Source organism: Calypte anna, chromosome 5A (genome assembly GCF_003957555.1).
Source record: "Calypte anna isolate BGI_N300 chromosome 5A, bCalAnn1_v1.p, whole genome shotgun sequence".
Classification (NCBI taxonomy): domain Eukaryota; kingdom Metazoa; phylum Chordata; class Aves; order Apodiformes; family Trochilidae; genus Calypte; species Calypte anna.
The window spans coordinates 8,723,297-8,992,191 of record NC_044251.1 but is presented as its reverse complement, the minus strand read 5'-3'; the positions used below and the strand labels follow the sequence as shown (position 1 = coordinate 8,992,191).

At 43.1% G+C, this 268,895-nt stretch overlaps 9 protein-coding genes across 18 annotated transcripts; 4 read left to right on the top strand and 5 right to left on the bottom strand.

Annotated features, from left to right (window-relative positions):
* Positions 1 to 11,176: 11,176 nt before the first annotated feature.
* Positions 11,177 to 63,069, bottom strand: SLC1A2 (solute carrier family 1 member 2). Its single transcript, XM_008498640.2, has 11 exons — positions 62,836 to 63,069; positions 34,379 to 34,518; positions 32,539 to 32,691; positions 31,678 to 31,928; positions 29,436 to 29,604; positions 26,381 to 26,507; positions 23,658 to 23,891; positions 21,733 to 21,927; positions 18,715 to 18,849; positions 14,427 to 14,658; positions 11,177 to 11,251 (listed from the first exon to the last, which is right to left on the bottom strand). The coding sequence occupies exons 1-11, from the start codon at positions 62,850 to 62,852 to the stop codon at positions 11,177 to 11,179; spliced, it is 1,728 nt and encodes a 575-aa protein (XP_008496862.2). The 5' UTR covers positions 62,853 to 63,069.
* Positions 63,070 to 68,377: 5,308 nt separating this feature from the next.
* On the bottom strand, positions 68,378 to 104,136 carry PAMR1 (peptidase domain containing associated with muscle regeneration 1). 3 transcript variants are annotated; one of them, XM_008498613.2, is made up of 14 exons: positions 103,971 to 104,136; positions 97,760 to 97,936; positions 97,281 to 97,409; positions 90,879 to 90,993; positions 89,359 to 89,576; positions 85,979 to 86,086; positions 84,750 to 84,765; positions 81,146 to 81,169; positions 80,548 to 80,558; positions 74,498 to 74,710; positions 72,591 to 72,657; positions 71,151 to 71,383; positions 70,105 to 70,394; positions 68,378 to 68,914 (listed from the first exon to the last, which is right to left on the bottom strand). In XM_008498613.2, the coding sequence occupies exons 1-14, from the start codon at positions 104,041 to 104,043 to the stop codon at positions 68,378 to 68,380; spliced, it is 2,211 nt and encodes a 736-aa protein (XP_008496835.1). In that variant the 5' UTR covers positions 104,044 to 104,136. The 3 variants fall into 3 exon arrangements, with proteins under 3 accessions (XP_008496835.1, XP_008496843.1, XP_008496851.1); XM_008498621.2 differs by lacking the exons at positions 80,548 to 80,558; positions 81,146 to 81,169; positions 84,750 to 84,765; XM_008498629.2 differs by lacking the exons at positions 80,548 to 80,558; positions 81,146 to 81,169; positions 84,750 to 84,765; positions 89,359 to 89,576; positions 90,879 to 90,993.
* A 15,470-nt stretch (positions 104,137 to 119,606) lies between these two features.
* FJX1 (four-jointed box kinase 1) lies at positions 119,607 to 122,075 on the top strand. Its single transcript, XM_030452152.1, has one exon. The coding sequence runs from the start codon at positions 119,746 to 119,748 to the stop codon at positions 121,024 to 121,026; it is 1,281 nt and encodes a 426-aa protein (XP_030308012.1). The 5' UTR covers positions 119,607 to 119,745; the 3' UTR covers positions 121,027 to 122,075.
* Positions 122,076 to 130,893: 8,818 nt separating this feature from the next.
* Positions 130,894 to 166,849, top strand: LDLRAD3 (low density lipoprotein receptor class A domain containing 3). 3 transcript variants are annotated; one of them, XM_030452304.1, is made up of 6 exons: positions 130,894 to 131,028; positions 140,958 to 141,104; positions 142,251 to 142,376; positions 145,008 to 145,142; positions 163,877 to 164,222; positions 165,779 to 166,849. In XM_030452304.1, the coding sequence occupies exons 1-6, from the start codon at positions 130,995 to 130,997 to the stop codon at positions 166,023 to 166,025; spliced, it is 1,035 nt and encodes a 344-aa protein (XP_030308164.1). In that variant the 5' UTR covers positions 130,894 to 130,994; the 3' UTR covers positions 166,026 to 166,849. The 3 variants fall into 3 exon arrangements, with proteins under 3 accessions (XP_030308164.1, XP_030308166.1, XP_030308165.1); XM_030452306.1 differs by having other exon boundaries at positions 130,903 to 131,028; positions 145,011 to 145,142; positions 165,782 to 166,849; XM_030452305.1 differs by having other exon boundaries at positions 130,903 to 131,028; positions 165,782 to 166,849.
* A 3,369-nt stretch (positions 166,850 to 170,218) lies between these two features.
* On the bottom strand, positions 170,219 to 173,081 carry COMMD9 (COMM domain containing 9). The gene is made up of 6 exons (XM_030452307.1): positions 172,923 to 173,081; positions 172,699 to 172,824; positions 172,224 to 172,363; positions 171,829 to 171,863; positions 171,462 to 171,565; positions 170,219 to 170,798 (listed from the first exon to the last, which is right to left on the bottom strand). The coding sequence occupies exons 1-6, from the start codon at positions 172,971 to 172,973 to the stop codon at positions 170,658 to 170,660; spliced, it is 597 nt and encodes a 198-aa protein (XP_030308167.1). The 5' UTR covers positions 172,974 to 173,081; the 3' UTR covers positions 170,219 to 170,657.
* Positions 173,082 to 188,357: 15,276 nt separating this feature from the next.
* On the top strand, positions 188,358 to 216,827 carry PRR5L (proline rich 5 like). Of its 5 annotated transcripts, none has more exons than XM_030452423.1 (10): positions 188,358 to 188,509; positions 194,374 to 194,647; positions 195,946 to 196,026; positions 199,321 to 199,369; positions 205,149 to 205,253; positions 207,230 to 207,287; positions 210,205 to 210,296; positions 213,501 to 213,641; positions 214,517 to 214,643; positions 216,158 to 216,827. In XM_030452423.1, the coding sequence occupies exons 2-10, from the start codon at positions 194,529 to 194,531 to the stop codon at positions 216,529 to 216,531; spliced, it is 1,146 nt and encodes a 381-aa protein (XP_030308283.1). In that variant the 5' UTR covers positions 188,358 to 188,509; positions 194,374 to 194,528; the 3' UTR covers positions 216,532 to 216,827. The 5 variants fall into 5 exon arrangements, with proteins under 5 accessions (XP_030308283.1, XP_030308281.1, XP_030308280.1 ...); XM_030452421.1 differs by lacking the exon at positions 188,358 to 188,509 and adding an exon at positions 188,547 to 188,639; XM_030452420.1 differs by lacking the exon at positions 188,358 to 188,509 and adding an exon at positions 188,653 to 188,891.
* A 3,801-nt stretch (positions 216,828 to 220,628) lies between these two features.
* On the bottom strand, positions 220,629 to 235,127 carry TRAF6 (TNF receptor associated factor 6). 2 transcript variants are annotated; one of them, XM_030452418.1, is made up of 8 exons: positions 235,065 to 235,127; positions 230,005 to 230,050; positions 229,008 to 229,326; positions 227,624 to 227,774; positions 226,904 to 227,062; positions 225,957 to 226,028; positions 225,066 to 225,143; positions 220,629 to 224,443 (listed from the first exon to the last, which is right to left on the bottom strand). In XM_030452418.1, exons 3-8 carry the CDS (start codon positions 229,295 to 229,297, stop codon positions 223,565 to 223,567), a joined length of 1,629 nt encoding a protein of 542 aa, XP_030308278.1. In that variant the 5' UTR covers positions 229,298 to 229,326; positions 230,005 to 230,050; positions 235,065 to 235,127; the 3' UTR covers positions 220,629 to 223,564. The 2 variants fall into 2 exon arrangements, with proteins under 2 accessions (XP_030308278.1, XP_030308279.1); XM_030452419.1 differs by lacking the exon at positions 230,005 to 230,050 and having other exon boundaries at positions 235,065 to 235,120.
* A 507-nt stretch (positions 235,128 to 235,634) lies between these two features.
* On the top strand, positions 235,635 to 244,279 carry RAG1 (recombination activating 1). Its single transcript, XM_030452417.1, has 2 exons — positions 235,635 to 235,715; positions 240,765 to 244,279. The coding sequence occupies exon 2, from the start codon at positions 240,791 to 240,793 to the stop codon at positions 243,881 to 243,883; it is 3,093 nt and encodes a 1,030-aa protein (XP_030308277.1). The 5' UTR covers positions 235,635 to 235,715; positions 240,765 to 240,790; the 3' UTR covers positions 243,884 to 244,279.
* A 6,511-nt stretch (positions 244,280 to 250,790) lies between these two features.
* Positions 250,791 to 252,398, bottom strand: RAG2 (recombination activating 2). The gene has a single exon (XM_008498602.1). The coding sequence runs from the start codon at positions 252,396 to 252,398 to the stop codon at positions 250,791 to 250,793; it is 1,608 nt and encodes a 535-aa protein (XP_008496824.1).
* Positions 252,399 to 268,895: the final 16,497 nt, after the last annotated feature.

Genomic DNA, 268,895 nt, shown 5'->3' with positions numbered 1-268,895 from the left:
GGCTCTATTGTGTAGCCAGTTCTCAATCCATCTCACTGTGGATTCTTCTGTCCCACATTTCCTGAGCTTGCTCACGAGGATCTTATGGGAGACTGTGCCAAAAGTCAAGGTCTGTATCTTGCTAAGGTCAAGGTAGACCACATCCCCTGCTCTCCCTGCATCTACCCATTGACTCACAACCTCATGGAAGGCTGCCAGATTAGTCAAGGATGATTTCACAACGCTGTGAAAGACAAAACCTAGGCTGATCTTCCAAATACTCATCCTCGTACTGCAGAAGGCCTCACTCCTCCAGATCTGATGTCTGCAGGTTTTGGTGAGCAGTAGTCTGCTTTGTCATTTATCTGTCTGTGCATAGGCATTTTGCTCATCACCACAGCCCCTGCCTGCCCTGATAACACCACCACAGCCACAAGACCTGATCTTGCATGAATCGAGTTCCTTCCTGTGCCTGCTGCAGCAGAAGAGAACTCGTGGTGTTTGCTGTTCCTGCCAGAGAGCAGAGACCCATTTGGCATTGTGGAACCAGCCCTGCCCAGGGCTCTGCACAACTCAGGGAGGTTCCACCCCTGCTGGACTCGACATTTGCAAATTACTTTTGGTAGCCCAACTCTCGTTTTCGTGTTGCTTTTTTTTTCCCCCTAACGCACTGTAAGTTGGGGCCACCTGCTTCTTTCATATCCTTTTCCTGTTTACATGTGCTATCTAATGCAGGAGGAGACTGTGTAAGGTTTAGCAGCCCTTAAGTGGTTTTTTCTGAGAGGGCAGATAGAAGTGCCTCCTAACATAGGTTAATGATTCATGACTGTCTTTTACAGCACCTTATAGCAGATGCTTTCTTGTGGAGAGTGACACATTCTAGATAAAAAGTTTCTCCAGCAATAATCTTTTCCATCAAGGCTGAGAGCGTGGAGAAAGAGAAGAACACAGCTTGCAAGGGCTTAGAGAATCAGCTTTTGGGGTATGCATTTTTGTAGTGAAATGAGGCAACCAGGTGCCACTAATTGCCAGGTAGGGGGCATGAGCTTGTGTTAAGCCCACCTGTGCCTGATTAGGGCAGGGCCCCCACTGCGCATGAGCAGGATTAGGGGGCCAATAAAAGGTGAGGCTCAAACTCACAGGCTCAGCTCAGTCCTGAGCAAGCCAGTAGAGAGGTCAGTTGCTCTTGGAGCAATAGAACTGATCCAGGCTGGTCAACCCTGAGGGCTATAGGCTCAGAGCACTATTTGTGAGTCTCTGCTGGAACACCTGGTTGGACCTTGAAGTGCTGTGCCCTAAAAGAGGTTCGTCTTGCTACAACATATGTACTGCTACTGCAAAAATAACAATGGGATTCTCAAGGCACAGGTGGGTTTAACACAAGCTCATGCCACTTGCTGGGAATTAGTGACACCTGGTTGCCTCATTTCACTACACATGTTCAGAAAGGAATACTTTGTACTGGGTACTTCATGGGTTGATATTTTTAGGTCATTCTTGCAGAAACATTGCTTTGAAAAACATAACTAACAGGTAATTGTGTTGAGCCCTTCATTTTAAACTTTTTGGCTTGATGTGTAACAGAAGAATAACCGTTTCTAATAGAAGGAATTTGAAAGTACACAGTGCAAATAAAATACGTGAGTGAGGGGGAATCCTCAGTCCAACAAAATTCAGGGGGGAATTTTACATCAGCAGCTTGTTGATGAGGCCACATCAGGGTATAAATGGTATATTGAAAAATGGTAGGAGGTAGCCTGGGCCTCAGGTTTATCTTTTGCCTGAAGATCTTCCTGGTACTTCATTAGGACTTGGTTCATGACTGACTCAGAGGGCAAGCTGCCAGCTGAAGAGCTGCCAAAGCCACTTCCTGCTGTGCCTGGATTTTCTTTGGAAATTTCTCAAGCAGATGTTAGCCTTGGTTAGACGAGTAAAATGGAAGCTTAGGGTTGTGCAGACCGTTAAACCTCAGAGTCTGGGTGTTGGTTATGTGTCTGGATGACACAACATTACTTCCACTATTTCTATAGCCTATGCCCCTCTGTGAATAAATGTTGGAACTTTCTCTCCGTACTTGGCAGCTGCCATGCCTCTGGGACACGCTTCACTCCAGGAGCATTTTTTAATTATACATTAAACAGAGCTGATTTCTTTACAAAGTGCTCCAGGTGTTCAGCTAGAGGCTTTGTTTATTATTTTTTTAGAAAGGCTATGAGGATGAGATGTATTTTAGCAGCCAAGGGAGGGAAGTAGGTTTCTAAAGCAACTGCAGCCATTGCATTGTATTATTCTACTCTTCTAACATCTCTTCCCACTCTCTGGACTTCATTGCCACGAGTTAGTTCATCCTGACCTTTGTGGCAAATGAACTCAGCTGCAGCCAGAAGCCTGTATTTGAAGGATACAGTAAAGGATGAGATTTCTAATATTTTGGCAAAGGGAAGTCCAATTGTACTCTCTTCTTGCAGTTTTTCAGAACATGTACCCTCTCACATGAGACTGCTTTTTCTGAATTCCCACCTAAAGCATTCCCACACTGAGCCCAGGCTGACATTAAAGCTCACAGATACAAGCCATGAAAATTGTGAATCAACATTTATTCATGATATGTACATAAAAGGTACATCACTTAGGGAAATATATTCACAGCTATTTCCAGTATAGAAAGAATGTCTAGTTGTTTTATGCATGAAAGTTACAGATATCAGTTCACACCATAAGAAAGCATTAAAAGCAATTGACTACCAATTGTTATAAGGAGGTAAGGATCTGAACTACAAAAGTAGACTCAGTCTGCAAGGCATTCAAACTACAATATACATGAACAGAGCCCAGAGCTGGGAGATATTTTACCATCTACATCCATTAGTTTTTGAACAAACTGTTCTATAGAGACTGTATAGTATGTAATTTCAAAATCTGAGGAGATTTTTGAGTCTAAGGAAAAGAACAACTTTATTCCTCTTCTTATATTGAGATGAACCATCTCAAAACATGCATACTCTTGCCTGGTCACTTTTAAGAGGGGGTGAGGGATAATGAAGAGTCTGCACACAGCACTTGGGTGTGCAACTCATACTGAAACATCATAATGCATCTCATCAGCCTTCTGTGCTTTGGGACCTGTTTTGGTCTCTTTTATCTTGAAGGGGATGATTATATTTATGAGATTTAGGCCCAGGGTATCTGGGAATGAACCAGCTTCTTCCTCTTGTCCAAAGTTCTACCAGAACCCCTCTAAGGTATGACCCAAAAAGAGGCCTTGGCTTCTCACAGATCTGAACTGTAGCCCTGATTTCAGATTTTTGCCACTGACTATATAGTTTATATGTCTGTGTTATGATCAGACAGAGTTTTCATATATAAAAGGCCTGTACAACAACCACAGTAGCTTGAAAAGCATTTAGCTTTGCTTTTAGTTTCCAATAATTATTAATATTCTTTTTTAACAAAGAAAGAAGCAGTGCACCTTTGCTCAGGGGTGTATTTATCTTTCTCAGAGACTCTTCCTGCCAAGGGGATGAAGGAGAGGTCCCTACTTGGACTTCTCAGGCACTCTGGAGAGACCCTACAGCCCCTTGCCCAGTCAGAGCCATAGGACTGCACTTGATTTGATGACAGCTGTGGCCAAGGAGGAACTGGAAGTGACTTGGAGGGATTCTGTGGTGCTGTAACACAAGTAAGGGCTGAATGATACACAGTGAGTAGAATCAAAAGCACGCAGGTTATCCAGCAAGAATGCACTTAAATGGATTTCCCCTTATTCACTGTGTCAATTTAAACAGTGACTTACTTCTGGTGATGGAGAGTCCCACCATTTCAAGCAAACGAAGAAAACAAAACAGAAACTAATGATTCTAGGTGAACATTAAGTCTTAATGTCATAAACAACTGCATTTGCAAGGCAGGAAATCTCTGCTGGGCTCACTTTCACTCACTGCCAGGGAACTACACACATGCAGGTATTAACAAAGAAAAAATATTGTACCTACAGTAAGTTGGCTGCATACATCATTCTGACTGTTATCAGAACAGAATACTCCATAAGAGATAGATAAAGCAGTAATTATATTGAGGAACCTAATCTGCTGAATGGCCAAAGGGAAACAAACCCCAAACAAAAACCAGAAAGTACACAAAATTTTAAAAGAGTAAAATTTTCTACTATGGCTCAATACACAGAAACCAATTATATTAAATTAAAACACTGCTAAGCATACTTTATACACTATTTCACTGAAATTACCTGTTGATAGCTACATTATCTACATTGAGTGCAGAGAGGCACTGGACATTATGCTTCAACAAAATATCAAACTGGTATCAATAAGATTGTACATTTATTACAGTAACTCAGCACTATTCTATCTGCAGTTCCCACTAAGATAATATCTGGTACACTTGATTTAAAAGACAAGGTAGACATTAAAATACAAGGGTAAATCAACATACTTCCTACATGTATACCTATTAGAAATTTTGTCTCCAAAACCTCAGCAGAATAATTTGGCCCCGTAGACTTCTGAATAGGTAAAGAGATACCCAGTATCAGTCACAGTGGGACAGCACTATATTCTTTTAAATGTCTTAAAATCAGAAAATCATAGGGATGCCTTCCACTAGACCAGGGTTCTCAAAGCCCCATCCAACCTGGCCTTTCAGGGAAGGGGCATCCACAGCTCCTCTGGGCAACGTTACCCATGCTCACCATGCTCACACAGAAGAATTTCTTCCTAATATCCAGTCTAAGTCTACCCTCTTTCATTTTGGAACCAATCTCCCCTGTTCTGTCACTATGTGCTCTAGCAAAAGTTTTCTTTTTTTTTTTTTTTCTTTTTTTCTTTTTTTTTTATTCTCAAAGAGCTAGTAGGTCATACAAGCTTTTTTTGTGATATGTGTCATAAATATTTATATTAATTTATTTTATTCCTCTAAAACTGTTTCTTGTTAATTTAATAGAAATTATTCTAGCCATGGCCTTTATGCCAACAGGTGTATGCCTAATGGGAACAGATGACAGTAACAGAGAAGTTGTTACTCTCTCCTATCCTGGTCAACAAAAAGTGATGGTTCTTCTCTTCAAACTTTGTAGGAAAGCAGGAGGTGACCCAATTACATTGGTCCCATGGTGGTTGGTCCCTTTCCAAGAAGGTAAAGGTAGGTGGTAAATCACAAATTCTTTCCACTGTATATGAACTCATATCCAGCATAGTGTAGCAAGATGGACTGAGTACCTGATAATATACATTTTGCCTACTCAGATCTCCAGTTTTCTATAAACTGTACTCAGTATCAGTCTATTACATATAATCACATCCTAAGAAAGAACTGCAAGATTTAGCAAAGGTAGCACCAGGAAAAATGGTAAAAATGAGAGATGATTGCCCAAGACAATCCATCTAGAATATTGTTCAGATGATTATAACATTGTTCCATATTAAACTGCAGCATTTAAGTATATCTTGAAATTCCTATTTGATTCTTGCATTTTGTGCTTTTTTTATATAATTCATTACTAAATATAACACAAAAATATTCCACCAATTCTAAATTTTATAGGAAATCTGTTTTGGTCTGAAGTACAGATGACGTATAAAGGATTATCCCCCCCCACCTTATATGGTCAGATAGAAATTTTCATAAGAAAATATTAGTGTGTCTGTAAATTACAGATAGGAGATAATTCAGTTCAGTCTGCTCTGTAGTTTCCAGAGAACAAGCACAATCCTCTAAAATCTCTAATAATAACTAAATCGGTATAGAACATATAATATTGAAAAGGATAAATACATATGCAGCTTTTACTCATGCATTCTACAAGTTAGAGTCCAGAGAAAGGAAATGGGATAGATTAAAGAAAGGAGCAGGATACATTGGATGGATGGAAGTGGATGCAGCTGTCTTTGAGACAGAAGGACAACCTGTAGTACACAAGAACTCACAGACTTTTACCAAAATGGAAATGCTCTAATTTACAACACTGACTGAAAAATCAATGTGTAAACACAGTTTGCATGCAGTATCTGATAAACTGTAGAAAATAATAATAGAAAAGAAGGATACAAAAATCTCTGCAAACTCTGCTATTTCTGTATAAAGCACTATACAGTTCCCAGACTGTGCAGGGTGTCTGATGCTGCCTGTGAGTTTCCCTTTGTGTAATGGTGTGTGCTACAGAGCATTGGTAAAGGCAACTGCAGGACTCCTGAATTCTGAAAAAAGCAGACTAGGATTGGACTCTCTGGCATTGACTAACATGGGTTCTCCAGCAGAAGTGAACATTGGTTCGGCAGTAAGAAGAAAGGGGATCAAGGGTTTGGTGAGGGGGGAAATCTCACAAGTTTTCTGCCCTCCTCACATACTGCATTGGGCTGTTGTTTATTTCCATCCCAGACAAGCAGAGACCTACTCAGTGGCTCAGACATATACTCTAGGAGCCTGGGTTTTCCATAAAATAACTGTGCAACCCCTTATCTGTTGGGATTGGTATCAGCCTGGGTGTGGCAGGCTCCCAGTTTTCTCCCAAGCAGGAGAAGATGTCTCTGGCATTGTGTGGATGTGTGAAGGATGGTTCCCTAGAGCCTTGTATCAAGGAGCCCAATTATACAAGAAGTAAAAAAAATTACCATCGGAAGCAGTGTGACTCCTTCATGGCAGCAGATTTCAATTTAACATCAAAGCTGACCAGGAGAAAAAAAATTGTACCCAGGCAGTGTTGCTGAGGACTTTAAGAGGAGTCCTGCCTTAGGTGGGCAGAACTGCAGTCTACCTTTGTCTATGGCCCCAATGTCTAAGTGGGAAGAAAGATCAATGATTTTGCATATAAACTAAATGCATTGTTTCAGGTAAATTGTGAGCAAGAAGGTAACACTTTCAAAAATACCATTGTGAAGATGAACAAATGGTCATACAAAGTCTCATATGGTGAATGACAGTGAATTGTTCCAATGGACTACACATCTGTCATAATCACTAATATGAAAAATACTTTAATTGTGGCCTTGGAAGTCATAGTAATAAAATTGAGGATAATATTTTGGCTTATGACAGAATAATATTACAATACATTTTTATAAAACACTCTTATTTATCGTTCTGTAAATTACTTAAAATACAGCAATAAAAATAGATCAATGGAACTTAATGAAGTGAGGCACAGTTATACCTCTACATCTCACAAAAGGATTCTTCAGTACTAAAGTTTAGGGCTTTTTAAAAGATAATTACCCCAAAGTAAATGTCACAGGTGAGATTTAAAACTCCCTGTGCTTTTGGGGATTTGTGAGATCACTGCTGTGTTGCTGGAAGAAGGCTATAGCAACACAAGTGAAGGTGAGAAGCAAAGAAAATCCAGGCAGTTGCCAGGATAAATTTCTTTGAAGACTTGGTGAAGTCTTGCTGAACAGTGTGCTCTTCTGAGTATCTGCTACTGGAAAACTAATGACCTGGGAGTAATGGAATCCAAATCAGAAGTATGTACTACTTGTACTTTTTAAAGTGGCAAAAAGTTTTGAATTCCATGTGCTTTGAGACAGCTCTGGAGATAGGGAGATCAGCTGTATCTCAGAGAAGAAATGGGAAAAAGCTGTAATGGTCATGATGCTTTTCTGCTGAGTTTTAAATTCATTGCTGTACTTGTAGCATAGTAACAATTAGGCAAAAGAGAAGCATCTTGGCAGAAACCTTTTGGATGTGAGAATCAATGTCATTATAAATAGCAGACAAAGTCTATTCCCTAGAATGGGATTGTGAAAACTTTTATAATGTAATGGAGACAGGAAGGGACTTAACCTTTCCTGGAAGCTTGTGACTCATACAGATTTCAATGGGGCTTTCATGTACTCAGAGTATTGCAGGCATAGCTTATACTACAGCAAACAGTTTTCCAAAGACATATGCTGAGTTTCTCACTGATTCATAAGGGAGGAGCACATCTCATACCATGGTTTGAATGGCTTATTCCCTACCTATCTGAAGCACTTCCACGTGTAGGACCCACACGAGTTTTTATGATGCTTGTGCAGCCCTTATCTCATAAGGGCTGCAATGAAGAATTGACCTCATCAGTAAAGTGTTTCACCTCTTCTGTAGTTGTAATGTACAGTGTGCTTTAGTTTCAATGAACAGCAAGAGAAAGCCACTCTAGCTTCAGCAGTAAATGCATAAAAGCAAATATATAAGCAGGTACTTAATCAAGCATCCAATTAACTGAATCTTTGCCTGCTCTAGACTTTCCCATGTGCCAGTGTGCTGTCAGCAATCCATAGGGTATCACAGCTGCATAGACAAGGGTGGGGGGGAGTGACAGAACAGCAAATGAGATGAATGTGGAAAGAAATGTTAATTTGTTTATGAACTACACAGAAAACAAATCTCTTTCAACTGTGCTTTTCACATTCCCCCCCCCCCAGCATTACAATCAAATATAAAGATTTGCCAGATGAAAAGTAATGCATCCAATACTCCTAGTGAAGCCAAAAAGACCCTGGCCAGTAACCAGCACTGCCTGCTGAAATGGGGACCTCGTATGAGCTGGAGTGGCTGGTTGCTAGGCTGCTGTCTGTTTAGCTGTAGTTAAGTAGCAACTCAGTCTCATGTGGAATGAGCAAATTGAGAAATGCAAGCCAAGAGTGAGTTATATTTTCCCAGAGAAATGGAAAGCTTTTTGATCATTAAATACAGTGCTGCACTGGTGTAACACTACACTAAATATTCAGTCAGGCTAAAAGCAGAGAAGAATATAAAAAACAACTTTACTCCTCCTCCCACACCCACATTTAAATAGAGAAATACCACTGTAATTATCTTTTGAAACGTCCCTGAGTTACTGTATCTACACACTCATTGCTTTAAAATCACAGTCTGCTATTCTAGTCTAATCAGAAGATGCAAACTAATTCTCCCTTATGTGGATGGAGTTTCTCCAGCACCTCATTCCTTCCTCCTGTAGGCTCCATTCAAAAAAAGCACTCTTCAGGGGATAGTATGTCCCAGGTGGGTACCTATAAGCATATTCTAAGTGTTTCTCAGTATGTAACTTTGTGAAGCTGCCTAGTCACATGTTGCTGGCATTCCTACTTGTTTCCAACTGCTAAGCAGTTCCAAATGAAAGCTAAAAGGTCATGGACCAGTTTTCTAAAGCTACTTTCAAAGCCAGTAATTGGTGTAGCTGCTCCTAAAAAACTGCTATGGTGCAGAAGATGGAATGTCATCTATTACTGGGCAAGCTGTGCCATATAAACCAGCTGGACAATGCTGGGTATAACCTACAGTAAAAGTTGAATGTTATTCTTGGATATAACTAGCACCCAATTCACAGTATGTTTCACTTGATGTGAGCCAGTGCACTCAGAGTAGGGAACACTTCAGAGTATCTACAGTCTGTCCCATATTTCTGGCTCATAACCCAGTGGTATAATTGTCTTTGATTGCAATTTGGGAGAAGCAGCAGCTGGTTATTGGTTATCTCTGGATATTCTTATATCAAAGACTGAAGAAAAGAGAAGACAACTTGCCTACCACTTCTCTGAATATCCTGCAATTACATCTCTTATCAAAAAAATCCTTAAGATGATTCAAGAGGCCTCTGGAAATGGTCTCCACCTCTAATAAATGTGACAGGTGTACAGATTTAACATTAGTTCACTACTTGTTAAATTACATGAGACGTTTTGCTTTGAATTGCATCCTTGGCATGCAAGTGAGAACAAAAATACAATGGCAAGAAAAATATTCCATGACAATAAATGCTTATGTGAGGGATGCTCTGACAATGGGCTTGATCTTGCAGATCATTAATCCTGCAAGTAGTCTTGGCTAGCTCAGTTTCTTGTGCATTTTTGGAGATATTAATATGAATGCAGATGAGCAAAAGCAGCCAAAACCCACCATTTTGTTAATTCAGATGCCGTGTGCTCTAAGAAACATTGGAGAGTCATATGAATTGTTACTTTTCAAAATAAGAGAGAAAGAGATGTATATTCCATATACAGCGCTAAGTCCTGAAATTGTGGTTTATTCTTCATTCAGTACTAAACCTGGCAAAATTCTATTAATGTTATATGAGATTTGGCTTAGCAATTAATTCAGGATTTACCCATTTTCTGCAATATCACATATACTTGAAAGACAGCTTTAACTTCATACCAAATGCTACTGATCATCACATTCAAAACCTCTCAGTTTCCTAGAATAATGGATTCAGAATTTGTTTATAGCTCGTTATCAAGTAACCAATCATAACATCAGTGATCAATCTTACTTGAGTAGTCCCATCCATGAGAGGAGATACCTGACATCAGTGGAGCAGACTGAATAGTAAGGTACTACCTACTCTGAACAGGAATGGCATTGCTGATCTCATGGAATTCTGTATTTTGTACAAAAGGTAGAGATTTAGTGAAGGAACTCCCACCCCTGCCATTATACTGTGCTCTATTACATGATGCTTGGTGGCCACGAAGCAGCACAGCCCCATCATACAGTGAAGGCTGCATCTGCCCTGGGACTGCAGCCCAAAATAACAGTACATGCATATAGAAACCTAAAGTCTTGTTAACTAGTTGTACTTATTTAACAAAATGTCTGGCAGAGTTTATTGACTTCTATACACCAGTTTTGCCCTTGGCTCCAAGTTCAGTTTAAAGTACAACTAGGAACAAAATTACAGTGCTTGTTATTATTAAAACAAACTGAAACCTTTACGGACATTTTCAAAGGAATTTTAACCATACAGTGCTAAATAGATAAGGTATGCCACAAGAGTCACCAAAACACTTGAAGATTTACATGGAGTGATGTTGCTCTGGCATTTGTGACCCTGAGTCCCTGCAGTGAACCATACTGGCACTTTGATCTTCCCATTTTGCAGCATTTACATTCTCTGTGTCTTGAATGAGAGGGAGGTGGGTGAGAGCACATTACACTGCATGGAGTATTCTCCAGTTGCATCATCCAGACAGTAACACAAGGGAGACAGATGGTTATGGATCATTTCTCGGAAAAGTCACTACAATGACTTCATGAGATTTTTGCTAAGTCTCAGTTAAGAAATTAAGCAAGCAGAAACTGTAGATGTTATAAAGAAAAAAAAAAAAAAAAAAAAAAAAAGAGAGAGAGAAATCTTCTTTAATTGTGATATCTTTTGCCAGAAGACAGCTTCAGGGCTTATTAAAGATGGAGCTAGGAATCTCTTCTGTTACTTTTCACGTTTCCAAGGCTCTTCTTCGACAACGTTGCAGTCTGCAGATTTGCCATTGGTTGCCAGTGTTACCTGGAAGTAATTATCATCAACAGTTGACTTAAAGGCCAAGGCACTTTTAGAAGAAAAGTCATGAGTTTTATATGGAATAGCATGATCTCTACAGGAATTACATACACCATGTCTTATTATATACGCATAATGTATTTATTCAGAATTCACAACACTCTCAGAAAGTGAGACTCCTCTGTTCATTTATTATACTGACTAGAAAACATTATCAATAGAAAAAAGTTCCATATTTTCTCAGCTTTTGTTGTAGTTTTCTTTTTAATAAATATTTCTGATTATACTCTATCTCCTATAGGGTTCTCTGGATTATTTAAAAAACAGATTATTTTTTTAAACGTAGAAATTAATATTTTTTCAGTAGAATTCCTTAGCAATGCAGAACAGTTGATGTAATGACATGAAAAATACTCAAGGCCAGAACAATCATACAAGTGTATCTATACAAACTCACCTACAATTACACCACCTTAAAAGAAACAGAGGAAAAGATAAGCTGTGAAAATATTTTTCATCCTACCACTATTTCTAACAATGTAGAGAAAGATTTTTATTGTAGTTAGACCAATAATTCATGGTAGTGCTCTGTTTGTCTCACACAAAGTACAGCAAAACATTACTCTTGCTTGCAAGGGTTAAATATTTAGGTTTTCAGTCTGGTAGAAGACCTATAGTGATCTTCCAATTTGCAGTAAACACTGTCCAGTGTGTTTGTTGCATCCTAGAAATTGCTATAAATAAACCTGTGCTTCAAGAACTACAGCTCCAGCCAAGTGACTTTAAAACATTTAGAAAAGGTATCTGTGTCATTGCAACTTTACAAAAGTGATCTAGACCTCTAAGTGTCAGAGAACCTTTCATTTAATTCTAAATGGACAGCTCACTCTTTCCTAACTTACCTTGTAAGTTAACATCCTCAGCTTCAAATGAAAACTTAAAGACAGTGCTGAGATTCCCCATGCTGGACAAACTGGATGCATGGAAGCATTGGTACATGGAAACATGACAAAATGTGCTTATTTTTGAAACAAAGTTAAGCTTTTGCTTTCAAGGGGGGGGACATGCAAATAATGGAACAAACAGCTGGTTTAGAAATGAAAATCACATAGAGCCATGTGAAATTTGGTAATAAAAAAAATACAAAAATATCGTGCAATAACCACCACTCTGTAAAGGTAAACTACTAATTAAAATTATACATTGAGCATGCAAAACTACAAACTACTAGCATTATACATGAAATATATTACAGGAAGTAATAATATATTACAGAAAGGACATGATAGCAGATGAGCTTTTCCAGATTCTGACCAGAGTTGCAGTAAGCTTTTCAACCCACCAGTGCATTTGACAGGACAGAGAGATTTCTCTTCAGATTTAACAGATGGATGGTTTGAAGCCCCAAATTCTACAGCCTGCTGCTTTTGGTGCTCTAGCACTTGGGAGCTCCAGCACAATCCAAATGCCTTGCAAATGCCAGCACATATCCATGGCTTATCCAGTAACCTCACATCCTTTTGGCAGCTTGCAGACAGACATATGGACAAGTGACATGTTCAAAGTTAGGTCTTGTGCTCAGTCCAGTAAACTCTGGATCTTTCATGAGTTTAAAAGTGCAAAATGAGATCACAAGCAGAACAAGCTTAAAACAATGAAAATGGACAAACACCCCTTGCTCATAAGTCACTGTTCCTAAATATTAATTCAAGAGCATGTTTAAGATGAAATGCTGCACCATTAGTCCATGTTTTTGAGGTTAGCTAATGCCTCAACTGAAGGAAATAAGAGAAATGGAAGGAGCAAAGGAAGTGCAGCAAGTATTAAATCAACAGTCTTCTACTTTCTACCTGGACTTGGATCTCTTGAATCTGAGAGACTAGAAGAAGATAAAATAATCTTCTAAATCCAGTTCCATTAACCTAATTCAGAATGTGATATGACAGCTGAATTTGTCTTGTAACCCACTGATATTAGCATGGTCTATTTCATTGAAAAACAATTTTCCAAAATTTCCAAAAGAAATTAATGAAGAATTGTATATATGTTCATACTTATTTTCAATGAAAAAATCTGTTATCAAATGAGGTCTTTTTTTTCAGGAAGTTTCTCTTTTCCTTCAATTTCTATATATTTGTGTAATTTTTGAGCAATATAAATTAATACACTAATAAATATAAATTTGACCAATATAAATTAATTACTTATATCTCAAATACATATGGTGATCAGCTGATAGACCTAGTATAGGAATTCACAGTTAAATACTGGCTCAGTTGTGGCAACTGGAAGATGCAAGGGTATCTATTTGGATCCATGGCTAAGGTAGGTTTACTAGCAAATTCACTGTCAGAGATTGTCTACAGGATCAAATCAGGCTATTAATAAATAAAAGAGAGACTATGAAACATAATGTTCCAGCTTGTTCCACTCTTTCTCCTCCTTTTCAAAATCTTTAAAGATTGAAACTTCAACTTTAAAGATTTTAAACTTCTCTGTCCTAGAGGTGTGTGCTTAGTAAACTATTACATATTAAACTCTCCAACTGTTTTCTCATTCAGCTGGTTGGGTTTCTCAAGCTCACTTTGCTCTGATCAAGATGTTATTATTACTATTAATAATCCATGTTAGTTACAGCAAGGACAAGAGAAAGAACACGATGGTTGTGTCTTAATGACCCAGGAATGATGATGGAGGCAAAGCACAGGGATGCTGCATGAGTGCAGGAGCATTCTGATGCTAAAATGCATTCAACATGTCCATCTCTGAACCACATATCATGGAAGGCAGTCACCAAATGACAGCACCTCTACTGAATTGCAGCTATCCTTCATTTGGGCCGGCAATTAAGTTCTCTCTTGCCATTAGAGCAAATGTCCATAGAAGGTGATGCCATATTCCCTTTGTCTTGGCATATTCCACAATACACTGCATCTTGCCATTTGATATGTAAACAATGTACGTGATATTTTCCCCTCAAATGACAACTTTTAAGAAGAGTGCAAAAAAAAAAATCTCTTGAATTGCTCAAATTCATTCGAAATGTCTGGGGTTCATGGACCTTGTTGTCCCATTGTTATTTGTAGAATGACTTGAAAAACACATGCAGGTTAAAAAATAAGATAAAGCAAAGCATGCAATGCTATATACATGTCTCAATATCCATAAATGTGAAAGGTACCTTGCACTCATCTACTATGACTGAGTTGTGAGCTGCAAAAACACATTGGTTTGAGTTGTTTTCCCTGTGATTTTTCATGTCGTCGTAGATTGACGGAGTCTTGGTCATTTCAATGTCCTCGTGCCCTTTTTGATGGGAATCAATGGTGTCAAGCTCTGCCTTGGAAAGGTGGTAGACAATGCCAGCACCAAAGGAATCCCCAACTACATTGACTGATGTTCTCATGCGGTCCCTACAAAAGAAGCAAAAAGACAGAGGCTGAATGGCAGGAGAGAAAGAAAAGGTAGGGCATGTCAGCCCTGATAATGTTTCATTTACTGCATTTAATTCAGAAATTTTAAAGCATCTTTAGAACAGAAAGATGAGAGCTTTCAAGTGAAATTGGAATTGGAATGGTTTACTTTCCCAGGAGAATTGTTCATACAGGGAGGATGTGCTGTTCCCAGCTGCTCATGGGTTTTGGCAAAGAACTTGTGCTAGAGACACAGCCAAGCTGTAGAGATGTGCTTGACTGAGATGTTCCCTGAAACTGCTTCTGGACCTGGAGTTTTCCCCTGTCATGGTGCCACAGCCACATCATAATTTAGTCTGAATTTATCAGGGCAGGTGACTCCATGCAGGCAGACAGAAGCATTTTTGATCTGATGAGGTGTTACTGTGTGCCCCTCACTGTAGGAGGGTAACATCACAAACACCTTTACCAGCACTTCCTGGCCAGGATGCCATGGCACACACAGCCACTTTTCTCCTGTCTTGTGGTTCTATCTGTCAGCAGCAGACTCGTGGTTAGGGATTCTCTCTAATTTCAGAATTCTGTCCCAAACCTGCCAAAATTTCTGCAAAAACAGGAGATGATTTTGCTGAGTGCTGCAGGACTCTGTGCTCCTGGTGTAGGCTGTATGGCAAAAACATTCACAATCTAATTTGCACATTTGTATCTGAACTAAACATAAGATTCCTGAATATCTTCTGGCTGAGTTGTAATTTAAAGCCAGAGCAGCAATGCAGTTTAGCTATGTCAGATAAGCCTCAGAGGTATATCCACAAATATATGTGTATATATCCACATTTATACAAGAAGGGGCAGGTTAAGCAGTGGGGACAATCACCAAGTGACAGAAAAGCCAGCATGTAAGACCTCATTTCCCATGACAGTGATTAATTTGAAAACACTCTTTTCTAATATTGCTGGTACTAATTAGTATGACATCCTCTTTTCTTGTAGAACAGTGAAAAGAAAAACACAACTAAATTTATATATATAAAACACAAACTGATAAACATTCATTACACATGACTATTCAAGGCCATACAAACTTTTAACCCTTTTTAGCATCTTTAAGTATCTGTAAATCTGCCTTTCCCAGCTAAGGAACTATATTATATTTCAAGTTCCTTCTCTTCCGCTCTACACTATCATGCTTACATATTTGGAGTTTATGGCATAAAATTTAATTGAAGCAGTTAATTATTTTTTTGCTCATCAAAAGTTATCCAGAAGGAAAAAAGCACCTTCCAGTAATCCCCCTGAAAAACAAACAAACCAACAACCCATAGCTGGAAAGTATTGTTCCAAACCTGCCTTGCATCCTGTATCTACGAAGAGTTATTCAAACCTGGTCAGGATGGCAGAATAGGGAAATATTATATTACAAGTGAAATTTTTAACAAAGGCCATGAAAGTTATGATATCCAACAAAGTAGCTCCATAAAAACAACACCTGCTTAATGTTTTTTTAATGAATGGTACTAAATTTTGAAAGGATTCACCTGTGATGGAGGTATAGCACAGGGTGCCAAGAAAAACAAGGTGGAGAGGATATATAAAAATAATTGAGACACAATTCAAATTCTGAAAGGGTGATTTGAGGAAATGCTTCTGCCCACACTGCCACAGAACATGTTATACTGCATGAAACAAAGTGAATAAGGACAAAGTCTCAGCTGTCAGGAATCAACAGCAAAATTCCATTGACCTCTTTTGGGCCAAAGAACACCCTAAGAAGAACAAAGATGACTTAATTTTCTGTTAAAAACAACCAACCAATTAATTCCAGCTATATCTGATGGAAACAAAATGAATGTAGCAAAGCTGCAGTCTAGTAAATGACCTGCCCAAATACAGCCACATCTGCATGGGCTGTAGCAGCTTCTGAGGGAATAATGGGACTGGGAGTCAAAGCAGTCTCTCAAAAGCCAACTCAACATCTGGTAAGAATGGGCTTTGGAATATCTGGGAAGTAATCCTGATAAGGCTTAATGCCTAATTTCCTCAAACTGGAATAAGCCATAAGAACTGAAAACCTAACAATTTAGATGAAAGGAATAGAAATGAGAAGAACTAAATTAAACTCTGTTATTAATGTCTTAGTATAGCCTGCTAGCATGCAGAAAAGTTACCAGCATGGACAATGTCATGGCTTTTCTGTCACTTGGTGAATGTCCACACTGCTAAACCTGGTCCAGGTCCACAGAACAGACATTTTTATTTCCTAAGCAGGGTTGAATTAAGCCAAGCCTGAAATTCAACACCTCATTGTGGATCAGAACTTGATGGAAAACTTGCAGCTCTGAGGTTTGGTAATATGGGCAGAGCTCCTCAGTCCTCAGCAACATTTTTAATTTTTATTTCCCTAAAAACCTGAATAAACCACAGGCTTCTTTTGCACATCCTCCTACCAGCTGCAGAAACCTACCTATTTGCCTTACTTTGAGAGCCAGCAAAATCATATATAGAAAATTAGTATGCACCTCCCTTTTGCTCTCCTCCTCCCAGCTGCAGATTCCAGTGTGCTTTCCTATTCTCAACCAGGACCTCTTAAGTCTAATAATCCCTCAAAATATCATATTTTCCTCTACATCAGCTGCACTTTTAGCTGCTGAGCTCTGCCTCATTCCACCATTGTGAGTCAGGATATCATGATATCCAGTTATATATGAAATATGTAAGTAATTTTTTCCCGTTGTCTTCCCAAGCTGTAAATTCCACTTCCATTTTTCACTGAAGCAGAAATTGGAGCCATGTGTTATTCTTCACAGCTCTTAGTGACAAGATAGGTAATAACAGATAGAGTATAGCAGTAGATCCAAAATATGTCAGAGGACTGCCCAGATTCTTAAATTCTTCTCAAAATGTCAGAACATAATGAAAGAAAACTGATTTTCTATTTTATCTTCATGTTCTGAACGCTTATTTCTTCTTGCATATTTTTAGAGGTGTACCTGGGACTGAAAGCTACTGCAATCCTGCAGCTGGGGCTCCTTGCATAGGAGGGAATATTGCACAAACAGCACAGGGTGGTGCTGACATCTCCCCTTCCAGACACCCCACCTGGCACCACAGAAACCTCTGTGTTTGCTATGTAAAAGAACATCAGGGGAAAAATGGCTGTTGAGCAGAATATCCTGAATATACCATGCTGCAACAGTACAGGACAAACCTCTAGAGGCCAATACAACCTAGAGGTCTCCTGAGCTCCTCTCTGTTCTGCACAGGTGACAGAAAAATACCCACATTGTCAATTGACATGAGAAAGGTTGTGTCTTGGCAGATGCTCTGTCTATATTTACAGCTTCTGTATTCCAGTGCTGGAGAACAAAAGCCATGGGAACCTGTGAGTTAGCTGCTTCTTGTCTGAGGACCTGCAATGGCACTGATGTACTTAGATCTCAGGTCCTTAAAAAATGAAAGTCTGTCTTTACAGTTTGAGTGATCTTTAAAATCCAACTAAGGAAAGACTTTTCAGTTTGATTTCTCATTTGTCTTCGAGTTATAGCCTGCTTAAATAGTATCTTTCTTAAAAGTATTTTCCATTCTTATGTACAAAAAGAAACAGAATTTTCCCACTACAAGTATAAAACATTTGTTACTACAAATGCCCAAATCACCCTATAGCTTGCTGACAACATCCTGATGGAACTTGTATCTTCAGCATTCATCTTTAATTCTGAAAATGACCAGAAGTATCACAAAAGAAAGTATGAAAGCAAAGATCAGAGAACTGCTCTTGAACTATGTCTGTGACAGAGAAATATCAAGAAAAAATACGAGCAAGAGCCCAAGGTCCTTACAAAGAGATCCTTAGGTCACAGAAAATTACTTCAGTAGCTCTGTAACATTTTGTACCAGCTGAGAAGCTGCTTTCAGTGTCTCCTACTTCATCAAGTAGCCTATTACCTCCTTGGCTCTGTTTGTAGAGAAGAGTCTTACAGTCCTCTAAGATCAGTGGCTGAAAAGCATTACCTCACTACCTGTTCTGCACTGAGCAGTGGGGTGAGCACAACTTACAAAAGCCAGTCCACAGCAACAAGCAAACTGATGTCCTGGGTAGGCAGACCCACAGCAGTAAGGATCAGCAGCATGGTGACCAGTCCGGCACTGGGAATGCTGGCAGCTCCCACACTCGCCAGGGTGGCTGTCAAGCTGCAAAACCAAAATCACATGTGGGTGGCAGGAAGAGCAACAGACACGTTCATTGCACACTCATGCAAGGATTAGGGAAGTCTTATTTTCTATAAGTTCTTCCCAGAAAATTAATGGTTATGTGATAAATCCTGGTAAGCTTCGTGCTCATGCTTCTGTTTCTCTGAAAATATTTATTAGGGGAGGCTAAACCCATGGGCTTTGTTCTGAGAGATGTAAGAGAGTCATCTGAGAATGTTAAGTTCTCTAAGTTGGTTATGACATTCAAATCTTTGATGTGGTGTTGTTTTCTGAGCTGTACCAACACATGGAGATTATTGAATCCTGAGTTTTGATCATCCAGACTTGCTGAAGTTTGGTGCCTACAGGTGGAATTTTCAAGATGGTTCTTGTCTGTTTATTTTTGGTACTTGAAGACTAATTGTGAAGTAATGGCTGAGAGTGGTTATTATCAATATAGTAGAAGTCTTGGTATCCAAACCTCTCACAGTACAAGCCTAGATACAAATCACCCAAGACAAAATAGCAAAATTCATCTGATTGTTTCATAAATCCAAACCTTTCTTTTTGCCTCTCATTTTTTGATGACTACTAGGGTGACACAGAGGATATCTGTGCTCCAAATGCTTGTAAAAATACGTCACACACCATAGCAAGTATCAACACAATTGGGCAATCCTATGAAGAATGGAAAATAAATTTTCCAAAGAAGAAGTGAAGAGGAGAAAATAAGAGAAGATAAAAGGGGGAGAGAGAGGGAGATCAAAAGGGAGAGGGTAGGAAAGGGAACAAGGAAAAAAAGACCAAGGAAAAATGAAAGGAACTGTTATCTCTGTCTTTTTAAACACAGAGATGAGTAACACGGTGCCTCTGTGGGTGTACACAACAAATCTGAAAGTGATTCTGACATACAAGTAAGGGGAAAAAATTCTCTGTGGGGGAAATCCTTGGCTGCTAGCACAGAACTTACCTGTGAGGGTATTACCCTGATCTGGAGCTGGCAGGTGGCTGGGTCTAACCCAGACAATCCAGATTGCAGTGTTTGTGTCTGGGTTAGGGTGCAACCTGGCCTAGCAAACACCCAGGTAGGTCCAGGAGGAGCACAGGCAGGATGCTCTGCTCTGCTCTACTCTGCATGAGGCTCTGCTTGTGCTGCCAGCTCCTCAGGCACTTCCAGCCTGGACTCGTACAGGATTCCTTTCAAGCTCTGTGGGAAAATCCTCCTGCCAACCCTCCCACAGCAGCACTTACAGAGCTAGAGGGGAATGAAGGTATAAAGAGCCTGGCTTAACTAGAATTTCCAAGATCACCCATTCCCAAAGAAGACAGGAAATCAGAGGATCTACATGACCAATATGAAGTAACTAGGGCTGGTGAAAGGCTAATTGTGTTTATGTCTGGGTCATTTGAATATCCTCACTATCACAAACTGAATTTTGCAGACAAAACCTAATAACATTTCATTCATTTGTATTGCCAATTCAAGAGATAGTTCTTGGCACATCACTGTAGCAAAAATATTCTACTGCATAAAGAGGAGAACTAATGTTGTTTTTTTTCAGATAGACCAAGTTGCCACCTGCTTAGCAAATGTGAGTCACAAAGCTGGCTGCAGAGCCCTGAAATAGTGAGATCAGGAGGAGATAATGGGTCAGTTGCTCAGAGGAGGAGAAAAGAAGTAGCTCAGGTTCAAGCCTTAGCAAACCTCTGGAAAAACAGCTGATTCCTGAATTGAATTTCCCAAATTTAATCTGTGGCACCTCTGAAATTACTGTTTTCAGTTCTAGCAATAAATATCCATCATGCAGGTCTAGCATTTCCCTTCATTAGGAGCATCCCTGAACCTTTTAGAAACCTGTATTTATTATTTCAGGGGCTGGGGCAGGAGGTAAAGAATGGAAAATGTGGAACTAATATAGCTGAGCAAGAAATACAGAATTAGACATCCCTTTGCAGGAGTTCCTTTAGTGTCAAAGTCTTGGTGGGTTTTTTGTGTGTGTTTTGTTGTTGTTGTTGTTGTTGGCTTTGTTTTGGTTTGGTTTGTTTTTTTAAATAAGGTGAGTGGGTGAAAACTAGAGGAAGAAGGCAAACTTAGCAGCTTTCAGTTGTGGTTTACATTTTAACTACTCAAAATGTTAGACCTGATGTCTTCATCAGGTTTTCCATTATAAACTAACTTTATCTGCAGCAGTCATAATTTTGCCATTGTTTTTTATTAGTCACCCTACCTAATAGGTCTTAAAACTCCATTACAGTAAACAGACTTCAATCACTCTTATCCATTCTTAGTGAGTGCTTTTGAGTACTTTCCTTTTTCCTTCCAAATATTCAGCTTAGTCCTAGTTATTACAATTTGATATGAAAAGACTAAAGTTAATATTTGCTGGGTTAGAGACAAAAAGTCTGGGAATATCCTGACCATGCTACAGGCAACCTTAACCTCAGGCTGGGCTATTCTCAGTGCATTTTGTTCATCAATGTCACAGAAAAAACACAGGGAAAGATAAACAAATAAGCACATTTACAAGGTACATATTTTTCTTGTAATGTATATGAACAGATGCACACTAGAAAGTCAGTGCCTCATTTATCACTTGTAATGTGATTTTTGTTAGAATATTCATTGCACTGGACTGAGAATGCTGTATTCCACATTAGATTGGCAACTGCAAAACTGTGTAGAAGACCAGAATGTACTAGGGCTGCAAATGATAAAAAAATGCAAGACACCAGAGAACTGGGGTTTATGCATATGTCATTCCTTTGCATATCATCAGAAATCCATGGATTTCGGAGTGAATCCCATGTCTACTGAGACTTTGAGCCCAAAGCTCCACATTTTCCAGTCTGTAGAAACAAAGCCCACAAGAGTTTTGCACTGACCTCACGGTGACTATCTGGCCTCCATCCAGGTCAATTCCATTCATCTGTGCTATGAAGATGGCAGCCACAGCTTCGTAGAGGGCAGTCCCATCCATGTTAATTGTTGCTCCAACAGGAAGAACAAACCTGGTGACGCGCTTGTCGATGCCCAGATTTTCCTCAAGACACCGGAACGTGACAGGCAAGGTTCCAGCACTGGAGGAGAGAAACCAAAAAGACATCCTTAGAATGTCATACAGGCATCTCAGGAAACGAAGTCAGAAATCCCGCTATCACTATTTCTAATTTCTACTTACACTTTTTGCTGTGATTCAAGCATTTTTTAGCCAATTTTTACATTAAGCCTACGGTCAACTGGAGGTGAGACTGAGGCCAAGACACAAATGTGACTTGAATTAGGGATGCGAGAGTGTAGACAAATTTTTCAGATTCATTTATGAATTATTTCTTGCACTTTGTCCAAAAAGACAAGTTCCAGATGTTTTCTGAGGGACAGAACTACAACCACAGAGAAACGTTTAAAATTTATTTTATTGGGAATTTGTTCTGAATGGAGAAATCAGTGTTGCATTAAGGAACGAAAAGCCAGGCAAAAATGTACAACCTGTGGAATTCCCAGGCATTGGGGGGCAGTAAATTGTTTAAAACACATCTGGAGGATAGTAAAACATGCAAAAGATGGCTGGATAAGGGGAACAGCCCCTTGCATGTATCCAAAGTGCCTTGGTGGGAACACTTCAGGTTATTATATTCAATTGCTCAAAATAAAAAACTTTCCTAAAATAATATTGCTGAAAACAGAAAATACTCTTTTTCCCTATAGATGCAAATGTCTTCTACATCTCCCCCATCAGATCTGCCTGCCTCAGGCAAAAGACTTGCTGCAACAAGCATCAATCTCAACACAGGAACTTTGGTTCTTTTCTTTTTTATCTCTGAGGTCAAGGCCACCAATAATTGAAGTTGGTTGTTGCCTGAGAAGCTGTTCTGAAAAGAAAGCTGATATGGGGAGGTTTCTTTTAATTGGTGTTTCATACAGAAGCAGCTGGAGCATATCTGTTGTGGCTTATTTGCTTTTTGTCATCTGAGCTGGCAGAACATCTCCAGGTTCTTCACCTTTTTATCCAACTTGTATTGACCCAAAGAGGCTGATAAATTACAGCTCTTTCAAGGCATTCCCTGTTCAATTTTCTGATGATTAGTTTTGAAATAGGCTTTTTTATTTTCACCTTTTTTAATTGAAATGGAAGATTAAATTTCGTTCAGAAACAAAGCATCTATTGAAGAAAAACACTTTAAAATATAGTATTTAACTGATAAACATTTTCAACAGAAGATATACTGACTACCCCAGTGCAAAGCTTCAATTTATTACTGAAATCTGAGTCACCAACACACTTTGTGGAGTCTGTTGTGTGCATTTAGCAGCAAGTCTAAAACGCCCAGTTCTTCAATTAAGTCCCCTTACTCTGCCAAACCTGATGAAAGAATAACATGAGAGGAGGGTTTTTTCATTTCTTTCTTGAACCTTAGCAATGTTTATTGGTGTGTTCTGGTTTGTTTTGGTTTTAGGTTTTTTTCCCCAAAGAAACAAGACTGGTCTTAACATGCTTTCAAGCCATATAGAATTATCACTCTTCTCTAGCTGAGGAAACAAGTACAACAAGAGGTGACACAATTTGCACAAGTCATTTGGCCAGTGCCAGAAAAGTAAACAAAAAGTGGGTCTCCCAGCTCTCTATATGTAACTGCACAACCTCTCAAAAAAAATCCCAAAGGTTATTTTTATTTATTTCAACGTGGCTGGTTTTATCCAATGACATAAAGTGATTTTGCAGTGAAGACCAGAAGAGCAGATGTATTATCTCTAAACAGCAGCCAATAATCTGCTAAAAACTAAAGCAAGCAGTGATTTCTGAGTGTACCTGGAAGCTGTGCCGAGTGCTGTGATCCATGCCTGGAAAATCCCAGCAAAAAATGAAAATGGGCTTTTCCTTGTTATCACAAAGTAGAGCAGAGGCAGGAAGATCCCTCCGTGGATGAGAAGACCAACAATCACAGTCACCATGTACATGCCAAGTTGTCTAGCAACCACTTCTAGATCCTTGATTGCAATGATTTTTCCACAGATGAGGCAAGCAATGCCCAAAGGGGAATACCTGGAGAAAGACAACAAGCACAGACAGAACTTGTCTTGGCAGCAAAGTCATAAAAATTGTGCTTAGCAGTGCCTTGGCTGGACAGAGAGCAGGGGGCTCAGCACTGAGATGCAGATCAGAAATTGCTGGAAATTCAGCGGATGGATAGTTTTCAGGCTAGAGAGCAGCCAGGCAGAAAGGGACCTGGGAGTCTGGATTGCCAGGAAGCTGAACATGAGCCAGCAGTGTGCCCAGGTGGCCAAGAAGGCCAATGGCATCCTGGCCTGGATCAGGAACAGTGTGGCCAGCAGGTCCAGGAGCAGAGCAGGTCCAGGATTCTGCCCCTGTACTCAGCCCTGGTGAGGCCACACCTCGAGTCCTGTGTCCAGTTCTGGGCCCCTCAGTTTAGGAAGGAAATTGAGGTCCTGGAGCGGGTCCAAAAGAGGGCAACCAGGCTGGTGAAGGGACTCGAGCACAGACCCTATGAGGAGAGGCTGAGGGAGCTGGGGGTGTTCAGCCTGGAGAAGAGGAGGCTCAGGGGAGACCTCATCACTCTCTACAACTCCCTGAAAGGAGGTTGGAGCCAGGGGGGGGTTGGTCTCTTTTCCCAGATGACTTTCAACAAGACAAGAGGACATGGTCTTAAGTTGTGCCAGGGGAGGTTTAGGTTGGATATTAGAAAGAATTTCTTTCTGGAGAGGGTGATCAGCCATTGGAATGGGCTGCCCAGGGAAGTGGTGGATTCACCGTCCCTGGGGATATTTCAAAAGAGACTGGATGTGGCACTCAGTGCCATGGTCTAGCAACCGCAACAGTGGTTCAGGGGTTGGACTTGGTGATCTCTCAGGTCCCTTCCAACCCAGCCAATTCTATGATTCTATGATTCTATGAACTTTCCCTTTCCCCATTAACTTTGTTTTATCCCAGCCCATTGAATGGAATATGAGTTTCCCAAATAGTCTCTGATCCTGGAATAACATCATACAAGATGACTGTAATGTTATGCAGGTTGAGATCATGATGCAGAGTGGTGTAGTATTTGTTCTTAAAACATAACTTTCACAGCCCACTGCTTATCTCAGATCAGAGAGCTGCATTATTTGCTTCAGTTAATCTGTTGAAATTAATTGCTTTTATTTTGAAGGTTCCAAAAGTCCCGTTATTTTCTTTCAGCAATCTGGACAAATACTTTTTAGTTTACAAATTCTTCATTAATTATGTATTTTTTTTACTTAGGGTAGGGTTTTTGTCACCTCAGTCATGTTATCCCCAGTGGCATCCATGGAACTCTTAAACAGGATGATAGCACAGTTCAGTAATTAAAATAATAAAATAAATAATTGAATGGATTTTATTTCAAAAAATTAATAATCAGCTATAGGGAAATGTGCCTGGAAAGAAGACAATATCTATACCTGCACTGGAAAAGGTTGGTATACTACATAGCTTTAAATGATATTCACTTTCTCTTATCTGCTCTATGAAACTTAAGCTGGAAGAAAGACTATGGAGAAAAATTCAACAAAATTCATCACTAAATATAAACTAAATATATATTTACAGAGTGACTTGTGATTTGGATGCTTAATTAAAGTCAATAAAAAGGAAAATTCCTTTGAGAATTCCTTGTTTGAGCTGTGCCCCAAATCTGGAAAGCCCTCACTGAGTTGAAATGCCAGGCCAGCTGTTACACCAGTTCCATAGACCAGAGCCAGGGGTCTGATTTGTTTTATGATTGTGTGGCAATGCCATTCCCCTGAGAGTCTGGAGCTGCCACAAGAGTTACAGCTTTGTGTACAGAAAAATCATAAACTTTAAATAAAATGTAACTCTGCATACAGAAGTGCATTTGTCTTTAAAAGCACACAGGCACCCTGCTCCCTATGGCCACCCTGGGCACTACGTAGCTCTGGGGAAGCCCTCAGAAGAAACAACTTTAAAAACAAACAAAACAAAAAAAAAAAAAAAAAAAAAAAAAAAATCTTCTTTAGACTGTAAAACACAGATTCTACGGAAACTATGGGTAGAGAGATTACACAGTGCTGAAACCAAGAACATTTTATTTGGTAGTAAAATATTTTTACTACAGAAACAGTGAATACAATGTGTCTCCTAGATGACACCCTGAGAATCAGCTAACCTCCCACGAAAATTGGAAAATTTGGATGTTCTCATGGTGGGCATTCTTGCTTGTCTGGCTGCACTTTCATGTAATGAACTTCAATAATCAATGTGGCATTTGAAAACCTTTGCTGGATTCTGCACGTCTTAGATTTCAGTAACAAAGAACAGAATGCCTTCAGAAATAATACTCCTAATTGAGTCCTAAATAATCCTCACTGGATAGAAATAATGCTGCTCTGGTTCTAACATACCTCTCAAGGTTTTAAAAATGAAATGTCTAATTATGTTGTTTACTAACAAACTGTGATTAATATATGCTGTATTAGGGCTTTATGAGGTTTTTTTTAAACCCTCTTTCATTCTAGAAGTTTAAATTTTGAACTTACCACATGATCATAGTTACTAACTTCATTACAATCTCATTCAGGATGTTGAAGAAATCCACCATCATCTTGGCCTGTTCTCCCATTTTCCCCATAGCAATGCCAAAAGCAATAAAGAATCCTATCAAACCTATTGGGAAAAAATGGAAGACAATAAGAAAACACAAGTGAAACCATATTTTTTTAGTAAGCTTTTGCACCTGTCAGTGTCTTGATACTAATGGCTAGTCCAGGTTTCAGAACTATAGTGTATATTACACATTTCTTGAAACATTTTTAATATGAACTGACTCTCAACTTTCACGATCATATTCAGAACATCTTTTATTCTTTAATATTTTACTGAAGTCACATTTCACAGCCCAGTAATGTTTGGGATTTTTTTTTTCTGAATTGATCTGATCATGAAAAAAATACTGCTCGGTGCCATGCAACTGTTAGAAACCTCAGAGCCCTGGCAAATGGGAGAGGCAGCACAGAGCAGTCTCATGACTCTCCTTTCTTCCTAAATTAGTCACTAGAGATGAATAACATTTTTCTTAAGCCTTACAAAAGTCCCTTGACAGATTCAGCCTACAGACTTGTTGGCCCTGGGGTACAAGAAAAGGCAAAAGCAGCCCCAGTACATAAATTTTGGATGCCAGAAGTATGTCAGCTAAATGAAAAAGGTGGGAGTGGAAAGGAGAAAGTGGGTGTTGCACTTTTAGGTTAACCACAGAATTCCCACTGAACAGATGAACCTCACTGACACTGGCTACCAGTGGACAATCATGGGATTCAAGACAAGTAACATTTGTCTCCTGAATTTAAATGCCGAGGTGTGAAAGCCTGGAGTATTGGATTAAGAGTGTGGAAAAATACCAAACTGAGTGCATCTGGCATGTAACTCTTTGGAGCTGTGTCTTTAATTCTAACCTTTACCATCCTACAATTTTCAGTGTTCAGAGTGGGATTATTAACTGATACTGATAGACCCTTGGAATCTTCAGCTACCATCTGAGGAACAACTTTCAGTTCTGATATGAGTTCAGTTATTTAACAAATGTGTGAACTCAGAGGGGAAATTCCTAAGGAAAAACCCATGAGGACAAAAAAGCATTGAACCGAAGGGAATTTCAGCTACCAGTACTCTGGGAAAAGAGAAGCTGTCCCATGTCCTCACACTGGCTTTAGCAACCAGACTATTTTTATTTTTTTTCTTAAATCACATATCCTAAGTATGAAGTACTTTTTTTAGCACCCACTTGTATTTGTTGAGTTACTTGTACAGGGAAGATACATACACATATTTGTGTGCTTCAGAGTACAAAGAAATGATGAAAAGCTTTTCAGTCAAAAACCAAGTAATTTTTGGGAATTCAGACCATGCATCAGAAAACATTAGTAGGTGGTTTTTGTTCATTAGTTCCGAATGAGCTGCTGCATTAGTCATATGAATCAAGTTGGTTCACATTTGCAGGAATTTGCCTGGCGTGTAAAGTTTCTTCAAGCTGGATGGCAACTCCCCAACATTTTTACTTCCTCCTTCAAAGCCATCCACGCCAAACCAAAGAACTCTGCAACATTTGATATTCATTGGTCAAAATACTACAACAAACCCCTCACCTAAGCTGTGTATTTCCTTTCTGTAGGAACTGTATTCAGCCCTCTAGCTCTTATCCATAACAGAGCCTGCTCAAAAATATATCCGGGACTTAATGTAATGAATCTCTCACTTTAGAAATACAGTTTCATTTTAATGCATAAAGAGAGCTCCGGGAGAGAAAGAAGGAGGTGAGTGTGATAGGATGAGCAATGAGCTTCTGCCTCACAGGGCGCAAAATGCCAATTTGCAGCTCCCCTGCCCACAGATACTGGATAGGAGGGGGGAGCCATGGAAGCAGGCAGAATACAGAGGCTCCTGGCTCTTGCAAAGCAGGCTTCTTCATAGGCAAACAAATAAACTCTGATCAGCTTACTGATGATATCTCCCCTACATCTAAGCAAAGCAGCCACTGAAAAACATCTCACCAGCACCCAGAGAAGCTCTGCAGGCACAGCAGCTGCCATGTCAGCCTCTACATCAGCTGTAAGAGCTCTGTCAGGGGACATCTACCCCTTAAAAGTGATGGTCAGGGGGTGAGATACAGCAGTGGTTTAGGTACTACCACACAGTCTGATTGTGAGGACCACACCTATAGATGTGGTGTGATGCCTAAGCACTGTGGACATCCTGCCACAGAACACAGGGGTGCTCAAGTGCTGGCATGCTAATGAACCTATAAATTGAGGGCTAATTTGTCACTGCTTCCTCTCATATCCAGAAAGTGTGAGGGTGAGAGAAGAGAACTCTCTGGGGTGACAAAATGGTGAGCCTAGGCACAGAGGAAAAAACCCAAAGTGGTGTGGCTGCTCTTCCTTCCCTGGCACCCCCACCCTTGTGTGAATTTGAATATGTTCTTCATGAAGGTGTGAGAGATAGGCAAAGCCTTCTTACCACCCCCACTTCTGGCTTGTCCAGACAGGATGGTACGACAGCAGTTGCTCCTAATTTGCAGCTGGTAAAGGTCAGCAGCCAAGATAAAAAGAAAGCTGTGACTCAGGGATGTGTCAAGCCTCTCTTGGACCTGTGTGCTGCAGTTCCCAGCCCACCTCTCACTCCAGGCTCTGCCTCAAGCCAAGTTCTATCTCAGAGTGCTTGAGACACCTGCTGGAAACAACTGAGCTCATCTTCATCACGGGCTGGGTAAAGCACTGGCTCTGGAAGTTCAGCCCCACGTTGTTTTGGGTGTATGTATTGATGTTAGTCTAGAGAGGCTGCTCCTAGGGTGAAAGGTTATTTTAGGTCCCTCCTACATTCACTGTACCCCAATTAATACCTCCAAAGCTGCAAATCTAGTTTCTGTGATACTGCCATACTTTCATCTCAGAGACCAATTGGCAGTCAGTAGGTAATTATGTTTGATGATTATTTAGGGAAACTAAACTTGTACTGAAGGGAAGATCAGACAACACCCAGCCACACCAAAACGTGTCGTACATATGATGTACATATGGGACAGGCAAAAAGTTTTCCTACCCAGGACATTCATGCCATCCTTAAATTCAAGTCCCTTCTTAATGACCATCTGGGCTTCTGGTGGTGCTTCAGGCACTGTCTCGTTCAGCATAGCAAAAGCAGAGTCAGTGACATTAGATGGTTCTTCAATGGGCTGTGGCACTAGCACTTTCTTGGTGACAGTTTGGATCTGAAGGCAACAAAAAGGGAGGATGAGAATGGAAACAGACTGAATGCAATCCATATGGAAAGTCAGGATATAATAATAAAAGTCTTCTCTTGAAATTCCATAGAACTAGATTTTTAAGGGGTGAAAGGTGTTTCACAACCTTTTACCCCCTCTTCCAAAATAAGTTTGTTTTTCAATAGTTCCAAGTGTTATAAAGACCTGTGAGTCTTTCTCATGACTCCAGTGTGAAAAGTATGGCAAATATTTGTTTTTTACCACAAGGATGTAACAGATAGCTGTCCCATTTGTCCAGGTGGTTTAGAAACGGTGCTTCAGAGATTGCATGTTATGTGTTGACACCACTTATTTAGCACCAAAAGGCAGAGACTTCCAAGATCATTCACAACAGCATCCCAGCACTAAGGCTTATTATTCAGCATGGTCTGCCCAACTTAAGTTATCATAGTTAGTTTGATGATTAACTTGAATCAAAAACTTAGGACATTTCCAACAGTTCACTTGGTGATTATGAAAACCCAAAATGGAATATACAGTCACCCAAGCTCTCTAATTAAAATATTGTGAGTGACAGATAACAGAAAAATTATGAAAGCTGACAGATCAAATCTGACCACCTGAAAAAAAGAAATCAGCATCTGACTGGATCTGGACCCCCCCTGGCACATGAAAGGCAGGGTCAAGGGAAAGCTGTGAAGGAATGGTAGGAGGAGAAACTGCAGAATTTCAGCAACTGCTTTCTCCCAAGGCAAGCTGGAAACAGACAATGCTTATGGAGAGAGTCTGTATAAATGTAGGAAGATAAAATGCTAGTGAAGAGACCTAAACACTGATATTACACACACTGAAAAACAATAAGGTTCCAAGAAAACTATCTGACATGGGTAGCTTAATTCTTCTTTCTCCTGCTTTTCAGTTCCTTTGTTGATATCTGACCACTTTCAACTGACCAGATATTTATTTCTTCTCTCTTCATTATACAAATAAGGGAAAGGAATCAGAAAACAGAAGCACTCTGTTCTCCCTTCGCTCAGTTTTGAAAAAAACCTATTTCATATTACATGTGATGTTTAACTACATGACTGACATTCCCATGATAAATATGAAAGACTGAGAATGTTCTCTCTTTAAACTTCCAAGGACTATGTGTTTTATGTGGAAGTCCATGGAAGAAGTAAAGCAATCCAAGACCTTTTGGCAACTCAGGTTGCCCTCTATTCTTCCACCCTCATGGCCTCTTCTCCTTTTCCCCTCTTCACTTTATTCCTTGGCCATAACCACAGCTCCAGCTCTCATGCTGTTCCATGTAGTAACACTTAACAACAGGTTTGGTGACAAACCCTGTTCCATCAAATAAAAAAAAAATCTGTTAATACTGAAAATTTACTAGTAGAAAATACCAGCTTACATAAGAGAAATGTGCTTAAACAGAAAATAGGAAGCATGCATTTTTTCATTTATTTTTCTCTTCAAAGTGAAGCTGTTTTGATTAAGCATTGGCAAAAAGCTTTAGACAAAATTATCAACCTACAGAGTGAGCAACACATGGTGCAAGCATCTTTCTCTTCCAGCATGCTTCAAACCTGACCTGATGGAGCCACCTGTATGTGGGTCAGCCACTGGGCTGTGCTATCCCCACCTAGTCTGGACTCTAATACAGCAAAAGTAGATTTCAGAGGTTGGGTTTGGGGGTGCTAGAATGAAGATCATCCATGTATTGCAAATGGGGCATTGCAGAATCATCAGCTCTGTAACTAACAACAAAGGTTAAATTCAGCTTGGGTGAGGGAACCCATAATTCTTTAGCTGTTCAGCCCCCAGCCAGCATTCATGACCACGTATATAGTACAAAAAGGGAGGAAAGAAAAATAATAACTTAACCCAAGAATTTAAATAATAATTAGAACATAAACAAGGCAGCTATAAAAAACAGTATTACTTGCTCAAGACTTAAGACCTGTATTTCTCTTTGCATCATCATTTATGCCATTCATCTAAATGATGGCATTAACTCTAGAGACATGCCTGGTAAATAAAAGATCTAAAAAAACCTTACCAAGGGGTAGAAGGGTTTACCTGCTGAAAGCATGCTTGGACAAGATTTTCAGGGAACAGATTTCGGATCAGATCCAAGAAAGCATCCAGACTAGATACTTCATCATTCTTCTTCCCTTGACCAAGCTGTTTCTTGAGCTTTGGGTTCCCTGGATGGATGGCTAAAACCAAAATCACACCCAGGACAGCAGCAATAATAGTGGTGGACATGTAGTAGACCATGGCTCTTGTACCCAATCGTCCGCTTGCTTTAGCATCTAAACCAGACAGTCCTGCAGGTGTTTTATTTTAAGAAACAAACAAATACATCACAACTCAATATCCAGTTGAATAATAAGCAAATAAAACCATTTGTGATTTGCAAAGTTTAATTGCTGCCTTCAGGTGTTTACTTCTGTACTTCTGAAATTCCCACCACTAGACAGATTGCTCGAGCTTCTCCCTCCAGTTCTTATGTGAACAATGCCTGCTGCTACTAACTTGAAGAGAACCATTTAAGAGTTTGTCTAATTGCAGAGGAGACATTGAAAAATACAGAAAATAGCACAAGATCTTTTGTCCCTGATTGCTGCAAACTCCCCATGGCCTGGCTGACAGCCCAGCTTTTAGAAGGTAAGGCTTGCTGGGGTCATTCCATCTTATTTGCAAAGCTCAGCCGAGGAATTCAGGTGAAACAGAATATTAAGGAATATCCAGTGCTTAAAAAGGAAATGTGTGTGCATGTCTTTGAAATTAAATCAACTCAGGCATGTATGTATTGAAGCCAATGAAGTTAATCAGAGATTAATACTGAAGTACATACTGTGAATACAAAATCCCTGACAGAGTCCCATCAAAAAAAGCAAACCAGGTGATATGTGTAGCAAACATCTTGAAGCCTACCTGTGATTAAACTGGAGATAATTAAAGGGAGGATCAGCATTTTTAGCATCCTCATGAGTATATCTCCTGGGAAGGCTATTAACATGATGATGTCAGGGTCAATAGGTGCTGCTATACGGAGAAGGCCACCACACAGTGCACCCAGGATGACACCTGGAGGAAGAATAAAAGAGAGGTAACTTACCTGAACCCACTTTGATTACCCAGAACAGCCAAGAAATAAACTGGTTACAGCTGATTTTTGGTAAAGAGATGGATTTTGGCAGACGGCCTGTTCACAGAATTATAGAATCATTTTTGTTGGAAAATACCCTTAAGATCATGATTAAAGAGAAGAATCTGATATAAAATCTTCTGCTAGCCAAACCTATACCTAAAGTAATATTTGGGTTCTGCAAATGCAAATTGATGCAAACCACAATGTTACTGAGGTTTGCTAATAACTGTGAAGGCCTTGTAATACATTGACAGATAGTGAATTTAATTCATATAATTGTTGTACAGCTCATAAAATAGAGGCACGAAGATGTGATTTATATGAAGCTGTACAGAAATGACATTAGAGCCAGGGTTGGCACCCAGCTCTTTATGGTATGACGTGGAATTCCCAACATAAGAATAATACCACTTGAAAACAAGGGCAGCATAAGTAGCTCTTCTATAGACCAAGAAAAACTCTGCAGGAAAGCCAGAATAGTCTTGTGAGAAAATCAGCTTCAAGTTTTGCCTAGGGGGTTTTGGAAGGGAATACCTGATCTGGAATACTGCACCTATCACTGCAAAAAACTTGGTTTCTAGTACCCATTTGTGACTCCTTCACTTTGATGGTCTGCACTTTTCTCTTTGTGTTAACATTCTAAAATCACAAACTATTCCTTCGGTTCTTAATTAGATCTGTATCATGATAGCACCCAAACTCCTCTCAGGACTGAGGCTGTTAATGCATAGTCTAGGAAAAAAAAAAAGGTGATGTTCACTCTTGTAACATGGTCTTTGTGAATGGATGTTTATGTTGACATCCAGGTTGCCTTTGTTTTCCCAAGCCCAAGTCTCAAGGGTAATAAAACTTCACAGCAAAGCCTGAGATGAGATCTGCAGCAACTGTTACTCTTTGAAGTATGAGTCTGATACAATGAAAAATATATCTGTACTTATAGATTTTTCTGGAATCACATCAGGTACCTTCTAGAGATAATTCAAAACAACCACTGTCTATAAACACTTCAGCAGGATCCATATTGAAGGCTGAAACATACAGATGTGAAATCTGTAGCTCAAGATCAGCTGCAGTTGGTCTTTCAAACGATAATGAAATAGAACATGCCTCTGAATTTTCTGCATTTGGCCTTTAGGTTTAGCGGGAAAAAAACCCACAAAAACCCAAAGAAAAAGTGAACCACCATAAAATGTCAAAACCAATAAAGCCAGAGACCATATTCATGATGAGATCATGGAGTGCAATCTTACAGCTAAAGAGAGGGGGAGAAACCTTAAAATCAGAAGAGCACGAAGTGAGAGACAAAAGATGAAGGAAAATGTGAAGAGTTTTCATCTTTTTTCAAATAGCTGAAAGAAAAAATGTGAAGTGCATTTATTTCTTCTGGATGAGACCGAGCTGACTGGCCTTGGGACTTGGATCCCAGTCCATTCAAAACAAAATACAGAATTCACTCCGTGAAGTGGCTTTGCTCCACGTTGTGTCAGTAACATTCTGCACACCTCAACTCAACATCAATGCTTATGGGTATCCAGCATCTGCTGAGCACAGACAGGGGCTGGGGTACTACATCAACAAATACAGAAAGACACAGAATTTCCAGAGCTGGAAGATGCAGCTTACCAAATACAGTGAGAGTCAGGAGCAGATTCCTGTGGAGTGATTGGCAGAACTGCACACAAATGTTCCTAGATCTGTGCTCCACTGGACTTAAATGACTTTCATGCATCCTCACTTCTACTTGCTTAGGCATATTGTTGGCACTGGAATAAAAAATTAAATTCAAGTTATAGCACAAGATGCCAAAAGTGAGAGGAAAGTCTGAGTTACTTCTATAATATATAACTGGGGAATCTGATGCCTGTTCCATCACTTCCCACATGTCACAAACACTGAACATATTCTGCTCTGAAGAAGTTTCTGAAAATGCAAGAGATTTGCCTTCTAAAGGTGTACTTTAAAGTATTTTTGCAGTTATCTCTCAAACAATGGAGATGTAAACAGCATTAATTCACTGGACACATCATCTCAACTGTTTTATGGATGAAACTATTGGTCCTGAGATGGAGAGATGGCTGAAGAACACATTTCTACCAGCAGGAAAATGCAGGTCTTCATACCTCATGTATTCCAATTCAGGAAAAGAAATAAAAAATTAGGATTTCTTTGCAAAATAAAGCATTCCAGAACATTTTGCTTAATTTTCCCAAAATGTTTCATTTCAACGTTAACATTTTATTGTAATATAATCAGAATGCTGAGGTCTCAAAAAATTTAATTTGTTTCTACAAAAATGCAGATGTCCTGTACTATAACACTATAAACAGACAATATCTGTTCACCAGTACAATGTTATCTCACAAGTTACAAAACAGAAAAGACATTCTGATTTTTTTCTCTCACCATATGGTATATTCTATCTTAAAATACATCCCGTTCAAGAAACTTGCAACCATCCTTTTTAATTTCTTACTGGTTTTACAAAGGCAGCCCTGTCACACTGGATCTCATGCACAAGAGCTTCTCCTAATATCAACATATCAGGAAACTGTGCTAACCCAAGCTACTGCAGATATTCTTGATGCTAACAGGTTTTGCCCTGATTTATACTAATTACCATTAAAATGTTTGCAGAACTTTGGGCAAGAAGTAGAGACAGAACCTATTTCAGATACCTGTTTTATCAAGATCTAAATGCCAGAAGAACCAGAACAGCATTAGAGACACCTTATAAAAGTGCAAAAGTTTTAATGGTGACTCTTACACCTCTGCATCTCCAGCCTTCCTAACAAAATCTCTGTTTCCCCCTCTCTCCTGTGTCCTACATCACTTTTGACACCAGGAGTTCAGATTTCAGTGCTCCATCTGCTATCAGCAAGACCCCCTTCCCTTTAAGCAGGTGCTGCTGTGTTGAACAAAATAGGCATGGACAGACTCCACAGCATTTATCTGGTGAAGGCTACCTGGACTTTCCCCTTGTTGTGCATTTGTACAATACAGAGCCCGTGAGGCACCAAAAGAGTTCAGCTAAATTCCAGTATTTTGTGGGATCACACTGTATACATTTTAAAGTACTCTAGCCCCAGAGAATCTCCTTAGTGCTAAGAGCAATTGAAACTGTCTTCAGTAATTTTCTAAATCCTTTCTTTCCTCTCCGTTATGGCTGACATAGCTCCTTGTAATCTTGTAATGAGCCAGAAGTCTCCCAATTAAAAGCACAAAGGATTCTTGAATGGTTACAGAGATGGGGGATTTCTTATGCAGAAGGAAGCATCTGTCCTAGCTGGAAAATGAAAGCTAACTACAGAGTCTTCTTCTCTTTAAACTTAAACGGCCACTGTGTCTAATTCAATTACTTGTTGTACACTGACAGAGAAGGAACTACCACTGAACTGGTGAAAAAAAAACACTGCAAAACAACACAGCAAAAGCTGATGTCAAGCTGAGAGTTGGGGATGTTCAGCCTGGAGAAAAAAAGGCTCTTGAGAGACCTTTGTAACAAACAGCCTTTGCGTACCTGGAGATGTCCCACAGGAAAGCTGGAGAGGGATTTTTTACAAGAGCAAGAAGTGATAGGATGGGTGAGAAAGGTTCCAAACCGAAACAGTCTTGATTTAGATCAAATATTAGGGAGAAATTCTTTACAGTGGAGGGTGAAATGTGGATACCCCATCCCTGGAAGTGTTCAAGGGTTGGATGGGGCTTTGAGCAATCTAATCCAGTTCTTGTTCCCTAGGAAGTTTCCCTAGATGACTGAAAAGTTGTTTACACTTTTATGTTATTTGCAGAGGAAATCAAAGGTTTTCATCTAGGCACAAGGTAAGTGTGTAACCAAAAAGCCACTGCAGCTCATTTTAAACAAAGTGCTTCAAATTGCTTCTAGACTTGTATTCTTTAGACTGCATACAGGAAATAGAAATTATTCTACAATCACCCTTTCTTCCACATATCTGCTGACCCAACACTTCCTGTTAGACCCCTCAGCTGGTGACTGCATTTGGGCTCTGCCCCCAAAATTGAAAGTTATTCTACAGCATAAAGTGATGGCAATAACTACCTGGTGGCATAACCTCACCCTTTCTGTATAAACCAGTCCTCTGATGCTCATTTCAATATCCCTAGTAACACCTACTTAGTTTTTGTGTCTTCTTGTTTCCAGTTCTGTATTTAAGAGAAAGAAGTGGTTTTGTTACTAAGACCCTATAAGATGGACACTGTCTAATCGAGAGGAAATCCCTTATTTCATTCACATGCATGTCAAACATCACATCTCAACTCCTTTTGCTCTTACCTTGGAATATAAAAGGTTGATCCTCCACACTTCCCAATGAGAAGTTTCTCTACTTAGAAGGGAGTCTAAGAACAAAATTACAGGTTTTCTATGAAGTCTGTGGTACATCACAGTCCAGATCCACTTATACTTGAAATAATAGCCTTTTAGACTCATATTCTTATAGTAAAAGAAAGCTAAACTTCATGCTGAATCCTGAACCTTGTTTTTCCTCTTTATTAATTAGCTTTTCTAAGTTAACCAAGGACAGCACATCTCTTTTTTGTCTCTCACTTACCTGCCCCTTTAATCTTCTTATGTTTCATTTCTCTCCTGAGCAGCCATCTCTCACACATTGACATGAGACATTTGGTTTACATTATTTTTGTTAAGTCCCCCTCTTACTAATGAACTGGTTTGAGTTTTTTCTTTTTCTATTTTTTTGAGGGGTTACTGCTGCAGAGGAAAAACAGTTTCCCTTCCCTTTGTTGAGTAGATGTATAAGAGAAAGAAAGAGTTGGCTCCTAAAGCAGAGCAAAAACCTCTTTCCCCAAATGCAACTCAGCTGAGTGCTTAAATTCTCCTAATTCAGGACTCAGTCAAATCAGAGAAAAAATCTTGAGAAAAATCCAGCAAGACAAAGTTCAGAACATACTCCCAGAACAAAAGATCTGAGTTTAGGTTTGCTAAAACTGAAGATCTCTGGTATTGCCTCAAGTCCATAATTTTTTATCTGCATCAACAGCCATTACCATGATTCAACCCTCCTGTCTCAACATATAATATGACCTTTAACCCAGCCTATTAAGAATGGGAAACTATTTGGGTGTCCAAATTACAGCTACTTTAGCAAGACAAGCACATCACATTGTGACAGCCAAAGTAATCGTGATCTGAGTAGTTTGAAGTTACTAGATTTCTACAGAAGGGAAAAAAACATGCCTCAAGATGCCTGTCTACACATTCTTTCCTCACACAGACTCTCGAGGAAGTTTTGAACATCAGCTTTATAACCAGACTCACAAAATTACTCTGATTTAAACACCCTTTATAGCTGGGCCATACATCTACCAGAAAAGAAATAGCCCATCCTAGGATTTTTGTAATATATATATTTTTAATTTTACTTATGATTTACAACACTACTGATGCTATGCTCTTTGAATCATAACCACATCAATTGTTCAGCACAAATAAAGCAATCTATTATACGCCCTTCAAGTGCTCTTTGCATAAAATATAAGTGAGAAGAATCCAAGAAGGGCTAAAAACCACAAACACCCAAACCCCAAATAAACACGTCATCACTAATAGCCAGAAAACATGCTTGTAACACCACTCCTCAGTGCACAGCCTCAGTAAGAAGTTAAATTAGCAGTAGATTTAGAATTTCTACTTTTCAGGTTTTTGACTAGCAGCCACATGAGTTATGATAAAGGTCAAAGTGTAGATCTTCATACTAAAGCAAACGAAAATTACAGCTGCTGATTTTGCTCATTCTTGCTTTAAAAAAGAATTTAAATATACTACATATACAAATAAAACCAGGGATTTTTTTTCCCTTTGAAAGCAAAATCCATATGCAATTAAAAATAAAGTTTTAGTAGAAAAGTTCTAGGAGCCTTTGGTGCTACTGTTGGTCAGGAATAATACTAATATTCCTAAACCCCAAAATTGGTATGTTAAAAGAAGGTAATTTTAGAACTTGTTAAACCAGATTCAATCTGGAGGACAAACATAAAAATGAATGCTGATGTCTTAAAAGCATGCCAATAAGTATGTTTATCATCTGTGACTAATAAAGACAAACAGGCCAGCTGAAGTTATATGTAATACAATAAACAATGTCATCTGTCCCCATCTGCAAACACTTTTTTCTGTTTCTTTTTTTTTCTGGGCAAGTCTTACTTTGTTGAGGAATATTAAGGTAGTGTAAGCTTGAAAAGATTCTTTGGTCTCTACAGGTTTTCAATGAGCTTTTGAAACTCTGCACACACAGGGTTTAGTGCAAAGCAATTTTACATAATAGAGATGTATTCAAGTTGTATTTGGCTGTGGACAAGGAAGTTGGAAACCCATTTGCAAGAAAATCATACAACATAAAACTGCAATCTCATGTTCAAACCTTGTTACCTCTGCTACAATTTTTACTTGACCCGACCTCTTCCAGGCTGTTCCTTTCACACATATCTCTTACAGAGAGCTGAAGCCAAAAAAAAAACCCAACAAAAAAATCCCTATGCAACTGAAGGAGAGTTAAAAGAAGCTACTGAGTTACCTAGCAGTAACCTGGGTCCTTGAAGTCTATCTTCAGGCAGCAGTTGTGGAGGAAAGATCAAATGGGATGCTATGAAAAACAAAACTTTGGTTTCTCGTGTCACCACTTCTTGCCAGGAAGACACCAGAACCTAAGTTGCCCTTTCTATTCCATGGTCACTGTGGTGGATTGTCTGTTTCCTTGTATAAAATGATGTTCTGTTATTTAGTAGATTTAGCCCATAGGCTATTTATGAACTTAAAAGCATCAAAAAATGCTAGTAGCAATCAGGATTTGAAAATTAAATATATAGTAAATAAATTTACTGCGCTTTATATGGTAGAGTTTTAAAGAAACAGAGCTCAACATTTCTATCCCCTGTTCTCCTTTATCCATTTCTGCAACCTGTGACTGAAGAGATGAATGAAAAGTGGGATAAAGGCTCAAAATGGGAGACCAAAATAAAGAAGGAAGAAAGAAAGCAAATCCCACCAGCACCCTGAATGAATGCCACCTCTGTTCTGTGTAAATTCACGTGTGTCCTAACTCCAGTTTCACAATTCACATTTTCATGTAGAACAAGTGCACGGAAGGAAAGCAGAAAGAAGGAAATTTTAATGGGAGCTACTAACTTCTAAAAATAAGAGAGGACACTTTCTTTTACTTTACTTTAATACACAAGGGAAAAAAACTCTCTAAAAGCAAACTTTACCATGTGTACACTCAAACCTCAGCTCTTTCAGGGAAGAAAGCATATACTATAATGCAATTAAAAGTTCTGGAGCGAACAAAATGCTTTTTATGATAGAGTAGGTTTTGCTTGGATCCTGTTTTAATTTTAATCCTGTTTTAATTTAATTTTTCAGTTTCAGGAGCTATGTCTGTGACTGAAAAACAAAGTAGCAAACAAAATACTCTAGCTGTGATCACTCCCTGCTTAGCTGATGCTTTTTTCAGATTTCTCTCTTGACTGGTTAAAGATGGAGAAATAGGTACAACCTTGATTCACACTTCAAAACAAACAAAAGGAAAAAAAACCAAATATGGGGGTAAACCAAACTGCTGTTTCAAAATTATTTCCAGGGCCTGGGAAATCTCTGAGCTGATGCAAACTACTCCAAGTCTGAGTCTGCCTTAGTCCAGACCTGGTGAGCTCTAGGACTGTCAAACTTTGCTCTCACAGACTGCCCTGGGTTGGTTCAGAGGATGCAGACAACAAAGGAATTAATGCCACCCTGGGCATTATATAATTTCCACCCTGGGCTGGTGTCTCAGTTCTACCCTCTGAGCACATCATGCTTGTGTATGACACTCAGGGGTTGATTTCTCTTCTGAGTAAGCTACCTGACCATTATAATATTACATTTCAATGAAAAATCCAAAGCTAAAATCACACACGATGAGTTCTTTGGAAGCAGTAACTTCTCCAAAGGAAGCAGAAAGTGACGTGAGCACAGGCTGCCATCAGCCAGCTCATCTCACCAGGTGCAGAAGGCAGCACTCCAGGCATCTTACAAACTCCTTCCCTTGGGTAGAGTTTCTCAGAACTGCACAATCACCCAGAGCCATGGGCTCTCACATGAGTGACTTGCAAAAAGGTTTGACAAGCTGGAACAGAATCCAGATCTCCCCTCTTCTCCCCAGACTCCATGCTTTTAAATCTGAACAAAACCATAATAAAGTTCATGAAGGATTCCTATTTCTTTTTGTGATTTTCATAGAAAGTATGTCAAACCTCAGGCCTGCCTAATACAGGAATGTGGAGTTCTTGCTCCTTGTGATTTACCTGAGTAGGAAGAGCACCTATCCCATTCCTGCTTTTGTAGATACAGATCTCATTCACTCATGGCTGGTTTTATGAACAATCTTTCCTCAGCTGCTGAAGCAGAACAAAACAGCTGGTAATAGATTTTGTTTCATTTCTTGCTTGGAAAAAAACCAAACAAACAACCCAGATACAAGCACATCTGAAGACCACGCCATCCTCCCTGTGGACATAAAAGAATGACAGGGATGGTGGGAAGAATGTTCAGAGATTTGGCTGTGCCCCACACTATATTTTGTCATACTAAGCAATTGGGTTCTTTCTCAGTAAGCTACATAGGATGGTAGTTGCAATATCCTGGCATTTATAATGAAAAACATGACTTAAAGCTAAGGGTACACAGAAAAGAGAAACCTCTTGCACTCGTGGTAAATACTGTGTAACAATTGCATTCAGTGTACAGATGTGCCTCAGCCCTCCCTTCCACAGAAAGAGTAAGATTGTGGAAAAAAATATCTAGTTTCTTCATCCCCTTCACATCTCATTGGCTTCATTACATAAAGCTCTGCCCAAAAAGGCAAACTAACTAAATTGTGATTAACTAAATTGTGATTGTCACTCTCAATTGTAATTGTGACTGCCTAAACAGTGATTCTTTTTCTGTTTGGTATGGAAGGTGTTATCAGCAGTCTCAGAGATTCTTCCCTTCCCTGAGAAAGCTCTTCTAAAAACTTAATTCAGAATTTCTTTTCTTCAAAAACCCAGAGTACCCCCACAGCCCCCCTAGAGCAGAGGTATTAAAATTCAAAACAAGACAATTGTTTATTCATTCTTGCATTGTGATTCGGTGTTGTTTTAAGCACTGGAGTCTATACACAGTCCTGGTACCTACTCATGGATAAAAAGCGTGACAGTTTATTTTTAGTGAACTTTTTTTCCAAAGAGTTTTATTTTAAAGCCTGACTAATCTTTGCTGCATCACAGAGTAGGCTGATCTCTTGGTACATGTTAGCTTAGACTGATGGTGAGCTGCAAGAAGACACCAAATGCTTTTTCAATTAATCCTCTTTTATACCTACCCTTAGAGGAGGGTAAGAAAGACACAGAAAAGAGCCAGAAGGCATGTAACAATTCCCTGGGATCCTAATCCTGCCTGAAAAAGGCAGAGGAGACACTTGCATTGAGTTGTCTTATGTTTCTTATCATGGTCTTTTTAGCAGCTCTACAATGCATGAATTCATGTGTTCTGCCTGCAGTTAGTCACTGTATCTCAAAAAGACAGGAAAACACACAACAGATCTGCTTGCCCAGATTTTCTTAATTTTATCTGAGCCTCTCTTGAGAGAATTTTGTAAAAGAAAGAAGGGCTGAGAGAGAAACACATTTCCATTTGCAGAATGGTGGGCTTTTAGATACTGTTAAATTTTAATACATAATAAAACCCATGCCAATGCAATCAAAAGTCTTTGAAGCCTTTCTATTGGGCCTCTGATTGGCAATTGCACAGCTTGAACCTGCAGGATGGGAAAAGTGGGAGACAGACAGACAGACAGACAGACCAACCTCTTCTCTACTCCCAGCCTTGCAGCTGCCAGTTCTCAGTGCCTTTCCCCCCTCACTCTCTGAAGACATTCAAAGCCACCTGGATGTGTCCTCTGTCATCTCCTTCAGGTGACCTTGCTCTGACAGGGGGCATTGGTCCCTTCCAACCCCTTTCAGGGTCCCTTCCAACCCCTCACTTTCTGTGATTTTCCTGATCTGTGCTGGAGTAATGATTGTGGCAGGCACCTCACCATTCCACCTCCTCTCAGGCACAGACCTTAGCCTGAATTCTTTCAGTAAGAAAAAAAACACTTGGTTTTAGTTTCCTGATGTGCTCTGCTGGTAGAAGAATGGAGCCTTCATTCTTCCAAATAACCACACAGGGACTGATATGAGAGCAGGCATTGCAAAACCAGGCTTGAACTCTTCTGTGCCATGTTTAAATAATTCTCCTTTCCTTTCCATCTCAGGGAGGGAATCAAGACAATGCAAGTACAAGAAAACACTGGATAATTAACGTCTTCTGGTGAAATGACACCAGGCATCTTTTGTACAGTGGAGCAGATGCTGCAGTGATGAAGAAACTGGAGATTAAGAAATGCTCCCCTTTCTCTTTTGCATAGCAAATATACCCAGATAGAATATGGTAGGTCTCAAAACCCCAGAGGACAAGAGAATCCCACAGTAGAAAAAAGAGGGGAGAATTTTTAAAATTTCCTTTGGACCTTTCTCCTCTCAAACCTCCCAACTAGATATGTATTAGGTCATCTGGACACTTTCTAGGCAGTTCAGGTGGTGTGCTTTGTGATTTATTAGTGATTTGTCCAACTTGTTTAACGTTTTAAGTAATTTATCTTCCACTGCTCTCATCACAATCTCTGAAAGTGCCTAATGAATCATGTAATTAATAAATAAATGCATGCATTTGGATTTTTTTCAGTAAATTTAAGCTCATTTTCTCTTGTTTCATTTTTTTTTCATCTGAATACTCTTTATAACTCTCTTTATAAATCACGAAGACCAAGCAGATTAATTTCCTTCCTTTCCTGAAGGTACAAATACTTGTCTGAACCTGCAGCACCACGTCTCAGCTTAGAGCTTAGCAGAAGAATGTCCTTAGATTATTAACTTATTAAAGTTTCCACTAAAATCACTCTTTGTGCTTTCCACAGCAATATCAGAGAAGGCTATTTCTGCTTCTTCTTCTCACTTTAGGGGCCTCGTACAGAAATCTTACTTTTAACAAAAACATGACAAGAAAATGTGCTTTGAACTTCAAGTTTTTCCAGGAAGCTTGTTATGCTGCCACTCATTTGTGGTCAGATATTTTCCCAATCTGCTTTCAGCTTTGCTGACAGCTGAGGTCTCCCCTTGCCTCTAAAAGGGATCACACATTGACCTCTATAAAGTTGCAGTGAAACATGATTTGGCTTGAATTATTGGCAAAAAAAAGATGATAATCTTCAGTGTATTGATTTATCTAGAAATTATCAATACCAGGTGTCTCAGCTCTGATTTCCTGGTTTTATCTTTTTCCCAGAGGACTGTATGTGCTGGATGGGTAACCAGGCAGCTCTCAGCTGTTCAGCTGATGGGGTTTTAATATCTGTCCCAGATCAACAGCTCTGCTTTTGAAACCCGGGATGTAAAGCCTGTCTTTAGTTTTATTCCTCTATTTCAAAGCCTAGGTGGAGTGTGGAGAGAAAAAGAGCTGTGGAAAAATCTGCACTAATAAAGATTACAGAGGTAATTATCAGCCTGCAATGGCATCTGAATATACCACAGCCATCACAACAGGAAAAGTTGGAGCTGGAAGGAGAAGACTTTGGTTAAGCTGCATAGTCCTAGAGCAAACTCTGAATTTATCCCACAGACACAAGTCCCATGAGGCCAGAGCTGTGCACAGAACCTTGCCTCAGCTCCCCAACTCTGAAAGGTCCCTCCAGCCAGAAGCAGAGCCCAGTGAGAGACCCACATGCAGCCCTTCCAGATCCAACAGGAGAATTCACCTCTCTGGGACAGACTGGGGGGGGGGGGGGCATATTAGTCCTAGGTGGAAAAAAATTATGATGTGATTGATATTTACTCAATTATCTTGTCAATGCAATAAACAAATTCAGGATCAGAGCCCTAGTATTTTTGATCATAACAACATCTACTGAATGTCTTCCCTGGTATATCTGTTAAATATTCATGGCTTTTAGAATGCAGTCACAGACCATGAATAGGGGAGACTAATACCTATGTGTTTCTTACATCACATTTTCAAATACTGTCCTATTTTTATGACAATTTTTGACACTACCAGAAACATAATTCTTATCTGGAATCACCAATCAACTCCTTTAGTGAGGAAAGTAAGAATAAAACTAAAGAAAACTGATTGTACATACATAAGAGAAACTGATAATCAGGGTCACATCTTTAAGTAGATTTAAAGCTGTAAAGTCTTCCACCAGCATGAATTCAGAACTTTTTGAAAACTTAACCATTGTGTTGATCAGTTTTTTAAGTGTAAAGGAGTCACCTGATCCTTCAGAGAAGAGCTGCTGGTTTTGCCAACACCAGAACACAAAAGTATATGTTGATCTTGATATTAAAAATTAAAAATATTCTGTCCTCAACTCATGACACTGACATGTTTCATTTCCAAATGAATTGCCCTCTTCTCCTCATGATGCTTTTCATACTAAACCCTAGTAAGAATTTCTGGGAAAAAAAAATAAAAAGAAAATGTTTGAAATATATCACTGGGGGGTAGGGCAGGTGGTCTAAAACCAAGATTTCAGAGCTCATCAATTTATATCATGTTTTCTTGGGAAATTAGAGCACCATAATCTTTTTCTACATAAGTATTGGTCAGAAAAAAGCTAGTGCATTGCAGAATATCTAATTGAAACCTTAAAATATTCTGCAATAACTTATAAAAAATTCTATTTCTGCATAGAAAAGCTGTATGAAAAACTAGCAGGCACCAGTTACATATTTCCCTACCTTTTGAGTTTTATATTTACCACCCAGATTGTAATTTAATATGGTAATTTCTTAAATTTCAATAAATTGCTAGACCTGCTGAAAGCTTGAATTGGTGACGTAGCTCTAGGAAAATATGTAATGAAAAAAACAGATCTTATAGCTTACATAAAATATTGTGAAATCCCAGTGCTTACAAGTCTTGCACTGTTTTCTCAATAAAACACCACATCAGAGTGCACACCCATAAGGAATAGGATTTTGCATTTTCTGCTGCTGAAAACCATTAATAATTATACCTGACTGGCAGTATTACTTTGTCATAGTAATGTCTGAGATCTCTGATTCATAAAAACATAATTGGGCTGCTCTGGATGTGAACAGTGCACGTCTTGACAAGGGGTAGATGTGTGTATGTAAAGCTGAGCCTGTTCCATAAAACACAGCCTACACCTGACTGAATGATGGATTTTCTGCATAAATTATAAATAAATAAATACAGATTGTCTGGATAAATTTCATGCAAGCAGAAGGTCACATCTCCACTGATGTAAATTGACAGAACTGCACTGAAATCAGTAGAACGACAAGCAGAAAATATCTCACTGTCTGCAAGGTCCCCTAGCTGAGAGAAATACTCTTCAGGTTTGTTTGTTGGGGTTTTTTTTTCATTCTCAGTATGCTTCCTGCACAATACTTGCTGGGTTTCGTGTTCACATTATAATGGGATTTGTTTCTCCCAAGGCAGCATCAGTGGCAGCACATTGGCACAGAGGATCCCATAAAAACACCCTCACTGTTGAGTTAGAACAACTTTGGTTTGTGTCCTTTGGCCATAAAAGTCTGTGTCATCCTTTTGCACAGCATGAAAGTGAGTAAGAAAGAGCTGTGATGGATGCATGAGATGCTTTGCAGTGCTGTTCATGATTTCAAAATGAGGGTCTACAGTTTAGGTAATTTTTATCCTCTTGAAGTAGTTGTTTTTATTAACAGCATATGATTCACATCTGCATGGGCTGCACACATGCAGTCAGCTTTGCTTGGCTAATGGGGCCACTCTGGTGGCTTTAGCAAGAGCACAGCACGACATCAGGGTTGGTATTGCAAGAGAGACAGAGGGAATTTCACATAGCAGAGGGTGTTGGTGCTGCCAATGGATGTTTAAGGGAGGGGAGCTGGGCTCATCCTGGCACCCAATCCATCCTGGCTGTGCCTGAAACACACACCAATGAGAGCACTTTTGTCATATATGAAAAAAGTGATTCCCACTCCTAGGAAGCAGTCCCACAGACAAATAAATCACTACTTGTAGTAGGATAAATTGTGTGTTAGGACTGGATTAACCCCCTGGAAGAGACAGGGTGGGATTTTTCTAACATACACAAATCAGATGCTTGAATATTTGGACACCTCTCTGGAGGACCATACTGAAGCAGCACTGAGACCTTCCTGCCCATGGAGAGATACCAACTGAAATCTATTCTTTAGGTTTGCTTGTTCAACATCATTCATGAGCACTGAATCCACTCAGACCTAGAGTAGGTAAAGAATGCTAACATGAAGTAAAGTCATCAGGTAACTGTGATTCAGGTTAAAACCAAAAGCTAGGGAAAAAGATTCAGAGAAACTGCATATAACTAAGCTCTGAAAAGCAATTTCGCAGCTCAGCATATGTGTATTTGGGGAGAACTGTGAATAAGATAATAGTGAGACAGTGGTAACAGGTGAGAGAAAGATAATTCATACTTTCTTGTTGTGCTGCACTAGATTATGAGTAACCACACTTAAGTATTGTATTAAACACATTAAGAATGCTATCCAGCGGTCTATACAGAATTTTTACTTCCTAGAGAATCAGTGCTGTTGGCAGTCTGGCCTTTGGTTCAGGTTCCCTTCTGAAGATCTGATGGAGATCTCAGCCCTACAACACCAACTCCCATCCTGATCTATCAGGAAGCTTGCAAAAGGACTGGGGCACCACGGCCCTGACTCCCAGGGCTTGAGAGAGCAGCACAGAGCAGACAGAAACAGACGCTGCCCAGGCTGAGCAAAAGGCTTAGCACACTGCCAGACACATCCCAGTAATCCCAGACATCAGGTAAGTGACACCCACAGCCACACCACTGACTCCTCTGGAGCTGCCTTGCATCCCCCAGCTCCCAGCACAGGCAGAAAGAGCTCAGCACCAGGGATTTGAAAGCCCTGCACCTGAGAATAACTGCATCAAAAGGCAATAACAAAGCCCATTTCTGACCAAGCCTTGCTCTTTCATTACCTCAAGCATCCACCTACATGTCCCAGTCCAAGTTTTACCAGCAAGTTACTCTAAATTCAAACACAGCAGTATTACACAAATAGGGGAGAATAAAGACTGATCTTTCCCCTCTTCTTTAAAAAAATGAGATTAGCTGGGTTTGGTGATATAAATAACCGTTTCTTTTCCTTCCTGCTTTGGGGACCACCTGAAGAAAATAACAGATATAATTTTCAAAATGATCATACTGCATATTATAAAGCATATCTGAGTATTATGAAGGGTTTTCTTACATATGGTAAGACATTGATGTCCATTTGCTGGCAGAGCTGAATTATAGGCTTGTGTTTCTTCAACAGAGTAATGTCACACCACAACTGTAACTTGGAAGTGATGTTGTCAGTGTATTCCTCAATGGAGTCTATTTATGGTATTTCATTAAAAAGTCCACTTACCATCTGTGAGCACTTTCCTAACAGCCTCATTAGGGAAGCAGCGACTAAGCTTGCTTCTGCTTTTTCAAGTCTTTTTTGGTGCTCACTTTTTTTTTTTTTTTTCAGTTCTAATTACACCCTCCCATACGGCCTTGTTTTGTCCTTGTATTTATATACAACTGTATGACAGCATTTACTGTTAACAAAACGCAAAGCCTGCAACAAGCAAAGGCCTGCACAGCTGCATTATATTTCTAAGACAGGTAAGTATGGGTTAAATTCATTTTGTGCATAAAATCTAGCAGATTTATTAGCTACCAGGCTCAAACTTGCAGTGTCTTGTGTACTGCTAGCTGGTATTCAGAAATAAGAAAAAAGTCAAAATCAGTTCTTTACCCCTACCTCCTGGCCCCATCTGGGCAGCTGCTTTCAGAATCCAGCCAAAGAAAACAAAGTTACTGAAACTCACAGTGAATTGAAAGAAGATGTGGTTTTTCTTTTTTTCCTCAGGATGGCAAAGCCTTTAAAACTCTCAGGCCTGTCTGCACTGGAAATCTATCACAGTGCAGGCAGAAGTACCATGCTGGCAATTCTGTACTTTCAAGATATAGACAGCTACTTCACCTTTGCTTTAAGGGTACCTGGGTGAAGCATTAGTGCATTGTAAGGAGTGCTCAGCCAATTAGGGAAATAACTGGCTTCACAGAAGGCAAGTTTTTCTAGTTAGGGTGCTAACATGTCTGTGAGTAGCTGTGAAGGGCTTCTAAAGACAGAAATTCAGACAAACAGCCAATCCAAGAAAGCATCAGAATTTACTCATTACAGGTATCCCATACCCTATGAAAGCCAGGACCAGCACATTCCTCTGACACTGCTTTCTTCCTGCCATCCCCACAGGCAACAGCCTCACTAGCAAAGAGTAAACATGAAATGACATTGTCCTGTATTACAACTGATAAGAAGTGATTGCCAGAAGATGGGCAAATAATTAGAGCAATCTGTCCTGGCTAACCCAAATAAACCATGGCCAGGAGAGCTGCAGATAAATGTATCTCACCTTCTCCACAACCCTTTGTAATTATTTTGTATTCATTCTTGCAATGAATAAAGCTTATAAAAGTAACAAACAAGTAGAATACCTACCTTTCCCCCACTGAAAGAACTGTCTGGATTACACAGTGAAAATCCTAAAATACACAGTTTCCTCACTTCTTTTACAACCGGATATTTGTACCATGAATTGGTTCTAGTAACTATAAAGTCCAGTTCTTGTTCAGGTGGCCAACTATTGACAATATTCTGAAGAAAAAATATTATTTAGGAGCCTATACTTTAAACACTGATGTCCATCCACATGGATGTGGGTGTTTGCACTTGGAGTCACTGAGAAGCACACGCCCAGGGGCACAAGTATGACCAAGGCTGGCAGAAGCTATCCAGCAGCACAAGGATGGTTTAATTTAATGAAATAACAGAACTAATACAAACAATAAGATAGTATATGATAAATTCTATTCAGCCTAAATCTCAGAAGAAACAGAAGGAGCAGCAGGCCAAGAAAAAAGACTCCAAGGAAAAGAACCCTCCACCCTGAGCATCCCTCCCCGTTACAATGAGCATGAGGTAAGTGGCGGGCATGGAAATGAATGGTGAAATGTAATAAAATGCCATAATAACAGCATGACAGGCTGAGCCTCTGGTTGTTGATATGAAGAACCTCTTTCAACTAATATATAATATGAAAAAGCAGGAAGAAGACAAGAAAAAAGATGGTAGAGAAGCACTATCTGATCAAGCTGAAAAAATGAATCTGGGAGCTGAGCAGATGGAGTTGTTTGGGATTATGTCAGCACCTCCTGATATGAGCAGTCCCACAGAAGCTGAAGAGATTCTGTTACTGGATCCAGATTCTGAAATTGAGACCAGACTTTTACAGGTGTTTCATTTTTAATTTTTGCAGAGGAAAACTCATAATGTATTATTCCACTAAACTGGAAGGGCGCATTTTAACCAGAACTTACAAACTCTGAGGTCTTCATATAGCATGTACACACATGCATTGATTTGAAACCCACTGCAAAGGAATTTGAGTGGTGTCACTGATATGGAAACCCTGGATAAAGACAGAGACTGTAACTTGTTGCCAAAATTGAATAGTAAAATAAAGGAGATGTCTCTCCCTGCTGGAGGAGTCACTGATCATTATCCTTTGCTGAGTTATGAGTGGATTTTTTTAATGTGAAATCAGATTTGGGTGTTGTCCATAAAACAAATATGCTAACTAGCCTTGTTTTCTTTTACAGTGGGTATTTACTGTAATTTTTCTATCTATACACTGTAGGGCTACATGGGATCTGGTGTGCCTTCTTGTCTGTTTTATTTTCTTCAGGCTTTGTTTCTGGCATTTGAAAAAACAAACACAAATCACCCCAGCAAGTTAATGCTGATGGTTTGAAAACACAAACAGTGGGACAACTTGTCAGGGATGACTGCCAGCTATACTACATGATTTTAGAAGAGGATTAGATTAAAATCTTCAAAAATATTTTAGCCTTTAAAGTCTTTTCTGTTCCACATACACCATTTGAATATTTCAAAGAGAATTAAGAGTGTAGTTCTTGGACAGAGGGATGCTTATCTGAGAACACACTGAAAGACAGAGAAAAGACTTAGCCAACTCTTACACCCCCTTCTCCAGACTTTGGACAAAGGGTATGTTCAGGCAGAAATACAAGATCAGGATATCCAGTACACTCACAACCACTCTAACTGATTCCAATGGCTAAAAATTAAAGCATCTGCTTTAATATCCTATGCTGCTTCACATTGTCCTAAATTCAGTGTAAAGTGTTAGGGGTCTGTGGAAGTGATGTTCACAGTCCCATCCCATAAAACAAACCATGATGGAGGTTTGTGAATGCAATAAGGTGGTCATCTGCCATTAAAGCCCTTTCCATTCTGGATTTTGATGTACATTTGGCACTGGTGTATTTCCCACCACTGGGAAAAGCCCCATCTAGCCTTCAGGTATGTACTTCTGATGCATAGCTTTACAAATCAGCCACTGTTACTAAACATCACAGCTTCACAAGAGTGCTTAGAAACAGCAGAAATGCAGCCTACCTCTAAAAATATATAATTGTTATATTGTTCCAATATTTTAAGCCTCAGGGGGAAAAAAAAAACAAAAGAAATCCAAGGGAAATCAAAAGAACCTAAGTATTCCCAAACAATTAAAGAAATCTGAATACAGCCTGGTATTAATTATATCTTTTGCAAGAAAGAAGCCACTACAGGACCTAACAAAGAAGCAATTTCAACCCTACATCTGGCCTCCCACTTCTCTGGTCAAGCAGCAAGGGGCAAAGCTCCATCACCTGGGATGAAAAGTGAGTTTTGCATTACCTGAGTGGCCACAGTGACAGGACACAGATTCCTGTGTGACAGGGACCACACCTCACCCTTTAACTCCCCCTTTGTAAAGATAAAAATGCATTACTTTTTCTAACCTGTTTCTGCTTCCTCTGTTTAGAAAGGAAGGTAAATTAGGATACATTAATTTTTCTTTATATGTCATTTTAGTCCTAAAGAGACATGTCTTAGACATTCCAGTATCACACCATTATCTTCCCACAGAGTGGAACAAACAACACCTCAGTGTGGCCACTCTTGACATGCCATGGATGGGAGGGGAGGCTGTTAAAACTACTCTCTGTCTGATGAGAAGTAGTATAAATAGCAGGGAAACTGGCTGGAAGTTAAAATCCTCCTTCTTGCCTTTTCCTCCCCCTTGGAAATAAGGAACAGCATTTGACAGCTCCTATGATTTCCTTATGGTGCCTGAAACCATGGAAATACTTCACTTAAAGGATGATGTACGTTCACTGCATAAGCCAGGGTAATTACACAGAGGTACAAGATGGTAATTAATTTGCCCTCCCCACCCTCTTCAGTCTCAACCTTTAGGCCAAGTCTGATCTTGAGGCACCATCTGCTGTTTTCTCCCTCTCCTCTTTGCTGCAGCCCTGCTGTAGTCAGGTTTGTCCCAGCAGCCCTGAGCAGCTTCCCAGTGATGGTTTGAAGCTCCTTCTGCAGATCCAGAGCTGGCTGCCCCAAGGTGGGAGCTCTGGCTCTTCCCATCACCTCCAGCACTCAGCAGGGATGGATGTCAGAGCACTGAGTGATCTCAGAGGTCCTGGAATCCTCCTGTATTTGTATGAGGAGGAGGGAACCAGTGCCTGTTATACTGATTCAGTTATCACAGTGAGCTTGCACCTTCAGTGCAGACTGAACAGAAAATATTAGGAATTGTTATTACCTGGTGGAATTAAATTGTTGCATAATACTTCTTCAAGTCAGTTATATCAATCCTAAACTGCCACTCAATTTGTCAAGGTGTCTAAGCTATGAATCAGTTTCATTTGCACAATGAACAGCCAAAATAATGGAAAATGACTTGCACTTACCAAAGCGAATGGCAAATACAGAATGAGTGATCTAGACATGGTGGAAAACTCCACTGATTGACTTTCCTTATTCTTCATGTTTCTATTGCTAAGGGCTACATATGCTGCTCCACAGGACATTCTGGGGACAACCCAAAGTTCAAACTGGACAGGAGTAAAAAAGTGGCATTCCAGCATTTCTGTGACTATTCCCTCAAGATACAAAAATGCATTATTTTATCCTGACTTAGACATCCTGACTTAACTAATATAATTATTTTTTTTAATTAGAAACATTTCTTCCTAGGCCAGTGAACAAATAAAGCCTACAAATTGAGTTGGGTTTGGGCTCCATCTCACTCCTGTCACTTGGGGCTGCTATGTCAGTGGGCCACTAGAAACTGATGGTGTCTTTACTTTTTAACTAGAAACACGAAGCACAGAAAGTTGTAGTAATAAACATTGCCATGCTTTTGCTGCTGCAATCTGCAGGATCTCTGTAAGAGTGCAAGGAGTGTAAGGAGCAGACAGCTTCTGTCCTACTGTAACTGCATGTAACAGAGAACACAGCTCTGATCCCCAGCCTGGATTTTGGATACTGCCAGCACCGTGACAAGCAGCAAAATCTCAGGCAGATTGGTCTCCTCAGACAGAGAAGCTCCCAAAGCACACACAGCTATGAAACTGAGGTGACTAAACTCAGCAGACTGCCTCACCTGTGGAAAGGCAAATTAAAGAGCACTTGGTAACCAGTAACACCCTCCAAGGTAGGAAGCTGGCAAGGATGCCAGTGGCCAAAGCAGTGTCCCTTCAGCTTGAATTCAGAGACATGTTCTTGCTTTACCTTTCACAAAATCCTTAACTGCTACTGATGATCCTCTGTTTGCCATTTGTCTTAGCAAAATAGCCAGGTATGATAAGTACCAACCAATCTGTTGGGATTTTACTCTTTGTGTTATCATTTTGCATCTACTACCAGGTTACCTGGACAAATAGTACACATTACACAGGCACACCATCCTTTTCAGTTTTATGCTTTCCACTGCCCTCTAAGTCTTTCCACCTATTCTCTGATTTCCACTTTGGCACAGGCATTCAAGCCCCAGTTACTGAGTGAAGTCCTTCCTAGGAGGAGGCTGCAGTGGGAGCTGAAGCATTATTTGGTTAGCAAGGGTGCCACCATGTGACACAAACCCATTCCAGACAAGGGAGACAGGAATGTCATCCTCAAGGCACTTCCCTGAGAAGTATCAGTACTCAGCTGATGGTGAATGGTTGGCATGTTAGCCCAAATCAGGAGTGAGCTTCTGGGCTGAGCTTCCTGACAATGCCCACCTGCTGCTCTCTGCTTTGCTCTGCAGAGCTGTGATGGGAAAGAGGGACTGAATCACTTTCAGATTTAGCTACACCATGAAATGCATTCCAGGAGCACACCTAAGATTCTCCCCATACTAAGTAGTGTAGTGTGAACTTACCAGGATTAACTATTCCTGTTGGGCTGGACTGTTATCCATATACCCAGATCCCGAAGCCAAAATCATGAAAAACCATTACTATGGACAATATTATAGTGCAGTATGGTGCATCTGCAGTGCATCACAGCCACATCCAAGAACTCAAATATGAAGAGACTGCAAGGAGACATCTGCATCACTTGTATTTGTGCTATACAGAATCTCAGAACAGTTAAGGTTGAAAGAGGCCTCTGAGAGCCTCCAGTCCACTCAAATCCACAGTTACATGTTACAAATTGTTGGTAATTTTTTAGATTAAGGATGCCATAGACCTCAAGAGCTGGTGGTTAGTTGAAATCACAAATGCTGGCCTTAATTTCATACTCTAGAAGAAAAAGCATTGATCTTTTTTTCCTTGGACTGATAAACCTGTCAAGAAACAGTCTTTCTGGTTCTGCCAGGTGCCTGCCTGGGGACATAAAAGGCACTCATGTCTGCCTCTGCACTAACCCAGAGCATCCATCCTTGTGCTGTCCTTCAGTCAGGATATCTCCTGATACAGCCTGGCTAAGAGGCAGACATCAGCTTGGATAAAATGCTGGGTAATACAGATACACCCACCTTCAGGATCTAAACTGGTCCTGATCACTGCTCCTCCAGGCTGGATAGATGCAGCATCAGACACACTTGCCAGAAGGAGCAGGAACAGAGAGGTCTGCACAGAGCACCTGGTGACTGCCTCTGGGCATCCTCTGCAGGGTGTAAGCAGCCCTAGCTCTGCATGTGAACTGGGTGCTGGGGATCTCTATCACAGCTCCTTCTGGAGAGCAAATCTCCAAGATCTTAACTCAGCTGCTGGCGTTAGCAGAGTAAAGGACAAGAGGAGAGAATAATGAACAGCTGGAAAGGCAAACATCAGGGGTGCTGACTGGGGGGAGATGAAGTTCATTATCTGAAAAACACATGGTGTGGCCTGGCGAGGCCTCAAGTAAATCAGAGGTGCACTCATTCTCACACTTGAAACACAAATTCAGAAGTGGGGCTAAATGAGACTGATTTAATTCCTACAGAAATGAGAACTGGCAGGTGACATGGCTCCCCCTAGACCTGTTCACCTGCCTTTCCTGGGGTGGATGTACAGGGAAATATTAATGCATTTACACCTTTGGCAACTATCAGTTTGAATACAAGTTTTATTGGTACAGCCTCTCCGTGTTCTAGTATCCTGTGCCCATGTCTAGCTGCCAGCATTAAAACCCAATACTACAAACCTGCTACCATGAAAACCCAGACTGCAAAATCCACCAACAGGTTTTGAGATGGAGAGAAAAAAGGCTCAAAACTTCTTTGCAAATTTTGGAAACACCACCAGTGCAGCAGCTGCAAAGAGAGTCAGATATGATTTTGCATGGAGCCAGAGAAGAAGAAACATTTTACTCCAAACTAAATAAAAGAGCACTGAAGCACAGAGGCTTGGCAAAACCCCTGCCCAGCTGGGTGTCTGAATTCACAGAGACCTCAGGTGAATCCTCAGTGTCTGGTGGCCAGGAAAAAGAATTAGTATTTTTAAAAAGACAAAATGGAAGCTGCAAAGAACTAAAAAAAGAATTGCAACAGAGACAGATAAAAGTGTAGGAAGCAAACCAACATCTAATGATGAAAGAGAAAGCCAGAAGTTACTGTGGTAATGTACTGCAGAGGTGGACTTCAAACACCACAGTCTGGTGGGGTTCATGGTCCTGAAGGAGAAGGGTCAGGAAGACTGCAGACAGGACCCTGAATTTTAGGAAACCCAAATTCCAGCTGTTCAAGAAGTTAGTCAATCCCCTGGGAAACTGCCCTTAGGGACAAGGGAGCAGAACAGAGGTGGCAGATCTTTAAGGATGCTTTCCACAGAATACAGGAGCTCTACATCCCATGGTGTAAGAAACCAGGAAAGGAAGGCAAGAGACCAGCATGGATGAGTTAAGACCTGCTGCTCAAACTAAAGAACATCATTCTATAATGTTATATAAATCTAAATGCCAACAGGAATACCCCAGAGTCAAACTCATGTGTTGAGAAATAAAATATATAATAATAAATAAAATAATAAAAATAAATAAAATAATAAAAAAGGCTATAGAGCAGAAAACAGTCTAGAAAAATTACTGACTTTTGACTTGGTTATATTTTTAAAAAGTCAAGAAATAGATCATAGTCACACTAAAAAAGGTATGTTTTGAGTTTTGTCAGAAAAATTTGAAAAAAAAAAAAGAGACAAATATTTTTTTATTCAACCCAAAATGTTTCCTTCATACACAGTGATGTATTGTTTTCCTTTGTATTGGAGACCCTACCATTTCATTTTAGTCTTTCTTTTTTCATTGACCTTTTCTTCAGTTGAAAAAATAGGTTTAAAATGAAAATGTTTGGGCTGAAACTAAGCATTTATTTTTTAAAAGTAGAATTTATATATTTTTAATTCCCCTTCTACCTTCTTTAAAACACTTCAACTGAATTTGATGTCTCAGATATGTCAGGGAAACTGAAATACTGCAGTTTTGTGAATTTCACACCATTCTCCTATAGATGCCTATAAGCAGCAGAGATACTCCTTAGTTCTTTTATGCCATGGTTCCTTTTGTTCTCCCTTGAAAGGATCCCCATTTTGGAATTGTTTACACATGACCAAATATATTCTAGATAAAAGTTAGAAACTTACTATCTTTGAACCTAGTCTGCATCTTTCCCAAGTGCTGAGATACATATTGTAGCTAATTGTCTTAAAGTGTTAAGTACACCAAGAGGCTTTGAAATAGGATTACTACAGAAAACACACTTTTACAGGGTTATTGTGGGCTCTGTGTCCCCCCACCTACACTGCACTGTCACATACACCCAAAAGGAACCCACGTGCAACCACGTGTTGGTGTAAGAGGTGAAGATTTAATAACAGCCTTATCTGATTGAAAACCTGACACCTTTTAAACACTGCTCGAAACTGTACAGTTATTAGTGAGCTTGGCTGGGACGGCCTTTATGTAGATCATGAAGAAACATAAATTAAAAAGAAAAATTAAATGCTAGTAAAAAAAGGTAGGTATAGAAATACAGTAGTGCTTTGTACACTGAGTTGCTAGTGCCCTTGTCCATGTACAAATGCAAGTGTGTTCCTGGAGAGGGGGTACATGTGTCTGTTTATCCTGTGCAAAGCTATGGTAAAACAGGACTGCAGAAACCTGTAGCCATTTCTTAGGGAAGCACCATCACTCTTTGGGCTACCCATATCTAACCCAATACTGTAACCTGCTTTTTCCAGAAAGTTCAGAATAAAGAAGTTGCCTGGCTTTATAAGAAGTATTTTAATCTCCATACATCTAGGTAAGGATATGGATATGGAAAAAAATTGAATTAATATCAACTTATTTTTGAAAGTGTAGCTCAAGGCCAAACTGAAGGCTATGGCCATGAGAACTACTGTGTCATCAGATTAAAGAACATGAATTATCTTCTGTAGACCCTAATTCTATTTTACAGAGATCCATGAGAGGTTTGCAATCGACAACAGTGAAATGAGGTCATAGTGACAGCTGATACACCTAATTAATAAGCTACATCCACTCCATCTGTCCCACAAGATGTCTGAGAAAGAGTACAAGGTAAAACGTCCCAATCCAACAAAGAGTTAGTGTTGTTCAAATCCCATAAAAAAGTAACAGTGAGAGCAATTGGAGGATGTAGGATCTAAACATTTGTGGCAGCACATTTCATCAGATTTCCATTTAGAGAAATTTTGTAAGGAAATTACAGAGTAAAAATTCAGATGGCAAGAAATCTGCAGGTATGTTTGTTGTATATATTGTGGCTGAAACCCCCCCCTTCTGTGTAGGTGCCTGAACCCTTCCATGAAATACAAATCTGGTCCTTCTGCTTCACCTCTGTGTGTCCTGTGGGCTCTGTGCTGGGGGTTTAATATGTATTGGGTACCTTCTTTCAGGCTCTGTCTTCACAATGCAGCAAATGGCTTTAGCACTCCTGCTTCAGGATCCCATAACACCACAGCTGCATGACTAAAACTGTATAATATAAAAGTGATGTATTAATTCTTAAGGTTGGAGTTTTTTTCAAAGAATGTTGACGAGTTAACTTGCACCCACAGGGCATGGGCACCAGGTAAGGGATTTGGTATTTGTGCCTCCTGTGTTAACTTTATGTTGAATTGATAAGTAACCATCTTTCTACAGCAGCTTGAATAAAACCTCTGTACATTCCATAGGACATTTTCAAGAAATAAATTTATACACTCGCTGACGTGTCCCAAACTCATATTGTTTGTTAATCAGGTAGTACAGACAAATGATGTTCATGCCTGTGGAGACAGTGAAACTTGAGATAGAGAGGATATGTGTATAAGAAAAATGTAGGAAAAATCAAGTTTGGAGAGGAAGAAGGTGGGTTTTTTGGTTGAGGTTTCTTTTCCAGTTTTGTGAGATATTGATAAAATCAAACATCAAGCTAGGGACCGGTGTAGCTTGCATGCTGTACACCTGCTACTCCGATCAGAATACCAGCCCTGCAGCTGTGCCATTTCCTACTACATAAACACTATTAAGTGTATATAAAAGTGTTAAACACTTACAGCTACTTCACTGATCAAATCCTGACACTTAAGCGATTACCCAGACTTCTGTAGTTTCGAATATAATAATGTTTCAGTGCACTGTTCCACCTCGCTAGGTTCATTTTGTATCAGGGTGCAAACACAGGCAGAGGCTTGACTGTTAACTCTGTACCATATATCTGTAAGAATAACATCTCTGCTTTTTCATAAATCTGCCCTGGGGCTGTTCTCTAGCACTTAGACCAACAGAAATTGAAGAACCCACATCAGCATTATTAAACTCTCCAAAATACGCTGATAAAACCCAAACTGCCCACTGGGAAGGGCCACTGGCCCATGCTGACTCCCTTACCATGCCTGTGAAATAGGAGAGGGCTGTCTGGCCAAAGCCATGGTGGGACTTCTGTGGGGCTGACCTGCACAGATAGGGTTGAGACCCCAGCTCAGACACCAGCTTTATTTTCTGTTTTTTTTTTTTCTCTACCTTAGGTGCAGTCACAGTGTCTCCTAGTGGCTATATTCTTGCAGGAACAGATCCAAACTTCAGACATGAAATTCCTACTCTTCAAAGATATACAAAATGCAAACTCATCTATAGATTTTTAAGATTATCTAAAACAGCATCTCTCAAACAGGTAAAATAAAATAAAATAAATAATCTAAACACTCAAGGTTTAAAATCTGAGTTACAAAGTCACAAGCTGATTGAAGTTCTAAAGCTTGTCTCTAACTTATACAAATGTGTTGTGGGGTTTTGTGTTGTTTTTTTTTTAAAGAAACAAAACAGTACCACAGTATTGCATTCTTTCCCTTTTTAGTAACTCTAAAGAGAGAGATGAGAGCTGTAACAAAAACATGTGAAGCAAGGTGTATGGGGCTTTGCTCAAAGTTGTGAAGTCAAGTAAGGGCATCAATTGGATCACTGAACCTTTAGGTCCTCTCAGACCCTGTAAAAGCAAAGGAAATGCTTAAAGCTCTGCCACAAGTGAGGCTCCATAGGTTTCACCCATCAGATACTGAGCCCTACGCCAGACACAGCGATCTGTGAATATGAACCAATATTGATGGATCTTGGAACTCTGCTAAGGACTCACAAAGGGTGATGTTGGATAGCTGAGAAGACCACTTCTCCCAGCAGCACCCTGTCTTCAGTCGTGACCATCAGGAGGATGCTTAAACAGCAAACATAAAACAAGGAATCCTGAACAGTATCAGTACCCGGTTCTAGCCCTTCCTCCTTCAACAGCTTGTTTCCATTTTCAGCATTAGCTAAACACCAAAAATCCATCTTGGTACTGACATCTGTAGCAGGGGATTTTGTGAAAGGAAGACTTATCAGTCAAGATACATACATGAAATTCAACAGGAAAGCAAAACCCCACTGTCTGGAACCTCAGCAAGGTAGATCCAGCTGAGACGTGGGTCTGATTTGGCCATGCTGGAGGACATTTCTCATTTTCAACTAATTGAACTTCTCCCATTGAACAGAAAGTTTTGGGCAGCAAATTTCCATACACTGATAGATTTAATCAAGACATTATAAGAACCAAAACGATGACTGGGAAGCCGCAGATAAGGAAATATTTTCTTGTAAATTCTGACTCTATCACCTAGACCTCTATAACAATGGAATATAGATTTGCTTTCCTCTGTGTATATACTGGGGCCTTCTGTTGTCCACCAAGGATCCTGCCACACCCCCAACACTCCCACTTCCAAGATTTTATGTAAGCTCCCCTAGAGGAGAAATAACACACTCCGAGAAAGTGGTTGGAGTAGTTCTATCACAACAAAATATACCCCTTACATACTTCAGATCTCCACTAAAACATCTATCTGAGCATCCTAAGAGGCATCAGATATAAACCCAGAGTGCATAGAGTTTGTCCTCCCCTCCCGCTGCTCTTTCTCCATGTACCTGTGTGTGCCTGAGACACTGCTCAGCCTGCAGCAGCAGGCACTTTCTGCTCCCTTTTCCCCACTGTTTTGGTCAGTATTCACTTTCCCTGTTGATCCTTAAGATGCCTGAGTTTGCTGACCTTTAGGTCAGAGTGTAAAGTTTATCTCCATTCTCAACTTTGTACTTGAGAGAAGGGAAAGGTGACAATTCAGTTTCAGAAGAGGTTCTTCCCAATGATAAAAAGGGATTGACAAGTGAAATGCTTCCTACACAACTTGGTTTCCACACCTCCTCCTCAGCACTAGTTGAATAATACCAAATAAACAGTTCCAGCTTGTCTTAGTCTAGGTAACTTGAGTTTAAAATTTTGAAAGCAAACCCTAAACATTTTGTTTCTTTTCTTGCCCTGACAATTTAGCTCTGCCCAATAAGGAAAACAAAAGCATGCACCTATGGAAGCTCTCTGGTTTACAGCACTCTTATCCTTTTCAACCCACCTGTTCAGCCAACTTCTTTTAAAAGCACCTCTCTTTCTACACACATTTAAAACTCTTCTATTCAAAACTGACAAACCCCTCTGCCATAGCCATCGCTCATCCTGTCTCCTCTTATTATACCTCTGCACAACAAATCTCACATTTCCAAAACAAGCATAGACCCCTACAGCTGCCTTATGTGAGAATGAAAACAGCAGATGCCCAGAGCACCCAAAAGGAAGCTAAAATCGGGGTGGTCCAAGGATACAGAAAGGACAGAAATGACAGAGTTGCCCTACAGATGTAGGCTAGCTCCTTCATCTCCAAGCTTCTTCCTCACAGCTCCAAACATTTGCTGACAATATCTAGCTAAGTGATTTCATTGTCAGAGGAAATGCTACAGGGCAGATTAAACTGCTGGGCTGCTACCCAAACAGGAATGTACTAATCTGGAGCAAAAATTCCCTGTGAAGGCAAGGCACTAGCAAATGGTAAGTTAGATACCTCTGTCAAAGTTCAGTGAAGAGCCAGAAGAGCTTGACAGACTTGCCCTCTGTCAGCTCTGGAGGACTGTCCTTTTCCTAAAGCAAACAAAGCTAATACTTGCTAACTTTTCACTCCTCCCAAGCCACCTGTTTGGGGGCTACTCCACAGAAATCCCATTCCTTCCCTTGTCCAGGTACCAGGACACTTGTGTGCACACCCTCCCAGACATGTGTCAGGTTATTTAAATCTGCTCAGCAAGTTTTACAGCCTGAGTGACAGAAAAGCAATATAAACAGAGCTCCCTTTTGCACTCTGTCCTCACAGAGTCCTATCCAGAGCAGATCATGCTGATACAACCTGACAACCTCCAGGGATAAAGGGGAGGCTCACATCACAGTCTAATACTAGCTCGTATTATAAGAGGACAACCAGAGATCAAAGAAAATTTTCTTTTCTTTCCTCCTGCCAGTTACTATGTAAACCGAACAAGCTCCCAGCCCTACCAGAGCAAGGAAGCAGCTGATTCTTGCAATCCTGTCACAATTAGAGAAAAAGGTTTCTTTCCAAGGGATGCTACCAGGGCTGAACCATGTTTATTTTTCTTTAAAGCCTCTTGTATAACCCTTCACCCTTCCCAGAATTTCTCTTGCTAGCACTGCAATTGATTTGGCAAAAAACTTTAAAATTGCAAAACTCCTCATGAAGTTGGTTTTGATTGTTGCCTGTTTATAGACGGGTGGCGGAGGAGAAGGGGGGGGGGCAGCTTCTCAATTACTGTTGTAATTTATTATTATTGTTGTTATTATTGCTACCACTTATTATTGTTATTATTATTAACATTATTGCTATTACTGCAATTATTATACTTAAAAGGCTGCTCCTGCCTTCACCTCTGAGCTAATCATTCACTTGAACTCTTCTTTCATGCGACTGGTTTAAGCTTGATATGCCCTCCAGGGGTTAAAGAAAGAAGTGATGGAAGGAAAACTGAAACCTTTTCAGTGGTTCATATTTGAAATTCTTTTTTTCCTCTCTCCCTCTCCTAAATGCGGCACGTCTGCTTCTCGTTTCCTCTCGCTCCCGTATTATTCCGTTAGGGAATAGCGAGGGGCAAGGACTCACAATAAGGCAGATGACAGGAAACTGTTACTAAAAGCACAATGCCTGACACCCCCCGCCCCATCTTCCCGTTCCTCCCTCCCAAGAGACGGTCCCCCTCACCCTTCTGCCGACGCCATGGTCGCGAAAGCCCCCCTGTCTTCTCAAGAGTCCGGGAGATTATTTTGGACAGGAGCGCGCGAAGGAGCTTGGCTTTTTTTGGGATAACTCGTTGGCTTGCAGGGAAGAGCACACGATTGCTTGTAATCCCGGGGGCTCCACGGGGCGAGGATCTGGCGGCTCCGCTCCTCGGCTTTCCCTCACCCCGCCGCCCCAGCCAGGGCTCTCGGTGTCCCGGGGACCGGCGCTGCTGCCCCGCGGCTGCACAGCAGTGTCCGGCGGGGTGAGGAGGTGCTGGCACCGGGGCTGCGATCCCAGCGCCCTCCCCTCTCCGCGGGGTGCGTGTGCGTGTGTGTGCGTGTGTGTGTGCGAGAGGTGGGGGTGACTTCACATCGGCGCGGTGTTGGCTGAGGCTGGATTGGAAGGTTTTAGCCCTCGAGCCGTGGATTTGCAGTCTATCCCTCTCTATTTTAGGCACGGGCTGACATCACCAGTAGTTGTTACTCCTATAAATCCCCCAACGGCTCCTTGACAGGAGCGAGAGGAGAGGCGGGGGGTGGGGGGAGGCGGCGAGCCCCTGGCAGGGGGAGGGCCACTGGAGGCCGACGGCGACCTGCCCCGCACACCGCCGACCGCCACCGCCTCCCCGGGGCAGGCCTGGCCCTCCGCAAGGAGAGCTCGACAGTGCTCCGAGAGGCCGTCCCGGAGCAACAGGAAGGAGCAAATTCCAAACCCAATCACCCCGTGGGTGTCCGGCTGCCACCTCGTGCCCCCTGGTGCGCGGGACCACACTGCCGAGAGAAGAGTCCCGCACCGCTCCCGGACGAGGGGCACGCCGCTTCCTCCCCGCCCTCCACCACCGAGCCACCTGCCCCACCGCGCCGCAGCCGCATCCTCCTCCCGAGGCTGCACAGCACGACACGGCGCTAGGCTGCTGTCTCGGGGTCCCGGCCCTTCGGCCCTTAGCAAGAGCCATACCTTCCGCCGAGCAGCCGCGGAGGGTGCGAAAGGTCCCGGCGGCAGCCCGGGGTTTCCCCCGCACCGCGGGACACGCGGGGGACGGAGCTGCCGCCGCGAGTGCGCGGGGCTCGGTCAGGGCCGCAGTGCGGCTCAGTGCTGCCCTCTGCCGGGGAGGTGGCGGCGGCGCCGCTCCCGAGGCCGCATTTGCTAGGGCAGCACACGGACCCACGGCGGCCGCGGTGCGGGTGACCCCGGAGCAGAGCCCGGGAGGGGCGGATGTGGCCCCAGCCCCGCGCCGCCACCGCCCCGGTGCGAGGCGTCCGCTCCTGCGGGTTACCGCAACGCCTCCCTCCGCCCTCTCGCACCGCCCCCGGCTGCGCCTGGGCTCGCCCCGCACCGCTTCCCGCACCGCGTCCCTACCTGCGCGGCTCGCTAAGCCGCGTGCCTCAGCACCGCCCCGCTCCGCTCCGCACCGCGGCCGGTCTGTCCCGGCAGCCAGCGGAGGCTGAGCTGCGGGCGCAGGGCCGCAGAGCCGTGCAGACGGGAGCTGCTGGGTGCGGGCTGATCCCGCAGCGACCGTGCTGGTGCAGCAGCCCCCGGTATGGCGTGCGGAGGGCACGTCCGGGGCCATGTGCTCTCTGGCGGGACCCTCTGCGGCTAGACGGGCACTTGGAGCAGCAGAGCAGGGATGGCCTTGTACCATCCCTGCTCCTCACCTCATCTCTCTTGGGAACTGCAGCACGGGTTTTGCGGGAGTTTTCCAGACCCTGCAGCCTCCCACCTGCCCCAGGGGCTGCAGCCAGGTCAGGGGGATGTGCGTGTCCCGTTCAGTGACCACACTCGTGTGCTGAGGCGTGGGACACTCTCAGCACACCGAGTCGCTGCCATGCACCTTGGCTTCACTTTCACCCAGATGAGGCTCTGCCTACCAGCACTGCTGCTGTCTTTCCTTCCAAGTCTGACAGACCTGATGTCCTGTTTCACATTCAAATATACTTTTTTTTTTCCTTCCTTTTTATTTTAGTCTTGCTATGGGGCTAGGTTCTAAAGGGAAACAAGTTACAGGGCAATTCCATTAGAGTTCCTTGGGAGAACAGGTACTTCAGTATGTTCAGTGCTATTTTTCAGGTAAGCATCCTGGCTTTTGGAAGTAATATTATGCACCCCCAGCCCCAAAAATATACAAAGGGAGAAGCATTTATCCCTTGCAATGAGTAAAAATGCAGAAACTTTCTTGCTGTCCTCTATTCATAGCAATTTACAGCACTTTTCCCAGGAGAGATGTGTTGTTATCATGGCTGGTTTTTCATACCCTTTCTCCAACAGATGGCATAGATCTCACCTGTTTAGGAAGAGATGTTTGAAATAGCTTTGTGTCTTAAGAATAAATCCTACCTGTCAAAGGGATTAGTGATGCCAGCTCACAAGTTGTTGGGTTTTTTCCAAGCATTCATTCCCTGGTTCTCCTCCTTATTGGCAGTAGATATTAAGCTCTGTTCTGCTCACTCTGTAAGTATGGAACTCCTGTGGGTCAGCCTGCTTGACAGGATGGACAACATGATTTGTAATTCCTACAAATACCAGGCATGGTAAAGGTGCTTGGATATGTTGATATGGGTGCCCATCCATGCATGTGAATACAAATAACAATAGAAATAAAACCTTATGTTTGCCTTCTGAGATTATCCAGAATTGTATCTAGGTTTCAAACAGCACTGAGATAGGAAGTAGAACCAAATGCTACAGTTAATTCCTTTTTCTCTGTAGGACTGTGCTAAAATCTGAATCCTGGGGTTGAGAAAAGCCTGGCCATTGTCTTGCTTCTGTTTCCTGTGAAGAGCATCTTGACTATAAAAAGAAGAGGGTTTGAGCTTTTCTGTGCATGCACATCTGTAGCAACCTCCTCCTGTGATTTTTATTCCATTAATTCCTTCAAATTTCCCTTCAAGAATATATTTTTGTGTGATTTACAGCCAGCAAACAGCTATATTGCTGCTGCTCAAGGACAGAAATTTAAGCAGTTTTTTACCTGGTCTATGAGTGGTTTGAAGCCAAATGGGGATGGGATCCAACACTGAGAAGGAGTTAGAGAATCAGTAAATACCAGGCATGGGTGACTTTTATTAAAAGGAGAAGAATGAGGGCCTTTTATTCTCTCTCATTTGTAGCAGTGGAGAATAACATTGCTATGGAGAGCAGTAGAGTCATAACAGAAAAGGACCAGCCCACAGATTTATGATTTAGAGGAGAAATTTTCTTGCCATTAAGAGTGTACAGACTCTCCATTAATGTAATCATAGAGGAGCTCTGACTGGGAAAGCCAAGCTCCAATAGACAGTTCTATTCCTTTCTTGTTTCATCCTTCATTGATACTGATAGGAAGAATCACAGGCTGATTTTATTCAAATACTCCCTTCACCAAAACTGTCACCTGATTTGCTCCAACCCCTTCTATCAGTGGAGAACACACATCCATTAGCATGTGTTCCTTCCAGTAGAAGAATGAAGCCCATCTTATTTTTAACATTTAACTCAGAACTTTTGTTGCTGTTGTTGCCATGCAGTTTGTCAGCCGAGCATAATCTCTTGGAAGTCAAACAAGATAAAGAGAAGTGTAGCAAGACGAACCTCTTTTAGGGTATGATGCTCCAAGGTCCGACCAGATGTTCCAGCAGAGACTCACAAATAGTGCTCTGAGCCTATAGCCCTCAGGGTTGACCAGCCTGGATCAGTGCTGTTGCTCCAAGAGCAACTGACCTCTCTGCTGGCTTGCTCAGGACTGAGCTGAGCCTGTGAGTTTGAGCCTCACCTTTTATTGGCCCCCTAATCCTGCTCATGCGCAGTGGGGGCCCTGCCCTAATCAGGCACAGGTGGGCTTAACACAAGCTCATGCCCACTGCCTGGCAATTAGTGGCACCTGGTTGCCTCATTTCACTACAGAGAAGCAATATAGCTTGGCTGTAGCCCTTCAACTTTTTGATTCAAGACCCATTATCTGGACTTATTGCCTATGAAAGTAAGAAATGTGCAAAAGCATAATACATTAGAAGTTTTTCTTCCCAGGAAGCAAGAAATAAATGACTTAACATTACCTCCAATACTAACTGCCCTTTTAACAGCAATTTTCAGATTCAAAAGTAGGTATAAAGTACTGAATGCTAAGAAACTCGTAACAAGATTTCACAGCATCTGAAAAATCAGAGCTGAAATCAAACTTCTTAGCCTACAATTGCCATGCAATAGCCATGCAATAAGCTAGGAAGAACATGACTCCAGAATCTGCCTCCCTCTTGGTGAGAGTACTAAATCCTTTAATCAGATCCCCAGCCTTCACATCCAGCTCTTGCTGTCAGCTGGTTTGGACACTGTCCTACAAATTCCAGGCTGTCAGAGATGACTTATCCAGGAGTCATTGCTGATGGGAGACACTTCCCTCTCCCTCATCCCTGACTTTTTCTAGATCTCATCTCTAGTATTTAGCCACAACTGAATAGTAAATAATTTAGTCTTTGATGAAGTACCACGAGGAGGCCAAAGTCTCTCCACTGGACAACGTGCCCAATGGGAGAATCTTACATTTTTATGTCAAACTGTCCAGTCAAGAAAAGCCTAAGTGTGAGACCTGGACATTCTTCTTCACCCTGAAGAGCTATAGAGGAATGATTGTGTAATAAAAATGTATGAACTGATTGAATGTAGAATTTTTTCTGAGGTTTTCATAGAACAAAAATTCACACCATTTGAAATTTTCATATTATTTGAACAAAAATTCATATTATTTTAAACAATATGGGGAAATTGGTTTTTAAATTATGTTTCAGGTTTTCACCTGTTCAGAATATAAAGTGGGAGAGAACTCCCCTGTACATTTCATTGAGCTGGTTCACGTACAACAATAGCAACCTTGGGTGTATTAAGAAAAAAATCTTATTTATGTAGTAATCAAATTTTGTGCCTTTCAGTGTGTCTGAGGAGTATCAAGTGAGAGCCACATGCAAGCAGACAATGGTAGCAGAGTCTCTAGAATGTGACACAGATAAAGCAACAGGAATCTAAATAATGTCAGACATGAGTATATTGTTTAAAAAAAAACAAACCATGGTTTATTTAAATGTGTAAAGTACTTGGGATGTGAAAAAGATTACATTGTACTGTGGTAATATAGCCAGTACATACCGTGACAAGCTCATTCACCATAATGAATTCAGGCTATTCCTTCCAGCCTGCTAATCCTCTTGGTCACACAGATCTTTGGGAGAGGCTCACCACTGATTTCTCTGCATTGCTGATTAATTTCAGTCGGAATTTGCTGTCCTGTTTCTGTACGTCAGGCTCAGGAGGAGAGCACCATCCTCCCACCAGGGGAGACAGGTGAAATGTGGCAAAACTTCTCATGCACTAAGACCCTCTGTCATGGGTTAAGTAAAAGTGGCCTTATGGAACATTTGATCCTAGGACAAACTACCAGGCTGTCTGCCTTAAGCTTACTGCAGACATGGCTCATCACTCAGATGAGAACCTTAAAGTAGCAGGGACTGAGAGAGATATTATGATAGTTATGAAGTATCATTTCCAGACACAGCTTTTATTTCAGGTTCTTCTCAATCCAGTCTTTGAAGAGAAAAGCTTTGGTATAGCCACTGTAGAGTCCCGTGCTGCAAGTTTTATCATAACCCCAGCTCACTAATCCTACCAGGTGCCACCTTAGCTCAGGAGATGCTTTTCCCAGCAAAGTTATGGCTGCAATCCCACCAGTCTCAGCAGGGCAGATATTAGAAAAGGCTGTGTGGTCTTGCTTGGCACAGAACATGCTGTCAGTGATGCTGACTTGTATCCCATTATCATCATACTGCTGCTCACACAACAGCGAATCCACCATCTGAACAGCTCCCATGCGGATTGTGTCATTCTTGTACCCAGGATCTTTAATATCAGCCAAGACTTTCCAGCCAGTAACCATTATTTTTAAATCTTCTGTGGATGTAGTCAAGTCATGAGCAGATGACAGGCAAATTGGTTGAACGTGACTGCTGATTCTGGCTTTGTCCAAGAGTTTTATGATAGCTATGTCAGAATCAAGTAATATAGGGTCATAATTGGGATGCACGATGATGGCAGAAATCTGTGAGGAAACAGTAGGAAGAATTGTAGAGTTAACAGCAATGACAAGTCAGCAGCACTCCCTCCATTCTACTCTGATCCACATTTTTTATCCTGCCTACTTCTCCTCTACCCTCCTCTCCCATGTTTTTTCACCACAGTGCACACTGATGAGAAACGTGAAGAAGGATCAAGAATCATCTGACCTTTTGTTTGCTTTGAGCTTCATGACTTTACTGCATGAAGCTCTTCCTAATGAAAAGCAATCAAAGACATTTGCAGCAAAATTGGGAGTTCAGGTTTCCCACTGTTTATTAAAAAGATTTTACCTGCCATGTCATCTTCAGCCTTCAGAACTGGAAGGGGGGATGTGTGTCTTTGAATTAGATCATTATTTTCTTACTAAAACTTAACCACCTTCCCACCAAATAAAGAATACTAGCAATACACTACATAATATTAGGGCCAAACTTTTACTGCTAGTTACCTGGATGAACCACTACAAGAAGGGGTAGGATTCCTATAAGGAAATACTGTGAAATATCTATTTCCATACAGGAAAAGTCCGGAAAAGCTGGAATTAGAGAAGGAATAAAGAAAGAAAAAAGGGTGCATATGTGTACAACTAATTAACTCACATACACTCCACTACAGAAAGAGATACACAGAATTGCTATATTTTTCCTCATTCAACCTTGTTAATTTTATTTAGAAAACAAAACCACTCTTGTGAGCCTAAGGTGCTATATGGAGCTGGAGTCAGACATAAACTTCTTTTGAATTTAGAGCTGTACAGCCCTGGGGCTAAGATGTAAAATGTGCTCGTGGCATCAAATCAGGATCTAGAGCACAAATCTTTCCTTCATAAATTATGCTAATCACTTCTGACAGTAGCTGGCATCTCTCCTACTTTTACTGTGGCAGTATTACTCAAGACATTATGACCCATGGCACCTGAGCTACTTTCTTAGTGATCTGTGTTAGGGGGTGAACATAGGATTTGGACAGCCAGGGAAATTTAATGAACTACAGCATGTGCTCTCCCTGTGCCATGACAGTTCTGTCTGTTGAGTCTCTAGAAATTACTTTCAAGGAACAGTGTGTAAAAAAAAATATATTGCTCAAAGGATCGCCTTTTTCTCCTCACACAAGACGGATGTGAGCAGCATCTGTCTGTGCTTATCACTTCCTGCTCCCAGCAGACTTACTGACCTGCAGGTTCTGGATGGTCTTTTCATCCCTGTCATCATCTCTGTAGAACTTCCCCAGAACCACCTTGAGCTCTGCTGTGTTGAGCACAGTGGTCTTGCCCAGGTCAGTGACACAGTGAGCTGCCGCCACCACCGTGCGCTCGTTCACCAGGGCCCCGCTGCAGATAAGGATCCAGGTCCCTTTCTGAAGACTTTTCTCCTTCATCCCATTCACCATCCGGTAAATTGCTGCTTGCCAGGGCCACCTGATAGAGGTCTTCTGAAGAGTGATGTTTTCTGCTTTTCCACAGACTGAGGAAACACCAACCAAGAATGAAGCGACACCTTTTCCCCGCCAAGGAATATGAGCACCATTCTTGATTCCTGCTTAGGATGTGCCTAAAGAACCTGGACTGCAGTGGTTAGCATGAGGGACAGCTTTGTAATTAACAGTCTATTGGGCTGGATGGGATTCACTGCTGAGGGAAACTATTGAGACTATTGAGGCAGCTGGCAGAGGAGCTTGCCAATCCACTCGCCATCATTTATCAACAATCCTGGTTAACAGGGAGGCCCCAGATCACTGGAAATAAGACAAATGTGATGCTCATCTACAAGAAGAACCAGAAGGAGGATCTGGGGAACTGCAAGCTTGTCAGCCTGACCTCAGCACTGGGAAAAATTATGGAGAGGCTCATCTTGAGTGTACTCACATGGCAAGTGTGAGGGGATCAGGCCAAGCCAGTATGGATTCAGGAAAGGCAGGTCCTGCTTAACAAACCTGATCTTCTTCTATGACCAGGATGACTGGATGAGGGAAAGGCTGTGGCTGTTGTCTACCTGGGCTTTAGTAAAGCCTTTGACACTGCCTCCCACAGCATTATCCTGTGTGATGTGCTCTGGGTGATCTGGATTTAGCAGTGGGGTTAGACTGGGTGATCTCTAGAAGTCCCTTCCAACTCTGATGGTTCTGTGATTTTGTAACTCCTTAGTTATCTAAGATTAGTGTACACCACGTGCTGCAATTCACCCAGAGATGTGTGCATTTTTTTCCACTTGGAGACTCACTTGGGATACACACAGGGGCTCTCCCACTCCATTTTCCTGTCTTTAGACAAGTCCTCCTGCTGCTCCCCAGGCGGCGGTAGAAAGGAGAGATGCACTCGTACTGAAGCTGAGTGTGCAGATGCTGGTACCCTGCAGGTAGGTCTCCAAATGGGAGTGCTGGCTTCTTGGTTGGATAGATTTCAAGCTTTTGCTTGCTGAATGCAGATGAGTAAAGTTGATGCAAAGGTGTTTCCCTGTTTCAAAGCACAAAGAACATAAGATAATCGTAATAATATGAAAATGATCATTATGGTAGCTTTATCACCAGTTGTGTTAAGTATCACTTGAAAGCATATGAAGTTTGCTAATGTATTAATAAGACAAAAATATAATTCCAATGTAGTTAAGCAATACTCCCATTTACATCCCACCTATTTTATTTCTATTTATATCTATACATATATATTTACACGTATGTTTATAAATTTTCTATTTCTGTCTCCTTTTTTTCCACTCTACAGTTTCTAGGTTGCAGTCGGTTGCCTCTGTATGTGGAACAGCTCATAACATTGACAATAGGAGTGAGATACCATGGTTTTAAATAAAGAAATTTCACTGAAAATTTGTCTTATCATTTATTCTCACTGGTGAATGCTTTAATAGGCAGTATTAGGAATCTATTCAGATTAAATTATCTTGATAAAGTTGATTTAGCAATTAACAGAGATAAATGCCTCACCGCAGGGATTTCAAAATTGCAATAATTACTGAGCTACCGTTTAGAAACTGTACTGATCAGCTGAAATGTGGTAGATAATTAATAAAATAAACATACACACCAGCCTGGATATAGACCATAAGCTTGACTACTATTGTGCTTAAACTTTTGTCATTTAGGATATGTCCTTGTGCTAACGTTTAAAAGCACATATCTAGTGAAAAAAATTGAAAATATTCTGCAGTAAATTATTTTTCTTTGAGATGTCTTATATTGCCTGCATCCAGAAAAGCTATAAGGACCTTTTCCACATGGTAATTCCATTTTTGGTCACAGACAGAGACACAGACTGCATTCATCATATAGAATCTGTGAAAGGATAAATAACAGCACTCAAGGAAAATAAATTACATTGCTATACCCTTTCCTCTTCCACTCATTCCTTCTCTAGCACAGCACATGTTAAATTTAATATTTATATTCACATTATTACATCATTAGCCCCAAGGAACTCTTCTCAGACTGTTCTCATAGCCTGTCACAAGTTTGCAAGCCATATCCAGCATCATTCAGCAGTCTGCACATCTAACTGTGCATTTCTTCCTGGCTGCCTCCAGCAGCTTGCAAACCACTCAGCCCTCCCCTCATTCCTGGTTATCAGAGGAGTTGTGGGATGGCTGAATACACGGGCTGGAAAGGAGAAGAGGAGAAAAGCAATTACAGTTTTTCTTTAAATTTCTCACCTTGACTGAACCTGCATTGGAAGCACTTTCTGTCTCACCAGGTCAGAGATCTTTGGCTCTCTGCAGGCTAGAAAAAATATAATGTTGCACAGAACTTTTCCACATTCACAGCCCAAGTGTTACCGTTCATACACATTTCGTCTCTTCCCTTTCACTAGCTATAGTGCACTGGATTAAGAAAAGAAGCAGTAAGTTATGGGCATTAAAATAAAGATAGGCACTAAAACCTAAAGCCTTGGATAAATACTTTCCCAGAGACAGCCAGATCTACTCCATTTACAAGAGTGGAAGCAGCTGAGCATCTTCTGCACTGGCACATTCAGCCACAGAAGAGCTGTGTGATTTGAAGATATGGAGATTCAGTGTTTCTGAATGCCAGATTTACACAGCTACTGCTGATGGCTTGGAATCTGAGCAAACTTTTGCAAGAACAGAATTATATAAAAATTGCTTAAAATCCATCTGTGTAGCTACAGACAGCTAATACCAGTAACTCAGCATTCAGTGAAAGGCTGAAGGATGTCACAGACTTCTAAAAGTCTGTTTGTGCACCCACTGGAAGAAGCTGGAAACTGATTCAACAGAAAACCTCAGAGAACACCCAAATCTGCACTCAATTACAGGAGGGAGAATCAGGATTTTTAATTTTGCATATTCAGTTTGTTTAAGAGCAAGATAAAATCTTCAGTTTTATCCATGAGGATGCTCACAGTGGAAGCAAAGGAAGCTTGCAGGATAGATTTTATCTGTGTGCCTGACTACTTGTGTTCTGTGGGATTCAACAATATGTAGCTCTTTGTGACTACTGTATATTTTAACCTTTATGTCACTGTCAAAGTTGCCATCAATAAAGATGCTTTCCAGAAATTATTATCATCAATAAAGATGTTTTCACAGAGGATTATATGCTTCAGGGAGAGAATTTCCATACAAAATAACAGAGTAAATCAAATTCCTCAGAGGACAGATGTTTCTGTCTGTGGGGAATGGATTCAAACTAGAGGAGGGGAGATTTAGACTGGATGTTAGGAAGAAGTTCTTTCCCATGAGGGTGGTGAGACCCTGGCACAGGCTGCCCAGAGAGGTGGTGGAAGCCCCATCCATCCCTGGAAGTTTCTAAGCCCAGGCTGGATGGGGCTCTGAGCAACCTGAGCTGGTGGGAGGTGTTCCTGCTCATGGCAGGGGGCTTGGAACTGGATGATCCTAAAGGTCCCTTCCAACCCTGAAAATTCTAGGATTCTATGTTTCCTTATATTATCATTTCTTCAGCTAAAAAAAAAAAAAAAAAAAAAAAGAAAAACAAACCCATTAAAACATGTTCCAAACAGTTGCTTTGGGAAAATTGATTTGGCAGTTCCCGAGCCAAAATTTATTGATCCATTCAGGGTTTCAGACACTCTTGGAGCAGCTCCAGGTCTACAGCATAATTCCCTTTCTAGGAACGTATTTAAAGATGTGTTTCAGTGTTCTGCTGAATACAGATACCTTAAGCATGACCTCAAGTGGTTTTCTGAACCAAACCTTCAAGGCTGCAATATCCAGGCTTGGCCTTTGTACTCAGGAGTGGTACCCCTGGCTTCAAAGGATTGTGAGAGGAGACACAGCAACTCTGATATTAGAGACAATTATTTCCATCTATTTCAGTTCCCTCCTGATCTATGCAGGTTTGATCCTAGAACGAGGGTAATAAGGATCTTTGGGAACATTTCTTTCCATGTTTAAAGATAGAAACATCTTCTCTGGCTGAGTTTAGCAGCCAGCAGAGCTGGCAAGTCACCAGTCTCAGCATCAGGGGTCAGACAAGTGGCTTGTTCTTAGCAAAAGATTGTTTGATGAGTGCCAATTACATAAACCAAACTCCAGTAAAACCAAAATAGTTGTGGTAAAAAGAAAAGATCGTAAACTACCTTTTATGCAGATTGGCTGATTCCCTGACCATTCTCCATTGTCTTGGCAGGTCCTCTGTTCATTCCCACTAAGAACATACGAGTTGTTACAAAAGAAAGCAATGACTGTGCCAATTTTTGCATAGTGTCCATTCAAGAGCCCAGTGTCTTCTACTACTCTTCTGTAGCCATTTAGTGGGCCACCAGGATCTGAGCAGTTTTTTTCATCTAGAACTAATGATAGGGGAAAAAAATAGCAACCATTTTATCAATTACTTACTTATAATTATTTTCACCCATCAGATTAACTGGCATTTCATTCAGATGTTAAAACACAATCTGCACCTTATTGAAGATGCCTTTTCAAGACCCATTTGGGACCTCTGTCTTCAAACAGATCAAATATTAATGAAGAAATTATAATATACAGATATCTGTTCATAATACACATTTTAGACTTCACTGAAAGCATAGGATTTAAAAGACCTTAAGATACATCTGACTATCCTGAAAAGGAACCATACTTTCCATCATGGCCCACTAACATTAATACAGATACTTCAAAAGCAAAAAAGGATGCACTTTAAACAATTTGCAGGTAAAAAGCTCTTGGTGTTCTTTTTTGTATTTCAACACTTCACTAGACTTGGATAAGTAAACTGCACTAATTTTAACTTTATGTTTGTTTGTGTTTTGGTTTCTTAGCACTGAGAGGGAAATGCCAATTATCCAGGGAAATGTGGGAATTGAAAGAGAACACTGATTCCTGTATTTACTGACACTAAAAATTTAATATAGCAAACTTATGCTAGGTTCTGACTGTGAAACTTCTTTTACTTCCTCCTTCCCAATCCTTTCTCCTTCCTTTTATTCGCTATTGTGTTTTGTGGTTTTTTTTCTCAATAAACTTAAAATGTTGCCCTGAATCTGAATGACAGTATTCCTTATTATGATGCTAATAAAAGCATTATTTCTATATTTCTCACTCCTCTGCTCTTTCTGTTTTGCAGCTGAAAAGATGCTTTTTTCCCTTTGGATTTCATCTGTTTTCCTGTCAGGCTGACAGTAAGATGCAATTCTGTTGAATTTCTCTGATGCCTCATTGCATGCTATACAGTGAACATCTGCTTTAGGCATCTAGAGTTGGTGCTGCTCTTCTCATGGAGGGCTGAGAAGATTTCTGGTCCTAGTGACCAGAAATAACCTCCACGTCCTTGCTTCAGACTCAGCTGCCTCCTGAGCCTCACTTCACAACAGCACCAACATGTAACAAAGCAAGTGCACAAAACAAAGCAAGTTTTAAATGCTGTTAAACCTTCCTTTAAACCCCTGTGATCCCTGTGAAATGGGCACAGTACCAGTGCAGAGGCATGGCCCTATCCTTTCCCATACCCTCATGTCACCCAGCTCAGCACCATGTAAGCACACAGCCAGAGCAGTACGAGTTCAATGAAGAGCATCTGCTCTTGACATTGAGCTTATAATGCTAACTAAGCATAAATTTCAGTGCTTTCTGTAACAACATTGGATTTTAGCATCTGCTGAAAGATATATATGTACTTAAGTACTTTTCTGTAAGAGTCATGTTCAGTAAACAAAGAGGATATCTGAACTCCCTCTCAGCTGGAAGAAAGGGAGAAGCTGAGTCCTCTTCACTTACAATTTTCTCAGTTTTTCTACTCTGTACCTCCCAGGCTCTCTCACTTGTGAACCATTAGTGACTGGTGGCTTGATAACAGCTAAGGACTCCAGGGACTCACCCACAGGATCATACTTTATGTTCATTTGCTTTCTGCACTGATATGTATCCTAGAGTCATCATCTGATGAGCAGAGGGCATTTTTCCAAATGTACCCAAGCTTGATCAAGTCAGTCAGTAAAGGTCTTCTCTTATTTCACCCCATGCCTATCAGTAACTTGAATATTAATTGCATTCTTCCCTAAGCTCATGGTTATGACTTTTTTGACGGGCAGAAGCAAAGAAAAAACATCTGAGAAGGACAGACCAAGATTATACCACCTATCACTTCAGTAACACCCAATTCTAGAGACAGATCTTGTAACAGAAGTTTATCCACAGACATCATGCAGCAGGGACCTAGACACAACCGTGATCTTACACTTACAACTGGAGCCATTCTCTCTAGATAGAAGAATGCCTATTGTTTGCTCTTTCAGATGAATTTCTATACGGCTATTTCACAACCCTCCATATTTACATTGTTTGCCACAACACACTTGTAAAAGAATGTTTCCAATTGATACAAATGACACTGGAACATGGAAATAAAATTGTGCAATACCAAATGCTAAAGAAAAACTAAGTCTCTTTGGATGAGAAGAAAGGGCTTGGAATTTCACAGCCAAATCAGTGTGAATGGCACACATGCAAACTTACACAGACAGAATTCATGGTAGTTTCTTTTTTATCATTTTTTCTCTGGGTTGGATCTGTTGAAATAAGAGCCTAGTCTTCCTGCAGTAAGCCCCTAATCATTCCAGCATAATACAGCAAGGTTTAAGAGGTACACAGTCATGGAAGTAGCTGCTCATTGTTGCACATTGTCCTTCACTCAGTTTTGGTCCTAGACATTTTCAGTCTGTCTGTAAGAAAGATGTATGCCTAAAGTCTTGGAGTAAATTATTTTCCAGTCATTGGATGTTTCAGTTAGACCTCTACATAAGCAAGCCTTGCAGGCCTGGGCTCCAGCACTGTAAAATAAGAATCCCTACAATTTCTTAAAAAGAGGAAAACAACAAGAGAAGCCATGGATCTACTAAATTTCAAGTAAGATTTAGCTGTTCTAGTTCCATGTGAATACACTGGCCAAAACATTTGGTAAGAATTAAAACTTAAAGCGACCTTACCACATCCAGGGTGCTGAGCTGACCAAGTCCCATCAAGCTGGCAGTAGGCAATAGGGCTGCCTTTTAAGCTGTAACCTGCGTTGCACTTGAAGGAAACCTGGGCCCCGTATTTAAAGTCATCTCCTTCCACAATACCATGAGCAGGAGCACCTGGAGTCCTACACATCACCACTGACAGTTCAGATATTTCAAAAAAATCCACTTTATTACAAAAACAGGACTGTGTTAGGGTAATTCTTTATTTAGAACACTGAAAAAAAAAGAACAATTAAAATGGGCACAGGAGTCAAAGTTACAAGAGAGGTGTATGTCAGTGTTTTGAAAGTTGTTTAGATGTCAGCTCTACACACACATATATGCCACTTTTCAAAACATATCTAGATACATTTTGTTCTATGGAATTACTCAGAAATGTGATCATGTACCTAAATATCATTAGGGCTCATTTCTTCAAAATATTAGTACTTGACCCACTTTCTGTCTTAACAGTGATTTTGCATGCTTGATCAAGAAGAATTTTAGATCTCAAAAAGCCTTATACTGAAATTCTTTCCAAGTGTTCTTTCCATTTCTATTTACTTTTCAGATAACCTCACTAACATATTAAAGCATCATTTGTGCAGATCAAACATTATCATGAAGACATTTAATAAAGAACTTTGTGTGTCTGGCTTTGGCTGGTCACTCATTGTGGAAAACTGCCCAGGAAAGGATTCAGTATAAGACTTAGATATGCATATGGTTGTGTTTTTGTTTTTTTTTTATGTGGGAGCTGTGGTACTCTGGTGATGATAAATGGATGAGTGCCAAGGAGAACCATCCTACATTATGCTTTTAGACTTTGACTTTTTCTGGCTTGCCTCATAGCTAGCTGCTTGCTAATGTACAGACAATTTTTTATCCTTCTGCTTCCAGAGGGAAAACTTTTCCAAGGGCTCAGCCTCTGAATCATTTCACAGAACACATGTGGATGCATCTGCTTATATGGATGGTGAACCAGCTGATTATTTGCATAAGGATGAGATTCTTGAGTAACAGTCCTGAAGCAGCAGCATTCACAAGATCAAGAAATTCCTCTCATTTTACAGATTACTATAAACATCAAAGAAGCTAGCAGAACCATTTGTGCACTAAAAAGCACAAGTCTTAGAAAGAAAAAGTGTAACATTTAAGCATTAGAGAAGGGTCCAGGCTTGCTGCTCCAAATCAAAATACGTCCAGTCAGGGGAGCTCAACATTGACTCTTGACTGCAAGTGTTCTGCATCTGTGTCATCTTTAGTAAAAGAATAATGATAAAAATTCAACAAAAATCATTCCTAGACCTTGACATAGTTCATGTGAAATACAGACACACATACATACACATGCATTTATAGGTGCCTATTTCTATACTCAAGCACATATATAAATGAAAGGGACACCATAGATTTTCTAGATAGTTAAATTCTCAGATAATTTGTCTTCCTAGTTGTGATCTTTGTATACCCAGTCAGTCCCTCCACACCTTTCTCTGAACCACAATTCATTTTGCTACATTTATATTTCTCTCTTTCTATGTAAAGTCACACTCAGGTTGTCAAACGAGAAAAGAAGATGATTAGAAGCATCTGTGCACCACTCTTTTTTATCATAAATACAGGTTTTCTGTTTCTCTTGTGGATCAGTTCAGCTCTGCAATAAAAAATGTTTTGCTGCTTTTATGTTCTAGGCCCATCCTGGAAAAAATGTCACCAACCCACATTTGCTTTTTTAAACACGAACGATAATATTTGTCCTTGTTCAGTCTGCTGAGTGATTAAGACATTTAGCTTCAAGTCCTGTTGATTTGCTGTGATTGCCAGACTTTATTTGGACTCTCTGTGCAAGTGTGCCCCAGCTGGAACATCTGTATTTGATGTGAATTCAGAGTTCTGTGCACAGTTTCATTTTGTACTGGAACTATGGCCAAGAGCAGAGGATATGAAGGCAGAAGGTCATGAGCTCTAATCAGCTATAAAACTGTGGCCATGGAGAAGTTGCTTCATCAGCTGTATCTAAAAAATGACAGCACTCCTTTCCTCACAGGGATGTTACAAGGATTAGTTCATACCCAGCTGTGTCACAGAGTCACCATGGGGTTTCTTTGATGGCAAACCAGCTAAGTATTATTAATAGATGTGTCCCTTTTGTTACACATGCCTTTATCTACTGGTTGTCTGCTCTCTTCTAACAGGGATCTCCCCTCACTGTCTGGCCTTTTTTTTAACTCTGCCACTGGAGGCACAGCCACACATTCTGTTTTTCCTTTGGATCATTTTCTAAGTTCATTCTTTCTCCCTGTAAATTAAATGTGATTTTGAATCTTGATATGCTCTCTGCATTTCAGTACTACAGCTGAGCCCTGTTTTCAGCTGTATTATTTATCCTGAAAGTCACAGACAGTTACTCTAGTACCTGCCACTACTGCTTCCTTCAATTTGACTTGTGTTTTATCCCTTTCACCCAAATGTTTCATGTAGCTCTTCTGCACCTTCTTCCTTTACTTGTGATCACTTCAAGCAATAGCACTTGGAATAGTTATTGTGAAGAGAATAGCCCATGTGCTTCATCAGGTTTTCTCATCTTTTTGTGGATAGCTTCCCATCAAGAGTGTGAATCTGACTGCTTCTTATCTAATATCTTTCAGAATGTGATTTATATTCCATTGGATTTTAGGACAACCTCTTTTGATTGAGATATCTTATTGAAGTCTTTCAACATTCTCTCCTAATGTAAGACTAAATCCGAGTCTCCAGTAGATGTTTCTCAGAAGTCAAAAAGAAAGCAAAAGAACATTCTGCAAATGTCACTCAGACCTAGGTCTGCCCTTACCATGATACCCAGAGTAGCCATAAAATCCAGCCACATGAGCTGACACAATTTTCTTCAGTTTCTAAGCTCTCTAAGATATTTGATATGAGTTCAGGTTCCCTTGCCTAGGCAGGCTGGTCCTGATCTTGACCTCTAGTGAGTATTTCTGAATACCAATCCAGCTTCTCGGTCCAGATTTCAGAGATGTGAAAGCTGGATCCCTCTCCCAGCCCTAACTCCCCCATCTCACCTTGTATCCATCCCTGTGCCCAGCCCAGCCTGGCAGCTACAGCAGAGACAGGGCTGGGAGCTCTTCCTTGGGAATCAGGGCTGGCCAGGAGCACCCCATGGCCTTGGACCATTTCTAGGCCACTAATTAGACTGCTCTGCTCCACATGAAATAAATGATTCCTACTGCCCTGCAGCTCTAGCTTTCTACCTGTAGGATGCCTTAGTTGTGTGCTGTTGGTGGTGTTTAGCTCTAACATTACCTGTCCATAGCAAACTGAGAGGGAGGAGTAGGAGAATCTGACAGCCCATGGGAGGACTTTCTCACTGACAAAGCAGTGGTTAAAGAAAGAACTGGCATCCATAGCTCTTACCCTACTTCAAGGCCTTTTCAACTTTTCCCTAGTGTTACTGCACAGCCCTCTGAACTGCAGACACCGCCCAGCTTCTCACAAGATTAATATCTTACCTCTCCTCACAGTGCACTTTGCAAAGCAGACAGGAACAAAAGACAGAGCTCTTCAGACAGAATTATCTATTAAATGCACTCTGAAGCCAGCAGTACTCACTCCAAAGTGTAAGGTTTGAGACAACCCTGACAAAATGGAGCTGAGTGTCAGGATTTCAGGCTGCAGTCTCTGCACCTTTCTCTCCACAAACAGAAGGAAAAACAATAAATAAAAACCAGAGCTGTCTCAAGTGTCTATATAGCAAACTCACAGATTCCTGATAAACCTTATTACTCTTCTTCCCTCTTAATTTGGTGCCTTGGAAGAAAACAAAACAATATTTCTGTTCCATATGAAACATTAAAGTGCCTCCACATTTCACAGACAACTTTCTGCAAACTGACAAAAACGAGACTAGAGGAACAGTAAGTTTCAGAATTATTAAATAAAATGTTCCATTATTAATAGGAACAGTGTAAATCCATCTCCTTTTTAAATTATATGTAAGAGACATTCCTCAGATGTTAATTATCTGCCATTTCAAACAAATTTCATGCTCATGCCAGTGAGATAAATTAGATGATCTCTTGAGCTACACTTTTCTTTCTTCATGTCCTTCAAATCCTGTCTGGTGGAATTATCATTTGCTTTGTCCCAGGGTCCCTCATTAAATGAAAACCATTTTCTTCTGCTGCCTTCCTCTCACCCACATTCTCATTAAATAATATATAGCCTCTCACACATAGCATACATTATCTCTAAGTTCTTCATGACCTTTCAATAATATATTGCATGCCTAAAATAAATCTCATTTCTCATTTCTGGTACTAATAAAAGGTTTACATTTCCATTTTTTTCCCCCTGAAATATAGGGGCAAGAGCTTGGAATTGAATAAAGTTTTATTTTTAATTTGCTTACAGGTGAAAATAATTTTTATTTACTTGTGATATTGGTAAGTATAAGGTGTGCAGGCATGCTCAGTGGAGGCCAAACACTGAAAATGGCTCCAGAAACTGCACTTGGTGACAATCAGGAGCCTGTTAGGAATCCTGGTTTGTCTTCTGCACTGAGGGAGAGTCCTATGAGCCTGCTTTGGGACCCTGGGTGCCACCATCCTGCACAAACCTGTGTTTTGACCTGTGTAATGACTGTCAGAGAAAGCCTGATAGAGCAGGGAACCTCAGCACCAGAATTTTGGATCCTGAGCTTTGGAGTGCTCTGGAGCCAGAAAATCTGGAAGTCCCAGAACCACAGCTCCAAGATGCTGTTCCTGGGGGGAGCATAGCATGCAGATTATATGGAAGCAATTTCTTTTTTCCTCTCTGATTAAGAAAATAATAATAGTAATTTTCAAATTCCACCAGAAAACATAAATTTCTCTGAAAATCTACTTGCTGTGAAACCATTTTAACAGAAAACTCCTAGACAGGTCTATCTCCATGCATGTCATGCAGCTCACTGACACCTGCAGTTGCTGCCCATGGCCAAGCCTGATAAAGCCAACAGTGGTAAATCACATCAGATTTGACTTTTGGCTTGCAAGTCTCTGATTTGATCAAATTCTATTTCTTGTTTAAACTTTTGTTTTGAGGGCAAGTCTGACCATGTGATTTACCTGAAGTCTGCATTTAAACTCACCCAGCTCTGCGCAGAAATCAGCATTAAATAATTATATCATTAAGTAGCTCACCCATTTTTCTCAGCAGCAAGCAGTATTTTGTACAGAAGTGATGGAGCCATATGGTAGCAGATAGCTCAGAGTGCCTGAATGCAAAGCACAGGAACCAGAACCAGCTGCAAACAGCTCAGCAGCTGCTGCTGGGGACTGTGATGTCCTTTGCAAAGCACTGTGAGTAGAGAGCTTTTATGGATTCAGACTTACAGAATTTGTTGTCATGTTGTTACTTCCTGATCTTGGCCCCAGAGCTTTGACAATCCATGTAAATTTCTGGTACTATTTATTCCTACTCTCCCCATCAGGCACCCACAAGGTGAGGCTGCTCCAGGTTCTCACAGCACTGGTTGGCAGAAAAGAACTGATGTGGGGGAAGCCTCATATGGCTCTCCTGAGATACCAGCCCTCTGCAGCTTGGCATAGCAGCTGAGAGACTGTTCGTGCCTAACACATAAGCCTACAGAGACTAACTTTAGCCAAAAGTATAGGGACATGGGCTGTCAGAATGATTTTGTAATGGCTGTGTCCTTAAGGAAGGAATGAGGGGAGGGATTTCTGGAGGCCATGGCTTGGAGTGCTCAGAACTGCTTCCTACCCACAAACAGTGAGCAGGGCTTTCAAGCAAGCATGGAAATTTGGTGATGGATTTGATTGAATGGCAGCATTCCTCTGCTTGGTCACACCTATCACCTGGACTCAGGGATCAGTGGGTGAGGATTTAGCTGGGGCATCCCAGAGCTGTCACTTAACCCCTGTGTTATCACAGACACGAGCTGGCAAGGCTAAGATACAGCCAGCTCCACAAAGGTGCCATGTCATGGTGACTGCAGCAGCAAAGAGGTGCCTAAATGTCACTTGGAACTGGCCTGCAATATCACATACAAATCCTAGAGGGGCAGCAAGAATTATTCCCCAGAAGAGTCCCACTGCATTTCAGTACCTTCCATTCGAAGGAAGGATTTTGGATAAAATATCTCTGTCCTCATTTGTGTTTCCAATGAAAGTAAACCCTCCAGGCTCCTTTGTACCCCAGTACACATAGCCACAGCTCATGCCAAAATGGTGTTACAGACAGTTCATCACAAAGTTTTTTGCCTTAATTTATCCCCCATGAAAAAGTCCCCGAAGTTCAAATCTCTTATTGATGCACTTTGCCATTCCTCACATTAGTCCTGGAAATATCAAAGGAAATAGCAACAATAGCAGCTGATCAACCAACCCCACATATCAGAGACAGATTTTCTATCCTGCTCTCTGGGCCTCTTCACTTTTGCAGTGGTTCCACCAGCTAGAAATAATTACACAAAACCATGACATCACCCCTACATAAATTCAAATCTTTTCACTCTCTTCCTGCCTCACCCCTGATGTTTTCCAGCTCCCTGCTCCAGTGAGTGAGACTGTGGAAATATGTGGATCACCTACTACCCATGTAGGACATATGCTTGATCTATTTATCTGGAGGCAATTTGGAGGTTGTTGCTTTCAATTAGCCACTTGATCTTTATCAGCATTGTTCTTAACCAACAGAGAGCTATGTCTCTGGATACCTTTCTGTACTTGGATGGCCTGCTTAATAATACACCTGGACCTCTTTGTACCTGGGGTACCAGAAGGAGTGAAATCCTCAACTCTCAGCATTCACTTCCTGTATCACAGGTGAAAACCAATATTTAGGATAAATTCCCCACGGTGTCCCTTGGAAAGCAGCACCATGCCATCCTGCAGCAGAGAGCACCACCTGCTCAGGGGGCAGACTGTAATTCCATCACCCTACCTTGCTTCCTATCTGTTCCTACAAAGGACACAGCCACCCATGACAGGGTTCCAGCCATAGGACCTGTCCCACCATGGCTCAGGAACAGCAATGAGATCGTGGCCCTGCAGCTGCACACAGATTTTCCTGTTCATCTCCATGCTCTGTGTGTTGGTGTGGTGGCATTTCAGAGAGGGAGCTGGTCATGCAGTGTTCACCCTTGAGAGGTGCTGGGACTTCTGGTTCTCAAAACCACCACCATGGTGCCCCTTGAGTGCTGAGCTACTATACCCAGGCACCTCTGGCAAGTCCCATTTCACTGCCATCACCCTTCAAATCTATTTTAAAGCTCTCCCAACAAGCTCTGCTAACCCTTGTCCTAGCACACTTCTCCCCTGCAATAAAAGGTTTTTACTCTCTGGTAAATCAAAGCCATGGACAAAGGGACTGGTGCCATATCCTAGACTCTCCTGCTATTAAAACTCTGTTCAGCCTGTGTGCAGACTGACAGCTAAGCTCATTTCTTCCATATCAGAACCAGACAGGAGGTGTAGGAACATTAAGGGTTTCTCCCTATCTTAATTTTCAGTCAGTCAGCTCATTAAGGGTGAGAGAATCCTGAAGAACCAGCCAAAGTCACAGTTGCAGGGGGCCAAGAAGGATGGAAGGGCTTGGAAGCAGTTGGGAAGGGCCTGGAAACTCCATTCACAGCCCTGCTGGAAGACAGTAAGGCCAGCACTAGCAACTTCAAAGGCTACAGCATGGAGCTCATTTATACAGCTTAGTCAGCTGGATTTAGATCCTTCATTAAGATGCAGAACAAACCTCCTCTTGGCAGACAGGAGTGAGAAACAGAATAAAAATGGAAATCAGATCTGAACCCTAAATTCCCCATTCAGAACAAGTTCCTCTTATTTGCATGGGAAGGCTAGTTTGCCTTGCTTTGTCTGAAACAGGAAATTTCAGGGCAGGATGAAGTCAAGGTCTCTTGCTTTGGGGCCAGCAAGCTCTGTGAGGACCCTTGAGTCAGAACACCCCTTCCTAGGAGGAGGGGAAGCAGAGGGGGTACCATGGGGTACCAGCAGTCCTCTTCTTCTACAGCTGCATCTTCAGCAGACAAACTCAACTCTGAGATTTTGGAAAAGACCTTTCTTAATTTAACTGAGTTGAATAAGTAGTTGTCCAAGCTGGTGCTTGAGTGGGAGCTTTTTAGTATTCAGAGCAGCAGGATAAGGCCATTATTCAGCCTGTTGCTTTTCCCCTAACTTGCATCTTTGGAGGAAGGTGCTCCTCTGTTTCAGGGCATTGCAGGCTAAGAGAACATAATCTAATTTTTGAGGTATTTTTAATGCCTCTGCTTGCAGGATTATTTGCATTAAAATCCACAGAGGACATACAGGAAAGCCTGGTTTTGACCTCAGTCATGCCAGTATGGCTGAGGGGTCACTGGGAGGGCTATGCAGGTATACTGCAAATTCATTTTAGGATCAGAAAGAAACCTAAGTATTTAAAATATGAATGACTTTTCAGTACTAACTGTATCATCATAACAAAGCACACTTCTGCATAAGAAGATGTTTCTTGCTGGTCTCTAGGGCTTCTATTTATTGTATTTTAGGGCAGAAGAAAGAAGGAAAGATCTCACTCTATTGGTTAGCATTTGTTTTACAATTTTGCATGAGTGCCTGTACTCACAGTTTTCACAGTGCTTCCCTGTGTAGCCAGCCAGACAGGCACATCTGTAGGTACCACTTTTGTCTAGAATGCATGTCCCATCATGATGACATGGAAATGAAGAACAAGCTATAAAAGAAGAGCAAAAACATTCATGGTCTGTCATAGGCTGGGTGTCCTATATATTTTTCCTCATGATGTTGTGTCTTGGGGTAAACTACATATTCTGGTTAAAAGTAAGGAAGATATAGTATAGGGCTTAATGCATGTCCAAAATCCCTCTGTCCATCTTATTTACTGTAGAGGGGTTCTCATAGGGATGAGCACTTCTTTTCCCAGAATTCATCACTTACTCTTAGCATTTTCCTTTAACTGTTGTAAAGTGGTCAGAAAGGTTTGTGGAAGAAAAATAATTTACATCAAATTCCACTAGTGTTGAGAGGTTAGCCTAAATTAAAGAAGTTTAATATCAACCTAGATTTCTCCTGACATTAATCCCAGAGATTAGAGATAAATTCTGGGATCCATGGTTCTGGCAGGTTTTCTGGGATCTTGTCATGCCAGATTTGGGAGCTGCTTTTCCTTTGTGGAAGACTTGTTTGGTGTTAGGTTCAGGAAGCTCTGAATGAGCATGATGACTCTAAGTCTGTTGGAGAAGCACACCACAAGTCTGGCAGTGATACATATCAAACTGTATAGATTTGCATACACGAATATCAGAATGTGTAAATTTTGTTTTCTTTCTTTTGTTTTTGCTCTGAGGGGAGACGGGTGAGTAGAACATGATTTAGTGTCAAAAATATAAAGAAATAATTTCTATTTAGATAATTTTCCAAATTGAGTGTGGGTTCTAACAGACATAAAGTTGAGCTAAAATCTTAAGATTTAAATATTACTAAGAAAGGGAAGGAGAAGCAGAAAAGCCTGGACAGAATGAAATTTTGTAATCACTGGTTTGAAGCCAGTCCTTGTCCCAGCTTTGTCTCATGATTCTGTAAAAGTAATCAAGTGAGTAAGTGCCAGATACTGTCCTTGAAAGTGCCTGAAACTCAAGAGCACTGAATATTTTTCTTTTTAAAGGAGTCTTGATTTCCTGGCTTCAGTCAAACAACATGGGACAGTGCTACAAAAGGTTAAAGTCCCTGTGTTGTGTCAACGACTGGGGGTACAGAAAGTGAAGTGTTACTGAAACACAGGAATAGGCTTTAATCTAACTGCATCCAGCAAGTATCTAATCCGTAACAAACCCTGATGCCTCCCCATCTGGACCCCCATTCTTCTCATCTGAAGTCTGCTGCATGACTTCCAGTCACTCTTGACAATTACTGGTTCCCATCTGACACTTGCCATGGGATGGCTTCTAGACCAGGCAGCACAGCAAGTTGTGTGTCTTGGTCCTTTAATAACTGCACACAAAGTGACCTTCCCTAAAGGGGAGACAGTCTTTGTAGCTTATTTTGTATCAATCAAAACCTTTCTGATTTCAGTAACCTCTGGGCAGCCAGTGCCAGTGTTTCAGCAAGCTAGGACTTAATGAGCCAGCACAGAGTTCAGATGAAGGGAAGACAGACAAGGAAGGAATTCAGTTCTGACAGCACAAGACACTTCTTCACTCCTCTCCATCACACCATATGGTTCTGAGGACATCAGATCACCTCCATGGCCTGGCCCACACCCAGGATGCACAATTGCTGATGCTGCTTTCAGCTGCAGCACAGGGAATTTCTCTAGCAAGCTCTGTGCAATCTCTTCTGGGGACCTCAGTGTTTCTGCAGTGCTGTGCACAGAGAGAAATTTCAGGGGAAATGCTTCAGTTTGCAATGTGCTGCCAGAGCTCTTGATCCTGTGCTGGCCTTACTTTCAGTTCTGTGTTACCCCGTGCATGCTTTATTCTTTCCCCAGAACTGTCCAGTTGGCCAGGTTAACTTTTCACTGAGAGAGACACTTGAGGGTGTTTCAGAATCCATTCACTGCAGCTCCACACGAGGTTAGAGCAGCCTCATAATGAAGTGCACAACAACCTCCTCACAAACCCTTTGCAAGGTGCTGTGTGTGGATTACCCCTCTCACAGCCACACAGCACAGGAATAATTACCACTAAAAACGGGGCGGAAATAAAGTGCTCAGCAGTGTTTGAATGTGAAGTGTTCCCTCTTGGGCAGAGAAAACAGAATCAATTCAGCTCCCACCATATGGAAAGCGTTAGCTCCCTGAGTGCTGCCAGCCTCCCTGTACAGAGCCCTCAGCACACTCATTTGTTCTCTATCACCTCTTCTGCTCCCAGCCCAGCCACACTCTGGATTGCTAATGCTCCTGCTGTGTTACTAACAGGTACATCCCAGGAACAGGGCTGAGAAATGGCATAAGCACTGCACCCAGTGGCATGCACATTGCAGGCTGCTCGTTACACCCTTGGTCCTTGTTAACACTGATCCACTCCAAATTTGTGCATTTACATAAGGATTACATAAACTGGCTGAAATTCCTGAGCCAGATATACCCTGGATGACATCATGGATCAAAAGGATGTGTGGAAGGAAGTTATGGTGGGTTACAGATCCTGAAGAGTTTATCTATGGCAAAGCTGCACACTCTCAGTAGCCTCCTTTGCCAGGGTACTGCGGGTAGATTTGAACAAAAATTTCTGTATCGCAAAACAAAGAATATCCAGGAAGAGCACAGAGGCTGCTTCTTATGCAATGGCAAAATGAGGAGCCAACTGTGCTTTCAGTGTTATTTTGCAGCCAGAAAGAAACGATGGAAAGCAGTGGGAGGACTCAAGCACTGAGTACTAACAAAAACAGGAATTCTGAGCCCTGCTTCTGTCATTCTTAACACTGAGTTAATCACAGAATGGGAAATGATTCCTTTTTTTCCTTTTTTCCTCTTTTTTTTCCTTTTTTTTCTTTCTTTTTTTTTTTTTTTCTTAAAGAAAATAATCTGTTCTTTTACACACTTTGTCTCTTAAGCCCTAATGGTTTGACACATGAGCCCAAACAAGAGTCATTTCAAGGCATTTTCTCTGAGGCAATTATGAGCCTTTGGATCAGGTTTTTGCTAGCTGAGACAGTGACTCTACTCCCACACACAGCATTGAGCAATTCTGCAACTGGTTACACACATGCCCCTTCCTCTATTTCCTTCCGTGCTTTTAGTTCTCAGATTTAAACAGAAAAGTCTCATAAAGCAACATCTTTTCTGCGCTGGCTGACAACTGCTCCTTCACACAGGTAGAAGGAATTCAGTCTTCGTTAGAAGGCATTCACATGTCACCTGAAAGCATCTGAATCTTCCTGCACTGCCTTTGTTGCTGTTGGCAACACAGCATGCACGTTTTTAATGAAGAGAGATTAGAGAATCTGAATTACTAACTATGAGCGGCATATTTTGGATTATTTTACCTGTAGTTTCTTCAAAGACAGCATGAAATCCATCAAAGTTCTTTGATCCATCAGACTGGAAAAGGACATGGAGTGAAGAGCCTGTGCTTCGGATGGGAGGTGGCCTCTCATTCCCACAGAATCTCTTAATTATTTGGCTGTCCAAGTTGTCCCCATCACGGACCTCCACATAGTCATACTGGCACATGTAGTCAAACTCCAGGCTCAGCATGGAAAATCTTGGGGAACAAGGACACATGGTCAGGCTGCATACTCTCACCTGTACACCATGACCCTGCCTTATTTGGGTGTTTAGTTATGTTAGTGCCCTTCTCAATGAATCAACAGTTCCCTAATCATAGGAAGTCCCCCTCACTTCATCTCATCACCTTGGGGAGCCAGCCCAACTCTGCACAGCTCTTCCAGGAGAATATTTCAGTGGCACCATTTCAGTTCAGTCTGCAATGAAGTCATGTAGCCTGTTCACATGTGTCAGGTCCTTAACATATTCACATTATGATTTTCACAAGTTAGCAATGAGGGGTACAGGGAAAACTCAGGGATGTAACAGAAGCAGCCAAAATCGTTAGACAAAAGGAATCCAAAACACTATAGTACATTTCATATTAGAAAGCAAAATGGTAGTAAATCCTCAGTGTTTGGCACTTGTCTTTCTTTTGAGGGCAGAAATAAGGAACATTAATATGAGCAGAAGGGAAATACTGAACACCTTTTCCCACAATGTCTCTTTCCTAGCTTTGATCCAGCTGCTGCATGAGGCTTTGGCTCATCAGCAGCAATGTTATATGCCACTGGCTGGATTCAGTGGGCCAGCACCAGAATATGAGTGAGAATCAGAGTGAGAAACACCAAGTGCGTCTGGAGAATAAGTAAGGGCCAGTGGTGCTGGACTCAGTCTTGGTACAGCAGAATGAGAAGAAAGGCCACGCTGCTATCTAATATATCAGCAGAATATTTTGTAAATTAAACTTGCACTGTACTGCAGCTTCTAAGGTTGCAGATATTTATTTAGGATTTGGGTAAATCTTACACGTTGCCCATTGCAAAACTGCATTTTGACACCAAAAAGGTGAGACGAATTTTGGATCTACTGGTGGCTCTCACAGTCTGAAGAGCCAAGACAAAAATGCAGACTATTTCCTGCTGTTCCTACAGCTTTCTTCAAAGAATTAGTCTAAGTTCAGCCTGGTATGCCCTTCAGAAAACACTGGGTGCTTTAGTGTTAAGCTCTTGATGAGACATCTAGAGAAGTCTCTTGGTCATTTTCTCCAATATTTGAAAAAAATGTCCTTAGCATCCAGCTATCTTAAATAGGAAATTAAGGCAAAGTATTAGGAATTTGTGGAGTGACTGCCCATCACAATCTGGATTTGGAGAAAGAGATGAGGTACCAAATGTAAAGCAGTGGCAGTACCTTCACTGCCCCAGGGCTCCCAGCTCTTGACATTCATTGACTCTTGGTTATCCACATGCCTCAATGTCCATCTGAAACCAGTGCTGGCTAAAACAGTATGACCCACCTTAATTCAATGTTAAATCCAGCTGGAACATGGATAGTCCATTCACATCTTGCATTCAGGGGGTAACCCTCCAGCAAAATCTGACCACGAGAAACACGAAAAACCTGACCACACCCTGAAGGGCAAAAGGAGAAAAGAAATCTGTGTAAGGGACCTTCAAGAGGAAAAAATAAATGTAGAAAAAAACCACTGGAATGAGAATATAGCATGGCTTAGGCTTATTTCTTACAAGGAAGTATATAAAAAAAGGACAGCCACATAATGTTATAAAGAGCTGTGATGGAGGCATGTAACCATCTTAGCTCCTCTACCAATGACCATATAACACATATATTTCCTCTCATCCCTTCATGTTATTTTCTGTCCTTCCTCTTCTTCTGTACTGCTATACCTGTGTCATTCTCAGCTTTTCACCATATTGTGCAAGGTGCTTCAGTGTACAGTACCAGCAGAATAAGATGAAGTATTCTGGCTATTTGTGCCCAGCTGGAAAAAATTATCAGAGGACAATGACCTGAACAAAGAGCAGAAAAGGTCACACACTGAGGAAAAAAATACATTTTCATGGCTATCCTGCAGCTGTCCCTAGGCAGGGATAGTTGTCCTAATTCCTCATTTTGGGTGCTGAATGTTTTTAGCCCATAGAGTTCTCTCACCTTCAGTAACCCCTCCCTTACCCCAGCTATAAAACACGGCTATTGCTGTTTTCTTCTGTGGAAGAAGGGAAGTTGTTCAGTAACTTTTGTAGAGCCTTCTGTGATCTGTAAATGCAAGTGCTAGCAATATGTACTGTTAAACCATTACACACCAAACAGAACTTTGTACATCTTTCCAAATGGAGTCTAACACATGGCTACAATCCCTGGTAAGCCTTCTCCTGCTTTGCTGAGGCATGAGACTGTATCCAGAAGTCAGAAACAGTAATTGAGTCTAACAGCATCACCCAACCGGGAGACTCTGACAGGCTGCACATCACATTTAATGAAGATAAGTAAATAGAAAAATGACCCCAAAGACCTCCACAGCAACCCTCTTGCTTCTTTTAGCCTCATTAGTCCAAGAGAAAGCCCCGCTCCTTCCATCTGTTTCCAAAGAGGAACCCTTAACTTTCAACCATCAACACAGGATAACAGTTTCCTACTGAAATAGTGGATTTTAACACTTCTGTCAGAGCTCTTCCTTCCTTTGGTAAAAGAAGGTGACAGTGTCCTGATTTGGTTGAAGTACCAAGCATTTGCAGATCCCATTTATCCTAGTGTCTGGAAATCAGTCCTGCTGCATTTAGTGTATGGGGAAATGTGAAACCTGCAGGGCAGTTACTCCTCTTTCTTCTTAAGAAAGCATTGCTCAAATGAAATACCCTTTGTCTATTTACCCTTGGTTACCCTTAATTAAGCAAGACCCAAGGAAACCGAAATCCTGCTCAGAAGAGTTCCTCAAATGTGTTTTATCCTTCTCTGTGGCTCTCATTTCCCTCTGTAAAAGGCAAGGATTAATGACTGTGCTCAGCAAGGATATTAGGATGCAGCAAGTACAGCAGGATCTGCTGTGGTGCCCATGGTAATGTTCCCACAGCGAGAAACAGGACCTTGTGCTGCTGCTGGCTCCTGCCTCAAAAAACAGTCTGAGACAAAGCTACTAGAAAATTTCAAATCATTTGACAGGGAGCTTGGACCACCTCAAAGAAAGCTTCCCTTTTGTCCTGAAGGGCTTTTGAGTTTCCAGTGCCTTTAACAAAGGAAAGGGAAAGAACTGGTGCAAAGAGATACTTGTGTGCACAGCATACTAAATGCACTTTTCTGTTTGCAGTGGTACAGCCTGAAATCTCTGAACACTGGTGCTAAGGAAGTAGGTTTGGCCAGCAAAGCAGGTGGTCCAGAGGCTAAAGAGGAGGCATTCAATGACTGCCTCCAAAAGAACGTTTTCAGATTTGCTAAGTACCTTCTCCACACAAAGCACCTTTGCGATCACATCAGATCTGTGCCCTTGTATATCCAGCCCTTGTAGCATAAGTTAGAGTGACTCCCCAGACCAAGAGTTCAATCATCAGTTGATCAAAGGGAGTCTTTTCCCATTCTGAATCTGTGGGAGACCTGGAAAGTGATCAGAAATAATTTACATCTGAAACACAAATGCTGGCAATTTCTGCCTCATTTACAAAAAAAATAATCCACTGGCATCAACATCCTTGTTCCGTTCCTGTTCCCCCCAAAAAAGGCAGCTTTCAGGGCCACAGTAAGATTTCCTCCGAGGCTTTTTACTAACAGAAAAGGAAATATATCAGGAGACCTCTGAGTTGTAGCCCACAGGGACCTGTGGGTTGATAGAGAGAGAGGAGAATCCCCTGAGGACAGGTCCAGTAAGAATTTGCTATCTGCTGTGCCAGTGCTACAGCATTGATGTGGAGCTCCTTCAGAGGTCACGGGGAGCCTGAGCAGAGGAGAAGGAGAGTTAAAACATTATTGGTATTCAGAAACTGGATGGTATGGGAAAGCAGCTGTCATTTGGCACACCTGTTGGTTGCTGGTCACCATTTCGATGTGAAACACTAATGTTTGCATTATTTCTATTGTTCTAATTAACACTAATGTTCTAATTGTCTCTAAAACTACAAGTGTTGTTGCTTGTCTCAGAGAACACATTTGGGCAGCAAGGCTGAGGACAGCTGCCAGATGACGCCATCTTCTCCACTTTGATGGAATATGAGTTCTTAAGCAGTTTGACAATTCCCATTTTGATGACAACAGCTCCATGCAATGCTACAGGCCTGGGGAGGAGTGACTGGAAAGCTGACAGGCTGAAAAAGGGGTGTTGGTCAACACCAGGCTGAACATGAGCCAGCAGTATGCTCAGGTGGCCAAGAAGGCCACCAGCAACTTGGCTTGTATCAGGAGTGGTGTGGCCATCAGGAGATGGGTAGTGATGCTGTCCCTGTGCTCAGCACCTCAAGTGCTGGGTTCAGCTCCGGGCCCCTCACTCCAAAAAGGACACTGAGGATCTGGGAGAGTCCAGAGAAGGGGAACCAAGCTGGGGAAGGGTCTGGAGAACAAGTCCTGTGAGGAGAGAATGAGGGAACTGGGAATGTTGAGTTTGGAGGAGGATGAGAGGAGACCTTTTTGCTCTCTACAACTCCCTGAAAGGAGGTTGTAGGGAGGTGGGTGATGGCCTCTTAAGTAAATAATGATAGGGCTGGAGAAAATGTCCTGAGGTTGCACCAGGGTAGGTTTAACTAGATATTAGGAAGAGTTTTTTTACTGAGAGAGTAGTTAGGTGTTGGAATGGGCTGCCCAGGGTGGTGGTGGAGTCACCATCCCTGGAGGTATTTAAAAAACGTGCAGATGAGGCACTTCAGGACGTGCTCTAGTGGGCATGGTGAGATATTTTTAAATATTTGGGATAATGATGGCTGGTCATAGCTATCTTAGAGGTCTTTTCCAACCATGACAATTCTCTAATTCTGTAAATCAGAGGTTTACAAAGGCTGTTAGAGTGCAGGGTATGGAGGAAAGGGTCCTTCAGAGTAATTTTTTTTTTCTGCTGGTTATAGACTGATATGCATTTTAGGGACAGCCCAATCCAATAAAGAGTCCCATTAGGAAATATCCCAGTACCCAGTAAACACTGTTCAACGCTGTGGGTTTTTGTTTTGTTTTGTTTTGTAATAATATTCCTTCAGACTACCAGCTAGCATGTTTCTTTTTATCCTATGATCTGGTGTCCTTTGGCTGTTTTTTTTGCTGTGTCCACGCAACCAGTGGCATGGGACAGCCCCTGACGCTACTTCCTTGCTAGGATCCTCCACATCACCCGCGGGCAGCTCCCAGAACTGCTCCCTGGACCACCACCGCCCGCCCACAGGGGCAGAGGGGACACCCCGGGGGTGCGGTGTGTAATAGGGCGTTTATCCTGACCATAGGGTGAACTGTTCGCTCCTCTGCATCCCGGTATCCATCCCCTCCCCGCCGTGTCTCCCACGCGTGTCCGGCGTGGTGAGGGGGATGCTGGAGGCGCCTCCCCTGGCAGGGCCTCTGTCGCCCTCTGGCGCTCAAGTGGCGGCGGTGCGGGATGGGGCGAGGGGGCGGAGCGGGAGGAACAAGCACGGGATGCGCTGCGGGACAGAAGACTCCGCCGGACCGAGCCGGGCCGGATGGGTTCTGCAGGGCCCGGGCCGGCTAGGTAGGGAAGGGATGGAGCCGCTCGTCACGAGAACGCTCCATGGGTCACGGCGACCCGCCCGCCCTCCCACCCCACGCAACCCCGGCCCTGGACGGGCGCTCCGCCGCACCGCCTCCTGCACACCGCCAGAGGGAGACAAAGCTCCGAGCTCTTCAGAGGCGCTGGTTCCGCCAGGAGCCCCGCTGGGTCCTCGGCCGAACCCCCGCGCTCCCCGCACAGCTCCGCCGGCCCTGAGGTTCCGTGCCCGGGCAGGGGTGTGCGGTCTGCAGGTAAGGTGTCCCGGGAGCAGTGCGGGGCAGAGATCGGCTTCGCTGGGCAGGAGGAGGCAGAACCTGGGGAGGGCAGCTCTGCCAGGACAAGCTCTCCTTCCCGGGAGCTGCTGCCCAGAGCTGCGGGGCTCGGAGCGGGGTGTGCGGGGTGTGCAGAGCAGTGTCTGGCCCCGTGCCCGCTGGCAGAGGGCACCGCGTCTGCAGGGTGAGGGTGACATCCCTCATTCCTCAGCTTCAGCTCCCTCCTGTCCCCGGGATTTGTTGGCACTTTCAGCTGGTGAGGTGCCGTGGGCAGGCTGCAAACAGCCGTGTGTGCAGGTAGAGGAGAGAAACGCCTCCTCTTCAGCCCTCCCAAACACGCTGTGAGAGCCCTAGGTTGGCAGCTGGCACAGCAAAGGGGCAAAGGCCACGTACTGAGTGCCTGCCCAGCTGTGAGCCTGCATCAGCATCGTGACTGCAGCCTCCCAGTCGCTCAGGGAGCCACCGAGTGAGGCAACCACGAGACACAGAGCAGGGGAACTCAGGACTATGCTGGGATCACAGTTGTCCCCTCTGATCCTTTTTAACAGTGAAAGACAAAACTTTGCTATCCGCCCCATCCTACTCTACCTCTGAAGTTTCCATGGAAACACACAAACCAGATCACATCCTCAGTGTCACACTGCTTCCCTCAAAAGAGCAAGGTGCAGGAGAAACATTATAAGACAAAGCTCTGCAAAATTCCAGTACTGCAAAAATGTCCAAGTTTGTTTTAAAACACAAGCACTCAGAACAGGCTGAAACATACTGTAGGCAACTTCACCTACTCAGGCAGAGGGGAGAAGGATTAGATGAGCTACTGATTCTTTCTTCACTCTGCTCTTATAAAAAGTGCCAAGGGAGCTCTAAGCAAACAGGGCTTTAAAATGCTACCAGAAATCACACCACAAACTGGAAGGGACTCAGTTTATCAACTTCCAAAGCACCAAGGTTGAATTAGCCCTGTTGGTGAAACTTGTTGATTCCCCACATTCTACTGTTTGAAGACATTTATTTTATTTGCTTTCACCTCCTGAATGATCATGGTCACTGTTGGGAAAGTTGCTTTAAAATCAACTGTTGCTTTGAAATCAGTTACTAAAACTAGACAAGACTAAGGTATGTAGAATAGTGACAGAACAGAGTAGGAAAAATAGACTCTGTTTTCATCTCATTCAGTGAAATGTGAACAAAAAGACAGTCAATAAAAATTGAAAGAGGGTTGGTGAAAGGCTGTACCTTCACCAGTGAGAAATCTGTGAAGGAAATACTAGTCTTAAACTGTATTCAAGTAGCTTATGGAATTCAGTATTGAAAGATAGCATTGGGATCCATAGCTTAGCAAAATCTAAGAAGCAGGAGCTTTTTTACACTGTTGGGAACAAAACCTTCAAATATCACCACTAGAGCCTTAAACACTCTGATCCATCATGGTGCTGTTAGCAGCCACAAAACACTGTTTTCCAGAGCTACCTGGGAGTGTGTTGGAATAGTGCAAAGTGCTGAGGGAGCACTGGGACTTCCTCAGGGCTTGTCCTGTAGGCCCGGGGTTCAAGGACAAGGAAGCCATTTGATGTACTTGTTGCCCTTATAAAAGTTCATGCTTTGGTGGAGGCCTCTGGGGAATCAGTTATACTGAAGTATGTCCAAGAAATACAGAGAACAGATTTCCAGAGTTCTAGCAGTTAAAATAAACCAAAACAAACCAGAAGTTTAGCAGTTTTGTAAACTCCCATAACTTGGGGGCTGGGCCAGCCCCTAGCACATGAGCAGTTTTCCCCACAAGATCTGCTTCCTCTCTCACTGTGTTTGCCCCCTCCAGCCTGGGCCTTTTGCTAAAGCCACTGTACAGGGATAGCTGGAAAGACACAGCGTGGCTCCTGCTCCATCCCACACTCCCTGTCCCTGGCCTGCCACTCTGCCCATGCAGGATACTTACTCATGCAGTCACCTCCATACCAGCCAGCTCTGCACTCTGCACAGTAGATACCCTTGATGTAGAAGTTGTCAAGTTTTCCTCCCCAGGAGCCGTTGCGGCAGGACTTGCAGTTCTCAAAAATGGTGCAGCCTGAGGGGAGAGAGAGAGCCACTGTGTTACAACAGGCCTTTGTGGTCAGATTCCAAGCCTGACAGCTGGAGCATCACCTTTTGGCAGCTTCCAAGCCTGCCCAGGATGCTTTGAGGACAACACTGCTGGTAGAAAGTGTTTTTTGTTGCTGGCAGTGGTGCTACCTGATGCAGGGGCACCTTGTCAAGTGTCTTGCTGCTGTCAGCAGAGTGGCAGAGGGAGATCCTGAGGAGATCTCATGCCCCAGTGAGATGTCACTGCCCTTGCTGTGCCCCTGCCCAGCAGATACCATTTATGTGCTGATGCCTTGCCTAAAGATCTGGTGTGAATGCAGTATGGCCTAAACATACCTGGGTGGATTAAGCAGGAGTCACACTCATTGTCCTCATTCCTGCAGCAGGGGATGGTGTAGCCCACTCTTTCTTTCTGTCCTGGGCAGATGCACTCAATCTGGTCATACTCACAGCACTCCCGACACATGATGTTCCACTCTGCACCTGGGCAGTTTTCATTGATCACTGTGTACTCTGCCAGTGAGGAACAGAGAGGGAGAGACTCAGAAATAATCCATCATCTGACAGGGACTTGTCAGATCATGTATGGTATGAGGCTGGCCAAGGTCTTTGGCCCAGGAAACCTGGATTATGGGGTAACATGGGGCCAAAACATCAACACGCTTGGGGTGTCTAAAGGACACGTGGGCAGCTCTGCAGTGCCAGACACAGGAGGCAAGCAAACCAGAAGGAAGGATTATATTCACCTCAGTCTTTTCTCTGCAATGCCTTCCCACTTCTCCAGTGAGAAAAATAGTTTTTTTAAAAAAAAAAAATCACACAAGAAACTTCTTCAGATTGCAGGACTGATTTACAGCATCATACCTATTACAGAATATTTAAACTATAATAGCATGCTTTGGTTGTATTTCTGTTTGTGAATTTGCTACTCCTGAAGTCTAGAGTTTTCACCAGGAAAGGCCAATTTTGAGGCTGTGTTTTAGCCAGTTTCCACTCAGAAACACATGGTACTACACTACCAAAGGAAACAAGACATTTCATTATTTTTTAGTGTTATTTTGTATGGCATTTCTAATATGATAACATTATTAATATCTTTTATTATGTTAATATGGCCATATTTAAGAATGAGACAGAGAAGAGTGGGGGGAGATTTTTTGACTAAATAAAATACTGGAAGCCAGGCCTTGGTCGGTTGTGGCAGAGGAAATTGTAGGGTGCTTTGATAATAACTTTAATAATCCTCCAAAACAGGCAGTCTAGACTGCAGGCAGTGGCTGCATCTGTGAGCATCAGAGTTCAGAAAGCTGCTTGACCCAGTCTGGGGAGAAGCAGGAAGAAGGTGCTTGACAATCCATGCAAAATATTTAGCTGGAAAGAACAAACAAGCCTCTGGACAGACAAATAAGCAATGGATTAATTTATGAGGCTTTAATCATGGAAGAAAAGCACAATAAATCCAGGCATAAGCAGCACACACATGAAAGCATTTCAAGACCAGGGAAACCAAGAGGGAACTAGTTGTGTTGGGAAGGCACACAGACCTCCAGGGAAGGTGCCAAAAGAACCTGCTCAGCTCTGGAGCCTTTTTTGTCACCAGCCAGCAACAGGATCTCAGTTTCACCTCAAAACCGCAAATTTTTCAGCTTTTGCTCTTGCTTTTGACTGAGCTCAGTCTTTACCTTTTTAAGAGTGGTGCTTGCCTGCCTTCCTCTGTATCATGAACCCACAGGAGCCAGTGAAGGAAAGAAGTGGAAGTTGGTTATTCCTGATGCTGCAGTAGCCTTAGGGGCAAATAGTTTCCATCTGCTGGATTATCAAGCTTCTACTGTTACTGTTTAGGAAGTTGCAGCAAATCGAGCTCTGATTTGACTTGCCAGGCTCACCCACATCCCTCAATTTCTTTGGCCCCAAATTCCCTTCTTTTGCTTCTTATTTTTGCACCTTTCTAAAATGTGCCAACTTCCTTGGCCAAGATGTGATTGGGCAGCCTGGTGTGCAGCAGAGGAGCCTGGGCAGTCAGCAATGCAGTCATCACCTCCCTCCCACAAGTCTGTCTTTTCCCTGTCACCCTCATGCTCTGGACACACATAATTCACTTAACCCTGTCCTTGCTAAACCTCAAATATAATCCTGTTCCAAACTGCAAGACACTGGGAAAAAAAAGGTGGTAAAAGACACACAAGAGATTCTTTTATTAGCACTTGGAAAGGATTGTGGTGGAGGTTTGACAGAAATATTGTTTGAAACTGAGTGGAAATGCAGCCTTCTAAAAGAGTAGCTTTTACTGCACCATTCTGACAAGCCAGAACTCTCCTTGGAACATAAGTGAAGGCCTCATTAGCACTCACCCTGGAGACTGGAGATAAGTTACTTATTCTTATGCCATTGAGTTAAAAGAGGATGCACAAATAATAATAAAAAAGCTGCAAGATCATCTTGAAGCACTATTTATATTCAGTGCAAGGTCCACTGGGAAGGATAGTGATGAATCCCATGGTATGACCCCAGCCAAATTCCCAGTCAAGGGAAAAGCAGAGACCTTATAGCTCAGGGACAAAGGAAGAACTGCCAAAAGCTAAGCTGAATTTGACCTTGCAAAGGAAATTATAATAATAGCAAAAGTTTTTTTAGCCATATAAAGAAAAAGAAGTAAGGAAAGAGGAAGGGAGACTCCTTTGGCATGGAGTTGTGGATGAAATGCAAGACTGGTGGGGAATGTAGTGAGCTACACTAAAGCAAGCTGAATTAAAGCAAGCCTGATTACACCAGTTACCTCTTCTGTCTTCTGCTTCTTTGGAAAAATTACTTATTTAGCCTGGAGTCACTTTAAGCTGATACAAGCCCATGCTGCTGCTGAGATGGGACACTTTGTTTCCTTCTCTCCCTGATTCCCATTTCCACTCCCTATCTTTATGCTGCCATGTGGAGGGATCAGATGACTGAGCTAGCAGAAAACCAGTCTGCCATCTCTCTCCATCCATAGGGTGGGGACGGGTTAAAAACAAAAAGTTTACAACCTAAATGTGCTCTATAGTCTTCCAAAAGAGAGAGCCCCTTAGGACCCTGCTAGATATATGTATTTATCAGAACTCCTGGAAGATGGAAGTACTTTATAAGGATACCCGTATCGTGATCTGATCTGGTGGAAGTTCCATGTCTATTCTGTTATCTTTCAAAGATGAGTTCTGTTTCCATGATTCAATTTATCCATCAGAACGTTGGTAAAACACTACTTAGGCTCAAATTAGGAACATTTTAAATTGCCATGAAAAGTGCCTTGTAAATAAGAGCACATGAACCCAACAGAGATCAAACTGGAGTCCAAACAGGATGACTTTTTCAAAGTGATTACTCAGTTAGTTCAGGTTCCACATATGAGAACATGCATGTTTTTGTTTGACTTCATTTTAATTTTTCAGCAGAATGCTCAATAGCAATTACTGCCTTCTGCAGAAGAAATGAACATTTGAGTTTAAGGGAGCTTGAAGATCTTATTACAGATTGTTTGGCCATGTAAGAATTTTGCAATAAAGTTTTCTCATTTAAAGAAAAAATACCTCCAACAGAAGTGGAACTAAGTAACAGCTAACATTTTCTTTAGGTCGGCCTTATTTTCATTACTGTTTTATCCTGCTCCTTTCTTACTCTATTCTTCTATCATTGCATGGATGTGCAAGCTGGATGCCCCCCACAGGACATTAACATTAACAAGAAGAGATCTGAGCAGACAGGAGATGCAGAATGCCTGGTGGAAATGAGAAACAAGTCAGGTCAAACTGTGGCTCCATTGTGATCAACAGTAAAACTCTGATTTCACCAAGGCCAAGAGGCATAGATCTCAGAAGGAATGAGAGATCCCCTGGCAAAGGGACTGCTGATAGCAAAGCTTACTCTGGCCAGAAAAAAATAATATATACTAGTGGGATCAGGAAGATATATTTTTTCTTCTTTGTGCTGCAAGTCAAGGTAATGAATGTAGCACTTTTGAGTGAGCGCATCAGTGAGGTTAGAGAGCCTTTGCCAGTGGAGTCTGGGGGGGCAAAGCCTAACTTCTGCAGTGGGGGAATATCTGGGAATCTGTGGAGAAGCAGCAGCTCCAGCACTGAAATTTATGACCACATAGCAGGAGAATGTGCTTGTGTTATAAACAGGGAGGAGTGGTGCTGAGTGCGTGTTTGCTGTAATTGGTGTGAGACCTGGAAGATGTTGGCAGTTTACTTACAGCTAATGTTGCCCAGATAGAAATAGTCCAAACAAACACCAGCACAATGCCTCAGCCTCCATCTCAAATTTTACTCCTTATACCTCCCCTGGGCATGCAGCCCAGCCCTAGCCAAGGACTGCAGATGCCCCTAGGCTGCCAGACTTCTGGTCCTTACTTCTCTCCCTGCCCTTATGGTCTTCCCTTCCCATTTTCTCCAGCACCACATCCCTGGTACTGCAGGAGGGTGAGGGGATCTCCACATCCCTAGGGGATCTTGTGCTGCCAGCAGAACCCGCACGGCCTTGCAGGGATGAGGGCTCCCTCTGGTCCAATTGAGAGCTAAATCCAGGCACCAGGTTTGCAGGGGCTCCAGGGAGACCTTTGAGGTTGCCTCGGGGTCAAGAGAGATTACCCCCATATTTTCTCCAAAATAAAAAGCAAGTCTCTAGTCCACACTGGGAACCTAAACATGTGAACTGAAGTAACCCATTTGCTAAGATTGAATGCATCTGGATGCAGAAACAGAGTCGGGTTGGGAAGAGTTTAGATAGGCAGAAACATACAAACACATATCTATTTTTAAGGAAATATGAGTCACTTGCACTTCAAGTTGATTCCAAAATCAATTCCCAGACCTCCCCAGCTCCTGCCCCCAACTCTTGGGGCAGGCCCTGTGCAACTGGGTGTGATAAATGTGGATAAAAATTGGATACATCTGTGGGGAGGAGGCAAAACAGTCTTTTCCAACCTGCCCTGACATGCTAAGGCTACTTCACTTTTGAATCACTCTGCTTCCTCTGGGTGGCTGTCCCAGCACTGCTGCTGGCAGAGGGGAAGCTGCTGCCCCCTCCCCATGCTGCTTGTGCTGGCTGCTTCACCTTGCTGAGCAAGGAGGGGAGGTGACTGCACTCCTCCTTCTGTACCCCAGGCCCTTCTCACACTGCCTCTGGCACCTGAGGAGCTTGTGTTGGCTGGAACCAGCATCCTCCCTCCCAGAGCTTGAGCCCCACAGCCTTCATGTCCCATTACCCATCCTTCTGCCTTCTCTGACCACTGCCTGAGGGGCCCCCATCACCCCAGAGCCCACCTGCTCTGCAGACCCTTTTCTGGCCCCCCAGCAGCAAGAGAGGCTTGTTGCCCCACCCAGCTGCTTGACAGCCACAGCCCATGCCTAGGACTGCTCTGCCAGCAGGAGGGACATTTCTGTGCCACCCTGGCACATGCCATGGACCCACCTGACTTGTCCAATGGCTGAGGACCAGGCAGTCCCTGTGGGTACCAGTCTGTGCATGTGGGACAGAGATTTGAAGCAGCTCTCTGCCCTGGAGGTCAGTGTCCCAGGAGAGCTGCAGGTGCTGGCGAGCAGTGTGAGAGCCATGGTCAGAACCCTGAGGGAACAGAAGGGCAGGGCAGGGCCCCTGACACTGATTATTTCCAGCTGTCCATCACAGCTGCAGTGCCTCTGTACCTGACAGCTCCCCTGGTAAGAGGGCTGCAATCTGCAGCCATCTGAAGGGTGGGTGATTGGTGGGAACCTCACCTTCCACGTCCTAGTGCTGCAGGTCCCAGGAAAGCTGACAATGCTGACAGCAAGCTGCTGCTGCAGCCCCAGCCACCTCCAGCTGTGAACTGCCCATCTTTGTGGCCATAACAGCAAGTTTGCACTCAGTAGTGAAGGCTTTCTGAGTGAGCTTATCAAGAAGAAAGCACATATGCTGGTTCAGCAGAAACTAGAGCAAGGGTTGAGTATAAAAAAAGAGATTGCTCTCCTTTCATGAGTCTTTCCTTTTGACAAAGTAACACCAGCAGAACGAAAGCCAAGAGAGGAAACAATGTATGATTTTTATTTTCTTTTTTTTCCTTCCCTTTTTTCCTTCCTTGCCTTCATTCCTAGTGTTGGGGCTGGAGAGGAAAGTATCTGTCTTGCCAAACTAAACAAATTATGCTTTACAATTCAGAGACTTAAATGCCTCTTTTTATCAACATTTCTTTAGCACTGAGTGTTGAGAAAATAAAGCAGTAGTAAGCTAAGTGATTGCATACCCTTTTCTTGATGGCCATTGGGAAACACATCCAGCCAGTTGTTTCTTTTTAAGGCTATTAAGTCTGCCTGGAAATCATCCCTGGGCAAACCTCTCCCCCCAGCACACACTCTCCATGCCTGAAAGGAGATTAAAAAAAAAAAAAAAAAAAAAAAAAAAAGAGAGAGAAAGCAGAGCCTCTTCTTTCTATTATTATTATCTCTGCAGATTTCTCTACTTTCCGAGACAGCAGAGGATATCAAACACTTCTGACTACACTAAAGGAAAGGTTGAGAACACACACACTCACTTACAGTACCTCTTGGGAAGCAGGAGATGAGCAGAAGCTGGAGGAGAGTGAGTCCTACGTGTGTCCAGGGGGCTCGCTCCATACTGCCCAGGTCTGTGCAGCACTGTGACTGCTCAGGAAGGAAAAGCAAGAGCAGGAAAACAGCTTTTATGGGGACCTCACCAGCTCCAGGCTGCAAGGGATCTCGTGTTTCAGACCTCAGCTCAATCCCATTCTCACCAGAGGGGAACTACCTTCAAGAGACTTCTCAGTGTACGACGTCACCCCAAACCTCTCCAGCTGCTGCCTTAACCCTTTCTGGACTCTGGCAGCTGATCCGATTTCCATGGGTCTGTTTGCTCTGTGCTCAGCTCCGAGATAGGAATGTTCATCTCGGAAGGAAAGACACTGTGAAGGAAGGGAGCCAGAAATGCAAATCTGTGTTTACAGTGGTTATCCCTGTGGCTGTGGGTGAGCCAAAGTTCCAGCAGCCTCCAGAAGGAGGCACTTTGAAGATGCTCTCTTTGGGGGTGCTGCTCCTGTATGGGGACTCTGGGTGTGCAGTCAGTGCACAGAGGGTGTTCTAGCACATACCTGGCCAGGTGACATGTTCCACTTTTGTTGTGCTTAAAATAGCTGTGCATTTCCATGCTGGGGCAGCAGCTCACTAAAAGCTTACTCCACCATAGATGAAAACTCCAAAACACAGGGGTAGTGACTTGGCATGGCCAAGTACCACAAAAATGGAGAGTTGCCATATTTTAATAATAATTTTAAAGTACACAGCAATTAATTTCAACCTGGAGTACAACAAGCTCTTTGATAATTAATAATTGACCACTGGGTGAATAATGGATGTGTAATTAGTATCATTAACTTGTTCTTCTAATAATCCACCATCAAATCTGAGACATGAAAGCAGTGCATGGTGCAGTCTGCAAGCACAGAAAGAATACCATCATTTCACAGTGGGGAAAAACTCAGTTACAGAGAGATGAGCTGAGGTTGATATCCTGAAACAGTGCTTGGTCAAGAAGGGAACACAGTAGCTTCACTGTTGTTCATTACTTGATGCTTAAGAATGTCCTGCTAGAGAAGACTCAGCAAAGATTAATTAGGGATAAATGTATAGTTCTAAATATAGTAAGTTTAGACTTGAAATAAAATCAGTCTCAGAGCCAGAAGAACTTCTTTGCAGTCTTCAAAATTCTAGTGAACTTATTTCTCCCCCCAACTACTGAAATATCTTGCTTCTGTTACTGGAACATTACCAGAAAATTTTTCTTCTTTTCTGACTTCTGCTCAGAGAATTTCACCCTGAATGCCCTTGGGGAACTTCCAAATCTCCAGCGGTTCTTCTGGAAGGAAACCCCTGTTTTTTAACATTATTAACTTATGCTACTACAGACTGCATGCCTTCAGAGGACATCTTTCTTACAGGAACATCTGAAGCCTGTTTCTCACTCTTCTCACAGGCAAGATTCCCACTGTAACTAGCAGAGTCTTCTCCCAAAGAGCCTGAATTACCTGTGAGCTCAAATGTACTCCCAGCAGGGTTGGTGGACTTAGGTCTTGAACTTTGGTGGCTGCCCAGTAAACCCATCCCACTTAAACAAAAGCTGAAGAAACCATTTGAAAGACATTGTAAAAGAAAATGGACCCGCTGAGAGGCTGGAAAGGGCTTCTATCTCAGAGGGAAAATAAAGTTAAAATGAAACTCAGCCCTGGACCTTTACCAGTAGTGTCAAGAACCATTAATAAAAGATCAGCACGAATAATTTATTCCTCCCCTAAAAGCATCACTGTCAAATAAGGGGGTCCTTTTAGAGGAGAGATTACAAAGTGTTTGCCTTTAAAGCACAGGAGTTAAAAGAAATTCCAGACCTAATTACAGCACCTGAGGAACATTTTAGAAGTTTCTAGAAGTGTATTTTGCCCTCAGAGCTTTCAAATTCTGCCACAAGTGTGCAGGGCAGTATCTAGCATTTAGGAACCACAGTAGGATTATGGCAACCTACACACACAGGCACCTTCAGGTGTTTGCTACAGAAAATAGAGGCAGTTTAAAGCTTATGACTCCACTTACATTTCTGGGCAAGTGATCTGCAAAATATGGCAAGAAAAACGTGACTCTTTAATGGCAATATGCTTTTTTTTTCAGTTTTTACTTTATGTCTTAATCTGCCAGGGTGTTTTTTTCAGTCCTCCTGTGTTTCCTGTTTCTGTACAGGCTACTATGAGCTTCAACATAGCAAAGTGTAAGAAAAGAAACAGTTGGAAGATTTGGTTTGAAATTAAAATTAGCCAGTAATCAAGCCTGCTTAACAATCAGACAGACACTGATACTACAGCCTAAGGGGTTAACAAGAAAGGGTTGCAATTGCAAATTTCCTTATGTGAAAAACCTGTAGATTTAGTCATTCTCATGATATACATTTTTTTCTTCACAGGCTAATAAATAAGGCTTTCTAGGGTAATGAATAAAACTTCTAAACTGTATAACAGATTCAAACTGATGATCAAAACAACAGGGACAGAAAATTATCAACTGTCTTGGTTTTATTTAAGTCTGGTTTATGTTTCATGGTCTTGGGTACATGTGAGAGAGCACGGAAAGCAAGAAAAGAACATGGTTTTGAAAAAGATTCTTAACCATGTTCCACCTAGGTGGCCAGCCTAATACTGCAGGATAAATCCAGCCAGATGAATGTGTGTATGAAACAAAGATCAAGAAAATGTGTGTTGGAAGTAATTTGTGGAAGGTCAGCTTTTCAGAGGTGCTGAACGTCTGGTTTTCCAAGCTGGAAATGTGGAATTATAGCATTTCTGGAAATATGATTCACAAGAGCTGTAGCTGCATTACGGTTACATGATAGAGTGATGTAAGGCTTGAGGAGTCCTGTATAAAAAATTAAGACTTTAGTTTGAAGAGCAGAGTTGTGGGTTTTTGTGATCTCATTTTCTCCTTTCAGTGATGCCCATAAAAACTGAAATTAAAACTCACTTTCTCTGTCCCTGTAGGTCAAGTTTTCCAAAAATGTCAGTATGAAGGATCATATCTGAATACATTCAGCTATTTGACCTCTGAGGGAAACTGATCTTCTGTTGATGTCCTCTGCTGTGTTTCCCAAATATTTTTACATTAAGACTCATAAACTGTGCATCTTTCCCAAGTCACCTAGTTCGCACTGGCTTTAAGACAATTAGCTTGTGACAGTATTGCAAAGACAAAGCCAACACCAGCACCTTAAAATGTCTCATTAGTGTTCATGTGCAGCTTTTATTTCTCTGCTGTAAAAATCCAACTGTCACACGTGTCATTGTGAGTGAGAGATCTCAGACAGAAGCCTACAACAACAACTCAGTGACCCACTTAATGGATTTTTTGCATACAATGGAATATTACAGTGCATAACTAGGGTAGGGAGCAACCACTTTCCTTTTCATGATAGCTTTTCTGATCTTTCATGGGAGACAATCAGTGAAAATTTCTTCTTTTCTCTTCTATTCCTGATTTCAGGTACAGCTCAACAAATACATCTCAGTACTGGCCTCTAGCATTTCGTGTGCTTTCATAGCTCTTCCACTTCAGACATGAGGAGAGCATCCATCTCACCAAATGTTGTGTGGCTGTACATAGATATCCGAGTTGATGTTATGTGGAAGAGAAGGAAGTTATTGGGAATGGTCAACATGAATTTCCCAAGGGTAAACCATGCTTGACTAACATGTTGGCCTCAACATCTGATGTCATAACTGGCTGGTTAGATGAGAGGAAAGCAGCAGCTGTAATTTACCTTGACTTCAGCAAAGCCTTTGACACTGCCATAATATCCTCTGTTCAGTAGTGCCCAGCAACAGGACAAGGGGCAGTGGGCACAAACTGGAACACAAGAAGTTCAATTTAAACAGGAGAAAGAAACTTCTGTCACTGGCAGGGTGTGGAGTCCTTCTCTGGAGATACTCACAACCCTCCTGGATGCAGTCCTGAGGGATGTGCTCCAGGTGATCCGGATTTAGCAGGGGGTTGGACTGGGTGATTCCAAACAGTCCCTTCCAACTCTGATGGTTCTGAGTTAGTGCTTTAGATGAACTTCATTATAAGTGAACTGGAAATTTCTGATATGTGATTTATTAGCATGCTTTATGAAAGCAGCATTAGGATAAGTTTTCTGTTCTTTTCCATGCACTAGGAAGGGTTTTTAGGTGACTGTCATGGCTTGGAAGTCAGGGCCCACCAGAAACCAGGGCAGAGTTGCTCTGTTACCCCCTCCACCCTGCCAAGAGAAGATAAAAGGGGAATAAGGACAAGGGATTTAAAATTTGGAAATTAAAACTTGAACAAGTTTACTAGAACAGGAGACGGGCAGTAACACACGGGATGAGGAACGAATATACGAATATATACAAATATATGCACAACCCCACCTCGATGGTGGCAGGGATGGGTGCCTGAGAGCCCCTTGCGCAGGGCCGACTCAGGTGGAGGGGTCCATGGCCCTTCCCAACACCCAGTGGATGTGGATCCTGGAGAGCAGGGGATAAAGGATCACAGGGCAGAACAGCGAAGCAAGGATGGGATGAAGGAGAGGAGGGGCAGGGGTCTGCCTGAGGTTATGGAGTGTAGGCAGGGATGGGCAGGAACAGCCCCACTCTGTGCCACCCCTCGGGTCCCTCCCTCAGTGTGTTCAGACCCTCCTGGAGTTCCTCCTGCTCAAACTGGGACGCTTCTGTTGGTGTAAACACTGAATTTTAGGATGTATGATGATGGATAAGGTGAACCCCAAACCTGGAAGCGTACATGAGGACTGCGTCCTGAATAAAAGAGCAAAGTGGAATATTGAGTTCAGCTGCTGCCATGGTTTGGGCCCAGCTGGCAGCAAAGGACCAGGTGTCCATTCACTCACCTTGAAAATGGCATGGACAGGAGAGAATCAGACTGAAATCTGACAGAAATCTGACAGAAATATGACTGAAATCTGACAGAAATATGACTGAAATCTGACTAAAATCTTACTGAAATCTGGCAGAAATCTAGAGGAAAGCTGACTGAAATCTGACAGAAATCTGACTAAAATATGACTAAAATCTGACTGAAAGCTTGTGGGTCGAGACAAAAATGGAGAAGGTTTCACTCACTGCTTGTGGTCATGGGCAAAAAAGACTCAAGTTGGGGAAAAAAGAATCGATTTCATTTGTCACCAAACAAATCATAACAGGACACAGTGAGAATGAAACCAGAGTTTAAATACCTTACCCCAACCCGTCCCTTCTTCCCAGTCCCAAACCGCGGTGCTCCCCATTCCTCTACCTCCTGCCCCTCAGCTCATGGGGCCAAGGAATGGGGTTGGTGTCAGTTCATCAGACGCTGTTTTCTGCCCTCCCTTCCAGGGAGACATAATCTACCTGGACTGGCACCATCTACCTGGACCAAAGTTGTCTGCCTGGACTTTTCCAAGGCTTTTTTTTGATACAGTTCCCCACAGGCTTACACTGACCTTACACTGACCCCCATACATCACCGTAATCTATACCTTGATGAGTGTGCTTGGTATCAGCATCTCTGTGGGATAACTGTAGACATCTCCTGACTGACTTCACCCGAAAGCAGTCACAAAGGTAATTAACCTTTATGGCAACTGTGGATTTAGGGTTCTTGATTCCTAATATCTTTCTTCTAAACACAGTCAAACGAGTATCCTGCCCTCATGCCACAGAAAATGAAGGAATGCTTTCCCACAGGTCTGAGCAAAGAGGTGATGACTGTATCCCATTTTTCACTTCAGAGGCTGAGATAGATGGGCTGACAGATTAAGTTCAGGAGTGCATTTGTTTCCCTGGTCCAAAATGAGATACTCAGACAGTTTTTTTGTTTCTTTGTCTGCTTTTAAATCTTTTTGTTTCTTCTCACAGTACCAGAACAGACTCCTCTTGGCTTCCATTACTGCAGTTCAGTGTCCACTGTCCTGCTGGTCAAATCTTGGGGTGGCAAGTGAGGAGCATCAAACACTCAAATGCAAATTGCTGTAAAGCTTGGCCCGGGGACCCCAGATGAGGTGTTTGGGTCTTCTGTGCCACTTTGTAATGGAATTGTGGATAAAATTAACAGGATTCTGCTCCTTTGAGTAGAAGGGACCGTCCTTTAATGTATTCCCTAATTTAATTACCCACAATACTGCTAATTTCTGCAGAATGTAAAGCAGAGGTCTACTTCCCACTTTTGGTAGAGCACCATAAGGCAGCATCTGGCAAAGCTTTCCCTTTGTGTCACTTTGTAGAAATTGGTAAAAGTGGTTGTTTGGATGATGTGCCTTTGTTCAGGATTTTCAGCCCTCCTGCTGTCTGAGCAATTACTGTGTCCTTTTTATTTCATTACTTCAAACATTCTGGGATGTTCTAAGCCCAGAATCAGTTGCAGGGTCATCTTCTCAAGGCTGAGGGGGAGTAACAGAGCTGGGCTCCTTGCCACTTGGTGACTCTCCAGCCAGAAACTTCTGTGTTAACTGCAGCTCTTTTCTGACATTTCTTGAGCTCTAAGAAGAAGCAGAAAGGTGAAATGGCGAAAGGAAGTGCAAGATGAGCCTATGCTCTGCTTGTTCTTTTTTGAGGCAGATTTAAAAAAAAAAAAAAAAAAAAGGACTGTAAAGTAGTTCTTCTCTTCTTGTTCTTAACCTTTGAAGCATTAGAAAGGTCAGAGCTCATCTTCATTACTTTTTCTTGTGAAGTTGCATGGATATTTGTGATATTTGCTGTATATTCTGTGTAGAGCAGACTGAGCTGAATCTTTAGCAGATTGGTATTTTTTTCCTTCAGCTGTGTGTAGGGAGGTTGCATTAAACATCTACAAAAAAACCCCAGCATTTTTAGCAGTCTAGATAAATTCTACTTTGTGGGGATTGGTGAAGATGTTATAAGAATGGTGACTCTGGAAAGGCCTTGGAGCAAAAGCAAGGATTTTGGTTTCTAAGAAGCCATGGAGAGGAGCTGAGCTATGCCTGATAAAGAGAGCATATGCCTTTGCTCTGATAAGAACAATAATTCTGACTCCACAGAAGTTGAAGAATTCCAAGGAAATGTGGAAGAGTACAAGAGAATATTTGGGAGGGCGGCTCAGGGGACTCAGGGGGAGGGTTGGCTATAAAATGCAGCTTGCAAGTTAATAAACTTTGATTCAGATTGTCTCAGTGAATGAGGGTCCGTGCCTTAATACACCCCACTACTTACTCTCTCAGCTATTTGTTCTATACCTTTATCATCGATACCATAATTCTGTTAGTTCTTAAGCTGGCCAAAGAGTTTACCAGGAAAAACAGTAGGGATTCTGGTTTTTTTTTATATATACAAAGTATCTGAAAAATTCTCTTGATATCTGGAAAAGAAATTTAAAAATTCCTTTATAGCTATAACAGGAATAAACAGCCATGGAGCCATTTTCCCCTCTCTTGAGATCATCTCCAAAGGTTGGGAAAAGAGCTGAATGTAACTCAAGTTCAACTCAACTTTTACCAGATTGCCAGTCCATGGCTACCAGTTTTGGGCTTCAAGACAGGTGACATCCTACTCATGGCAGGGCAAGAGCAACCAAAGCTAAGTGCCAGGTCCTGAATTTGAGTCACAACAACCTCATCCAGCATGACAGACCTGGAGAAGGGGGGTTGTACTGGATGATCCTTTGAGGTCCCTTCCAAGCTCTGAGTTTCATTTCTGTGATTTCTGTGACATGGGATGGAATACCTCCTTTGGTCAGTTTTGGTCACCTCTCTGCTCTCCTCCTCCCTAGAGGAGGGTTTCAGGTCTGACCCCTTTACTCCCTTTTGTTTCCAGAGGGTAAGATGTTGCTCAGAACCCAGCAGTGCCCTTGGTTCTGCAGCCCATTCTCCAGCCATAACTGTAAAGATGGAGTGTTAACAGCATCAACTTGCTGTTCATTTCAGCAAGTGCAGCTGCTTAGAAGAGACTTAGTTGAGAGCAAAGTAAAAGACAGAAAATTCATTCCATCCTAGCTCAAACCTGACAGCCTGTCAGTACACTGCACAGTAAATTCACTTTTCTTATGTGGTTACATGGAAGCAGCTTCACCAAGTCTCACCTCAGGCTGAAGCCTAATGAAGGGGGATGCTTTTTCAAGGATCTCAAAAAAAGTTTGTGGTAGAAATACAAACACACTGAATTCAGAACTGCTGAGATGAAGCCTGTATCCCAACTTCAAAAGCCCCCTCCTTCCACTGAGCACTTTCAGACTACTTTTTAGCTGTTCCTCCTCTCCAAGTGGGAACTGCTGTGCCATGATGGTTAGTGATTCAGATCCACAAAGGAAAAACATAAGAAAAACCTCCTTTGGGCTACTGTGGAAAGAAGTCAGAAGGTTTGCATGTGGAAATTAGCTGTTTGCCAGGGATTTAGGGACTGAAGGGAGACCTGTGGAGTGTCATCACTATGGCCAGGAGAAACTGGGACAGAACCCAGAATATCCTGAACTCATCCATCATTTTCAACAGGGAGCTGTCAATTAGCAGAGAGCAGAGCCAGATGTCACTGAAGAAAAATTTCTGCTCCTTGGGGGATGGAGGAATCTCCATGACTGAAGAGCAGATGGTTTGGCAGCAGCAGCTCAGCCAGCTCCTATCACTGGATTAACAAATTACACAGATATGCTCCAGCCTTTGTATTTACAGCACATGACTGGAAAGGAGGCTCAGGAAGAATTTCCACACGTAGTGTCAGCTGAGTGGCCAGAAGGGATTCTGAAGAAAGGCAGCAGAGTGCTGTCAGCCTGTTCATCCCTAGCACATATATGTCACTGTTTTCAGAGCATAGGATCCCATCTTCTCATCCCAGATAGAATACAGCATTATAAACTACTGATATTTCCCTCTCCCTAGTTCTCATTTCTTATATTAATGCTGAGTCTGTGCCTTTAAGCCCTATCTGTTGTTCTTCTTGTTGCCATAGCATTTAGTGTTTCCATGCTGGAGATTTCCTTTTTTTTTTTTTTTTCCAGACATTACCCCATCAGCAGAATTCCAGACCTGGGATTCCAGCCACTTTTGGCTAAAGGGAAACACATTTTTGTTGCTACAATAATACCAAGCCCTATAATGCTCATTGCTCAGTTTTAGGTCCCTGTGTCTATAAATAGCAGCACAACTGAGAGTGAATGAGAGAGAAAAGGAAGAAGCAAACAGAGCTCTGTGCACTTTTATCTCGTTCTTCTCAAGGACAAGGAGAGGATCAGACCTTTCCAATCCTCTGGCACAGCTGAAATCCCCATGGCCTGGGGGATTTCCTGCCTCCATTTTGCACCCACAAGAGAGGTGGCCAAGGCCAGTGTGCCCCAGCTGGGACAGCCCCAGATTGTCACTTGTGTGCAGTGGGTGTGTGAGGAATCAGGAGACCCAGAGGCCTCTCCTCTGCTCCATCCTGCCTTTGCAGCCTGCAGGAAACTGGAGTCTCTCTGATCTCAGGGATGAGTGAGACTGAGGGTCCCCCAAGAAACCACAAGTTCCGAAGTGGTGGGTGTGAGAGGAGAGAGAAGCTCAGGGGAAATACCTTCTTCTGAAAGCCAGGGAGTCCAGAGGGAAATTTGGGCTGGATAGAGTGTAAGTGCTATGCTTGTTCATGCTTGCTTGGAGCATCTGCAAACCCCCCCCAAAAAAAAACAGTGTAAGACATGGCAATACCTGAGAAATGTCAATCTCAGATATTAACCTTGCCCTGAAATCATTGCAGGGGGCTGAGCCTCTGGTTGCCTATCTGGAAAACAGAAGTAATGAATCAGTATTTCATTGTCTTAGCAAAATTTCTGCTGATATTAGGGATGGAAAATGTGAGCTAAGCACACGCTGCCAATAATATTTTTATTTCTTACAGCATTGTTAACACTGCTTTCTGCAAATTATTTATGCTACACAAAGTGTCAGTCTGTTACATTGTAGAACAGATTGAAACCTTAAGAGACAATACTCCAGGGAATATGGCATAAAGCTTTAACTAGCTCCATGTGACAGATACTGCTAATTATTAACTTTATGCATTTTATTAAGTCACGTTAAAATAATAATGCATATCACCTATTGTACTGTCAAATGGTAATATTTGACATATTCAGAAGCAGCAGTGCATGCTCCTAATGTATCAGGAAAATACATTTAAAAATGCAAATAATTTTAAAAGAGGAAAAAATGAAATTAAGTAAATTGTGATGGAAACCCAGACAGCTTTTTAATGAGCACAGAGAACTCTGTGGAACTTTTTCTGATGCTAAATCTAGAAGTGTGGTGCCAGAATCCAACAATGTTCCTGGTTTATACCCAGTTGTATTTTCTTGTGGTTTTAGATTAATACTTCCTGTCTAATTCTCATGGGCTGTGTTGCTGTACAGGGAAAACCCCTGAAAAAAAAAAAATCTTCAATAAAGAGCTTATTGGGCATCATTTATTTTTATTACTATTAGAAGTGGGTTGGGTTGTTTTTGTTTGGGGTTGGTTTTTTGGGGTTTTTCTTTTTTTTTTTTTCTTGCTTGTTTTTTTGGTTTCAGTGTTGTCGTTGTTTGGGTTTGTTTTTTTTTTTTTTACTTTGTACATGAAAAATGTTTCTGACAAAGGCAAAACTGGTAAAATCCTCAGGATGAAAGTCTTTTGTTTGGACTTTTTTGAAAGCCCAGAAGAGGGCTAATGAGAGCATCAAGGATGAGGGAGCTGGGTAAATCATGGCTACGGCAGCGGAGAATGTTGACAAGCCGTGCTGTTCCTCAGCAGATGGGAATCCCCAAGCCATGCTGATAGCCAGGTGCAAGCATGCAGAATCCTGCTGCAGCAGAGCTGCAAAAAAAAACCACAGGAAAGTGTTCTGGCTTCCCTAGGGAGAGGTTTCAGTAGAGGCTGATAAGGGTTAGAAGGGACCTCAGAGCTCCCCCAGTGCCAACCCCTGCATGGGCAGGGACACCTCCCACCAGCCCAGGTTGCTCCAAGCCCCATCCAGCCTGACCTGAGACACTGCCAGGGATGGGGCAGCCACAGCTTCCCTGGGAAACCTGGCACAGGGGCTCAGCACCCTCACACCTAAGAATTTCTTCCTAATGTCCACTCTAAATCTCCCCTCTTCCAATTTGAAGCCATTACCTTTACTCCTATAGCTACATGCTGTTGCAAGATGAGCCTCTTTTAGGGCACAGCACTTCAAGGTCCAACCAGGTGTTCCAGCAGAGACTCACAAGTAATGCTCTAAGCCTACAGCCCTCAGGGTTGACCAGCCTGGATCAGTGCTATTGCTCCAAGAGCAACTGACCTCTCTGCTGACTTGCTCAGGAGTGAGCTGAACCTGTGAGTTTGAGCCTCACCTTTTATTGGCCCCCTAATCCTGCTCATGCACAGTGGGGGCCCACCCTGATCAGGCACAGGTGGGTTTAACACAAGCTCATGCCACTCCCTGGGAATTAGTGGCACCTGGTTGCCTCATTTCACTACAACATGCCCTTATGGAAAGCCCCTCCCTATCTTTCCTGGAGCCCCTTCAGGTACTGGAAGGTGCTATAAGGTCCCCCTGAAGCCTTTTCTTCTCAAGGCTGAACAACCCCAACTCTCAGCCTGTCCTCACAGCAGAGGTGTTCCAGCCCTCTGAGCATCTTTGTGGCCCTCCTCTGGACCCTGTCCAACAGCTCTATGTCCTTCTTCTGTTGGGGACCCCAGAACTGGACACAGTACTCTAAGTGGGGTCTCAATGGAGCAGAGTGGGAGAGTCACCTCCCTGGAGATGCTGGCCACACTTATTTTAAAGCAGCCCAGGACATGGTTGGCTTTCTGGGCTGCCAGTGCACACTGCCAGCTCATGTTGAGCTTCTTGCCAACCATCACCCCCAGGAGCTGTTTTCTATCCAATCTCCACCCATCCTGTAAATGTGCTTGGGATTGCTCCAGCCCAGGTGCAGAACCTTGCACTTGGCTATGTTGAACTTCATGCAGCTTGCATGAGCCCACCTCTCAGGCCTGTCAAGGTCCCTCTGGATGGCAGAGTTATTTGAATTACAGGTACATCTGTTGGGCATTCCAGACAAACAACTGGTGGACAACCAGGAAACCTGACCTTCCCAACAGATCCCCAGCTGGGATTTCTTTTACTAGGAAAGACTGGGAAGAAAGTAAAGTAAACTGGGTGCTGTCATTTCCCAGGCTCCCTGGCTGTTAGTGAACCTGCCCATTTCCAGGCAAGTCAAATTACAGCCCACACTAAGTACCAAGGGGGATATACAAATATTTGTAAAATAAAGATGTGCATTCAAGCAATGCCATCTGATGCTCCACAGCAGAACTGCAACTGTGAAAATCAAACCACAGCTTCAGAGCAAAAAAACCTGAAGCTGCACCTAAAATCCTAAAGAGGATTTTAAAGTACTGTCCAGAGGATCCTAAGGATGACCCTAAATAAAGATCCATGGCCATTTCACAAAGATTGGAGACATGCAACCAAGCACTGAAACTTCACATGCAGGATCCTAAGCTCAAGCTCTTCATTAATGCAGAACTTCTGGGTGAGTCAGGGTGGGGGACAGCCCTGTACACACCTTCTCTCCCTGCTCTACAGGCCAGGCTACAAATGATTTATTTTCCTGCCTCCTCAGCAGCCAACCTAACTGCACAGCTAATTGCCTTTTCAGCAACCAGCTTAATAGCCAAACTACATCCAGTGTTTGGACTTTCACGAATAAAAACATCTTGGATATTTAATAGCACAATTCTTCTCCTGCTAAGGCTGCCTGAAGAGAACTCCCAGAGGCAATGAACTTTCCTGAAACAAAGATTGATTCCATCTTCTGTTGTTTTACTTTAAATACTCAGACCCCAGATTATGTCATCTTTTATGTCATCAATTACACCACTGAGGTCCCAAGAAATGTCTCAGCTGGCTCTTGGCTTCCCTTGGCTTCTGGACACAGAGTGCATGTGCATAGAAGGCAATCACTGTCCTGTCACAGCTGACATCCCAATCTGTAGAGCTCTCACCACAAGGATTTTGATTGTGAGGTTTTGACTTCTGCACACACAGCAGCAATTCTGTGCCATAAACACAAATCCAGTGCAAGCTGCACGTGGCAGTATGACCCACATTGTTTTTCTGCTTGTTTGCAGAAGAACCTGACCTTTTTTTTTGTGACTCCTGCTAGCTCAACACCTTATTGATTAAACACTTTGTTTTCATATGCCTGCAGCTCCAGCCATGGGATGATGCTCCCACCTGCCCCAGCAGTGCTGGATCTCTGAGTGCTCTGGAGATGTTGATAGTGTTGGGCTCTGGTGCATCAGAGACTCATTCTGTGCCTTCTTTGCCAGCCTTTCTTGCCCAGCAAAGCTTGTAAGCAGAGGCAGAATCCCTCAAGTTCAGCATAAACAAGAAAAAATAAATATCTTCTTCCCTGTGATCCTAATCCAAACAAAGCCCACTAGAAATTAGTCTTTGACTTGAGTACCAAATAAATTTCACTGCAGGTGAGAAAACTTGAAGTATCTTCAGTTCCCATTTCTTCTCCATTTGATGGGAGAAATCACTGCTGCCTGCAATGACAGCTACCCCACATCACCAGGAAGCTGGGTGCTCCGGGTCAGGAGGGGAATGGGGAAAACTAAATGTTCAAGAGAATAAAACCAGTGTGAAACACTAGCTGCTAGGTATTTTGAGAGCCTAGCTTTGCCAGTTAATGAAGTTAATGTAAGAAAAAACATAGGGATGTCAGAAATTATTTTTTAATCTTTTTACTTGCTAGGATTCTGGATCAAGACAGTGGACAACTCTCCTTTCCCCAGTATAGGGCTGAAACACTTTCCAAGATGCTCATTGCAATGTCTGCAAAGCTGGAACGAGATATGGTTGACCCAAATAAATCAGTGATCACAGTTTCAGGAATGCTCAACGTGCTGTAAATTGAGCAGCACATCAGCTTGGCTTATGATAAAACCAGACGATTGGTAGAGGGTTAAAAAAAAATATTCCATCTTGTGAGCAGGACAGTTAGCCAGTGGAATAGCTCAGCAAAAGTCTGACTTGTTCTTACAAATGGTGTAGTTAGGAGGCTGAGTGTCTGGGGGAGATGCTATTTTCTCAGCTATTGATTTAAGGGTGTAGTCATAGTATATCCTGTTGATTAAGTGCTTAGCTTACAAGAGGCAAGCTGTGACTGACACTCATGTCATACATAATCTAAATCTTATATCCACTTCTATGAGAGGAAATGTAGTGTCCTTATTCCTGGTAGTGGTACTTCTTTAGGGGCACTTCCCAGTCCAGGCACTGGCAGTTGGATGCTCACTGTAAGTATAATTCATCCTGAATTAAATGCAAATCATTTACTTAAATCAAAATACAAGTCCCAGCTATGCATGGGAAAAGATTCATTTTCTGCTTTCAGTCCTTTTGCAACGAGCTGAGAGTTTTCTTGAAGCTATTTTAAGCTGGGAAGTGGTAGAGAAGCTAATCTGTGCCATTTCTTTGGTAAAAATATTCAGACTACCATTGCATAAAAGCCTTCTTTGTAGTGTAATGGTACTGGTCTTACTGGGCACTGTGAACTGTAGCAGATCACACACACCCGGTGTTCACTGTGCAGCTCCCGTGACTTCAAAGGGTGAAGGTAAAAAGTACCCTCTGGCAATAAGGCTTCAGGACTGGAATAGCAGGGGACTTGAATTCCTGGGTAACAAGGGGCATGGATTACAGCTTGCATTGCATTTGAGGGAAGTCTGGATTCACTGCACTGATGTTTAAAATCCTCCATGACGTGGTTTTGCTTTGCTCATTGAACTCTAATTACTACTTTGGAGGATAGCGACGGCACTCACCGAAGGGAGAGGTGTTTAATGTCACGGCTCACAAACATGTTCTTCCAAAAGGCTCCATAATATACAGAAAAAGCACAGTTAAGCTGCCTTGCCTTGGGAAGGCAGGAAATTGGAAGAGGGGGGGAGGAGGACACCGAAATAGCCGCTCTTCTCATCTTCCAGTAAACACCCCATAAAACCTCAGAGGAGCAAAACTGGAAGAGCCAGCTGCCGGTCCCTTGGGCAGGAAATCCTGCGTTCGGGTCGTGTCCCGTCGCCGGCACCGCAAGTTCGGAACTTCTCTGCGGGTTCAAACGCCAGGGAAAGCGTGACACACCTGGTGCGTGAGCACGCCGCACACGCTGCTGTCTAACGGGGCGGATGGCGTTTCCCTGCGTGCGGACGGGCCCCGCACCTCTCTATGCTGTAGTAAGGAGCCAGTGATGCTCCGGGGAAACTCAGCACTACGCCTCCTCCAGGGTCAGGGTCGGCGCTGCCCGGCTTGGTCCCGGGATTACGCTCCTGGTGCGGGGAGCTGTGTGCGTTCCTGTACCCATATGTACATATGCTATACATCCACTGCGTGGCGCGTGTTTCGGGCGATCCCCGTCTGCAACCACCACCTGCCGGTTCCGGAACCCCAGCACCGGAGGGGAAGCGGAGCAGGTGCCGATCTCCGGTGACCGCGGCGCGACCCCGCCGTGGCAGCACGGGCGGCAGACGGCTCCGAAAGGGGACTCGCCCCTTTAAGCGAAGGGCCACGCCGGGAGACGGGGCGGGGCGGGCGCGCCCCCACGGCTCCCCCACGTGGTGCGGGCTCCGGTTCCTCCAGGCCGCCGGCGGGGCTGGGCGCAGGCAGCAGGGGGATCTCCGGGCTCAGCTCTGCCGTTCTCCCCGCCGCTCTCCCCGGGGCCATGCCGCATCGCCGCGCCGAGCGGCCGAGCCGTGGGGTTGCACCGCCGCCCTGTCCCGCGGCAGCGGCGTGAAGCGGCGGGAGGATGAAGCAGGCGAGGCGGGCCGCGCCGGGGCCCCTTCCCGTGCTGGGGCTGCTGCTGCTCGGCGCCCTGCCGGGCCTCTGGACCCTGCTGCTGCGGTGGGAGACGGTGCCGGAGCCAGAGCCGCGCCCGCCCGCCGGTCCCCGCCCTGGTCGGTGGGGCTCGGGGCGTTCCCCGGCAGCGCGGGACGGGCCCGGTGGCCGTGGGCAGAAAACTTTTCGTGCAGTGTTGTCCCTGCCACGAGCGGCAGCGAGCCGGGGGGAGCGGGGCGGCGAAGGGCGGTTCTCCACGGCCGGCTCCCTGCCCGCGGCCGCCGCTGCCTCTCCGGTGGAGCGGGGGATATTCTGGAGCCGTGATCTGGAGGAGCAGGTGCCGCCGGGATTCCCGGCGGAGGAGGCGGCTGCGTGGCTCTCGGCCGCCCGCGCCGCCCGCGTGGCCTCGCTGGAGCGGGGCGGGTGCGGGCGCAGCTCGAACCGTTTGGCCCGGCTGTCGGACGGGAGCCGCGCCTGCGTCCGCTACGGCATCAATCCGGAGCAGATCCAGGGTGAGGCGCTCTCCTACCACCTGGCCGGGGTGCTGGGCATGCAGGAGCGGCTGCCGCCCATGGCCCTCGCCCTGGTGGAGGCCCGAGGGCGGCAGTGGGAGCCGGTGCGGGAGGAGCTGCACGGCTCGCACTGGACCGAGGGCGCCGTGGTCAGCCTGACCCGCTGGGTGGACAATCTCACCGCCGTGGTGGCCCCCGCGCCCTGGGGCGCCGAGGCGGGCGCTGGCCGGCGTCTGCAGCCGCTGTCGGCGGTGGAGCTGGGCAGCCTGTCGCCGTCTCAGCTGGTGGAGCTGGTGCAGTGGAGCGACCTGATCCTCTTCGATTACCTGACGGCCAACTTCGACCGCCTGGTCAGCAACCTCTTCAGCCTGCAATGGGACCCGCGGGTGATGCGCCGCGCCACCAGCAACCTGCTCCGCGCCCCAGACGGTGGCCTCGTCTTCATAGATAACGAAGCGGGGCTGGTGCACGGCTACCGCCTCCTCGCCACTTGGGACCCCTACAACGAGCCGCTGCTCCGCTCCGTCTGCGTCTTCCGCGAAGGCACCGCGCGTCGGGTCGCGGAGCTGCACCGCCGCCGCAGTGCCGCCGCCGAGTTGCGCCGCCGGTACCGGGCGCGGGAGCCTCTTTGGGCCCGGCTCGGGTTCCTCTCGGAGCGGCAGGCAGAGCTGCTGCAGGCCCGCGTTGATTTCGTGCACCGCCACATTGACCACTGCCGCGCTCAAGCCGCGGTGATCTGACGGCCCCGGGCCGGGCGGAGCGTGGCGGCAAGAACCGGCGGCCTGCAGCGCTCCTTTCCCTTCCCTCCTTCCCTCCTTCTTTCCAAAGGAGCGGGACTGACTTGCCTCGGCACCCGCTTAAAGCTGAGGCGGACCCTGACCAGTACCTCGGTACCCTGTAATTGGTACCACCGGGGATTGGGGGCAGCGAGGGTGCGGACAGGGGTGTCGGACGCTCGGATGCGGATCGGGACCGGCTACCTGCCCGCCGAGGCTGTGGAGGGGAGCCAAGAGCCATTCATTCGCCTTTGTTAAGATCTCTGAGGATGCAGAGCGCGATCGGAATAATTATGGCCGCGTTCCACTCCGGGGCTGTTGTGCCCAGGGCTTGAAAGAATGAGAAGATTCAGCATCTGGACTTCTTTCCTTATCTCCCTTGGTGCACTCGCCGTTGTAGGGGTCGACTACCTTTTCCTTCCCAAAGGGGCAGATGAAAACTTTTTTTATATATTTTTTTTCTTTTGTAACACACTATTTAAGTATGAATCTTGATACTTACAAACTAAGAACAGATTGCACAGTAGAGGAGCTCCTAACTAGCAAAACTGCCCTATTTATGAAACTTGTTTCTTACCGATCTTCTTTAGTGAGACTGAACCTTTCTGCTGATTGTTAAATTTTTGTAGACGAGAAGTGGATAAGAAGCCCATCTTCCATTTCCTCTTAATCTTTGTTGTGGATGCATCTGGTTAAACTGTTTCCATTCCTAAGCTTTTGTTTGTAATCATTGCCATCATAGTTTCATTGGACCTGTAGAGTAACTGACTAATGGGTGACACAAGAGGATGCCCCAGGTTTTTAAAACATTGCCATGTATGTGTTAAGCCTTTGAGACAATAGTTAAAGTGGAGGAAAAACTGTTTCATGCACTTTACCTTGACTTCTTAATTTTTTATAAAAGACCTTTTTATTTTACAAATTCTGCCTTTTATGTACATTCTGTATGTTCACAAGCTTTTCTGTAACATACTAAAGAAATGATATTTCAGTAAAGTGTGTTCATGTTTTGCCTCCTTTGTCCTGGATGTTTGCCTGAGCTCTGACAGGGAGGCATGCACCTCCTGTCTTCCCTCAAGAGAAGAGGCAACCAAGACCACTGCTTTGCAAATTCTCATTCTGCTGAGCTGAGCCAACTTTTTCTTGTTCCCTCTCAGGCAAGGCGAGGGAGTTAAGCTTTCAAACACTGCCCTTCCTTCTCTCTCTCTCTCTCTCTCTCTCTCTCTCTTTCCTTGCTGTTTTATTGCTGAATAATTTAAAGCTGAAAGGGCAAAAGCTCTCTGAGTGGCTGGAATAATGTGACTGTTCCATACTTTAGCTGAGTAGGCTTTTGTCTCTCTTTTAAAGCCTGAAATGAACAGCCTTGACTAGCACTGATAAATGGAGCAGTTTCAGCAAACTGATACAGGTGGTGTGGACTTAGCTGCCATCAGCCTCTTTGTGTTCTGGCACTGAGTGCCAGGCTCTTAATACAGATCACATCAAATGGTACTGATCTAGAAACCTTCCCAAAGGTGGATGCTCCTTTCAGTGGGTGTTTACACAGGTTCTCAGATAATTTTTGCTATGGAGGTTCAGGCAGATTGAAGAACAGGAAAGCTTTTCAGTCATGCTAAAATAGCTGATTCCCCCCCCCCATGGAATTTTGTTCTTCATTCTGCTACATGTTTTCTAACAGTAGCAGTGTGTATCCAAAATCAAATACCTTCATCTCCTACTTGTTTTTTGCACGTACCAGAATTCATAGAAGAAACCATTGTGTGGCTCAAAATGCAGCCAGGATAAGGACAAAGGGCAAATCAATCCTCTTTATATTTCAGATGCCAGCATATATCTGCTATAATCAGAAAGCAGCATAATCTCCTCTACATCTGTCCAGGCACCTCTCTTGGTGTGCTTAGAGGTTGCTGTGCCAGTAGGTGCTTTCTCCAGCATGTGCTAAACTTGCCCTGACCTCAGTGAGGGCGTTCATTCATATCTACTAGCAGGAGAGCTTTCTTTTGTCTGCTAATATTCATTTGTTTAAGTTAAACTTCACATAAAGACAATTTTCTTTGGCCGTTACAATGTTTTCCTTTTTTGTTTTTTTAATATGATGAGGGAACAGTTATACAAGGAACTTGAAATTAATGTTCAAAACCTTTATATTAGATATTGCAGCTGTGTGTATATTTATTTTAAAACCCCAGCAGCTTCCAGGACTAGCTTTCATTCAACTGCTTAACTGACAAGGGTCTCTATTGAACTTGCATTTATAGTTCACTGCACTGAGCTCTGAACAATGCACAGAATCCCATGTGACATTCCTTTGCCATGTATATAATACACAATTTAACTGTGTAATTCTTGATTTTTCTTTAGCATTTCTTTTAATTCAAATGCAGCGACTCTGTCACATTCACCTAATGAAAATACATTTTAATAATAAATGCTGACAAATTTTAAACCACTGTGAAGAGCTAACTGCTGTCTCGGGTTGCATTTCTGCTTAGGTACTTCTGTAAGTATGGCACAGCTGTGGTTTTGACAACTAATAGGAAATAAATCTTTGCACAAAGTCTTTATTGTTAATTACACCTTTTGAGAAGAAAATTGGTTTTATATTTACATTTATATTTTGTGACCAAGTTATTTACAGGTGAGGTGTTCAAAAACAGGGTAGTTGTAGGCTGGTGTGAAACTAGGAGAGGCTGTGCTTTACTGGGAAATGTGTTTATTCAAAGAGGATGCAGAAAACAAGCTGGGATAAATGATGGTACTGGACTCTGTTGCTGCATTTTATTCTTATGGTCTTTTGTGCTAGAGAAAGCTTTGAACTATGGAAAACTTATTTTCACCTGTGTGACTTCTTTAAGGCAAACTCTGCTTTGTAAATTAGTTGTCTGATACCATTTTTGTGTTTTGTTTTAGCTGTGTATGCTGTTTAATGTTTGGTTCCTGCAGAACCAAGGGGGGAACTGTAAAACTTTCTGTAGTTTACTTTCAGTGGAACTCATCAAACTCTGCTTTCTTCCAGTGGAGTTTCCTTACAGCAATCTGACTGTCAAGGAAGACCATTGCTTACTGAAGAACAGGAAGACTTTAGGACCTGGAAGCTGTGAGTAGAAGGTTGTCCTTGACAGCAGGATCAGTCAGTTCTGACCATGCATTTCTGGCAGCTCAGCAGCACTTCGTCTCTGGCTCAAGGAATCAGTTGTGCTGCTTGTACCACATGGGGCTGTAGGGCTTTAGGCTTCCCTCATCACAACACTTAAGGCTTTCAGTGAAATGTATGCTTACAGGTTGGCTGCATTGGTGCCTGGTTCAGATATGTGAATATCTGAGAAGTCAGTGAAGTGTCTTGGTTAAAAACAAACAGGATTTGCTCATCTGGCAAAGTTATTTTTTTGTTTTGTTTTGCCACCTGCAAAATCAGGTGGGATATATTAGGGATGAACCTGGGTGGAAGGATCTGGACCAGACGAATGGTATTCTTTTCTTTTGCATCAGCTACCCAGCCAGACAACTGATACCATAAAATTCAGTCACTGAAAGAACCCTCTAACCCTTTAAGTTTCAGAAGGCAGATATTCTTTATTGCAGTGCTGGATGCATGACAGATGGTTCTCCAAGTCAGGATCACATGAGTGACAACAGACATGACTTACATTGTCCTACTAGATACATGTGTATAAAGCTCATTTCCTGGAACTAATTGTTATATTTGTCTGATTTCCTGGAACTAATTGTAATATTTGCATTCTTAGGTGGGGGAGGTCTTCCAGGAAGTCCTTTTGTTAATCCCTTTACATACACATGCATAATGTTGGGTGACAGATCTGGCTGGTCTCAGCCAATTTCCATTTACAAGGGTCTTAATTCCTCAAGCTTGTTATCTATTTACAGGCAGAAGTCCTGGACACAGCTTAGATGAGCCCAAATCAGCATCCTGTGGTTTGGTGTCAGAAAGGAGTCTTAGTCATTTAGCCAAGCATGTGGATTTCATACAGCATATTGTTTCACAACACAGAATTTCATTGCAGTATACATTGTATAAAGTAAATTCATACTTCCAATTAACAATATATAAATTTAATTTGGCCATGACAACTGCCCAGTGGAAGTATTCCTGTTGTGATAGAAACCAGAGACCAAAACCAGCCCCTCTGTTTCCTATTTGTAAAATACAAGTATCAGGCTAAATTATTTTCTGATTTACAGCTCTGCAGGGGTATGAGCATGAAATTTCCTGCAATTTGGATGTGAAAGCTGGTGATGAGTAGATCCACCATTAGTATTATTTAAGATATGACATTGTCTTGCTTTTAGAAATTATGAGAGGGAGAGACAATGGAGCTTCTTGGTCCTTATCCAGCCAAGCCAGCAGACTGCTGGGAGCCCAGCTAACCAGAGCCTGCTGTGAGAGTCAGGATAACAGATTTATAACCTATATCAAGGAATATTCCAGCTTGTGCCAAAAATGATGCAGTCATCCTCTGGCTCATAAAAACCATTACCTGTCTAGAAATCTATCAAAAGCATCAGCGAAGAAGAAAGAAACCAGAAAACAAACAAAACAAAACAAAAAACACAACCAACCAAAAAACCCAAACCAAATGTTCAAACTGGGAGTGTCACACTGAATCCAGACTGATTTTTCATTTGTTTCAGGTGATTAGTGGGTATCATTCCCTGCTAGACAATGTATCACAGAGCGGGGTGGAGACAGCCATCATGACATCAAGTGCTGTCCCCTGAGAGGGTCTGAGGTTCCCCAAGTCACAAGTGGCAGAGCCTGGTGCACTGATTTATCCCTCCATTCCAGTGCAAAGGAGCTGCTAACAAGACCCTTCATGTGCCTGTCAGCTTCAGAACAAAGCACTGCAGCTGACAACCGAGGGGTTTCTTAACCAATTTGTCATTTATTATGATGTCTGACTTGCTGAAGACGAGTGGTTGGAGCTAATGCACATCAGGTAAATGGGTGCTCCTGCGTTAAGTCTCCTGCTTTTCTTTAAGAAGAAAACAGAAACACTTCCCTTCCTTATTAGTGCTTCAGATGCTTAAAACCAAAATAGAAATGTAATTTACCTGTCAGTGAATAGTCTAGATAGTTCCTTTACTTGTATTTTGCTCCTCTCAGTCAAGGCACATAAATGAAACAGTTATGTCAATAATGAGCCACCAGGCAGTTTCATTTTCTAGACCTCTCCTACACAGATAGGACACTGCAGTAACTGTACAGTAGACTCTACAATTGGTATCCCTTGCAATTAAGCTAGTCTCCTGCAAATAATTACAATTATTTCTTAATATATTTTATAAAAGAGAATATTTAGGATTTTTTTTCTTTGTGAATCTTAACAAACCAGGCTACACCTTTTTTCATCTTTCAAGCTGTCAGGTTTAGCTGCTTTGTTCCAAAGGAAGAGCAGACAAGTTTTATGTGGCAATAACTATTTCCTACAAAACAGCACAGCAATCCTGTCTGTCCTGACAATGCTTTTGGTGAGATCAGGGAAGATGTCTCTGAGATCTGAGGTTTGGTTGCTTCGTGGGCTTTGTACTGATGCTTTGTGCAGGGAGGGCAGCCTGGGGATCACTCAGATCCTCTGATTCATGCCAATGTCAGCAATTGATAAAATCCAGGAGACTGGTGAGTGTTACTGGTGTTACTGGTGCTTTGTTTGGCCCTAGGAAAAGAAAAGCCTCAGGATCAGCTCCAGCACAACCATCTCCCTTTCTCCTCCTTTGCCTTCCATGTGCTTTTGTTGAAAATGGAGGATTAAGCCATGGACCAAGCATGTTCAAACAGGATCAAAACAGGTGGCCCAGAAACCTGCAAAATCTGTGCCAACCCCACTGATATAAATGTAATCCATCCACAGCAGAGAGGCAGCTGGCACAGGGCATGGTGCTGAGCTCTTCCAGGAGCAGTCACAAGCACCATGCCATGGCTCTGCCCTGTCTGGTCCCTCCCCATGGCTGTGGAGTCACACATACCATGTTGCCAGCTGTGACCAGGAGCCAGGACAGGCAGCACAGCTCTCCTCCCGCACAAGTGGGTAACAACATGCTTTCCAGCAGGTACTGACTGGCAAAACAATGGATGTTACCATATATTTGATAACCAAAGGTGTTGCTTTTCTCCAGACTTGGTGTTTCTATCTGCCAGGATTGTTCTCAGCAGAGGGATTAATCAGGAAGCAGTAAGAGAGACTGCAGCTGCACACTGCTCAGCCAAGAGTCATGGTCCCTGCTGGTGGAAAGGCTGGGACAGAGGCACTGCCAAAATGTGGATTTGGGATGGCTGCTTCCACAAGAGACTCAGCAGGGTCCAGCCAGCAGGAAGGAACATGGTCCAGTGAACTCATCTGTTCCCCAGGCACTTAAAATGCTTGAACTGTGCATTATGACACCCTGGTGTAGTTGAGTGCCAGGTGGCAACAAGCAAATGCCACATCTGGAAAGGCAACTTGAGTGTATTAACCCCTGGCCCTGTTCAAACCACTCAGTTCCTTTTCTTTACAATCCAGATCATTTTTGCTCCCTTTCACACTTTGCTGCAAGTTCTCAGATGCCACCAGTAATTGGCATCTGTTAGGATTTACCCACCAATGCTGTGTTCATTGTACACATTTTCTCTTTAGACTTTGTGCCTTCCAGCCTTCGCTGGCAATCAGCTGGGGCATCCAGTTAATACATTATTAACTCCAGAGCAGGAAGAAGCTCTGTGCTTGGGAGAGCTTTCAGCCCAAGCTGATGCTCCTTGAGTACCATTCCCTCAGGAGTGTCAGGCTTGGTGTGAGCTGGAACCTGGGTTACTCCGAGGTTACACACAGACCTTGGGGCTGGCACACAGAATTGCTGCTACTCCCAGGACTGGCCTGACCCCTGCTTGGATAACTCTGGTGTAGCAGGAGCAGACACAGCCCTGTGGCATTCCTGCTTCAAAGCCATCCCCGGAGCTGCAGAGCTTTAAATCTGAAATTTGAAACTGCCTGGGTGGAGGAGTCAGTCAGCATTAAATGTGAGCAGAGGTCTGTGCAGTTACTGGGGGAACAGGAAAGACCTAGGAAGGTTTGGGATTCCAGTGCTGCTTTTTGCATGTGGATAGATACACAACTGAGACATGACTCTTCCACTGCCTTGCTGTTGGTGAAGGAATTTCTACTTTTAAAAGTGTGGATTGTAATGGCTGTAACATTAAACCATACAAGAAATGTTCAGGTTTTTTGCATTTTACTCACTTTATGGTTTCTTGAATAAAATCCTAGTGACACAGCAGAATAAAATTAGGCTATTTTATACAGTTGAGTACCTAATTTAATTAATGTTCAACTCATCTTGAGAATTACTGGGTCGGAAAAATAGAAAATAAATATACCTTTATTGAGAGAAGTAATAACTTAGACATAGTTGAGGCTTCTGCAGATCATCAAATATCAAACTGTATATAATCACAAATGCCACCTGGTATTAGCAACAACTTCATGGTTCAGGAACACAGGAAGGACTTTCTTTTGATTTAAACTATTACAGCTTAAAAACTGATGATTTTTCTGCTTTGTCTCCCCTTCCCTGAAACTCCGAGTCTTTTCACACCAAGTATTTAGTTTTCCTTTGTTCAGGATAAAACTATATGTAATGTATGTGTTGCCATGGATACAAAAATAAGAGCCTATTCAGCCTCCTCTTATCCAAGCAGTTTTCAAGCAGGATATTTGACATCAGAGGAGACTATAAATAAACATTGTACAACGAGTCTTGCACGTTCCCGAAGTGCTGCTCCTGTTGCATCCCTTGATGTGTCCTATACCACAGGCAATAACCACCTTCAGTTTGTGAGGCATCCAGAAGACAGTTTCTTGGTTGTGTTATCTTGGCAGGCTTCACAGCAGGTAACAAGCTCTAATCAGTCTTCTCTGATGTGCACCTGGCCTGCTCTCCATTCTTCCTGATGAGGTTACTGGGGTTTCTCTGCCTTTGTTCTCCCCGCAGCTTTGTGTTTACAGGGCTTGCACTTTTAATTACACAACCCAACTCCCACAAGGTAAGAGGAATCACACTGGACCCTTTATCCTGTGCTGACTAAGAATCTGAGGTGAATAAAATGTTCTTACAGCCTGAGAGCTTCCCACCTCACCTCCTTGCCAAAGAGAAGATCTTGCTTTTTGGTGCATGCCAAGGATGCACCCACACATCTGCACGTAGTCAGGAGGAGCTGGCTGGAGCCCCACTCCAGTGGTGAAATGGGTCATGCTGGGTCATCACACTGGAGTCCAAGCAGCAAGGGCAGGGGCTGGGGAATGGTGTCCTGCAAGGGGAAGGAAAATCCCTCAGGGGTCAGAATCCACTCCTCCATCTCAGCCTCCCCTCTGGAAACTAGTTCCCAAGCTGACTTCCACATGGGAATTGCAATCAGGGGTTAAAGTACCATTAAAGAACTAACAGAGGCTAAATTTAGCCAATAAAATGCAACTCTTATTTTAAACTAAAAAATAAATCAATTCTTCCAAATCATGTGAAATCTTCATTTTCTCAAGCTCCTCTGACAATATTAAACATGAATTGTAAGATACCTGCTTGAAACAATCTCTTTGTGCAGATTATCTGAGCACAGTTTGGAAAAACATTTGGTAGCTTTTTAGTATTATAAACTGGCTTTATTTCTTTGCCAAAATAACTCCTGCACTGGGCCTTCCTCCTCAGCTAGTATATATACGCTGCAAGCATTTTAGAAGCTTAAACTTTATTCAGTAAACACGCAGATCTACTTCTGTACCTGACACAACTTTACAGCCAAAAGGTAACACTTAATGAGCAGATAGCAATTTTCCTATACAAGCAGAGTGGCTCATGTGCTAACATGGGGTTCTTCACTCCTGGTCCTTATATACTGAAAAAAAAACATTCCTTAAAACAAGGCCTACTCCTCCTCACATTGAAGTCAAGGGGAATCAGGTCTGGGCCCCTAGAATGAAAATGCAATTTGAGTTTCCTAAATGCTGGGCTCTATTGCAAGGATATTAAATCCCACAGGCTAGCTCTGGCTGACTGGATAGAATGGAATGACTCTTCTCTTCCAGTCTAGGAATGAAAATGAAAGGAGCGTGCATCAGAAGGTGGAAACAGCTTTTTTGAGTGCAACATACCCCTTCCTTAATGCAAAGAGTCAGCATTTCTGTGCCTCATGGAGCCACCACCTGTGTCTGCAGAGGTGCACCTCAGACAGAAACCCTTCCAAGAGTCACTAAAGGCTCCTGCTTGCTGGCACAAGCGAGTGGAGGATTTCTTGTACGACACAGTAGTGGCACCAGAACCCTCCATGATCCTCAGCACTGGCTGCGGGTATCTGATGGGCAACAGATTAGAGACAGAGGAGGTGGCTCCCGGCGGCTGGGCGTGTGGGCAACACCCTAAGCTGTTGTGGTGGCCACCAGCAACCTCCCGCTGGCCTCATCCAGACCGGAACGGAGCCGTGCAATGCACCGTGAGGCAAAAGCCCGGCTCAGGGGCACAGCGTGCGGGGCGAAGCCGAGCAGCGCTGCCCGCTCCCCCGGGGCAGGAGATCGGGATGGCCCTGCCGGGGCGGAGCAGCCACAACTGGGGCGGCCCGGATGGGTTCTGCCCGGTGCAGGGTCGGGCAGAGGAGCCGTGGGTCTGCAGCACTCTGCCAGACGATCGCCGGCGGTTCCTGAGCACCGGTCTCCGCCGAACCGCCGGTCCGGGGGCAGCGGGTGGGTCCGCGCGGTGTGCCGGGGCGGGGGCATGGGGCGGGCAGGGCCGTCCGGTGGGGCGGAGCGGTGATGGACACCGCCCCCAAACCCTCCCCTCGGTCTCCTCTCCCTCCCCCGGGCCTCCCTCCGCCCCGCCGCCCCCGGCCGCAAGCTCGGCTGGGGCCAGACTGGCGGAGCCGCTCGGAAGTTTGCGGGAAGCCCGGCGCTGGGGCCATGTGGGTGTTGTGGCTGCTGCTGGGCTCGGCGGGTGAGTGCGGGCGGTGTCGGTGTCCCGGGTGTTGTGGGGTGTGCTCGGTGCGGCGGGGGAGGGCGCCGCGGCCTCCTCCCTGCCTCCCTCCCTCCCCCCGATGCCTCCTCCCTGCCTCCCCCCTGTTCCCTCCGATGCCTCCTCCCTTCCTCCCTACCCCCCCCGATGCCTCCTCCCTGTTCCCCCCTATGCCTCTTTGCGGGCCGGGCCGGGGACGCCGGCGGCTTCTCCTCCCTTCCCCTTTTGTGCCCTCCTCTCCCCTCCCCTCGGCTCCTTTCCCATTCCCCGGCGGGCCGGACCGCACCGCGTGCTGCGGGGCTCGCTGGGTGGGCCGGGCCGGGCTGGGCTGGGCTGGGCTGGGCGGAGGTCGGGGTTGTGCTCCCCTCCCCGTCCCCTCCCTCCCCTCTGGACGCGCTCCGGGGGGGGTACTGGCGCCTCCTTCGCCGGTGCGGGGCGAGGGTGCGGGGAGGTAAAGGAGCCCCGAGGAGTTGTCGGGGTAGGGGCGGGGGCTCCAGCGGCAGCCCCGGGGCTGAGCCGGGCCTCGAAGCCGCTGTTAGACGGAAGGGCGGTGGCCCTGCAGGGCAGCCCGGGCCGTGCCCACCCGCACCCCGCCCACCCGCACCCCTCTCCCGTCCGAAGCCTCCGTCGGGGCGGGGGATCCGTGTCGGGTGCGGGCGGGCTCAATGCTGCGGTTCCTGCAGGTGAAACGCTCCAGTGCTGCCTGGATTCACTGGCAGTGCGGGAGTACTTGTTACTCACATTATTATTTGTAAAAGCGCTCGTTTCCCTCCCACGGCTGGCGTATGTCTGTGAGAGCCGGCGAGCTGGTGATGTTTGTGCAGCTTTGCTGCAGGTTGTGAATTATTTCTGCAACATGATCGTAGCGGGCACTTTTCCAGAGAGTGTAAGTTCCCTGGCTGCATCCTGCCGTGTCATTTACTGAACCGTGCCTTGGAGAGCAAGTGATGACACACAGTGGGAAAAACTCTGGTTATCAACTTAGTTTTCTTCTTTTTCTCCAAAGAGCATGATAGATCTCATGAAGATTTGATAAGTTTCGTAATTTTAATGATAAAAGTTTGTTACAGATATGTAGGAAGGAGAAGCATAATAGGATTTACACTGTTTTGAAATTATGTTGGTAATTTGTTGGTAAGTCTTGAGTAGGTTTGGGTGTCTTTGCAAAACTGTTTCAGCAGTTCCTGTTTGGTTTTTTAATTATTATTTGTTTGGAATTTTTTGGTTTGGTTTGGGTTTTTTTGGAAAGCTTCAGGCATATCTCAGGTTGGTTAATCTAGATTGCATTGCCTTCTTCCTTATTAATTTCCATTTTACTACAGTACTGTTGCCAGAACGTCACCCAGTTATTCATGTTTCCGTGTGTTTACTTGGAATATCACGCATAGATTAACACAGAAGGCTCCATGCTACAAGATACTGATCTTTACATAGGAGGATTTTCCAGCAACCCACACCCTGTGTTTCTGTACCACCTTGGCCTGGGGGCAGTGACCAAGACCTGTTTCTCATGTGGAAGTTGGTACTTCAGCTTTTCCATTGCAAACTGACATTTTTGCACAACAGTTACTCCTCAGTTACTTAACCAGAGTCTCTGGCTTACTTTGGGGCAGATTCAAAGAGCTTTCTAAAACCTCCCCCTCCCTTCTTCTTTTTTTTTTTTTTTTTTTTTTTTTTAATATGTTCTGTTTTTCTTTTGAAGAGTAAAGTATTTGGTCTTTGGGGATTTGTTTTTTAAATGTTGCTTCCTTTGTATATTTTTGCACCCCCGTGAGCTTCCCACAGGGAGAATTAATCAGTTTGTGTCTGCCTGGCCTTCACTCTGTTCCAAATTTTAGTTCTGATCACTCCTGAAAATATTTCAAGTCTTTTTTTGGTACAGATGGGAAACCTTGAAACCCTGGGCGTTAATTTCAGTTAACAGAAAATAAACACATTCAGTTTCTCTGTCTAAACAGTTGTCCTGTTGGTGTGCATGAATAGCTCTAAACTTGGGTTGTGTCAGTGAAAATTTGCAAGGCAAAGATTGATTGCCTGTTTGTGTCTTTATTCTTAATATTATGATTGGATCAAATCGTGCTTTTGGTCCTGGAGGACCTCATTTGCATGGGGAAGGTTTTACTGTGATATGATGCATAGTGTCAGTTTACACCAGGGTGATTTATTTTCTGTGTGTAATTGCAACTGGTACTTGATCAGAGACCATTGATCTGCAGCTTTAGCCTCGGTTCCCCACACAGGGGCTTCTCCATTCCCTTGCTTTGCTTTTCCAGTCCCCAGCTCATTTCAGCTCTCACCAGGCTCTCAGGTACATGCACAACCAGACAATTCTATGACTCTGTGATTAATCTGTAATGTGTCATGGTTGCTAGCTTAAAACTTCTATGTGTTACCAAGAAAATACTTTGTGTTTTCCTTACATGGGTTGTAATTTGTGCTGGCATTCAGAGGGACTGCATTTAGGGTAAGAATTTCTTTGTTGGAAAGCTGTATGTATAGCATGGGAAGAGCATCACTGAATAACTCTGTTTTACTGCTGTATGATTAGAGAGAGCAAGGAAACTGCTCTGTACTTGGAGATTCATGTTCTGTATATCTACTGCCCCGTACATCTCTGCACTCTCTACATCTACTTTGTATTTTTGATGGAATCCTATTAAAAACTCTCAAACTGTCTAATGCTCCATAAGCAGTGTTTCTCTCACAGCACACAAGCTAGCTGTGAGCTTGTGTAGCACATCAGTGTGTTAGGGATGGGTAGGGATCCCTTTAGCTTTGACAAGTCAAGAAACCTCCAACTTGGCCAAGCTGGTGATACCCAACAAGTGTTGGATGGTTGCTGAAGATGTAACTCTGCCAGCAGTCACAATTAGAGCAGCAAAACTCTTCTGCTCTGGCAAAATCTCATAGTAGGGTATGCAGAATGGAATATTTCAGGTGAAACCAATTTTAATGATGTATTTCAAGATATCTCCAAAGAGAAATATTGAATGACAGACAGCCCTTTGTCTGAAACATGAGTAGGTCATGGCTGGAGGTGACTGTGTAGTCAGTCGTTAGTATTAATCACTTTATCATAAACTTACTATTGAAGAATTTTGTTTGGGAGGCTCATGTGTTTGTTGGCTTTTTGTTCAGTTTTTTTTGTTTGTTTTTTTTTAACAACAAAGATGACAGTTGAAAGAAAGAGCTTAAGAAAAACAAACAAACAATCTGTCAAACACCCCTGCAGAAAGCATTTAACTAAATTAGTATCTGATAATGAAACTTCTGAATTACATGATCAGTGTAGGTTTTCAGTTCTCATGGACAGTGTGTCCAGAAACTTGTTAAAATGCAGTAATTTGATAATGTGTTTGATTGTGGTTTTTCAGGCAGCCCCCTAGTAAAACAGTTGTGTAAATTCCTGTGTCACAGTGCACAGGGAGCTGAGGTAACAAGTGGAAGGTGATGTGGCTGTAAACTTGGATAAAATTATCTCTGTACCATAAGAATAAGCTTTTAACCTACTGTGTAGGATGACTTGGGATTAGTATCTGATGAACTCGGAGCACATCTCGGGAGGTCCTGATACTGTATCATTTTAGCCATGAGGTTTCAGGTTTAAAGTGGATTTAATATCTCTCAGGAAGCCTGTGAGGATTAATTTAAGGTTGGGAAGTGTGTAAATTGAATGGGACTGAAGTGTGCTGTCAGGTTAGGAATTTTTGTTTCAATAGGGCCCAATATATGATTTTTCATTTTTAGTGTTGTATTTTATATTGGTATTTTTTCTTCAGTGTAGGGATCATGTTTGGGTTGGTTTTTTTTCTTTTAAAGGAAAATTCCCAAGTGCCACTATACTTGCTATGCCTCTCTGGTGTTGGAATGTTACTTTTTTTATCTGCTCAGGTTATTGTTTCAGACTGATTCTAGGGAACATGATGGTGGAGATCCATGGTTTGGGGTTCTGTTACTAAAGATTCCAGGAGGAAACCAGTAGGATGAGGTAGCTCATATTGGTATATTTTGAAGGAAACCAGTAGGATGAGGTAGCTCATATTGGTATATTTTGAAATGGGTTTGAAATAGGTTTGTAGATTAAAAGTTCAATTTTAAGTATTATTTTCCTGTGGTGATTTATTTCTGTTTTATGATAAAATGGAGGAGTCATGTTACTGGAACACGTACCCATGGTCCCATTAAACACTGAGGTGTGAATTCTTCCTGCTAGGTTTCATTTTGTGCTCAGATTCCCTCATTCCTTGGAGTCCCTTCTCCAGCTTTCAGTGTTCTGCACGGATTGATCCCTTCAGTGTTGGGTCAGGCAGTACTTGCTGGCTCCAGACAGGAAGCAGCACTTCCCTGCCAGCCAAATCTCTGTCAGCTGTAGACTTACACTCTGCTGGGCAAAGCTCTTCAGGGTCTTAGTGCTGTAGTATCTACTCCAACTTGTATTTCTGCTCAGCCAGATGGCTTTCAGCAAGAGCTATTTCTTTCCTCACTGCACTCCTTTTACCTGTTTAATCTGACGTTTTGGATGCTCACTCTCTAACTTGCCATCCTTTTAAAGCTATTAGGACTCCTCTAATTTTAGTCAAGAACCATGTGCTACAAATAACAGACATATCTTTTTACAGTTCAAAATAGCTCTCTGCCTTGAGGAAATGTTAGTCTTGCTGGTAGGGGCTGGATGCAAAGTTGTAGATGATGTAGGCTCTCTTGAGGTAATGTATAAAAGTGTTTGTCTCTTAATTATATCAGCAGACTCCACCCAAAGGTAGCAGGTGATGACATTGGGATGCATAGCAATGCCTTTTCATCAGTCTCACTTGTTAAATATAGTACAGAAAACATTTGAATGCCATTTGAATGCAAACCTCTGCATATTAGTTACAGCAGCAGTGCCCAGTGGCTCTTCCTGCAGGAGCTTTGATGGCTTTCAAGCTTTCAAAGTAAAAGACTCTCTGTGTATTAATGACCTTTACTTGAGTTGAACTTTGCTGTCTAATCGGGTTGGGTATCCCTGAAATGTATAATGGGATCCTTGGAAGTTTTCCAAGGGACTGTATGTATTTTCTGATGAATTGTTTTAATGGTTCTGCCTTGCTATTTGGTTAAGTGCCTTCAGGGTAACCTCAGGCAGCTTTGCAATTTTCTTGGGTTATTTGTGGATAAATGTCCACCTTATTGGAGCTTAATGGCCAATTAGCTGAGTCAAATAAAATCTGAAATCCAGAAAGCAGTTGTAGTCACTGGCAGGATATTCATGTTCTAACTGAGGTTGGATGCAGCGTTGCTGGTCTGCTGGCTGCCTCTGCACCTTGGCAGTCTCAGGGGTAATCTCTGCAGCCTGTGATGTAAGAGTGAGCTGATTTTTATCTTCAGTGTTGGTGCTTCATTTGTTTGCTTATCAGCAGCTGCAAAATCAGGCAGCTCACTTTTGTGAGTGGGCTCCCACTGAAGAAGTGATCAGTGTAGCTGCCTGTGTGCTAAAGAGACCTGTGCAAGGCTCCTCAGATCCTGATAAAGTTAAACCCACACGACTTAGCCTGCTAAAATACCTGGTGATTATCTCTGCTTTGGATGGGGAACCATGTCTGATATGGAATTTCTCAAAGGAGCAGTGACTTTCTTAGCAATAGGGTACTCTTTCCATCTTTTCAAGTCTGGACCTTGAAGGTTTAATGAGTTGGGTGTTTAGGAACATGAGCCTTTCCTGCTATTTTGTATTCTAATAGGAGTGCACAAACTTGACATGTGTTTAGTAAATATTCCGGTGTTAACTTCTGTGTGGAAGTTGTTTTGGAAAAAAAATGTCATGGAAAAGCTGTAGTAAATGTTTTGGTTGGTAACAGTTTGAGTGAGTTGAACAGTCAAAATGCAAGCAGCAGCTGTACCAAGAGCCAGTCATGGCATGTTCCCATTCCATTCCCATTCCATTCCCATTCTGGTTACCTTGAAACATAGAGATTCAGAATCTGTTCTTAACCAAGCCTCCCAATTTTGTTCTTCTCCCACAAATCAGCATTAATAGAAGTAAGGGGTAGATATAAATGCTCGCAAGAGCAAAACAAAAATTTTGCTATACTCCAGGGGTCTGGAGAATGGGCATTTAATTTCCGTGTCTAAAATTACTTGAATTTTCTTGGTCTGGGGATCACATCTAAAACCAGTTTATATATTTGGAAAACTACCGATAAGTAGCACTGAAACAAATTATGGATGATTGCAGCATTTCCATGGAACAGGAGAGCATTAGTAATCTTTAACAGATAAGGAAAATTCTGCCAAGGAAAGCCGAGTAATATGCTCATGTAAGATGTGGCAGGGCTGATGCTGTCTCTGGTCTTCTCAAACTCCATCCAGAAAACAACTTTTTCCTGAAAAGGATCCTGTGTTTAGGACTGGGCTATGCTGAAAGGACTGACATAACTTCCTCCTCCTGAAGCTTCAATCACCAACATTCCAGCTGGGGACTGGGCTAAGTGTTGGCACACTAGTATTGAACTATTGTATGTTTTAATGTGGCATCCTGGTGTTTAACACCTTTTGGATGATACGTGGCTGCCAGTTTGTAAAGCTGAATCTGTGGCAACTGATGTTGAGAGTGAAAGCTTTAGGAGTGTGTGACATGTTGAAGCACATGCAGACACTGGGTAGGGCTGTATGCTTGGGAAGCTTGATGAATAATGGGGAAGGAGCAGTATAGATAATATGCAGTGAATGCTCTTGTCCTTCTGTGTCTGGGTTTTAATAGTACAAATGGGTAGTGGCATCAGTGGAAAGCTCAGGTGTGAATTATGGGAGGAATGCATAGGAGGCTGAGTGCATTAGTGGTAGGAAATGTGCCTGTGTTGCATTACTGACAGCCCTGAGTGGCCGGCAAGAACGTTTGGAATCAAAGACTGAATTCCTTGGCTTTCTACTGAGTTTTCAGTCTTATTATGTGCATTGTTAAAAAAGTTGGCTGACTTGGAGACATCCTACACACAGACAAGTGTCTTGAAACAGTAGTGCTTGAAGGCCTCCTCTACTTCCTCAGGGGTAAATTCTGCCACTGAACATAGATTGTAGATAACACTTTAAAGTATTGCCCTGGCTCCCATTTTGCTGTCTTTAAACACAGTCTTTCCATTCCCCATACTCTAAAAAACCAAAAAAAACCCAAAAAACCCCACCCCCAAAAACCAACCAACCAAACAAACAAAACCCCCCCCAAAATGTATTAAGATGTGCTTGTTGAAGTTATTGAAATTTGTACATGCAGCCCTCACTGTGCCTCTCAGAAGTGGGGTTACTTTACACATGGGTAGGCTGTGACACAAATCAAGGTGCTGTGAGATTGTGTACAAATAGAACTAAGATAACAACCTAGAGATAACAGTGATTCTTGGCAGTAGATTAGTTCAGGCAAATTGCTGTCTGCTTTAATTTGTGTGTTAAAATGGAGACAACCACTTAGATGCTTCGGTTTCTTTAGTTTCATAAATGCTGGGAAGTGCTCAGAGTGAGCACCATCAATAATTAATTATCAATTAATTGCTGGATTTCTGATTGATTTGGTAAGTAGGACACTAGGAAAAGGTGCATTTCCGCTCTCAGTTCCACTTCACTGATTTTGCCATTGTTTCACGAGGGAGTTGTCCTCATGCCTTTTCACTTTCCTTGGGCCACAGTCAAACTAGAGGTGTTCACAAGTAACAATGGGACAAACAGCATCAGATGGGGTTGTGGATTGGTTTTTGCATCATCAGGATGTCCAGGAGTGGCTGGTGGTCCTCAGACAGGTTGGAGCTGGAGAGCTCAGCCCTGTGTTTATGACACACCAGCACTGTCTCACTTCTGTTTCATTTATTTGCTCAGACAGAAAAATCTGGACTGCAGATCATCTTGCATGATGTTCCAGGTGCTTAAAAGTCTGCTGCTTTTGTCTGATGCTGTAGTCTATAACCTTGGTTGAGAAGGCTCTTTCAGTTATCCCTTTTATATTCCTGCTTTGGATCATGAATGAGCTGTTTCCGATGGGTTTTCCATCATAATGGGAATACATAGTTTTGGAGTGGATGATTGTTGTATTTTACTTTCTTTATGTGAGGAATGTAATTTAAATTGTAACATGAGGGAGGAGGATTTGAAATTATGTAGGTTCTCCTTCCAGTGCAATGCTTCTGTTTCCAAGCAGTACCCTGTGCTCACTGGCTGTGTTCTGTCACTAGCACCTAATCCAGGCAGGCTCTTATTAAACTGTTGCATTTTCTTGACTCTGATTGTCTTCTGCTAATTCTCCTAATTTAAACTGTTACTTCAGTGTATTGTTTGGAAAAACATTCTTGTTCCTCTTCCAGATTTTTTTTTTTTTTAGCATCAGGAGGTTTCTTGTCTCCTTGTTCTCTGTTATAGGGCAGGACTTCAAAGCAGGGGCTGAACTGCCTTCCAGGGTAGGGAACTCTGGAGATCTCTGTGTCTCTGTTTAGATTAAAATAGTGATTATCTGTCATCACTCTCCTTGCACTTGGAAATTAGTTCAGTGTTGCTGAGTGAGAGGTTATGAGGTTTCTCTTTATTGTTAAGGACATTTTTGATGTTTTGTTTTGTTACTCTGACCTGCATCTTTGCCTTTCTTGGGCTTGGTCCCTCAGCAGTCTCACATCCTGGCTGTGCCTTGCAGGATCTTTCTGAGGTGTGGCCTTTTCATGTGGTCACACAGTTTAAACTCTCTGCTTAATCCTGCAGCTTGCTTTCCCCTCCTGGTACTGTTCTGACAAGTCAGATCCTAAGTGCCTAATTGACTCTTCTGATACAGTCAGGAGGATATCATTATCATAACTCCATCCTGTCTTGCTTTCTCCACCATGCTTAGCAGTGAGTTCCCTTCCAGTGCCCAGCAGGTTGTGTCTCCAGCACATCTGTCAGATCTCCATCCCCCAGGAAGGTGTCAGTGTGGAACAGCAGCCTGACCACCCCCTATCTGCTGGGACACACCAGGGACCTCTGCCTGATGTGCAGCTGCACTTGCTTGCCAAGACAATTCTTGCTTTCAAAACCTTTCCTTCACTGCTTGAAGAAGCAGTTGTGGCATAGTTGTTAGGGACAAGCAGCTTCATTAAGCTAAGTGATGTCTGTTGGAGTTGAAAATGGCAGGAGTCTCAGGTTACCTGGTTTAGCCTGAGAAAATGTTCCAGTCCTTGTCTTGCTCATAACCAGAGCTGCATTTCCACAGCAGCATCAGGGTGTTTGGGCTGTCCCTCCTTCCAGGCCATCTCTGTTCCTCTCCCTCTCTTCTGTGCTGGTAGATGCTGTAGCGCCTTGATGATGGGTTGATTCAGACAGCACTGCCTGACTCATTTGGTGGCTTTTTATGAGGGGTTCACAGCCTTAGTGGGAGAGGCAGAGCAACAGATGTCATCTGCCTGGAGCTGCGTCAGGCATTCAACACTGTTCTGCATGGGGTTCTGGTCTCTGAAGTGGAATGATGGGGATCTGATGGATGGAGCACTCCTTGGATAAGGGCCTGGCTGGGTGGTGGCACCCAAAGAGCTGTGTTCAGTGGCTCAGTGTCCACATGGAGATGTGAGCAGTGGTGTTCCTCGGGGCTGGGCTGGTGCTATTTAATATCTCTGTCGGTGACGTGGAGAGAGGAATTGAGTGAGCCCTTAGCAGGATGCTGACAACAATAAGCTGTAGAGGAGCTGGCACTGTGGAGGGAAAGGATGCCATCCAGAGGGACCTGGACAGGCTTGAGAAGTGGACTCATGCAAACTGCATGAACTTCAGGGAGGCCATGTGCAAGGTTCTACAGCTGGGTCGGAGCCATGCCATGCACAAATACAGGGTGGGAGAAGAAAGGAGGAAGTAGTGACTTTTTTTTTTGCTGTTTTTTTAAAAAAACACCTGTAAACTTTGCTTTTTTGTTGTTGTTGTTGTTGTAGAGAGCCAGCTGTTGCCTGGGAATAACTTCACAAACGAATGCAACATTCCTGGAAACTTCATGTGCAGCAACGGGCGGTGCATCCCGGGGGCCTGGCAGTGTGATGGGCTGCCTGACTGCTTTGATGACAGCGATGAGAAGGAATGTCGTAAGTGAATATTGCTCTGACATTAATGCTTAATATCACCAGGATGGGTTAGGTACTGTTTCTGGTGTGTTCTGCAGTGTACATTAGGTAAGTAACAAAGCTGCTGCTGGATTCTTAACCTAGCTTGTTAGAAAGAATCTACAGCCTGTCTTATTATTTCAGGTCTTTATAAAAGTTCTTCCAATTGTCCAATGTTAATACAACTCTTGGTAGCAGGAACCTAAACCCACTTTCACAGAATCCACAAATTGTGATATTCTTGACTTCAGGTTATTCCAGTGGAAGACTGAAGATGTTATATGATTTTTAGGCATCCTGCCAATACCACTCAGCACACTGGCCTAGTGCTCTAAGTTGACCTCCACTACTATCAAGACAAGTTCCTTTCATTTCAGAATTGTTGCCTCTGTTCTGTTATTTTTGTTTTTTCTGTTGAAATGTACTTCTTAACCCTTTGAAGCTTAATGCTAAATTTTTGGAAAATAGACCAAATGAATTGGCTAATAATGCTTACACTTTTTAATTCTCAGAACTATTTCTAATTCTACAGAACTCCTAGAGTGTTGCAAGAAGTCTGAACACCTTCTCTGTGATTTTCTTTTTTTTTTTTTAACATTAATTAAACTGTAGTTAATGTCGATCAGCCATTAGTTAGCATGAAACTTTCTAGGCTATATATTTTAACCAGATAGCAAGATTATGCTGCAGCATCACTTTGTACTTCAGTTGTCCCTTACCTTGTCCTGCCCTTATCAAACTGCACAGGTGGAAGTATTGATGTCCCATATAAATAAATAAAAGGACTGTGTTGCTGTGATCTCCAGACATTGGAATAATACCCCAAGGGAAGTGGTGGATTCCCCTACATGGGACAGTTTTATGACTCAGCTTGGCCGTATCATTTAAGCTGTATTATTACCTGGAAAGATTGAACCAGCTGACCCTTGAGATCCCTTCCAACCTGGTATTCTATGATTCTATGAAATATCACCCAAAAAACCTTGAAGCAGTTGAAAACAACCCCTGGGGAGCTTGGAAGGCACCTAACACCCATACTGCCAGCACTGCCTGAAATATCTGTACTTCCACAGAAATGTTGCTATCTATCTGCAAATTGTTTCCCTCATTTTTGCCTGCTTCTTCCAGCAAAAGTCAAATCCAAGTGTGGAGCCACGTTCTTCCCCTGTGCCAGTGGGATCCACTGCATCATCGGGCGGTTCCGCTGCAATGGCTTCGAGGATTGTCCTGATGGGAGTGATGAGGAAAACTGCAGTAAGTCTGAGGCTGCTGGGGCTGAGGACTCCTCTTTTGCTTTCAAATAATTAGTACTGCCTTGAAAGGAAACATTCATTAGTCTGTTGTTTCTGAGTGCCCGACATTTACAACCCAGATGGTCCCTGTGCTTTTCACCACTTGGTAAATAACAGTCTGTTTTGTTTTGGTTTGTTTTTTTTTTCTTTTGAAGGTCCATCTCAGTCTTATTTTGTATATTGTGTCTGTATGATACTTAAGCCCCATTGTAACTTTACAATGAGATCTAAGCTGCATGTTTGCTTTGAAGTAAAATCAACTAAAATTGGGCAAATTTTAAATATGCCTTAAAATTGTTTGATTTTTGTCTGTTTCTTGTCACTGAAGAATATTCCTTATTTGTTAATCACATTTAGGTTTTCTGTTTATACATATTCTCAAGCAGCAAAGCAGCACAATAAACCCATTTCGGGGTTCTTGTAAGGAGGAGGAGGTTCTACATGTCAGACATGCCTGGCAGTGCAGTAGCTGTAGCTACTCTTCAGCTTGCAGGGAAGTTGCAGCACAGAGATCACCTGAAGTGCTTGCCTTGGGCTAAATCCCCTGCATTTGGCTGCTTAGATCCATTTGTGTCTCTGAGTCTGGCAGGGATGTGTCATAGCAGTAAGGAAAGGTTGTTTGATCCAGCAACATGAGTCTGTAGGCAGAGGCTGCATCTAATACTTGGTCCTTCTGTTTTTGGTGTGTGCTGAGGGTTTACTTTTAATGACATTTAAAGGTCAGGAGGAGGACAATAGACATTGGCTTTCAAAGATAACAAAAGGGGTGATCTTTACAGTGATCTATCACTGTCTTGCCTTCCTTGTCTTGAGTGCTTTTCCCACAGCCAGAACATCTCTTAAGGTGTCATCTGCTGTTGGCTCAGAGACTCTGGTTTGGGCCCTGGGAGGACTGTGGCTGGGAGACAGGACCTCTGAGGTGTGAGTGAAGCGAGAGAAAGGAATAAGGAAATAAGGAATTATGCTTTCTTTGAGCAAGAAAAATGTTTTGACTAAAGTGGTTTGAGTATCCTTAAGGTGAGGGAATGACAAGTGGCAGTTCTCAGCTGAAAGGGCACCAACTCATCCATTTTGGTGTGAATGGCATTGCTCATGAGCTCCAAGGAGAGCTTACAGCTGATGCTGATGTGCTCCCTGTTTCTCTGTGCCATTTAAGCACACACTGGGTGTTTTTAGCATATCCAAGTGTCTCGTCACTGCTTTGCCTATGTAGAGGAACAACAATAAAGGCCCTGAAGTCACCTGGAAAATCAGTGTACTATACAAATGTGCAGCAGTTTCAGACCAAAGGAGATTTAGCGTGTTCATGATGGATGTGCTTCTGGGAAGCTGAAGGAACTGGAAGTATTTGTAATATATACTGCAGGTTATATGCATTAAAGTTTTATGTTTTGTGGTTTGTTTCTTTTTAAAGACTCTTTAAAGGCAGCTTTTACTTTAAATAATAAAAACTAGGAAGCCAGTTAGTAGTTGGGAACTGTAATGCCCTTTGCTATTGAGTCAGGGAAACACTTTGAAGCAGATAAGGCATCTAAACAGCTTTTTAAATGTTTTCAAGTGGAAAGTTGCATTCCATTTCAGTCACTTCATTTAAAAAAAACTGGTTAGAGTTCAGAGGAGTGTCAGAAGTGTTTAAAGGACAGAGAAATTAATTTATGAGAAGATATTAAAAGCTGCTAAGTTATGCATATCTCAGCTAAGGGATGGCTGCGCTGGCAGATAAGGCACATGGATGCTGCGTATGAAGGGTACAGTGTTCAGTGAGGGACTGTGTAGTTATTATGTTGGGCTATAGCTAAGAGTAGACTACACTCTTAAAGAGAAAGCTCAGATTAATATCGAGGAAGCCTTCTTGTCAGTGAGATGCATTGAAGCTGTGATGTAATTTGCTAGAAGTGGTAAAAACTGCCTGAAGCTTTAAATATTACTAGGCATAGCATCTCACAGCATTTTTACTGCTGGGTTTGGTGTGAGTGAGGAAACTGCTCTACCTAATGAGTCTGCTGAAACACTGTTCTGTTTTTGCTCTGTGTGCAACACTGCCTGCCTGACAGGTGTTATGGGATTGGGGATGTTACCCTTGAAAATGAGTAGAAATTCAAACACTGAGAAGTTGATTCAAAGTCACTATCAATTTAAAATAGTGAGGAGAATGGGGAAGGTGGAAAAAGACAGGAGCAGAGGTAAATAAACCACTGCCTGGAAGCTCTCAGCAGGGTTGTTGGCTTATAATGGGAAAGTGGAGCTAAACTGAGTTTGCTGTAATGGGAAGCAAGAGGCAGTGCCACTCTTATGCCATATGTGTGAGCAAGTGCTGAGCACCAAGCACTGATGATGATGGGGCTCTCCTGAAAGTGAACAGGCTTACCACAATTAAGTCTTGGCTAATTGTAATGAATCTTGCATGAATTATGAATTTCACATCTCTCTGTACAGAGACAAAGTTTGTTTGATTGCCAAGTTACTCCCACATACTCAGCCAATTGACCAACTCTTGAGATGTGACCTGTTGCTGATTGCTTAGCAGTTATTTCACTGCCTGAGTTTGAGAATTTCTAATGGAAGATCTTTCTTTTCTTTCTTTTTTTCACAGCAGCAAATCCCTTGCTTTGCTCTACTGCCCGGTTCCACTGTAAAAATGGCCTTTGCATTGATAAAAGCTTTGTGTGTGACAGTCAGAATAACTGTCAAGACAACAGTGATGAAGAAAGCTGTGAAAACCCTCAAGGTAGGCACAGGGTTTTTATCCTAGTATGCAATATTGTACCAATTATCACAGATCAGGCTCAGTAGATACAATTCTGTTGGCTTACTCTGTGTTGGCTAGAGCTGTGGTTTCCTAATTCTGCGAATAATGTGGGTGAAAATGTAGAGTGTGAGTGTGTGTATGTGTCAGTATTATTATTTTATATTTTGCTTATGAGGAAATATTGGCCACTGGGCATGTACGTCCTACAAACTGCAAAATTTAACAGCTTTATGGTTTAAGTGAATTACAATGGTTTATTTAAGGGAAAAAGGAACACCATGCTGGGAAGGGCTTAATAGTGGGAGAAGAATGCAGGAAAACAAATTATTCACCCCCGGGAGAAACTTTTAAGGAAAGAAAAGGAGAAGAGAGGAACTGATTATTGTTCTTTTCACCCTCTGGAGCAATCTCCTCTGGGGTTGCTGTCTCTGACTGCCGCTGCTGCTGCTGCTGGTTGTCACTGCTGTCCTCTGCTCCTTCTCACAGGGCTCAATGTTGGTTGTTGCTGCTCCTCACTGCTGCATATTCTTCTTTTTCCTCTGAATTTTTATAGTAAAAAATTTCTTCTTCTCATTGGTTAATGCCAGAGGTTGCAGATTGGTAACTGAAGGTCTTCCCTTTCTAATCAGGTTTTCCTGGAATTCTTTAGTTCTTGTATTTGATCCCAATTTGCATACCCAGCCTGGCAGCTCTATCAGTAGTCATTCTGATGAGCATTTATCTTTTTAGTGCTGTCAGAGGAGGGGGGTCTGTTGATGAGGTTAACCTTACCTTTAGACAGAGCAAACGATGCCTCATGCCAGCTTGGATGTCCTTTTGCTGATTCCAGAGACAATTTTTTTATTTCCAAGGTACTGCCACCTCCACATTACAGAACGCATACATTTAGGTCTCATTGCTCACAAGACTGGTACCTTTTGCAGATCAGTAAAAATGTACTTTTTTAGTAAGTGCTTATGATACAATTCTCACTGAAATGCAGTGACTTCAGTGAGAGGTGGGTTGGACCCAGAGGGATCAATAAGAAAACTTCAGTTTGTAGCAGTTCAGTGATCTGGACGTTTACCAGTAAATCTGTTGAGCTGGAAGCTTTAGATTCTCATTGCTCAGTTACTTTCTGAAAGGTATGTTTCACTGCAGGACAAGTCTACAGTAAAAGAAGTTATCCTGCCCTTCTTTCTTTCTATATTTAGAAAAAAGGATGAGGACAGTAAAGAAAATTTTTGTTTGAAAATTACTGTGTGTAGAGTCACCTGGGAATCTCAAAACACAGTCTCTGATTTATTTATTTTTTTCCATTTTAACTTATGCTTTAAGTCTACCCCTAGTGCTCCTCAGCTTTGTGCTGTGTAATTTATTACTACAGTGTTTTATAAAACATGATGAATATCCAAATGAATTGTGATTAACAAATAGTGTGTGTTGTGTTAAACATTTTTATGTCTGAGTTACTACTGAGAGCTCAAAGTAGGCAAAAAATGGGAGGTGGTGTATATTTGCAGTGGAGATATGATGTCCTTGGGCACAGAGAAAGCAGGACACATGAAAGGAGTTAAATCATGGTGTGAAAGAAGAAGAAATGAGGGAAATTGAAGGAGAACTTCTAATACCTAGCTGCACTGGTCATTTATTCCTTTGTGGAAGATAAACTAATTCTGAGCTTAAGATGGTGATAAATATTCTTGACAGCTCACAGGGGAAGAGGGAAAGCACATAGCAGTGATGCCAACCAAAGCCCAAAAAGGGTCTGTAGCAATAGGATGTGACAGTCTCCTCTGGGCCATTCCTCTGCTCTTCTCTTTGGCTCCATGTGTAAGGAGCAACTCACCTGCCCAACCTGGATTGGGTTTCCTTTCAGCCCTAAGGTAGCCTGATAAGATTGATGTGGGTGGTAAGGTTTCTTGTTAGGTTTTTTTTGTTTTGTTTTGGGGTTTTTCTGGCTCCTGAAGCTTAAAGCAGCAGTGTTCTTTTCCAAGGTTGGGATGACTGCTTCCTCTGCAGATTAATTGGCTGGATTGCCTCCAGGTTGTTTGTTGTCATGACAATCTATTTTTGGAAGTGACTGTCAGGCTTAGGAGAAGAAAAGAGCTGTATTTCATTAAGCTGTTACTTTTGTCTTTTCATCCTTCTGGAAAAGTCAAATTAGTAAGAGGGTTAGGGAAAATAATTCTCTCTGATTCTGTGCATGAAAGAGCTCCAAACAAGGAAAGAGCTCTGTCTCTCATTAGGAGCAGAGCAGTGATGACTTGTGGGTGGTTTTTTTTATTACAAAGAGTCCAATACAAGGTTGGGAATAAGGAATTCCCAAAGTGAAAAGCTGGTTGTAGGAGGTGGGTGATTGCCTCTGCTCAGAGCTTCCCTGAATTGCCATTTTGCCATCTCTGCTGCTCAGGTTCCTGCTACAAGAGCTACAAGTAATTATTGTCAGGCATTAGAGCAGAATTACTTGGCTTCACCTTCAGCCTCTAATCCTTTGGCTTTGGTGGGAGAAGTCCTTCCTGAACAGCCCCATGGCTTTGTGCATGGGGTGACTGCCCCAGAGGACCTGGGAAGAGCCATGGGTGTCATCCCTCTGGATTCCTCCACAGCCCCACAGCATCCTTCTGTGGAGGTGGGAAGATGGGGGGGCTGTTCAGGGGATAAAGAATTGTCTGGATGGTCACACCCAGAGGTGGTGATCACTGTCCAAATGGAGAGGGGACACAAGTAGGGATTGTCTGCTTCAGGGGGATGTTGTGGGACTTAACCAGTGCTTGTGCACTGCTTTGGGATGCTGTAGGAACACGTGGAATAGGAGTGTGAGTTGTTAATCAGTGCTTTGCTCTCATTCTGCTCTTACTGATGAGCTTTTTAGATCAACACCTCTTTGTAGTGCCCCAGGAACTCCAAGGGCCTCCTTTATTCTGCTGTCATTGGAAAATTCCAGTAGCACACCCATTCGATTTGTGTCAGATTCTCTTTTGTGCATAAATATCCTTTCAGCCAAGAAGGGTCACTCTGCAGGCTGGGGAAGCAGGAATGTGACCCTGGTCTGAAAAACATGTGGCTGCAGCTTTGATGTGGAACACTTCAAAATGTGCCCTCCTGGATGAGTAGCAGCTTGGCTATCTTGCTGCAGTTTGGGGTAAGTCTGAAGCTATGGGTTTATAAAGATTAATATTAGTCATAAATAGGGCTGAAGTCATTTGAGGGGAGGGAGGTAATAGCCCCAGGATTTAGCTGTGAAAATGGAGGGAAGGTCACAATTTTGACAAGAAGTTTCCAGCTCTCCTATCCCCTTACCACTTGCAACTGAGTGCTACACCTTTGACAGAGATGTGTTTGTAATGGGGAAAGTAGCAATTAAAACCTTACAGCAGCAAGTCAAATAATTCTGCTCTAATTCCTGACAATAATTACTTGTAGCTCTTGTGATAGCCATGGTAGACTTCAGAGCTGTTCCTTTAATTCATCTCCAGCTGTACTTTGGTCATCTTTGGCTTCCAGTGTAGAAATATTAGGACCAGATGTTTCCCTTAGTCTGGAGTGGGGTGTAGTTTACCACAGTGTGTGCCTGAATTTTGAGATTGGATGGAGGATATACTTGCTTGGGTTATGCACGTGAGTTGCACTTACAAATTGCTCTTTCTAGGACACTGTTCCAGTTTTAACAACACTTGCAGTGATTGGAAATCTGTGCTCCTGCTCTATACTTAATGGATCTTAATCTGGGAAATTTCCTCTTCCCCCATACGTTTTTTCCTCTTATTACTTTCAAGATTTGCCTTGAAATAGCTGGCTAATCATTCACAGCAGCCATGGTATGTCTGGGGCAGGCAGGGGGGAGGGCACAGGTCTCTGCTCTGCAGCAGGAATCCACTCAATTGGAAGGGAATTCCTCCTTAGTGTTTTTCAACATCCATGGAAATCTGTTCATGTTTGGGACTGTCTTTAGTTTACTCTCTTAATTGGTTTTCATCTGAATGTGTCTTCACAATCTTCCTTTACTTTCTCCTCTATTTTGTACTCGTAGTTTAGAAAACTTTAAGACCAACAAAAGCATACTGGATATTTTAATTCAAACTCATTTTTCTTTCATGGCTCTTCCTTTCTTTCCTTCTAAGTTTGCTAAATACCTTTATTAGCTCTAACCCTGTTGCCAAGGAGAGGAGCTTTTGTTGCTGTGAGTCTATATTCACTCAGACAGGTGCTATAGAGAAAGGAATGTTCCTACAATTCTAGCTCTGCAGTTTTTTGTCAACAGTACCATTGTGGTTAAGTTATAAATCACATCTTTTGCAAGTGTCCTGAAGTAAATTCCTGCCCTGTGTCTCTACGGTGTATTTTGGTAATGCCCACTGCTGCACATGCAGATACCTCCTTTTTTATTTTTGGGTATTTTTGCATTTTCTGTTAGGATTTTGGTATACCCCATGTCATGGACACCCCAGTATTCTAAGCCAGATTCTAAGCCATACACAGCTGTCAGGACTCTTGTCTTCTGTCCTGCCTGGCATGTACAAGCTGCTTGGATAACGAGTGGCATGAGGAGCAGATCTCTGTGTCAGACCTCAGGGTACATTTGCTTTGCTTTCCCCCCTGCAGCTGGAGCAGTAAGGTTGGAAGATTTGTTCCCAGTGTTTGGCTGCAACTCTGTCCCCAGCTGAAACCTCATTATTATCTATAAATATCTAAAGGGAAGTTTTAGGAGGATGGAGCCAGGATCTTCTCAGTGATGCCCAGTGACAGGACAAGGGGCAATGGGTATAAACTGGAGCATGGGAGGTTCCATATAAATCTTAGGAAGAATTTTTTCAGTGTGAGGGTGAGGGAGCCCTGGCCCAGGCTGCCCAGGGAGGTGGTGAAGTCTCCTTCTCTGGAGACATTCAGACCCCACCTGGATGTGTTCTGTGGGACTGCTGGAGGTGACCCTGCTCTGGCAGAGGGGTTGGACCCCAGGAGCTTTCCAGGTCCCTTCCAACCCCTCGCTTTCTGTGATTCTGTGATTTTTCTCATATTTTAGTATCACCCTGGAGGGGCAGGAGGTCATCTTGGCTTAAAAAAACCCCACAAAACAATTCCAAAAAATTCAACAAAACTTGTATGTGGTAGAAATCAGACATTTCCTTGAGAAGACGGGTATTCTGTCCTACAGGCATGCACAGTATATGACAGAAAATGTCTGTTTATATTCATTCACAAGGTCAACTTTTAGTAGATTCTGTGCTCTTAGGCATATTTGAAGAGATCACTCTTTTTATGTAAAGTCAGTATTTTTTAAAGGAGGTAAATAGTGAGGCATCAAAGACAACTTAATAGAAGCAAAACATTCCCCTGCTTGGAAGAACACTGATGTGAGCAGATATCACACAGACTTTATTATAACTTGTCCCCTTTTTTAGAGGCTTCAAAGAGATCTTTACTGCTTGACAGTTCAGTTTGCATGGTGTAGCACCACTCTCTCCTGCTTTGTTGAGTTTAAGTTTCAAGACCTCATCTCATGAGGATTTCATTACCCTTCCTGGGTGATTACTGTACCTGGAGTTCTCGTAAGAAGTTTTCCTGTTCTGATTTCACCTCTGCTCTGAAGCCAGGTAGAACTGGCTACCTCAAGTATTACATTCCTGCCTGGTTTCTGGATCTCTAAAAACCTGTAGTGCAGAATCACTCTTACCTGTACTTTTTGTCACACGCAGAACAGACTCTATGCATTTGATTTCCCAAACAGGGACTAGATTTATCTCAGCTGATAAAAGACTGATGTTAATATTAGAGAGTTCTGTACTACCCTGGGCTACTTCCTCTCTTTCTCTGAACTGTATCTGGCTCTGAGCACGCTGGTCCAGTGAAAGGTGTCCCTGCCCATGGGACCATCTCTAAGGTCCCTTCCACCCCAAACCATTTTATGGTTCTGTGAAGTGTTTTGGTCACATTTTTGTAGCCTTGGCATACACTTGCAATGGGTCTGAGTGTATTATGTTATATTATGTTATCCTCTGCTTCCAATGGCACCTGGTTTTATGGTTTGGGTTTTTTAAATTAAGCTTAATGTATATTAGAAAGGCAGATTTTAAGTCTTAGGAAGACTCTTTATTTATCAAATCCTCATCCCGAAGAGAAATACCTGTTAGCTAAAGCCAGGCAGGTAGTTCAGAGTGATTTCACCTTGTTATTCTTCAGAGCTGAATTTCTGTTCCTTCAGGGCAACTCTGCTTACAAGTCGATGACACAGAAAGATGCTTTGTTAGCACAGTTTGTGTATGTGGCAGCCCCTCTGTTGCCCTGAAGCTAAAACACACAAACGCCTTGGAATCTGGATGGAGTGGAGGTGCTGGGGATGGGAGACTCATTGCTTCTGGGATTTGTGAAGATGGGAAACCTGTGACTGCTTCTGTCCCCTCTTGTTTGCTGATTGTTTCTCGTCTGTCTGTATGAAGACACTTCTGTTTTGGCATCTCAGAAGCTGAGTCTGAAAGGATACTTGTAAAGAGAAAAATTAAAAACCATTTTCCATCTTAAAGACAATTCCGAATTTTATATGTTTCTATATATACTAAGAAGAATGAATTAAAAAATGTCATATAAAACATTTTGTGGGATATACAATTTAATTAATGGAAATTCTTTATTTAGTGCTGATGAGTAAGCTGCTTCTCTTCAGTTTTTTGTGATAACTAAGTAGAACAGTCCTTAAATTACTCAAATTTAAAATATATCAATAACTATTTCATGGATAAATGTGGTGGAAATACAGTCTCTGCCACCTTAAATCATCATTTCAAAGAAGAGAACAGTCAAAGTGAAAATCCAGCAAGTGGGGTCACGACACTGTGTGACATGAGAACACCACTATCTCAAAGAGTAGATTTTGTAAATTGAAAAGGCTAACTGAGGAGATTAGAGGCTGAAACTGTTATTAAAATTTATAGTAGTCAATGAATCATAAATCATAGAAGGGCTAGGATTGAAAGGGACCTTAAAGCTAATTTAGATCCAACCCTACTGCCATGGGCAGTGCCTTCTACCAGGTACTAATCTGTGTGACAGCATCTGTTGTGAGAACTTGACAGCCAGTCTTGAAGTATTTCTTTTGTTGTTGCATGAAAAAAAAAAAGAAAAGGCTATTGCTTTGTAAATGTTACTGAGATGGATTCTCCCAAACTGGTTGCTACAGGGACTCAATATTAGGACTGTCAAAATGTTAAGGACCTAAACACAGTTTGGCATACGCCATTTTAAATGGAGTGGTAAGTCATCTGGTATTGTAGTTATTAATCTGGTGTAAATGACATTAAAATCAATATCAGATTAGTGGCTACCAGTATCTGATTGGTGAGGGTGTGTCTTCAGGGGCTGAGGAGAAATTCCCATGTCCAGTTGTGCTGTACCAGCTCTCAGCTTTGTTCCTTCCCACATTTCCTACCTTGCTTTTCCTCCATGCCTGAGTAGTTCTCACAGTTTGGAGCACTCTGTAGCACAACTGAAGAGCTGCCCTTGGGGGAGAGTATTTCAAAGTTGTCTGCTAATCTCTCCTAGGAATAATAAACCTGAAACTAGAGCAGATTGTGAAAATTTATATTCTTTGAGAAGCAGATGTAACAAAATGCAAATCTCACTGCCTAGTATTGGTGCAATTAGCTTATAATCTTACTATTCCTTTTCAAGTCCCAATTCTGTCTGGTTTTCTTGCAGGTTTGCTGTGTTGTTCCTTCCATTCAGGTTGCAGTACAGCTGGCTGACAGATGAGGGGAATTGCATTTCTTTTTCTTTGACCAAACTGTATTAATTAAAATGCCTCCCACTGGGCTTGCAGTTTGCTGTAAGTAGCACTTATCATTAGCTTTTAAAAGCCAACAGGATCATGAACTTAATATTATTCTTTCTTAAATACTATATGATTTAAGGTGCACAGTACAACCTTGAGGCAGAACAGCAAACCCAGACATCCAGCTCTGGTTGTCCCACAAAAGAATGTTTCATTTTGTTGATGAAAACAAGGCTGTCCACTAGAAGAGGGAGAATCTTACTTTCTTTAATCAGTGTAGCAAGTTAATTTTTTGGCCAGAGCAATTAGAGGTGAAAATCAATACAGTCTTCACAGAGATATTCTTTTTTATGTATGCATGTGCATATATTGCTGAAGAATGGGTACCTGGCATGTTTTGTTCTGCCGAAATGCCACCCATCAACCCCCTATAGAAGCTCTGGCTGTTTCTGATTGATTTCCAACAAATGTTCAGCTGCCATAGACCTCAGGTATGTTTGCATTAAGCTCGTGTAACCAGTGCTTCTTGGTGAGCACTGCATTACTGAAATTGGTATTTAAACTGTGCCATAATGGACAAATTTCTGTGTCTAGTGTCTTGCCTGACTGATAATTTTCCATTAGACTGAGGTCATCCTGCTAACCTTCACTGGTTTCAAGGGGAAAAAAGGTTCATTTCAAACAGCAGCAGTAATTATATCTGCATGCCTGCTTGACTAATTTGATATTTAATTAAAGCAGAGTATTATGCTGGGGTAGCTGAGGTAAATGGCAGTTACATTTGCAAGACTGACATAATCATATTTTTCCCTTTTTTTTTCTTTTTAAGTTTTAAAGTGTTTCTTAGTATAGTATAGTATTTCTTTTTCATGTGATTAGCAGTATTTAACTATAGTCAGTCTGTTCAAGTATGCAACTGAGCTTTTGTTTCACATTTTAAATTGGACATGGAAAACATGTAGGCTTTTTTCCCCATTGAATTTCAAATTATCAGTAAGACAAAAATCAGTGCTTTCTGACAGTGAACCAGTCTGGCTTGTTCAGAACTTCTTAATTAATAATACCCATGTGGCTCAGAGGCTCAGCAGCTCTTAGACTTCTGAGAACAAATCCTGTATTCATTTGTTTTAATGGTAAGGAATCAGTAATCACAGGTCTTTACAGCACTTACTGACAGTGCTTTTTTGGTGTTCTTGGGCTTCTGACTTTCAGTGATTTTGAATTACTCCCCAGCCACCCTGGGAACTCACTGGTAACTCTTCACTCAGGAGTTTTGAAATGAAGAATTCCCCTTGGCTGTTATTGTTCCAGCTCCCTCAGAAAGCCACTCTGGTGGTTATGATGTGCACCTCCTGCTGACTTGATGAAAGTCCTTTTCTGTCACTGTGGATGTGGTCCAGGAGAGGTTTAACCCTCTACCCTGTCATACAGCTTCGTGATGCTCAAGCCCTCAGCACTATTGTCACATGCACTAATGAGCAATTTCCAACGCAGGTGTTGGGATTCAGTGTCTGGGATCTTTTTCTTTTTGAAAGCACCAAGATTATGAGACATTCTGGACATATTCCATATGTAGTTGATCTCAGCAGTCTGCTTTAAGCTCTCCTTTATGGATACTGTGCCATACTGAGGGGTTCCTCTGCAGCCTTTCAGGGTGTCCTTAGAGGATACCAGGACTTCAGATAACTGGAAGAAAAGTTAGAGGCAGGGATTCCCTTCCCATCAGGACAGCCTGTGCTGGAGAATTTGGTGACAGCTTGATTGTGCACGGATCTTTTACCCTGTTGGAGCAACAAGAATTTCTGCAGAATTGGGGAAGAAAGGGACCTGGGAGTCTATATTGCCAGGAAGCTGAACATGAGCCAGCAGTGTGCCCAGGTGGCCAAGAAGGCCAATGGCATCCTGGCCTGGATCAGGAACAGCGTGGCCAGCAGGTCCAGGGAAGGGATTCTGCCCCTGTGCTCAGCCCTGGTGAGGCCACACCTCGGGTCCTGTGTCCAGTTCTGGGCCCCTCAGTTCAGGAAGGAGATTGAGGTCCTGGAGCGGGTCCAAAGGAGGGCAACCAGGCTGGTGAAGGGACTCGAGCACAGACCCTATGAAGAGAGGCTGAGGGAGCTGGGGGTGTTCAGGCTGGTGAAGAGGCAGCTCAGGGGAGACCTCATTGCTGTCTACAACTCCCTGAAAGGAGGTTGGAGCCAGGGGGGGGGTTGGTCTCTTTTCCCAGACGACTTTCAAGAAGACAAGAGGGCACGGTCTTAAGTTGTGCCAGGGGAAGTTTAGGTTGGATATTAGAAAGGATTTCTTTACGGAGAGGGTGATCAGACATTGGAATGGGCTGCCCAGGGAAGTAGTGGATTCTCCATCCCTGGAGATATTTAAAAAGAGACTGGATGTGGCACTCAGTGCCATGGGCTGGGAACCGCAATGGTGGTTCAAGGGTTGGACTTGATGATCTCTGAGGTCCCTTCCAACCCAGCCAATTCTATGATTCTATGATTCTAAGTGATAAACTTGATTTGTTCCTTTTATCCAGAGGTGTCTTGTTCATGGGGTGGTTCTAAGTAAAAGCCACTCTTGTGAGAGGAATGTGTTTCTTGAAGGGGTCAGCCTGTAAGCTGTCCCACTTGCATTATTGCAGCTCCTTCTCTCCAGTTCTTGTAGTGAAGCCGTGGAAGATTATAAGAGAAATTCTATCCATTGACTTAGGGAAGAGGCTTATAGACACTGTGGAAGGGTGAGGGTTTTCTGTTTGCAGACTTCTCTTGTTCTTCAAAATCTACTAGCTGATCAGACATCTGCAAAATTTCTTGGCAGGTGAAAGAACTTAAATTTTATTAAACCCAGTGAGACTGAAGCTTCCGAGTTAAGCTAGAAAAGGTGTTTGAAATACAGACAAGTTGACTCTGATGTTTTGGTTTAAACAATAATGAATTATTTTTATGTGCCAAAAAGCTAATATTGTCGTTATTATAAGGTACTAAGGACATGGGTTTTAATGCAAATAACCTTAACAGTTGATCTACTTACACGAGTCTGTGTTTTGTGGGCCTCTGAGATGTCCCCTGCTTTGCTGAGACATGTTCAAGTACCACCAGTTGTATTCTGGACATTGCTGAGACATCCACCCAGGGCTTCTGCATCTGCATCTCCTGTCACAGCATGGAATTCAGGTGCTTTTTACTAGGCAGCAAGATTTTACATTTTACAGGGCCCTTCATAAAGGCAGATGCTATATGTAAATATATATAATTGAAATGGACTGCCCTAGTAAATGATCTTGTTAAATAGTTTTAAAAGACTTTGGCCTTTTCATTTAAAAGTGTGCCATGCACAGCGTGTTCTCCTTAGCAATTCTTTTTCTAGGCTAAGTCAGAATTTGACTTTCCTATTTGATCTTTCCTTTTTCCCTTACTCAAGAGAAGAAATCTTTGTTACAGTTTTCAAAATCCACTGCAGAATGGGACAACCAAAGTCACCCTTGAAGTGTCAGGCACAATGCCTGAAACACAGTCAGAGGAAACTCCAGGTGTGAGCTTGGTGTGAGCTCACTGTGGCCCTGATGAAGAACCTGTGTCTCAGGGGGTGAAATGCTGAAATATTATCATAGAATCATAGAATTGGCTGGGTTGGAAGGGACCTCAGAGATCATCGAGTCCAACCCTTGAACCACCGTTGCGGTTGCTACACCATGGCACTGAGTGCCACATCCAGTCTCTTTTTAAATATCTCCAGGGACGGAGAATCCACCACTTCCCTGGGCAGCCCATTCCAATGACGGATCACTCTTTCCGTAAAGAAATTCTTTCTAATATCTAACCTAAACTTCCCCTGGCACAACTTAAGTCCATGCCCTCTTGTCTTGTTGAAAGTTGTTTGGTAAAAGAGCCCAACCCCCCCCTGGCTCCAACCTCCTTTCAGGGAGTTGTAGAGAGTGATGAGGTCTCCCCTGAGCCGCCTCTTCTTTAGGCTGAACAACCCCAGTTCTCTCAGCCTCTCCTCGTAGGGTCTATGCTCGAGTCCCTTCACCAGCCTGGTTGCCCTCCTTTGGACCTGCTCCAGAACCTCGATATCCTTCCTGAACTGGGGGGCCGAGAACTGGACACAGTACTCAAGGTGTGGCCTCACGAGGGCTGAGTACAGGGCGTGATAATGGGGCAGCAGAGATGCTGAATATTCTTTGAGTTTACTACTGACAGCTATATAATAAAAATGTATTAGGGCAACACTAATTTTAAATTACAAAATGTACAGTGCTCCTCTATGGTACAGAACTAGTACTCTGCCTCGTTACTAAAAGGGATTCAAAGAACTTCTGATGTTTGGTGCTGTCTGAGGTAAAAGCACCATGCTTACAAAAATTAATTGGTTTGAAAAATTTTATTTTCAATTAGACTTGAATTGACAAGGTGCAAAATTAACTAAATGGCAATTAATTTCAGTAGTAATTATGTAGAAAATTCTAGCCATGTAGAAGATGAGAAGTGTGGCATAATTAGTTGTGGAGTTTTTTTATTGCTGTAATTACAGTGATGAATATGCATGAGGCTGTTTGGGCAAGGAAAGCACAGCAAGCAATTGTATTAATTAAACTTTTTAACTGGCTTAGTTAGGCAGGCTTTTCTTTGTTTTAATCTCTTCAAAACAGCTGGGAAACTCCCAAGGCAGGGTAGTTTGAAAATTACTTCTGAGGCTCTGTTTTTCCTGTGTAGAGGTCTCCCAGGTCATCTGTCACTCCAGAGTCATAGGTAACCATTATATTACAGTTTTCCAGCCGTTGAAATTGCTGTGAAAAGCTTGATTAAAGCAAGGTGCAATTTTTATTGTTTGTGTGTTTGAAATGTTCAGAGAGGAAGATGTGAGCATGAGGTGGGGGAACCATCCAGATCTTCAGTAATATGAAGCAAGAGTGAGTGCTAAACACAGAGATGCTGAGTCCTTAGCTCCCAGAGGTTTTTCTTATGAGGCCCTTATCTGCAGAAACAGAAAGCAGCTGAAACATGAAAGAAAAATTGTTTTTAAAGGCAGCTGGGAGTCATGGGGAGCATGAAGTGTGCATGTTTCATTTCAATATTTGGTATGGTTCCTTTAGTCTAGAATCCACTCTGGTTTTGTTATTTTTAAGATTGTTTCCTAATTTGTATTTAGTGAAGTTTTAAAGCTAATATGTAAGCATGTTAAACCAGTCTCCATTCCTGAATGAATGGATGCTGTAGCTTGTTAAAATACCACAGTGCCTGTGTACAGAAACACATCAGGGCTATTACAAAAGGTGCTTCCTTGAAGCTTTCCCCACGTTGTGTGGTTATTCCCCAGCACATATTCTATATGGTCACACAACTTTGGTTAAAATATATTCATGAAACATCTTTTCACCTATTTTCTTTCTGTGAAGTGAATCTTTAAATTACTCCATCTTTCCTCTTTTATCCTTGTCTCCTTTTGTTCTGGCCTGCCCAACAATCTAAAAATGAGTCACTGAGCTCAATTTTTATAATCCATGGCAACTGCAAGTACTTCAAGCATCTCTCCTTTTGTTCATCTTTTCTCAAGTCTAAATAAATCCTGCTTTTTTTTCTCTTGATACTTAAGCCCTCTTTCTCCATTCATCATTTTTGTTTCACATGCTGTACTCTCACCAACCTAATTCTGCCTGTCTACAAATAATCTGGTCAAATTAGGATGCCAGCATTTAAATGTGGCTTCCTTGGAGTTTTGTAGAGTCATGCACGTTACATTTAGTAATTTTGCTTGTGATAAGCCAGTTTTCTATTAATCTTCTTTACCACTGCTTTGCATTAGACCAAGATTCTATCAATCAATGTTCATTTTCATGTGACACATTAGCTAATTCAGTGCCTTTTAGCCTGTGCTTAGCTGTGCTAATCACTGTTATTTGCCTCCAGTCTTTCCATGCAGAATGTGACCAGAAGTATGCTACCAAGAATCTCTTCATTTGTCCTTGCATGCAGTAATTAACTTGACACAGTGATTAACAATTGATTCTTAGCTCTTAATACATATCCCAACATACACTTTTCTTTCTTACACTGCACACAAGTTTTTCATATCAAGAACTGCACAACTCAATGTGACTGGTCAGACAGGGACAAAGAGAAAAATAAATGTTTCCACAATCTCTGTGGGGGGAAAAAAAGGCAAAACTCCATACTCAGCAAGAATAAAATCTGGCATGCTCACATTCATTAGGCTGTCTTTGTCAGTGCTGAATAAACAGCCTTTCATCAACTGCAGCAATTTTCTTCGTTCAGTAATTAAAGATATATTTTACTTAATTTGTTTATATGAAAACTCGATGAAGTGAGATGAAAATTTTTATCGTGCGTATTTCAAACAGTGAAATGAAGGTTCTGGATAAAGTCCCAGGTACTGTAGTATCTTGATTTACTGTCTGAAATACTATAATTAATCAGTCCACAGAAGAAAGATGTCCAGGTTTCCTCTAGACATTAAAGGAGAAGATGAGCTCCTTTTTCCTTTATGAATGCATGGTTAGTTTCTAAGGCTTGTAGAATCTATAGATTTGTCAAGGAATTGTGAACTTCTGCTGAACTTGGCAGTAGGATGGGATCATGCAACAAGTGAGAGGAAATTCTTTTAAAAGAGGAGAGCCATCCTTGTTGTTAGAGGGTGGTTTTGGTCCTTTTTCTGTTTTATCTGAAGACAGGTTTGTCAGGTCATTTGGGGAACTATCCCAAATTTGGGGTTTATTGGGTGGTTTGGGTTATGTGGTTGGCAAGGATGGACGTTTGGGTGGGTTTTTTTGGACTGTAGGTGAGCATATATGCTCAGGACTATCAGACTGTATCAGAGTATATCCAAAGAGATGTCCAGACCATTGTTATCTTGAGGCAATATATTCCAGTGCTTCATTATCCCTGGCACTTGGCGAGCTGCATCTGACCCAGGAGCTGCAGATACAACTTAGGAAGGTGACAGTAAATGTTTGTGGTGCTTTGCCTTTGAGGATAAGAGGTTCTGATTCAGCCTGGCTGGCAGTTACTTAAAATTTGTAGGATTTTTTATTCTCCATAAAAACTTACAGGAACCCTCCTGAGGGCATAAAAGACTGACAGTCCCTGTAATAAAACCAGAGTGGTCAGGCACCTGGGAAGTGTCTGTGGTGCAAGATCTGTTATTTGCAACCCAAGCACAGTGCTAGGGATGGAGCCCAGGATGCTGCTCATTGCCACAGCTTTGGCAAGAGCACCAGGAGCTCATGTGTGCTGTGAGGACAATACAGTTTTTCTTTCTTTGAACCACATTCTTGCTTTATAAGTTTTTTCCACCCAGGAGTCCTTTAATAGTGCTGCTGTTAGAGATTCTGCAGAGCATTTTAAATGTAGTGAGGGGAAGGGGGTGATGGTAATAGAAGCCCCCAGAGCTTCCAGTGCATTAGACTCCTGTTCAATTTCCTGTCATAAAATGTTATGAGAACTGATGGGAACTTCTTGGTAGTCTCCTTGATGGTGACTCTGTGTTTTTGAGGAGAGACAAGCAGAAGTAACTGAGCCCCTCTGTTTAGGGGTGTACTTTATTAGGAGAAAATGAATCCATCAGGTACTGCCCCAGCGTTTGGGCAGTTTCTGTACTGGCTATGAATTAATCACATCACAGCACTGGTCTGCTTAGATCAATGCTGGAGTGATACAGAATTGCATCTGAGTAACACTTTCTTTTCCTCCTTGGCCTCCATTTAGCTGCCAAACCTGGACCTTTTGTTTCCCTGCAGGATTGCAAATTTTGGCTTTGCAGGTTTACATTGCTGCCAAATTAAGTTTAGAACTTCAGTTGGCATGGCTACTGCTAAGAGATTCTTAATTCTCTTTGCTCAGTTTGCTTTCCTTATTTGCATTTTTTTTAATGTTTAAACAGCTCTGTGTGAATTGCACAGAATAATTATCCTGCCCTGCAGAAGTTGAGAAGGAGGGTATGTTGATCTTCACTCTGATGGCTCAGTTTCTATTCAGCAGCTGCAGAGTTGAAAGCTCTGCTCCTTGAAGTGCAATCAGGATGGGGAGGAAGGCATGGGTAACACTCTCATTCTGATGCCCTCAATGAGATGTGCTGAGACTGCTGCTCCTTCTGCTGACTGATTTTGTCTTGAGGTTTATCCAAGTCTTGCTGGGTAGTTGTTGTCTCAGTTCAGTGTTCAGGGAAATCCAAAACCCCAGAGGATGGAATTGCTCTTTGTTACCTCCACCTTCCCAGGGGAAGATAGAAGGGGAATAAGGAAAAGAGACTTAAAGGCTGGAAGTTAAAACTGGAACAGGAAAGGGATCGTAGCATGGGGTAATAATGAAAAAATACAGCAATACTGTACAGACCTGATTGCAGTGGTTTCTGCTACAAGTGTCCAAAAGTCCCCTGGGAACAGCACTGACAGGAAAAATGTCAGGGCTCTTCCCAGCACCTGATGGAGTTGGACCCTGTAGACCTTGGGGCAAGCTGACCAGAGTGCATGGGTGTCTTGCCAAGACCACTGAGCATGGGAAGAAGGGAGCAGCATGGGGCAGACTTTTCCATGCTCCTGTCTTAGCTGGCTGCCCTAGGAACTCCTAGTACAAAAATAATGTGCAGAAGCACTTTTTTTTTTTTTTTTTACTCTTTCAGCTTCCAAGCTGCAGCTCTACTTTTTAATCAGTTGGAATTTAAATGTGTTGTTACAGTAGCATCTTTGTTGGAGATGGACTATGACTGGTGCTCATTAAGGCTACGGATGTCTGCTCAGATAATGTATTTCAAAAGCTTTCTCTCTGATGAACTGTGAAAAGCCAGGCTTGAGCAGTGGGATTGTGAAAGATAAAATAATAACCCCTCATCCCGGTGTCTGGAGGACTTAGTGCAGTTACTCTCAGATCTTTTGGAAAACTTTGAGACAGCAAATTTGTTCACAATCAATAAGAAAGCTCTTTGAGCACAAGCTGTGATGTTTCCTTTATTGGGCTGTTCCTACATTATTCACAAAGCTTTTTACTCTCCAAAAATCTCTCATCTGCAAATTCAGCATTAACCGGTTGGTAAAGTTCAGGAGGCATAAGGCATTGATAAACTTCTGGTGAATTTCCATTTAATAGCAGAGTAGACAGAACTTTTTAAACCTGTCAGGATAACACCTGCTTTTTCTGGAAAATGACTGAATTATTCAGAAATTCTGTGATGTGTAAACATTTGCTAAAAGTTACTAGAGCAGAACTAAAGAGTTATGACTTTTTCTTCCTAAACTGCATGTTCAGCTAAGATTTTTCAGGTGTTCTTATATCTTGCCTTCCCCATATTCCAATGTGCACAGTGTGGATAGATGTTCACCAGAGAGTCTCACCTAGGTACCTGCCATAGACAAAGTATGTATACCTTTATATATACATATATATATATATATATATACACAGTATACTCTGTATGCTCATCTTGGCTCTACAAAATCCAGAATGTTACCAAGGAGTTACCAAAAAGTTATAATAAATTTGTATGTAGAGACATAGTAAGATGAAGAAAAAGTTAAGATTTACTGTTCCAGCCTTCTGCAGTAGGAAATGAAGAAGTTGAATAGATAGTTCTCTTGGAATTATGTGGATTTTGGAGGTCAAGGGGTTGGGTTTTATTTTTATTTTCTCCTCAGCCTCTTGTTTTTCTTGAGTTAGATAATGTCTTGTATCAGAACAGTGTTGTTCTAGTTGAGGCTATAAGGCTTTACAGCCTGCACAGAAACAGAAATTCTCCCCCAAAAAAGAAATCAGTTCTCCAAGGGTGTGTGACCCTGTGACCAGGGAGCTGAGAGGGGCTCAGGGAGCTCAGTTCTGTGGTGCTGGCACTGGCCTCAGGTGCAGCAGCCGTACCAGTGCCATGCTGCTTCTCTGAGCCTCTTCTCTCCCTTCTATTTTGTTGCCTTTTATTGTGTTTTTTCACAACATTCGCATCCATTCAGATGTTATCTAAATGTTATCTAAAGCAATTATTCCATTGCCTTTTTGCTTCTTTGTGCCCCTCAGTGCCTCTCTATAATTAACTGGTGTCTGAAACCCCTCCTCTGCTCTGGTCCCCTTATCTTCTCAGCATCTCTGATAGTGCTGATAAGGGTTGTGCATCTGCTCCTGCTCCATGCCACTTCCAACTTCACCATTTCCATATCAAATTGAAGCTTACCTGTGGGACCTTTCATGACCTAAGCCCAGCTCATGTTTTTCTTTTCCTCATCATGCTCTATCCTAACCTGGTGGTTTTTGTTTGGCTTGGGGCCTTTGTTTTGTTTTTACTACTCACTTCTTTCACTTCACTCTTTGCTTTTAGACTTTCCCATATCTTACTGGTATCACATCTTTGAGGTTTACCTCACTGTTTTTGCTGTTCCAATGCACTTTCTTTTGAATTTTTCCCAGCAGGATGTCTTCTGATGACAAATATCCAAGTAGCCACCCTTTACTGAGCACCTATTAGTGTTTTCTCCCATATTTACTTTAAACTTTTAGATCTGTGGAGCACAGGATGTGGTTTATGCCTTTTTTTTTTAAACTCCAAGTGAACCTTGACTGCACAGCAAAACATCATTAAAAGTAAAGATCAAGCCTTTTAAATCCCTGGGTACTGCTGAGATACTGTGTTTAGGCTTCAGGTCAGGTGTCCCACCTCTGGAAACAAAAAGTTAGGACTGATAGGTAGGGATGTGGGACAGAGTCCCATGATAGCACTCGTGCTTCCTACTAATGTATGGTGTGTATTTCCCTCCTCCTCAGTCTGTGTCTCCCTAGTAATTTATCAGTGGGTAAGGATGGGTTGATAGGCAGCCAGTCCATGATTTGGATGGTTATGCTTTATAATGAGCTAATTTTCCACAACCCAGAGAAAAAAGGAGAACTTGCTTACATCACCCACTAGCAGGAAACACGGCAGAGGTTTAGAGCAGTTTTATTTTGAAACAAATCTCAGTCTCCCCTTTCCTTTTGCCTTGCAGAGGCAGGCAGCGGGCAGGATTACATCACCTCAGAGAACCAGCTGCTTTACTACCCCAGCATCACCTATGCTATTGTTGGGAGCTCTGTCATCTTTGTCCTGGTGGTGGCCTTCTTTGCCTTAGTCCTGCACCACCAAAGGAAACGCAACAACCTCATCACCCTGCCAGTGCACAGGCTGCACCACCCCGTCCTCCTCTCCCGACTGGTGGTCCTCGACCACCCTCACCACTGCAGTGTCACCTACAACGTCAACAATGGCATCCAGTACATGGCCAACCACCCCTACCACAGCTCGGGGGACATGGACTCTCCACCATCCTACTCAGAGGCTGTGCTGGAGCAGAGGTATGTGCAGCAGTGACCCTGGGGCTGGCTGGCTGCAGCTCTGTGCTGGTTTGTGGCTCTGCTCCCCATCCATCCTCATCACTGCTCTTGGCACAAGTACAGCTCTGCTGTTCTGGACATAGGGACAAATTCAGGCAAATCTGAGCTGCTGCATATGAAAAAGTCATAGCCTTCAGAGCACTTTACTAGTATGAAAGGGATTAAAGGTAAGCCTAAGTCATGCTTTTATAGCATGTGTTGTTAGCAGCAGAGGTTTTGGGGATGGCAGGAGAGTGCAAAGAAATGTGTCACTTGTCTGCTATTGATATTCTGTGTCAGTCTGCAGTCAAGATGTGAAAATTGCATTTGGAGCTAGGTTGTAGCATTTCAAAATGAATTACCCTGGTCATATTTGGTAAGTATATAAAGGTAAGAGGTCTTCAAGCCTTGCATAAAAAATTGCACCGTTTTCCATTTAGCAATAGAAGAAAAGAACAGGTCTCTGAAATGGAAAGCTCTGTTCTGATTTTAAATATCTGAAAGGGCCTTGAAACATTGGGGGTGAGCATAGTTTGGATTAGATGATTTTGTAGTTATGACACTGATTTATTTGAAGGTAGTTAACCTCCATTTTAACCCCTGTCTGTAAAGTCTGTCTTCATCAAAAGCCCTGGACTGATGTGCTCTGCACATACAAAGGGCATGGTAGGGGCTTGAATGATTCAGATTGTTACTGTAACCCTGGTGGTATTTTTTAGCAGCTGTGGGATCTAACTTCTGCATTTGGCTGCAGGTCTCCAGTCTTAATGCTGACATTTCTAGGAGTGACAGCTTTTTATTAGTAAGGACAACTAATGAGTGGCTGTCCAGATTGTGATAACTTCTCACCTGGGTGATACAAACTGTCAGCAATTGCAGAGCTAATTCTCAGAACCCATAATCAATCTGTTCAACCCTGCAGTCTCTTGTTTACAGGGAGAACCAAAACCAGTTTTCCTGAACCCAGTACTCTATACTTACTTACCAGTTTCTTTGCATGTGATATCAAGACAGAAAGAGTTTTGTCATGTGGGGAATTCCATTTGCTATTTATTTGTAGACCATAAGCCAATAATCTCTGACACTTCATGGAGGTTTCCTCAGAGCTTTCTTGTGTTCTTATCATTATCCATAGGTGTGCATCCATTATTTACCTTATTGCTTTTAAATCACTTTCTCTGGTTGTGTAAATGTTACACAGGAAACGTCCTTACCTCTTGCAGCTGCCTTTAGCATAAGCCAAGCTTTGTTGGAAGTGCATTCCCATGAAAATTGGGGTTAGAGTGTTAAACTGGATGTAATTAGCTGGTTTGCATCTTGACCAGAAACTTTGGTGCCCAGTGGTGGTATGGATGTTTGGGAATGATCTGAATAATGTAGGCATGTCTGAGATCTCCTGATATACATCATATATGTATCATCATGGAAAAGCTATGAAATACAGTTTGTTGGGGTTTTTTTTTCATAATTGGTAAACTTTGTACATTCTTCTGTACCACTGTTTTCTATAGCCTCCTAATATGCTCTGTATCTTCCAGCAGACCACCTTGGTTTGACCTTCCTCCACCACCTTATTGCTCTGAATCTGAATCCCCTGATCAGCCAGACCTTCCACCTTACCAACCTCCAGCAGGAACCTTGCTCACCAGAGAAGCCCCTGTGGCAGGGGCCAGCAGCTGTACCAGAGACAGCTCTTACAGCTTGGATGGCCACAGAACTCTTCTGGAGAGGACAGCAGCTGAGAGCAGTTCTCTGGGCAGCCAGACTGCTGAAAGAGAAGTGTGACTGCTCCTGAGCTTCAGCTGGGCAGGAGGGCATTTCATCTGCAAGGCTGGATGGATGAGTCTGCCTGGGCCTATAGATGGCAGGAGAACACAGGATTAAATGACAGCTTGCTTTGAATCCACACCAAGTTAATATTTGAATTAACCATTGTGGGATCACCAAAGACAGAGCTGTGAGAGCTAAACCTAGAGTCACATCAGCTCTCCACAGTATTACCGTGAGCAAGTTCTGGTTCAGAGTAGCAAGAGGAACATCAGTGCAGTGTCAAAGAAGAGATGTGACTTGTTTCCTGGATTGTTTTACTGTATATGGATGTATATATGTGCACATATAATATATACAGACGTTGTTGACCAACAGTGTACTGGAAGGACTCTTGTTCTCAGACTGCCTCCCATCCTGTTACTCTCTGAGCTGTTCCTGCTCCCTGCCTGCTGTCGTCACTGAAACACGAGTGGCAGTCTTCCTCTTGGATGTCTGGTGCCCACTACCATCCCTCTTGGCAGTGAACAAATTCCAGAAAATGTCCTATTTGACCCTTCTTTTCACAATCTGGTACATTCTCACCGTTAACATAATTTTCAGAGTTTAAGCTTGTGAGGATACAACTCTTTTAGTAAGCAAGCAAAAGTTTTTTCCCAGATGCCAATATCTGGGCCAAGTGTGCATGGTTTTTCTCAGGAATACCACAAAGGTTGTCTTATCTGACAGATTTTAAGGCTGAGTACAGAAGCTCCCCAACAAACCAGCACAAGACTTCTTTTCAGGCATGGCAAAACACCATAACTCCAGGTGTTCCTTTTTAAAAAACAACAACAACAAAAGTCCCACAAAACCAAAACACAACCAAACAACAAAACAATTAAAAAATCAACAACAAAAAAGCCTCCAAACTGTTTCAGCTAAGTCTTGGAACTTCAAAACCAGCCTAAGATGAACATTCCCCATGGAAAGCTGTAGGGTCAATGATCAGTTTGTTCTATTGGTAAAATAACAAAGCAGGTTATGTACTAAAAGGAGCTGGGCTTGTTAGCCCTGTCCTCCACATGTTTCTGTACATGGATGGATACACAGGTTAATTAAGTCCTGTCTGTTTGTATGTAAGTGGTGCATTGCATAGGTTTAGTTCTGCTGCACCAGTAGAAGTCTAAAATGCCAAAGTTTCACTTCTCACTGTTTTTTACGGAGTTCGCCATTATTTATGTTCATTTGGTTGAAATTCTCACTTCTGCAGAAAACCAGAATTATTTGTCTGCTTTGTCCTAACTCTTGGGATGGGCTCCTGTGAAGTTTCAGTGCACGGTGTTGAATCACCCCTGTGAAAGCATCTTGGAGATAAAGGTGTTCAGAGTGGTAAGAGAGAAGGTGAGCTGTGAGTTTAAATGCCACTGCAGTGCTTGTGCTCAGGGTACAGAAACCAATGCAGTGCCTTCCTCTTGTCCAGAGGAAAAGTGGCCTTGAAAAATTACTTGTATCTGTCTCTCAAACACATTTCTCACTCTTTCTTCCATGTAATGAGCAGTGTCAGTAAGCAGACTTTGCTGTTTAATGGCAATGGAGAAAGAAAGCTGACTGCCCACACCTTCTGCTTTCTTCTTCCCCATCTTTCTAAGGTAATTTATTTCACCTAATGTTAGATGCTGAGAACCCAAGGCTGTGTAAGCTTGAGAGTAAGTCTGAGTGACTCAAGTACAGTATCAGTACCTGATTTTTTTTGTTTGGTTGGTTGGTTGTTGGGTTTTTTGTTTCTGTTTTTTTTTCCCAACTCTGGAGTCTGCTCTCCTGGTATGTTGGAGGCAGGGGTCACATGGATTCAGCAGCACATCTCATCATGAAAGGAAATTGTGTCCAGTGTGACTTAGCTGGCATGGATACATCATGCAGGGCTTCCACAAGGGACTACATTTTCCCATGTGTGTTCTGTGATACCACAGTGTGTGCAAATCAAATATTGTTTGCCTTTGGCATCTAAAAAGCATTGCCTTGTATTGTGAAGAAGTAGGAAAAGCTCCTTCTTCTGCCTTCAGCCTTCCATCACTGTCCAGTATGTACATATATATATATATATATATATACTAAAAAAAAAGATACTCTTTCAGGTTGTATATATTCAAGTAACTTTTGCATTAAGATAATCCGTACCAACTTTACAAAAAAAAAAAAAAAAAAAAAAAATGGTGTGACATTTTCCCTTCCAGCTAAGGGTGTATTTATCTTTGTATAGGAATCTTAGTTTTTGAGAACACATTACAAAAGGAGATTGTGCCTTTCTGATTGAATTGGGACTTGGGAGGCTGTTAACTACATTTCAGGGTATTGATAAATATGATTATCTAGACATCCAAAAAGGAAACAAGTCTTGTCTTCCTCTTTATTGTCACTTATGGGGACCACTGAACTCTGCAAAGTCCAGAAGTTCAGTATCATGTTCCTCACAGGTGTGCTAAAGGGGAGGGGGGGTTTCTTACTCCAGTTTTCTGGGTTGTAGAACAGATTTCATAGTTCATTTCTTTGTGAACTGCTGCAGTATCACACATTAATTGGTTGCAACATCTCACTTCTAATAGTGTTAAACCAGCATTATTCTGCATTATTCAGTGAAATCTTTGGTGAAGGCTGGTAGCAGCAACCACACTGAAATTTAATATTTCACTGAAAAAGCCTGCAGCTTGTAAGGCTGAAGTTAAATGGTAATGAAATACTATGTGGTAGGGTTTCTCTTCAGTAGCTGGTAGAATTGGAATTGTTCTGTTGGTTGCAATTACTCTTAACCTTTTAGTTTGAAGTTAATCCTCCAAGAGCCTTTGTTTATTCTTACAAAAGTAAAGCTGATTTAAGTTTTCTTCCAGAGCCAAATTCTGATTCCACATCTCTATTGAATGGTGACCACTGTAATGAATACTCCTCCTTAGCACCAGTATTAATGATTTTTATTCCAGCAAAATAATTTGAAGAAGTGACTGCTTGAAGTAAAGGAAGGAATGTGGATTAGCCTGTTGGAAATAAGATGTAGGGTTTTGAAAAATAAGTAAACCAATAAATAAACTTCAGGAGTTTTGAGTGTCTATAACCTTTGCAGAATCTGAGTGCTGTGTATTTAAAATGAGGCCATTAGTAAACCTGCTCAATAATAATCTGAGATTCCTTGTAAGGAATTCCTTGTAATTGCAGTTTCCTCTCTGGTATTGTGCTAATGAAAACTGGCAGCTAAGCATGTAAAAGAGAGCCTGTGAATAGTTTTCTGACTTACATGGCATCACTGCACTGCAGTTTTTAAATAACTGCATTCATTCTTCCTCTCCTTTTAAGTCAAATCAGTTTTATTTACACTGCTTTGATACAGGTAGTAGGGCCCTTGTGATAGATTTAGGAGCTGGGTGGAGGAAAGATGATTACCTTCGTTTTAATTTATGCTACAGCTTATTAATCTTGTGCTCTTGACTTTTTAGACATCTTAGCAAAGACAAATGGTTTTAATAGATAAGAAAAACTATTAATAATGAAAAGCAGAGGAACACTGATACTGAATTTAATTTTTAATGAGTATTTAAAACTGTATAAATCAAGAGAGAATTTAATGTTTTTTTTTAACATGATCATCAGATAACAAGTCTGTTTTTAACTGTTGCTTGTCTGAAGCTACTTTACATATAATGCCTGGAAATAAAATGGGGTGCTCTGCTTGCAGGTCACACTAGATCTGAAGTATTTTTTAATACAAGGCTATATTGAACCTGTGGACTACAATAGGTGGCAGCAGAAAGAATTCTAATACCATGCTGGGTTATGCCTGAATGTGTCCCAGTAGAGGACTGACTGTGGCCTTTATTTGGACTTTTTTTCTGATTTGATGGATTTTGTCAACCTAAAATGAACACATGATGTAAGAGCTTTAAGGGAGGTTGTTTGTTGAAACCCAATCTTTTTTCCAACTTTTGTAAACTGGAAATCTTCACAAGTTTATTCTGTATTCCTGAATAAAGCTAGTGTTTCAATACTGTTCAGAAGTGAGAATGTCTCCTGTCTGATGGTCTCAGATGTTTTAGATTTATTTCTTCCACCTTCATGTTCAATGTTAAGTTTTGCTAAATCTTTATGGGTTTAAAACATGTTTTTAAAAGGAAGTGACACTGGAAACCCACATGAACATGTGTATATAAAAGTAATACTCATATATATATGTATCCATATTCATACAAACGAAAATTGCTTTAATTCATGATTTCTCCCTGTCATAGGAGGGACTTATTTCAGCTCATCTTGCTGAGGCAAGCATTTCTGTGGCCTTCCTGAAGAGCCAGGCTAGGATAGGAGCAGTTTTCAGGAATGTTTCTTCCTGGCCTCCAAGGGCATTTGATCCCTGCCCTGGATCACAAGGAGCAGCATCTGCAGGACCCAGGAGGAGAGTGGGGCACAGGGATCACAAACACTGCTGCTGAGAGCACAGAGCCACAGGGAAAGGGGGTGCCTTGGGTAGGGGTGAGAAGCAGTCAGCTGAAAACTCACATCCAGACTGGGAAAAATTTTATTTTGTAAAAAAAGAAAAAAATGTTACACTAGGCTGCAACTTCTGAGAGCTGTTAAGTAGTGAGTACTTCATTCCTTGCTGCTGGAACTTCTACCCTTGAGTATTCATTTGTTTGCAACAGCAGAGAGTTGGTCCCTGATCCTTCCCAGCCCTTCTAACATTGTGTCCAGGGTTTCTTTGCTCAGTTCCACAGTCAGTGCAGAAACAACAGGGCTGTTTCCACATAAGGCAACATCTTCCTGGATCTGAAAATGGGAATGCAGATGTTAGCTGAATGAAATGCTCATTCACATCATTTCCAGTACCATTACAAAGGTCAGTTTTTAACAGATAAAGAAAAATGGTTTCAATTTGGTATCCAACTCCATCCTGGAGTGCCATGGCCCATTTTCTGAGCTGTGTGCCTCACAGTGAGGTGAGCTCCCACAGACAGAGGGGAAGTCAGCATGTACTGCCAGAAGTCTGGAGACATTCAGAAGTGACTTGTGGCAGAAAGACATAGCCAAGAGCATCTCAGCAGATACGGCACAGGATATTTAACCCCATCCCACACACAGAGATTTTGTTCCTCTCTGAAACCCACCCATCCCATTTTTACTGGCTGGGGGCACCCAGAGCTCTGCAGAATAAAGACAGTAAGTTTAGTTATGTTCAAGTGATAGCTGTGGCCAGTGAATGAAGTTATTTGTAATCAAAAGTAATTTCTCAACTAAAATTTCATCACTGAAACATGTTAATGTGTGGCTTAAAATTAAAGGACAATATCTTCTTTCTGTAGAGAACAATGGTGACTAGGAGCAAACAGCAAGCGCCAGATACACATCTGAACTGTTTTGTACCACCACTGGTGAGTCAGGTGTTGGACTTCATTATTTTGAGCCCATATCCTTTACAGCTATTGACATTACCTGTAACTGAAGAAGGCAAGTAGGGACTGCTATTTTGCTTATGCTGTCTGAAGATGTCTTGATATCCACCCTCCAGTCCATGTCAACCAGGCGAGGCAGGGAGACTGGGAGATGAAAACAATGTGTCTGTTGGGCCTGGCAGTACAGGGTGACCCCACACCCTACAGCCTGTGGCTACCACCATCTACCTACTGTCCACTTCTAGCTCTAGGAACTGTACAGCTCCACTGGTACTATGTGGTTTCACAGCATTTTTACTCTGCAATAAGCCACGTTGCAAAAAGAGGTTATGATGCCTTATTCTAAGCTCTAAGCTCAAATGACCTCAGGAAAAGTGTAGTGCATCAAGATGTGCACTGCTACTTACTCTGACTTGCTTGTGCTTCATTTCTCCAAGCAGAGCTGTGAAAAGGTAGAGAAGAGAAAAACGGTATCAACAGTGCTTTGGAAAAAAGAAAAAGGTAGAGAAAGCACTCAGAAGGAGTTGTGAGGATAAATGGGGCTTTGCATTATGTGCATGAGGCTTGCACCCGTTCCAAAAGTCTTGGGAAAACCCACTGTGGCCATGGCTCATGGCTGTGTTCTGTTTGGCACTGCACTCAGAAGTCAGACTGTGTTCAAGCAGCTCATCCCAGTCCGGGGGATGATGCCCAAAGCACACAAAAAATTCATGGAAACAAGAATAGGAACTTCTGTGCCTGATACCCATATATCAATCACGATACACAGGCTGGAAGCAAAGGGCAGGTGGGGTGCACTCACATATTCTCCAAGATTATCTTGGTCAGAAGGTTTTTCAGATTTTGGTGGAAGTTTTCTGGAAAGAGAGCAAGGATATCTTCTGCCCTTGTGAAGCCACGGTACACAACGTGCCTGGTGAGGCTGTGCAGAGCTGCTCCCAGCTGCGGGAAAGGAAGGGAGGAAAGGGACTGCGTCCCTGAGTTGAATAGGACACAGGGAGAGACATTGTGTGGAAGGGGGCGAACACTCCAAGGACCGCCCGGCATCCTCAGCCACGGCCACCTCACACGTTTCCCTTTAAATCCTCCCCGGGCCGCACCGGGGACTCTCCCCGACCCACGGCCCGGTCCCTCGGTGCCCCGTGTCCCCGCACACCCTCCCCGAGTCCCGCGGCCCCTCTCCTTCCCTCCCTCCGTCCCGCAGAGGAAGGCCCCGGGCAGGTCCCGTCCCTTCGCTCCGGGAAGCACCGCGCAGAGCCCCTCCCGCACGGCCCTACCTTCTCCGCTTCCTCGGGGCCGGCGGCGAGGCCGGGGCAGAGGCGCAGCGTCAGGGGGCCGAGGTCTCCGGGCTGGCTGGAGAAACACTCCCGGCACAGCTGCCGCACCGCCTCCTTCGAGGGAGCCTGCCGGGGGACAGCGAGGGGCGATCAGACGCGGCTCGGGAGGGACGGTCCGCGTCCCCCAGCTGTCCCCGTCTCCCGGCTGTCCCCGTCCCGTTTACCTTCAGCAGGCTGTGGAGGGCGGCGAACTCCCCGTCCCGCACCGCCGCCATCTTGGCGCTGTCACCCGAGCCGCTGGCGGGGCCTCTCGCACCGCGCCGCCGCCATCTTGGAGCGGCCAGGGGGTGCGGGCGGGGCCGGGGGCGGAGGCTGCGGTGCTGCCGCGGGAGGGACCGAGGACTCCAGCACCGCCCGGAGCCCCAGGGGAGGGTCGGCCCCCGGTGGTGCTTGGCACACCCGGGAGTGCTGAGCCGGGCGGTCAGAGCCGTGCCGTGCAGCGGGACCCCCGAATCGGGGTGCGTTTTCCTGCTGTGTAGCGACCCGACCCAGGCACAGAGCTGAGCTATTTCTCCAGTTCTGCACAGAAAGGGCTGCCAGGTGCTAACCCACTAAGCTAGCACACCCCATTCAGAAAGTTATGGCACATTTATCCGTTTATCAATCGTCAGGAGCCGGCCGTGTTGCTCTTTCTGGTCATTTCTCAGTGTCTCGGTTGCACTCCTGCTCAGAGCACATTACATTGGCCTTTTAAATCAAGGTGCACGTTCAGGATTGGTCTCAGTTCTGCAGCAATTCCTTGAGTCAGTGTTCTCCGTCTCCCTCCAGCTCTCAGTTCCCGCTGAGCTCTGCCCTGGGGGCACAGCGTCTCCTTTGTTCTCTGCTCAGGAGATCAATGGTGACCGAGCTGTCAGCCCAAGCCCTCTCATTTCCCTCTCATCCCTGTAACTCCCCAGGGCTGTTACAAAGGCCCTGACCAGATCCTGCTGTGCCTCGGCAATTCCTTTGTAATATAAAACAGCAGGGGCTGGAGTAAGCCCTGACATCTGCCCTTGCCCTCCTGATCACACAAGGAGGCACGACCTTCTGCTGGTGGTCTGGTAAGGCAACTAATACGGAGGCAGCACCCAGCACTGCCGAGAGGGCTATAAAGGGCTGGGAGGAGCGGCACACCCCGCTGCTGGTGGTCTCAGGTGAGACCAATCATCAGCTGATAAGGGAACGGCACCCAGCACCGCTGAGAGGGATATAAAGGGCTGTGAGGAGCTGCCCTATCTTCTCCTAGTGGTCTAATAAGGCAGCTGATAAGGGGGTGGCACCCAGCACTTCCCATAGGGGTAGAAAGGACTGCGAGGACACAGCACTGCTGGGAGTGTGATCAGACATTGGAATGGGCTGCCCAGGGAAGTAGTGGATTCTCTATCCCTGGAGATATTTAAAAAGAGACTGGATGTGGCACTCAGTGCCATGGTCTGGGAGCTGCGGCGGGAGTGGATCAAGGGTTGGACTTGATGATCTCAGAGGTCCCTTCCAACCCAGACAATTCTATGATTCTATGATCTGCTGTTTTGCTGTCAATGTAAATCCCAATGCTGAATTGGGTTGTAAATGGTCTCTTTTCAGCCAGCGGGAACTGAAGGCAAAAAAATGATCATGGAACTTCTGAAATGATCTGGACTGCTATCATAGCAAACTGTGTGGATCTTCTGCTTCGTAAGGGATTTCAGTAAGTCCTCTTTTTTGAGAGAGAGAGAGAAAAATTGCCTTCTCTTTGCTGTGTGTAATTCCCAGCACATCTGGGCATCAGTAATCCATGATCTTTCCCTATTCTCACTTATGTTTGTGTCTTGTAAATTGAATAATATGTGGTAGGAAATGCAGATATTTAAATGCTGTTTGCATTGGGCTTTACAAGCTTGGCAGAGGAAAGGGCTTCCTCTTGCACAGGAACTGATTTCCCCCTGCAATGCTGTGAGAAGCCTTTAAAGAGCAGAAGAATGCAAGGGCAGAGAATTTGTTTTCCATGATTTTTCATTAAGAACAGGAAACTAGGCTCTGGGAGAAATACTTTGTGCCTCTTGAAATTAATTAGTATGATTGATTTGTTTGGAGAGGTGCCATGTGTTTCTGCTGCTTTCTCCAGCACTGTGTCACCAGCTTATCTAACCCAGTGCAGGCAGCATCCACAGCAGGGCTGGGAGTCTGCTGTGTGAGGTCCTGTTCATGAGGAGGACTTCCTGGGAGAGCTGGCATGATGCTGGGTTTGGGTGGCAGGATCAAGTGAGAGCATTTTCTGTGCATGGATGAGGCTCCAGGCCACCTCGGTGACCTCTGGGCTTCAGACCTGAGTGGAACATCCAGGATGAACCCTGAGAGTGCAGTGATGCTACCAAACTGCTGTAGAGAAATTTCATTGGTACAATATTCTGTACTCATTACAAAGTCTTGCTACACCACAGCCCACTGTACTCGGGTGCAGACACATCCCAAGGTCTCTGTGACACAACCTGTAACCTCTGCTTAACCATTTTTAGTTGCTCAGGTCTCTTGCTTCCCTTCCACTTTTCCGCAGCTGAAACCCCGCTGGATCTCTGCCCTCTGTACTTCCTGGCTTTGACCACTGGGTGCCAGGGGTCTCCCAGCAAGAAGCCGCTTCTGGTGCTCATCCTCCTCCGGGGAACGCTGCCTGCAGGTAAGAGAACTCTTACCAACAAACCAGTGGGATGCTCTCCCAAGCAAGGCACAGAGTCTCAGTATGGAGCCTGCGGAGCTGCTGGCTTCTGGAATGTGAATCACTTTAAATTTGCCCAAAATCACACAATACATGCCAAAGAGCCAGTGTTCAGCCATAACCTAGACCTGCTGGTGGTCAGCTTGCATCTGTGGGAAAGGCAGCTAGATGTGTGAAGCATGCTGAGTGAGATCAGGCTGGGCTCAGGTGCTTATTTACTTCAAGAAATTGCATGTTCACATTCACCCCATGTCCCTGGTCCTGCAGATCAGGCTGCTTAAAGAGTTGGGAGGTAAGGACAACCGTGAAGTTGTGACTGGGACCCAAAACTATACAGATCAGATCATTCTGTATGAGAACAGGTGAGAGAACAGTCACTGTTAATTTAAATTATACCTTAATAAGGAAAAGATTAACATCTCATTATCAAGGAAAGCCTGGAGTAATCCAGGTCCCTTTTACTGCAGTTGCTGCCTTTTATTTGCTTTAAATGACAGTCATGAAGGACTTATTTCTGCCTTACTGGCTAGGATTGTCTTTTCATTCTGTGCTATTATGGCTAGCTAGTCCAAAGAAGTCCAGGTTTAAGTACTAAGAAACACTAATATTACCATAAAGCCTCAATTTATTTCAATAATGCCCTAATCACACATATAGTTTCAGCAGAAAACAATCAAAAAGCAGTTTCTTTCTCTGAATGTTTTGGGTGGCTTAAAACTCAGAAAAGATGAGGTATAACCCATACAGTCAGAAAACCCTCTAGTAATGCCTTAAAACAGAAGAGCAGAATCTTGAAAACTGAGAAACTGGAATATAAATTGCATTCATCTTTTTTCAGCTAAAGCTCTACCTCATCACAATCACATGCTTAAATTACCAAGGCATAATAAGGGTAAGTGTCAAGAGAAATGCTTTTAAAATGTCCTTCCCTATATTACTAGCATGGACTATTTAAATTAAGGGGCTTTTAAAGACATAAGCGATTTTTCAGTATTTATCTGCTGCTGTACTGCTCAGTTCCTCAGGTGTCAGTAAATCACCAGAGGGATATTTCATATCTACATAAATGAAGATTAAATGCTTCATCCCTGCCCTTTTAGAAACAGCAGACAAATGCAGCTGTGTTTGTGCCTCTATAGTTTCAGGACATGAGCTTTGGAAGCAGCTTTCTGTTGGCAGGCTCTACTTCACTGTTTTCTGCAGAGTTCTGTGGAATATCTGATATTAGTGACTGGGCTGTGTGAAGGACAAGTGCTGTGGACCTCTGTTCTGTCATGGAAATTCCTGTCCCAAAGTACTCAGGGGCAAGAAGTGTCATCCAGGGTCTTGAAGCTGTTGTGACAGCTGTGTCTACAGCCTGTGTGTGTGCATGTGTGTGCCCATGCTGACAGGGAATAAACGTTCTGGTGAGGAATCCTATGGCTGTCAGCACTACACAAGCTGCCCTGAGGTGGCCATCACTCATATAGATTTATTCCTTTTTAAAGGGGGAGTAATTCAGTTTTCTTATGACTATCATAAACTAAGAGCACATTGCTTGCAGTGAGAGCTGTTCAGTTTTATGCAGAAGCCATACCATGACATTACAACTTCACATTATGTGAGCTACTATGCCACAAACCAATTGGATCCAGCCAGCTCCCTGCTGGCCTTTTGCCAATGGGGTGAGAATAACACATGATAGTGCAAATAAATTCCTCTTCTCTTAAGGAAAGCTCATTTGGTGAGTTGTGCAAGATGCACTGAAGGAGTCTTCATCTCCAATGCATATCATCCATTACATAGTAAATGCAGCACGTTTAACAGAAAATCATAGAATGGTTTGGATTGGAAGAGACCTTAAAGATCAACTAGTTCCAAGCCCCCTGCCATGGGTAGGGATGTGTCCCACTAGCACAGGTTACTCAAAGCCTTGAACACTGCCAGTGAGGGAACAGCCTCCCTGGGTGACCTGTTTTAGGGTAACACTACCCTCACACTAAAAAATTTCTTCTCAATATGTAATCTAAATCTACTCTTCTCCAGTTTAAAAGCATTCCCACTTGTCCTATCACTTCCTGATAAAGAGCCTCTCCCCATCTTTTCTGTAGGCCCCCTTAAGTATGGAGCAGTTGCAATAAGATCTCCCTGGAGCCTTCTCTTCTCCAGGCTGAACAACCCCAACCTTCTGTCCTCACAAGAGAGGTGCTCCAGCCCTCTGATCATCTTCAAAGCCCTGCTCTGGGCTTGCTTCAGCAGCTCCACGTCCTCCCTGTGCTGGGGGCTCCAGAACTGGACACAGTACTGCAGATGGGGACTCACAAGAGCTTGGTATCATCCAGGAACACTCTGAGGGTGCACTGAGTCCCACTGTCCATGCTGCTGACAAAGATGGTAAATAATTTTCATCCTAATATGGACCCTTGAGGGACACCACTCCTCACTGGTCTCCACTTGGACATTGAGCTCTTGGCCACAACTCTGAGTGAGACCATGCAGCCCTTTCCTTATTCACCAAGTGGTCCATTTGTCAAGTCTGTTATTGAGAGACATGTAGGGGTATTTTTTTGGTTTTTTTCAGAACATTTTACAGGCTATGGTAATATGGGTATTTTCCCCTTGTAAACTGCAGAATGGAGCATGAAAAAAAACCCAGCCTCTCAGGGCATCCTTGCACCCAAGATCTGTAGTTTGATGTGTTATCTGAATGTTTTGTCATGCTAAGAAGAGCACCTAAGCATTTGGGCACTTGTTTTTTTGTTTTCTTCTGACTGGTACATCTGGCAAACAATACAACTTCATTCCTTGTTCCCACAATGGCACTATTGTACAGTGCCAGAGGCCAGCATCAACTGATGCTTAGTGCCTCATGGAAGCAGAGAATGAATCAAAGGGCTACTGAGGAGTGTCACAGTGTGATCTGTGTCAAAATGTGTCTGAATCTAAAATTAGTTTTGTTTTGATAGCTGTTGTTTAAACCAGGGTCTGCAGTGTTTCACTGTAAAAACCACCTTTTTCTGACATGGTTATAAAATCACCTTAGTTGAAGGATAAACCCAATTACTATGAGTCTTTCATCAACACTAGGAAGTCATTCCTTGATGTTTCTTATTTCATTGCTGTGTCAGTTCTGTGAATCCTTGAGAGAGGTAACTGCTACATTAATGTCAATCCCTGGGCAGCAACTTGCCAAATGGAATTAATTTTACCCAGGCAATTCATCCTCACTGTGACAGAGTGCACTGGCAGAAGAACCACTACCTGGGTAAGGCCAGCTCAGGGAAGCAACTGCTGACACGATTATTGCTCAAATATTCCTCTGCCAGCTGTGTGTTTGCTGAGGATTTGTGTCAGATCAGGAAGGGAATTTATGCATGGAACAGGAAGGCTGCAGACTTCATTGTTTCAGTGTATCCACTCACCCTAACAACCTGTGATTACAAAAGGCAATGTTAATGCAGGGCTGCTAACCAAGCCCTAAAAAAAGCCCTAAAAGCTCTGCTTTTGCCTGTAAAACTTCATGCCAGTGCTGCATGGGAGTATTGCTGAATCCTCCTGTTGGGGTATCTTGTTAAGGTACAGTGCTGGAACATTGTACAGCTGTAGTACACAGTGAAACAAAGAACATGGAGCACAAGCACTGCTTTAAAGGAAAATTACTTCCACTAGTAAAGATAATGCTTAAATCAACACAAACACAGGTTTTTGATACTCAGATGGCTTAGTGTCAACAGCTATTCTGGATCAGAGTGTCTAGAATGAATTCTCAAGGCTTCAGATACAAACTGTTATAGTTTAGGCAAGTATAATTACTTATATATATACATATACTATATATGCCTAAAAGCAGGACCTCAAATACCAGTCTGGAAACAGCAGAACCACGTGTCAGTCTCTTATGCCTTTTGGTTGTGATGTGTACTAAAGTAAGGTAAATGTGAGAGAAGGTATAACCACTCCAGCAGTCCTGCCAGCAATACTGCTGCTGTGTTTAGGTTCACATCTTTGATGTAAATCTCCCAGTTGTCTCTGTTGTCTGCGTTTCATTTTCCATCGGGGGATGGTTTTGGAGCACAGGGACTAGAGTCTGTTGAGTGAAATTAAACTGGAAAATGTTCTCCAGAAATGCACCTGACATGTTCAGACCCCAGCAGGCATTTAATCCGGGGGACTCAAGTGACTGTGGTTGGAAATGAAAAACCCAAATCAGACAGGAATGTGCATAGCATGGATTTGCTGTGTGTGTAGAGCATCTGCTCTGCAGATTCTTGGTCTTCTTGGCCTTACCATGCAGATGTAACTTTACCTGATTTTTAAGAGGAGCTGAGAGGATCTACTGAAAATCAGGATCCCACCATTTTCTTGCATCTTCCCCACTTATAAAGCAGACTGAGTGCAATTTTTGCTTCTCCATAGGTGATGGTCATTAGTGATTTAGTACATACACAGTATCACTGCAGATGCCACATCATTGCTGTAACTGTGCTGATAACCATGAGGGAACTATATTAATTTATTCTAGCGCTTGTAAAATATTTCACAATTGACCAGTAAACACTTCAATTGCCTCTGAAAATTCAGGGCTTCTAGGTTGGAAGTTTCAGCTGAATCAGCACCCAGGATTACCATGTAACCATAGAGGTGGGTGGAGGAATTGCATAAAGAATCCCATGTTCTGGGTAAAAATCAGCATATTTCAACCCCCATTGGATCTGCAATAGCACTTGCCTCTCCTTTTATGACACCATTCAGTGTGATAAGTACTCAGGATCCTCCCAGGTACATTTCATTGGGAAATATAGCCTGGAAATTCTCTGACTCGGTAAAGTGAGGTAGGGGCAGGAGTCCTAAAGAAAAATGGTTTCTACAGTACTAAAAGCATCTTTGATATTTTTTCTGTCTGCATTTCTAAAAGGAAAGTGTCAAGGTTTAATGCTCGGCTGGCAATTAAATGACTGACATATGCCCCTCTCCCTCCCCAGAAAGGGGATGAGAGAAACTTATGGGTTGGAAACTAAACTATAGAGCTTTAATGAAAATAATAACAATGAAAAGGAAAAGAATGAAATATATACAAATATATACAAATATTCACAAATATATACAAAATCACTATGGCAGCCCCCACCCCTTTAGAAAAAACAAAAGCAAAACCAAACAAAAAAACCCCAAGAAACCCCAAACCATCATTAGCAAAACCCAGTAACAGTAACATCAGCACAAGGGCACAGTGCAGGCCATGGGAAAGTCCAGGAGTGGCCTCCTGGAGTCAGCAGCAGAGAGGAACTGGATTCCAGAATGCATGGATGGGGTTCAAAGGCAGACAAACTGATGGAGGTGTCCCTGGACACCACGCAGGGATAGAGAGAGATTGACCCTCCTGATCCCTCAGATTTATGGCACATATGGGATGGATACTTTGGTTAACTTGGGTCACCTGTCTGGTCCGCCTCTCCCCACAGAAGGGCTGCAGGTGTGACCACTTCACTCCCTTTTGTTTCTAGAGCATAAGGTGTTTAGCAGAACCAGCTGTGACCTTGGTTCTCCAGCCCATTCTCCAGCAGTAACTATAAACATCAAGACTTATCAGTCTGAAGAGCAGACACTGACTCAAATCATGCTGTTAATTTCAGAAAGTGCAGTTACCCATGAGACTTAACCAAGAATTATAATTACTAGAAAGAAAATTGGTTCTGTCTTAGCTCAAACCAGGACAGATACTAGCTAAGGTAAGGACTTAACACTGATAATGTTAAAAACTGGAGAAAGTGGGATGTTAATTAGTTACTTAGAAATATACTGCATTTTCAACAGTTCTTACCAGAACTTTTTTCCTTAAGAACTCCTTTAACATCACCATAGATTCAGATTTGATTCAATAAGGAAAGAAAAGTTTTCTTAATGAAAGAAGTATTTTTCTTAAGTTGAAGAGAAGCTTCGTATTCAGAAAACTCACTAATCCAGATAGATAACCCTCAAATACTGTGCAGTTCAAACCCCAGGCACCTTGAAGTGGGTGCCTCAGAGTCTAAAAATCTTCTGTTGGAGTAAAGAGCATCACTGTGTTTGGATGATCATCCCCATTTTTCAAGATGAGGAGACAGAAGAGTTTGGATGTTTTTACATCCAATGCATGGCCAGGAAGAAGTATTCCTCTTTTTGGAGACTTGACCAGAGGGACCTCTCTCAATATGCTGAGGCCAGCTCTCCTGCCCGTTTCTTCCAGAATGCTTCTTGGTTGCATTCAGCAGCCTGCAATCACCTCCTTCTGCAAATAAAATTTACATCATTAGCTGGAACTGAGTCAGCATCCCCAGACTAGGGCACAGGATACAGGAGGATTTTATTAGAAGTTGGGTTTCCTGGAGGGAAGTCCAGCTACAGAGGAGGCTCACATTCTCCCCAGCCTATTGTTCAGTCAGACTTGGACCCTGGCCTCTTCCCTTTGTTTGTGTGTTCAGGCAGCCCATCTTCTTGCATACCAATCTCTCTGTGTACAGTAAACACTGAAAGCTCATTTTAGTGGTAATAATGCATCACAGAAACGACAATGGACATCTTCCAGGGTCAGCTGCTAATCCTGGTTCCTTCTGCCCTCTTTTCCCTGCTGCCAGACTCGTGCAAGAAGGTGAGAGCAGGCAATCTGTGTCCTGTAAATACTGAGCACTGCTGCACGCTGCAGCTCTCATCAGATGAAGAAAATACCTTTCTGTCAGCAAAATGTAAATCTCAAGGGTAATGGAGGTCACAGAAGATTGCATTGCTTAAACTTGCATATTTATAACAAAGAAAGACTGTTTTTTTGGTTAATTTTTGACCGCTGTGTGTGGAGAAGGGGAAAACACAGAATCAGAATCTAGCTTGTTAGGTCTTGTTTCTTTTGCAGCTCATGCTGTGCCTACAGATCTGGCAGCAGCATAGCTTAACTCATGTTAACCCAGTTATTGCTCTTTGCCTTCTCCCAGAAATGTGTGCTATCCTTGTGCCTTGGAGGTTTCCCCAGCAGGACATCTGGCCTTTGCAGGCTTTGGAAAACATAGATGTGAAAGTAAATTCAAATGCATCTGTAATTGTAAAGAAGGAGTGATTGAAGTACAGGAATCATATCTTGCTAGCTTCAACTTAGGTAATACAGGTAAAAATAGTGGTGGAGGTGACTAAGAGAAGTAATATTTGTCTATGTTTTTCCTGTTCCTGTGGTCCATTCCAGGCTTGTTCTTTGGGCTACTGTTAGAGCCAGAAAATTGAGTTAAAGGGACCCATTCTGACAATTAATGTTACATTGCCTAGTAACCAGATGCAAGAGAGTTGGGGTCTTGTTAGCCTGCCTGAGCTGAGATTTATGCAATCAGACAGGTTCCCTCCTTTCTGTTGTTTGTAGCAATTGTACAGCTAGGCTGAGCAAGCATCTCCCACTGGTGGAACTGCTAATTTTTAAACAGGTTGCTCATTGGTGGTGAAAACAGGTCTGTCACAGAACATGAAGCCACAGTTGCTTTCACCTCTTACCTCCAGAATCCCATACCTAGGCCTGAATATCACAACCTAAGTGCAGATGCATTCCTATTGGAAAAGGAGAACGTGAGAAAGGACACCAAGGCATTGTACATGTGGATCTAACAGTTCACTGAGAATGTTTCTGCTGGTTTGATTTCATGTGTTTCAGGAAGGTGTGGAAGTGTTGGGGAAGAAATGGAGAAGGAAGGAGAAGGGGTAGGTTGGTTTATTTGTTGAAGTGTTCTGGTTGCAAAGCCCAAATGTTGGCCCTGTGTCTGTTCTATTGAGCTGGCACTACATACACACACAGATACAATCTTGAATTTCTCTTGTGAATGGCTGAAATTCCAGTCTTGCCTAGCAGAAGGGTAAGTCAGAGGAGCACTGTCTGCAGAACATTTCGGAAAAAAGTCAAAAAACTGAAAGACCTAGAAAAATTCTGAGAACTGGTGATGTATCAGTTTTGCCCAGCTTCACGTTGGCACACTTAGGATATGACTCTCTTCCACACAAACATGAAAATCTAGACACAGATTCCATGGCTGGTGTTAAAACACCCACGTTATCTCTCTGGAGGAGAGTGTGTCTCTACACCCAGCTATTTGGTGACCATACAGTACTGCTTGTAAAAAATGTAAACATGTGCATATGTGATTCTCTAGTTAAATACGTTTATTCTGAAAATCACAAGCTGAATTCCATGAGTGCACAACCCCTATTGCTTTCAACAACTTATCTTGTGCAGGAGATTGATGCAGAGTTTGCACCTCTTAGCATCCTGTATCCTTCCTGGGTAGCTGGCAATGTCTGGACAGAAAAACCAAGATCCTTTAACTGCTAAAGACATCTTCCATTTTGGCTCAACCTCAGCAGTTCTATATCTGGAAGAAACAACCTGGCCTGTACAGTGAGAGTCGGGAGCAGACAAGTAAATAAGCACTGAGCTGTAAACCTGTAAATTGAGAGCATGGCACCTGGCTGTATTCTGTTATTTCTCCCTTCATCAAAGAAGGCAGGGTGACCCCTGGGAGGTGTGGGTAAGCTGTCAGTCACTGTGCCAAATCAGTGGCAAAGGAATGTCTGGTCATCAGCCCCCCAGCTGGGGGATGGTTGGCTGGGAGGCTTCAAGTCTCTCCCAACTCTTTCTGAATTAAAATGTTGGCAGAGCCACTGTGATCACTTCAGGTGCATCAGATGATTTCACTTGGCCCCTGACTACACTGCTGCAGTCAGCTCTGAGGTGAACTTATCCTTCTGCACCATCCACACCAACTTGTTGACTGCAGCTGGTGCTGAGAGCCACATCAAACTGGTGGTGCTGGCTACATTTAAGTATTTTAAGGGGAAAAGAATGTTTTTTCTCACTAAAGAGAGAAAGTTTTTCTCAGTCCTGTCAGTGGCTTTTACCATTTTGCAGAGCCTCTGTACTACAGAGCACAGCATGGGCAGCAACTGAGGTGTAGGAAGTGAAAAAAAAACAACAGACAGACTGAAAACCAAAAGATGACTCACAAGCAAGTAAGGGGTAAATAAAAGAAAGGCACTTTTGAAACATTCTGTAATGAGTGTGATGTGGCATACGTTCACCAAAAAGCATCACCTAACACCTAGTGATTAATGTGCTTTGCCCTAAGGAAGATGCACGTGCACACTCTTTTGGGTGTGCAGCTTTGAGAGACAACATAACCCAAAGGTGCTGCCAGCAGATAGCTGATACATGAGATGTCAGACCTCCCTGCAGCTGGAAACTGAGCTGCTGGCTACCTTGCCAAAATTAGCTGCTGTGGTAATTTTTTTATTTTCACAGCCTACAGATGCTAACTGACCTGAAAGTGAGCCCCATGGAGCAGGCTGTAACAAGAAGGCAGTGCACACACCAGAGAAGCTTGCAGTGCTGCTTTTGGGCCTTTCCTCACTCTAACGGCCCATACTGAGGTTCTCCTGGGCTCTCAGGCTGGTATCACTGTGTGATTCAAACAGCAATCAGTCCAGTTGCCTTTTTCAAATTATTTCAACAGCAGAGAGTCAGGTCAAGCTCCCCATGGAGTGAGGGTTGTGTCATTTTTATAACCCAGTTTATCTTCTTCATCCAATTTGCTTTTTAGTCTTTTAGTGTTACAGCTTCTGAGAATCCTTCTTCCCAATGAATAGCTGTAATTTGAATTATTTTTTGCAGATGCAGTAAAGATGCATTTTTACCAGTGGAATTACATCTTGTTTCCTCAGTATCATTTGTGCCAGACTTGTAAAATATATAGAATAGTGTACTCTCAACCCAACTTGGAGGTGTTTCCCTCCTTTCCCCTTCCCAAACTTGGAACTATAAAACGTGTATATTAAAAGACAACTAAAGGACTTCTTTTTTCAGGAGTTTTTAAAGCTTAATAGCATCACTGATACATGGAATTTTCTCACTATAGCCCTAAGAGGTGAACAGCATTGTGAAATAATTTGCACAATGTCACTGAAGACTCAGTGCTCAGACAGGAGGTCACAGCTCCCAGCTTATCTCCAGCTTTCTGCCCCACACTCCTTGCTAGAATCTACAGGGTCACTTCAAGAGTCATTAGTGCCAAATCCTTTGCTGTCAAAACAACCCAATTTAGCTGAAGTCAATTTTTTCTTGCTTGCTTGTGTCTCTTTGTGTCATTGGACAGCTGAAGCAAATACATGATAGCCCAGCAGATGGAAAGAGATGTTTGGAGGACAGGATAAGAATAAGCTGAAGGATGGTGAGCTCCTAACCTGGCTCAGCTGCAAACCTCAGCTCTTTGAAAATAAGTGCCAGAGCTAGGAATGCTCTTCAGAAATGATGACTCTCTTTGTTGCTTTCCACACTGGGTATTTTCCCAGAACTTGTTTCAGGGGAGCACAGATGGTGCTGAAAACCTATGGGATCACACAGCAAAAGCAAAGGCAATATGTTTTGGGTTCATCCCATCATCAAGTGCATTAAAAAGCAAACCAGGAAAAGGTCACATCTATTAGTCACAACTCGTGTGGTTTGGCTCTTATTGAACATCAGGCTGTGTGAGAGCAGGATGTGTCTGTGTGCTCAGGACTGTCTTGCTATGCAGTGTGTGCTGCAGAGAGGAAGTGTGGTGTTGAGGCAGTGTGTCAAAAACAAAATTAAGGCTGTAGCTGGTTTTCACATTATCTGTAAATAAGTATCTGTAGCAACATCTTTGATGTTGTCAATCTGTCTGCTTTTCAGTTCTCTCAGATGATGCTGTGGACTTGAACAAGGCCACAGGAGAGTTGATTATTCTCATACACAACCCAAAGAGTCCATTTGCACCATGTATTGGCTTTGGTGCTGAGAAAAGTTTGTGAATTATTACTTGTCTGTGTAAGGCAATGAGCTTGCTTTGGAAAGAAAATTTTTTTCTTTGCTCTAACCAAAAGTCAAAGCAAAAAAGGAGATAGTAAAGATGCTTTTCCTCATCTGGCAATCTAAACACAACACTTTTCAGATCCCTTTCACTATAACTCTCTTCCAGTCAGGAAAGCTTTAGGGCAGGATTTACATTACCTAACTTTGAAAGCTTTGAAAGTTTTGCATAATCTCAGATAGCTAAAGTTAGGTAAAATGAATCACACCTAAGTCTTTTATCTCTCTCTGCTAGGCTAATGTTTCTAACTGTCTTTTTTGCTCTCACCAACAGGGAGGGGCTGGTGGGGAATGTGAGTTCAAGGACAGCCTGGATGCAGTGAGCATAAAATGGTGGAATTCTGGATCCTGAGGGCAACAAGGAGTGTCTGAATCAAGCTCACAACCCTGGACGTTGGGAGGGCAGCTTTACCTCTTCATCAATCTGCCTGGTAGGGTATAAAATCCTCCACTGACTAAATTTCCAGTGGCTGGAAAGAGGGAAGCACAACCTCCATTTTCAAGGAGGGAAAAAGGGAAGACCTTGGGAACTACAGGGGAGTCAGTCTCACCTCTGTGCCTGGCAAGATCATGGAGCAGATCCTCCTAGAAACTGTGCTAAAACACATGGAAAATGTGGAGGTGGCTGGTGACAGCCAACATGACTTCACTAGGGACAACCTGTGCCTGACAGACGTGGCACGGATGTGGTGTGCTGTGACAGGGATACACTGGTGGGTAAGTGAAGAGTAACCGACATCACCTACCTGCACGTGTGCTAAGCATTTGACCCTGTCCTGCACAACATCCTGATGTCTAAACTGGAAAGGTATGGGATTCAATGGGTGGGCCACTTGGTGGATAAGGAATTGGCTGGACAGTTGCACTCAAACAGTTGTCACACTCATGGGTTGATGTCTAAATGGAGACCAGTGATGAACACCATGCAGGTGATCAGAGGGTTGGTGCACCTCTCCTATGAAGAAAGGCTGACAAAGTTGGGATTATTCAGTCTGAAGAAGAGAAGGATCAGGGAAGACTTTATTACAGCCATTCAGTAATTAAAGGGGGCCTACTGAAAAGATGGGGACAAACATTTTAGCAAGGCCTGTTTTGATTGGACAGGGAATAATGGTTTTGAACTAAAAGAGGGTTGACTCAGACTAGATATAAGTAAGTTTTTTTACCATGAGAGTAATAAAACACTGGAACATACAGGCAAGAGAGGTGGTAGATACCTCACCCCTGGAAACATTCTCGGCCAGAATGGACAGGGCTCTGAGAAACCTGATCCAGTTGAAGGTGTCCCTGCTCACTGCAGGGGGGGTCCTGCACTAGATGGCCTTTAAAGGTCCCTTCCAACCCAAACTCTTCTTTGATTCTGTTCTATGATTGTAAGCAGAGAAAATGAAACTATTTTACAAACCTAGCCTGTTGCCTTCAAGCACTTAAAAATCTCAGCCCTTTAAATGAACGTGCAGTATTCCAAAAGTTTGCATCACTGTTTGAGTTCCATGTGCTATATGACTGCTCTCTGACTACAACTAATTGTGGCTTTTTAATCTCCCTAAGGACCCCGACTTACACATACATTTTTAATTTTTTTTTTCCATCTGCAGATACCTGCTGCAGTCTGTGACAGCTGAACAGGGCAGTGGCTGCCAGAGGAACCCTGAACCGTAAGATCAAAATAAAATAATCCCCATCTTTAAACAGCACATACCCTCCTTTCCCCCGTGCCGGACGTTTTATCCCACTAAGACCCTTTTCTTTATCTTTAGCTCGGTGGGGAAGGCAAATTCCGTGCCCCGAGCCATGCCTGTAGGGAGCCGGCGGCAGGTCCAGCATCTCTCGATCGGGTCGGCAAGAATCCCGGGAGCTGGGACCGGGGAGGGACCCTGGGGGTGTCGGTGGAACTCCCCAAGGGGTCGGCCTGTCCGTCCGGCACCGAGAAGGCCTCCAGTGCTCCTCCATCCTTCCCCTTCCCTTTCTGTCGCTAAAGGTCAGAAGAAATTACATTTCCTGACTCTGCCGGGACGACTCGGGGCGGGCTTCCCCTACCCCGCAGCGGGCTGGCAGGCCGGGAAAGCAACTCCCGCTGTCCCCGCTCCGCCCGGCCCGGCCCGGCTCGGCCCGGCAGCCTTCTGTGGGCTGGGCGGAGCCAGCAAGAGGCAGATGGTGAAAATTAAGGGCTGGCCGACAGCCAGGAAGTGTAAAATCCTGGCCAATTGCTGGTAAGTTTCGCCAGAGCGCGGTGGGGAAGAAGCGGCGCGTCCGTCGGTCTGTTTGTCCGTCTGTCCGCCCGTCGGTCGGGGCGGAGGGGCACGGAGACTCCGCAAGCGCCCGCACTGCAGCCCGGCGGGGGTGAGTGCGGGAGCTCTGCGGGAGCTGCGGGTCTCGGGGCTGCTCGCAGTGCGCTGCGCGGCCGCGGGGGGTTCGGCGGCGTCCGGGAGCCTGTGCCCTGCCCCAGAGACTGCGGGGAGGAGAGGCAGCATCAGGGGTGTGCGATGGGACGGGATGGGATGAGATGGGATGGGATCCGCGGAATGCAGCGGGCAGAGGCGGCTCCCCTTGTCTGGCCGTGCCTCTGGAGCGAAGTGAAGGCATAAAACCTGGGTAAGTTCGGCCTTTAAATGTATTAAAAATAGACCCTCTGCCTCCATAGCTCTGCCGAGTAAGTAATTTCCAAACCAAGTATCTAGGTCTAACCCTCCCCCCAGGAGACACAAGAATTCTGAAACCGGGACTGAAGTGAAAGAGACTTTGGTCCCCTCTTTATGAAAAAATCGAAGTAGCGTGTAGCTGCTGCAAGACGAGACAAAAAGCCGTGAGTAGCAGGCCGACTATTAACCCAGAAACAGTGTAGCTCCATCCCTTTTCTGACTTCCCTCGGGCCCCTGCCTCATGATGATACCGTGTTTCCCAGACAAGCACTCAGAGCCTCTCTTTCCAAGGAATGTTAACAGTGCTTTCCAGTTTTGTGCACATAATCTACTTTAAGTTTCCTCCCTGCCATACCCGTCTGCCCTGGGCTCCCTCCCCTCTCCCTGTGCCCTCAGCCCCAGCTGCACATCATGCCAGCAGGGACACCAGGCACTGCAGCTCCTGGCTGGCAGGGATGAAAAGAATAGTTCAAAGCACGGCTATTTTCTTTGTTTTTTTCTTGTCTTTTCCAGTCATATGATGATTTGTTCATGTAAGTGGGTTGTCTAGACTCGAGGGATGTTTTGTTTGTCAGTGACAAGTGCTGAGCACACTTACAATAAGCAATATTGCAGTTCTGTGGTATCAGAGGTTTCATGTATGCAGAACTCATCAATACCTGGATCAGTCTGCAAGAGCTGCTTACAACTTGCACACAGTGCTGTATGCCCATGCATACAGGGGCAATCTGTTGGAGAGAGAAAATTCTTGGGCTTAGGTCAAAAAACGTTTTTTGGTAAACCTAGGAAGAAACTTTTCCAGAGGTGAATTATTCTGTGGTTATTTGTGCTGGAGGTGTCCTCCTGAATCTCTGACTGAAGCAGCTGGCAAGGCAGGTATGGTGCCTTGCACTGATTTCTGCATGGGTAGCACCTGTGAAGTGGCAGTGCCAGGGGAGGGCAGGGATGTTCAAGCACGTTCCAGCCCATGTGAGAGTCTTCTCTGCTATGTCAGTGTACTGGCAATATTTCATTTTGGCAGTTTTACAGCAGAATTAAGGTGACAGTTTCTCATTTGTCTTCAGGACAGAATTATCCTTATTTTTATGCAATGTGTTTATGGGCTGTTTGATGTCAGCTGGGACTCTGATAAGACTTCCAACGTTAGCTTTCAAAGTTCAGAGTGTATGTTTACTGAGTCCTCAGTTCCTTTTGGAAGAATTTCAATTCCTTAACTTTCCAACAACCAGAGACACAGATTGGGTGACATAGGTATCCTTTTATTTGAGAAATCAGTAGATACAGCTTTCATTCTTACAGAAGGACAGGAGGAATGAGACTTGAATGTATCACCAAGGGCTAAGAAGTAGCAGGCAAAAAGTACTACACTTTTATCCTTTTAAAACTAATTTTCAGTTAAATCAGTTTTCACATGTGACTTTTTGAGCCACCTGTAGCATTTGGCTTTGTTTGTTTATTTGTTTGTTTGGTTTCCCCCCCCAGAGTGTATGGCCTTTTGTATTCATTGTTTCTGCTGTGATTTCAAGCATAAATATAGAGTGACTAATTGTGCTTTGGGTTCCAGGGTTTATTCAGTAGGGGATAACAAACCATTCTTACTACACAAGATGGGGATAAGTGCAACTCAGGATGGAAGGTTGTGTTGAGGATTTTAGCAAAAACCTGGTTGCAATAGAGCTGGCTGGGAATATGCTTGTGTTTTTAGTAACAACAATAGGAATGTGAAAACAAAACATAAAAACAAACCTCAAACAAAACCAGAAGAGAGTAAGTATGAAGTGTAGGAAAGCAGAAAGATGATAATAATTTGAGTTTCAGCAGAGTTAGTTCCTAAAATAAGCACAGCTGCTGACACTTTATTTGATTTTGATCAAGTGTATCCTGTATGCTTTCTGATTAATATTATCAGAAAGTTAAATGTGTCATTACATTTAGACTGATAGGAACTTTTTTTTCCATTGGAAACCATGCTTCTGCTTTGTAAGAAAGCTTCCCTGTGACTCTCCCTTATCTGTTCCCCTCTTGTAACTTTATGAATGAGCTGGATGAACTTTGACTTTCACCCCATTTGACCAAGGAAGGAAAGTGCTAGGGAAGTATTCCCCCTCAGCTCTGCCCTGGTGAGACCACATCTGGAATACTGTATCCAGCTGTGGGCTCCCCAGTTCAAGACAGACAGGAGTCTACTGAAAAGAGTCCAACAGAGAGCTACAGGGATGGTTAAAGGACTTGAGCATCTCTCCTATGAAGAAAGACTGAGAGACCTGGAGCTGCTCAGCCTTGAGAAGAGAAGGCTGAGAGGGGATCTTATGGATGTCTGTAAATATCTGAGTGGTGGGGGACAAGAGCACAGATCCTATGAGGAGAGGCTGAGGGAGCTGGGGGTGTTCAGCCTGGAGAAGAGGATGCTCAGGTGAGACCTCATCACTCTCTACAGCTCCCTGAAAGGAGGTTGGAGCCAGGGGGGGGTTGGGCTCTTTTCCCAGGCAACTCTCAGCAAGACAAGAGGGCATGGTCTTAAGCTGTGCCAGGGGAAGTTTAGGTTAGATATTAGAAAGAATTTCTTCACAGAGAGAGTGATCAGGCATTGGAATGGGCTGCCCAGGGAAGTAGTGGATTCTCCATCCCTGGAGATATTTAAAAAGAGGCTGGATGTGGCACTCAGTGCCATGGTCTAGCATCTGCAGTGGTGGTTCAAGGGTTGGACTTGATGATCTCTGAGGTCCCTTCCAACCCAGCCAATTCTATGATTCTAAGAGGATGAGGTCAATCTCTTTTCAGTGGTGCCCAGTGATAGGACAAGGAATAATGGGTTTAAGCTAGAACATAGGAAGTTCCTCTTTAGCATGAGGAGAAACTTCTTTCCTGTGATGGTGACAGAGCACTGGGACCTCTGAGAGAGGTTATGGAGTCTCCTTCTCAGGGGACTCAAAACCTCCTTCAGTCCATTTCTGTGTGGCCTGCCCTAGGTTATCCTGCTTTGTCAGGGGGATGGACTGGATGATCTCTGGAGCCCTTTCCAACCCCTGACATTCTCTGATCTTATCTGGAATTCCTGATGACAACCTCAAGGGTGACTTGCCAGCTCCCAGGGATTGTAGACAGATTGGGAGAGGAAGGGAAAACAGGGGGATCTTATCTGTACCTTGCAAACAAGAGCTACTCAGCTGTCCCTTTAGCAGAGATTAAGGGGAAAAAATGTGTATGCCCCAGTGAGCAGAAACAAGCACAATCCCTTGGGAAGAAGTGTTCTGTAAATTTGTCATGGGACCCAGTGCAATGCCATGGTTCTGCTGCTGTTCTCCCAATTTACATTTCTGAGTTTAAGCTTTCCCTTTGTAACTTAATCTAGCTCAAATTAATATAAATGTGACTTCATAAAATTATTTAATTGCTGGGGAGAAAGATACTTGTGTGTCCTTAGGTATCTGGAATAGAGGTAGGAGGAGGCTTGTGGGCTAGCACAGGCATCTTAACCACTGCTTTCTTTCTAGCCTTGTTAGATGCCTCCAACAGATCTTAAGGAACTTTGCTTTTTATAGCTCTGAAAAATATAAGCTCTTTTCACTGTGTAAAAGTTTTTAAACTAGAAATTTTACTGGACTGCTGGGAGAAGTAAATTGTCAGCTTTGGAACTTGGAGACAACAAACATTGACTTAAGCACTTTTTTGGCAACAGAAACATCCATTATACCTTAGGCTTTGCCTGCCAGACACCTTTTGGTATGCTGTGAGGAAAGCCTGTAGTCCTCAGGTCCCCAAGGTCCTGTAGTTTTTTTCCCCGATTTCTGATGTGGGTACAATTGCCAGGAAAGAAATAGCTGGGAGATTGAAAATGTGTGGACAGCATCAAATGAACTGTTATTTCAAGATGCACCCAAAAGACCCTGCTGAGTTGTTTGTATTAATTTGCATTTATTCTTAATTTTTAAAAGTTATGACTTTCTTTAAATTAGAACAGAGCAGCCACAGTCAGCAGATTGCTGCCCTTTCAAACAACAGCAGTGTCAGGACCAAGCTCATGTCATGAAAGATTGTCTGGGCTTTGTTATCTCTAAAGAGAAGACAGGATTTCTCTAAAGAAAAGCAGAAATTGCAGTAGTAGCCATGTTCCATTTCCACAGGGATCTGTGCAACCTGGATTTAGCTAGTGGGGAATAAAAGCTGTATTTATTTCTTAAACATCACCAAGAGTCACCCTACCACACCTGTCAGTGTCTAAAAACTTAGGTGTTTTCTCTGTTTTCTCCTTTAACTTGCTCAGCAGCAGAGTATGTGGTGTCTGTGCAGGGCTTTGGGGTGGCTGAGCAGAATATGAGGAGGCAGAGAGCAAAGGCAGCTGAGTGTGAAATGGGGCTGGCCAGGTGGGGAGAAAGTTTTTTCTCTTGTATCTGAAAGAATCAGTTAAGGTTTGGGGAGTGGAAAAGGTCCCTGAAGCTGGGTACTGCTCAAATTAGAAACACTGTGCAGGTTCACAACATTTCTTGGCTGACCACCTCTCACCTCATGATGAAGATGTTGTGAAAAAATTTTTTCTTTGTTTACATCTTTTGTGTGCAGTTCAGTTACAAAACTTCTTTTTTCCTCCCCTTCTCCCACATCTCCATTCTTCAACCTTCCAACTGCATCTACTGCTTATATTTGTCTAAATTGGGAAGGTTTCAAAGTACAGAAGCTTTGCCAAAGTTTTTCTGTGGTTTTCATCCAAGCTGACTACTTCTATTTCTGTGTTTTACTTGGGGCTACACATTCATCTGTAATGGAGATGATAGAGTGGAAAATGCAGGCATTTGGTATTTGGCCTAGCAATTCTAATTCTGTAGAAAACAAAACAAACATAGAAGTTCTGCTTACTCTCAAAATACCTGTTTGTCAGGCCTCATATCAGTTGCCTATTCTCTTTTCTGCAATGAACAGATAAAAAGTGGTTTTATTCCTTTGCACAACAACAACAAAATAAAAAAGCATTGTGTTTGTCTGTTCATCTTTTCTTTTGTTGCTCTTTTTTTTGTTTTGTTTTTCCTTTCTGGTGTAATAGGTTTCTTTTTGTCCCATTTCTACTGTTTTATGCATGTCGGAATGCTAACTGTATTTAAAGGTATTTGTGAAGTGTCTTGGGAAGAAGAGTTTAGACACCTCTGTTCTTGTGTCTCTGCTGATGGAAATGGACAGAGAGACCATGTGTATTCCTGGCTGGCTGTGCTGGGTCATGATTTAAGGGGTAAGATGGGAAAGAGGAGCTGCTGTTGGGGAATTCTGAAAGGTTTTCCCAACTTTCCTGTGAATGAGATAGGATGTTTTCACCCCTCCCTTGCCTGTCTTGCTCTTTTCCTTTAGCTTTGCAGGACTGCTTCATTTCCTTCACTGTCCTGCAGTGTGTACCCATGTCACAGCCTGATGCTGCTGCTCCAACCCTGATTCTGCTTTTCCTGCAGGCTGAGCCCTTGGCTGTGAGGATTCACTGGCATCCCCGAGCCTGACGCTTGGACCTTCCAGAGAGGAGATTTTCCCATGTTCCTGTCCCTCTCTCCCTGACCCTGTGAATGGAGGCTTCCCTGTAGATCCAGCCTTTGCTCTGCAGTTCCCCAGGATGGGTTCCTTCCGACGGCCTCGACCTCGGTTCATGAGCTCCCCTGTGCTCAGTGACCTTCCCCGTTTCCAGGCAGCCCGGCAGGCCCTGCAGCTCAGCTCCAACTCTGCCTGGCACCGGTGAGCAGGACCCACCCCAAGGAGATGGCTCCTTCCCTCTGAGCAGCCCTCTGGGGCTCTGACCTTTGTGCCTCAGAGCTGTCGTGGCAAAGCTCATCTCTGTATCAGCAGGCAGGAGATCTCGGTGTGAAGGAGCTTTGCCAGCACTGAAAGCCTGCATGGAAGTGAAAAAATGAGAGCTGTTGGCTTGGGTTTGGCCAGCCTTGTTGGGAGGGACTGTCTGGAAGTCAGATAGGATTGCTTCTTGTCAGCAGTGGCATCCTCTGGGCACCATATAGGAAAACACATTCTTAATACTGTGAAAAAGGGCCAGTTTCCTAATGGACAACAGGCATTTATTTATATATTATGAAGCTTTTACCACAGTCAAGTTCTTCTGGCAACTGCTATGTTTGTGGCTTCTACTGAAACTGGCAGTCAGATCCTGCCTGCAGTACGTGCCATGCAGCTATGTCCTGATCTGATCTCATGGGCTGCTGCTACTAAAATTAGGTGTTCCCATCTTCCCTTCTGCTACCTCTCACCCATTCTGCACTCATCAAACCCTTTTCCCCCTCTCCTAGCTCAGCTTAATAATGCCACACAGAAGTAGCCTGGCAAAAACATTGCAGTTTTGTGCTGGGATAGTGAGCTGAGGTCCATGGAACATGCAAATGCCATCACTGGCCCACAGAAAAGATTGCCCACTAAGGATATGAGACCTCCTCCTGTTATCCCATGGCAAGCCTTCAGACCTGCCAAACCATCTTGGGTGCTGTCCCTTCATGACTTCCTCTGAGAAGTGTGAGCTGGAAGATCCTCCAGCAGCACCTTGTCGACATTAATAGGACTTAAAGTTGGGTCTGGCTGAGGTGATGCTGGCTGCAGAACATCTCCCAGCACTACAGGGTCCTTCAGATGCTGCAGATTGGGTGGTTCCTGGGACCATCACTGAATAATGCAATGTGATGTGTTTGGCAGATTCTGCCAAAGATCTGTATTGTCAAAGCAGAGCTCCCCTCAAGTCACATTATATCTGTGTATCAGTGTGTTCTTTGTGACTGGTACCCCTGTTAGCAGCTTTCCTCCTTTACTCTAGGCACAGCTTGAGGTTGGTTCTGCTCTGTCTCCCTTGAGAGATGTGGGTAAATGAGAGTGGTGATTTCCAGGGGAAAAAGAGAGGAAGCATTTGAGCGCAATTAGCCTCCCCACTCCATTCTGACCACTCAGCTTTTGCTGATGAGTTTAGGTTGTTCCCTGTGTCCATACTGGTGCCTGTTCCTTACAGATGTTGTATCATCTCATTTCTTTTTTGGCAGTGTTCAAACAGCAGTGATAAATGTCTTCAAAGGAGGAGGCTTGCAGAAAAATGAACTTTACACCCTGAATGAAAATATCAGGTTGGTTGCTGAAATGTTGCTGCTTGTTTGGTGTTTGTTTGGTTTTCTTCCCCTACAGAACCACACTTAAAGGTTGTTGGGGGGAGGAGCAGGGACTGAAGTGAACTTAAGCACAGCTTTGGGGTTTTAGGCTGGCTTGTTTTTATGCTCTTGGGTGGAATGAGTTGCATGGGGCACTTGGATAATGTTTCTCTGATTTATAGGGCTGTGTAGCTTTGACAAGGACAGTGTGTGTATGGACTTGGATTATAATGATTTTGTCCCCTCCTAGGGAGCGTTTGCTTCTTATGACTGGTTTTTTTCCCCCTTTTTTCCAGGACATTTATGATGATAATATCTCTTTTTCTAAACCTAGGCTTCTCAAAACCCTGGAGTGTTTAAAATTTAAATGAAATCTTGTGTTTTGCTTTAAAACTTCACCTGATAATTGCAGAGCAAGAGCCAAAAATACCAACCCTAAAGATAAAAAACCTGAAAACTCAACCAAACATTTTCTAACACTTTGGGTTTTTTTTGTTTTTTTTTTTTAAATCACTTGTCGTTATTATCTGTGGTTTCATTCTGATTACTTGGAAAGTTTGGTTAGCAATATCTGTATCTACTGTAGAGCAGATAAAGAACAATTTATTCTTGCTTTGGTTCCAAGTGCTGCTAAAAGGAGTACTGTCAGAGTTCATGGATGTAGTTCCTCCTCCCTTTGTTTTCCACCACATCCATATTCATTCATCAGGAATGCTGCCATATAGGTCTCCCTTTTTCCTTTTTTATGCTCCCAGCCACCCCCTACCCCTATTGCATTTCTCCTGAGTGTGAAGATTCAAATGGCACTTCAGGCTCAGTGTACACAAATCAGTCTAAACTACCCCTTTCCCTAATTTCAAAATAAATGCAGCTTGCAGGGCACAAGACTCTGTCCTACTTGATCTGGTCCCAAAGGTCAAAGTTTAATATAATTCCTTTTCAGAGCTGAGGGCAATGCCTTATGGGTTTTTTTGTGTTTTAGTGTGCTCAGGTCAGAAGTGCTCAAGTCAGGTTTAAGTACTTGGACCACTCTTAATTTTTCATTGGAATGAGTAATTCTGTACGGGAAAAGAAAAACAAATGTCATAAGACCCAGAGGCTTTTGGCAGAGCTGGGGGCTGGCTGTTGGTTTTGTTACTCATCTTCCAGGCTGAAGCTTTCCCTCCCTGGTGCATCAGGTACTCCTGCCTGCCCTGGTGGTGAGGCACTGTGGTGGGCAGAGTAACTGGGTTGGCTGGACCAGGCTCTCTTCTTGGTGACTTAAAGTGAATCTAGACTGAGTGAAGCTTGTCCAGAGCTGAGCAAAGGAGAGCAAATTCCCTGTGAGCTGTGTATGCTTCGTAAGCAGTGCTGCTGCTGAGAGGAGCAATGCCCTGTCTCACATCCAGGCACTCCCAGTCAGCACTTGGAAGCACTCACCTTGGAATAAATGATTAATATTCCTGCAGGTGGCCTGAGTATTGGTTACATCTCCAAATGTCATTCTCTAAATAGGACACTTTAGCATTTAAATAGTTCATTGTCCATCCAAGGAATGAGGAGCATGCATCTGCATCCATGTTTGTGTGCACACTTGTAGCCTTGCACCTCTGACTGCTGGTGTTGCTCCTCACACAACTTGACCTCTGTTTGCACGAGGTGAATCTCTAGCTTGACACTGAGCAAAAAGCCAGACCTAAAGCAGGTGGGCAGTTCCTGAGTTCCACTGGGTGAGTCTGGTGGATTTTTCCTGTTTGTAGTTCTCCATGCAGCCCCTTGGGGGAAATTTGCAAATGCAGAGCTTTAAGGGACTCAGATCCTGCACTGTGCTTTAGTTACCTGACAGTGGGAAATGCAGGAGAGTTTTAAAGTAAGGCAGCAATGACAGGACCAGGAGGTGAGCAGGTGGCAATATTTTGCTCTGGATTGCTGCCACCAAGTTTGCTGTGATTTAGTGTCATCTGACTGGGTCTGAAAGTCAGTTGTCAGAGGAAGAGGAAATGTAAGAAGTGTCAGTGGGAGATGGGGTTTCAGGAAGCAGGAGGTGAGGTGGCTCTGCTCAAGAATCACCTCCCTCGGGTTCTCTCTGGGGTACAAACCTCCAGCTGCTGGTCTGCCCCTGTGTGAGGAAAAGCCCTGCCATGGGCTTCTCAGGCAGCTGCTGGCAAACAGCCTCAAAGTCTTACTGGTTTATTCATCTCATTAAAATAGAAATGGCCTTTGAGATGGGTGGGGTGAGTATAATCACAAAGGAGGGAAAGAGTAAAGGCATGTTGGCATGCAAATAGATGTAGAAGTGTTACGTATGATGAGGGAGGAAGGTGGCTGTCAAAGCAGCTTCCAGAAAAAGAAGGAAAAAAGTGGTGTCATTTGTTAGTAAGAACCAAGCCTGAGAACTAGATGGTCCCTGGTTCAAAATTCTGTTTTTGAGCACTCTTGATTATGCTGCACATTAGTGAAAAGCAAAACTCAGAACAGCAAAAAATTGCCATGTTTTTCAGTGGAAAGTGTTTAGCAACTTTAAGATTCCAGGCAGAACTAACTGCTACATCATTTATTCTCAAAATGTGAATGTTTCATACTTTCAGTTGGGTTTCCTAATGCTTCTCGTGTAAAACAATGCTGATTTTAACATCAGAGTTTTGAAATATTAATATTAATATGTATTAGAATTTAAAACTTTTATCACAGCCTGATTTAAAATTCAACAGCTTTTATTAGAAATACTTGTTTAGAATCACTTTTGCTTGTTAAATCTTGTTAAATTTCTAGAATTTCTTGCTTGAAAAAATTGCTGCCTTTTTTTTTTTTTTAATGCAGTGATCATTGGGCAGCCACAGTTTCTGCTTGTGTTTACTTCATTGTTCCTCTCCTTATTCTCCTTCCTTCTGCTTCCAAGAGAAAAGGAAGTATAGCACTACAGAAGGATGGGTTTTTTTCAGAGAAAGGAAAGGTATCTATGTTTAAACAAAAAGCAGAAAAAATGATGAATTTCAAATGAAATAATTTCAAATTGTCTCCTGAACTTTCTGTGAAATTCACAGAGTTAAAATGATTTTTGCTTATTGTGTATGGTTTATCAATAGATGATGTCAGGGAAGCTGTTTCACTCCTTCTTAACCTGAGAACAGCCTCCATGGGTATTTGTACAATATATGCCTAAATCTAAAAACAACCTGTCACCAAAATGACACATTCTTACCTAACTTTGGTGTGCCTGGTAGCCAAGTGCAGGTATACCTGTGAGAAATGCTCAGCAATGTTACCTCATGGCTGCATTTCTTCTGTCTACAGATGGCTGCTGAAGAGTGAGCTTGGATCCTTCATCACAGATTACTTCCAGGTATTATATCATTTTCTTGCTTGCTTTTGCAGTTCACTCTCTTCAGCTTTTTAGCTGCTAGAAAATCCCATTTTACGTGCATGCAGCCTACAGGTTTTTGTTTTTGTGTTGCTTCAGAGGATGGGGGGGGTATGGGACTTGTGTGAAGCATTGGTACATTGGCAGTGATGATGTGGAGAGGTGTACACCCTGAATTAGGGATAACCTTGTGTTGCTCTTAAGAAAGGCTGTGAGTAGCCTGCTGAGGTCAAGAAGGGATTCACCTGAACTTTTAAAAGAAGATGGGAAACCTCTTTATAGGCTTTTTTCACCCTATTTTTGTAGCATAGAGAATTCAGGAGTAGGTTTTCTGCAATGGGGGCCAGCACAGGGGGGAGAGAAAAGATATCAATTGTTTTTTTGTTTTTTTGTTTTTTTTTTTTGAGGAGGGGGGGAAGCGTGGCACAGGGAAGGAAGTTCCCTGCAGGAAATCCACCTGGACAGTGTTTGCCTTTTAGTTCCACAGCTGTAAATGCAACATGGGGAGCAGCAGAAGATGAAACATGAATAAATCACAAACGTGAATAATTGCTATTGCCTTTCACTGATACCGTCAGCATTTAATACAGGTAGCCAGGAGTTCAGATGTAACCACGTGAAAGTGTGTAGGATGATTTTAAGAGAGCACTGGTGGCTTTCAGTGCTGCTAGTTTGTCACTGTGGTGTTCATTTAAAAAAAAAAAAGGCTGCTGGAAAAAGAAGTGTAGACTTGGTTCTGATTCTGGACTGACAGTGGGTGGCAGTGATAGAATTATGTCTTAAAAATCCTGGGGTCATGGAGTGAAGTGTTACTGTGCCAAAGGAGGGCTGGCATCATTGCTTCATTCATCTGGGTTCACTTGCACTGCTGAGGTCTGTAGATTTAGGGCACTTCTCTTGCCACCAAAATGAGCAGAGCTGAATCAGGCTGCTGATTTTGGCTGAAAAACAGCTTTGAAAGAAACAAATAGTTTTCAACTGCTTCCTTTGCCTTGTTGTGTTCCTCACCTCTGACACGGGGAGGTGATGGGTGCAGGTCACCAGGATGTACAGTGGAAGGGCTGCTATGTCTTCCTCTATCTGCTAAACCAAGGTTACTATTCTCTGAGCTTGAAAGGGACTATGAAGGAGCTGCTCTTTTGAGTAACCAGGCAGTTTTAAATATCCTAGCAGCAATTAGAGCAACTAACTGGATCATGTAAATATTTGGGTATGATAAATTAGCTTAAATGTTTTCCACTTCTTATGCCACAGCACTTGTAACAAGGGCCACTAAGATAATATTTAAATGTTCTGTCTCTTACACTGTGTATATTTCATACACACATGTGCTCAATTTTTCTAACCACTGAATACTAAAATGTAGCAGAACTTTTACAGTGAGATGAATCTGCCTTCATTATAACCTTGACTTGATTACTCACAAGTCCCTTTCATCAACACTCACACAAATTTTAGCTTTTTTAGTTTTTAGCTCTTGAGGTTGTTTAGGAAACTGCATGAAGTGGTGTTTCTCTGCTACCAAACCATCATCATACCAGAGCTTCCAAGTCTGTTTTGTATTTGAAAGACAAATCCAGTTCCTGTAAGGATTTTGGAGGGAGCTCGGGTGTTTTATTCTGAAGGATATTTGTGTTTATAGATCTGCTGTCTTAGCAGCCCTGTTTATATAACATGCAAGCCATCTCCTTGCATGCAAGTCTGAGTGTAAAGCTGTGTAGTCAGCTTTCATGGTATTTGCTGCAGATCTGCCCTAAAGGAATGCTTCATGCTCCAGGTTTCCCAGTACTTACTTGGCCCATGAACTGGTCGGGTACTTTCCTGCTGCTGGAGGGGGCACTTTGCACGCTCCCTCTGCTTTGTAACCCAGCAGGGCAGCATCTGCTCTGCCTTCTGGGTCAGTTCTCTGCTGCTCAGCTGAACTGCATTAGGGAGGAATCCTATCACCATGGAAGGTAAGAGGCTGGGATTTGGCAGAACAGGGTTTATTAGCAATGGGGACTTCTTTGTGGCAGATTTGTCAGATAAGCTCCCTTTATTTTCATGCTGTCTGATCCTTGTGGTTGTGAGAAATTTCTGAAATATAAAACTAGTGAGTGTTGATAAATTGATGCATTATTTTCCTAAAATGGCAAGCAGTGAGAAACAAAACCTTTGGAAAAGATGAAATGTGTATTTTTCACACTCTTGTTAATGTTCAGACTTACAGGGGGAAGTGGGAATGCTATTTCCCAGCTACCCACTTTAGTAGGACTGCCTGCTTGTGTGCAGATTAACTCCAAGCTGTCCAAAGTGGGGAGTCCTGATCCATTCTCAGGCACTGGAGCCTCTTCCAGCATCCGTGGGCTGCAGATGCAGAATCCAGGTGCCCAGAGCTGATGCTTCTCCAGCCTGATGTCCGCTGCCTGTGTTGGCAGAGCTCTCAGGTGAGGGGTGGTGAGTGGACTCGAGGTCCTCATCCAGCCCAGTGAAAGCTCAGATATCTGCAAGGCAGAAGAAAAACCGTTACATGATTTCCAGCCTGCTGCAGGGAGAGCCTCAGGAGATTACAAACCCAGACTTGGAATTAGGCCCAGATTTCTGTTTGTATGCAAAACCATAGAAACCACAGCATGCAGGCACCCATGTTGCTGAGATGTTGAGCAGGATCAAAATAACAATGTGATACTGGGGAGCTGTGACAGTAAGAAGCAGCAGTGACAAGGCAAGCCCAGATCCAAGCCAAATTGATTTTGACCTCTACCTGAGTGATAAGAAGTGGTCAAGTGGTGAAGCCTCCTGTGGTCAGAGTCCCTTCTGCTGGAGTTTACCTGGCTGGAAGGGTTTCTGCAGGGGTAAGGGAACTTCTCTCTTCCCTGTAAAGTCCTTTCCTGGGGCTTCATCCAGCATCTCTGATGCTGCTGCTTTGCAGAGCCATGCTAAGCTGAGAATGCCATGTGTCCCTCTCTTAATCCAAGAGAAGAATCCAGGGAAACCTGGCTGGAGCCTGAGCCTGGCACCTGAATGGAGGCAACCCCAGTGTTAGATGTGAGCAGTGAATGATCTGCTCAGCAAGGGGGCTCAGCTGAAGGAGGAAGTCAAAAGAATAAGGACTGTAAGAGAGTGTGAAAGGGAGATGGACTGCTGGAGCTAGACCCTGCCATCCCTGAAGGGAAGAGGAGGTACAGGCTCCATGGGAAACAAGGGGTCCCCTATCCTCTTGCTACCTGGAAAAAGAAAGGGACCTAAGAACCAGAGAGGGATGGAAATGGGTCCTTCCTGCAGAGGCAGGAAAATGCTCTCCTGACCTCCCTCATCTTCCCAGTTACCCCATACACAACAGGAATCTAGCTTGGAGGAGAATAAGAAGCAACCTCATTAATGTTTATAAATCTGTACAGAGTGAGTGTCAGGAGGATGGAGCCACTGATGTCCAGTGACAGGACAAGGGGCAATGGGTACAAGCTGGAGCATGGGAGGTTCCACATAAACATCAGGAAAATCTTTTTCAGTATGAGGGTGAGGGAGCCCTGGCCCAGGCTGCCCAGGGAGGTGGTGGAGTCTCCTTCTCTGGAGACATTCAGACCCCACCTGGATGTGTTCTGTGGGACTGCTGGAGGTGACCCTGCTCTGGCAGGGGGTTGGGCCCCAGGAACTTTTGATGTCTCTTCCAACCCATAACATTCTATGATTCCATGAAAAACCTGTTGCATGTCACATTGCTTTCCTTGGCTTCTCCCACTGTCAGTTTCACAGCAAGGCAAGAAAATAGTGGTGCAGGTTATTGGAGTGATGGTTAGTGCTGGGTAAATGCAGTGCTCGCTCTTTGACTGTCTGATGCCTGCAGCCAGGGGTTACAGCAGCTTGGCCACTATACACAGGGAGAGAATTCACATTTGTGTGATTTACAGGGCACAGCCATATGTCTGCAATAGTCTTTTGGGCCAAGCTGGTCTTTATTATTGTAGTTCTGTCCTCACTGGCTGGGAGCCCCTGTTCATGCTGGTCTTGTAATTATTTCTGCTTCATCTGGCACTTTATAGGGCTGAGCTTTCATGGAGCAGCTCCAGAGACTCCATAGCAACTGCCCAGCTTCATTATCAGAGACGGGGTCACCTGGAAGCTCAGCATCATTACTGCAGCTGGAGCAGAGGACCTCATCCTAGGTGGCAGCAGGGACACCCTCTCTCTGCAGCTTGCCCATCCTTGGTCAGCCCTTTCTCCTCAGCTCTCCTGACAACTCTGCTTTGCTCTTCCTGTTAGCCCTGGTGCTCACCTGAACTGAGGAGTAAGCCCCACACAAAGCTCCCCAACCATTACAAATTTCTCACTGGAAAGTTCCCTTCCAGCTTCACTTGGCAGCCCTTTGCCTTGTTGGTGATGATGAATAAATCAGAATATAGGCTTCTGCAGGAATCTTTTTTATTGGTGGGGTCTGTGTGTGTGAACCAGAGCCCCAAAAACTGCAGAAAGTAGGTTTTGGGTTTTTTTTTTAATTTTATTTTTGTTTTTTTTCTCAGAATAAGTGTATGGCTTTTTGTCTAAAGCTGAGTAAGGTGTTGTTGGCAGGGTGAGGTGGAGGTGTCACAGCTCATGGATGTGCCATGAGCTGCTGAGCCCACCGTGGTGTGTGTCCTGCTGGAGATCACTCTGATTTTGCTCACCCAGATAGACACTGGTGCTGTGGCAGGAGTCAGAGCAGAGCAGAGCATCCATTCCCAACCTGACACACACTGCACCAAGCCCAGAAGAGCTGCTTTGCTGTCCCCAGGATTGCCACAGAGCTCTGCTTTGGAACTGCTGGCACCCACAGCTTTCCAGGGGCACCTCATGGGTCATTTGTAGGGTGTGTGAGTGGGGTCAGGTCCCATGCAGAAGTGCTTTGGGTTCCTGCTCCTCATGGTCACCTGGGTGCAGAATTTGAGCATCTTGCTCTTACAAACAGGACTCTTCACCTGGGCTCTGATTCCTCTGCTGGAATTCCCATCATTAGTTAATAGTGGAGCATTTAATTTGTTTACAGCTGGCCTGGCCTGCTTGGATAGAATTGCTTTTGGACTCTGCTGGAGCAAAGGTCAAAGTCTTGTGACTTGGATGGGTGGTTCAGACAGCACAGTTTCATCCCATGGGTGCCTCCTAAATTTGTCTGTTTTTGTTGTGTAACTGATTTAAAGGAACATAAACTCTGAATTATTTCATGGATAACACCACATTTTGGGGGAGCTTGAATTCTGAAAAAGAGGTACCTGCTAGCTGGGCCAAATTACCTTAATTACAAGCATGATCATTAATTATTTTCCTGTTGCATGCATTATACAGTATTTAACCATTACTGCTACTAAGAGAGCTTCCCACTGATGAATTGGATTGCCATTTCCCCTCTGTCATCACTCAGTTCTGGATACACATTGGGGGTGCAGATTTTGTTTGGTTTTGTTTGGTTTTTTTTGTTTCTTTTGGTTTTTTGTTTGTTTGTTTTTTTGTTAAAAGCAGCATCTCAAAAGTACTTCCATTTGGCTCATTTAAGACAAGTAAGACATTGCATCAAAGCATGAGTGAATGTTTTAATATGGGTGAAGTAGCCATGGGATGGGACAGCAGCCAAGCAAAGGTGCCCATTTCCTCTCTCTTGTACAGCTTTGCATTTCTCTCACTTTCTGAGGAAGGCAGTGTCCATACAGCCTTGACCTAACTGGAGGTGAAACTTTTAGTGGGAGTTCCTGCTCCTGCCCTTAGCATGTGAGGTGACTGGTGAGCTTGTATGGTGTGTTTTTTCTTCCAGGCTCTTTTTGCTGAAATCTTGACAAATATGCCAATGGAAAAAAATTTTCTCTGGTATTGCAGTGGCACCCAGCCTCAAAGGATCTCAGAGCTCACCTTGTATGAGGTGAGATTCCAAAGCAAAAGGAGTTTCTTGAATTCAGCCCCTGTTTTATTAATTTTGGTATTTTCCTTCCTGAAAGCTTTTTGAATATCAATTTTTTACCAGAACAATGCATCCAGAGATGTTTCCTTACCAGTAGGATATATGGTGGCTTTTTCAGTCCCTCAGCCTCAACCTACTTGCCAAAGACTTGTGGAATCCATTTGGTTGGATACTATTTAAGAAGAGCATTTCCTTTTTTACACATTTCAATGGTGTCTGGTGCTAACAAGCAGGACTCTCATGTTGCAAGGTTTTCTTTTGTTCTGGGAAGCAAAGTACAGATACAAGTGGGGAAAGTCCCAGAGCAACCTTTCCTTCTCTGTATTCCCTTCAGCACTACCCCAGCTGATTCTTCTCAGCTGATGGAGGATGGAAAGGTACAACTTTGACCTGTGGACCTGTTAAAAACCAGAGCTGCAGGATAAACAGGAGAGAAAGTGGTCACTGGATGGTGTGTGCTGCCATGATATTGAATCCTTTCACAGAGGGACAGAAAGCTTTATCCTTTGTCAGTACTATCTAGGTGTTAGGAACAAACCTTTTAGCATGCAGGGATAGAGTGTTATGTCAGTATAGCAGCTCCTTTCTCTGGGTTTCTCAGAGCTTTTCAGAGTAGCTAACAGATTCTCCTCCTGCTGCTGAGAGAACAAAAAGGTAGCCATTGTTTTGTACCATTCTTATGTCTGGGGAGATGGGATGGCATTCTGGCCTGGATCAGGAACAGCGTGGCCAGCAGGTCCAAGGAAGTGATTCTGCCCCTGTACTCAGCCCTGGTGAGGCCACACCTTGAGTCCTGTGTCCAGTTCTGGGCCCCTCAGTTCAGGAAGGAGGTTGAGGTCCTGGAGCAGGTCCAAAGGAGGGCAACCAGGCTGGTGAAGGGACTCGAGCACAGACCCTATGAGGAGAGGCTGAGGGAGCTGGGGGTGTTCAGCCTGAAGAAGAGGAAGCTCAGGGAAGACCTCATTGCTCTCTACAACTCCCTGAAAGGAGGTTGGAGCCAGGTGGGGGTTGGTCTCTTTTCCCAGACGACTTTCAACAAGACAAGAGGGCATGGTCTTAAGTTGTGCCAGGGGAAGTTTAGGTTAGATATTAGAAAGAATTTCTTTATGGAGAGGGTGATCAGACACTGGAATGGGCTGCCCAGGGAAGTAGTGGATTCTCCGTCCCTGGAGATATTTAAAAAGAGACTGGATGTGGCACTCAGTGCCATGGTGTAGCAACCGCAATGGTGGTTCAAGGGTTGGACTTGATGATCTCTGAGGTCCCTTCCAACCCAGCCAATTCTATGATTCTATGAATGGAAAGCTTATCAGGTATTCAGATGTTCAGCACTGCAAATAGGGATATGGACATCTTCACCTGTCTGGTCTGTGGCAGTTAAGTTTATTTATCAAGCTCTTGCTACTTCTGCTGCTGTTTGGGACTGCATGCTGGGATCATCTGACTGCAGAAAAAGAAATAAATAACCTCATAGAAAGAGAATAGGTAGGAATAGAGAAGTAAGGGATAGGGAGCTGGAGTGGCTTCCTGTCCAGTCAAGGAAGCACTGAGCTAGTGCAGAGGAGAGTGGGATGTTTGGGTAACATTGAGCCCTTTTATCACCTCCATCATATGGCTGAGGTGCATCTTATGTGACTGCACTATTCTGTTAGGAACCATTTTATTTTCTTGACTCCTTTGCAGTTCTGGCAAGGATGTCAGTTCTTTGCTGTGTCTGTGTTCTCCTTTCTGTCTGAACAAGAGTGGATCAGTGAATGTCCATCACTCCCAGTGAGACCAGGTGTGGTGGTGGTGCTGTGATAAAGTACTATGGATATGACTGAACTTTAGATGCCTGCATGCAAAGCAGATAACATCTGAAAAAATGTGTTCTTCCATATTTATTTGAAACCTCAAAAAAGGCAAATACTTGTCTTTCTTTCTTTTTCTCTTGGCAGAACCAGCTTCTTGCGAAGGGCTTGCTGTTTATAGAGGAGAAGGTTAAGCTGTGTGAAGGCAAGTATAGTAAGAAACACATTTTGCAAGGGAGTTGTGCTTCTATGTTTGGTCAGAAAAGGTTATTTGCATGTCTGGGAAGTGTACAGCCCTTTCTGGGACTGTCCTAGGGTGCCACAAAACCTCTGGGAACCAGATTGCACTGCAGCCCTTGTAAGGCTTAAAGGGCTGGTGAACTCTCTGATAACCACATAGCTGCAACATTCCCCCCAGCAATGTCCTTACTGTGAGATCAGGAGCTCTTGGGTAGCTCTTGGGTAGCAGCTGGACCTGGACCCACCTGGAAAAGTTCTGGGCCAGACATGGATCCTGTTGCAATATGCTGGGAGCCACTCTCTGCCTTTTATATTTCACTGTGATTTATGTCTTGGAGTAAGGATTACTTTGGTTGCTGTGCCATGCTTTTGAGAGCTGAGCTAACTGGTTTTGTGTAAATTTCAAGGAATGCAGTCACATGGATGGGAAATAAAACCTTCAGGAAAGATGTTGGTCACACATGAAGTTCCAATCAAACCCCTGGGGTACAGAACCTTACTGCTTCTGAACCTTCAGGTGGAGGTCAGCATGGTGCAGCAGCTTTCAGTGTTGGCTGTGGGGAATTCCTCACATTTATTAAGTTTACTCAAGCTGAGTGAGCTGTCTAAAGCACGTGCCTTTATTCCAGGCTAGGCTGCCATTTGGTTTGACCCAGTTTTGTAGCTTGTTGGGAAGATCCCTTGCTAATCCCCAGCTGGCTGTAGCTGGGTCCTTAAATGCCAGTAGGCACTTGTAATCCTGTCATTGTTGGTGCTGGATTCCTCTGCACTGTTCCTCACAGTCACTTCTCCAGCCAGCAGGCTGTAGGACCTGGGCCCTGAGGCAGCTTTGCTTGGTGAGTGCTGCTGTGGCACTGGTCCTGTAAGGGAGGAAAAGGCAGACTGATGCATTTTCCCAAATGTGGGTGCCTGGCACTGCTGGCTCTTCAGAATGGGTGCTGTGCAGCTTATTGTAAGTTTTATTGTCTGTACTCACATAAACCTGTTCCAGTATCTACTTTAGCATTACAAAATTTGAGTTTTGGTCTATAATAAGCTAAGGGCTGCTCAGGAGGTGTGAGTAAGATAAGATTTCCCAAGCACACAGCAAAACACTTTTCCTGTGCCTCATTTTTATAGTCCCTACTTTGAAGTGACACTGGAGCCACTCTGCCCGTTCAGGCTGGCATCTCTGCAGAGCTCCTTTTTATTTCATAATGTACAGGCTTGTGCCAGGGCTTGTGGTCACAGCAACAATTCTTGTACACACTTCATGAGCAGCTCTGCCCTGGAAAATTTCTGCTGTCTTAGTACTCAGAGATGGAATAATGTTCCTACTTCAAGACATGGCAATGTTCTACTGTGTCTGTTTTTCAAATCACAACCTCTTAAAGTGATTTTTCTTTATACTGTCTGTCAGAATATCTTTTGAGGCCTGTGGGATTTATAATTCCTTAAAGAAACAAACCAATTTCCCTGGCTGCACACACCAAAGCATTGCAGTTTTGGGCAGGAGACAAAAGGAGGTGGGGGGGAAGCATGTAATTTGTCTGTTTCCTGTTTCTTTTTCACTAGCAATTGGCATTTTCTGATAATGGAAAGCTGTTCTGGGGATGCTGGGTAGATGCTCATCTGCCTGCAGTTCCAGTTGGGATTGGCATCCTATCTGACATGCTGAATCCTCCCTCTGAGTGCTCCTGTGGCTCTTGGTGGGCTCTGCTCAAAAGGAAAGATCTGCAGGATCTGGTCTTGCTGCTCTCTGACCATGTCCTAAGCAGCACAACCCATGGGCCAACATGTGGAAGTATCCAGATGGGGATAGCACTTCAGTGCACAGTGATAAAGCTCTTTTTTAGTTGCAGTTTTACATAGCTTCCAGTTCTTCATGTAGGGCCTCTTAGTCACCTTGAGGCTGTGTTGAGTAGCTGTCTTCCACTCCTGCTCCTTGATTCTTCACCTCTTGGGAGGTCCAACTGAGGCTGCATGGAAGGTGTCCTGGAAAATCCTTTGGTTGGAAACTTGTGTTATTAACCCGGGTCTGTATTTCCTCCTGAAATTTCTGGGGAATGTAGCTGAAACTTAAAAAAAATACCCCAACATTGCAAACTTTTTACCTTTAGGATGGGAAAAATCTAAAATGCTTAGAAGCTTTGGGCCAAATGTTGAAGAACACACAGCTCTGTAATTCAGACTTATGAGCATAATTTAACACATCCATTCAAATAATTAAGTTCAGTAAAGTATCTATTGTTAATAATAAGCATTTGACCTCAGTTGTGTTTGTGTTATGGGAATCATGAACTGCATAACTTAGTCTGCCTTCATTTTAAATACCCACTGACACTTGGGGGTGTTTGTTTGAGGTGGAGTTATATGTGGGGTGGCCATGAGTGTATTTCATTCACAAACTTTCCTGACTGCTGTGTTGGAGAAGAGCACAGTGGCTTTGGGATTCAGTGGGGTCTTGACTGCTGTGTCTCTGTTTGGGAGTTGGAGGATGGCACAGAGAGCTCAGCAGAGCATCTGGTGTTGAGTGGGACCTCCTCTTTTTTCAGATCCAGCTCTTGATGTGTGGCTGAGCATGCTAAGTGGGAGCTGTGAGGTTACACAGCCCTTTGCTGGGGAGTTCAAGCTTCTGGCTGAAGAGAGGCTTCACTCTTTTGGGGCTGTTCTTGTGGTTTGCACAAAGCTGTAGTCACTGCAGTAAGTGACAGAGCAATTTATGGTCACAGATTTGGGTCTCTGACAGCTCAGCTAAACCATGGCCAGCTTTGGATGGAAACTGTGAATTTAAAGGGTGGGGTTGTAGCTCTTATTTGGGGAATTAGAGAGAAGCGTGAAAATCCAGCTTGATTTGAGTATCTCTGCTGCTAAAGCTCTTTCTATTTTCTCTGTTTTGATAGGTGAGGATCGCATTGATGTCCTATCTGAAATCTGGGATCACTATTTTACAGAAACTCTTCCTACTCTCCAGGCAATATTCTACCCTGTCCAGGTAACCTTAAAGATAATTCATTATTCAGTCAGGTGAGGCAGTGTGCCTGCAGTGCCTGCTGATGGCACACAGAAACTTCTGATCTGTTCTGCAGCACTATTTGGCCAGTGGCTAAACAGGTCTGAAAACATTTGAACTAAATCTGAGAGGAAACAGTTTGGCCAAGCCAGCATTAACTGTGTAAGGACTGTGAAAATCTACTGGGTAGGCACAATTTTGGGGGGCAGAATTTATTCCCATTTGTCTGCCCTCTGTGCTTGTGTATTTTCAATTCTTCTGGTTTTAAATAACTGGGACTCTGTTGGTGCAGCCTGTCTGCAGAGGGACAGATCTGAAGATCAGGAGCAAATGGTGCTTACCTCACCCTAACTCCTTCTGCAGGGCTTATGTCCCAGTTGTGCCTTTGGGGAAACCTGATGTTGCTTTGTGGGGTTTCTTAATCTTTAATTAAACTTAAATCTATGGGTAGAGCATGGATGAGCAACTTTATATAAGACCTGTCTGAACTGGGGAGCTGTGTACACTGTGAAATCTGAGTATCTGATCAGCACTGTTGAACTGTATCACTTGTAGTTTTAGTAAGGGTTTCCATATGGGCAGCCTAATTACCTCTCCAGAATATATTGACCTTCTCCTCTACCAGAGGGAAAATAAAATGTACTTCATCAGGGGACTGACTTCTTTGGAAATGCAAGCCTCCTCCTCTTGACTTTTGCCTTACCACCAGACATGCTTTCCAAAGCCTTCTAAAATTATTTTCCCCTTGTGTTGTTTGAAAGGGAACAGATAAAGCTTAAAGATTGTGATTTTCCTCTAATTCTATAAAGTTGGCATTTCCTAAGAGAGAAAAGACTTCTGTAAAGAGAGACACTAATCTTTCCATTGTGTTTATTCTTTCCTTGCTGCAGATGCTTCAAGGTAGGTGTTTGGCAGGTAAAACAGCACAATTATAACATCCTTCCTTTCTCTCCTTTAGCAACTAATTCTCAGTCATGGAGTGCCCTACCTATTTCAGTAGGTGTTTGTCAGCACTAATTTATCTGTGCACCATGGAAAGAGCTGAGCTGACACACTGGTGCTAATTAATAACTTTGCCACTTATCAAAAAAATCTACTCTCCTGCTGATAAAAGTCTCTAATGAGAAACTGAGCAAAAGTTACTGTACAGTGGATACAGCTTTTAGAAGTAACTTGGTGGTAGTGATGAAATTGTGACTATGGGATTTTGAGATTCTTTGAAAGCATAACTTCATCACTGTATTTGTCTTGTCATCATATCTGAGTCACTCAAAAATACTTCATGGAAGCTGGGAAGATAGGGAAGTATTGCTGCCTTACAGATGGGGAATTGAAAGGTACCAGACAGCATATTTAAAGTTTTGTAGGCATGTAGGACTTACGTGAATATGTATTTAAATAGCTTAAATACATTCAGGAATTTGATTCTGAGTAAGCTGCCTTAGGCTACAACAGAGATGCTGGGACAGCAAGAAATAAGAAATTTCTTGTCCCTGAAGCCACTGCCCTAATAACAAGATTGGGGTCTTCCTACAAAAAGGGAACTGTATGTAGGTATTTATTCTGTGTGTCACCACATGTGAAGGAGTTCATCTAGCAAATCTCTCCCCAAGTCACAGTTCTTCATGGGCTGCTGTTGGATGGGAAGGTGAATTTATTGCTGGCTCCCCATCCTTTCCTACAATTGTCCCCATGGTTATTTAGTTGTGCTCTTCTGTGATCCCAGAAATTGCCCATTCCTTCAGTGGGCCACCCAGTCCAAGTAAGTCTGCCAGATATGGGAGAGGGTGTTGCTGAAGGCAATAACTGGAGTAACTTCTTATCTTGGCTAAACCTGAAGCTGTTGCAGAAATATGACCTTTAAGCAACCTAGTTGGCTAAATTGCTGTGCAGAGGGGATCTATATAAAAAGATCACTGGCTTTTGTATACTTGAAGCTGTTATGTAACTACTTGGTGTGGAAAAATAATGGAAAAACTTGTTTTGTTTGGCACTGCAGGTTGTTTGCATTTTGAAATGGGGTATGAAGTTAATAGGACTAAACTCCAGAATGTAATTAAAAAGTGTGTGGCTGCTAAAATAGAGTCCTGGGCTATGTACCAGTATTCCCTACACCTCTGTTCTCCTAAACATGCACTGGTGGCTTAAAACAGAAAAATGTATTTATTGTGGCCAAGCTCTCCTCCAGACTATTTGCTTTAATTTGTATTTACCTGTTGGTGATGTTGTTAATTATGACATTAAATCCATTATTAGTTAATGATTAACTTTCTCAGTTCCTTCTAGCTAAATATTTACCATGTTGAGTGTGTTATGGAGGGCAAAAAATGGTTCCCAAACAGGCCATGAGGTAGAGATTAATGTGCTGGGGAAGAAGAAAGGAAACTCTTCAGGCTGGAAAGTGCTGGGCAGGACTGGAAAGAAAATTTCTGCTCTTAAGATGCAGTGGGGCAAGAGAAAGTTGTGCAGATGTTAAGCATAGCAGAGGGAAAGACAGTAACACCAGAATGCCAAATGGAGTCCAACTGTGTTTAAATATGCAGAGACAGTTACATCACCTTCCTCTGTTAAGCCTGTGGTGCAAACTTGTGTTGTTGGTGTAAAAAAATAACTGGGAGCACACAGAGCATCCAGTGGTAAAAATCAGTTACTGCTTTTTGAAATTATGTATGGTTCCAAGCAGTCTTGGTATAGCTTTGTTCTACCCCAAATCCTAAAATCTATAATGGTCTGGACTGTGAATTGCTGTCATATCAGGCAGCTCTAGAGTGCAGATGCTGAGCAAAAAGAGGATCCAATACAGACCAGAGATAGGTTTCTGTACCAGCCTCTTTCCCTACCTCCTCTGGTGTTTGAGCTCTGAGCAGCAAAAGCAAACGCTGCATATCCATCCTGGGCTTTGGATGTTTGTGACCAAATTAGATGTCATTTGGGTTTCATCAGTACAGCCTTTTGGTGAAATACAGGCCTGGTTTTGGCTTCACTCCTCAGGCAGTGGCACCTGGATGAGGTGGGACAGAGACTGAGAAGGAAGCAACCAGGGAGTACCAGGAATCCTCCAGCAGAGCAGCTGGGGGGCTTTGCCCCAGCAGCAACCCTTCCTATCTGTGACCATACATACATCTGTCCCTGCAGTGCTCTCTGTACCTTTGCCAACTCATGGATTTTGCCTTCTGTGTTTTTTAGGGTCAGGAGTTGACTATTCGTCAGATTGCTCTTCTTGGCTTCAGAGACTTGGTCTTGCTAAAAGTCAAGCTGGAAGAAATTCTTCCTCTGGTTCAGACAAAGCTTCCAGCTTCCATTGTGCAGATGCTGTTAATTCTGCAGGTGGGGAGCCTCTGCTCTTCTTTGTCTGACCCTGATGTATCTGCCTCTTTGGAGTAAGAGGAACCCTGGAGAGCAGAGGGAGGAGGGTGTGATGAAGGGGAAGTGTTGTATGCTTATTTGGGGGCAGTAAATGTGGAAATGAGAGCTGCATTTGCATGTTTTGAGTTTTCCTAGAACAGGAAAGGATGTCCTTGTGAAAGGGACAGGTTCTGCCTTTGGTGTTTGTATTTTTCTTGGTACCTCTCCTCCCTGCCTAGAAACAGTCTCAGTACTCCTTTTTCACATAAATTTTCCTCTCTCAGCTTTTTTGGATGACTCTTTGTCCCCTAATTCTCATAGTTTCTCAACTTTGCAATGGCAGGGCCCAAAGAGGATCTCAAAGCAGTGCATTTGAGAAAGAAAATCTTGAGGCTTTGCACAAAGTTAGGTCTGTGAATGGTACCTGAAATTTCTGTTAAGTTTGTTAGTTTTACCTCCCATCTTCCCAGCTGTAAGCTGAACTGCAGAGTGTGCTTTTCCTCCATCCCTGCCTAGGAAAAGAGCAATTCTTTCCCCAAGGTCTGTAAAGGCTTTTCTACAAAATCCCCAACATTTCCTGGTGGAACTGCCTTATTATGATTATATTGCTGTACTCACACAGTGCAAATCCTTAGTGTGAGTGTACCATAGGGTTATGGCTATGACTTGAGCAAGGAGGTTAACCTGAATGGCACACAAAAAACCACACAGGCTTTTCAGCTGTGCTTCTCCAATTGTTTTACTGATATGGTTGGGATATTCCAATGCAGAGATAGTTGACAGACCCCAGGATTTACTCAAAACCCTTCCTCAGAACTATGTAAGGGTAATTTTGACTTCTTATGTTTGAATTTCAGAGTGTCCATGAGCCTACTGGCCCCAGTGAGAGCTACCTACAACTAGAGGAACTGGTCAAGCAGGTGGTATCACCTTACTTGGGGTTGTGTGAGGATCACAGCTTCTCTGGTAGCACCTGTATGCTTGGTAAGACATGCTAATTGTACAGAATATTCATATGCTGAGTGTAGGCTTTTGTGACAGACCTTTTATATTTCATGGTCAAGTGAACTGTCACTGCCCCCCCACTGCATACAAACACACACAGATGCAAGGTGTTATTTCCCCCTGGAGATGGGCAGGATTTTCAAGCTGGCCATGCCTGATGTTCTGCTCACACCCCAGCTTCTGGTCCTTTGCTGCTTGCTCTCTGCTTGCTGGTCCAGTGTGGCTGCCTGGACTCCCATGCTCACTGCTGCCTCAGCCAGCCCTCACAAACAGAAAACTGGTGGAAGCTTATTATTTATTTTTTGCATGTAGTCTTCCTTCTGCCTGAGGACTCTCTAAAAAAGAAACAAGGAAATTGTGTTTAAGCTGTGGATAACTGGGTCTGTGTGAGAGAACTGGCACTACAGGAAGAGGATGCTGATAGTGAAAGACTTCTCCACACATGATCCAGAAGCCTGCTTGCACCCGTGGCCAGCCAGAAGAGATTAGCAAGCTAAAAAATGAGTGCAGTAATACTGGTTTGATAGTAAAAAGAGATGTAAAGGGAGCGAGTGAGGGAAACTCCAATCTCCCTCTGTTTTTACAAACTTTAGCTTTTGCTTTGATGCAAATCGTAGCCAACTGGAGACAACAACCAGTTGTCTTGTACTATACCTTAGCTCCTTTTTCCTCTTAGAATCATAGGATAGTTTGAGTTGGAAGGGACTTCAAAGATTTCCTAGTTCCCACCCCCATTCCACTAGATCAGGTGTCTCAGATCCCCATCCAACCTGGCCTTGAACACTTCCAGGGAGGGAGTATTCACAACATCACTGGGTAACCTGTTCCTGTGTCTCACCACCCTCACAGTAATGAATTTCTTTCTAAAATTTAATCTAAATCTACCCCTTGTCCAGTTTAAATCCTTTACCCCTGGTCCTGTTGCTTTGTAATTTACAGTAAAGTCCCTGCCCAGCTTTTTGTAGCCCCCTTTTGGGTACTGTAAGGTTCCCCTGAGCTTTCTCTTCTCCAGGCTGAACAACCCCAGCTCTGTCCTCACAGGAGAGGTGTTCCAGCTCTCTGATGGGCTTTGTAGCCCTGCTCTGGACTGGGTCCCAGAGCTTCATGTCCTACCTCTGCTGGGGGCTCCAGAGGAGGAGAATCCCCTCTTGCTGCTCCATCTTCTTTTGCTGGAGCCCAGGACACAGCTGGCTTTCTGGGTACACATTTCCAGCTCATGTTGAACTTCTCATCAGCCATCAAACCCAGATCCTCCTCATGGCTGTTCTCAGTTGTGACTTTTTGCCTGGCTTCTCTTGCAGGCAGGAGCACCTTTGCCTTAGGAGAGGATAGGAAGTGTCTCTTTACCCTCCCAGCCCCCCAGCAGCTGAGTGTTGCCCAGGGGTGCTGAGCTGGGAGGTTGTGTCTGCATTGCTGAGAGCTTTCTGCTCCCTGCGGCCATCCTGGGGGTGTCTGTGCCCCGCTGACTGCTCCTCCTTCCTTTTCTCTTCCAGAGAGACAGTTCCCCAGGTCCCGTGGCAGGGCTGGGGTGCAGAACCATCCATCCCGTGTGGTGCTGAGCAGGCAGCCCAGTGAGATGGCCCTGAGCCCCCTGACAGAGCAGGAGGGGGAGGCTTACCTGGAGAAATGCGGCAGCGTCCGCCGCCACACCGTTGCCAACGCTCACTCGGATCTGCAGCTCCTGGCCATGGCCTCCATGCTGCACACAGGGATGGTGACTGAGGAGGCAGACAGCCCCGAGAAGTGCCTCCTTCTTCAGCCCAGCTTCAGCCCCAGGCACTGCTCCAGTGAGCCCAGCATCGCTGAGGGACCCGAGGCAACAGGGAGACAGGAGCCTGCGGAGCTCAGCTGCACGCCAGCCAGCTAGGAGGGGGACTGAGGAGACACCTCTGTGCTCCAGGCTGGGCAAAGGGTCCTGCCATCCCTGCTGGGAAAAAAAAAAAAAAAAGGAAGAAAGAAAAAACTGACTTTTGCTCATGTTGTTGAAATGACATTCCTCGAGGAATCTTGTGTCTCTTTGGGAATGTTCCTGAGATTTGTTTGGCTTGCCTGTCTAGCATCATTGTTGATGGAGGTACCAATCTGCCCCCAGATGAGCACTGAGGGCTGCAAAGGTTTTGTTGTTGAACAGCACAGTCTGCCTTCTGTAAAGCTTTCTTCCTCTACAAGGCCAAACCCTTTTCCTCAGGGTTCCTCCTGTTTCTTTGATATAACACAAATTGGCCTCTTTCTGCTTTTCTCCATCTTTCACAGCTTGATGCAGCTTCTTTGCTCTTTGTTCCTTCAGCAGAGAGCTCTGTGCTAGATCTTTGTTTCTTGCACTGGGGTGATGCTGGCTAAGGACTGCATTTGTCTCTTTAAAGTTGAACTCAGGAATGAAACTGTTTGCGTTTTCAGGAGGATCTATGCAGGTGGATTGTAAGAGAACTTTGCCTCACGTGGGCATGGATGAAATGTCCAAATCCAAGCATATCAGACTTTTCTTTTCCTCTGACCTAAAAAGAACTGAGTCTACATGGACTCTCAGCTGAATACTTCGTGTGTTCTTTATTTGGTTCCAGTAATATCTCTGGGATGGTGGTGCAAAAGAGGGTGTAAACTGGGCGCAGAATATACTCCTGAGTATCCTGGAATTTGGCATCAATTTGCTTTCAAAATGTCAGTGGTGGTAGTGCTGCAATAGAAGAAGAAATCTGAATGGATTCCTTAGGGAAGGAGATGCTGGGCAGAGTCTGAATTTGTTCAGGAGGTGTAAAGGTGCTTCTCAGCACTGCCCCATCAAGGCTGCAGAGCAGGAGGTGAGGAAGGGGATTTCATCCTTAGGCTGCTCAAGTACTTTTATCACTTGCAGATTTAATGAGACCAAGGATAACCAGGGGGTTGTAGAAAGGAGTCCTGTCTCAATAGTGTATTTGTGAAGTGCTCCTGACCTCCAGTGGTATCTGGCTTAGTGCTGGGTTGCTTTTAAGATGAAGCAAAGACTCTGTACAGTTTTTTTTGTTTTATTTTGGAGATTAGAAGGGCAAGTCAGCAAGGGTCTGTCAGGCCCTGCAGTGTCTGCTTTGGTACTCAAATACTGCTCCTCTGGGAACAGAACCAATCAGTTGGAGCAGTCCCCTGGGATCTGCTGCTGATGCCTTGCTGAGCAGTTTTTCAAGGGTAATTACAGTCATACAGGTGAACTGAAATGTTGCCTTAAAAGTCAAACTGCTTTAGAAATATGGGTATAACACCACTGCCACTTGAATCTTGTTTCTGTAGTAGTGACTGTAAATAAACCTGTGGTCATGAGGAAACGGGTTAGGATGAGCCTTCAGGATGGTTTTTTTGTTTGGGTTTTTTTGTTTGTTTGCATGCAATGACATTAACTGCAGAATTTGCCCTGTTTCAGGGGCATTAAGCATCTTCTGCTAGACTGGCTGTGTACCAAAAATACACCTCTGACCTGTCAGGATTTTGCCTCAGTAGCAGGCATAGCAAAAAGGAGAGAGATCATTATTTGGGAACAAAGGATCAGGTACAGCAGCAGTGAGCAGCAGTCCCATGGCCTCTGTAATGAAGGTGTGAGTTTGTCTCCTGGGGTGTGCAAGTGTTGGAAGAGACCCTTGAAAGGGGCTGCTTCTTCCTGCAGCCCCTGGGGAGCCCTCAGGTATTGGCCTTTGTTGAAATGCTGAATGTTTTGATCACAACTGTGCTTGCAGAGTGGAGAACAGAGATTTGCTTGTGCTGCTTCTCTCCTCCTTGGAGCGTGCAGGATCCAGTGGAGGCCATGGAGGCAGAGCTTTAAGCAGCCTTCCCTCCCTTCAGAGGGATTCTAGGGTAAACTGTCCCCCTATCCATCACTTTAAGTGACCAGGGCAAATTATTTGTCACCTGCTCTAGAGTGGCCATGGGTGGGGGTGAAAGGCAAACCTGGGAGACCATGAGAGTCTCCCCTGGGCATGGGGCAGGAGATGGCAGGTGATGGCATTCTGCTCAGAAGTTTCTTTGGCCATTTGCAGGGATTTAAAGCCTTCCTTGAGTTGCAGTGGGGCATATGGGGAAGTGACCACCCTGCAGCATTTCAGTGCACTCTTATGAATGCTTTTCTTTTTTCTTTTTCTCCTCTTACTCATTTACCTTCTGCACATATCCAAACCAGAGCCCCCTTTTATGGTAAAAATGAAAACGATTTATTTATTTCCTGATACACTCTTGGATCATCTCTAGGGCTAATAGGAATCCAATCCTGGTTTTAACTTGAATTTCTTTTGTTTTATAATGTACGTATAATTGGAATTATTTTGATTTTGTGTCTGTTAATACTTTGCAAAAATTTGCACCAAGCCACTCTTCCAAAGTTGTTTTGGTTTTTATGGAGAATTAAAGCTGGTGGCCTTACTTTGTAAACTGAGGTGAACAAAGCTTTTTCTGTAAACCATCCTGAGGGGCTGGTCGTGAGCATCACTTTTACAGCCATGTGAGATACACAAATCCCTGCAAGCCCAGAGCTTTCACAGGCAGACTGGGTGGAACTGGAAGTGGTTGGAAGCTGCCATGAGGAGGAGGTTACCTCTCTGGGAGGGGGTAAGAGAAATCCCCTCTTCCCATTCTGACAGCTCTTGCAGAGGTTTGCTCAGGTAAGTGACCATGATGGTGACACAGGAGCTGCCCTGTTACAGCTCTGGGACATGGGGGTGGTGAGGAAGTGTAAACCCAGACCCAGAAGTTCTCTTACCTTCTCACTGGGTAATTACCTAAGTCACTTCCCATGACACCAAATCTGTCTCCTCTTTTTTTCCAGGTCTCCTCTTTTTTTCCCTGTCTCCTCTTCTTAAGGTAAGTGATATTTTTTTTCCAAATCTATACAGTTCTGTCAAACTTTTTGACACAGCTCAGGACACAGCTGTTATTAACACAACTTGTTCTTTTTCCTGCCATCCCCCTTGGGCTAGCAGCATGGTTTTCTTGCCAGCCAGCAAACCGGCAGTCCCAAGCTGGGTGGGCACCAACCTGGGTTATTTTTTGATGTATTTATCTAAAGAAATGCAGTAGCTGTTGGTGGTGACACTAGTGGCAGCAGAGGGAGTGCTGCAGGGTTTGGGTTGATTCTGAGGGTATTGTCCTTTTCAGGCCCAAACAGCAATGGGTTCTCCTGGAAAGAATGGAGACCCTGAATCAACAGACTGAAAATGCTTGGCTCTTACAGGCAGCTTTTGCATTCCAGAGAACAGAAACTGAGTGTCTAGGGAGGGACAAGTTGTGGTGTTTATGGTGTATTTATTTACAGGAACTTCTTAATTCTGCTGTAGACCCAAAGTAGTCTGTTTCCCCAACTGGGTTCCTTGGTCCTTCCCAACCTGGGAAGCCCCAAAGCTCCTGGGGCAGACACACACTCTGCAGTAAAGAATCTTCTCCACAGCTGAGGTGAAACAAGTAAGGTGAGGTTTGTCTTGTTGATTATTTTTTCTTTTCTTTTTCCCCCCAGCATGCCAATTGTCACGTGAGTTCTGTGGAAATAAGGTCTTGAGCAGAAATATGAACTTCATGATGCTGTAAACCACTTTTTCTTCTCATCCATCATAAGTTAGCAAGGTAAATTAATTTTTATATTATCACATTTTTTTTGAAATAGGGAAAATTCAAGTCTCTTAAAGGGGATGACAAGTGGTGACAATAACAGCAGGAGGTGATGGTGTGCAGCATGTTTCAGAGTTGCATCTTAAATTACAGGATTATCAGAACATTTAGTTTATTACCAATTACATTAGCTATGTCTTCCAGTAACGAAGAAAAACTATTGCTGCCACTGATAAATGACAGACATTATTTATAAGGAAATAGTTCTTTGCCTTCTTGGTCTCCCTCACTAAAAAACAGCCAACGCTGAAACCCCCAAGATGGAGAAACAGCCACAGAGGTCCTGTGTATCACAGTCTTTTTGAATAGCCTTCCATATGTATAAAGATGCAACACACAGTGCAAAGTTTAATTTATTTATTTTTTTAAATCCTGTCAGAAATATAGCTGTGCATTATTTACAAAATATATTAAACAATCTATTGATACCTGCAAGGGAACAGGAGTACTTCCATTCTGGTGAAGCACAGATCAATATAAACCTTTAAGACTGACCCCAGAATAATCTTTTGCATCCACCATCAGTGTATCTGACATGAAAGCTTCTCTAAGTAAGAACTGAAAGGCCACCCTGGGTTTTTTTGGTTCTGTCATTAGCAAGTTTAATCCCTTGATAGCAAACCTGACCAGGCAGATCATGAGACCACTTAAAAAACAAGTCAATACATCTTACGTTATCTGAGCTCCCCATATACATTACATACCAACATTATGAGTGAAATAACTTTGCCCTGCCCTGCAGGGGAAGATTTAGAAGCAAAAATAAAACACATTTGCAATACATTATAACTGGAAAATTTGTGCCATAGCAACTCTGCAAATACAGATACTAAGGGCTGACTTAGAACACTGACTTAGAACACATTCAAAGACAACAGAAATTTGGAAGATAAAAGCTAAGCCATTTTTCTTAACCACCTTGAGACCCAGTAATGGGGCAAAGCATCAAGAGTTACAGAACTAAAGAACCCCATTTCTGAAGAAATTACACAGGCACCTGATTAAATCCCTGTATTTCTTGGCATTTGCTTTAGAGGCACCTCTAACTCCCTGCATACCTTACTGCCTGTATTTAAGCTGTTCTAGAGTTATACCTCAATCCACCATGGTAAAATGATTGCTCAAATGAAAAGATGAGATTTGGAGTAAAAGGAAAAGATGCTGTTTCATTGAAATTATAATTTCACATAGTAACTGAATCTGTTTTGCTAACCTTAGAAAAGTTTGAATAATAGTCAGCAATACTACACATTGAAATAGTAACTGTGTACTCAGCAGTTCTCCCCTTAGCTGAAGATGACATTCTTATTGGTAAAGAAAGCTCTGAAACAAACTGTTGAATTAACATTTTTTTCATTAACATTTAAAATTTTTGTGATAGATTTAAAGTGACCCATTGGAAATTAGCTCTGAAAGTCTCTCATGTAAACTCTGGCATTACAGTAATTTGCTAAGATCTGATACACTTCTGTCTTGGGAGGACACTCAGTTTGGTGGCAGGTTTGAAGTAATTCAGCTGGACATGGTATCCTCACACAAACCAGTACTAAACAGAAGGGTACTGTCTGTGTGTATAATACTCTAGCAGCCACAGCAACGAGTGCTCTGTTTACTGCTGCTGCTCTGTTGGGTTTGTATTTTACTATTCCCAAGTGGTAATTTTAATCTGATGCAGGCAGGCAGAGTACCCTCCCAAATCAGTTCATTGTAGCAATCTTTCATTAGACATACAGATTAAGCTTGTGCTCCTTCCTCATGGATGATCCCATGGGGCTGCTCTGATGAGGCTAAATAGTATTAACTTAAGCTGCAGTGTCTTACATCTAGGTTGGTTTAGTAGTTTGGAGAAATAATACACATACACTTGTGCATGGCTTAGTTCTTTCTTCAATATCAGAGTGTACATAACTTACATGGTGAACAAAACTTTTCTTCCTTCCTTTTAAAGACAAGAGTCAGAACTTTACCAGCACCATGATAGGTTGAAAGTTTTAGCACCAGTGAACTTGGACTGCTCAGTTTCTACTGGTCAAAATAAGCACTGATACAGCATACAGTCAGTACAGGGAACAGTAATACATGCAACATCAGGAAGCTTATGAATTGCTGACATGGTGAATCTAGTGTTTGGTGCATCAGCCACTCCAGAAGCCAGAGCTTTTCTGCTAAGAGCAAATAGGACTGCAATTCCTCCTCACCCTGTGCCATTAATGAGCTTTTCTTCCCCTCCAAAGTGCTGAGGGGAGCCCAGCTCCTCTTCTCTGCTGGGACAGGCAGCTCTCCACTGAGAAATCACAGCAGACAACAGAGCTCTTATGTCACCCAGAACACCAAGAGATCACTCGAGCAGTTGCAGGGCACAAGTTCAGTTTTGGTACAAGTTCAGGTGTCAGCAACAGTAAAACAAATTCTGCATCACTGTTCCTACTTAGCACACAGATTTTCACAGGTACTCACTGGCAACCTGAAAAAAAGTCCAGTGCTGGAAAAAGATCCCACCAGCAAAAAGGTCTCTCATCCAAATGCGACATTTTCATCTCTCTGGTGATGGTGACTGACATCACACACAGAAAGGTTTATCAAGATAAAGCCAGGGGAAGCAGTTTCAGACCACATTACAAACTATTTCTTCAGTGAACTCAGACTAATTCAGCCCTCTCCACAACACTACCATGTCTTCCAGAAATACAAGGATCAACTCTACATTGAGATGCAACTTCCTGAAGCTAACTCCACAGGGGAAAAGGGTCAAAGCCTCAACATAAGGTAATGTGAGCAAAATCTTAACCTGACTCCAGATTTCAAGAGAAGCATACCCAATTCAGAATTCCAGCTAAGGCAATAAAGAAACTGCCTCCATTTTCCTGAGCTCCATGAAAAACAAACACCCCCTCCATATTTATGAACTTAGCTATTTCTCTGCTACATCATCTATTCCAAGGCACTGAGGTGAAAAGAGTTACAGGTCTTTCCTGCTGTGCCAATTAACACACTGAGGTGTTCAGGTACTTTGATAGGATTTTCATGTATGCAGTTAAATTAACAGCCCTTAATTCACTTGCTAGAGAAGTATCTTATTACTTGAAGAGAACAATACCAAATAGATGAGCAGATGACCTCAGAAAGAAAGAATATGTCTACCAGCAACATCAACAGTCTCCTCAGGTGAAAACCAGCTGCGTTGGCAACTCTTTTATTTTTACACACACAGCTTATAGGGATGGTCACACACGTTTGTCACCCGTGTTGGAGGAACAGGAGCAGTGTCCCCATCCCTGTGTTCAGGGCCCATCAGCACTGCGGGGCTGGAACCCCTCCCTGCGCAGGGCGTTGAGGTCGAGGCGCGTGAGGACCTCGCAGCGCACCAGGAGGGTGTCGTCTTTGATGAAAAGTCTCTGCTTCAGGGCCTGCAGGTGCATGAAGGTGACGTAGCCAAAGCCCTTGGGGTTGCGGTGGATGGTGGGTCTCTGGAAGGCCAGCAGCTCTGGCTTGGCCTCCATCACCTCCTCGTGGTTCTGCCTTTCTGGGCCCTCGGACTGGTCAAGGATGGAGAGGCGGATGGTGCCCTGGAAGGGCCACGGCAGGTGGCTGTCGTACTCCCCCTGCATGGTGTGCACGAAGAGGGAGATGAAGTTGGCGCAGCGCTGGGCGCTGGGCAGCTGGATGTGCAGCCTCAGGCACAGCTTGTAGCCGGGCTTCCCCGTGTAGAACCCGGGGCTGTGCATCACGACGGGTCTCTCCTCCTCCTGGGCCTTCTGCAACCCGCTGAAGTTCTCGATCTTCCAGATGTAAATCCCGTTGCACTGCTGGGCCTCCATCTCCGTCACCTTCCCCTCCAGGCTCCGGATGGTGCGTTTGAGCTCCGCCATCTGAGTGTTCTGGGTTTCCATTTTAGCTATGAGTTCCCTGATCTGATGGTCCTGCCTCACCAGGCGCCCCTCCAGCTGCTGAATTGTCTCCTTGAAGTTCTCCACCTCCGGGTTGCAGTCGTAGGCTGCGTGTGAGACGTGTGAGAAGAGGGCGGGCTCAAAGGGCAGTCCGTTGAGGAAAGGCACAGGGTTTGTGGCAGTCACACTGATGTTCTGGAAGCTCTGAGCCATCATTCTCATGTGGACCTGAGTGAACTCCTGCATGTGCCGTGCCAGTTCGTTCCTTTGCATCTAAAATTGAAGAGAACGTTAGGAAGAGCTCAAACCTGACCTGTGATCACATCTGACACCTGGCTCTGTTCAAATGCCAGGGGGCAAATATTGGCCAGCTTACAAGAGTGACAGGGTGCAAATTAGCATTATATTTCCTTCACTGATCTGCTAAAATGCTCCAGAATAAATGATGATAAGATAATTTTTAAAAATAGGTATTAAACGACTAGAAATGAGTATCCAGATTAAATAATTTTAAAAGTTAAAATTTAAAGCACTGTCTGGTTTTCTTCACTGAACTCTTAAGAGCCGCAATGGTGTTTGGTCACAACTTTGGAAAAAATGCTAGAAGCTGCTTTACCAACATAAAAGCTGGGTTAATAAAAGCAAGTCCATCAAGCAAATTATTCAGAATCAGAGGATTATAAAGTTTTTTAAACTTGGGAAGAAATTTTGACAGGTGCAGTATCAACGTATAGTGTTTTAGAATTACAACGCTGCAGAACCAAAGCCCACAAACCACTGAAGATTTGGGCTGGTGAATGAGGCAACAACGGGAAAACATTTTAAAAAAGCACAATGCAGCACAACAACAGCCATGTGGAAGGTCTGCAATTCCTGGTTCTGATGCAAAGCTCACCTTTTCAGGACACCCAAAGGAACTGTAAAAACATGGCACTGGGGCAGTAGGACAATCATTGTCATAATGGTTAGGCATCTAAAACACATGAGATTTGAAATTAATTTTTCCATCAACAGTATTATTTTATTACTAAAACCTAAAAGAATAGGGCACATATGACTTGTTTAAATATCATAATGGAGCAGAACACAAGCTTAACATAAATTAGAAATTAATTCTAAAGCATTACCTAGTTTTGTATTTTCTGCTCTTTGTATTTTTACAGCTTTTTATTCTATCTAAATACAGATTTTTGCCTTTCTTGTTACTGAACTCGATCCTGCTTTTCAGAAGATCATTCTTTTTTTTTTAACCTAGGTTATTAACACAGTTGCCATTTAAAGAGAGGCTGCAAATAATATATATATATAATTTTCCAGTTGATGAAGTTATTGTTGGATAGGAGAAATAATAGATATTACAAAAGTAATGGACAATCAGAATTCTAACCAGCATCTACAGTTATTTGTAGCTACTTTCCCACAGTAGCTTTCCAATTACTAATGCTCTCCCTCTCTGCCCAAATCAAAGCCTTGTCTTCCAATATCTCTCATACCCACTGGTTATGAGTATTTTTTAACCTCCATCTAGTATTCTTTAACCTTCATTTGGTATTCTTTAACCTCCATTCAAGACCAGAACCATGCAGCATGGCCCCTGTTCGTGGCCAGACTGTAACTGAGAGCTGGGACAGCATTTAAAACAGTATTACACCTGCACTGGATGCAACATTTTCAGAGACAGAAAGGGAAAAAATTATTAGCTAGTAGACAAAAATTTTAGATTTAAGCAGCAATGTAAATACCAAAGATCTGACCCAGGTAGAGCACAGAGCAAGGTGTCTCTTACCTGTTCTCTGATGAGAACTGTGTTGCAGTATTCACAAAATACATTGGCGAGTGGGCAGGTTTGGTCATGAAGCTTAGATGTCAGAGAAAAAGAGAAAATAAAAGCTACACAATTTAAAAGAATTATAATCACCTCTGATGAGACTTTTAAGTTTTAATTTACATGTCAAATTTTGCATTTAGCTGTATGCAACTGTGAAACAAAGACAATTCCATTATTCTGGATAATATGTTTTCTATGATTAGTGCTGTTTTCCTGGGCTCATGTGAGATTCATGAAGTTGCAGATACATTATTTCCTAAAGCTCTGATGCTCCAAAGAGTCTGAATTTATCCAGAAGTTTCTGAAATTCATGTTCAATTGCACTGGTCCTAATTACTTACTTTTTGCATTGTTGGACTATATGAGGTATTTTTGTTTGACAGTTCCCAATATGGTATAAAATTAATAGTCCTTGAGATAAAACACATCCACATACAGCTACAGAAAACCACATACATATGCAGATGAAGAATTGGAAGCTCAACCCAAGTAAAAAATGCAAAGCCAGGAGAATTCAGAAGAGATCTTGGTCTTGTATATCAGCAGATCTCCCCAAAACATGTGTCTCCTCACATCTTTTCTGCCAAACATAAAAACTGAACATGAGATATTTCTTTGGCAGTAGATACATTGCTTTGGCCCCTTTGATGTCAAGGCCAAACCCTAATGATTCTTACTCAACTCTTTTCACACTAAAGAGTTCCCAAGAATTTTGTATTTGAGTGCAATCCTCTCCCCAGCTCTTGCCTGTTCCAGACTAATGCCCCGAGTCTGCATTCTCACCTGTGCAACACAAAGAGCTATTCCAGACCCAAATGTGTTTGGTTTTGTTTTATAAACTAATGTTGCACTTAAAAACAGCCCCCTGTGAATAAGGTTGAAAACCTGAGATGCCTGCTAAATACCTCTTTATCTTCATAGGCCATAGATGTGGCACAGTTGGGACAGCAGACTTGGCGCCTGGGGCACTCCTGTGTCATGTGCTCTTTCAGGTGATTCTTCTGGAAGGCTCCTTGGCACTGTGGACATTCCACAGGGGAAAAATCACACTGCAGCTGGTGGTCCTGAACAAGGAGAGAAGAGGGATGTGACACCACACACAGATACAAGTATTTCCTCTGTTCTTGCAGATAAAGCACAGCCAGAGGGACAAACTGGAATCTCTCCTTCCTGAAAGCAAATCTGTACACACTGGTAACTGCCTCACTGCTTAGATCAGGACTGCACGTGTTGAGAGCCTTAAAAATGCTTTCAGATAGAAATTTAGTTTTACATTTATCCATTTTGTTTTTCCAAAACTATTATTTCAACTAATATACCTGGCTGCTTTGAGAGAATATTAAACTGACTTGTTTGTGAAGTACAGATAGAGCTGATCAAAATATCAACAATAATGATCCTAAAGAGAAAGCTGCATTAATACAATTTTCATCCACTCCAATGCTCACTTGAGAATCACCTAATTGCATGAAACACTCATTTAAAAAGAAGCCCATGTAGCTGGTATTGAATAGACAATGCACTGTATCAGCATGTAGAGGTATCAGGCATGAACATCTTAAGTTATTTTGAAATTTTACTTGTCTGTAAAACCACAGTTCCATATTTCCAAAGCTTATTCTCACCTCTAAATGCCTCAGCTCCATCTTCATGCTGCAGCCCTTGTTGGGACATTTAACCATTAATGAAAGGATTTCTCGTTTAGCAAAGTTATCAGGAAAAAGTTGATTTTCGAGAAGAATTTCATTGTCTACTGGACACTTGTGACCTGCATCTCTACACAGAAAAGAAAGCAAAAAGGGATTACAAGTTTCCTTTGCTCTTCATTTAATCAGAACAGAATTAAGAGCTGACAAGTGGCAGGAAGGAAATCTGCAACAAAGTACAGTGAATATTCCCCTAATTTTCCTTCTAATTAAAACAGAGGTATGAAAAGCAAAGCCAGAATAGTTTTGTTTAAAGAAAAAGCCTTCTCTGTGACTCTTGGCAAGGGAGCAGTCCATCCTAGAAGCTAAACCAGTTGGCATACACTTCCAGCACAGCACCCAAAGATTTCCTTCCTGCCCCTTGTCAGCTCTTAATTCTGCTTTTCAGCTAAACAGAGGTTCTAGTATTTGGAGAGCTCTACTACATGGTCTAAGTTAACTCTGACCTAAGACACAGGAAAAGAAAGATCAGAGTGAGATTTAATGCATCTGAGCTTAGTTCCTCTAAAGCTGGTAGACATTTTACAGGGATTTCTAAGCTATGATTTACAGTTACTTAGGTTGATAAGCTTATTCACTGCCATGATTCATAGCACTACAGACTGCTTTGTTTAAAAAGATGCCAAGACTTTCTCAGAGGAAAACATTCACTGTGAACAAATCCATCTGATCTCATCTTTCCCTTATGTTAAAACATTTAAGACTCCAGCCTGCTCTTGTGTACACATCTCCCTCCCACTCCCTCACATGCCAGCCTAGTTTCCTCTCTCAGCACTGTGTTCCAGGCTATTCCCTGATTACCTCCTCTCTTCAAGGAGAGGTTCTCTCTTCAGGGAAGCTGGTGATTTCCAGAGAGGATCTGAAAGCATAATTTTCATGTCTGCACTAAGAAACCATCTTATGTCTAGATGTCAGCAGTTATAAAAGAGAAGCAATCACAGGGAAAAGACAGGTTTTATAAACCTGGGCAGAAAATGGATTTTATTTGAAGGATCTGGACACTTTTTAAAAAGTTATTCTTAATGTTTGCTCAATCAAATTTGTAGATTAATAACCTGGGTAAAATTTTATAAACAGGAACATATCTAAAGTTGATGCAGCCCCCTAACTCCTGACATTTTAGCCAGACATGGTGTTTATCAGAAAACCTCTTCAGCTAATTATAAATACTTAGAGTTCTATTAGCCTTCACTAGAAAGGCATCTCAAGCAGAGTCCTACTCAGTGTACACTGCCCTGCTATGCTCTGCCTTGGTAAGTTATTTCCTATTTAAAGCAGCTCCCTCCCACAGATCTCCCTTTACCTTATGGATTTGACAATGCAGGCTTTGCAGAAGCGGTGTCCACACGGTGTCTGCACTGCTTCCCGAAGAGCCATCAAGCAGATGGGACACTCATATTTACTTTCCAAGGGAGGATCAAACTCTACATCATATCCTTGTGTTTCCTCTGTGAAAGAACTTGGCAGGTTCCCAGTCCCACTGCTAACACTGTCTTCCTTAGCTCCTCCACTGCAGGCACTGGCCATGGCTCTACAGCAGCCACTTTCCACCTCTGGAGCTCCACAGCTGTTACCACCATAGAGCAAACTCATAGTAGCTCCTCAAGTGCTACATGGAAGCCCTGTACAAGACAACAAAAAGGTGTGTTAATTTAAAGTATTCCAACACCTCCCCTTTCACTCAAGAACAAATTTTATTTCTAACCAGAAACACCGGGCTAGTGGTGCAGGTTTAGTTCTGTGCAAAAATCACCGTTTCTGTTTTGTCCCCGTTTCTGTTTTTCTCTTTTTAACATATCTTTTGATATATAGAAAAAAGCAGCTCAGTTCACAGACCTTTCTGCTATCTCTTTGATGTGACAACCTAATTTCTGTAGAAAGAGAAACGCTCTTTCTCCTTGCTATGTTTACTGAAAATACCTCTTCACTCCTTCAGTGCAATTTACTTTTAAAGCACACAACTCTAATTTGCATTAAAAATGGTGTACAAAATGAAATTTTATTGGATGGAAACAGCTTCATTCCATATTCTCTTCGCAGTGAATAAATGTCACTTAACATTTTCTGCACACAGAAATTCACAGTATAGGATTCACAGCTGTTTAGGTGCATGCCCCTATATAAAATGGAAGTACAAGTGCTCAAACCAAGCACATGAAATTCCAATATACACCACTGCTGACAACATGTTAAAACTGCCAACAGGACTTTAAATTAAGAAGCTACACATGAGATAAAATTAATATTTCCACAGCTCAAAAGCTATCTAGCAACTACTAGTGCTCCCAGTTCTTGCTCACCTTTCTGCTCTCCCAGTGTAGCTGGCAGGAAGGACAAGGGACATGACTGTAAGAACAGAAGATAAAAGTCACTTTTTGCTGAAGAGCAGTGCAGGGCACAGTAAAGCCTCTTTTTACAAGACTGCTTACAAAGTAGGTTGAACTCACAGGAATGAAATAATAAAAGATAAAATGCAGGTATCCCCACATTGCAAACATTTCTGCACTGAATGAGGGAAAAGGTCTAAATAACAACTCTAAATCCTAGGTGTCCAAGAAATTTCCCTCTACCTCAACTATCTGATGGTTACAACCACTTTCTTAGAATCCTGTTTTAGTCAGGTTTCTATGCAACTTTTTAATTGAAACTCAGGTTCTGATCACCAGGTCAGAGCAGTCTGAAGGTTACAGGTCACTAATCCCAGACTGATCTTTTGCAAAGCAATTTGGGCCAAGTCCCCCTTGGAATGTCAGCCTATTCCAGTCACTGTAACACCACTCTATTATTAGCAGAATTAGGACATTAGGAATGGAAAACAGGATTAATTAGTGCTATCATGCTATCACTGTACAAGCTCTTTTTTTCCGGTCACCTAAACAACAACAACAAAATCAAACCAAAACTTCAATTTTGTTATGTAAATCTGTGAATTTCTGCTTTGTTGAGGTATGCAGAGGTATGAGAAGTAAATGAGAGTGACGTTCCTGACATTGGCAAAATCCTGTTAGGGTAGAGAGTCTCAAAGCAGACTTTGGCAGTCTGGAGTTGTACTGAAGTGGTCAGCAATGTTTACTTTCTGCAGAAATAACTCCATAGCAGAGCTGTCTTGGACTACATCCAAGGAGTGATGTTTTCTTCATTTCCAGTTCTCTGCCCCCACATATTATTCCTCTACACTACCTACTCCACCAGGCTTTATAATCAGGGCTCTGAAACACAACAGGAATACAAAGAAAACACCAAATAAATTCCCAGCAGTTGCTTCAGGCACAGCACAGCAACAACCAAGTTAAGCCCATGGAACTGAGCAGCTCACCCCGGTAACTTAGAATGGAAGCAGAAGAAACAATACTTCAAAAGAGTCTCTGTGACAAGGATTTTTTTAGACTGCCATCAGCAGGTCTTGTATCTCTGGAGAAAAAGCAAACTAACCTGAGACTAAGAAAGCAAAGAGGAACATGTATCCCTTTAGCAATGTCACAAGGAATTCAGGAAGTTGCTAGGAGGAAAATACATTCAGCTCTACCCAATTTCAGCTGTCACACAAACTGCAGAGATGTGTGCAACTCATCCCTTGGGCTCTTCCCAGGAAAAAACCCCATACACTCTGAAATCTTGTTCTTATAAGGAAGAAAACAGGATCTGACTCGATATAATCTTGATTGCTGAATGCTTTGTATATTTAAGTGCTGTGCAAGTGGTGTCCTCTTTGCACATTCAGATGATCTGTACAGACATAGCAGGTATCTCCTACATTCAGTTTACAGAGACAAAAATCCTAAACCAGAGTAATTTTAACTGAGTAAGTCACTGCACCCAGCCCACAGGAATCCCCTTGTGCAGTGATCCACTCCCCTCTCAGATGGAGGTTTTTGTCTCTATATGACCAAGGGGGATATAAAAAAAGAAGTGCAAGTACGACTGGCTCCTCTTTTTACGTGGGGAAAGTCAGGCACAGAGGCAACTTAAACCAGGTGATTAAGAGTCAGAATTCTGCTCTCATCTTTGCATCTCATCTGTCATAAGACAGGACTCCTCCCAGTACTCTGATCCATTTCTGTGGAATCACATCTTATCTGTGAGGCAAATCTTCCTTCCTCTGCACATATTTATAGGTGTGGGCTGAGTCACAATTTTCCAAATGAAAAAGCAGTGTTACGACCATTGACTGAGGCCCAATTACTCCAATTCCTCTAAAAGTTGCAACTACTGGAGCAGGAAATAGTTCTGTTTCTTGTGGCATTTATTTTACTCTGCAAAGTAGGAACCCAAATTTGATCTTGAACAGAACGAAAGATTACAGAACAGCAGAGTTTGAAATCTCAGGACAGGCCTTTCCCCTGATGAGGGTGGAGCAGAGCAATCTGAGTCTCCTGCAGCAGTTCTGAATGTTCCCCCACTGAGGAGTGGAAGAGATTTTCAGGACAGAAGGTGGATTTTAAAACTCAAACTACTGTATACCAAAACCTCCACATTAGACTGATGTCCTTCCTTTTTTTACAAGCAATGTAAAGCCTAACACAATCCCCCACAAACCACATGATTTTTTCTTCCTATTGATAAGCTGATATTCTTTCTCTGTGCTGAATCAAATACAACAATTTGCAAATATTAATTTGTAATAGCTTGCTATTGCCATGAAAAGGAAGGTTTTCAGTACTTATAAGTGTTGAATACAATTAATTTCCACGTGCCCTTCCTATAAAAATTCAATCAGCCATATAAGTAAGGAAATCCCTACAGAAGACTTAAGATCCTGTTCTTACTTAAGTGTACAAAGATAATTAATCTCCTTGTGGCCTGGCCAGCAGGGGAATGCCCTTCAGTACCACATGGACAGAAAAAACCTGGTCCAACTTTTCTTCTTCTTGCCTTGCTGAGAACAATTTTGTGCACAGAGATTTCTGGGTCATGAGACTGACAGACCAGTGGAGTGACTTGGGGTAATTTGTTTATGAAGCAATGTTTGCAACATATTTGCAACTTTTTTCCCAGGCATATCAATCAGTGGCCTTTTGTTTGATAAGCACTGTGTGTCTGCACTGTGAGCTTTGGAACTGTCACCACGGGGGCCTCACAAACTTCTTTGTGAGGCAAAGGCAATCAAAAAACAACAATAAAAGCTCATTAGACAGGACAAGAGTTTGTGCTGCTGGAGCACAGTGCTCTTTGGGGTTTTTCAAGGTGATTTTGCTGCCAGGCTTTAATCATGGATGTATTTTGGTACTTCAGTGTTACTTAGAAGACCAGATGGTGGCATATTCCCAGTTATGTTCATATTTTATCCTCCTTAATTAAAAACAAATTGAATTTTTGTGAGCAGTAGAAGTACATCCTACTGTATTTAACATCAAAATATTGCATGGGTTTTTCCACAATCAAAAAACCAACTCAGTCAAAAATTCCCCAAACCTTTCTTCTTTTTATTAATTTTAGGAGACATTTCAGGAAACTGTGGATTGTTCAGATTAAGAGGCACAAGGAAAGCATTCTCAGTGAGAAGAACAATACTACTTAATTCTTTAGCAGACTCTCCTCTCTTTGGCCTCTGCCCTCCCTTTGCAGACAGAACACCAAGCTATGCAGGGGACATTTCTGCCTCTCTCTGCAGATCTGCTGAGAATTTAAGATGCTGCAATAATGGGGACAGAGCCAACATCAGGACAGAAAGTATTTCACAGAGAGGCAGGGAGAAGTATGGCTGTGAACAGACATCATTTCTGCATGGCACAGTCTCCAAGCTAGAGTTAATCACCAATTCAGTCAACAAACATCAGTAAAATGACTTGAGACTCTGGGAAAAGTGAATTAAGTACTCATTCTGAAATAACTCAGACATTTATCCTTCTCACTTTACCCTTACATGTATTTCTGTGGGGGTTTTTGATGTGTGTTATACCCAGAATTTTGTATCATTAGTTTTCACACTCTGGACCCCAAACTTTTTATATTTATTTAACTAATCTGTGCTACTGAGCTACAAAAACTACTGTTCTTGGCACACTAAACTCATGGAAGTTTAGCAAATGAAGAAAAAGCACAATCCCCTCTGGAAGTTTTTAATTCTGAAGTTCTATTATGTATATATGTATATCATAGAACCATAGAATGGGCTGGGTTGGAAGGGACCTCAGAGATCATCGAGTCCAACCCTTGAACCACCGTTGCGGTTGCTAGACCATGGCACTGAGTGCCACATCCAGTCTCTTTTTAAATATCTCCAGGGACGGAGAATCCACTACTTCCCTGGGCAGCCCATTCCAATGTCTGATCACCCTCTCCAGAAAGAAATTCTTTCTAATAACCAACCTAAACCTCCCCTGGCACAACTTGAGACCGTGCCCTCTTGTCTTGTTGAAAGTCGTCTGGGAAAAGAGCCCAACCCCCCCCTGGCTCCAACCTCCTTTCAGGGAGTTGTAGAGAGTGATGAGGTCTCCCCTGAGCCTCCTCTTCTCCAGGCTGAACAGCCCCAGCTCCCTCAGCCTCTCCTCATAGGGTCTGTGCTCGAGTCCCTTCACCAGCCTGGTTGCCCTCCTTTGGACCCGCTCCAGGACCTCGATATCCTTCCATATGTATCTATGTATACATGTATGTATGTATACATGTATATGTATTTATTGTGTGCACTGCCCTTTTAAACACAGTAGCACATTTTCTGGAGCAGAGAGCAGCAGAGCACTGAGCCCACAGTGCCAGCCTTACAGAACCATTTGTCCACCTGTACCTTGCTGCCTCCCCATTCAGCACCCTGAGCCCCACAGCTGCTGGTGAGAGCTGCAGGGATGTGGAACACCTGCAAATCAGGCCCAGAACGGCACAAGACGTGAAAATTATCCAATTATCCAACCGCTTTTATCTGCATCCTTCTGTGATTTTTTTTTTCTTTTTTGTTTTTTTTTTCTGGAGGCTGCAGAGGCCCCAGCAATGCCGGGACACCCCCGGCCCTCACTGCTGCCTCTCTCCGGGCCCGTCCCGGGAGTTCAGACGCAGAAGGATGAGGAGGATGATGATGAGGAAGATGAGGAAGATGAGGATGATTCCTCCATCCCCCCCAGCCCCAGCTGAAGCTGCCGAGCCCGCCTGGGGATGTGTCACAGCCCTTCAGCTGGCCCCGCAGTGTCCCTCCCGGGGCCGTTTTGCCTCCTTCACCTTCACCCCCCCTCAGACACCGCGCAGACGCCGCACCCGCGGAGGAGGCCCAGGTAGGGGTGTGGATGCGTGTGGGTGTTACGCGCCGCGCTCCCAGCCCGCAGCCCCGTTCCCGGAGGCAGAACCAACCCGGCTGCACCCCGCCGGACCCCATCAAGCCTGTCCCCCCGCATCCAGCCCCGGGGAGGGGCAGCGCCCAGCCCGTACTCACTGCGGAGCGCTCCCCGCACGCCGACACTTCCGCCTTCTCCTGCGGGGCGGCGGTGGCGCAGGGCGCGCTGGGAGCACCGGGACCGCGCTGCCTGCAGCGCCCCCTGTCGGGCCGGAGGGGAGGTTCGGTCCCGGCTCTCGCTCGGTACTGGTAGAGGCCCGGAAAGCTTCTGTCCGCAGCGCAGGCGGGACCCCACCCGTGAATAAAAGGGTCTCGGGTTGCTGTGCCAGCGAGGGATTGCGGTTCCTGGCCGCTTCCCTCCTGCTGCGTTTATCGATAAATAATAAATTCACTCAGGATCCGCTCGGTTCCGTTGGGAATGTCCTTAAAACGAGGCAGTGGAAGCTTTGGGGGTGGGGAGTGTGTGTTTGCCAGTGACTTGCTATTTGCAAAAAAAAAAAACCCAAAACCAAATCCAAAGCTTCTCCCCCCCAAGCCCCGCTTTCTCAGTGTAAAATAAATTCTTGGTAAAAATTAATTTTCTTTTCCAACCCCTGACTGCTGCAGCACCGCTCCACCTCCCTGCGGGGAACCTTTCCCCATGGAAAACGAGGACATGGGGAAAAAAAAAAAAAACAAAAACGGGACTGGAGTAATGCAAGGACATCTTAACTTTCTGTAACAATTACAGAGGGAATTCGGTTGTTTGGGGTGAGTTTTTCTGGCAAGAATCTTTGACTAACATTCCAATCCAGGAAGCAGTTGTGCGCCCAGCATCTTGGGGGGCTGTGGTTCCCAGGGATGCTCCGTGGCTCTGCCTCATCCCAGGGAAGGGGAACTGAATGCAGGGAAAATGCCCAGGAATGGGCAGGGAGGGTTCTGCTGTTCTACATTACCTTTATTATCTGTAAAATGAGGGAATTTATCATTGCAGAGCTTTGTAAAACATAACCTTAGATGCAGAGTTTTCCAGAGGTGAATGCTATTGGTTTCAGTGATCTATAAGGTACCCTGAGCACTGATGTCCAGCCTATTTTAATTGAGAATTAAAAGAATTTAAATGGAGTTTTTATATCCAAGTGTAAGTGAAATCCAGAGCAGTTTCCAAATCTGTATGATTTAAGGGAATCTCAGGCCCATGCTCAGGTATTGATCACCTTGCTGTAACAGAAACCAGCTAAAAAATGCTTTTTTCTCCACTCGGTGGTGCCAGTTGCACAGGGAAAGCATTTTCCAGATGTGGATCTGTGCAGCTCAAGCTCAAACTGAGCAATTATGCTAATCCAGACATTAAACACACCCAGAGCTGTAGCAATTCGGGATCAATTACAACCTGTAGTTGCCTGCAGTATCCCTACAAGACAATATTTTTTCAAGGTGATTTCCTGGGCACTTGGGAATTAAAGAACTTGATCAGGCTTTTCATGAGTGGCTCCTTTGATAACCAAGCTGCTGCCTCTGCAGCTCCAAGTTCCTACAGACATGGAAATAGGAAGAGCTGGGGAGAATCTCCCCCCTGCTTGACCTGGGAGGGAGGGAAACTCCTGCCCGAGGACATGGAAAAGGCTGAACTCAGTGCTCATTTTCACTCAGTCTTTGTCAATGCCAATTGCTTCCTGTGGGTACAGCTCCCTGAGCTGGAAGACCAAGGTGGGGAGCAGGATGAAGCCCCCATATTCCAGGAGGAAGGAAATGCAGGTCCCGTCAGACCAAACTGGTCTCATTCTACAAGATGCTGTCTGCCCTGGGGAGTGAGGGAAGGGCTGGGGACATTGTCTGTCTGGGCTTCAGGAAAGCTTTTGGTACTGTCTTTCACAGCATTCTTCTTCAGAAACTTATGGCACTTGGCTTGGGTAAATGTACCCTGCACTGGGCAAAAAATTGGCTGGATGGCTGGGCTGAAAGGGTGTTGGTGACTGGAGCTAAATCTGGGTGGTGACCTGGTCAAGAGTGGTGTCCCCAGGGTTCAGTGCTGGGACTTCTTCTCTTTAATAACTTCATTAATGGTTTGGATGAGGGGATTGAGTAAATTTGCAGATGACTCCAAACTGGGTGCTGTGTGGACACCTCACTATGGGAGGGACAGAGAAATGCTGGAGATGTCCAGGGAAGGGCAACAAAGCTCAGGAAGGGCCTGGAGCACAAATCCTGTGAGGAGCTGAGGCGCTGGGGGTGTTTGGTCTGGAGGAGGTGAGAGGAGACCTGATGGCTCTGTGCTACTGCATCAAGGGAGTTGTTATTCCAGTGATATTATTCCAGTTTTGCATGTGTCAGAATGTGAACAAGGATATCAGGGTTTGGTCCCAAGCTTTGTTTTCTTTCTCCATGTATTAATTGCCTTGGCAGGAATCATTATACCTGATTACTGAGGAGCTGTTGGCCACTGACCATTGGAAGAACCTTCAATGAAATGTCTTTGATGTGGGATGGTGGTGAGACTGACACCAGGTTCTTCTCTGTGAGAGTTCACAGTGAAAAAAACTAGCTCTGGAACTCTAAAGAGAAAAGCCAAGTGTAAAATTTGTGTTAAAAACCAATGCAGGTGCTCCTCAGAGAGATTCTGCATACTTACCCTGGAGCCCACGAGTCTCTTACAAGAAGAAGAGCTTGTTTATGAGTTCTGTGGTTAAGCCTCACAAATTGCCAGGTGCCACCTGGATTTCAGAGTTCTGTATTGGCTTTGGTTGAAGTAACCTGTGGTTAGCAGCAGGGTGGTACTGGGACCTCAGAGGGACAGGGACAAGTGAGATAAACAGCACTGCAGTGGCTTTAAAAAGCAGAGAACAGAGTGAGAGCATGCAGCAGGGAGGAGGCTTGGCATGGGAGCAGAGGGAGCTGACACACAGCAGTTCTACTGACCCTGAGCTAAAGGTAGGCTGGCAGGACTAATGACAACATCCCTGGCTGCAGGACAGCCAAATGTTGGTTCATTTTCCTGGTTTAGTGTGCAGATCAAAGGTTTTATTTTGTATGTGCTTCCAGCCCTCAGAGGTTGTTCTGTTCATTTTGGTGAGATGATTTATACAGCAAGCTCTTCCCTGATGTCAGTTGAAGTATCACAACCTTGCCCATCTTCAGAAATGTAGGAAATAGTGACCTGAGAAGAAAAGGGATTTCTTTTCCCTTTTGAAGATAAAAAGAGGCAATACCCAGCTCTGAACACATTAAATAACCACAGCTGAGGGTTCATTCCTGGGGTTCACTCAATAAGAATGAGTGGGGTAGCAGGAGGAAGAAAGATTGTTCATTGTGGCCCCAACTAGAATAACAGAACACAGGAGAATTTAGCATAAGCTAGAAACTATTTAGCTTAGAAACTTATTTAGCATAAGCTAGAAACTGTTCCTAGCACTGGGCAATTTTCTAAAAGTATATAAATATTTTTCTCTCAGAAGAGCTGTTGAGATCTCCATTGTCTGGGGGTAGCCTGTTGGCAACAATTATCCAATTATCCAGTGCAGAAGGCCTTTGGTGACCTGAGAGGGCATCTTTGTCATTCATTTCTTCCAGGGTACATTCACTGAAAGAGGAAAAAAGAAAAATTGAACTCTTCTTCAGAAGTGGTGAATGCTGTCTGATTCATGGGAGATTAATAGCAAGGGATAAGTGATGAGTTTAGAGCTGAGTATGGGGCTATGGTGGCACTTAGTCAAAGGGTTAGAAGAGTACAGAAAGTATTAAATATTTTGCTGAAGATGTGCTCAGTGCAGGCTGCTTCTGTACAATGATTTAGATACTTCCCTGAGGAAGCATTGCTCACAGTTTTAAGAGATTCTGAAAGTGCTGCTGGAGATAGAGAAATGACACAGAATTGCAGAGGGTGTTATGTAGAAGCAAATGGTTGGTGGACACAACTCTCTATTAAATTATTTGGTGGTTAATAGGAAGACAGGACTGTTGAAGTCCAAATGGTTTATTGCTCAGACTTTACCAAACCTGCTGCAGGATGCAGCCCAAAAAGCAGGACAGCAGTAATGCTCTGACTGTGCCTCAGCACAGCTGCACATCCCAGATTTATGAAGAGCAGGATAGATGCAAGCAGGATGGCAGGCTGGGGAGGTGATGGGCAGCAGGAGATCCTGGACAGAGGTATTCAGCAGTGTCAGCAGCTGGATGGAGCAAATGGGGACAGAGATATGGGCAGCTCTCTCTCAGGAGGGCAAAATGAAGAGAAGTTGGGAAGAAACCAAACCTAAATTTTAGTTGCTGAGGCCAAATGAATGATTTTGGGGTTAAATCATAGAATCATAGAATTGGCTGGGTTGGAAGGAACCTCAGAGATTACTGAGTCCAACCCTTGAACCACTGTTGCGGTTGCAATGCAGCTCTTATGGAGAGCTGAGCAGTCTGATTTGTCATTCTGGGTCTGGAACTTAAGCATGCAGCCCTTTCCCAATGGACTCTGGAGGACTGTACTGAAATGATGCTTTATTCAAAGTTTATAAATGAAATAATCTCAGAAACATCCTGGCCACCATCACTTCAGGCCATGACATGAATGTATTTCTTATGAAGGACACCTGAACAGACACTAAACTGCAATTAATATGAATTGCTAAGTGGTGATATAAGCAGTAGAAGAAACCATGCCATAACCACATTATCTGTAGTTCTAGTGAATAGTCTTAATGTACAGTTTTCCTAATTTTTGTTACTTACACCAGCCAGATCAGTGAAAAGAAAACAAATTAGAAAATGTAACTGAAGCTTCTCTCTCCTGTTCGCTTGCTTTGTGCACATCCCATAGCACAGTACAGGAAAGTAGATCAGTCATTTGCATTGCTGTTTCCATACAGTTTTGTTTTCTAAGTCTGACACAAAAAGTTCCAGTGTCTGAGGTGAAAGTCTTGTACTTATTTTTATGCAATACCACGTTTCCATGGCAACCACATTGATGCTGCTTTTGGCTGTATCTCTAGGAAAGATGAAACTGGGGCCAAATTTGAACAGGCATTTTCATCTTTCCAGTATTTGTAATCTTTACAGCCACTGTTCTCAGCAGGGTGTTTAAACAGACAGCTCAGCTGCAATGTTTTCTCTCTGCAGAGCAAATCTGCAGCCAGTATAAATTTCTGTATAAATTCCTGTATCTCCTTTAGAGTTCAGGTAACTCATCAGCTAAAAGATTCATTCCTCCTGCTTTGAGGGAGCTCCTCACATTCGTGAAGCACAGATCTTACAGAACAGACACCTGAATGAAGCCTGCACTGGGATGAGCTGTGTGTTCTGTGTGTCCACATCCCCTGCCACGTGGGATGTCCTGTCCTCTGTCACACACTTTGGGACAGACCAAGGACTAACAGAGGTCTGAAGAGCAGTGGATTTGCTCATTTCGATAACATAGCACCAGGCAGACAAAATTGTATCTTTTAGACACTAATGAGTTCAATTTAATCTAAAAAAAGTCACCAACCTTTCAGAATTTAATTGTTATCTCTAGGAGCTTTACTTAGAGTGCTCTCAGTGATTGGAAGGAAGGGAGAGGTTTGGATATTTGTACAGGATAACTAATGGCTTTATGTAAGGTGCATTAGGGATCTAATAGACATGTGGATGTCTCAGGATCTAAGTCAAAATGCATTCAGGTCCTTACCTCAGGTTCTGGTTGGACAACCTCTCCATCCAATAGATGTCTTGGACAAGTAATTCCCTTTCAAAGCATTTCTCAGTTGAAGTTATTAAAACTGCTCTTTTAAAAACTACAGCATTACTATCAGTTTTGGAAGTTAAACTGACTTACAGCTTCTTTCTCTGTTTCAGATCATCTTCTTTCTTCCAGATTTCAGATGGCAGTAGCAGCACAAATGGACCTACCCAAAGAAATTCAGCATCCTTATACAAAATTTTCTGAATGGAAATTCAAGCTCTTTAGAGTGAGATCCTTTGAAAAAGCACCTGATGACAGCCAGCACATAAACAAAGATCAGGCAGAAGAGGTTGGTGCTGCAAACAAAGGAATCAGCCTGCCTAATGGTGAAGCAGTGTCCAGAGGAGAAGGGATGGACTTGATGGGCAATAGGCAGCCACTTGAGAAAGGTGTAAATGAGATGAAAACTCAGGAGAATGGAGTTCATCAGAGCAATCTGAGGCAGCTTTGCCGCATCTGTGGAGTTTCACTGAAAAGTGATGGTTACAAGAGAACTTACCCAGTACATGGACCAGTGGATGAGGAAACTCTGTGCCTTCTGAGAAAGAAAGAGAAAACAGCAACCTCTTGGCCAGAACTTATAGCTAAAGTTTTTAAGATTGATGTGAGAGGGGATGTTGATACAATCCATCCTACTCAGTTTTGTCACAACTGCTGGAGTATCATCCGTAGAAAATTCAGTAACACTGCAAGTGAAGTGTATTTTCCTAGCAACAGCACAATGGAGTGGCAACCTCATGCCCCAGCCTGTGATGTGTGCCACACCACCCAGCTGAGAGTCAAGAGGAAAAGCCAATCACCCAGTGTACAACATGGCAAACGTGTGAAGACCGCTGCAGAGCCCGTTCAAGTAGATCAAGCACAGATAAACAACAAGAAATTAATGAAAGAGATCACCAATTGCAGGAATATCCATCTCAGCACCAACCTGCTGGCAGTCGATTACCCCGTAGCTTTCATTAAATCCATCTCTTGCCAGATCTGTGAGCATATTTTGGCAGATCCAGTGGAAACAACATGTAGACACTTGTTCTGCAGAACTTGCATCCTGAAGTGCATCAAGGTTATGGGCAGCTATTGCCCTTCCTGCTGGTATCCCTGCTTCCCTACGGATCTGGTAACCCCAGTGAAATCCTTCCTGATCACCCTTGACAGCCTCCGTGTGAGATGTCCTGTAAAGGAATGTGATGAAGAGATCTTGCATGGAAAATACGGCCAACACCTTTCCAACCACAAGGAAATGAAAGATAGGGAGCTCTATGGATACATAAATAAAGGTGGGAGACCAAGGCAGCACCTCCTGTCTTTGACAAGGAGAGCTCAGAAACATCGTCTGAGGGAACTGAAACGCCAGGTCAAGGCCTTTGCTGAAAAGGAGGAGGGTGGTGATATAAAGGCTGTGTGCATGACCCTGTTCCTCCTGGCTTTAAGAGCAAAAAATGAACACAGAAAAGCAGATGAGCTGGAGGCTATAATGCAAGGGAGGGGATCTGGGCTTTGCCCTGCTGTCTGCCTTGCAATCCGAGTTAACACGTTCCTCAGCTGTAACCAGTATCACAAAATGTACAGAACAGTCAAAGCTGTCACTGGGAGGCAGATCTTCCAGCCCCTGCACGCTCTCCGCACTGCTGAGAAAGCCCTCCTGCCAGGCTATCACCCATTCCAGTGGAAACCTCCCCTAAAAAATGTGTCCACCAAGACAGAGGTGGGGATCATAGATGGGCTGTCAGGATTGCCCCTCTCAGTTGATGACTACCCAGTGGACACCATTGCAAAGAGGTTTCGGTACGATGCAGCCTTGGTTTGTGCCCTGAAGGACATGGAGGAGGAGATCCTGGAGGGCATGAAAACAGAGCAGCTGGATCAGTGCCTGGATGGCCCCTTCACTGTGGTGGTAAAAGAGTCTTGTGATGGCATGGGAGATGTCAGTGAGAAGCATGGCAGTGGGCCTGCTGTCCCAGAGAAGGCAGTTAGGTTTTCTTTCACAATCATGAACATTGCTGTGGTCCATGGCAATGAAAGGAAGAGGATCTTTGAAGAACTGAAGCCCAATTCAGAGTTGTGTTGCAAACCCTTGTGCCTTATGCTGGCTGATGAATCGGACCATGAGACTCTGACAGCAGTCCTGAGCCCCCTGGTAGCAGAGAGAGAGGCTATGAAAAGCAGTGAGCTGCTGCTGGAGATGGGAGGCATCCTGAGGACATTCAGGTTCATCTTTAGGGGCACGGGATATGATGAGAAACTCGTGAGGGAAGTGGAAGGGCTGGAGGCCTCGGGTTCCACTTATATTTGTACCCTGTGTGATGCGACCCGCCTGGAGGCTTCCCAGAACCTGGTCTGCCACTCCATAACCAGGAGCCACGAGGAAAACCTGAGGAGATATGAAATCTGGAGGTCCAACCCCTACCAGGAATCGGCCGATGAGCTCCGTGACAGAGTGAAGGGTGTTTCAGCCAAACCTTTCATCGAGACAGTGCCCTCCATAGATGCCCTGCACTGTGACATTGGGAATGCAGCAGAATTCTACAGGATCTTCCAGATGGAGATTGGTGAAGTTTACAAGAATCCTGATGTGTCTAAAGAGGAGAGGAAGAGGTGGCAGTTGGCCCTTGACAAGCAACTAAGGAAGAAGAGGAACCTGAAGCCTGTGATGAGGATGAGTGGAAATTTTGCCAGAAAGCTGATGTCCAAAGAGACAGTGGAGGCAGTCTGTGAGTTAATAAAGAGTGAGGAAAGGCAAGAGGCCCTCAGAGAACTGATGGATCTTTATCTGAAGATGAAGCCAGTGTGGAGGTCATCATGCCCTGCCAAGGAGTGTCCAGAGTTGCTGTGCCAGTATAGCTACAACTCACAGAGCTTTGCTGAGCTCCTGGCCACCAAGTTCAAGTACAGATATGAAGGCAAGATTACAAATTACTTCCACAAAACCCTCGCTCATGTTCCTGAAATCATTGAAAGAGATGGGTCCATTGGGGCCTGGGCCAGTGAAGGAAATGAGTCTGGAAACAAACTCTTCAGGAGGTTCCGAAAAATGAACGCCAGGCAGTCCAAATGCTATGAGATGGAGGATGTCTTGAAGCATCACTGGCTCTACACCTCCAAGTGCCTCCAGAAATTCATGAATGCTCACAAGACATTAAAAAGCCCAGGTCTAACCATTGACACAGAGGACACAGGTGACTCCCTGCCCCTGCAGGAGGTCCTGGAAAGCAGGGATGCAACAGAACCCTAAATGTGAAGTGCTTTTGGTGTTGGGTTTGTGTTGGGTCTTCCTGCAAGGAGATACCTTCTGTTTCAGGCTGTAGAGGCACAGGGAGGTCTGAAATGGTAACTTCTACACTCAGTTAATGGTGCTGAGTGGAGTCTGACAAACACCACGTCTGCTGGGAGCTTCCAACAGAAGCAGTGCAGTGATGCATTTACCAGGTGTTATGTGAGATAAAAGCAGAAACAAACTGCAAGGAAGGGCCCTCAGTTTATTTTGGTCCTCGAGTGTTTTTATAAGTGAGAAAGTCAAAGTTTTTACATAAAGCAGCATTTTGGAATGAATTATTCTGGAGAGTTTGACAGCTGCTGAAAAAGGAACTGTGGCTTTTTATTCTGCTTGCAACTTAAAAATGTTTCATTAGTTACTGTTTAAGAGGGCTTAATTATTTTATTGATGATTCTTTGGCTTTTATGAGTAAAGATTTGTCAGTGAGACAGGTGGGTAATTTTTTAAATAAAGTTTTAATAAAGTTGTTTTTGTATGAAATACTGACTAGTGATGCAAACTTGATCTCACAAACTTAAAAAAATATTTTAAAATATTTATGTTATTGTACTGCTTAGGAGTAGATGGTGGTATCACCATGCTAAATTATGATATGAAGACACAAGAAGGTATCTGGAAATTTTGCAGATGTTTAGGTTGGATATTAGAAAGAATTTCTTTACAGAGAGGGTGATCAGACATTGGAATGGGCTGCCCAGGGAAGTAGTGGATTCTCCATCCCTGGAGATATTTCAAAAGAGACTGGATGTGGCACTCAGTGCCATGGTCTAGCAACCACAACGGTGGTTCAAGGGTTGGACTTGATGATCTCTGAGGTCCCTTCCAACCCAGCCAATTCTATGATTCTATGATTCTATGATTTACTCTGAAACTGTATTTGTGCTCCTCCATCAGGATTTACAGTGCCTTGTGGTTATCTCACTGTACAAATGATATTCATCCTCTACTGTTAACCTGGTGTTTCAAGAGCATTTTCTGTATCTCTGGTAACTTCAGCATAATTTGTATTAGTGGAATTTTATTAGGTGAATTCCTGTCCTCAGTGAAGTTATCAGTAACTTGTAATTAAAAGCAGAAGGGCAGAGTTTTGCCAAATGACTTGAGTCCCATCATACCCATTTGCCAGATCAGATCTGTGCCAGAGTTACCCTACAGCAATGTTTATGTTATTCCTCTGTACTATATTAGATATGGTTGGTGCTATTTGCCTTTCATATACTAAAATAATACGAATTGCACTTAATAACATATTAATGAAATACACTCCAAAGTACCTGGGGTACCTTGAAATCATCTGGCCCTTCACCTGTATCTAGGGCATTCCTGTGTTTCAAGACATTTTTTAGAAACCAGGTTTATGAAGAAACCATCACAGCATGAATCCAAGAGAATCAGCTTTTTCTTGGTTTATTTTGACGTGGCAGAAGTTGATTTCTTAGTGAACAACAAGCTTGAAGAATTAACAGTCTGAGGTTTGTTTAGTAGTATCTTCTTCATGTTATTTACTATATCTTAGAGGATCTTAAATATTTATCATTTATGGATTATGAAAAAAAAGTTGTGTTAATAATTAGTAGAAATATTAGTGTTATTTTGATTATGTCTTAATCAATGAAAATACTATTTTTGAAATTATTCTGTGATTTAGGATTTTGTTTTAATATGTTTTCTTTAAAGATAGTTTAACATAAAACTTTACATTTGGAAATAATGCCTTTTATTTAAGAAACTTACTTTTCTAAGCAGTCATAAGGACTACAGTGTCTTTTGTATGGTGCACCATGTAAATCTGCATTTAATGAGTGTTTCTTTCTACATTAATTAATTTTTTTCAGCTCTTTGAATAAAACAAGTATTTCTAGTAAAGCCCCTTACATAAGCATTGTTCTTTACAAGGAAATGCAGACAACAAGTACAGGTGTTTCCCAGAGAGTATAAATATCAGGTATAAAGAGCATCTTGTAAGAGTAAATGCAGATACAATTTGCATTTTTGTCAGCATATATTTCATTGTGCAAATAGCTGCACGTTTCTCTTTTTTCTCTATATGTGTATTTGGCACAAATATATTACCTGATGCTTTATCTTTGACTCTGCTTGAATAGCCTATGGCCCAGTTTAACAATCCTGGCTATATGCTATATGCAGTTTTCTTTGTTGCCTTTTGCCACAGGAATGAATTTCATGGATTTTTATGCTTTTCATTATTGTTTTGCAGTTCATAGCTTTTTTCTTCTTCCTGTCATTATCACCATGGGAAATTAGCCCCTAAAGTATTACTAATTCTTTGCTGACAGTCTTTAATGGCTTTGGGTCTCCCAGGGCACTTATTTCATCCATTTGGTGACTGCCTGGGCACTGCACTGCCCTCTGCCCTCCCCTCCCTCCTCCTCCTCTCTTTTATTTATGTTTTAAATGGCTTTTGCTCCATTTACAAACGCAATCCCAGTGTTTGTTTAACACCAGCCTCACACTGTTATGTATATGTTAGTATGCTAAAGCCTCTTTACAGGCTTCTGTGCATCAAAGTTTGTCTCCTTGCCGTAGACTGAGCTGCAAAGATTATTTCAAATCTACCTTTCAGTTTGTTATTCTCCCACAGCATCCTCCTGAAAAAGCTGTCAGCCCACAGCTTGGACAGGAGCACCCTGTGCTGGGTTAGGAACTGGCTGGAGGGCCGGGCCCAGAGAGTGGTGCTGAACGGGGCTGCATCAAAATGGCGGCCGGTCACTAGTGGTGTCCCCCAGGGATCAGTGTTGGGCCCAGTTCTGATCAATATCTTTACTGATGATTTAGATGAGGGGATTGAGTCCATCATCAGCAAATTCACAGATGACACTAAGCTGGGGGGGAGTGTGGATCAGCTGGAAGGCAGGATGGCTCTGCAGAGGGACCTGGACAGACTGGAGAGTTGGGCTGATTCCAACGGGATGAGGTTTAACACGGCCAAGTGCCGGGTCCTGCACTTTGGCCACAACAAGCCCATGGGGAGCTCTAGGCTGGGCACAGAGTGGTTGGAGAGCAGCCAGACAGAGAGGGACCTGGGAGTCTGGATTGCCAGGAAGCTGAACATGAGCCAGCAGTGTGCCCAGGTGGCCAAGAAGGCCAATGGCATCCTGGCCTGGATCAGGAACAGCGTGGCCAGCAGGTCCAAGGAAGGGATTCTGCCCCTGTACTCAGCCCTGGTGAGGCCACAGCTTGAGTCCTGTGTCCAGTTCTGGGCCCCTCAGCTCAGGAAGGAGATTGAGGTGCTGGAGCAGGTCCAAAGGAGGGCAACCAGGCTGGTGAAGGGACTCGAGCACAGACCCTATGAGGAGAGGCTGAGGGAGCTGGGGGTGTTCAGCCTGGAGAAGAGGTGGCTCAGAGGAGACCTCATCACTCTCTACAACTACCTGAAAGGAGGTTGGAGCCAGGTGGGGGTTGGTCTCTTTTCCCAGATGACTTTCAACAAGACAAGAGGGCATGGTCTTAAGCTGTGCCAGGGGAAGTTTAGGTTAGATATTAGAAAGAATTTCTTTACAGAGAGGGTGATCAGACATTGGAATGGGCTGCCCAGGGAAGTAGTGGATTCTCCGTCCCTGGAGATATTTAAAAAGAGACTGGATGTGGCACTCAGTGCCATGGTCTAGCAACCGCAACGGTGGATCAAGGGTTGGACTCGATGATCTCTGAGGTCCCTTCCAGCCCAGCTAAGTCTATGATTCTATGACCCACCCGTGCTGTCAGCCTCTCATAAAAGGCCATGAAATTGTGAATCCATGCTGGCTCTCATCAATCACCTCCTTATTTTCCATGTGCCTCAATACAGTTTCCAGGAGGATCTGCTTCAACATCCTACTGGGCACAGAGGTGGGACTGACTGGCCTGCAGTAAATCTCCAATAACTGACTGGATTTTTTTTCCATGCATTAGAATTGGGATCAGATGAAGAATAATGGGACCTGTCACAGCTCTTCTTCAGAGCACTGTTTTAGGTGACTAAATATGGCATAATTTTCAAACAGATGGTCAGATGCATCTCCTTACTGTGGGAGTTTTTCTACAACTTCATAGTGTCTGTAATACAAAAAGATTATTAGAAAGGATTTAACTGGCCCCTTTTATAGCAGCAACAGGAGAGAGGTCAAGAACATTTTTTTTCAACCGTACTTTCAATAATGCTGCTTGTTGTGTTTACAAAGCACATAAGTCAGCTGAATGCAGGTACAATATTTACTTCTGCACTCAAAATTACTTTATTTCATCTTGTAATTCCAAGCTGCCTGAGGAAGAAACATCTTGCACTGATCAGCTGGTTCCGAGGACAATCAATGCTCTAACAAGTACACGACTCAAATGTGTCATTGGAATTATCAAGCAATCAGGTACTTTCTGCAATCTGGACTGCTATGTCCAGTGTCTTCTGTACAGGCTGACTGAGCATTCCATGGATCTCTGCATTCAAGTCCTATGGAATATTATATTTTACTTTACATATGACTTCCTATAGTGACTGCAGTCTCTGAGCTATGATTTCTTACTGCTTGTACTGCCCTTCACTGAGAGGCTCAGACATGTTCTGCCCAAGCAATTTCTCCTTCCTACTGAACATTTTAAAAAAGTGCAGCTCAGTCACACAACACAGCAATGTTTTATGTCCCTTGTCAGATGAGGAATATCCTGATGTCTGACTGTAAATTGCTTTTTTTTTCATAGCCACAGCTGTAAAGTAAAGAACAGCTCAGGTAAGGACTGGCAAGGGCTGCAGTGTGTGTGCTTGTGCTTGACACATGATGACTGCACCTGCTCTGGCTCCTCAGGGCTGAGGAATTCACTGCAGCTGCAGAAATCAGTTCTGGAAATTCAGAGCTGCTTCCAAGATGTTGAACCACAGCCTCAGTGCCTGAGCCACCAGGCTTCATCTCAGCCTGGATGTCCCTGCTGCTAGGCCAGCGCAAGCTTTCTCTTTGGAAATGTTTCCATCTTTTTATTTGTCTGCACGAGCAAATTTTTCACAATATGTGGAGTTTGAAGAATTTGAGATGCTGATGGTAATTGGGAGAGAGAACAGGCAAAAACCTGGGCTGGAGAGACCTTGGCAGGGAGCTCAATAGTGTGGAAGTTCAATGGTGAAAGGACAAGGAGTGGAATTTAATCCTGTGAGTACTTTGTCCCTCTTTGTGGGTGTTGTGGTGATGTGGCTTTAATTTTGGTGTGGTTTGGTTGTTGTTGCTGATGCAAATGAAGAGTGTGTGGTAACCATCTTTTAATGACTATTCAGGTGATTAAGGCTTATGGTTAACATACAAATGGTGATGTTAACTGTTGGGTTTCACAAGTCTGAAGGGGTATTACTTGTGCATTAATGGGCATTAATTCATTCCTTGGAAAAAATATAGTAGTATATAGTCTGAGCTTATAGAAAGCAGCATAGCAAAGGGAACAGGAATCTGGCATTGAACTCTGTGAGTTGATATCAGTATCAGACTGGTGAAACATGAGTTAGGGTAATGTACTTCCCATGTACAAGCTCTACCCAAGTCATAGCCCTCCTCAGCACATGGAAAGGTTGGAAATGGAAACTGTACAGCTGCCTGTTAGTTACCTTCTGCTGGGGACTCGAGCTGTGAAGATTTCAGAGTCCTGTCATACCTGGTTTTACTCAGAAAAACACTGAGCAGTGTCTGCTCAGGGGCTGCACGTGGTGATCAAATGGTTGGCAGCTGCTCCTGTTTTTCTTTTATATCCAGGGGTGCAGGCTGAGAGCTGGGCTGTGAGTACTGATCTGTTATTGCTGGCTTGCAAATGTTGAGCTGATGGTATTGATTTTTTTTTAAAAGATATTTGGAGCAGTCATAAAAATAAAAGTCAAGAACTATGAGGCTTAACTAATAGGCAATAAAAGAATCCACAAAAAAAAATAGTAAATTCTTGGGCTATTCAGCCTTGACAATGTCCTTCTCATTCTGAATACAATTTTCTCCTCATGCTCAGAGCTGCCAACTCCATTGGTTTCCATCCTCACCCTGCTCTGCTGGCTCAGTGGGTCACAGAGATACACACAGCTTGCACTTTTTTAGCTTCCACACACCCCACAGTCACTCTGGGAGAGAAAAGAGAGAAATGCATAGTGGAGAACCTGGAGTAAATGATCAAAGCCCTGTTCATCAGAAGGGACTTTTCCTGAAGGCAATGGGAGCTCACAGCATGGGGTGTCTGAGAAGCTTGCCCCCCCTTATTGTACTTCAGATGGACCCCCCAACCATGTGTGCTGTCCTTTTAGAGACTGGGATTTACAGTGTTTGATTTACCCCATGAGTAGGTCAAGTAAAATGCAGTAATTTTTATTACAATCTTGATTAGTTTACCAGATTTTAAAAAATACATACACAAAGCAGTTGATGAGCACAGTGGTTTAAAAAAGCAATTTAATTTTTATTATGAGATGATAATCCAGAATTGTAGCCAAGACTGATACAAAATCATTCAATACATCTCAAAATAAAGCTAATTACCCAGAATTAAAAGCTCAGTATGTAAGCTTTTCCTCATGGAAGTCCCTGAAGAAAACTGACCCTCAGTGTCTGAATATTTCATTGCTTCTGACACAATGGGGATAACTGGAGAGGAACTCCTAGCACAGAATACCCCACAGAGTTACCAGGGTCTGGCTGGGGATTTGCACAGAGCCCTCTGTGATGGAATTGCTCTCTGGGTATCACACAAATACACCTAAGAGACAAAATAAATTCATGAGCTCTGAAATATAACAAAACCACTGAGATAATTGAAATGAAGATCTCTTCAAGCCCACATTACCCATCCTACTTCAAGCATCACAACTTGTCTTTGTGATTCCATTTCCCCCCACAGCTCCAGTGTGAATTTATTCAAACAGTCTCCTAAGAAAGGATTTTTTCCCTGGTGTTGCTAACTTTAGGGCAGACTTTTTCCTCGGTGGTTTCCTGGGCTGCTTTTTGAGCTGCAGCCCTCTCTGGGGGGTTTGTAGCCCTCTGTGAAGGGCAACGTGCTCCTTGCAGAAGTACTTGACGTTTGCTCCTGAGAGCTGTAGGAGCATCCTCTCTGACAGATCCATACACTGTGCATGGACCCAGTGGGCAGTCCCACTGGAACACAGGATCATTGCAGGCTTGTTGAGTTCTGTTGAATAGAAAGGGACCCAGGTGTTGATGTCAACACTGCAGCCAGCAGAGCAGGTGATCCAGTAGCCTGTGTCTGATTCATCGTCTTCATCATCTTCATTGTAAGTGTCAGTATCACCAGCATCAAAGCTGTTTGCTTCAGCACTAAGGCAGAACTCCTCTGAATCTTCAAATGCAGAAGAGTCTTCAGGGTTTTCTGTCGATGTCTGACTGCAAATTGGCACTCTCAGTTCTTCCTCCTTCTCCTCTTCTGCTCCTTTGCATCTCAAAATGTAGAAGTAGTTTGCATCTGAGATGAACTGCTTGTTGGCACCTGGAATGCCCAGCAACACAGAGCCTTTTCCCATGTCACAACCAAACCACGTCCTGCAGTGTTTAATAGCTGCTGTCCAGTCTGGGCCCTCTCTTTCAAGAATCTCTATCTTATTGTCTCCCAGAAGGATTGTGTTACACACCAACCTTTTCTGGGTGTCAGACTGGTAGCCCCCCACAAGGACAAATTCAGAGTCTTTGGTCTGAGTCACTATGGCACTTGACACAGAAATTCCCCCTGGCAGGATGGTGCAGGTCACAGAGGGGCTGCCCAGTGGCAGATCAACTTTTAGTTTATATAAACTGGGAGACCTGGTGTTATTTTGAAGTGAGTGGCCTCCCAAAATGTAGACTGAGTCATTTTTGGCAATTGAAACATGAAAAGCGAGTCCCTCTTGAAGCTCCGGGAGTCTGTATGATGTACAGCATCCAAACTCAAAATCAATGAGAAACACAGATGGCAAACAGTCAACTATGCTGTTCCATTTTTCAGTGGTTCTTTGTGCCAGAGGAACGTATGATCTCCCTCCAAATATAACAGCCATGCTTTTTCCCTGGCTGTGAACCACATTAATTGTATGCCCGTATCTAGCTTCAGGGACATCTCCACACAGCTCTTTTTCAGTGCATTGGAACGTGGTTTTCTTGCTGTTTCTGCTTACCAGACTCATAAGATAGACCTTGTCAGAAAGGTCATTGTTGGGTGTTTTCCCTCCATGGATAACATACTGGTGCTCATCAGTCCCCACGCTGGCCCTGAGCACGCCGAGAGCGGGGTAGCGCAGAGGGGGGAGGTAGCAGGAGTCCTTGGAGAAAAAGGCAGGCTTCATTTTGAGCTCATTCTGGTTTATATCCAGGAGGAAAACACCAGTGGGACAGGATCTCTTTGGCCATCCTTTCTGCCCAAAAAAAACAACATGCCCACCAAAATTGAGGAGAGAGAAGCCTGGCTGAAGCAAGGCTGCATTGCTGACAGTCGGTATCACCTGCAGTGACATTTGGTCTGCAGACTGGGCCATCCTGTGGTCAGTATCTGAGATAAAAAAAACAACAAACCAAGCACAGAAGAAACAGGTGAAAGATGTCCCTGCAAATGGGCAGAGTAAGCATAGATACTACTGAATCTATTTTAAAAATAATCCATGTAATAACTGTATTAACTCCTTGGACATTGGAATCATCCAGAGATTGTCCTCTGCTCCCTGTGTACTCAGTCCTAATGCTCCTGCCCTGAAGGTGGTAGTTTATCCTACATTTACATTCTTTTTCAGAAGAAAAAGAAGTTCAGTTAACAATGAAATTAGTGAACACTGTCTAAGCGTGCCAGTGTGCACAGCAGGTTTTCTTCTTGTTATTTGCATGAAGAAAGATTTGCCAAATGATTTATGTTGAGGTGATGCACTGAACAGGGATCCCTGCACCTTGTTCTTATATCCACTCAGTAGTGGGATTGCTGTAGGAGTTTGCACTGAGCTAAGTTTACTGGGTCAGATATTCTTTATCTGTTGTATCACGTGGTTACAGAGCTTTGATTTACAGGAGTAAAAGTAGAAAAGTCATGTTTTCCACACTGATGATAGCACGAGCACATCTGTAAGTTAGTCTTCTATATTTTGTAACACTAGTGTTCTGCATGTGACTGCTGGTTAATATTTGAAGTCTATATAAGAATATTAATAATGGCAACCAATTTAATTGAAATGTTTGCCTTCATCTTACATACACTTCAAGAATCATCAAACATGACAATTATTAGTGTCCACTGTGCCACAAACTGTTTCCCAAATATTGATCAATACTCAGTTCTGAAGAGACTGATGAGCAGGTATCATCTGTTCTCAGCAGACAGAGTGGATAAAAGACCAAAGGAACTGATGAAAAGTGAGATTGATAGATACACAGAAATTATTAAATAAACACACTTTCTCCTTGTCATCCCTCAGTGTTGGCTGAACTTTACATAAGCAAACAGTTCTCTAAGTAACAGAGAAAATATTGACCCTAGATTGTCTGGCAGGAATAGCTCCTTAGGCACTCCATGGAATTCCTGTGGCTTCCCAGGACGTTCCATTCCAGGTGTGTTCATTAACAGAGTGCAGCTGATGTGGAGCTCTGCTTCCCTCTAACCTTCCAGCAGCTCTGGCTCCTTTGAGTCAGCACTCAACCTGAACCTGAGGGGCCTTGGGGAGCCTGAAAGGTAGGAATATAAGCAAAAAGCTTCAAGTTTTTTTTTCTGTGGTTTTATGCTCCAAAACATGTCACTGTGGAGTTGGATTAGAGTCAGTTTATATCTTCAAACAGGAAAATGCCTTTGGTGTGGGTACAGCACAAGAGAGAGGGGAAAAGGCACTATAGATAAATAGAGAAGTTACATGAACAATTGCCAGTCATGGTGACTTGAGTATCATTTAATCTTATTTGATATTTTTTAAAAGATCAATCTAGCTAGAAGGATTATACAAATAGGGAGAATCTCAGCCTTACTTCTATAACCCCTGTATTTGAGAAGTGAACTGGAGAGATCTGAGGTAGAAGGTAAGATAACAGAGAGAAGAAAACTAATATTCTCTCCTATTTTATTGTAAAATCATACTTTGATGTGTTTTTTGGGTTTTTTTTCAGTTAATAGTGTTTGTATGGCAAGAAATTACAAGAAATTCAGATCTAGATAGATTTATGGAAAGATTTATTTACAGCATGATCAAGTGAAGAGAGAAGGTACTTTCTATTTAATGTAATTTGAAATGTGTTTAGTATGGAAATAAATGGACACAGATACAATTTTCTGTGGGCAGTATTATTTCAGAAACTATGCTAAGCACACACTGAAAAGCACCAGATAAAATTGTTTTAGAAACAAGGGGTAGGGTTAAGGTTCTTAAACATCAAGTGACATTCCACATGCCTTTGGATATTCTTCTTGTCCTCAAGCTTCTGCCATGGAAAGCAGCAAATCTCCCATGTGTCCTGTCCTAGTGAATGTAGTGCTTGTAAAATGTCACTAAATTACTATTTTAGGCACTGAGTCATTAAAAAAAATGTATTTACTACTTATTGTTTTCTTTGATCCTATGTAGTAATTGCTTTTTTATGTTGCTGTGCTTGTTACATGACTGGGCACCAAAAACATTTTAAACAGGGGAAGAATGGATAATCAGTATTGTTTATTGTGATGTTTCATATTAATATGTGCCAGTATAACAATTACCATATTGATAATAACTTCACAGTAATTTGAATAGTAATAGTAACAAATAATGAATGTCTTGATCCTGTGAACTGTAGCAAACAAAAAGCACCTTTCATTTACACAAAAATAAGGTGTGTGACCAGCACTGCCTGGGTTCTGAGAGAATGGATGGCAGGGTAGCATGAGGTCTTGGTAAATATTCCTTGCTGACCATGAAATTCTGTCATTAGTTTACAGTTATTTTTAACTTGGCATGAACACAGATACCTATGGTAGAATTAAAATTATTTTGCAACACTGTGTATTGCTTTTTTTTCCCCTTGACTGAACTGCAGGCTCTGCATTTGCAAAAAGGAAAAGTTCACTCCTGAAAAGCAATCAAAACCATAGCCAGACACCCACGGAGCTCTGAAGTCCCCCAGAAACCAGCTTCAGGAAGGACATCTTTATACACCATTTCCCAAGACATTTCCTACGTGTATCCACCAAGTTTTCTTTGGGCAAACCAGTAAGTTAGACATACCTGGCTGAGAGGGATTTTTGTGTCCTCCAGAAAGTCTCTCCATGGTTTGAATTCAACGTGAGCACCCTGAGGAATCCTCTCTGGCAGCACAGGGACTTTGCTGCTCTGAGACACAGCCTGAGGGGGAGGAATCTGTCTGCTTAATTTCTAGATGTGCTCCTGACAACTCATTCTGCTGTGGCTAACTGGCTGTGACTGGGTTTTGGGTATTTTTTTTTTTTCTTCTCCATTCCTCTCTTGTCTTCAGGTGGCAGCAGAAGGAAGCCTCCAGCCTCCAGGTTTAACTCTTTGCAGACTGACAGCAGATGTCTGATAGAGTGCAAATGAATTCAGCTTACACTCCTTTCTAGTTTAATTTTTCACACTGTTAAACCTGTCACCCTCATGAGGTTTTCTGGAAATTTTTAGTGGAATATAAAAACATGGAATATACATTTCTATTGGAATATAAAAACGTAACCTAAAGTAATCCTGGAGTTCAAAGAAAAAATAATTTTGAGAGCTATTAAAAAAAAAACAAATCCTGGTGCTGGGTGTCCTGCTGCCTTCCCCAGAACCCCCAGTGCAGGCAGGGACATTGAGCCACAGCCAAGGGAATGCCCAATGCATGCAGCCCAGGGAGGGAGGGCTGAGGAAAAGTCCAGTTCCAAGTCCACTGAAGTAATTAGGGATGTCTTTTTTCTTCTCAGGGGCCTTTGATCAGAGCTTTAAAAAAAAGTTAAAACTTTACACCCTTCTGTGGCATTTTTCATCACTTTCACAGAGGTTTTCTTCAACAACAACAAAAAAAATTAGACTTTGAGAACTTATCCTTTCAACAGCTGGCAGTGCTGGGGCACAGAGGATAAACCACTTGCATAACATTGCACAGCAAATAAACAGAAAAACCTGGAAAACAATTCACTCTTCATTGCTCTCTGCTTTTGTTTTTCTGGCCCTACTTCACCCATTCCTGAGTTACAGCATCTGCTGCACAGGATTTTAGAAGCATCTCTTCTCCCACGTGGAACTGCTGTGGAAACAGAAGCAGGAAGAGCTTTAAATGTGCTTTGATTAGGATAGTAAAGTAAAAAACCTGAATGTTTATGAAAATTGTCTTGAAATGTTGAATAACTGTAATGCAGATAGGACGTGGTGCTGTTTGCCATCTGAAACACAGCATCCCTCAGGCCCTGTGCCCTGTGTATGGACTTTTTGCTTCTGAAACAAAGATGTATGTGGGCTGTACTGCAGAGCTGAATGCTGAGGAACTTCACTTCCCAGAAATTTAAGGGCATTCAGATCACATTTGTTTCTGTTTTATCCTAGATGACATTTGACAGCTTCTTATACACGTGCTTGGCATAGTCTGACCCTTGTGTGAAGATCTCTTGGCAAAATAGATACCAATGTTTAGGTGAAAAATCCAGCTCCCTGGTTGTGTCTCATTTAGTATTTTACATTAATTTTATTCTGCTGCCAGCTGACATGCCTTATCTTTAGAAATTCTTTTCCAATTACCTTGGCTGAGAAGACAGAAAAATTAAAGTTTGTTGACAAAGCATGTCAGGTTTGCATGAGGATGTGGTGTGTCCAAGCTGCCTCTGTGACTGCCAGTGACAGAAACTGCTCTGGAGGAGCTGCAGTCAGCAGCTTCAGAATAATGCAGCTGCAAGGCAGGAAAATCATGTGCAGAATTGCCCAGGTCATAGCAAGAACATCTGGGATTTGCATCCTGAATTCATCTGGCAGACAACCCAGGTGAAAACGAATAAATAGACTTTTTCTTCCCAATTTCTGTTCTAACAACACTGACACAGGTAGGGTGTTTTCAGCAGGTTGCTCACTGATATGGCAATGCACTTGATCTTCTTTGACAATCAATTACCTAAAATAACACGTGGTGCACATCTTATTCATCCCAAATAATTCCAGGTTGCATTGAGCTATTTCCAGGCTTTTCAGCACACATTCTGCCACTGAAACACGATCACCTCTGATGGCTTGCTGGGGGTTGCAATAGTGCCCTAAGCTCAGTCAGGAAAGGGAGGGCTTGGCTGCCTCGTTTGTGCAGGGGTAGCTGCCCAGAATGCAAATATTCTGGGTATTTAGCCAGAACCCATGAGCTCACATCTTTGAAATGTGAGCTTTGACATCTTTGTCAAAAGGAGTCCAGCCACAAACACCAGCTAACAGCATTTAATGGGATGGGCAGCGCTTGATTTGGAGGCCTCAACTAAAATATCAGATTGAACCCAGCTCTGCTTTGGTTGCCAAACCCAGGGTGCTCAGGGTCCAGGGGACAGTGCCTGCCTCATTTTGGAGGAGTGGTTGGTGAACAGGGAAGTTTCTTTGTTGGATTCCTCCTGGGGTCTCTGCAGGGAGCAGCACTCTGGAAGCCACTGGAAATTTACTGCAGGCATCTTCTGATCATGGACTGAAATCCAACAGGATCAGCGTGCTTGCTTGCAATTGAAGCCCTTGGATACATCCCTTAAAAGCCCATATGAGGTGAGCATGAGAGGTACAGGATATTTCTGACCAGAGGCATGGTCAGCTCTGAGCCTTAATAATGCACTTGTGGAGGCAGCAGGAGCTCCCACCCATGCAGATTGCTTATGCATTAAACGTGTTCCCCTAAAACCTCCTGCTGAAGGCAGGGACAGACACCTGATTGGAGCAGGACTCTTCTCTCATTGAACTGAGAGATGCTGCAAGGACCTCGCCTGAAAACCTTTGTCCTTTGTCATTTAAGATTTTTTTTTTTTTTTTTTTTTTTGCTTCTTCCCATAGCTGGGCTGACTCCCAGCTGCAGAGTTTGGGGTTTGGTTTGGTGCTGTGGGGTTTGGTGCAGGAGCTCTGTCTCCTGGCAGGTGTGGGGAAAAGCAGAGCAAGCAGAGCAGGGCACAGAGGGTTTCCTTCTGCAACCGTAGCTTTGCAGCTGTGCAGACAGGCAGGAAACAGCTGCTGCCTTCTGGGACCTGGATAACCTGCTCTGCTGCCCCACTTAAAAGGGGGTTTTGTCTTTCTCACTGCAGGAATTCCCAGAATCACTCCTTTCACTTGGCCCACTTCCAAAGCCCCATCCTGGGATGGGTGTTATGGCAGGAACCACAGCCCAGAGCTAAGGAACATTTTTTAAGGACAGGTTGAGTTCCAGCTTTGGTTGCCTGTCTGCATCATGGTTGCTGAGCATCCCTCCAGGCTCCAGCTGCAGTGTCAGTGCTGGGATGGGTTCCATGGGGCTTTGGGGTTTCTGATGGGGCTATGGCAGGCTGCTAGAAGGGGCAATCCTGCATCTTTTCCTTGCCCCCACTGCCCCTTTGTGCAGTGTAATCATATTGCTGTCAGGCACATCAGAAAGTGTGTTTCTAACTGGACATGTGTATTTGCTGAGTTCAGCTTTGGGTTTTATATTGGTAGTTTGTTTTGTTTGTCCAAGAGCTGGGCTGGAATGAAAAACTGAGGGATGGAGGGGGAATGAGAGTGGTGGTGGCCTTTTTTGGAACAATTGATTCTGACTGAAGTCATCTGATACAGAATTATTCCTTTTGCAAAGGTGCTGCCTTGTTTGTTATTGCTGTAGTAATATTGTATTGCAGTAAACACATAGTTCTCTAGAGTGTGTCTCACTGATGTGGTAAACACAGGACAGCAAGGTGTGAAAATCAGATACTTCTCCCTTTTCCTCCAAAAGTACTAATCCTTACTCCTCATGCTGAGTTTATTTTAATTGATAACTACAGAGGACTTAGGCCACTGATTCTGTCTCTAATGAGGTCCCTGAGCAAGCTTTAGACAAAGCTTACACATAGTACATGGACTGACTTCAGTGGAGCTGCTGTCAAGAGGGCAGATGGGGGTGTAATGTTTTGGGTTTGTTTTTTTTTTTGGTAAGAAACAGCTGTTATACAGGGGAGAGCAGTGTCCTGAATCACAGGGTACTTTTTTGTTGTTCTTAGGATGCTGCAGACTTAAGAGTTGCTTACACACCTGCAGAACTGTCTGACCCCATGAGCAGATAGTAACCCCACAGAGATAATTTCTGCTCTGCCTTTCCCCCTCTGGCCATGGTCACATTTATCTTGCTGACAGGCAGGCAGGAGGTGTCTCCTCTGTGGGCCAGACATGTAAAACCTTTACAAATAAGAGGTGTTTGCTTATTGTTGAGTTCTGTGTTGTGGGCTGTAAGAGAGTGGGATTGCTTTTGGGAGACATCAGTTAGATCTGAAGCATTAATGAATCTTTTGAAAAAAGTTATTTGTGACAGGTGAAGTTACTGTGCTAGCTCTATAGGGAAAAAAACCCATCAGGTATTGTCCTCTGATAAGAAAGCATAGATGTGAAAAATACTGTATTTGTGTTCAGCCTGCTTTGGGGAGACAGGGTATAAACTCAGAAGAACAGGTGTATCTGGGGATGTTTTCCATGAACCTGTGTTCCATAGAGAAATGTTTCTGAATATCCCTGTTTTCATTGAGAATGATTTTTGGGAGAACAAAGTTATTTCATCCCCACAGGGGCTCCTTTCTCTTCTGTTCTTCTGTTTGGTTGGTTGGTGTTTTTTTGTTTGTTTGTTTGTTTGGGGTTTTATTTGGTTTTGTTTGTTTTGGTTTTGGTTCTTTTGTTTGTTTGTGGGTTTTGTTTTGTTGGTTTTTTTTTTTTTTTTCTGGGAGGAGAGAGAAGGTTGCCACAAGATAATTTCTATGGCAGCCACTGTTTTATGTACTTCAGACTGCCTGGCAGGATGCTGAGGAGGTCTGAGGACTTGGATCACCCCATGTCTAAGAAAAGATGTTGGATACATCCTTGGATTCCTTGGAGCTGCTGTGATGCTCCTGAGCTGAGTCAAGTGCCAAGGGGAGGCTGCAGGAGAGGGGCAGGAGCCCTGCTCTGGATTCCCCTCTGAAAGCTGAGCACTGGATTTAGCTCACAGCCCATTTAACAGGAGCTTCCTCCTTCCCCTTTTCATTAACCACATGTAAGAAAAACAACTTTAAACTTCCTAGGTGAGTGTCAGTGGAGACACTTTACAAATGTAGGTCTTAACAGCAGGAAGCATAGCAGAAAACTGGATAAGAAATGGCAGTAAATCCACTTTAATTTTAAAAATGGACCAGTAGGACAGTGCTAGCCCCAAGAGAAATTTCCAGCCTTCTTTCTATGAGTACATATGCCAATAAAAGCAAGTAGGCAGTTCAATAAAACTAATTAAATTAATCTGTCATCCCCAAGGAACTTGAACAGGGCACGACATAGAGAAACAGTGACAATTCAAAGCTTTTTATTGATGTGTTGTGCTGGATAATTGGAAAGAAATGGTTGGAAGAAAAAATTTGAAGTTTTCTATTGACTGCAAATTTTGTAGCTATCTCTTTGTACCCTTCATATACTATAAAATCAAATACCATGCAGAGCCCCTAAATGTAGGGAAAAAATATACGGATGCAAACATAATAGATTATTTTTGAAGTAATAGCTGGTATATTTTATGGATATCTGTCATCTTTAGATCTCCATGGTATTGGCTGTGCAAAGTGTTTGATCTCCATCATGTAGAGAGAAAAAAAATAAGGCATGAAAGGAGAAATAATTGGTGTGCATTTACACTGCAGCAGCAGATAAGGATGGAGGTACTTGGAGCCCTGACCAAGAGTGCTTCCTGATAACTCCTCTGTCTTGTTTGCTGGGTTGTTTTCTGCCTTGTTTTCTGTCTTGTTTTTGGTGGTGTCTTTATTGCTAAACAATTTCTAAAGTTTGCTTCAGATGGCAAAGCAAACCAAGCCACCATGCTGACATCCTGTGGCACAACTTAGGTTTTCTGGAATGTAAGCAAGGGAAATGTCTGGTAATGTTGCTGTTGATATTTGTTACAGATTCCATCCATATTGCCTATGGCTGAGTTCTGGGGTGCTGTAACAAGCAGTAACTTAGCAGGAACTCCTGCCCAGTGACACTGCAGCTGGTCTCCTCCTGTCTTATTAAACAAATAAAAATATGGGGAGAAAACTGCAGATTTTAGAGGCTAGGGGTGTAGATCCCACATGAGGCAAATATTTAAAATGCTACTTCAGCAGGTAATGGTTACAGAAGAACCTGCAGGAATCACACTTGGCAGTGGGATGTGCTGTACTGAGAAGCTGACACACCCTGAGTGATAAATAAGGATAAAAGTCCCTGCAAGGAGCTTTCCCTGGAGAGTGCAGCAGAGGTGAGGAAAAAGGGAGCTCCTGGGAACGTGGATGCCAGCAATCACAGAGCTCGTTTGTTTCTTGGGGATTGTGGCAAGAATTACTTCTGTGTTACTGAAACTGCTTCAGCTATATTAAGTAACTAGTAGGCAGGCCAGAGGCATTTTTAATCTTCTGAAACATATGAGATTATGGATTTAATGTCTAGTGACAGGAAGGAAACAGACATCATCCAAAGGGAGCAAGATATAAATCTGAGTCCACTGATACCCTCCTGCCTGAAGAACAAATAACTAAGCTGTGCTAGAGCCTCTACTAAGAAATTCCCCACATTAAAGTTGTTATTAGTAAGCAGCAGGGCCCTTCTCACAGCTCAGAGTGCAGTGTGCTCCAGAGCCTTCAGATGATGAGGCTGCCAGGACTCATCCAAACAGCCCCAGCTCCTATTTTCTTCCTCCTAGCACAGCCTTTGGGCTGGAATCAAGCAAGGCTTTCAAAACAATCACATTCTGTCAGCTGATCATATCATAACGAGCATTTTCCTATTTTTCTCATTAATATTGTTGCCTCACTGGGATTGCCTATGGGTGTCTCACTTGAGCCACTTTTTAATTTATTTTTTTTTTTGTCCACTTTAGTCAAAGAGTTGGCTTTCTGCCCCATAAAGCAATGTGTACCTGCATTTATCCTTGATTTAATGGAACATCTCAATACTTTGTTGCTGCAGTAAAAATGTCTCAGGCATGGCTGCAGGTTTTTGTCACATTAGGAGTTTAAGGAACAAGTGCAGCAATAGCAGAATACACCAGAGAAACTCTTTGTGCTGCAGAGGAGGAAGCTGCAAAGCTCTAACTTGGCCACTCTGACCTTTAAGCCTTCCCTGAGGAAAGAGGGGAAAAAGCTGCTATTAAAACAATACTTCTGTTCTAAATATTACTTTTTAAGCATCATTTTTGATTATTTGCACTGTTCCAGTTGATTCAGCCTAGCCCTGTGTAACATTTCATAACCTACAACCTGCATACACTCCGATTACCTGCACCTTCAGATGCACTGCATTTAATTTTTAAGGTATAATCTTATAGAAACTATGGCAACAAAATGCAAATTAAAATATAAAATGGTCTTGCTTCTCTTGTGAGAAATAATAAAGTAACAGAAAAGAATATCCTTGGATTCATTCTGAAGAATCCCAGTTAGTTTATCCATGAGGCAAAGTGTGACACAAATCTGGGCAGTGTCACAACCAAGAACAGCAACAGAGATGGTAATAAACCTTTCTCCAGGGACTGATGAAGAATGCCCAGTACTTACATTTTGGCAGCAGAATTCCTTACCAGGACTGGTGACAAATCACTTGCTTCAGGGCTCTAAGGATAGTTATTAGGTAATAAGAAGTAACACTTGTATAAAGTACACACAATAAGTAGAAAGCACCTTTAGAGACCTTGACTGAGCTATTTTTTAAAATAAAAGAGAAAATGAAAATAGGAGTTATTAAATGTATGAGTGAGGCTGCATAGGCAAGGAAATCAGAGTCTGTTTCTCATCTGGCTTGGAGCCTCAAGGTGGTGTAAATTTGTCTTTTCAAAGTTCCAGTTGTCTGTAACCCCACAGAGGCTGAGAATCCAAAGGACTCAGTTACTTTGAAGCCAACTCCAGGTATAAATATTTGACACAAATTGCCTCTAGAATCATTTATTATCTGATATTTTCCTTAACCTGTGGCAGTACACTTATAGTTTGAGCCTGTATGACCAGAAAAATCGAGAAACAGATTTCAGGGTTAAGTTCTGTGTTTTTCTCCAAGTATGGGATTCCTCTCAGCTGGTGAGTGTTTTTCCTTCTCCAGTCTCTGCAATCCATTTAACATTGCCTTAAGATGATTTCACGCTGGGCACCTCTTCAAGGCTGATATCCTGAAGCCTGGGAGTCAGTGGAGACAGGAAAGAGAGAGTTTGTAAGCTTTTTCCTTTACCACTGCCTCCCCACCAACAGTGGGGAGTTACATTTTTTGTGAACTTAGTGTCTGAAGCTGGTAAACCCTGTGTTAGCCTATCTATGGCTTGGCACCACTGGCTGCAGTAAAGCCAGACATTGAGAGAAGACTTTGAACTTTCTCACTCTTGCAAGTTCAGATCAGATTTGTAACAATAGATTCCTTTTTTATTATTATTTATTTTTTCCCTATACTTATAATTGGGTACACAATGAGCAAAAAAACCCAGTTCCACAGTGTTTGCATCTTTAGTGATCACATTCTGTGGGTTTGCCGTGTGGGAGGGGCACAGGACTAAATAGAATTGGTCACTTTCCAAATACACCCTCATAAAATCATGCTGGACTTGGGTAAAATAATAGGGAGTTGAGGAGTTCCTTGCCAGATCATTCAGGAAGCTGATTACTCATGGTATGAGCAGAGGTGCCTTTCAAAATCCCAGATTTTTTTCTTTCACTCCCTGCTCAGCTGTAACTGGATATGGTGCCATTAGCAATGTCCATGGCTTTCCTGTTTCTAATTAATCACCTCCACAAACAACATCATTAGCAGCTAAATTAGGATCATCATCCACCAGTGCTGTAGCATCATCCCACACCAGCTGTGAGGTCCTGGCTACAACTTGGGATGGGCTCCAGTCCCTTTGGGAGCTCCCACTGAGAATGAGGATTACCAAAACTCCCTGATTTTTTTCTCTGAAGGAGTTTCTTGATTAACCAGTAACAGGGAAGGCAGCATTGACCAACGAGAGTTTTGTTTGCTGCCATGCAGTCAGGGTAGAGACATTCATGCTCATTCCTGGCATCTCTCCTGGCAAACAGGGATTGATTCCCAGGTTTCTGTGGGATGATGGAAGGAAGTTTGAAACATTGCTTGCGTGACTGAAGAGCCTTACAGCAGTGGAACTGACATCCTGAGGTATGAGAAACATCATTTTGTCTTTCTAAAAGCAAAAATACATTTCTTTCTGAATGAATTGGTAGTTATATGAGTGATACAAACCTCCTGATGCCCAAGCTTTTATTCCTTCAGTGAGAGTATATATTTATATATTCAGGATGCAAGGTTAAAACAATAGTGGAAGATGCCATTACCTTGAAATGAGCAGTCACATCTTGCTTCTGTTCTAAAACTAATTTTGACCCAAGTTATGAAAGATCCAAAAAAGCAGTTGCAGAGCATGTGTATGCAAACCATCTCTACCTGTGGTTCAGGGGTGAAACCCAAACCACTTACATGGCAGTCCTGGACCCAGAGACAAAAGTTGTGGAATGAGAGATCCCAGGGAATTAATTCAGATCTTTTTTAAAAAACAATCTACTTTACTAGTTAGAAGTCCTGCTGGTTTTAAACAGTGCCCAATTCCCAGAAGAGAGCTAAATAAAGAATTAGATTATGGATTTTTTAATGGAAGCTTATTTAGGAAATCATTATTTTCAAATGCAGATTTACAGGAGAGTGAGGGCTGGAACTCCACTAACTGTGATAAAAGTGTGGAGAATCACCACTTCTTCCTTTTCACCCTGGAGCTTGTGTTCCAGTCTTTGAAAAATCATTCTAACATTTCAAGAGGAAATCAAGCTACTAAAATGTAGTACAAAGCTGTAAAGACACTTGTGTATACACCAGAAAAAACAGACTCCACCACTCCTCCCAATTTTCTGTCATCTGAAAACTTGGTTAAAATGTCTTTTCTTTTTCCCTTTTTTCCCTTTTTTCCCTTTTTTCCCTTTTTTCCCTTTTTTCCCTTTTTTCCCTTTTTTCCCTTTTTTCCCTTTTTTCCCTTTTTCCCTTTTTTCCCTTTTTTCCCTTTTTTCCCTTTTTTCCCTTTTTTTCCCTTTTTTCCCTTTTTTCCCTTTTTTCCCTTTTTTCCCTTTTTTCCCTTTTTTCCCTTTTTTTCCCTTTTCCCCCTTTTTCCTCCTCTTTTTCCCCCTTTCCCCCCCTTCTTTTCCCCTTTCCCCCCCCTTTTTTTTTTCCCCTTTCCCCCCCCTTTTTTCCCCTTTCCCCCTTTTTTGTCCCCTCTTCCCCCTTTTTTTTTCCTTTCCTGTGTCCAAGTTATTGATGGAGATGCTAAAGAGCACTGGGCCAAGCATGGAGCCCTGTGGGACCCCACTAGTGACTGACAGGTCGCCATCCTGATGTGACCCCACTCACTGTCACTCTTTGGGCTCCACCTGTGAGCCAGCTGCTCATAGAACAGTTACTTGCCCTAGCCAGATATTTATTTTTTCCTTTATTTTTACTTAAATATTGTCTTTCATAGAAGACCTCAGCACGTTGGGTCTTTATTTCTTGCTGTTTCTGCCTCCCCTGCATACAGATGGGTGCAGCTGAACGCATATTTTCCATCCTATGAACACCACTACAGACATGTTGAAAGTGGGTTTCATTACAACTGCCTTCAGCTTTAAATTTAGTCTAATTCAGGCTTTCTGTCATCAAGAATGGGAAATAAGCTACTCCAGAAGTAATCCAACCCACTTGCTGGAGGCATTTACCCAAAGCTGTGAAATATCTCCATCTGCAGGCTGACTCCAGGCTGAGTCTTTCCCAGGGAATTGAGTACTTTAATCTAGAAACCCAATTTTTATCTGGCTGGGGTTAGGCTAGATCAATCATCTTCACCACTTTTTATCAAAGGAATATTTTCTGTGCCTATAATTTATCTTTGGGGAGTTGAAGCATCTATAATAAAAACACAGCCTCCATCTCCTTCCTTTGGTTTAAGGTTTTACTGGTAAACCTCAGCTAATGGTTGTTTCCCTTAAGTGCATAAATGCAACAAGAACAAGTAGGAATTTAAAGACAGGATTGGGTAAGTGATAGAGGATGGGAGAGTCCCATCTTCCCAGAGGCCAGGGAAGACACAGATCAAGTGACTTGTGCAGAATGATGGAGCAGAAGTGGGAAATAGGTTAAGATTTATTGACTTCCAATCCAGTGCCCTAAGCTCAAGAGCTTTTTTTACTTTTTTTTTTAACCCAAGTATGCCAGGATCTGTTTAGCTGCAGGAGATAATGGAGATCATTATATTCATGCCTCACTCCACTCTTTTTTTTTTAGTTATTGAACTAGTAAGTTTTTCCTTGAGTATACAAGAAATAATTAGTGAGTCCATGTGCATCCTTTGCATAATTTGAACAAGTGAATCATAGAGTGCCATAACTACACAGAAAGAAAGGTTTCAGAAGGACAGAGACAAGTTGTTCAGTTATCTGCAGCTCCACACAGATTAATAAAACTGAATTTAATTTAATAATAAACTTTTGAAAGTCTCAACTTTAAGGTTTTTATTTACAATGCTACTTTATGAGACAGCTTCCAGCAAAATTCTTCAGTTATTACTATTAATATTACATTTCTTTCCTCTTTAATTTGGACATGCAGGAACTGCAAATGAAAATGATTTTTGCTTCAGAGAGTAAATCACAGGAGCAATTTTAAGCAAACTGGCAGTTTTCTAATAGAGGAAAATGCTGTTCCCAGAGCACTCTCAAGGAGATTTCAATTAGATGTTAAATTAGATACCTGAAATTCACATATTCCTCTCAGCTCCTTAGGCAAAAATAACAAGATAATAATTTGAACAGCTCAGAGGATTCAGTGTTTTATTTCAAGATGTCTTCCTTTTCAAATAGATCAAAATTGCAGTATAAAAAATTTACCTTGCTTGTCTGTGTGGAAGGTTGAGGTGAATGAAATAATCCTTGGTACTTGGAGTACTCATTTGGGGGATGAAGCAACCTGATAAATACAGAATGGGAATGAACTTTTCAGATGTGCAGTCAGTGGGTATCTGAAAAAGCACTAACAGTGAGGCTGGATGGGCTCTGCTTTGGAATCTCATTTCATTTAGTGGTGTAGGGGTCAAGTTTGGTTTTTTTTTTTTTTTTTAAAAGTTTTTCCAGTACTTCTGTCACATGCAGAAAGTGTTCCTGTTAGGACATGAAGGTCAACACAAGGGCACAGGCAGTGTCTGTACACTTTCCATAGCTATGTTAGCAGAGCAGTTTGGTTTTGTAGAATCCCTGTGAAGGCTTCCTGTAACTTAAACTCCTCTTAGTTTTGTTACCCATAGATGTGCTAACAAATACCATTACAACCAAACTAACTGAAAAACATCTGCACCTTGTATCCTCTTTTAGAAGAGTGGTTTACATTTCTGCCAAGACAAGGAAGGTAGTAAGGAATGGCTCCTGATGGTACCAGTTCTTACTCAGCTTCTGGGACACTTCCTGGTGTGGAATTTTAAGAAGTTTCATCTGTGGAAAACCCAAAACTAGACATCAATATGATGAGCATGCCAAGGACTTGGAAAAGAAAGCTTTTACAGGCTTTTTCTCATGTAAGCATCTCTTGAATATTCTGTTTATAAAAGGTAATGAATGTTTAGCTGGGCCATGGGCAGAAGCAGGGTAATCTGTAGAATTAATGCTGTTTTGCTGTTTTCTGGACCAACTCTATTGGCAAAGTTTGTTTGTCTCATCTAGGAAGATTTATGTGCTCAAGCATTAGTTCAAGCCATTGTAACCCAGATTCCTAGATGTTAAGCAATACAGATTATTAATAAAATTACACAAAACAAAACCAAAAAATGTCATGATCAATCAGGTAATAGTACAGACTACTAAGAAGTGATGTAGATAGGAGCAAGGTACTTGGTGCCACATCTGTTGTGTCCCTGAGCACCAGAGTGGGATTTGACTTCCCAGATGGCATCAGCTGTGTCAGGAGCTTCTTGGAAAATGTCACCAGAAATTGTGTGGGAGACTGTGAGTTCTACACTGAGCAGTGGCTGTAGGATGCTGAGTGTTCTTTCCCCCTTTCAGCAAAACAAATAAGTGTATTCTTACCTTAAACACATCAGTACTCATTGGCTTCAATAAGGATTCATCAGAAGTTAAAAAAAAAATAAATAAAATAGGCACATGTTTAAATGTTTTGCTGATTTGGTATTCAAGTACTTAAATCTTTGGGACAGAGCTGAGAAGTTGTGCTGTTTGTCCTGGCTGAAATTCTCCACATTTTATGAGAACTTCTCAAAGCACCTGGAACATCCCTGTGCAGTGTGGGCAGTCACGGTGTGTCTCTTGTCTATCTCTGGAGTTAATTCTATGTAACTGCTGACCATCAATCTTTCCTGTCCTGGCACCCTCTAGTTCCCGATCAGCATGCAGCTTGCCATAGTTATTTGTATTCATCATTTTATTTTATATGCCGAGCAGGTATTCTAAGATATTTCAATGAGAAGCAACAGAGAAATACTTTATAATATGTCAAAACCCCCCAAATATGGGCAAGTGTAGTAATACTATATTCATCTGGTAACCCAAAACAGCCAATTGCTTATCTCTGAAATGGTTAAAAGGAATTATTAGAGTCTGAAAATTGTTTATTTTTAATTTTGCTCGTTCAGGTGTTTCCTTTGCTGAACTATGGTCTGGGAAGCATGTTACATTAGTACCAGATGCATGTACACTGAAGCTTTGTATGATAGTAGCCCAAATTTTATGGTAATGGAATCTGTCTTTGAAATTTGACATAGCTGTACATTACTTATCTGTATCTCCCCAGCACTGCTGCTACAGGTGTCAGGGATGTAATGTATGTTTGTAAGGGAAGCTTTTACATTTC

Bases quoted from the DNA above. Each gene is read 5' to 3' on its own strand.
- SLC1A2 (XM_008498640.2), bottom strand. The intron at 31,929-32,538 runs GTAGGCTTCAAG...AAACACCTGCAG, and splicing joins TATCTCCAGTTTAATCACAG to GACTGTCTGGTTTAGATGCT. The intron at 11,252-14,426 runs GTACCTTTCACA...AATTACTTCCAG, and splicing joins TCATAGTAGATGAGTGCAAG to GTAACACTGGCAACCAATGG.
- PAMR1 (XM_008498613.2), bottom strand. From the start codon at position 104,043: ATGGAGCGAGCCCCCTGGACACACGTAGGACTCACTCTCCTCCAGCTT. The intron at 89,577-90,878 runs GTGGGTCATACT...TTGTTCCCCAAG, and splicing joins GGATTTAACATTGAATTAAG to ATTTTCCATGCTGAGCCTGG. The intron at 71,384-72,590 runs GTGAGAAATTTA...GCTTTGAAACAG, and splicing joins CCAATGCAGGTTCAGTCAAG to GGAAACACCTTTGCATCAAC.
- FJX1 (XM_030452152.1), top strand. From the start codon at position 119,746: ATGAAGCAGGCGAGGCGGGCCGCGCCGGGGCCCCTTCCCGTGCTGGGG.
- LDLRAD3 (XM_030452304.1), top strand. From the start codon at position 130,995: ATGTGGGTGTTGTGGCTGCTGCTGGGCTCGGCGG. The intron at 141,105-142,250 runs GTAAGTGAATAT...TGCTTCTTCCAG, and splicing joins CAGCGATGAGAAGGAATGTC to CAAAAGTCAAATCCAAGTGT. The intron at 142,377-145,007 runs GTAAGTCTGAGG...TTTTTTTCACAG, and splicing joins GAGTGATGAGGAAAACTGCA to CAGCAAATCCCTTGCTTTGC.
- COMMD9 (XM_030452307.1), bottom strand. From the start codon at position 172,973: ATGGCGGCGGTGCGGGACGGGGAGTTCGCCGCCCTCCACAGCCTGCTG. The intron at 172,825-172,922 runs GTAAACGGGACG...GTCCCCCGGCAG, and splicing joins CCCTCCACAGCCTGCTGAAG to GCTCCCTCGAAGGAGGCGGT. The intron at 171,864-172,223 runs GTGAGTGCACCC...ACCTTTTCACAG, and splicing joins AAGATAATCTTGGAGAATAT to CTCTGCTTGGAGAAATGAAG.
- PRR5L (XM_030452423.1), top strand. From the start codon at position 194,529: ATGGGTTCCTTCCGACGGCCTCGACCTCGGTTCATGAGCTCCCCTGTG. The intron at 194,648-195,945 runs GTGAGCAGGACC...CTTTTTTGGCAG, and splicing joins TCCAACTCTGCCTGGCACCG to TGTTCAAACAGCAGTGATAA. The intron at 205,254-207,229 runs GTGAGATTCCAA...TTCTCTTGGCAG, and splicing joins CAGAGCTCACCTTGTATGAG to AACCAGCTTCTTGCGAAGGG.
- TRAF6 (XM_030452418.1), bottom strand. From the start codon at position 229,297: ATGAGTTTGCTCTATGGTGGTAACAGCTGTGGAGCTCCAGAGGTGGAA. The intron at 227,775-229,007 runs GTAAAGGGAGAT...TTTTCTGTGTAG, and splicing joins TGCATTGTCAAATCCATAAG to AGATGCAGGTCACAAGTGTC. The intron at 224,444-225,065 runs GTGAGCTTTGCA...CTTCAATTTTAG, and splicing joins CCTTTGGGTGTCCTGAAAAG to ATGCAAAGGAACGAACTGGC.
- RAG1 (XM_030452417.1), top strand. From the start codon at position 240,791: ATGGCAGTAGCAGCACAAATGGACCTACCCAAAGAAATTCAGCATCCT.
- RAG2 (XM_008498602.1), bottom strand. From the start codon at position 252,398: ATGGCCCAGTCTGCAGACCAAATGTCACTGCAGGTGATACCGACTGTC.